Source organism: Cupressus sempervirens, chromosome 8, assembly GCF_028749045.1.
Source record: "Cupressus sempervirens isolate cs-2001-9-10 chromosome 8, ASM2874904v1, whole genome shotgun sequence".
In the NCBI taxonomy this organism is placed as follows: Eukaryota; Viridiplantae; Streptophyta; class Pinopsida; order Cupressales; family Cupressaceae; genus Cupressus; species Cupressus sempervirens.
This window is the reverse complement of record NC_143125.1, coordinates 457,986,048-458,274,405: the sequence shown is the minus strand read 5'-3', so window position 1 is coordinate 458,274,405 and position 288,358 is coordinate 457,986,048. Positions and strand designations below refer to the sequence as shown.

Genomic DNA, 288,358 nt, shown 5'->3' with positions numbered 1-288,358 from the left:
TTTTGTGGAACACCAAAGTAAAACACTTGCTCGCATTGACTTGAAAGAACATAAGGCTCATCTCCGACTAACTCAAATGACCTTGTATTAATCATAGTAAATCCACTATCGTGTTCAATAACAGTCCTATCAGGATCATTTCGATTCATTCGTAACCTAAACCATTTGACGAAAAATAGAACTATTTTGAGTGAATTAAAGTTGCACTCAAGTATATCATCCAAAATTCCATAGTATCAATTTTTCAGACTGTTGAGGATGTATGTCAATTCTAGATGAAATATTCGTGATCGCGAAGACAACACTTATCCTGGAATCACATGTTTTCTTCATTTCATCTAACATTTTTGTGCGAAATTTATAGCCATGGTAGTACATAGCTTTTTGGTGTTTGACCTACAATTATTCAAACATGTGAAGAATTTTCTCATTGATCTGTGAGTTGATATTAAACTTATGTCTCATGATTAGTAATCTTATGCATACCTTTGTATCTCTTAAGCCATATATTAGATCAAGTACCATTAGTGTAACATTGGGATCTCCATAACGATGAGCTTCTTTAACCAATGATGCAACACCATCCCATGTTAATGAGCGACCATTTTCTTGAGACTGTTCAATCCACACTGTCATCTAATCAAGATTGTTTGCAATATACAAGTGTAGTGCATCCCGCTCATGACCAACTATAAAGGAGACAATTACACTAGTTAGAAAAAACTTATATATATTGATGATGGATAAGAATTGTTAAATTACAAAAAAAAAACTTATAATTACCTCTCACCCTCCTCAATCTAGCTTTCCCTATCAGGTACTCCCCTTTGAATTTGTCATTACAGTTGGGATCTCAAATGCGATCTACATGGATACCTACTGCAAACTTTGGAAGATATTCACTGATATACACCATGGTCTGGTATATCATATATCCCTCTATCATAGAACCCTCAGGACATGCTCTTTTTTGAACCAAGCCCTTCATAAATTTCAAGTGCCTCTCAACCATCCACATTGATCAAGCTTGTACAGGTCAACACAATTCAATCTCCTCAACTTGATGTATGAGGTAGTGTTCTTGAGCATTGAAAAACATTGGAGGTAAACACTTTTGCATTTCACACATAAGCTGTGGAATTTTTCTCTTCCAATATTTTATATTTTTTTTTATCAATTTCTTTAGATGATAAGCACCTAAAAGAGATTCAACATGCAAAAACACATAAAGGAGATTTCAAATAAAATTATACAATAGATTTCAGATAAAAAGCTACAAATCTAAGAAAAAGAACTCTTCTAACCTCATGTATTTTCCAAGATCATATATAACTCATTTAATACTGTTGTCAAAGAATTCTGTTAAGGGTTTAGGGTTAGAGAGGCATAATATCGCAATGGTGGGAGAAAGGATTAGAAGAGAGCCATGGGGAGAAACAGAGAGCTAGAAAGAAAAAGGGAAGGTTTGGAAAAAACTCCAAAAGGGCGGCATAACCAACTTCATGGAGAGGCTCCATGGTTTCGATGCGGGGGTTACCAAGATTATGGTTGAAACCTGGCACAACGGAAAGGTCAAAATTTATGTTGTCTCCCACCAAATCACAAAGAGTCTCATTGCGGGGGTGACAGGCTTCTCCTAGGAAGGCATGAGCTTCTTCAAGGATAAGAAGATGTCTACCAATGCTGTCAATGCTTTTGTCAAGAACGACAAGGAGAAAAATAAACTAGTAAAGATTGACACCTACTATGACATTGAGTCCATCAAGAAGATCTGGGGGCTTTTTCTGAGGATCATCATAGAGTATGTCACTTTGGAGCCCAGGTTTGATAGAGTCAGGACCCATCATTTTGTTCTGCTTAATCATTTTAGACATAAAGTGAAAATCTCCTTTCCTTTCTATATTTATACTTCTATGACTAAGAATATAGAGAGTTACAAAAAATGTCCTGTCAAGAACCCCACCCTTCACGAAGGTCTTCTGCTCCTCATTTTTGAGTTTTTAAAAACTCAAAAAAGAGTCAAGTCCATTGGGGTTTTAGGTGGCTCCTCGGAGGACACTGTTAGCTCAGACTCAAGGGAAATGCGCGTTGTGAAATTGGTCAAGTCTGAAACCCCAAAATCCAATCCCTCTCCCCGCTTCCCTAGTAGGAAGAGCCTCAGGTGCCCTCCCCCTAACCCTCCTAACCCCCCTACCCCTCATCCTAAGGAGTCTAGTGATGAGTTGGATACGGAGTCAGAGGAGGTGGATTCGGTGGCAGAGAAGGAAAGTGAGTTGGAAGATGCTAATGAGAAAGATAATGACAAGAAGGAGGTGACCCCCTTGGTAACCAAAGATAACCCCAAGAAAAGAAAATTGGACCAGACCCCAACCCATGATCATCTTAGTGACCACGCTGATTTTCCCCCCAGCCCTACTGCGCCAACCTCCCCCCTAGAGGTCCCCATTTCGCCCCCAGAAGAGATGATAGAAATCATGGTTGAAAAAGGGGGGCAGGCCATCAGGAAAAATAAGAGAAGAGCCTAGAGAAATTTCAATATGGATAGTGTTAGTATGGGCATTGTAAGAGAACCTGCTAAAATCCAAGTGTTGGGGGATCTCGATAGTAGCACCCACTATGACGAGCTCCTTGACCCGACTCTTCTGGTTCTCTTTGAAAATTTTTTTGAAATGGGTTTCAACTTTCTCAACAATGTAAAGAACAGCCTGATTGACAATTTTTTCTCCATTAAGTGGCTTTTTTAGGAAATTGAGACTCTGAAGGACAGGTCCAACCAGACCAACAACAGGGGGGATGTCAAGGATCATGAGGCCAGAGGTAGTAAAGACCAGGTGGGCAGCCAAGCAAAAGACAGAAGCCAAACCCTAGAGACAATCAGGAGGACAGAATCACCCGGCTCGAGTAGAAGGTCCAAAGGTTGGATTCAGTCCACCAGGTTGTGACTAAACAGATTGTGGATACCCTCCATACCTTGAATGAAAACATTGTTAATTTGAGGGACTATCTGACCAATGTCGATCTTGTGGGGAACGTGGAGCAGAGTACAGAGCATGGAACAAGCTGAGAAGATCATCAGAAAGAGACTGGAATCTAGGAAAGTTAGGGGGACCAAATGCATTTCCTCCCCACGATCCTGGAGGAAGAGGCCAACCAGAAGGAAAGTGCCACTGCAGAAACCCTACAGGAAATGGAAAAGAAGGGACATTAGTCTGCCTACCAGGCTCTATTCTTGGCCTTTGTTTCTCAGGCTTCGGGCCTTTTTGTTTCTGGCCTTTTGAGGCAGCTTTTTTTTGTCTTTTCTCCTTTAAGTTGTTTTCTGCTGTAAAAATTTGGGTTTCAAGATCCCTGTAAAACCTGTTTTCCTAATCAAAAACAAAAACTCACTAATCAACGTACAACAACAAATATGCATTGTTAATATAATGAATAGTAATTGTATGCTAACATTGAAGATGACAAAAATGACATACCTTAGCATACATGACATTGCTACATTGGATATGCTATTCATAACCTTTAAGTTCACCAACAACACTATAGCTGATAGTAGAGTTGTTTGAGTAGAGTTGTTTGAAAGCCTTCATATAAGGGCTTGTGTGCCTTCTCAAGTAAAGGTATATCAAGACCATCTTCATCATTATTATTAGATTCACTAGTACCATCATTGTGAGCCTCTTCATCACTTGCCCCAATACCATCTTCTTCAATCATGTCCTCTGGCACATTATCATCTTCTTCCATGGGAGTGTTATCCTTAGCTTGGATATTCACACCTCCATGTTCCTCCAGTAGGAAATCCACATTCAGCAATGGACAAAAATCATGGCCCCCTTCAACATGACCATATTGTCTACAATGACTCTGGGCTATTGTGATTTGAATTCTTTGATTCTTTAATCCCTTACACTTTTTGCAAGGATAATAACATTTATTAGGTTTTCTTCAGAACTGAGCCCACAATGCAGCCATTGTCTCATTATTTTGTTCTAGGTTCATATTGTTAGGCGTGGTCTTTCTTCATAGGAAAATATACCTACAAATAAATTGGACATGTTGTAATTAATGTTTATATCTGCACATATGGTTTTTGTTAATTAATATTTTCAAATGTAACTAAAATGATTACAAACATATCAAAAAGGACCTTCATAGGGTCTTATTACATCAACTATTCTAACATGGTCATGTTGGTTATCTTGAGATGTTAATGTCTTCTCATGCCTTCAACCTTGACCTTGATGCTCCTGCATCATTCTCCCAAGGATCAAGGAAATTTGGATCATCATGGAATTGAGTAGGCAGACCTTCTAGGAAGTTGCAATACGTCAACCTTGTAAGTGTCACGTCAATGCAATGGGTACTAAACAAACAATTTAAGTTGATGAGAAATGGTTTTTATGAATAGCATCACCTCAATGCATTTGGTATTAAACAAACAATTCAAGCTAATGAGTATGGGTTTTTATGAACCACAACTAATGAAATATGCATTAAGTCCATACCTGCTATTTACAATGAGTATTGGGTTTTTTCTAAGAACATACCTGTTGTTTACAATCAGTAAGTTTCTATATCCTCTAAGAAATTTGAAGCAATGAGCCAATGTCACACAGTTGAAGATGATCATTGTCCCCTCAAAGTGCCATCGTTTGATAAATTGTTGCACTGAAATATGATCTAGAAAGGGCCTTTTCACATAGTATGTTGGCACTATTTGGCAATCATCGATCATGTGGTTATTGCAAAGAGGCTAAGGACCAAACATGGAATCATGGAGATAGTGCACAAATGTACAAAGAAAAAAAATTTCTCTTTAGCTACTAATCTTGCTTTGTGCTTGTCAATTAAAACATTATTTTAAAACTTGATCTTAATACTTTTTATAATCAATGGCTTTCTTTCCAATGTCTATCTCTCGACTCAACACATTTTTTCATTTTTATTTCCTTCTTGCTTCATCATAAATACTTGGTTCACAAGTGCTTATGGTGTTCTTCTTGCTAAGATTATGAAGTGCACAATGACTTTCAATCTAGATAATCAATTTCTTATCTTCCTTCTATAGATTCAATGGGACTTTTAGAGTTTGGCTCAACTTTTTTGGGTAAGTGTGATGATATGTAGTGCACTATAAATTTTCTCTTCAATGAAAGGATTAGCACCTCTAATTTTTAAATGGCAATCAACCATAACTAGCTGACAATCTAACCTTAAAAATACATTTTATGCCAAATTCTAATCACAGTTAAAGACATTTAGCTATTGGAAAATGGAAAGATTATGTCTTATTTCATATATGCAATAAAATGGGCAAGAAATGTGGAAGAACATTAAGTTTTTATCCACCAAAACATGAGTAAAATTGTATAAATTGAATATATTTTTAAAAATAATGTCAATTCCCTTCAAAAGAAATATTTTGCATGCAACTTACTTGCTGAAGATATTTCAAGTTCAACAACTCTTTAATCACATGATCCACAATAGTTGGAAGCTTTGACCTATCTGTCAGTTGTGGCTTGGTCTGTAGCAACAAAAAATTCATTAGTATATGCATCTCAAAATTTAAAAAATACATCAAGAAATTTAGGTCAGTTCCAGTCTATAAATTAACTGGCATTTGTTTCTTCTTTAACATATTCAACAATCAAGTACAAGGTTTTTTAGTTTGGACTCTGCCCTGATGAGCATTCCCTTACAACAAATTTACTTTGGCATTGTATTTTGCATCAAGGAGAACATTTGATGATTTCAAATCATAGTGAATGATGGATGGATCGTAGTGCTCGTGCAAATGCTTCAGCACTCTATAATATTTAGGGCATAATGACTTTAGATTCTGTTGCACTATCTTTATTTTTACAAAAGAAATAGATGGAGAATCTGCTCTTGGCTCAAATCATTATCACTATTGGCTCAAACCATTTTCGATGAAACTAAATGAATAGGCATCAAAAAAGAGATAAAACAATGCCAAAACAAAGGATGGTCTATTTAGAAGTTTTAACAGCCCATAACCGCTTTAGGAGGCTTATTGAACCTATTTAGAATTGAAAGTGAATAATAAATGAGTATAGAATCTCACTTGAAAACAAATATAACTAAAGATTTAATGTGATGAAGAAGACTAGAAAAGAAAATGCCAATGAATAGAGCAAATCAGGATGTAATGATCGTGTGGACAAAAATACAATCAACCCATTACTCTTCCCATCAGAATAAATTCTGAACGAACCCTTGTAACCACTTCTCACTATTTTTGTTAACATCACAATGAACAAGAAAATTGACTGTGTGGAAAACAAGAAAACTCTTTGACAGGAATCTATCTCGAGACAAAAAATACCAAAGCTGTTATATCAAGCACACACTACAAATTTTATTTATCTTTTACAAAATTGTTCTACTAACTATTACTTATGCACTGAACTACTACTTTACAGGGTACGAAATTTTGAATCCATTCCCTATATTGATTTCCATTTCTATGAATTGACACAATTAGAATAAAAATGTCCAACTAACAATCTATGCACTGTAATGTCATAAAATATTTACAATCTTTGAAAAGGCCTGGGTCAACATACCTATTTTAGCAAATAACTCTTCAATGTCTTTAACAGATCTCTCCAAATTAGAGAGAGGTGTGCAAGCCTGCTCGGTCAGAGTGTTTCTTCTCACCATACAACATCCCAAATGTAAGTCTCATCTAAGAATATCCTGTAAACTACATCTACTAAACAACACTACTAATAGACAAAATGTCAAATAGGTTAGTATGGAGAAAAATAATACTAAAACATATTTCAAAAGTCTCCTTATCTGAATATTAAATAAACAAATATCATTATTGAAAAATTGCCACCATGCAGATAATTTTAAATTGAAGTTTGTGTTTACCATGTCTAGAGAAGAATGATCTAGAAATTCAAATGCTGAGATGATCTCCCCTAACTATTGTTTTGCTGCAAAGAGTAGTCTCTGTAAAAATCGAATGAAATTTTTTAATTTTAATACAACTATCAACTTGAAAATAGTTCTATTCTCCACAAAATCTGAGCTATCAATTCCTATAACATATCATCTATCATCAAGTTTAAAGTGAAAGAGACCATACAAACTATTGTAAGTTGTGCCCAACTGGGACACATTTAAAATAAATTAAAATACAAATTTCAATCAAATTCATGTTAGAATCAGTCATATAAATCAATACAATTGTTCCCTTGCCAGCTCCAAATAGCAGACTCTTTCTTATCTCAACCCTATGATATGTGTTCAGATTAGAATTTTTAGTTATTAGGTTTTAAATTCTACATTTTCAAAAGCACAAGCCATATGGTTTTCATATCTAAGTCCCTCCAAATTATCCTATACTGTAACAAATCAGTGCTAATGGTGAGCCTTATATGCTCTTTAAAATTAAGCTCTCAGGTATTGTTCAACTTCTTAGAATTCTTGAAGCTAGTACTTTCATCCTATGGTCAGAGGCCACTTAGATAAAAATAGTAGCAACTTCAGGACTATCTATTTGGTGTGGTTCTGATCAATGCTATGTGTCTGGTTGCAGTTGGATTTCCTAATATATTACAATTGCCAGCACTATGATAATTTAGTAAAATTTCAAAAGCATACCTTATTTAAGAAGTTTTCTGAATCATTACTATGAGTTTGTTGCATTACATCCTTGCCCAGCTCCACTTCTAATATGTAAAAAGATAACATATGTGTAGATTTTCCTTCTACAACAAACTCATTGTCTTCAGGATTAGTGTGTCTTTAATTAAAATATTCAATAGGATTTAAGATATACTAGGTAATCAAATGTTGTTTGCTTTCTATTGCTGGGAAATAGCATATTGATACTCAAGATATGGTTAAAATTGGCTTCGGTTGACAATAGTAACAAAATTATTTTTGGCCAAGTTGGAAATGCTTCAGTGTCTTTTTGTGTGTAGTGTTAACTATTGGCTCCATTGGGGGGGTTAGCTAATCTAGAAGAAATATAGGATCAATGATGGTGATTCCCTATATTAAGTTGCACACAGGATCCTCCAAGTTGGAAATGCTTTAGTGTCTTTTGGTGTGCAGTGTTAACTAGTGGTTCCATTGGGGGGGTTAGCTAATCTTGAAGAAATATATGATCAATGATGGTTATTCCCTGTATTAAGATGCACACAGGATCCTCCAATTTTCAATTGATTGATTGCAACAAATAAAATATTGCTCTTTCTATGTATTCAAATAAGGAATTTAGTTGAACCAACCAAGAAATGTATTCAAGAAACACTTGTGTCCTGCTTCAAATTCCAAGAGAACTCAACCAATATTGTTCCCGCTTTAGTAGATAGTCCCTTTCACATCCTCCCTTGCCTCTCTAATTAAGTGAATACTCGCAGAAGTTTCCTATCATGAGAAATGGAACCATGGGGATTACATTACTACCTTAAAATTCAATAATAAACTAGGTGTTCCAACTATTCATATATGTGCTATTGATACAAATTTGGAAATGGTCCTTACTATCAAGATAATTCGAATGGAGATTGGATGTGAACATTGATTATGAAGAAAATGCTTACCCGAATCAACTCATAGCAGCAACCTGATAAGGCACAATAAGCTTGTCTCCCAAAGAGGAATAATAGTTAAGGAAATGCAAGGCTTAATTGATTTGATAGCATTGTGGAAGCATTCAGGCGTATTCAAGCTTCTTATAAGGAATCAACTCAGAGCTATTCAAGAAGACAGTATTGTGGAAGATATCAAACTTAAACACCTAAACGAGTCAACCAAAGCCATTTAGAACTGATTTGATACCAAAGAAAAGAGAATCAAAGAATTACCTTGCATGAAACTCCAACTAAATGCTTTTCGTACCAAACACCAATGTTCCAGAACTGTAAAATAAATAACTAGATGTAAAATAAAATAAATAACATCAACATTGGAAACTATGATTGCATTAAATAAAAGGTAATCTATTCCATCCAACATACATTTCTTGAAATATGAAAAAACTGTTCAACTAAACAAAATGTCTGTAACTTGTATGCACTCCATACTAATAAAAAATGTGGTTTGAGGTTCTTGAAAGGGCCAATGTTTAGATTCAGTATGTTGCAAGATACTCATTAATGTTGCTTAGGATTGATAATGCTATGTGGAATGGTGTGCAAAATGTTTGGTAAAATCATTATTATCTACATAATGGAGACCATTGAACATGTAAAATCAACAATTTCTTGAGTACTTTGATTTGTATAATACCACATAAAATGTATGGTCGGCTTATATTCCACTAATATCTTGCAACTATGTCAAGTTGAAAACAAATGCATGTTCAAAAGAAACTATATTTCATATTGGAAAATAGAACATGCTTTTAAGTTAGTAAATGTCAATAAACCTCCCTAGCTGAAGGTCTGATCTCTCTTGGTAGGATAGTTTGAGGTCCCTAGTTCTTGTAAGGGACTTGATTCCCTCCTCATGAACCCTTACATGTATACTTTAATGGAGGTTGGTAGTACTTTTGGATGAGTGTCAATAATCTTTGTTTTCAAGTTAAGCTTTGGGCTCATTATTTGGGGAGTATATCCCTCTGATGTGTGTATTTCATTGGTCATTAAGGTTGTCAAAAATAGTCACTCAATTTCAAGAGTGACTTTTGTTATGTTAATACATGTTGTGCTAACTAGTTTTATTATTTTAATTGTTGGCTAAGGTATTTTATCAGATGACTATACATTTTCAAATGCAATGGTTAGGTTTTAATTGACAACTATTGGTCCTTAAAATGGTACTGATGCTATCACAGAAAGGGAACATTTATGAAAGACCCTCCCTGTATCACTTGCATTCTAAATGGAAACCTCTGGAATAAGGCGTTAATTGTTATATACTAATGCAATCATTTTTGTCTAAATTGCTATTCTTTTTTCTGTACCATGACTTATTATCTTGTAGTGGGGTAGGATTTTTTATGGTTACATCATTATGTGCATGTCATTCTGAGCTCATCCCCCATACATGGTTCCCCCTGTAGCTTCTTTAATGTGTGGACAAAGGCAATGGAAATGGATTCTTAGCCTGTGAAGTGACACTTCTTGATTCCATTCACTTGCCTCTACTCCACTAGACTAAAATAGTAGTTCTTTGAGGAGAGCGCCAGTGTGTTCCAGCTCTCTTATAGTTACATGGAAGGTGCATTCATTGAGTTTGAACCCAATCCTCTCTTTCAATTATAACTAGTTAAAAGTGCAAGAGGATTTCTTCATTCATCACTTTCCCTTAACCTATCTAAATATATGAGTCATTCAATATTAGGGAAAACAATTTTTTTTTAATCAGACATACCTATGTTTTATGCCTTCATTCTTATTTCTTTATATACTAAGTTGTGCCCACTATCCACAAATAGAATAGTGGTGACAAATGATTGAGACTCCAAGCCATTATGATGAAAAGATACCATGGTTGCACACTAATTTGTTGTTTGAAATGCTTCATAACTGACAATAATAGATCTGTGTTATATAGATTACTCAACTCCTTCTGGTGAGTGATTATTGAACTGAGTTTATTTTGAATTTCTATTGCCTAAAGTATAGCTATTTTTTTTGGGTTTTTGGGCAAGGGTTTGTACCGTGTCCATCAGTTCAGTAAGGTTGAAATGTTTGTGAAATGTCATCCAAAGGAAAGTGAATCATTCCTTGAGGAGTTAATTAGCATTGAGGAAGATCTCTCTTCTTCACTTGGATTACACTTCAAGTGAGTTGGAAATCTTTGGTTGTTTAATTGATTATACAGCATAAATTTTTTGTTTTTTTGTTTTACAATTTTTGATTTTTTGTAGGACTCTAGACATGCCTTCTGAAGACTTAGGTGCACCAGCATACCAATGGAAATGAACCCAAATTGGGGGTCCATCATGTTTACATGATTTTACATTAATTTATGTACTTTTTGAAATATTTTTCTGCTGCTGTTCGTTCCCTGTATGTTCCTTGTCATTGGTTCCCTCAAACATATTATTTCATTTTCAAACATTTAACTATGATTAAGAAATTAATATGAAAATAGTAAGGAACACATATTAAATAGTAATCTATTATTTATAGATAACCGATTCTAACCAATTCCCAATCTATATTTTCTATACCACATAGGAGTTTAAAAATAAAGAGATGAAAGAAATACTTACCTCCATCTTCTAAGATAAGTCATTCCTCTCATATTTTATTTTTATCAATTCACATCATTAACATTGTGCCTTCACAAATTTGAAAGATGAATTTCCATTAATTGTATATTAACTCTTGGGTCTTGTTTTGTGATTGAATGATCATTAATCACTATTTTTTCTTTAGCGAAAACAATATTATCCTTCTTCTCTTGTGTTCTAAAGGTATAGATGAGATTTACACAAGAAATAAAAACATAAAATTTTTTAACTGTCTCCCAATCATATGTGAAGTGTTGGAATCTCCAACTTCTTCCATATATATACCCCAGAGTTATTCTCTTGTGGTATCCATGTCATCTTGCTGTAGAACCTTCATGCCAATACCTCTCTTTGCAATGAACTATTTTATTTTCATTTTTTATTGTTCTATGCAAGTTGTGTACTATTAATTAAATCAGAAATGTGCTTCTCAATTCCATCACAAAAACCCTTGTAACTAAACTTGACATGTCTTTTATCTGATATCTCAGATTCCATAGATTCACCAAATACAAGCATGGTGTCTAATAACCAAAATTCTCTATTTCAAAAAATTATGAATTCCAAGACTTTGAAGTTACTATATTCGAAAGTCTTAGGTATGTCACCCATTGTAATGAACGCATTTAATGTGAACCAAAAAATGAGAGTTATACAAGATTTTTCTTTTTTGCACAGTGGTCTAGTGATGGGGCCAATCTATCACTGAATAAAATAGGTCCTTTTCAAGAGCAAAATTAGCCATTCTATTAGCCATACTATTATTCAGTGTTGACGACGGCTAGAAAGAATTTTCATTTATTACAAATATGAGAAATATTGTGTGAAGAGTAGGCATCATTATTGAATCAGTGAAAATTAATCATGACATCATTGAAGACATTGGCTTTGAATTACTGATTTATAGTTCTATGATGTTGATTTAAAATGCTTAATGGTTCAAGTTTCTTTCGATTCATGAGAATGATTATTTGAGTTGGAATAGAGAAATTTAGTTGAAGTAAAGGATGAAACATTGAAATTTTGATCTTGTTAGAAGTTCTAATTAACCAGTTATTTGAATGTTAAAATATATTTGACAGAATGATATTTTCCCTCAATTTTTGGTTTGCTGACAGAGAATAGTGTCAAATTTATACACACTTTGAGTTCTAGATGCTATGAAAGGGTAAATTTTTGAGAAAGTATGTGTGTGGGGAATGGTCGTGCACAATGGTCAGCTAGAGAAGCAGTTACACACAAGTGGATGAATGGAGCTTGCAAGATTTTATTGGCATTGGCACTAGAAATTCGGTTTATCTTTATTTAGGGATGCACAGGAGATTTGCCTACAATTGGTAATGTAGACATTAATGTTATTCATGACTCCCCACTTTTTGGGGTTGTTCTAAATACAAGAAGTGGAAAAATATTCCCATCTGGCACAGCAGTTATAACACATTTGAATAAGTTCTGCACTTATTTAGTGTAATTGTTGTTTGTGCTTTGCAACAATGTAGGATTACCAGTACCAGCACTATCCAATGGGAAAAAGGTTGGATGACAAAAATCTTGAAAGAAATGCCATTCCATTTTCTTCCCTCAAATGACATTGCTATGTGAACATTCTTTGGCATGTGGCATTCACCATGTGACCTGATACAAGTTATTGATTACAAGCAGTTTAAGCCAAGATATCTTTGGCCTTGGTACTAAAAGTTCTCCTTTTCACTGTTTGGTGATGCATATGATATTTTCTTAGGATTCAAAATGTAGATATATGGCATAGTTCACAACTGCACACTTTTGTGGCTGTGTTTTAAAACAAGAAAATAAATGGCCAGTTTTTGTTTTTGCTTTTGCTTTTATTTTTTACTTTTTTGTGGAACATAATTTATAACACATTTAATTGACATTGATCACCTTTTATGTAGTGTAATTCCCAAGTTGATGGAGTGATAGCTATGCCTTATATTCATTCATAGATGAATGGAATTTATTCCCACCCTATGGTGTAATGAACCCTTAGAAAGAAGCTATAGTAGGTTTAGGTATACGAATTTTGTACTCAAGCTTTTAGGAATATGAATTTTGTACTTTGCATATAGATTATCCATAACAAGCAATTGATTGGTTTTGATTATGAACCCTCCATGCTGAAAACCTCCCAAGATCTTCTTTCATTTATATAACATTGATTGTATAACAAATCTATCTTATCCATCATACATCATTTTCTCTAATTGGTGGTTTGGTTGTTTGATCTTTCCATCAAATATCTCTTTCTTTTGTTGTTCATATATCTTCTGCATTAATTTTCAGTAATGTTGATCAGGTTACTTGTTGTAGAAATATCATAATTACAGGCTAGCAAGATCTTAGCTCCAATACCAATGGTTGCTATATCTGATATTACTTTAGAAATGTACAATTTATCTCTGACTTCAGTCTAATACCACTAGGTATGTATACAATGGATATTAGTTACAAATCTATGAGCATTACTGTCTTCCTGATATCTACATTATATTGAATGCAAGGTATAGTTCTGTTAGCTGATGCGATCTTAATCACTTGTCCGATAAATGTGTGATCTTAGGTGCACAGGAATGATGGTGACACTAGTGCAGAGTCATGGGCTTCAACACTGATTGTAGACCTGGATCATATCAAAATAGAAAAGGTCATTGACAAAGCTAAGAAGCTTAGTGATGTGTCCAAGGTAGATTTGATGGATGATTTCCTGGAGATGGAGAGATTGGCTTCCATGGATTCAACTGGATTGGATCAGGAAGAAGTAGGAAATTTAGATGAAATAACTAACAAGAATGTTTTAGGAAGTTTTGATATTTCACCTAATAGAGAAGATAGAGCTTTCTTAGAAGAAGCTCTTGCAGAAAAAGAATCAAAGTTTCAAACTGTCAATCAAGAATGCTTTTAGTTTTTTAAAAAAATAAACCATTTACAAGAAAATATAATTGTTCTACAAGCTAGAAACACTTGGAATGAATCTGCCCTAGTTAGTCTCAAAGAAAAGCATGATATGATCCTTGTTGTTGATGTTGAGGGTGCAAACCTGCACAAAATACTAGATGAGGTCAAATATGCCATGGAAATAGATGTTGAAAGTACTAGAGATTCTCAGACACATATCTGGTCTTTTGTGAAAGCTAACTTCACTTCTCATTCTGATACTGGGATTAGAATTATTTCTATTGATGTAGAGTTTGCAACTGCTGTTGTCAACATTGTTAATTTCTTACAATCTATAGCTCAAGGCCCTGAAAAGACTCAAAAATTTAAATCATCAGATACTGATAAACTAGTTTTTAGAATTCAGGAGTTTTCTTAGTTAGTGGATTACTTTTTTTTAGTGCAAAGAAAACATTATAGAGTTAATTGTTGAACTGATATCTTTGTTATCTCAATTTAGGAAAATGTTTGCTCTTGGTTTCAGTGAAATCTTCCAAAATGAAGCCATAGATTTTGGCAACCAATTGCCCAACCTGATGCAGTCTAGTTTTCTTCGTAATTTGATTAGTATAGATAATTTCACAAGACAAGAAAGTGCTTAGGATCTTTCAGGAGAAGAAAAGGCTAATAACCTATGCTTTCAACTAGTTGGTGGAAATTTCTACATACTTAGGAAGCTTAATAGCATTCAATTAGAAAAAACATCTTTGGAATCTGAGTTGAAGGCCCAAGTAAGTAGAATTGGAGAGTTAGAAGAGGTGCTTATGTGCTTCAAGAGTGAGAATGAAAATCTAGAAACAATCTTGGCTACAACCAAAGAGGATCTTGGACACACACAGTATCAGATTATTGAGTTAAAAGAGGAGCTCATATGTCTCAAGAGTGAGGATGCTAATCTGGAAGGAGTTTTCATTGTAACAAAAGAGAAGCTTGATCACACCCAACATCAAGTTATAGAGTTGGAGGAATAACTTACGCATTTGAAGAGTGACAATGCTAATCTAAAAGGTAGTCCTAGTTGCAACTAAAGAGAAACTTGAACACACAGAAATTCAACTTACTAAATCAAAACAAATGCTAGAAAACTTGCAAATGCAGCTTGAATCTGCTAAGGAATCATAAGGCTACACAAAAATCATAAGGTTACACAAAAATCATAAGGTTACACAAAAATCAAGATTTATTATTGGACTTTCACTCGATGGTGAACAAATTATAGACTAGATGATGAAAGACTATGTCAATTAGTGCAGAATTTTGGCTAAATTTTTTATGTTATCCCTAAAAGAGCCCAACAAAAAGAGAAGGCACATGAAAGGCCTCTAAGAATTTGAAAAAAATTTGAGTTGTAGTAGCATAGAACATTTTTCAATTGATGCACCATACAAAGTTATGGTCAGTTTTCTTTATAACATATGGCTTAAGATAATAATGGAGGCCTAAACTCCCAAATAGTTAAGCCTTTTTTGGTACATCTAGAGTGGCCAAACACTTGGCAAGTCGAGGTAAGTCATTGTTATGGAAATGATTAAGGATGGGTTGAACTTGTGTAATCACTTAGTGCATCATTTAACTTTCCAAATGAATTGGGTATAAAATGCCCCTCTTTCGTCTCTGAAATCTAAGAAAAAAATCCAAGCTATATATCATCTTGGTATTGTTGTGGCACACCCCCATTTTTCATTCCCATTCTAAGATTCTTAGTTACCTAAGTTGACCCTAGTTTATTAAATATTTCTTTAGATATCTCATGGTATAGCATCCCTCATTATATTTTAGGAACTTCTATCTATCCCCAAATAGTGATAGTGAATTTATTATGGCATCTAATCATTTTTAAAGAGGGCTTGGTTTTTGTTAGGGTGATTCAAGTCGTATGTAAATAGAGCTGGGATTGTGCAACCATCCCCAAAATAGAAGGATTCTTGACATCTCTTAGAATTCTCTAGAGTTCCTAAAGTATCTTGGAAGTGTCTAGGCATTCTCTAGTTTAAACACCTAGGAACAACAAAAGAAAAAAGGAAGGAGTTGGGCCCAAAGGCTCCTCTACTTTACTGCAAATTCTTATATCTACAAGTGATAATGCAACCAGTTCTTGGACAAGGTGTGAGGGGTTGTAAAAATTTAACCTTGAAAAAAGGATTAAAGGTGGGCTTGATATGAATCCCTATAAAGCTAGTTTTGTTGTAGGTAGAGATAGGTTATTACCAAAAGATGATACTCAGCCTCAAAATAGTAAAGTAGATTTGGTATTGTCAAATGCTTATACATATGGGCTATTTCTGAATCCTAAGAGCTTAGAGATAGTTTAGAGGTGTTCAAATTCCTCACTTATCAAAACTTGTGAGCAATGGTGTAGATAAGAACCACTTACAATACTAGAAGATGATTTTAGTTAATGAATCTAGAATTCCCAATCCTAAAACTCAGGTAGAAAAATGTATTATAATGGCTCATAAAGAACTTACACAAAAAATGAATTACAATAGAAGATGAAAACCCTCAAGTATTGTATGAGACATCCAAAAATTCATTATAGAACTTAGCTTTTCCCCACTCCTTTAACTTGTCACTATCGAACACCACCCATGCAATCCAAGTAAAGGAACCTCCCAAAATTAGTGTGAGGAGAGAGGGAAAGAAAATTTCAATCAGCTTTAGTGTCAAGCCAGGGACAAGAAATCTCGTTACCTGCCAATCATATCATTGTCTCCCTCCTTCCCTGATCGATCTTCTCATCAACAACGAGCACTAGCCAAGGATTGAAATGGTTTGTCGAGTAGGAAAGGAGGAATGAGAGGTAGGGGAAACCCTTATAGCTCCTTTGCACACTCCATCTTTTCCTACCATAATGCATAAGAAAACCCTTACAACTCCTTCGCATGCTCTCAAACATACAATGAAATGCTTGTTCGTGCACTCTTAAACTACATCAATGAAATGAAAAATATTTTTCCATGTTGAAGTTCAGCTCGTGTTGGTCAAAATTTTGACCAAAATAGGCTTAGATTTTTAAAAAGAGGATTTTTCCCTTCTCGAATCTGACCAACGTAAAGCTTTTTAATTGATGGTCACAATTTTTGGTCAAAAAATAAGATAAAATGTAGTAGTGCTAGGTTCTTTATCCAAGATGAAAACTTTTTTTAGTATTTAACAATTGCAATTACCTGCAAATAAATTGGACATGTTGTAGTTAATTTTTTCAAATGTAACTAAAATGATCCTATTAACATATTGGATGATTCAAAGAATGCAACTTTGGATTGGGCTGGATGAAGCCGAGAAAGTAGGCTTTGGATTAAAGCTTATCAAAATGGTTATCAATTTATGTTCTAAGTTTATGACATTACAACATTGGCATCAAAGACTGTTATGAGAACATTTTCTATTATTTGAATACAGTGTCAATAACACAGTCTTTAAGAGGCGCAATCTTTTTCTATAATTAAAGACCTTATTGGAAAATAGCAATCATTACTAAAAATCCTCATCTGAGATTTAGAATACTACTTTGATGATAAGCCCGAGGCTTTTGTGACCTAGACCAACACACAAACTGATGGAATAAGATGGTTACATAATAAGGAGAAGAAAGAGGATCAAAAGTTCAGAGTTACTAACTCAAAAAACTTAAAAATGATCCCCTTGAGGTCTTGTATGAGGGACTCTCATGCACATTAAAAACTACACATACACCCATATAGGTAAAACTTCAAAAGATGAAAATAAAAAGCCTACATGCAGTTTGGTAGGCACTCCATGTGGGAATTGTTAGTTAAATGGCACAATTCCCATCAAAACATGAAAAATTACCTACTAATTATTAAGAAGCAACACTTTGAAAAAAAAGCTCAAGGGGCATATGGGAAAGTGATGAGAGGATTGCCATTACTAAGGAAAGCCGACACTTTTTTCTCATCCATATTGGATCTAGCGGATGAGATCCAACTTTAGGATATGTCCTAAGGATTTCTACTTCTCATCCACTGAAGAAAAGTATGTTTGATGGTAACAACATATGTAATTTGGTAAGCTAATAGAATTGCTAGAAGTCTTCACAATCTACTCCTTCCATGCTACAAGGCTTTTGAATGATCTCTTTCAATACCTTATCAATAGCTTCTCTTGGCCTATTTGCCCTTGGATATTTAAAAGCCTGATGGTGAGCAGAAGATATAAAACTCTACTATTGGTACTCTAATAACAAGGTTAAGAAATGACGCCCACAACCATTTTTTGTCTATTTCATAATCCTAAATATAATTAAAATTGGTTCATACAAACTTCCATTGTATTTACCTATTTTCAATGGTCCAATTTTTAAAAAGCTGCTCTTGGTTCGATTAAGAAATTCAAGAGGGCATAAAGTGTTTTAAGCACTTTCTAACTCTCCAGCACACATCACAACCTGTCAGGCACTATTTCACATGCGACTATACTGATGCCCACCAAGATCTTGCTTGCAGTACTTTATGTTGCATCATGTCTATATATATTCCATCTACACATATTGAAATATAAAAACAAAAACAATGACAATGAAAATAATTGGATGACACACAACAAAAAAAGGCCTGATTTGGGGAAGACTCTCTGACAATAGACAACTGAATACAGTAGGGCTTTATTAGCTCCTGCCTAGCCAAGGAAGAATGTCTTATAAACAGTCTATACAAAAGCATGAGCAGAGAGTTAAAGAAGATTTTTTAGGCAAAAAAAATAGCATCCTTTCATTTTAAGATGATAAATAAAGGCATTCTTCCAGAGAGGGGCCAACTCAGTTCATTTTGAGTTTGTTGGGTTTAACCCATATGCATTACTACACCGAACTGGATCTCAAATAACCTTTATATCAGAGTAAGTTCTTTTCCATGTTCACTTCTAGTCACTGAAAACAAACAAATAATATATCACAAAACAACTTACCAGATTCTCTGTAGCAACCCTCAAAGTTTGGTTTGATTTGCTTTGAAGACCAGCCCTAAATGAAACTGGGCTCCTTGAAAACCATGTGAAAATGTAGAGAAAACCTGAAATGAAACTGGGCTCTCCAAAAACCATGCGAAAATGCTCCAAAACCCTGAAATGAAACTAGGCACGGGAAAGACGTAAAATGACAAATGTTTTTTTCCTTTGCTCATGTATAAGCCCTATGTTGGTTGAAATTTTGACCAACATTTCGACCACCCTAAATTTATTTAGTTGATGGTCAAAAATTTTGGTGGAAAAATGATGTTAAATGTCGTAGTGCATGTAGGATTTTGAGAAGCACAAAGCTAGGATACTCAACTACTGGACCATCTCCACTATATAATCATGAGATTATTGACATGCCATTCTTGAGATCTTAGACAAAAAATGGACTAGGATGAATTCTACTACTATATTCTTTGAGATTGCTTCAAGATTCTTGACCACATATCTAGATATCATGCAAGAGTGTCTCCATGTTCAAGAGTTGGCCTTATTTGTACTCATAAAAATATTGGTCCTCCTATCTTGGATTATGCTTTGCAACAATACATGATTAATTTTGTTGAATGATTATTATGTTTTATATTTTATGACATTGATGAATATGGCACTCTTGAAGATTTTTTTTCATCGACAAATTTTCGTTAAATATGTGACCACCATTAGGAGGCTATGAAGAAAATTAGTGAAATCATAGAAGTAATGGTGGTTCCTTCCATGGTTGTACCTTTGGATCATTTTAAAGATACCTATAGGCTTACTTCTTTTCTCAAGATTGTTTATGTTCCACCCCTCCTCATCTGAGCTATTGTTAGATCACTCCTCGAGGTTAGTTCAAGTTTGTGGTGGATGGAATGTGATCTTCTAGTGTCAAAATGTGAAGTTCTAATTATTAGTCTTCCTCAGTTTCTTTTGCTATTTTCCTCTTTCCTTTTCTTCCTATCTACTTCTTGTGCCTTAGTATTTCTTTAGTAAAATGCAAATTCTATTGTACTTATTCTAAGTATTAGATGCCATGATATTAGACTTAAGGATACTTGTTTTTTTTAATCTACAAAATCAAAATGTTAAATACTTGATTTTAGGTTATTGGGTGGTAGGGTGACTTATTTTGAGCTTGTCATCTTGATTCTTTGAACAATATATTTCTTTATAAAAGTTCAGACTTTTTTTTTTTAAAGATTTCAAATATGAAATAAAGATTAAAAAAATTTCCCCTTATTATAAAGATTCATTTTCCCCCTTTTCTTTTATTATACTTACAGATAATACTGCAAAAATTTGATAACATCATACTTATGTTTCATTCAATCATGCTATTTCTGAATTCTATTCTTTCATTTTGTTCATTTAAGTCCACTAGAATATTATAGATTTTGCCAAAGCAGTTCTAAACAATACAACCATTGGATATATTCATAAAACCATTGAATTTCTTTTGTCTTTCTATCGCAATGTAGTGATGACTATACTCTTCACTTTATGAATACCATGTAATATAAATATATTGTTTCATTTATCACCCTTCTGTCATTGTGCAGCTTTTCTGAATAATAAATAGTTCATGACTTTATAACCCATCTTATCTTAACTAGCCAGCAATTCAATTGTTGGATTAAGTGTGAACAAAAAAATATATCATATCTTTTGGGCTTTTTTCCCTCCTAATTTTTAAGAGTTCACACTATTGACTTTTAGTTTTTTAAGTAGCCAATATAGCCAGATTTTTATGTAGTATATCGAGCCCTCTGGAGTTTAAGTGTGACAATCAATTATGAATGTCAAAATTTGTATGTTGCTATATTTCCAGGGGTTTACCAACCCATTTGCACTAGGTTTTACGAAACAACTCTTTTTCAAAATAGATTTCTTTGCCCACAGAAAATGCAAGAATTGGTTGTTAAGGATCATGACTTATTTATTTTAACAATATAAAGATATGTCATTTTAGTGAAGGGATTAAAAATGCAAAATCTGGAGTGGGTCGATAGTGTGATGTTTATAGTCACAATATAATTACAAAACTCACTAAAAATATACAACATAATTTGTTTTAGGTAGCAACAGTTATAAAGGGAATAATTTGGCTACTTATTGGTTGGAGTAGTATATATAAGGGATCTCTACATCCTGTTTTAATCTCACAATTTGAGTATGAGAAGAATAAGAATGGAGAAAGTTGGGGCAAGAGAGTGGAAGGTGAAGAGCTCTAAACCAATCATGGTGGCCCCTTCTTTGCCTACACCCAAAACTATTCTCCCCCTCTCCTCTATTGATAACTTAGCCATGTTAAGAAGACATATCTTTACTTCCTTATTAGTTTGCAATGCTCATGCCAATATTTTTGTTGATCTTGCAAAAAAAATTAGAGAGGCTCTCTCCAAAGTGTTGATGTCTTATTTTCCCTTGGTTGGGAGGCTCAGGGGAGTTTGAAGTGGATTGCATAGGTGAGGGCGCTCTGTTTGTGGAAGCAATGGCAGATAACACTCTTTCAGCCTTGGGAGATTTGGATGATGGAAACCCATCATTTCAATAGCTGCTTTATTCACTTCCACCTATTACAACTCCTATCGAGAACTTTCATCTTCTAGTTGTTCAGGTAATTCTTCGCTTTTCTTTTTTATTTATAGAAAAGTGAAGGATTAAGTTTATCTCCTTTAGAAAGTGTTTTATCTTTGGGATTGGGGTCGAGGAGAAGGAACAACTTAAACATCACACACTAAGCTTAATTCCTAGACCAAAGTGTTAAATAGTCAAAGTTGACTTTTTTATTCCAAGCTTAATTCTTCCCTGAGGAGAAGGGGGGTGGGGAGAAGGGTTATGTTTTTGCTTTCAAAAATGAGTTGGAAAGGTCATAGATGGAAGAGGAGTTTGAACAAAATGATAACACCACCAAGGTAAGACAATCTTATTATTCATAGTTTTAGTATATTGAAACATTTTTCGACAAAAAGTGTTCTAATGGGAGTTTGAACAAAATGATAACAATGTTACGATAAGTCAATTCTATTACTTACAATTTTTGTATATTAAAACATATGTTAAGGATTGGTGAAGTTGAATGGTTCTTAACAAACCCACCAAGAATATTCTAATATTGCTAAGTGCAACTCTAAGATTGATGCCACTAAAAAATTTGGTGGAATGGATACTCCTAAATCCTTGACTCTTACTATCCTCTATTGAGTTGTATTACTCTCTTACATTGGGTTTTATTATCTTGAATTTTCTTTTCCAATTTCTATATTCAAGCAACTTTTTGGATCTCCTAGTTTCCAGTATTTTTTTAGTTATCATTTTCATTACATTTGATGGATTTGTAACTTATTTATTTTGATTTATACTAAAGATTTAATATATATGAATTTTTAACAAGATTTGTGCATTTTTTTGTTGTTATTTCTTGTATTTACTTCATATAGGTAACTCATTTTGCATGCAGTGGTTTTGTTATGGGAGTGAGTTTCCGCCATAGTATATGTGACGGACGAGGAGCAGGTCAATTTCTTAAAGGCCTTGCAAAAATGGCAAGGGGAGAGGTTAAGACCTCTTTAGAACCAGTATGGAATAGAGAGCTATTGAAGCCAAAAGATCTTATAAACCTCCAATTTTATCACTTTGAAACCATTATAGAGAGTGTACATAGTCCACACCAACCTCTATTGGAAGAAGATTTGGATCAAGCCTCTCTATTTATCAAAAATGATGTAATTAAATGTATCAAAAAATACTTTATGGAAGAAATTAAAGGGTTTAAGAAAGGTTCAGAGAAATGAAGATCACGGCTTAGATGTGAAACAAAGATTAATAGAAGAGAACCGGTCTCATGCCATATAAAGTATGAATCCCCTATTAGGCAAATAGGTTACTAATAAAGTATAGTAAGCCAACTATCATAATGGCTTGACATGAAAAAAAGCATAAAACAAATAAGAGAATCAAAGATGATATCATTCTTTTGCAACAACCCAAAAGAGATAGGGCAAAGGACTCACTTAGTATTCATTAAATGCATGTATTTCTAGATAGATTCACAGTAAATGATTTTAAGTTTCTTTCTAGAAAAATCACTATGATTTATTTATTTCTGTCATAACAATTTTTTCTACAACCAATTTCATAAAACCCGATGGAATAGTTGAAGTGTTTTAATTTTAAGATGTTATGAACTCAATGTCTTCCTTTGGTCATTGTCTTAAAATGCAACTACAGTCTGGTTATAGATGGAGAAAAATGGAAATGAAGGGAGAAGATCAATAATGATGAGAACACAAGAATCAGAGCAAGGATTTTGCAGTTCAAAAACACATTGTTTTGAAAGAAAAACATTAAATAATAATGCAAACCAATCACCATTTTGCATAACGATGCATCTCATCAACATTGAGTAACATAACATGTATCGAGAACTTTAAAAATATAGAGAATGAAGGCATAAAATCTCTAATTAAAAAAGAGGACAACACTCGAGGTTTAATATTTCCAAAACCTTACTTGTTATATTGAAAATTTGTGATAGACCAATAGAAAGATCTCTTCAATAAAACCCACACAGAACTTCATGAAAACACTCATTCATCATGGCAATGTGAAATGAAAAAGCCGAATGAATAGGCCACAGGTTTTATTAGGGCCACTGCAACTGATGCCTGCCTCTTGATGCAAGAAGCCACTGGATCGTGCGTGATGCAGACAATTCACAACAAATCTATCATGACTCATAATAGGATGATTTCACTTGATGTGGATCTCTATCATAAAACTAACCTGTAAATCTATGTTTTCACTATGGATCTCTTTCTCTGGTCAAATAGCTCCCTGGTTCTTCAACTCTCGCGCACGCATTGAAGCTGAATAGAGAATACAATGAAATGGGTGGCATTTTCCCTTTTTACATATTAAGCTCGTGTTGGTCAAAATTTTGACCAACACGGGCATAGATTAAAAAAAAGCCATAGTTTCCCTTTCCATACAGACCAATCTAATAAATGGTCAAAAATTTTGGTTGAAAAATGACCTCAAATCTACTAGTGTAGAAAGTTGGTTTCGATACGAAGACATTGGTGTAGGTTTTTTTGGTTTTGATGTAGTTTGGTTGCCTATTTTGGTAGTCAAATTTGGATGTCGATTGTTCACTCCGAGGACATATCTTGAGTATCCCATCTCCATTTTTTGAAATTATTTTTAGAAATACTATAATTTCTTCTAGATTCTACTCCATGCTCTTTCTATCATGATTTTGGCTTTTTTTCGCTATGGTGGATATCTTAGTTGTTTCAGGTCTGGGGATCATTTTCTTGGCATGGGATCTCTTGTTTTGGACTATACTATCTATTGTATCAACTCTTTGCTACTTCTAATCTTTGTTGATATCATTTGTAAGCATTTTTATGCAAACACACTGAGATAAAGTGCCCCTCCTTACTTTTTAGGATCCTTTTCATCACTGTGATTTATTGTACTTGCACTATATTATATAGTGTCATGGCAGATAGTTGATTTCCATTTAGTGCCCTCTTCCTTTTTCAAGTGAGTGTACCTTCCATGGCATTAGCCCCATGATGTGTTAGTGACATGTGCCTTTATAGGTGTAGGTACCTCACTCTCAATGTGTCTGGTTCTTTATGTCTTGCAGGATATTTTTGGTCCACTTTCTCAACTGCTTGTCACCTCACCCTTATCTACATTAAGGGGGGTTCTTCTATTATTTCTAATGCTTCCTTGGTTTTCTTGGAGTGAGCTATGTATTCAGTATTTTATCCTATGTACTAGGTGATTGTAGTGGCTGATACCCATGCATTTTAGTGAGATGGATCATCTACCATATAGACACTCTTCTTTTTTTTCCTACTTTGAGGTTCTACAAATCAGTAGTTTCTTTTTGACAGAGTTTGTGGCTTCTTCATGCTTCAGTGGTTTTCTTCATGATCATTCTTTGTTCCTATTTTCTAGAACATTCCTTTAGTTGGAGGCTTCTGCAGTCCTTCACTAGATTTTTTGCTATCTCTTTTTGGAGTAGAGTTTTTCCCACTAGGTTTTCTTTATTTCTCTATTTCATAGAGATTTTTTTGTGATTGGATACTTCATCATGCCTTGTTGTTGAGACCCAAGTTTGCTTTCTACATTGCTTTGTAGCTGCATTGTTGCTCATCTTAAGGGGGGGTGTTAGAGTTAAGGGGGGGTGTTAGAGGAAAAGGCTAATTTAATTTAATTTATTAAATTACCTTTTCGTCCTTCTTAGGATTTTTCTTTATGCATTTATTGCTTTCTCTATTTAATAATTAATTAGTAATTATTAAATAGCTTTCACCTTTAGGTTACCCTTTGTAACTTATTAGGTTACCCTTTTTGGGTTTCAATCTCCTTTTATAAGTATTGATCTCTTTGTAATTATTAATCTCTTGAATAATCTCTTCTTCATCTGAATATACTATTTTCATGTTTTTAGATCAAACCCTTGCCTCTTCTTGTCTTTTTCTTCTCCATGATAGGTATTCTACATGCAATTATTCTTGGGCTTCGTGGATTTTATTTTCATATTTTCTCAAATCCTATAATTATTTCCTCTCCCCATACATTTTCCAGAGAATAAAAGTGAAGCTACATGAAGTTTCTCCCTAAGTTTAATACATTTCTCCCCTTTCTCTTCTTTTAGGTGATCATATATTTTTGAGTTACCAATGTTCTGATTTGACTACCCTACTAATTTCACTTTGCATGATTATTATTACTAAAGAATCTATCACATCCAAATATATAATTGAACTTGAATACAAATGAATCATTCTACATGCATATGAAATAAACTATCAACTATAATACATTATTTTCATTGTATCTAAAACATGATATATGATCTTATTTTTCAATCACCTACGTTTTCAAATTGAGCAAACCAAATCAATAAGGAGCTACAACAACCCATGAAATGTTTCCAAAAATTGATTTATTGACCAACATAAAAAGAATGTCTCATCACTTAACTTCTCCATATTACATAAAATTACACAATGTGAAACTTACAATGAATATTTTCTTGCAAGTAACTATATACAATTTATCAACCTTTCCTTACACAATTTCAAAAAGATACAATGGTAAAAAAATCTATTTTACATCACAATGAAATAATAATGGAGACTTGATATCACAAAACATTCGAGATGACATGGAACATTGGTCTATCTTTACACACTCAATTTTTCAACATTGACAAGGGTGAAATGATATGAACCCATCTTCACAAAACTTGCATACACACACAAACTAGGAACCATTGAGACTCACCTCCCATCCTAGGCTTTTATGAAGCCACCCACCAAGTAGGGGAAACAAGTCCAAATGGGATACACACACACAACACTTTCCAATGCATAAAACATATCACATAACACAAAACAATCCCTCCCATGGCTTACACATTGATTCACCATTGGAACCATTGAACATAGGGTGAAGGTGTGCTTTCAAAAAGGAGACTTGCCATATCATCACATATCTACAACAAATAATTTTCATGCCCTTTCAAGTCTCTCACAATTCAACAATTTCATGCCCTTTTGTGGCTTTCATAAAGATCCTCCAACATACTACCATTAGCCATAGCATCCTTGAATACCCATACTCCATAATCTTCCTTTCTACACCATCATTTCCCTTATCACTCCCAAAGCAAGATATGAATGATTATGTCATACAATGGAGCCCATACTCCAAGGCTCTCAAGTATATTTCAAGCCCAACTAAGCCCTTTACCTTGGACTTCTCTTCCCTTCCCAAAGGGTGAGTGAAACACTCACACCCATAACAACACTTGACATTCAAATCAAAAAAAAAAATATTAAGAAAGAAAAACTAGGAAATTTCATGAAACACAATGCACATTCATATCACCACAACACAATACAAAGATTCACAATGGCACAACATAGTACCAAAATCTAGCATCCAAAGATTCACAATACAATGTAAGATCTCATAAAAAATGCTCCATGCTTTTAGATTTACAATGCAATACTAAAAGAAAGAAAATGCACATGGTTTGAAACACCAATCTTGGTCCAAGCTAAGGAAATGATATTTATTGTAGAGCTCCCTTAGTCCTTCTCCCAACCCTAACTGTCTCTAAACTTATAGAGTGGGTGAACAACCCATGAATTTGACCAAGACTCCCTAATAAGGCCTTCACACTAAATATTCTAGCAAATACATCAAGATACTTCCTCTTACAAACTTGTCTCCATCTAAGTTTGTTGTATTTGACTTAGTGAAAACATGGGAGAAAACACATGTGACAAGTCCAATTTCGAATTGAAGGAAGAATACATGGGTAAAGGGCCCCCCTAGGCTGTCTAGTAACTATCATGGTCAAAATTAGGTCCCTAACATGTTATACTATCACATGGGTAGCTCATTTTCACATAAAAGACACTCTAGGACCACCTAATGACCCCTCAAAACCCTAGCTAAGTCCAAATTCTAATTTCCTTTGATTGTGACCCATCCTACCCCTTGTCAATTTTGTGTACTTACTCATTAGCAAGGTAATAAGTTTTAGAGTAAAATGCGACCATGACCCAAAGCCCTAGATGACATGTCATTGCACACAAAATCCACAAGTGTCAAGTGATACATAAAAACACATTCCATTTCACCATGACATGTCTCTAATGCATCCTTATGATTAAACATTTCCTCATACAAGAAAACTTACATTTACAAAATAAATTACATCACAATGAGGCTTTTGAACATTCCAAAGATTTTCCTTGGCTAAACTGTGTTCACATAGGTTTGGAACTTGTTTCCCCCAAAAAATTCCTAGGTTCCACTTCTTGTACACTAAACTCAAGCATCAGTAGTCCAAGAAGGTCATATAAAATACATATCATAAATTCATAAGAATTGATATGTTACTTAATCCATATTAACCTAATTCAATGGAATTCATTTACTTAATCATCTCAATATAAACATTCAAAATGTTAAAATATCAAAATCTGCATATCAACATTAATATCTAATCAAAATTAATTTCCTATCATAGTGATGGAATGTTGGATCTATATTATTAAATTAGTCAACATGGAAATCAATTCCAAATACATATTTTAGGTCAAAATCATCAAATGTAAACATCTCAACTAATATCCTTTGATTCAGTTAAATATCATTTGGTTGTTGTTAATATCTCATTGTCAGTATGAGATAATTGTAAAGTGTATCAATTATGTTAGGTAGACAGGATGTTACCATAGCCATGTCACATAGTTTTCGGATCTAATCATAGAATAAATCAATTATATTTTATTGGTTTGTAAAATCTTTCCTTATAAATACCAAGACATCCACCTAATTGACTCATCACATTACATCATATCAAGTTCTTCCATGTAGATTTTTATCCAAAATTTGATAACAGTTTTATCTTATGACTATTAATAGTATTCCCAAGAGTGGGTGTCGATTCATCCTTCCATATTGGCCACCTAATTTAATTATCCTAATAGACCATCAAATACCAGTAACCTGCTAACATAGTTTTCTAAGTTATGGAACCTCAAGTCTTTATTCCATGGGGTCTTAGCTTATCAACCTAATGTAATTCAAACATGATACTTAGTGCAATGATGACTACAATATACATCAGCCTCAGTAAGATTTCAAGTTAATTTTATATCAAAGACTTAGATTTCAAGACCTTCATACCATTATTCTATCATACACAAGTGATAGCACCTAATATCATATCTCCTTTATTCCTCCTAGGCCTAACCATATTCATGTTATTAAGATAACTCAGGTACTAGGGAAGGAGCCTTACAATGAGGCCATAGAGGAGATGAAATATAAGATAAAAGAGATGTAATATGTATCCCAAGCTAAGGAAGATGAATACTTTGGCAAGGGTAAAGAGAAGGTGAGTTTGGAGGATGAGATACCTAAATTGGATCCTCCACTTGGTGAGCAAGAACCACTCCTCAAAGCCCTCAATGATTTTGGAGGAAAGAGCCTAGAAAATGTATCACTTTTCCATAGCAATATGGATGCTGAGGTGGTACTAGAATGGCTTGAGAGAATTGATAACTACTTTGAATGTGAATGGACAACAAAGGCTCAAAAGGTGAGATTTGAAAAATCTAGATTGAAGGGTCAAGCTTTGACATGGTGGAAGTTTGTGCAAGAGGAAAGAGAGAGTGAAGTGAAGAAACCTATAGCTGATTGGAAGGTTATGGTGGAAAAGATAAAAGAAACCTATCTACTAGAAGACTATGAGATTTAGATCCACAAGAAGAAGCATAATCTCAAGTAGAAGGATCTTGATGTGGCTACCTATATTGAGGAGTTTCAAAAGTTGGCCTTAAGATCAAGGGTACAAGAAGTAGGGAGCATCAAGGTGGCTAGATACCTAGATGGTCTTAAATGGCCTATCCAAGATGAGTTGAGTTTTTTTAGTCTCGCCACTTTACAAATTTGTTTTCAAATGGCTAGGGAGGTGGAAGATAAACTAAGGAAGAAAGGGGAATCAAGTTTCAAGAACATGGGAAGAGGTAAAGACTTTAGAGGTGGCTCAAGAGGAGGTTCTAGTGGTAGGAATAATGATTAGATAATCTATGAAGATTCTAAGTGGAATAAGAAGGCTAGTGAGACCAGTCAGAGGAGAGGCTCTAGTAGGGGTAGAGGATCCAACAGTGGTGGCAAAGGCAAATATGGGAACAATAGAAGAGGCTCACACTTAAGAAATATGAAGTGCTATAATTGTGGAAATTTGGGACACCCTACCTATAGATGTCCAAAGAAGGAATCCTCATCCTATGGGGAAAAGAAAATCACCTACATCTAAGAAGAGGATAATCAGAAAAGAGGAAAAGTAGAACTTGATGTAGAGAAAGGGGAGAACCTTGTGTTGAGGAGAGTATTGGTTAAGGAGCTAGTCAAAGATGAGACTAACCAAAGAAGAACATTATTTAGGACAACATATAAAATATTAGGCAAGATATGCAAAGTGATTATAAACTTAGGGTCTACTGATAATGTCTTGTTAGAGGAGACAATAGAAAAGCTTGGTTTGACCAAGATTGCACATGTATGTCCTTATAGGGTGACTTGGTTGAATAAAGGGTAGAATATCCTAGTAAATGAGAAAGTGTGGGTAGGCATCACTAGTAGAAAGTATCAGGACAAGATCTTATGGGATGTACTTTTCATGGATGCTTGTCAACTATTTTTGGGAAGACCTTGGCAGAATGACAGGGAGGTAGTACACCATGGGAAGGAAAAAAAGTATTCCTTCAAGAAGGATGGAGTCACTTATAGGATACCATCTATAGTGGAAGAAGACAAGGTGGAAAAGACTACTACTAAAAGATTTCTCATGAGTGGGAAAGAGTTCCTCAAGGACTTGAAGGAGGGTGAAGGAGTAGGCTATGCCATTATGTTAAAACCTAAGGAGGAGAAGTCATCTTCATCCACACCTATACCTGCAGAAGTGCAAGAGTTATTGGATTAGTTCAAATATATAAGTTGTGATGGATCACCAACAAAATTACCTCCTAAGAGAGCCATAAGTCATCAAATTGACTTCATACTAGAAGCATCACTACCAAATAAAGTTGCATAGAAGATGACTCTAGAGAAGAACAAGGAAATTTAAAGACAAGTTCAAGAGTTTCTTGATCAAAGGTTGATTAGGAAGAGCATTAGTCCATATGCCATTTTAGTTGTTCTAGCACCCAAAAAGGGGTAAGTGGAGAATGTGCACTGATACTAGAGCAATTAATAGAATCACAATTAGGTACAAATTTCCTATTCCTAGATAGAAGATTTAATGGATTGTCTAGGTGGAGCTAGGTACTTTTCCAAATTTTATCTTAAAATTTGATATCATTAGATTAGGATGAAAGAAGGAGATGAATTGAAGTCTACATTTAAGACTACTAATGGTCTCTATAAGTGGTTGGTAATGCCATTTGGCCTTTCCAATGCACCAATTACCTTCATGAGAGTCATGAATGGGGTCTTGAAAGATTACATAGGGGTATTTGTTTTTGTATACTTAGATTACATCCTCATCTTCAAAAATAAAAGGGAGGAACATATGAGATACCTATAATTACTATTGAGGAAGCTCCAAGAGGAAAAGTTGACAGCAAACCTAGAGAAGAGTGAGTTCATGAAGGAGGAACTAGTGTATTTGGGGTTTGCAGTATCCCAAGGGAATTTGAAGATGGATAAGGACAGGGTGAAGGCAATCTTGAGTTGCCTATCCCTAGATCTGCTAATGAGGTCAAGACTTTTCATGGATTGGCACAATTCTATAGGAAGTTTGCAACCATATTAGATGCCATAGAGACAACCCAAAGGAGAGGAGCACATCTTGATAATGTGAGTGATGATGAAGCAGTATCATCAAAAAATAATCTAGAACCTAAAGAATATCGAGATGAGGCAAGATTGTTGAGAGTATTATCTAGGGAAAATTCAAAGCATGTTGTAGAAGTTGTTTCTTATGATGGAAAATTGGACACCAATGTTTTGTTGGATTGGATTTCTGATATGGAGAAGTTCTTTTAGTATGAAAACAATCCTAATAATAAGAAGGTGAAAATTATAGTTACTAGGTTGAAGGGTTATGCCTCACTATGGTGGGAGAATTTGCAAAGTGATAGACAAAGGAGAGGAAATGAGAAGATTAGGACTTGGCCGAAGATGGTGAAAATGGTAAAGAAAAAATTCCTTCCTATTGATTACCAAGTTATCTTATTGAGAAAGATGAAAAATTTGAGACAAAGAGACATGACTATAATGGATTACACTCAGGAATTTTATAGATTGAGAATTAGATCTAGACATGTGGATGGTGGTGTTGAGAAAATTGCAAGGTACATAAATGGATTGAGATCCAGGATTCAAGATCAGATATGTTTTGTGAAATTGGAAAGTGTGGAGGAAACATATCAATATGCCTTGAAATTTGAGGAGATCTTGACAAAGAAGCATGAAAAAGACAAAGAGGTAGAGGTGGTAGATTCTAGAGAGGCAGAGGTAGATCTTATGGAGAAGGCGGAAAATATAACAATTTTGTGCAAGATAAGGGAATATCTAAATGGAAGAGTGATGAAAAAAGAAAGACTAAGTAGAAAGGTCATGATTCTTACCCAGGAAGTACTAGTTCCTACCAAGGAAGAGGTAATTCTTATTCTAGAGGTGGATTTCATGGTAATTATTTTAGATGTGGTAAAGGAGGGCATAGATCCTTTGAATGTAGATCCTCTAAAAGTGGGCATGGTAAAAAAAATATTGTGGTTCAAGGAGACACTAAGAGTTCACTTAGTGCACCTTAGGATGGAGAGAATATGATGGTGAGAAGAACCTTATGTAATAAGGGAAGTGATGAGGAACCTGTCCTAAGGAGAAGTCTTTTCAAGAAAAAATGTAAGATGACTGGAAAATGTTGCAAGGTGATCATTGACATTGGAAGTTATACAAATTTGGCATTTGAGGAGTTTGGTTTGAAGTTGTAGTTGTAGAGGCCAAAACATCCTAAACCTTATCATGTTCCATGGATCAAGGATGAGCATAATATTTTGGTAAGTGAACAATGTATTGTGAAGTTCAAGATTGGACATCTCAAGCTCTGTGTTCATTTGTTCTAAAAATGCTTTGCATAGATTAAGATTTCCTATAAATAGAGTATCATCCACAAATATCTCTGCCAACACAATTTTGTTATCTAGTCCTTCCTTGATGCACAGGCTATTGTTATCATTTGTTCTCTAAAAACCAATCTATATCAAGTAGTTATGTAGTCTTCCATACCATGGTCTAAGAGCTTGTTTGAGACCATATAGTGCTTTGTGTAATTTACAGACCATGTCCCTTTTTCCAGGATCAACAAAACCTTCTGGTTGTTCAATGTAGACTTCTTTATCAAGGACTCCATTTAGAAATGTAGATTTAACATCCATTTGATATACTTTGAATCCTTTGTGAGCTACATATGTAACTAGGCTCCTAACACCTTCTAATCTTGCAACAAGAGCAAAAGTTTTACCATAATCAATTCCTAATTCTTGAGAATACCCTTTACACATTAATCTAGCTTTGTTTCTTCATACTTGTGCATCTTCATTCAGCTTATTTCTAAATACCCATTTTGTTCCAATCACATTTTTATCTTTAGGCCTAGGAACAAGAGTCCAAGTTTTGTTCTTTTCTATCTGTTCTATTTCTTCATTCATTGCCTTAATCCAACTTTCATTTTCTATAGAATCCTTAACATTTCTAGGTTGAAAATCAACAAGTAAACATGTACCTTTCAAATTGTTTCTTGTCATAGTACCTTTTGATTTATCTCCAATAATCTGATCAAGTGCATGATGAATTTTGACATATTGGCTAATATAGGTTCTTTTCCTTTTGAATTAATTGTACTATCTTCATTTTTAATTTCAAATTTAGGCTTGGGTTGTTCAAACTTGGTAGGCATTAGCTTGATAGCTTCAAAATTTGACTAAGGTTCTTGTGACTCAGTTTGTACTTCTTGCAATTCGATAGTTGGGGAGGACTCAGGAAGTGAAGTCTCCTTATTGTTGGATGTGCCTAGCAATGCATCAGGTTTGAAGTAAACAAATCTTTTTTAATCTTTTGGTTCCCTTTTTCTTTCTTCTTCAGTGTTTTTTGCAAACTCATCAATTCTCACATGTGCACTTTCTATAATTTTATGAGTAGACAAATTCAAACATTTATATGCCTCACTTCTACAAGAATATCCTAAGAATACACCTTTTTCACCTTTCACATCAAACTTGCCTTTTCTAGACTCCTTCAAGATATAACATTTACTGCCAAATACTTTTAGGTAACTTACATTGGGTTTGTAACCATACAATAATTCATAAGGAGTTTTATGTGAGTCCTTCTTCAACTAAACTTAGTTCAAAGTATGAACTGCAGTGTTGATGGCTTTCTTCTAGTATTTGATAGCAACATTCTTTTCAATCATTAGAGTCCTTGCACAATCCATGATAGATCTGTTTCTTCTTTCAGCTATTCCATAAAATTATTGAATTCATTCGAGATGAATTCACCACCTCTGTCTAACCTTGAGCATTTCAATCTTTTTCCTGTTTCTTTTTCTACTCTTGCTAGATACCATTTGAATTTTTCAAATGCTTCTGACTTTTCTCTAAGATACATAACAGTCATCATTTGAAATATTCATCAACAAAAAGAATAAAGAATTTTTCTCCACTATAACTTTCTATTCCAATGGGTCCACATAGGTTAATATGTACAATTTCCAAGACATTTTTAGATTGATAGTTTTTGCTCTTAAAACTAGTCTTTCCCATTTTGCCAATTTGACAATTTTTGCATAATTCAACATCTGGTTTCTTCAAACTAGGGATACCTCTTACTTTTCTAAATTTTCTTATCTTGACCATATTACCAAAGTTTACATCACATAGTCTTCTATGCCATAACCAACTTTCTTCCATTTGAGCAATAAAACATGAGCAATCACCAAGATCAAGATAAAATAGGTTACCTCTTATTTGTTTGCCTGATCCAATCAGATTCCCTTTGTCATCTAGTAGTCTTTCCTTTCCATGCATGAATTTTACCTTAAATCCAATGTTGATTAGTTGTGCTACACTTAGTAGGTTATGTTTTAGTCCTTCAACCCAATAGGCATTGTCACATACAAGTTCATTGGTTAATGATATGCAACCTTTCCCTTTTATGCAACAAGGTTCATTGTTTCCAAATTTTACACTACCTCCATCATACTGTTCAAAGTGTTCAAACTTTGTTTTGTCTCTAGTCATATGATATGAACATCACGATCCATGTTTCATTTTTATGAACATGACAGAGAAGTGCCATCTCATCTCCTTCATCATTAGATTCATCTTTTATAGCAATGTATACTATCTCATCTTCATTGTTATCAGAATCTTTAGCCATAAAATAAGTCGTCTTACCTTTTTCTTTGAATGATTTGCGACTTTTGGATTCCTTCTTGCCATTGTACTTGTGGCTCTTCTTCTCATCCTTTCTTTCTCTATTTGGGCATCTGGGAGCAATATGACCAATTTATTCACATGAAAAGCAAATTAAAGGAACTTTACCTTTGTACTTTCCTCTACCTCTAGGGCATTTCTTTGCAAATAAAATTTCAAAAACTTCAAGATCACTATCAGAACTTTCCTCTATTTTCTCTTCACTTTCTAACTGAATGTCCTTTTTTTTTCTTGCCTTTTTATTTGAGTGAAAGTTTAGCTTCAAATGCAAACTCAACATATTTGGAAGTTGGAACATAATTGTAAAAGTTATCTAGCTCAAAAGATGTCAATCTTCCTACTAAGGCATCCAAACTTAATTTTTGATTTGGGTCACATCTCTTTTCTTGAATAGAAAATACTCTAATTGCATAGATAGGAAGGAATGCTCTAATAAATTTACTTACAATAGTTTATTCCTTGATTTCTCCTCCAGAAGCTCTAATTGCACTAATACTAGCTTTGATTCTTTCCACATATTTGGCAACATTTTCATCTTCTCTCATTCTTATCTAATTAAATTGTCCTCTAAGGCTTTCTACTTTGGCTCTCCTTACATTGTCATCACCATCATAGATTTCCTTTAGCTTATTCCACATATCAAAAGCAGTTTTACAGCCTTTGATCTCATCAAATTCATCATAGCTGAGAGCAGATGCAATATCAATCATCATGATGTTATGGTTCTTTTCCTTGGCAAGATCTCCAATAGATAGTCTACTAGTAGGAAATTTTTATTCTTCATCAAGGTATTTCCAACCTGAATCACTAATGGTGGCTAGATGAAGTCTCATGAGTCCCTATCATGCTGAAAACTTGTCTCTATTAAGCTTTATAATTTCTCTCTTGTAAGACATCTTGATCTTTAGCTTAGGTCCTTGAAACCTTTCCTGCAAGCACCAAATGCTTTGATACCTATTGTTGGAAATATAGGAGTAACTAAGACGGGGGGTGAATCAATTACCACTAAAATATTTCTAGATCCCTTGGATGTCAACAATAAATTTTAGACTGAGAAAATTGATTATTTTTTTTACTCGATAAACACATAGAAAATGGTGTAACTCAGTAAATGCAGAGTGTGAATTACTTTTAGCAGATCTTAAAACATTAACAATAATTATCTTGCAAGCATAAAAGAAATAACATGAACACATAAAACACCAAGATTTAACATGGAAACCCAATTTGGGAAAAACCACCAACGTAACTAGTTACTATTTTTCACTCTTCTAAAGTGAGCCATGTTAGGAGCCAACCCTATTAAAGGTTACAAACACACTGTTAGGTGTGACTTTGTTAGAGGATTTAATCACCCTGCTAAGAGTGGTCTTGCAAGAGGTCTTAAAACAATTCAATGGAATTGCCACCTTGTTAGAGGATTTACAACTAGCTGTTAAACCAACTCTGTTAAGAGATTTTAGATCACTCCTATAATGGTTAGAAAGTAACAATGAAATGACCTAATTGTGATGAAACTAAATTGTTGAATCCAGATCTCTGTTCTTCTTATACTTTGATCCTTCTTGATTGAATATTACTTTTCTACTCCACAAGTATACTTTCTTATCCTTCAAGTTTGCTCCCTCTCTTTCCTTTTTCAATTCAATCAGCACACTTGAAAATCACAACTTGACCTTATATTTATATCATCCAAATTGTCAAGTCAGCTCATTACAAATTAGAGTGACCAATAATCATTACCATAGTCGACTAGAACCAATACTTGAAATAGTTAAGCTTCATATGCCAAAATAAAAAAATCTTTCATTAGCTAACCATGCTCGATAAACACAACTACTGAGATGATTTCTTGCGTTAACCAACAAAAGCTTAATTAACACTGTAAACTTGCAAAAATCCTTTGGTAACCAAGTGAACTCGGTTAACACTAACTCTATCCAACTTTCTTTTGTTAACCATGTGAACTCAGTTAACATTTTTTTCACCATAATTCCCTTCAACGCCCAAGTGAACATAGTAGACACTATCTTCACAGAGTAAACTTTAGGAACACTCAGTAGACAAGGAAAATTATCTTGCTAACCAAGTGAGCTTAGTAAGAACTAAGTGACAACTGATATGACATTTGTGTGACATCAAAGACAACACACAATTAGACAATTGTATCCAACAGTTGCATGAATGCAACCTATAGGAATATCAGATTTGAGAGATTTTGTTGGTGAAGAAAAGAGAAGTTCTTCATGGGAAGAATTTGTTGATTTGATGAAATCTTTGCATAAGTAAAGTTGAGGTTAGAATAAAGTAATCAAAAGTATAAGGAGAGTGTTGATAACTCTAGAAGACATCATGTTTTTGAAGTTGGTGATGAGGTGATGGTTCATTTGAAAGGAAGATTTTCTATTGAAAATATACTAAGTTGAAGATGAAGAAGTTCAGATCTTGTAACATCTTGAGAAATTTTGGTAGTGTTAATGCTTATGAAGTTGAGTTTCTTGATGAAATGGATATATCTCCTATATTCAATGTTGCTGATTTGTGTAAGTATCATGAGTCATATGATGAAGTTATTGTATCATATCATTATCCTAAGAAGTAGATTGAAGAAGTTGAAAATGTATTGGATCATAGAGTTGGAAAGACCACAAGAGGAAAAAATTGCTATGAGTATTTGTTAAAGTGGGAGAATAGACTAGTTGAAGATGCTAGATGCTACATGGATTTTTCAATCTAAGTTGGATTCAGCTCAGGTTGTGACACTTACATGATTTAAGAGAATCATTTCTTTCAACCCTAGTGTTCTGATGTAGGAGCATCCTAGATTGCATTGTAATCCTACAATTTTTGTTCATTCTGCCAATTATTGTCAAGTGCTAGTTACTGTCGAGTGCTATTTATTACTGAGTGTTAGTGTAATGCCCCGCTCAAAGATCCTTGGAAACAAGGATTCAAATCAAGCCAAGATATTTTTTTTTTACAAGTATGAATGCACATGACAACATCATACAGGGATCGCAACGATCGCAACGAAAGACTTCAACACAATCCCGGCAACCAACGAATCTTCGAATGCCACTACCCAACTGACACACCCAAACAAAAGCCAAAAACCACCACAACAAGATGAGGGCACAAGAAATGACCACTCATCAACAAAACACCAAGCTGGGGTAAAATGCAGAATCCCAAAATTTGGCTAAGTCTGGATTTCTAAAGCCCTGAAATTTCCTAGAATCCATAACTTATCTCTGAGAGGTCTGAAACCTATCTCAAATGATTTGTCACATATATTAAAATATATCTTAAGTATAAGGAATTAAATATACGTATACATCAACTTATACTTAAACGATATATTTTAAACCTCGAAGGACTACAACAGAAATCCAAAAACTGAATTTCAAATGAACCCTCCTCAATTCAAAATGCAACAACATAGGCTTGAAGAACGCCCAAAAGGGTATCCAGATCAACTCTCAAAAAGATCATAACACTACAAAAAGTGCCCGTTGTTGGCACACGCAGGTTTTTCACAAAAATCGTGTGACACTTTTTACTAAGGGAGGGCGACACTTCTCCCTTACTGAGTGCGACACTTCTCAAGCGAAACTTCTCAAGAAGGCGTGCGATACTGGAAAAGTATCGTGTGACATTTCTCATAAAGTTGTGTGACACTCTTCCAGTGTCGTACGACACTTCTCCAGTATTGTGTGCGACACTTTATAGTATCGTACGCCATTCTTTCTATGGGTGTGCAATACTTTATCAGTGTCGCACAATGCTAAACAAATGTCGCCCATAGAAAGTAAAAACACTTCCAGAACTCAAAAATGGGGAAAAATCGACAAAAGAACCTCCACACCGGGGAGTATCGGATCTACGAAGGCTTGGGGAATGAACACTCAAGTGCAAGAACAAAACAGAATGAAGAACACCAAACCATCTAAACTATAGCAGCAAGAACACACTGAATTAAACATCGCAGAGGACAAAAGCATCATCGCAATGTACAAAAATACATCTCAGGAAAAAAACAACCAAACTAAGTATGCGGTTCCTCCCAACCATCAATAGCATCATAAGACCATCGTGGGTCCTAGCCATCCCCCACGCGTAACATCCCAAGCCACCAACCAGATCGTCGGTACTGTCGTAATAGGGACGTCACTACTAAAAACATGCAACAATATAAGCATAAGGAAATCTAACATGCTAGTAGAAAAGCATAAGATAATCCTACAGTAGATAACATCACCTATCACATGCTAAACAGCAATAAGCAACAGATATGCTAATACAACAATTCACAACATCTAATCATATGCTAAACATCATAATAAGGGAATGCGTCAAATAAACTAACATCATCTAAACATGATATACAAGCATCCCAATGAAAGCATAAATCACAAGAAAGCATACTCCGGAACCCGAAGTACCAAGTGAAGACATCTAGCAACGGTCGCACTAGGACAAAGATCGTCTCTATACACCGATCCCTAGCAATGGTGAAGCTAGCTACGCCTCCCAACCATGTGGCACCTATAGGTCCACACCCGTTGTGCTGATGGAGATAATGATCCAACCACAAACACACATAAAGCACAACATCCAAGGCTAACACTCACGCTAGACAATATCATGGCTGAACCAAGAACCTAAGACAATGCAAGGAGTACAGGTCCTGGTCAAACAATCAAAAAGGCTACTAAGTAGGGGCTGACATCATGGAGAGTCATTTGGAATCGACAAGCCCAAGCTTGGATTGTGCGTTTCAACTCCTCAACGGAGGGCCCCACACACACATTTTATTATCTTAAGTTTTATTAATAGTCACACATTTTCTTTAATTATCACTTATTTAAAACTTTCTCTGCCAACTCTATGGGACTAAGGTCACCAGGTTGCGAGATAGAAGCCCCCTCCATATGCTACCCTACCCTACCCAAGCTCATCCTACGACAAGTGCCCGTGGGCATGCATACTCCCATCCCAACCCCAATGATCATAACTTCCAGCAAATCCACGGAAGATCGAGCCTCGCAAGTCACCCAACAAATGTACGCACACGTACTCGTGTGTGGCGTACCACCATACGAAGATCATAACACAAGGTCAGGAATGAGAACACAATGCAAAGAAAACACTCAATTGAAAGCAACACGGGAAGGACGGATTCTACACGAATCCCAAAGCCAATAAAACCATACATCATTAAATCACTCAATCGACCTCAATCCAAGAGTATGGATTCTACACGAATCCCAATGATGTAGCAAGACCAAACTTCATGAACTCACTCAACTGGCCTCAATCCGAGAGTATGGATTCTACACGAATCCTAGTGTTCACAAACAAAAGGCAAAGGTTCAAAAGAAACCATAACAAGTATAAAATCACTCAACCGAACACAATGTCGGGAGTACAGATGAAACATGCATCCCAATGCAACATAAAAGTGCAAAAGTGGTCTGACTGATATCCAAACGGATCATCAAGTTCCACGACCCACATTGTGCCAAGAAAATCTGAGAAAATAAGGCTGCACGCAAAACGAGGTAAAAACTTCAAAAATTTGAAAAACTACAAAATTAAAACCCATTTGGCCTTTGGGTTCAAAAACCCCAAAAATCCAAAAATAAATGAAATCAAACACCGTATGCAAAAACGGCCAGCATAACGACATAAAATTCCAAACCCTCATCCCAAAAAATAGGGAAATGTTCATACCCGCCCAACCGGGTAGAACTAGCATACAGAAACGGAGGGGAACACTAGTTCTAAGCCTCCAAACAAATGGCTACCAAAAACAGAAGTAGAAATGGAGCAAAAACAATAAAACAGGAAAACCCTACCTCACAGTCAAAAGGGCAAAATAGGAATCTGAACCATAAAATAAATATCTCGCAGAAGTAGCTAAAAATCGCGGCAATCCAAGGTTTCCTTGAGCTGGATCCAACGAGCCCAACCTCGCGACGATCCCATGCCTGTAGCTCCCACAACGAACAAAACAATAAATCCTCATGAAGAGGATTTTGGGTTTTACTCTCCAACTTTCCAATTTGAAAGTAGGAAGTGAGGAATTAAATTCCTCTTTGGATACTTATTCACTTTTCGGGTGAATAATCGATTAGGGCATTTAACCAGCCAATCTAGTTAAACTCTGAATCAACCCAAACGAAAATAGCCTATTCCTATAAATAGGAATTCCTCTATGACAAAGTTGCCAGAAATTAAAATAAATCAATTAAAAAGCCCGAAAACCCAAAAACACATAAATCACCTTAAACAACTTTTGCGATAATGCGAACCTCTAAATGCATAGACACGCTTACTGGTCTAATCACATAATGCAATGAGTTTGGATTTAATAATCACCGAAAGGTTTAAATTAAACATTTAATAAAGGATACGTCGACCATACAAGGACGACATTGGTAAAATATGAATGGCTGAATCACTAACTCCATGTGCCACTGCCAGGGATATAAATCCTGCACACTAAACAACACGATCAAGTGCAATTGCATATAATAACATAGCCGAAGCAATAAATGCATTAAATCACCTAATTTAACCATTTATTTAATTATATTAAAATAATCTATTTACATCACTCACGTTCGCATAAAGCATAACAACGCAAGAATGAAGTAAATAACCATAGCATTAAATCCATCACATAACAAAATTAGAGGTATGTCCAAATACCAGATAACCAGATAACAACATAAAACACACTGTCATCTCAAAATGGCATCATCATGCAATATGATTAACTGAACAGCATAGTAGTTTAATATCTATGATACTGGAATCAAAGTGTAGCATCTGACCCTCGGGTCCTCTCAAATGTAAACATAACATGAGTAACAAATATCTCTCTAATCAAAATAAAACAAAGTAAATGTCCACAGCACATAACCAAATAATCCAACCAGAACAATCCATTCTAATTACTTAAGCATTTAATAAAGATTGATTACTCTACAATAAAAAGGCACTTAAAACACATAAGCAAACACAGTCATAAACATGACTAACCACTGCTACAGGTACCCAATCCAGTGTAGCATGCTAATAGAACATAGTGCAATCTCTGCACACATCTCAAGGTAATCACGGAACAACGTCATGATACCACATCGATCCTGGTAACCACTGGCACAAACCTCAGTGAACCAAAAATCACATCATAATCTCAAAGATCAGTCAAAAGCATAAACAAAGCAACTAATACATAAACATAAATCCAAACACCTCAACGGTGTAGACCACTCAGGGTCACAATCATGATCTCATCACAACAAAAGATCAGCAAGGTTGCATCCATCGGGATGACTTACAAAAGTCAAATGGGAGAGGCACTACAGTTAGTTACTACCAATTGCCAGTGACTTTTGAGTGCTAGTTATTGTTGAGTTTTGGTTGTTTCCAAGTTGTCTAGTGTTGGTCGAGTGTTCCTCATGTGCTGAGTGAACATGATATTTTCTAATGCTTAGGTCCTTCATTGACCAAGTTTGTTTTTTTCTGGTTCTTAGTTAGAGCTAACTTTCATATTTAATTTGTATCATGAATTTAATGATAGGATCTTTTCTAGGGATGAGTGTTGACTATTTTGAGGTCAACCTTTCTTTCATGTAATGATCAAGAATCTTCTATAAGTCATTTTGGAAAGTATAAATAGAGTGCTTAGGCTTAGGTTAAAGGTAAGAACTTAAAGGGTTTGGAAAGGGGAGGCATATATGTTTGGAAGTGTGAATTTAAAGTTAGATCATGGATCTTGAATGTATTTTGTATCTAGTCGTAACCCAGACCACCTTACAACTAAGCATGTATGTTGATGATTTGATGAATCAATAAAGTGTTGTTTCTCTTCTCTCTCCTTGGTTGTTCTTTTTTTTGTGTTTCTAATGTGTTTACTCTAGTGAGTGACTTTGGTAGTTGGGCATGCCTTAGGCCCTAGCAATCATATTTATCCTTGTGTTAGCTTATGCATTCTTTGATCTAAATATTTGAATTATGTGTGAACATATATCTAAGGTCACTAAAGATCTTTTAATGTATTTTTTGGAATTCTTTAGAATAACTGACAGGGGGATAAATCTGTTATCCAAGGTCTAGATGTACAAATAAAAAAATTTAGTGCTTAATAGATCCATATCCATAAAAATATAACATGCATGCATCCATTAGATCATACATACCTTAACTTAGTAGGTTATTGTCTCGCATCAAAATTACTTTGCAAAAATGTAAATGTGAAATACCATAAGCATATTCACACAATTTGACACAAGGATTTTATGTGGAAACCCAATTTGGGAAAAACCACAAATAACATGCTACTGTCATGCCCAAAATTTGGGGCAAAAACACACCAAATTTTTTTTTAAAGTTAAATAACCACTATGTTTAAAACATGATACATCGAAAGTTACAAAAAGTTGACCAAGGGTTTTAAGGGAGTTTGATTTCATTTCATTTAGATGCAGGGTTGACCCTTCAACTAAATTGCACAGATTCAAAACAGTCAAGCCAAGATACTATAGATACATCTTGTTTGGACATAATCTCAAAGATTACACCCTTTACCAGGGTACATTTGGGTTCAAACCCTAATTGAGGACTGAGTCAACCTTACTTTGACCATTATGTATATTAGATTATTAAGTTTATATAATTTCATAAGTTATGTTAGTTTATTCAAGCTATCTCATATTCATTTGGTGTGCAAGTCCAATCTCCTAGGCAAGCTAGTTTTACACCTTCAAGAAGTTGACCTATCACCTTAACACTTTATTCTGGTTATTAGCATAACCTATTAGAATTCATTAGAACATTAAATGTTCTTCAAAAAATCATTTATGTCAAAAAAGTTATCTTTGAACATAAATCCTAAACAACTATCAAGTCATCAAGCAGTCTAACCTATAAAACCTTTGCACAATAACATAACACTTACTAACCCTAAGATGTCTTCATTGCAATTACAATAATATTATAAACAAATAAACTTTAATTGAACCTTCAAAGATAAAATATATCTATAACTTAAAGTAAAGTAATCTTAAACCAATACTAAAATCTATTTCAAGAACAATAACTATCTAATCTTAACATCTCATAAAATAACTAAACTTTATTAACACTACTTACCAATTATAATCCTAACAATCTAAACATACTAACAACTTTAATAAAAGCTAATTCCAAAACCAATATATAATACTATCTTAACACTTATCAAACAATTAATTTTTACTAGCTAATAAACCCACCTCTGACATTTAACTTAACTCCTCCGACATTTAACTCCACTCCTGATAACATCACTTCAACTAAAACTAATTTATAGTATTTAAATTAACACTAACTATTCAACTTTATAAAGTACTAAAATAAATTCTAACATTAAAAATGTACTAATGATTAATAAGCATACTAATCACTTAAAAAAAAACTAACAAACTTAAACAAATTCTACTACTAACTTTACTAATATTAAAAAAAACATATATTAACAACTAACTACATTCAAATAACAATTAAAATAAAATTTTAAAATCAGCATATACTAAAACCACTTTATAAATTACTAATTTACTAACTAAAAAAAAATCTAAAACTAACCTATACACTAACTATCCTACTTCCCCTACCACCCTAGGCTACACTCTACCCAAGCTCCCATGGTGGTTCCCAATGGTCCTTGCACTGACCAAGCCCTGCATCATGCAAGTTTTTGTCTCCTCCCACATGAGTGAATAGAGCCTCCAAAATGGGCACTTAGAGAGGTAAGAGGTGGAAAAAAATTTAAGACTTTATTATAGTTTAACATCAAATTCTATTTAACATAGTTTGAACTAATAATTGCAAGATTTTATTTCATTGTTTTATCAAATTAAACTAAATCAAATGAATATGATTACAAAACATCAAAATGTCATAGTAAGGTGAACATCATCACAACTGATTTATAAGTACATATGCAAAAAATTAAAACGAACTAAAAATATCATAAGCAAGGATATTACTCAATCATTTTTTTATTGAACCACCTAATTCAAAGGCTCTGTCGGGAAAAGAACCAGGAAGAAAACCTGACATTGTTTCCATTTCAACAATAAGTTTAAATAACATTTTTACACAAGATTCCAATGCCAAGGAGAAATCTCCCAACATAACTGAAATCCATTAACCATTTTGAATTTTCTTCTTGGCCCTTAACAAGAGATCCATTAGGAATTATGCAATACATCACAGTGATCATGGAGAGAATGAAAATTGACCAAGAGACAACTAATCATAATATGAAGACAAAATCAGACATTCACTCCCATCTCTGGTTTACACAACAAGTTCAATATTGAACCAAACTAGGGAGAAGGTGGATTTTTCCAATAGGAGACATCAGACACAACACCATAATAGGTGCCCTTTCGAGGCTAAAAATCAAGAACTTTTGTTCTTCCATTCCTACATACCAAAACTCAAAACGTAGTTTGTGCTAATGGTTAGGGCCCCATAACACCCTACCCTCTCTCCCTCTTCTCATCCTAAGAAGAGAATCTATACTGTTAGAGTCCAACTAAAGAATTTCCCCCATACATGGCCACTTCTACCCTATCTAAGGGTGAGTAATGCCAAAACAAACCATACAATCCCTTCAAAATTTAAAGCAAAAGAAAAGGAAAACATTTAAGAAAGCCTATTTCAATCCCTCCCAAACATACTCAACACACACATGAACATACATATGCAATAAAACTAAAACATGAAACACAACATGAACAAAATGAGGTGAAGTATTCCTACCTTCAAAATCGGGTTATGGAAAATGAACAAATTTGAGATGAGCATTCCCTTCCTTCTCATTCTCCTTCAATCTTGAATTCCATTCTAAAACTAGAGATTGGGTGAACACTCAAACCCTCTCAAATTTTTCTCTAAATAAGATCATAAACTCAACCACCTCTCAAAGGCAATAACTCCCCCACTTGCCTAAAGTTCTAGAAGATTCTAACTCAAGTAGACATAAGGCTAACCTCAAGCTAGAGTTAAAGTTATCCAACTCATAATGTAAACATTCAATTTTCGCAATCAAGCAAAAACGGTGTTTCTGAGTGATGATAAAAGTCAAAAAAAGGGGCTAGGGGAGTGGAAAATGCCCCCAACCCATACTCATACCCCTTAGGTACTTAGATTTCATGATTTTTTTCCTTAAGTACTAATTAGGGACCTATCAAAAGGTAGGAATTTTTAGGACTTTCTAACAACCTTCAAAAATGCAGATTACTCACTAATTCTAATTAGGGGTAATTAATCTTGATTACTAATTGATTAGTAAAAAGATCACTAACCTAGTCCAACTTAGATCTTTAAGTTACTCAGTTAACCCTAACTATCATGCTAAAATGCATATACAAGTTATGACTATCAAGTGACACTGAAAAATCACTATTACAAAACATTAACACTTAAAGATTACAAAATGATACATTCATTCAATCCATGATACAAATAAAATACAAACAATGCGATTTGCATCTTTTGTTAGACTCAACCCTAGTTTCCACAATTGGTACATAGGGTTCAGTTATGTTTCTCCATTAGATTTTTTGGCTAAAATATCTTGCACACATCAGTAGCTCAAGAAAATATCATGCATATATATATATATAGCTTATCAGGGAAATCACATAAATTAAAGCATGAATCTTTCATATAACTAACTGTTTAATTCATTTTTACTCACATTTAATCATCAAAAATCACATAATCAATATAACATAACTTATTCATTAATTTAGATTAAAATACTAGAATAATCATCGTTGGGCATGCATATACCTAGACATCATCACATCACCATTAGGGCATACTGAACCATTTGAATTGCATATAACCCAATCATTGAGGTACCATAATGAACGTCATCGTTAGGTGAAAATGGCTCATATCAATGTTTGTGAAATTTTAATGTTTAAATAGTTGAGATAATGTAGTAGTTCTCGAATCACTGAGTATTAAAACACGAATGTATCAACTAATCTTAATTTTCATTAGGACCTTCACAACATAAAACATTACTTCATATCTGTTCTAATCTCTTACAACATATTTAACAAGGAAATTCATATTTAATAAATACATGTGAGGAGGAACCTTACAGCTACCCAATTTCACTCTTCTAAAGTGTTTCCTGTGAAAGGCCAACCCTATTAAAGGTTACAATACACATTGTTAAATGTGACCTAGTTAGAGGATTTCAATCACCCTGTTAGGAGTGAGCCTTGTTAGAGGACTTTAGAACATTCTATTATAATGTCAACCAATTAAGGTATTTACAAATGATTGTTAGGTCAAGCTTAATCCAAAGGATTTTATCCACACTGGTATAATTGTTAGAAAGCAATAGTAGGACTTGATCTAATAAAAAATTACAACTCACTAAGCAATAGTAGGACTTGATCTCTAGTTTAGTCCTCCATTCTTCTTGGTGTTCATATTCTTCATCTCTAATAGCTTGTTCACCCTTTGAGAATTCATCCCCTTAAGCCTTCTTGCTTTGTATGCTAATTGCAATCTCTTCTATTTCGCCACTAGATGAAGCAATTCCCTAGACTTTTTGTCTTCCTTAGGTTCTTGCACATAACAACCTTTTCTTCTCGCTAGTTATCTCTATAAATAGAGAATTTAGATCCTTTTCCACTTAACCACAATTGTCAATTTTAGGGTTAGGTAAGATTCAATAAATCTAGCCACTTTTCCATTTCAGTCCCTCTAGAAACTTAACCTACAATCTTCCTTGAATTTTTCTCAAAATGATTTACCTTGAATTTTGTGCCACCATCTCATCATAGTCATCTTCCACATGCTTCACATAATTCAAGAAATCAAATTAGTTGGCTCAAATTTGTCAAATCTTTGATTTGACACTATTTTTTGTCATTTAGGATCTATAATATTCTGTCACTCAGCCAACACTAGTTTACTTGGTAAACACTAAAGTTTACTAATGCTCATCACCAACTAATCTTTTCTTGCAATATACTAACTTTCACTCATCTTGCACTATTTGTCATCTTTTCTTGGTACCTCTTGATTTTCACTCCACTTCTACTATTTTCTACTTGGCTTGCACTATCTACTCGACAAGGCTTGGTAGAGACTTTTCTTACTTTATCTTATTCCAATCTTTGGTTGAGTAATCTTTCATTTCAAAATTTAAGTAGATAAAAAATACACTATAGTATCAATGTCTTACTTGGTATTAGTTCTCCCTTTATACACCAAATTACTCAACCTTTCTCTAGGTTCTCTTGTTATCTCCTCTTTTCAAATCCTCTTCATCAGTCAACCAAATGATAGAATCTAGACCAGAAATTGTCTCACCAACAAGTAGCAGGTTTGACATCATTGACAAAATAAAGATTGTTCCATTATAGGTTCTACACTTTAAAACAATCTCTTTTCAAAAATCTCTCTCTTTGGCATTGATGGAAAACCAATACCAATAACAATACCAAAAAGAAAATAATATATTCAAAAAATTTCTCTCTATCAATATATGTCCTTCTTCTGTATAGGGTAATGTAAGCTTTATCAATCTCCTTCAATATCTCTCTCTTATATCTCCCTCTTTGACAACAATGCCAAAGGCTTGTCATATTTTCATGTAGATATAATCAATTGAGGTTCTCCCTCTGTCACCTTGCATGTGACTGTAAGTCTTCTAATTTAGTTCCTTCATTACTTTAGGCAGCTCCTAAAGTAAGATCCATTGCATCAAGTTATAAGATACAACATTCAGCTCAGTTGATGTAGGGCACTACTCATGCTTCTTAAGTAGCTTTGGATAGGGGTATCACCCCTATTTTACCTCTAAGATATTCATGTGCATTCTTAAGTAAATCTTTTGTGAATATATCAGCTATCTTTTCTTTTGTATTTTCATATTCCATTCTCACTTCATTTTCTTGAACCAACTCCCTCAAGTAATGATACTTGATTGCAATGTGCTTAGTCCTTGTGTGTATCCCAAGGTTCTTTGATATGTTTATAGAATGTGCATTATCACAATAAAGTACCACAAGTTTAGTAATTTCTTCATTCATGCCTTTGAGTAGTTGTTTGATCCATACCACATTTGTACAATTTACTACAACAGCCACATATTCAACTTCAATAGTAGATTGAGATATACAATTTTGTTTCTTACTAGTCCAGGTGACCAATCTCTTTCATAAGAAAAATGCTCCACCACTTGTAATCTTTTTGCCATTTTTGTTTCTAGCCTAATCAACATTTGTATAGGCTCTTAATTCAAATTTGTCATTTTTTTTGTAGTATAGGCCATAATCTTACGTTTCTTTCGTATATCTCATAATTCTCTTAACAACCATCAAATGATTCTCCTTAGGGTTTGCAAAAAATATTGCAACAGTCCCAACAACTAATGCAATGTCAGGTCTTCTATGTAATACATATTACAACTTGTTAATTATAGACCTGTACAATGTTTGATTCACTTCAACAAAATCATCAGTCTCTAAAAGTTTATGTCTTATCACCTTAGGAGTTCTAACTAGTTTTGAATCATCCAAACCAATAATTTTCAATATTTCCTTTACACACTTAGATTGAGTGATGTATATACCATATTTCATCTGATATACTTGCAAACCTACAAAGAGCTTGATCTCTCCTACTATAGATATCTCAAATTCTTTCTTCATTTCATTTGCAAATGTCTTACATAATGCATTTTGACAGCCAAATATGATATCATCAACAAAAATTTCAGCTAGTAAAATACCTTTACCTCTTTTTTTCTTCAAGTATAGATTGGTGTTATCATCAATCTTCTCAAAACCAGTCTTCACAAGATAATTGTGAAGCCTTTCATACCATGCTCTTGGGGCTTTCTTTAAACCATATAAATCTTTGTGTAGTCTACATATCATGTTCTTGTTGTTTTGGTCAACAAATCCTTCAGGTTGTTCAATGTAAACCTCCTCATCTAGTATACCATTCAAAAATGTTGACTTCACATACATCTGATAAAATTTGAAACTTTCATATGCAAAGCAAGAAAGCAAAGTTCTTACTCCTTCCAATCTTGAAACTAGTACAAATGTTTCTCCATAGTCAATTCCTTCTTCTTGTGCATACCCCTTGCAAACTAATCTTGCCTTATTCCTTGTGACTTTACCATTCTCATCTAACTTGCTTATGTACACCCACCTGGTTCCAATCACATTCTTATTTTCTAGTCTAGGTACTAGAATCCATGTTTTGTTCTTCTCAATCTAATCAATCTCTTCTTTCATGGCTTTACTGTAGTCTTCATTCTCTAATGCATCTTTCATTGACTTAGGCTCATGCATTCTCAAAAAATATGTATCACTTCTCATCCTATTCCTTGTCATTGGTCTAACTTCTTTATCTCCAATAATTTGTTCAACAGGGTGATGTATTCTAACATACTTTGACAATCTTGCTTCTACTCTTCTTTCTTCAATGGGTCTGTCAACTTCAAAATCACTATGTACTTCTGTATTAGGTAGATCAACATTACTTTCATGTACACTTATCTCAAAATTAGAATGTACCTTAGCTTCTATCTACTACTCAACTCTTGAATGCAACTCAAAATCCTTTGTATGTGACTTGGAAGTTACTAATACTTGTTTTTTATTTACAACTTGGTTCATAGAACCTTCATCAGTAGACATCCTTTCATAAAAGTATACAAAAAAATTGTACTTTTTAGGTTCCTTCATAGGTTCAACTTCATGTACCTCTATATATTTATCAAACTTCACATTTGCACTTTCAAAAAATGTGTTAGTGTTAGTATTCAAACACTTAGAAGCTTTACTTCTTGTAGAATAGACTAGGAATATATCTTCTTCATTTTTAGCATCAAATTTACCATTCCTATTGTCTTTAACAATGTAGTACTTGCTTCCAAATACCTTAAAATATTTTACATTGAGTGAGTATCCATACCATAGTTCAAAAGGTGTTGAATGAGTACCTTTGTTCACTTATACTCAGTTTAGGGTATATAAAATTGTACTTACAACTTCTCTCTAGTATTTCAAAGCAACATTCTTCTCCATCATGAGTATTCTATCACAATCCATTATAGATACATTCCTCCTTTCAAAAATTCTATTTTGTGGAGGGGTCATAGGTCCAGAAGTTTGTCTCTTGATTCTTCTATCATTACAAAATATCTCAAACTCATTTGATGTAAATTCTCCACCTCCATTAGATCTCCAATATTTCAAGATTTTTCCAGTCTCCTTTTCAACTCTTGCCAAGTACCACTTAAATATTTGAAAAGCATCAAATTTTTATTTTAGAAACATAATTGTCATCATCCTAGAATAATCATCAACAAATATGATAATCTTCTTGTCACTTTTTAGCTTTGCAAATCAATTGGTCCACACAAGTTAGTATGAACTAATTCTAGAATTTCTTTAGAGGAGTGAGTCTTACTTTTAAAATTAGATTTTTTTCATCTTGCATAACTTACATTGTTTGCAAATCATATTGTTACAATTCTTTAGTTTAAGCAAACCTCTAACTCTTTTCATGTTACTGATACTGACTAAACCAAAGTTAACATGACATAATCTCTTACACCATAGCCAATGCCACACATCATCAAATTCTACAACAAGACAAGTAGCATCATTCATTTCAAGATAAAATTGATTACCTCTAGTCTAATCTCCATTTCCAATAAATTTCCCATCAATGCCATAGATTCTTCTTTCATGTTCTCAAATTCAACTTTGCAACCTAAACTAATAAGTTGTGACACACTCAACAAGTTATAGTTAATTCCTTCTACATAATAAGCAGTGTTACATATGATCTTTCTATTAGTTTGATTGATCATTTACATTTGATTAGACAAGGTGCATCATTATCAAATCTTACACTATTTCCATTGTAATAATGAAGGGTAATGAACTTACTTTTATATCTAGTCATATGATGTGAACATCCACTGTCAATGATTCATCTATCATTCTTGTTCACATAAGACATTAGTGTAGTTGCCTCATTAGATTCAGAATCATCCTTCATATCAACATACACAACTTCATCATGGTCATCAGATTCATCTTTTGTTTCTTCTTCAGCATTGTAGCAAGACTTCTTTCTGTTTTCTTTATAATCTTTACGATTCTCATCTCTTTTAATTCTGAATTTGTCTCCACTTCTATTGTTCTTCTTCTCTAGATATCTAGCATAAATATGACCAACCTCATTACAATTAAAGCACGTGATAGGTAGCTTACCTTTTATTTCCCTTTTCCTTTGTGAAATATCCTCACCAGTAATGCTTCAAGCTCTTCTACATCTTCCTCATTCGTATCACTGACGCTAGAAACATGTTTAACCCTTTTCTTCTTCTCTTTATGTTCCTTTAATGATATTTTATCTCTAAAAGCAGTTTCAACATTTTAAATTTTGAAATTATTAAAATTAGAATGTTCAAAGGAACTAAGTCTACGCATCAATCCTTCAAGGGTCATATTACCACCAAGAACACACATTATTTCTTGTATGGCAAACACTCTAATAGAATAGATGGGCAATAGTGTTCTCAGTACTTTGTTGATTATAGTCTCATCTTCAATAATACCATTAGCTCCTCTAATAGTGTTGTTTAATAATTTGTCTTCCTTAATATATTGGTTTGTCCCTTGACTCTTTATTTTCCCTATGGCTTATAGAAAACACAGAGTTAACAACAAAATGGGTCAATGTAGTAATCTATTCAAAGACCCCTAAATTGAAAGGTACAACTCCCTTATAAGTGCAAGATATGCAATGAATTTGTTTTTTGTGATTTTCTAGGGGGTATTCTCTTAACTAAAGAGTAGAAGAGGCAAAAACTAAGTTTCTTAAAACTTTAAACAACTCAGGCAAGAAAAAGGGGAAGAACTCACTCAATGCACTCTACTTAAAATGACAATGTAGGCTGTTGAGAAACATTCAAGAATAACTAGAATGATAGGAAGAGAAAAAAGACCATGAAATACTTGATTCCCAGATTATGAAAATGAGGAAATGCTTTGATAATACCCAGACTATCTATTCATCAATCACTCTAGTGATTAGTTTCTGACTTCCTAATGCAATGAAATGAATAGAGACATGGAACAATAGAAATAATAGAATACATGTTTATGCTGAAGATAGTAAAACACACCATTCATTAAATAAAGGGAATAAAATCATTCACACTCATTCAATTTTAGCATTCACATTCATAACATTGATTCCTCTTAAACTAAATGAACCACAAAATCTAATATGAACTTAGAGTCTCACACAGTAGTCATAGCTATAGGGGTTTTCCCAAAGTAAATTTTGTCGATCTTATTAACTTCCTGAAAGACTATATATAGGCCTTCTCAAAATGACCAGTTACATTAAATGATTGCCTTGCAGAGCATTTCTAATTAGAAAAGCTATTAATAGAACTAGCTTCAATCATTTTCCTATTACAGAGATTAACAAAATGCTAAGATTGGCTACAAAAAGAAAGAAGAGAGAGAAGGATGATAGATGTCAAAGACAATTATGCCTTCTTTAGGGTAATTGATTTAGCTTTATATTCTTTCATATCATTCATTACATTTTTTAGCTCTTTGGCATTTGGGATGATAATGTTATCTTCCCAAACCATGCAATAATCATGCATGTCTACTAATTCACCCATTTTGGCCAGCCTAGATTTATACTTCTCTATTTCTTTAATGATGACCACATCTATTGTAGAGAGCTCTTGGATCTTAGACACTTGGAAATTGGGAGAGTCAATGGCCTCATCAATAAAATTCAAAACCTTTGATCTCATTCTATCAATATCCACAAGCTTACCATTGGCAGATACGAAAGACTCTATGTGCAATGTTTTCAAGTTGTGAAAGCATTTGTTAATAAATTTTTGCAGTAGGTCACATACATCTCCTAACTTATTTGTAGACCTCATGAAGCTTTCTATAAAAAACTCTAAAGATTATTTCCAATGAAACAATGGCTCTGTGCTTGTCTTGAGGATCCTGTGAGTAATCTCCACATTAGTCTCCATGTCAATTACCACTTGTAGAAGGGTAATTGCTCTGTTAGTCCATCAGCCACCATTTTTATAGTCTTCTTATGGTTTGAGGTTACTTTTCTGAGCTTGCATGCATCCAACTGAAAGTTTCCCAAATTTTCAACCAATAGCTTACCTTGAATCTAGAATTGGTCTATTCATGCCCTTCCAATATACCTAACTACCTTTCATGTTGCAACTTTTTCAAGGAGTTCTTGTCTTCTTCTACTTTCAGGTCAAAGTGATCTAGGGACATGCTTCCAAGGGTAGACTTGAGGCATTCGACCGGCTACTTGTTTGAAACCTTCAACACTTCTTTCTTAACTCTAAGATCTTCCAACTTGTCCTCTATTTTCTCATTAGTAGATTTCCAGATATTTATCATGGAATCATGAACAAGGATACCAATATCTAGTGTTCTAATTTGGAAATCATCTTTTGAAAGCTCGTGAAATCTCCCATCCTTTTATGGCTCAATGATTTTGATCAAGATGTGACCAATGGAGAAATCTATAGCAAACATCATAAATGTCTTTTGCTTCTTCATCTTTTTGGATGGCTAAGAAGAGGTGACTCATGCAACCAAGTCCCTTGATGGAGTAGCATCCTCATATCTCCTCTTCTTTTTGTCAATTGTATCCTTGATCCATGCCTCTGTAGATAGTACATTGATAGTCGACTACAAGGCAGTGAGGTCAAATAACTTCCTTGGTATTAAAGGAGTTGTGTTGTCTTAGGAAGCAATGGGGAAAGCAACTACCTTAGTTACCAAAAGGGTTAAGGTATCTCCTTGTTGGGATACATCTTTCTCCTAACCATCCATAGAATTAGTGTCACCATCCAAATTTATGACTTGAATGGGGGAGGAAGACTTAGCCATTGATTTATCTTGCTCCATCCCCTTATCTTTTTCATCAATCTTTTCTCCAACATTTCCAATGTATGGAAGAGAGCCACCTCCACACACAAAATTAATTGACACATTCTTCTCCAGAGGCTGATCTCCTCCCTGCCCATTGGATTGAGCAGGACTTGCAACACTTGAAGTAGTTTCTATGGTGTTTGTTGCTATGACATTTGGAGTGGCCCCAAATGAAACTCCCCCTATGGAACCAGTACTTTCTATTATTTTCTTCCTTGCTTGAGTCCACTCAACCCATTTATCAGTTCTTTTAATGATTCCTCACATGAGGACCTCCATGGTATCAATAACTAGGCCAGCATATGGGGTGGACAAAATTAGGGTGTACTTTTGTTGGAAATATAAGAGGAGTAACTGAGAGGGGAGGGGTAAATTAGTTACTAATAAAATAAATCTCAGATCTCTAAGATGTCAGTATAAAATATAAACTGAATACTGTTGATGGTCGATAAACATAAAATGTTGTAAGTCGATAATTATTGAAAGTGCTCTTAACATACAATCTTTAGATGTTATCTATGATTACTATTACTTTAACTTAGATGCAAAAATATAAAAGAAAATAGCATAAACACATTTGACACTAGGATTGAACGTGGAAACCCAATTTGAGAAAAACCACCAATTGTAACTAGTTACTATTTTCAATCTTTTGAAGTGAGCCCTATTAGGAGCCAACCCTATTAAAGGTTGCAAAGCACGCTATTAGGTGTGACCTTGTTAAAGGATTTGATCACCCTATTAGGAGTGGCCTTATTAGAGGACTTTAGACAATTCAATAGAACTGCCACCTTGTTAGAGGATTTACAAATAGCTATTAAGAAAACTCTGTTAAAAGATTTAAATCGGTGCTACAATGGTTAGAGAGTAACAATGAGATGACCTAATTTGAATGCATCTAAATTGCTGATTATAGAACTCTATTCTGGCTTGTACTTGATCCTTCCTGATCGAATATAGCTTTTCTTCTCCACAATGATATTCTTCTTATCCTTCAAATTCACTTCCTCTCTTCATCTTCAATTCATTCATAATATTTCCATTTCTTACACTTTCACAAATTCTCAACTTGACCTTATACATATATCTTTCATATTGTCTATTAGATTGTGATGACTAATCAAGGAAGTACTATACATACTCCATAATTCCTCATCAAGGTTTGGTTGGTCTTCTAGACTGAACATGATTAAAAGAATAACAGAGTCCAGGGTGATTTGATCTAGTGGGAGTCTCATGGAGTGGTGGCATAGCTACAGGATTAGTCTCCAAGTGGGAGATTGTTGTTTAGTGTGGAGCCTATCAGTCCCCAAGTGGGAAATTGTTAGTTCGAAAAAAAAAATTTGGGCCCTATTTTATCAAGATTTTGGGCCAATATGTAATTATTAATTGTAACCCTAAAGCGGTAAAAATACTCATATAAAAGGGCTTAGGGTCAAGAATTGTTTCATAATGGTGATGCAAAAATTGGTTCTTGTGGTGGTATTGAGTTGTAAGGGATTACAAATTGTAATTAGGTTGTAGTTACTAGATCATACTAATATCAAACTTGTTGTTTGGTGGACATATCCTAGGGATTGAGTGAACCACATTAAATCTTGGTGTCTTGTGTTCTTTTCTGTGTGATCTATTATTTTTAGATATTGATTATATTTGCATGTAATTTTTATTTATGTCTATGGTTTAATACTAAGAAGTGGTATCAGAGTGGGGTTGTTTTTCAGTCATCCTTTTCAGGAAAGTCTCATGGTTGAGTGGGAGCAATGGTAGACAAAGGTAAGTAGAGGGTTGACAAGTTTAATGGGCAGAACTTTCAGTTATGGAAGATGCAAATGGAAGACTATCTTTATCAGAAGGATTTATGGAAGTTGTTGGAAGGCAAAGCAAAGAATCAGGGATCTATGTCAAATGACGAATGGGATGTTTTAGACAGAAAGGCACTTGGAAGCATTTGATTATGCTTGGCACCATCAGTGGCATTTAATATTACAAAAGTAAAGACAACAGAAGAATTGATGCAAACCCTAGTGAAATTGTATGAAAATCCATCTACTTCAAATAAGGTATTTCTCATGAAGCATTTATTTAATATGAAAATGGAAAAAGGTGGATTCGTTGCAAATCATTTAAATGAATTTAATACTATTACTAGTTAGTTACCTTCTATGGGTATCAATTTTGATGAAGAAATTAGGGCTCTCTTGATTTTGTGTTCTTTGCCTGAAAGGTGGAATGGTTTGGTAATGGCTATGAGTAATTTTGTTCCTGGATCTAGTACCCTAAAATATGATGATGTGATCGATGTTGTTTTAAGTGAGGAAACTCATAGGAAAACCTTAGGTGGATCTACATCAGGAAGTGCTTTGAATGCACAAAGTAGAAGCAAAATGATTGAGAGAGGAAGTAATTCCAAAAATCATGGAAAATCAAAGGGAAAGTCAAAGGGAGAAGGTCTCAATCGAGAGGACCGAACAACTACTAGTATTGTGGGAAACTAGGGCATAAAAAGAAAGATTGTTGGAATCCAAAAAAAAATGGAGATAAACCAGATGGAGATGAGGAGGCAAATGTGGTAAGTAACAAATCTGAAGAGGATGCTTTGCTTTTGTCTTTAGAAAGTGTTGATGATTCATGGGTTTTAGATTCTGGTGCTTCATTTCATGCTACACCTCATAGAGGTTATTTTATTGATTATGTCCAAGAGAATTTTGGACTTATTTATTTGGGGGATAATGAACCTTGTCAGATTTTTAGAAAGGGAAAAGTTAAGATTAAGTTGCAAAATGGGAATCATTGGCTACAACATGAGGTAAGACATATTCCAAGGCTAAGTAGGAATTTAATTTCAGCAAAGCAACTCGGTGATGAGGGTTGTGTAGTTACTTTTAATGATAAAAATTGGAAGATTCCAAAAGGTTCCCTTGTAGTAGCAACAGGTGGGAAAGTAGGCACCTTATATCTTTTTGCAAGTCATATTGTTCCTTCTACTTTAATTGTTTTAGAGAAAAATGGATGTTCAACAACAGTTGCTATAGTTGAGTAGGGAGAACAAATAGCTGCTATAAATTTTGATATAGTACTGTGGCACAACGGACATGGGCACATGAGTGAGAAAGGTATGAAAGTACTTCATTCAAAGAAAGTTCTACCAAGTCTAAAATGTGTTAATATGAACTTCTATGAAATTTGTGTGTATGGAAAACAAAAGAGAGCGAATTTTGTGAAGACTAGGAAGGAAAACAAAAGGGAGAAATTAGAACTTGTACATACTAATGTATGGGGACTGGCTCGGGTATCTTCCCTTGGTGTCTCTCATTATTATGTTATATTTATTGATGATGCAACTAGAAAGGTATGGATTTATTTCCTTAGACAAAAATTTGATGTATTTCAAACTTTTAAGAAATGGAAATGCTTGGTTGAAAATGAGACTAGTAAGAAATTAAAATGTCTTAGATCTAATAATGGTGGTGAGTATTGCAGTCATGAATTTGAAGATTATTTCTCCACTAATGGTATTTGTAGATAGAAAACTATTCCAAGGACTCCATGGAAAAATGGAGTGGCTAAACGCATAAATAGGACTATAATGGAGCATGCAAGAAGCATGAGGTTGTATGTTGGGTTGCCCTTACACATGTGGATGGAGGCTATCAATATTGTTGTATATTTGATTAATAGAGGTCCCTCTACTCCTTTGGGTTGTGGTATTCCAAAGGAAGCATGGACTAGTAAGAAGGTGAGTTATTCTTTTCTAAAAACCTTTGGTTGTGAAGCATCTGCTCACATAGATTCTGAAACTAGAACCAAGCTAGAAGCTAAGTCAAAGAAATGTATATTTGTTGGATATGGCATTAAGGAATTTGGTTATAGGCTTTAGGATTATATATATATGTTTAAGTTGTGATTGTCCTGGTAGACGTGCTTGCAAAATTAATAATATCAGATTTCCACAATCCATTTGTAATGCAAGTTCATTTTGGATTTGATTGTGTGTGTTTTTTAGCATCATCATTTTAGATCACTCTCTATAATCCATCATCAACCAGATGAGAGAGTGAAAGATGAATGCAAAATGTCAAATCATAGGTAAGGCAGGTGACCTATTTTATAGAATGCCATAAAGAAGCTAAGAATATTAAAATACTTACAAGGGTGTGAGGCACTTCATATTTTTTGATCGCACAATATGGTTTAAGAACTCCTCACTGATTAACTTGTACCAAAAACTAAAAATCTTCATCTTTGTTGTGGGCTCCTATCCCTTATGTGAGTGTTGATGTAGAAGCTGAAGTGGAAAAAATAAGTGAAAGCGTGTTGAATAAGGTTTCTAATCTCAACTTGGTCAACATTATTTATTTAAGGGCTATGGACTGGGCAATTCTTCAATGTTTGACAGTTAGGGGTAGCATTGCATGATTTCTTAAACAAAATAAATGCTCAAGAAAGATCAACAATTTGAAAAACAACAGATTTTTTTATGCCCTCCAATACCTAACTATTAGGAATTTCAATTTCAAATTTATGAACTTCTGAAATGTAAACCCCTAGACTCCTACCACTTTACCTATAATCAAAATTGACCTTATTCCATTATTTAAGACTTGTTACATCCATTTTATTCCATTTGGCATCTTGGGTTCCACTTGACAACTTCTCACTCGCCATGGAGCCTATCAAAGAAAAAGTCAAAAAATCTTAAAAGAAATGTTATGATTGTAATAAAAAGGGAATGTATCATACAAAAGGAACCATAACTTTGATTTCCTAGTCAGCTTGACTTTATCAGCATACTTTGTCACTCTCTATAGGAAGTGCATGTGCTTTATGGTATGTTTAAGTAAAGTATCAATACTACACTAAAGTGTTAAAAAAGTTGTTGCAAGTAGAGGCCCTTAATTTCCAGCTCTGCTCTTTTGAGACCAGACACTTTTTTAACTTCAAAATCTATCATAACAACTATGATCTAAAGAAAACAAAAAAATGAGGTACAAATTATAGGAAGCTACCTTTGCTCCATTTGGAATAATATCTCATAGTTCCTTAAGACGATCTTGGATCTTTTGCCTATCCTTTGGCCTCAGCCTAGAACTCTCACCAGGCTTGGCTCGCTTCATGTTACCTTTTATAGGCTCCCTAGGTCTTTTTGTCTATGCAAACCCATAGTTTTCATAATGAGCCTCACTCACTAGAGATTTTGGCATTGAATTTGTTGAGGACTCACTTGCAAAAAATTTTATTCCCATGTCCTCGTGGAACATAGAAGAAAAGGTTCAATTTTTATAGTCTCCTAAATCTAGGCTTTCTCTAGGCTTGGAAATGTCTACATCCATAGTCTGTTCCTTCTCAAATGCACTCACCTGTACTATAGACCAATTGTTAGACTTGGTAGAGGAACAATACACAAGGGTCAAATTTGCATTGCTTGAAAATGTAGTTTTATAGGATATATTCTCATCCAACCCCTGGTTAGTGTGTAGGCATCTATTTGCAACTACAGCATCTAAAAGATCTTCAAACTTGGTCTCGGGCAAAAACCACCCTTTAGTTGTTGTTATGGATAAATTAGATTTTTTATTTACCTCCTCCTCGAAATGATAATCTAAACAAGGAGAAACTCCAAAATTTTGGCTTCCCAGATTTGCACCAGATACACCTCTATGAAATAATATGTCATCCCAAATGCTATCCTTTGGTACCTTAAAAGTGGGTCTTAGTGCCTCAAGTAGTTCACCACTTGATGGAGTGCATGAAACAACATTGATAGTTTTGTTTTTCCCTTTAGAAGGAAAAACCATGCTATTATTAGAGCTGTCAAATTCTATAACATCAGGATTATCAAAATTGGATAGAATAGCAGAATAGTTGTTGAGGTCAAACATGGCACTTTTTGAAACTTCTTTGACAAGGTTCATTCCATGAATACATTCTCTAAAAATGCTCAGAAATGTTCTTATCTATAACCTCTTTTTGCCAAGATGACTAATCCAATCCAACTATGTTTTGTACTGAAACATTTTGATGCCTGATAGAAGTTACAAGATCATTGCTTAAATTCTCAAGCATTTTTGTGTTATGACACCTAGTTGTTTCATGTCATTGTACATTATAGGATTCCCTATTATCAGAGATGGTTATCCCCATGTTGACTGAAGATAATAAAGGAGAGGTGTAATTGATTTTTTTGTATCTACCTTAACATTTGGCATTGTAGTTGGCTCCTTTTTTGTCTTGTTCATATTGTGTGCAAGAAACCTTGCTGCTAATGAAGAGTATCCAAATTGTTCAACATTATCTTGAAACAATGGAACTAAGGGTTGCACATCTACTAGAGTTTCTTGTAGCCTATCATTTTTTTGGGTTCCTTTAAAACTGTCTTGGTCAAACCTTTCAACATTAATTGATTTAGCACCACATATGGAATTCAAGATGCAATTATCATGAAAATCCAATGCCATCTTTCCTTGATACTGTGACTAATCCATAAATATGGAGTTAGACCCCATGTTTAATGTTTGTTGCCTATCAGGCATAGCAATGCTTACCAGTATCAAACTTTTGAAAGGATATACCCTCAAAGAAGATGGCAATATAACTGCATTACTTTCACTACCATTTTTATCAGCAATGTGAGCTAGAAGATTGTTTAGAGGATTATTTTGCTGAAATGGAGATGGGTGGTTTACAGTCCTAGTAGAAGCACCGTCACTTCCCATTGAAGGGAAGGACATGGTGCAAGAAGGCAAGCTCTTATTCTTTACAACTAGGCTTGCAGGGCTTATAAATTGATCTAGAATACCTGAGCTTGGAATTTTTAATACAGATGGATTAGATTTTTCTTCAGGGGGAGTTACATTTGCTAAACCTAATGATGTTGCATTTCTAAGTGAAGTTAGTGGAATAGACATTTTTTAGAAAAGGGGCCCTTCAATCTTACCACTTCGACCATCCAGGTTATTATTGGGCAACAATGGCTTTGGAATATTCTAGAATATACCAAACTCATCTTTTACATAGTTTACAAATTCCAAATCTTCTTTGACCTACACTTTTACTTGGTTAACAAAATCAAAATCTTCTATGATCTGCATGTTGTCATACACACAAATAAATTTTGAGCAAATAAAATGAATACTAGCATGTAGCTAAATCTAGAAATGAGCCTTCATAGATCTGAAAATTTAAATTTTAAAAATTATGCAACAAATCATATTTATATATCTAGCACACTAGTGTTTTGACTTGTTAAAGATGAATCTGATTATATGATACAATCTATAGTAGAAGTTTTCCTTAGATCTAATTTTTTTTCATTGTAAGGTCACTATACATCCATGTGTATTTAGAATTAACCCTTTCTACCAAAAATGAACCAAAAATTTAAAAAACATTGGACCGTTAAGGCAACCCAACCTACTATAGCTCCTCAAGCCTTAGTTCAATTTCTTAAGATTGTATGAAAGGAAAAATATAGAAAAGAGAGAAAGTGCATACATTCCATAGATTAGAAGCCAACTAACGATGTCACTAGCATTATAATTGCCGACATACCAATACCAAGAGGTAAACCCCAACCATGTCATCCAAGAACAACTAGTATACAAACTGACAAGAGATGGGGACCAATCAAGGAAATACAAAATAGATGAAGGCCAAAGCTAAAGATTTAAGCTATATAAAAATTTCACATATAAATATCATCGCTTACAGAAGACCCTATTTAACATGACTATCTATGACAGTAGTAGGGCTTGCTTAAGATACAAATATATTCTTTAAAGAACTGTATGGACAAATGAAGAAAGGATAGTCAATGCTAAGAGGAAGAAACTACTCCTCATCAAAGCTCTCCTAACACCCAAGGTTAATGACTTAATAGAAATAGAGAAATAATAGATGATTCATGCCCATTTCCCTTGTCTATGCCCAGGGACCTGATTGACTTCTAATGTTGTAAAGATATGAATTATTGATGCCTTAAATATGAGCATGTCAACTTAAGATTCACAAGTATAACTACACGAAGATGTTCTACATACCCTATCATTATATGTACATGTTCCTAATTTCCTAGCGAGTGTACCAATTGCCTTGTTCCTAGAATTAAGAAAGTCAACTTTCACTAATACTCATAGAAGTAATGGAAAGAGAATGTTGAAAACCAAACAGTAGAGAAATCATTGAGATTTTATGGACAAGATGAAAAAAGGAAGAGAGAAATAACATGGACATGAGATAGGCATGGTTGGTAAGAGGAAATTGTTTGAATGTGGAAATACTAAAAATAAACACCTACCTCAAACTCTTAAATATGCTCCTCACAGAATCCTACTACTCATCAAGAGATTAATTGACAAAAATCAATCTAGGCATGCAATCAAAACCAACTCCAAACAATTTAGCTATGTTTAACTACATGCATTCACCAACCTTATTGATTCTCCATTAACATTTTTCCATTCTAAATTGGTTGCTAATTTAACAACTACAATTTTACAGGTGTTGATGTGAAGTAGATGACTAGTTCAATACCCTTGTCATAGAAAAATATAAAATGCTACATACAACATAAAACAAAGGTATGCTCAAATTATATGAAGTTTAGTATTGAAAAGATTGTGCTCCAATAAAAAATTAGAATAAAGAAAACAACTTCGAATATTCTTGAGAAGTTAACTTCAAAACTTGAGCCATCAAAAGAATGTCTTCACAATAGAACTAGCTAATTTTATAGTATTCATTTGTCCTTGGTCAAGTGGTTTAACAATGCATCACCCAACATGTCCAAGGGAAAAATGCAACACCTTTTGAACTATGGTATGGTCACTCACCTAATGTAAAACATTTCAAAATATTTGGTTGTAAATGCAATATTTTTTAAAGATGCTAGAAATGGCAAGTTTGATGCAAAGAGTGATGAAGGAAAATTCCTTGGATACTCCACTAGAAGTAAGGCATATAAGTGTTTGAGTACTAACACTAACAAGATTGTGGAGAGTGCAAATGTAAATTTTGATGAGCATGCAGAAGTTCAGGTTGATGAAACTAAGCAACTAGAAGATTATAGATCTTTTGTATACTTCTATGAAGGAATGATTGTTGAAGATAATGTTGCCAATCAAGTTGGGAATCAACAACAAATTTCAGTATCAGCCAAGTCACAACTATTGAATTCCAAGCTGAGTTCACAAGTTGAGTTGCAGAATGAAGAAAATGCACATTCTAATTCTGAAAATAGTACACATGAAAGAGATGATGAAATACTAGATGGAGAAGAGAAAAATGACTCTAAAGCTAAAGGACCAAATATGGAAAGAAGAACAAAACCAAGACTATCCAAGTATGTAAGAAGACATCACCGTGAAGAACAAATCATTGGTGACAAGGATGCCAAACTAATGACAAGGAATAGACTAGGAATGAATCATGTCTACTGAGCAAGGTTGAGCCTAAAACAGTGAAAGATGCACTACAAGATGATGACTAGCACAAAGCTATGGAAGAGGAGATAGACCAGATTGAGAAGAACAAAACCTAGACCCTAGTTCCAAGACCAGCTGTTAAGAATATAATTGGTACCAAATTGGTTTTTAGGAAAAAACTTGATGAGAATGGTGAGATAACAAGAAACAAAGCCATACTAGTTTGCAAAGGCTATGCATAAGAAGAAGGACTAGATTATGGGGAAACATTTTCCCATATTGCAAGAATGGAATGAGTAAGGGCATTGCTTGCATATGCTACTTACAAAGGTTTCAAAGTCTACCAAATGGATGTAAAGTCTGTTTTTCTGAATGGTATACTAGAAGAAGAAGTCTACATAGAACAACCAAAGGGATTTGTTGATGACAGCAACAAGGATATGGTTTGCAAAATACATAAAGCACTCTATGGTCTAAAGCAAGCACCTAGAGCATGGTATGAGAGACTGCACAAATATCTTGTGAAGATAGGATTTGAGAGAACATATGACAATAGAAATTTTTATATTAAAGTAGAAAAAGGTAGACATTTTGATATTTGAAATCTTTGTTGATAATATAATATTTGGAGGAAAATATATTCTATGCAAAGATTTTGTTGATCAAATGAAACATGATTTTGAAATGTCAATGTTTGGAGAAATCAAATTCTTTGTTGGTTTGCAAGTACATCAATTGAAGTATGGCATATTTGTGACCCAATCATAATACATCAAGGAGATAATCAAAACATTTGGATTAGAAGACTCAAAACTAGTCAGGACACTAATGGTAATAGCATATACATTATCAAAGAATGATGAGTCAGCTAAAGTGAATTAGACATTGTATAGATCAATGATTGAAAAGTTGCAGTATGTTGTACATAGTAGACCAGACATTGCATTAGTTGTTGGAATAGTGGCAATATTTTCTGCAAATCCAAGAGAAATTCATCCGATGGCAGTAAAGAGAATACTGAGGTACCTAAAAGGAACTGATGACTTTGGTTTGTACTACAAAAAGAGTGAAAAGTTTGAGTGAAGAGCCTACACTAATGCAGATTAGGAAGGTAATATTGATAACAAAAAAAGCACAGCATTTTTCTAGCAAAAAGCAAAGTTGTACCTCACGGTCCATAGCAGAAGCTGAATATATTGTAGCTGCTATCAATTGCACTAATATTGTATGGATCAAACATTTGTTGCAAGGTATGAAGGAAGAGGTAAATTAGCCTATGATACTTTATTGTGATAATACAAGTGCTACAAACATATCAAAGAATCTTGTAATGCATGCCAAAACAAAGCATATTGCAATCAAATATAACTATGTAAAAGAATTGGTTGAAGACAAACAAGTGAGGATGGAATATGTCATTTCAAAGGAATAGATTACTGACATCGTTACAAAAGCTTTACCCAAAGATGATTTTTAGTATCTTAGAAGTAAATTAGTGGTGATACCCCTAGCCAAAGCTACTTGAAGTAAAAGCAAGACTACCCTGCATCAAATGAATTGATTGTTGAAATATTACACATTGATGTAGAGGATGTTTACTTTAGGATCATGCCTAAAGTAATCAAACTGCTAAAGTTTCAAATTAGTCACAACCAAGGTGATAGAGGGAGAAATTGGAGTACCTGCAAAAGCTACACTTTCATGTTACGATGTTAAAATAGTATTTCTTTGGCATTGTTGTCAAAGAGGGAGAAATAGTAGAAACTGATCAGATTTATGGATAGAGAAAGAAGTAGTTAGATACCAGAATAGCAGAAGATGAGCAATGCATATAGAGTGAGAGAATTTAAGAAGGGTAGAAAGGAACGGAAAAGGATACAATAGCTAAGAGGGAGAAGTGGAAGTAAAGCAATCAAGATAGTAGATCAAGAGAGGGAGATGTGAAAACTGATGGTAATACAATTTCTTTTTGGCATTTGACTTACTATTCTAACCTAATTAGCATTTTGATAACATGGCTGAATAGTTTGGTCTGATGGTTGATTAGTTTGGTTTTCCATCAATGCCAAAGAGGGAGATTGTTGGAAATCTAATTGAAAAGATCATTGTAAGAAGAAGATTGATTGCAAAGAGAGAGATTGTTGTTAAAAGAATATTTTCAATCATTGTTTTTCCATTGATGTCAAACTTGCTATTTGTAGGAATGACAATTGCTTATAAGATCCAAGTACTATCACTTAGTTGATTGATGAAGAGGATTTAATCAACAAGATGTAATAAAAGCACCTAAGAGGAAGGTTGAGTTATGGTTTTGTAATGAAGTGCAAGGATCAATTAAAACATTGGTAACATGATGTATTGATAGCTTACTCAAAGATACAGAAGTTGGCCACACTTAGAAACATTGAAGGAATAAGTTGGAATAAGATTGATTGCAAAGCTTAAACTAAGTGTTGAGCAAGTTAGTTCAAGCTAAGAAAATTCTCAGTTAGTGCCAAGAAAATGAAAAATCTAGTGTGTGCCAAGTGATATAGAAGAAGCCGAGCATGTTCAGATGCCAAGCAAAGTAATAAGTGTCGAGCATCAAAAAAACTTAATGGATGTTGACTGAATCCACAGTAGGTGTTGAGCATTAGTAAAACATAGCTGATGTTGAGTAACACAGTATGTGCTGAGCACCAAAATTTCAATAGTGTCGAGCTGTTGCATTATTGAAAAGTCAAAGATTTTCCAAATCTAAGCTGACAAAGTTGTTACCTGGAATTTTGTGAACCAGTTGGAAGATAAGGATGATGAGCTAGTGGCATAGAATTCTATGTAAACCATTTTTTAAAAAATTCAAGAAGATTCTTCAGGATGGTTTTAGAAGGAAAAAAATGTCGGATAGATTCAATGAATCCTACCTAACCCATTCAAATAGAAATCAAAGGAGAGAAGAATCAAGTACAAAAAGAAATTCAAGACTTCTATTTAAGGATTCACAGACCAAGAAGTAAGAGTTGCTAGTGTGCCAAATTGCGAAGTGGTTGAAGGGTGTCAAAGAGAAGGCATCTAGGAGAAGGAAGAATAGAGCACAGAGATTCTACTCCAACAATTGGTCAATAAGAGAGAATTGCACTAGTACATTGAGCATGGAGACTCAAGGATACAAAGCTTGAAAAGAGGGTAAGATGTCAAGAGTTGCAGAGACTGAAAGTCAGGCAATGTTATGAGCTGAACAAGTGATTTGAAATCTGTAAGATAAGTTGTAAAGTTGTAATTAGGTCAAAAGCTCTTATTGTTACTCTCTAGAAATTGTAATAGTTAGGGTAAAAATCCTATGGACTTAGGTTGGTTTAACAGTTATTTTTAAATCCTTTAATAGGGTGACATTCCAAGTGAATGTTCTAAAGTCCTCTAACTAGGCCCACTTCTAACAGGGTGGTTAAATCCTTTAATTAGGTCACATTTAGCATTGTGTTGTAGCCTTTAATAGGGCAAACCTTTCACAAGGCATCACTTCAGAAGAGTGAGAATTGAGTAGCATGTTACTGGTGGTTTTTCTCAAATTGGGTTTCCATGTAAATCACTATGTTATGTGTTGATATTTTCATGTGTTATGCTTACATCTCGATTTATAGTATCTTGCTAAGTAGGAATGTTTAAGCTTGGATGAAAGAACAGTTTGATGGGCACACTTTACTTGATGAAAATTTTAGATTGGACATTTGGACCTTGAATAACTAATTCATCCCCCCCCCCCCCCCCCCCAATTATTCTAAAGCATTTCTAGCAATGATCATATCAGTGATGTAGTGGAATTAAAATGACAAAAAATGAACACCACATAGTATCAATCAGCACCATAAGGTAAACGAAGTCTTCTCAAGAGTCCAACCATCCAAAAAGTATTTTTTTTGGAGCATGCTAAACCTCATGATCATTCCTACTTAGCAATCTTGGTGCCCAATTTGTTTACAGATATGAATACTCACCACTATATGACAATGACAATGCTATTTGGTGGGCAGTTCGTCCACAGCCATTGATACCTTCTTATAACCATTTATTAAATCCCAACATTCCAAGACTCGTAGAATCTACTCTAAACTTTGTCAATGTAGAGCCGAGTTGGCTCTACCAGGACCCAAACTTAGCCGAGTCAACCAAGCTCGACAATCTTGTAGAGTTGAAACTGATAAGCTTCACATTTAGATTGTGTACTCAAACTTTTATGTGGTGAACCCATAAAGTTCAGTCCACCTGGCCTTGATGGCAGTGTTGGCAAGCACTTGGCCTAGATGGTAGTGTTGGTTGCCAACTATGAAGTTTCATCCCCTTCTAGAAAAAGTAGGAAAAGATTAGATTGATGCCATCCATGTGGTCTTATTTGGTATAGGAAGTAAAGAAATAGATTTTAGTCTTGAATCTTCTAGTACGAACCACTAACTTCTTGAAGAAGCCCAATTTTGTCTTGTAGTGATAAATGTCTCCGAGAAGGAAACAACGGATTGTTGCCAACTGTGCAATTTTGTCTTCTTGAAAAAAGTTAGAATAATTCTTTATTTTGTTTTGTTTTGTTTTTTATTATCTATGCATGATTTGGATCTTGGGACAAAACTCCCAGGAGATCATTTTTTCTATTTTATGTTGTTGTTTGAGCTCTACATGGTCTTGGGATGAAACCCTTGAGAGTTCTCATCTATTGTGCATTATTGTTCAAACTCTCTCTATTGAGTTTTGTGTAATTTGAAAGCTTAAATTAGCATAATAAAGAAATTCTATATCAATTTCAAGAGTAAATATATTTCTAAATTTACAGATGTTGGCTAAAAATGGGATGCTTTGAGTCTGCATAAGCATAATTGACTGTTTCTTTTCTTGAATCGATGTTATGTATAGTTATTTGTTTTGAGGTTTAAATAGTTCAAAAGAACAAATTTCAGATCATATAGACCTTAAGGTCTTTATATTGGTACCAAAGACAAAATCCTACCAGTCAGGGATGTTAAGGATGATTACAGAAATGGAAGAAAAGGATAATGAAATAGAAGCCTCTAAAATTGCTAGATTGTATAACAAATATCAAAAGATGAAAATTCATTTAACTTTTGCCAAATATTTATGTTTGTCAAAGTAATACTACACATGTGCATGAGGTCATTGCAGTCTTTGATGAGTACACAAATGAACCGGAGAAGGTCAAGGCTACTAAATCTTTTGATAGGTACCACTCCACTATATAAGAAAAAGGAGAAAGGAATTGGATCTTGAATCAGGAACTCAATCAGAGTCAAAAAACTTGTTTTTGAAAGAGAAAGAACCCAAGATAATGGGACTTGAAGCATTTAAGAGTACATTAGATTCTAAAATTAAAATGTTAAAACCAAAGACAATGAAAAGAGAAGTTTAAAATACGAAGATATTCAAATCTTTGAAGAGTATAAAAAAGCAAGCAAGAGGGGTTTAAGAAACAAATTCCCTTTTACAAATTCTTAAATTTGGTTGTAATCTTCAGGCATCATAAATGAACTTGATGTAGTACATTAGAAGAATAATGAAAGAAGAATCAGAAGTTAGCCTTGAAGAAGGGTTAATGAAAGAAGAAAAAAGAAAAAATACTAAGATGAATCATTTTACAAGTTTGGTGGATGACGAAAAGTGGAGTAAAGAACTCTCTATTCTATGAGATAAACTTGGTGACATGTCTTTGTCAAAAGATGTTTTGCTTACATCAATGGTGGATCCAGTGAACTGTTTGAATATAGTGGATCAACCACCTTCCTAGGTGATTCAAACAGCAATGGTTCCAATAGTGACCTTCTTGGGTGAGCATAGGTTTCTAAATCACAAAGATAAGAAGGTGGGACTTTGTTTTACTCACTGCATGAGTGAGTTTATAAGAACTACAACTCCACGAGTTCCTGAGAAGGATGATAAAATAAGTGAGATCTTTCAATTGATTGTCGAAAGTTTTTATTTGTTAGGTGACATCAAATTTTTCATAATTTCCTCATTGCTCTCAGGATGATCATGACAAATACATTCATGATTACATGAGGATCATTATGGCTTCAATTATTGCTGAAAGGGATGTTATTTCCTAGCCTATTATATCTTTTTTATCGGATGTTCAAAACCAAATACAGATTATTTCTACAACTTCTTAGAACTTGGTATACAATGTTTTCAAGCAATGTGAAGGGAAATTGAAATCTTACTTGTTTGATGAAGAGCTAATGGAAGAGGAGTTCAAAATAGAAAATTAGTCATTTATTGTAGTCATATCCAAGGAGCAACCCTCACTTGGAAATGCAATTTTTAGACATGGAAAAATGGTATTTTAATTAAGAATTACTTCAAAATTGAACTACTCTGATTACAAAATTGGACTCCTCTTCAGCTTTGGTTGGTCTTCTAGATTGAACATGATTAAAAGAACAGTAGAGTCCATGGTGATTTGATCTAGTGGGAGTCTCATGGAGTAGTAGCATAGCTACAAGATCAATCTCCAAGTGGGAGATTGTTGTTTAGTGTGGAGCCTGATTAGTCCCCAAGTGGGAGATTGTTAGATTGTGATGACTGATCAGGGCAGTATTGTACATACTCCCAAAAAAATTTGGGCCCTATTTTATCAGGATTTTGGGTTGACATGTAATTATTAATTATAACCCTAAAGCAGTAAAAATACTTGTATAAAAGGGCTTAGGGTTAGGGATTGTTTCATAGTGGTGATACAAAAATTGGTTCTTGCGGTGGTGTTGAGGTTTAAGGGATTATGGATTGTAACCAAGTTGTAATTACTAGATCATAATAATATCAGACTTGTTGTTTGGTGGACGTAGCCCAGGGATTGGGTGAACCACATTAAATCTTGGTGTCTTGTGTTCTTTTCTATGTGATCTATTATTTTCAAATATTGGTTATATTTGCATGTAATTGTTATTTTTTCCGTGATTTACTCCTAACATTGTCAAGTCAGCTCAAATACAACTTAGAATAGTTAATATTCATCACCTCAGTCAGATGGAATCAATAGATAAATCAATTAAGCTTGATATGCCAAAATAAGAAAATCCTTCATTAGCCGACCTAACTCAGTAGAAACTAACTCAAAAATGATTTTCTGTGTTAACCAATAGAAGCTCAGTTAACACTGCAGACTTGCAAAAATCCTTTGGCAACTAAGTGAGTTTGGTTAGCATTGGTTCCATCCAACTTTCTTTCATTAACCGAGTGAGCTTGGTTAACACTCATCTTCTTCATACTTTCCTTCGACACCTAAGTGAACTTGGTAGACACTACCTTTTGAACTAGGCAACCATAGGAATTCTCGGTAGACACAGAAAATTGTCTTCACTTCCTGAGTGAGCTTGGCATATATTGACTGATACTAATATAGAAATTGTGTAACATCAAAGACAATACAAAATTAATCAATTGTATCCAATAATATCCCTCTTTGGCATTGATGGCAACACAACATGTTATAACATAATGAAATTCTGGATTTGAGAACTCCCTCTATTAGTATGAGCTCTTTCTTTTACTGGGTTCTTCCTTTGTCTGCAAAAACTTCTACCAAGTTCATTCACAAAACTTTCTCCCTCTTATAACAAACTTCTCCTTTTGAATGTCAAAAATTTCTCTGAGATATGACAGTAAACTTCTCCCTCTTTGACAACACATGCCAAAGACAAAAACTTTTTTAATATCAATGTATCCTTAAGCACTTATTCATTTGCAATATGCCCTTATCAATTCTACACCAATTGATTGATCTTCAACTTAGCTTTTGTTGATGCATCACTAAGCTTTACATAGTCAACTTCAGATAGGGGAACGAACCCTAGCTTACCTCTTAGATACAAAAATGCATCCTTAAGTAATGGCTTGGTGAATATGTCTACAATACGTTATTTTGTATTAACATATTCCAATCTAACTTCTTTATTTTGCACCAACACTCTTAAGAAGTGATATTTTATGGCAATGTTTTTTTTTTTGGTATGTATCACTGGATTCTTTGATATATTGATTGCATTGGTGTTATCATAGTATATGATTATTGGATCCTTGATCTTGATCTTCATTCCTTCCAATAGTTGTTTGAACCAAACAATGTTAGAACAATTAACTGTTGCTGCCACATATTCTACCTCTGCTATGGATTGAGATGTACAAGTTTGCTTCTTTCTTGTCCAAGACACTATTCTTTTTCCAAGAAAGAATGCTCCACCACTAGTGCTTTTTCTATCATCAATACTTCCCACCCAATCAGCATGAGTGAATACCTTCAAGTCTAAATTACCTCCAAGCTTATACCATAATCCATAGTCTTCAGTACCTTTTAGATATCTCATGATTCTCTTGATTGTCATCATGTGATTTTTTTTAGGATTTTCTGAGAATCTTGCCACTATACCAGCTCCTGGAGCAATATTATGCCTTGTATGTACTACATACTACAATTTTCCAATCATTGATCTATATGTGGTCTGATCTACTTCTTTGGAATCATCATTCTTGGAAAGCTTATGCCCAGTAGACATAGGGGTTTCAACTGGTCTTGAATCTTCCATTCCAAACTTCTTCAGTATCTCTCTAATATACGTAGATTGAGTGATGTAGATACTATTTTTGTTCTATTGTATTTGCAATCCAACAAAGAATTTTATCTCACCGAACATAGACATCTCAAATTCTTTACTCATTTCTTTTGAAAATGATTTGCACAAGTCATCATTTCCTATAAATAGAGTATCATCAACAAATATTTTTGCCAACACAATCTTCTTGTCTAGTCCTTCCTTGATATATAGACTACTGTTATCATTTATTCTTTGAAAGCCAATCTATACCAAGTAATTATGAAGTCTTTCATACCAAGCTCTAGGAGCTTGCTTGAGACCATATAGTGCTTTGTGTAACTTGAAAATCATGTCTCTTTTGCTAGGATCTACAAAACTTTCTAGTTTTTTAATGTGAACTTCCTTATCAAGAATTCCATTCAAGAATGCAGATTTAACATCCATTTGATACACTTTAAATCCTCTATGTGTTGCATATGCTAGTAAAGTTCTAACACCTTCTAGTCTTACTACAGGAGAAAAAGTCTCACCATAATCAATACTTTCTTCTTGAGAATGACCTTTACATACTAGTCTTTCCTTGTTTCTTGACACTTTTCCATCTTCATTATTATTAGAATCTTTAGCTATAAAACAAGATTTCTTACCTTTGTCCTTGTAGTTCTTGTAGTTCTTGGAATCCTTCTTGCCTTTGTGCTTATTGCATTTATTTTCATCTTTGATTTCTTTATTTGGACACCTTGTAGCAATGTGACCAACTTCTTCATAGGAAAAGTAAATTAGAAGAATTTTACCTTTTTACTTTCCTCTGCCTTTGGAATGCTTCCTTGCAAGTAGAAGCTTCAACAACTTCAAGATCATTATCTGAACATTCTTCTAATTCTTCTTCTTCACTTCTTGATTGACTAGACTTTGATTTCTTACCCTTTTCTTTGAGTTAGAGTTTAGCTTTAAAAGGAGATTCAATAATCTTTGAACTAGGAACATATTTATCAAAGTTATCTAACTCGAAAGTTGTTAATCTTCCAACTAAAGCATCCAAAGATATTTTATTATTTGGATCACATCTCATTTCTTGAATAGTAGATACTCTAATTACATAAATGGGAAGAAGAGTTCTAAGTACCTTTCTTACATTTTTTTTTCTCTTCAATGTCTCCTCTAGAGGCTTTGATTGCACTTACACTTGCTTTGATTCTTTCCACATATTTTGCAACGTTCTCATCTTCTCTCATTTTCATCTGATCAAAATGACCTCTAAGACTTTTGACCTTAACCCTTCTTAAATTTTCATCTCCTCCATATATGTCTTTTAGCTTGATCCACATCTCACGAGTTATCTTGCATTCTTTGACTTCATCAAATTCAACATAATTTAGAGCACATGCAATATCAATCATAATGATATTATGATTCTTTTCAACAATATCTTCAATAGGTAATATTCGAGTGGGAGTCTTTTATTTAGTACAAGATATTTGCATCCAAAGCCACTAATGGTAGCCAGGTGTAACCTCATAAGTCTTTGCCATGCTACAAAATTGTCTCTGTTTAGCTTGGGAATCTCTCTTTTGTAAGACATCCTAATCTTTGGATTAGGTCCTTAAAACCTTCTCTACAAGCACCAAAAGCTTTGATACCAATTGTTGGAAAGATAAGAGGAGTAAATAAGAGGGAAGGGGTAAATTAGTTACTACTAAAATAAATCCTAGATCCCTTAGATGTCAGTAAAAATATAAACTAAAAATTGAATATTGTTGATGCTCGGTAGACATAAAATGTTGTACCTTGGTAATTACTAAAAGTGCTCTTAACATACAATCTTTATATGTTATTTGTGATTACCATTACCTTAACTTAGATGAAAACATATAAAAGAAATAGCATGAACACATTTGACACCAAGATTTAACATGGAAACCCAATTTGGGAAAAATCACCAATTGTAACTTGTTACTATTTACACTATTCTGAAGTAAGTCTTGTTAAGAGCCAACTTTATAAAAGTTACAAAACACATTGTTAGGTGTGACCCTGTTAAAGGATTTGATCACCCTATTAGGAGTGGCCTTGTTAGAGGACTTTAGACAACTCAATAGAACTAACACCTTGTTAGAGGATTTGAAAATAGCTGTTAAGCCAACTATGTTAAGAGATTTAGATCAGTGCTACAATGGTTAGAGAGTAACAATGAGATGACCTGATTTGAATGCGATTGAATTGATGATTACAAATCTTTGTTTTAGCTTGTACTTGATCCTTCCTAATTGAATATAGCTTTTCTACTCCACAAGGATATTCTTCTTATCCTTCAAATTTGCTTCCTCTCTTCATCTTCAATTCATTCATAATATTTTCATTTCTTAGATTTTTACAAATTCTCAACTTGACCTTATGCGTATACCTTTCATATTGTCAAGTCGACTCAAATACAACTTAGAATAGTTAATATTCATCACCTTAGTTAGTTGGAATCAATAGATAAATCAATTAAGCTTGATATGCCAAAATAAGAAAATCCTTCATTTGTCGATCCAAATGTAGAAACTAACTCAGAAACAATTTCTTGTATTAACCAACAGAAGCTCAGTTAACACTGCAAACTCACAAAAATTCTTTGGCAACCGAGTGAACTTGGTTAGCATTGGTTCCATCCAACTTTTCTTCATTAACTGAGTGAGCTCGGTTAACACTCATCTTCTGCATACTTTCCTTTAATGCCCAAGTGAACTTAGTAGGCACTACCTTCTAAACTAGGAGACCACAAGAATGCTCGGTTGACACAGAAAATTGTCTTCACTTCTAGAGTGAACTCAGCACATACTAACTAATACTAATATGGCATTTGTGTAACATCAAAGACAATACACAATTAATCAATTATATCCAACAGCTTGATCTTTTCATCTAATGTGGGATGCATGAAGCCTCCATCATCTGCAACGTCTAAAACATCAAAAAAATTGTTATTTGCTTTAATCTCATCAATAGTTAGCCATGACAAAAATCTCTCTCAAGTTTGGAATTCATTGAGCCAACCAAACCAATAATCTTCAATGTCTAGGACATGTCTATAGGCATATCCCAATTTCAAGTGATCCTTTACAAAATCAACTGGATCATACTGAGACTTGAGCACCTCATAATCTAGAAATTTGATCTTGCCTTCAAAAAATTTTACTAGATTTTGAGCATCTGATCTAGAGGCACAAGAATACAAGACAACCATTGTAGGAAATGAAATTTTGGCAATATTATTTACATTAGAACAAAGAGTGTTTACTTCTAGGATTTGCTGACATAGCTGGACTAGCACCACCTTGTCCTCTAGATACCTTGGTGACTTCTTAGGGAATCCATCATAAGAAACTATCTATAAATAGGATAAACTCAAGAACTAGATCAATGAGCATCCAAATTGAATTACTGCGAAAATTGCCTCAGATAAGAATCTCCTCTTTGGGCATCCTTGCAATTCATGATATAGCCTCATTGTGAAGGTATCATTAACCACCACATAATCCTTGTAGCTTTTCTATATTTGCAGATGTGGTTAAAACTCATAGACATTAGTATTCTCATTGTAATCCTAAATGCAAGGGAGGCCAGGCCAGCTATGGTGAGTCGCTAGGGCATAAATCAAATAAGAACACATGTAGAACTACCCAAAGCCTTTGGCTAAATTTAACCATGCTAAAATTTCATGGTAGATGATCTATGCCCAATCTACGTGGATTTTTTCTGCACAAATTCCTTGCACTAAAAAGAAATGATGCTCAACAAATTCTAATATCTCTTCTTTTTGTTTTATCTTGAGGATAAGTGTGAGGATATCTACAATTTCACACTTCAGATTTGTGTCGAACAGAGTTTTTGGCATCTTGCTTTTCTTAGAGTGGGTAGTATGGAACCAGGTCTTCTGCATGTCCTCCTACCTGAGAGTCTTATTTTCATTGCACATGGATGTGGAAGACATGAAATCTATGTCACAATATTGTTCCTTGACAAGGATGCCTAATGCAGACTGCATCAATGCCTTGTTGATAGATAGGAGAATAGATTAGTTAAGAAACATAATTTTCTTTGTTTCTGGGTCATATCATCCTATGCACTCTTGAACAAGCTCAAGTGCATGTACAACCATAGGAAATCTATCTGCCTCAACCATTCTGCTATCTTTGAGTTTTTGAGTGATTGGATGAAGAGGTTGAGACTTAAGCCTTCTGTAAAGATCACCCAAATAATAGAAATTGAAGGATGTGTATGACAACTCTTTTAGCTCACTCTCTAGGCCCATAGGTTTCTCCTAACTAGAACCTTTGATTTCCATTCACCAAATAATTACACATGATGAAAATTTTGATAAATAGCCAATTTAAATATACTTGAATAAGGGAAATGCCAGCAATCCTAGTGAAATAGGTAGACGAATTCTAAGGTTGGTGCCACACAAACGAAATTAAGTTTGGCCAACATTCACAACGAAAAGATTTGCATTTAATTCATTGAATAATGGCTTTTTAAATTTTATGTTATTTGTACATCAAATAGAAAATTTCTAGAAATACTATTACTTTACTGGAGTGATATGACTTTGCATGAGTGTTTTATCTTAACGAGAATAGCCCTACTTTCCATCAAAGTCAAAAATGCACAAATATTTAATAGAACCTACATACGTGGGAGGGAGAGATACACTTAACTTCTTCATTAGTCACTTTCCTTTTGTCTAGAAATACAACATGGGTAGTAATCCTTCGGTAGGATGTGCACTTCCTTCTTCTTCTTTTTGTCGAAAGCTTTTAATACTAATTTCTCTTTGTATTGGGGCCACCTTTTATTGTTGATATTTTTGGAAAGCATCTGATGGGAGTGTTCAAGAAATATTCATATTTTAGGGCATCCTTCCTTTTCTCTTTTCACATTTTTTGGAAAAATGGCTCCTTTGTTATCTCTAGGTGAAAAATACTCTTTACAATAGCATTTCCTGATCCGAGATCCAACAAGCATCCTTTTACCTTTATTTCTTTATGGAGTCCTCGATGCTCATTTTTTGATCACATCTTAACAATTGCAAGTCATTATACATTTCCTTAGATATTGGGGTAGACTTTATCTCAAATTCATGTGGCATTGGAAATAGATACTAATAGCTTCATTTCCATCAATGTGAAGTAAATTAACTACAAACTCAAAATCCTTCATACACTTAATCTCATTTCTCTGAACCTCTCATGAAATTAATATTTTCTTCCATCCATAACTTCTCAAATCTCTAATTTTGACAAAATCACATTTGAGTCTTATCAGCAATCGGCATGGCGTTGTTCCTCGGATCCACACTTGATGTGGTGCACTTGAAGTGGAATAGTTTCTTGAGATCTCCAAACTAGTGGAAAATGGAATGTTAGGATGAGGTACTTGATAAGAAGGTGAAGAGAACTTACTTCTCATCAGGAAGATGCCAAAGTGCAAACCAATAACTCCTAAAACACCTAAATCTTGTGAGTATCGGATAAACAAGAAAGCCACAATGGAACAAAGTAGATGGCTCCGGAAAGATGAGAAGTAAGTTACCTAAGACACTCTTAGACATACTTCATGTGAAATACATTCTCAAAACTAGTAGATACCTCAAAACAAAATGAGGCAACTAAAACTTGGCAATAACTTGCTCTTACTGGGGACTAGGCATTGAAAATGTCTGAGAACGGACCCAGAATCTCTAGTTTTACAAAGCTAGAAATGGAAAAATAGAAAGGACATACTAAACTAGGAATGCAACAAGAAGAGACAACTAAAATAAGAAAGTAGGAAAACAAAGCATGGGAAACTGCAAAGAAAACCTACCTATACTACCTAAACTACACGGGATACCTGCTTTCAATTGTGCATTTGATATAGCTTTAGATCCTAGCCATTGTATGAAAATGAAAGAATCTCTCCAGAGGGATATGCCAGAATAAAGGAATTGTTCTAGTTTACTTGAGTAACCTAGAAGGAGTCGTTCCAGAGGGAGTTGAACTTGTGATGCATACCTTTGGGTTCATGTCTTCTATCCCATAGTAGGACCAAGTCGCCTTCCATGAACTTTTTGGGTCTGGCCTTTTTATCAAAGAATGTTTTAACGTGTTTCTAATGCTCTGTAATATGATCAACCATCTTTTCGCATTCTTCTTCTAGCTTAGTTAGGTACATAATGTGCTTCTCTAATCCACCTCAAAATTCCAGATCTTCAATCACCTATTGGAGTTTACAAATGGATAGTTCTAGGGGGAGAGGAAGAGTGGCTTCAACTCCATAAACTAGTTCAAACGGGGAGATTCTAGTTGCCTTCTTAGGCATAACTCTATCTACCCAAAGTGCATCATATAGTTTCTTGTGCCAGTTCTTTTGATTTTTAGAGACCAATTTCTTCATTATTTTGATCAAGTTTTCATTACTTGATTTTGCTTGACCATTTCCCTGAGGGAAGTAGTCAGATAGATGACATAGATGTATACTATTGTCATAGAAAAATTTTGTAATTTTTGTAGAATGAAAATAAGAAGCATCATCCATGACAAGCTTCGTTGGCACTCCAAACCTTATCAAGATGTTTTCTTTAATGAATTCACTGACTACCTCAAAAGTAGTATTTTTGGTTGGCTTGGCCTCCACCCATTTGGTGAAGTAATTTGTAGAAATGATGATGTACAAATGACCAACAGATGAAGGCGGGCTGATTGGTCTAGTAAATTTTTTTACTCATTGCTAAAAGGGACCTTCAATTACAATTGGCTTTAAAGGCAGGGTGGCTAAGAGGCAGGGTGGCTAATTATGTCTTGCTTGAGAACATCCTACAATTATCACATTTTTCTACCCATTAATATGCATCTTTCAACATTCTGGGCCAGTAGTAACTTGCCTTAGGATTTTATATCTTGTGATTGAGGATGAAAAGTGACCACCACAAGCTTCATTATGAAAGCTATGAAGCAATCTCTCTTGTTGAGGTTTATCTACACATTGCAAAAAGGTCCCATCTATTGCCTTTTTATACAATTGGTCATCATATATAACATATTTGGAAGACTTAATTTTGAGGTCTCACTTATGTTTACAAGCAAGGCCTTCAGGGAAAGTCTTATAACTCAGAAAGTAAGCAATATTCAAGAACCATGGATCTTGAAGACTTACCATTAGTGCCCTTGTAGAATTATCATCCTAGCTCAAGTCCTAATTTTTTACAATTATCTTGCACAAACCATTCCCCCTTACCAACTTGGTTGGCTTTAGGTCAATATCATATTCTTGGACCTTGGATATCCAAGCACCTCTAGTGTTGCAACCTATTTCTTATTGAGTTAATATACTTTTGACAGCTGAATCAAGTATGAACACAACAAAATGAGAATACAACATATAAAATCTAAAAAAATTGAGAGCTCTTACCACTACATAGGCATGCTTCTCCATTTGAGAATATCTCAGTAGTACTCATGAATGTAATTGATTCTTGGACTCCATTATTTTCTTGCATGAAAATTGTGGATAGTGTGTAGAGTAAGGTGTACCAGTATAGAATGAACTCCTTAGTGTAGTCTGGGTGGACCAACACAGGTGCTTTGGCAATGGCATCTTTGATTTGATGAAAGGTTTTCCTACCAGAATCATTTCATTTGAAACATTGATTTCCTTTCATCATATCAACTATACACTTGGTAATATCAGAGAAGTCAGGAATGAATCACCTTAGAAATTTTACTTGACCAAAGAATGATTTGACCCTAGACTTGCTTCTCGACAAATTCAGCTATTGAATTGCTCTGATGCGTTGTGGATCAATTGTGATTCCTTCTTGGGAGACTATATGGCCAAAAAAAATTCCTTCTGTGACACAGAAGACTGATTTCTTGGGATTGAGTGATATCCCATGTTCTCGACATCTTCTTAGCACCTTCTCTAAATCCCACAGATGGTATTTCCTTTTTTTAGAAAAAACTATCAGGTCATCCAAATAAATGACAATGATTTTAACATTGAAATCAGCAAAGGAGGAATTCATTTCTCATTGAAAGGTTACACCAACATTAATGATCCCAAAGGGCATCCTTCTGTATGCGAATGTTCCCCAAGGAATGTTGAAGGCAATCTTGAATTGATCTTCCAGTTTTACCTTGATTTGATTAAAACTTGAGAATCCATCTAGCATGTACATCATCTCAGAACCCAACAACCATTTATAGTAGGTGATCCATATTAGGCAATGGATAGTTATCTTTTAAAGATGCCTAATTAAATTTCTAAACTCTACACCAATTCAAATCTTCCCACTCTTTTTCTAGACTAGGAAAATATTAGCTATCCATGTCGAATGATGTATGGGGTAGATAATTTTAGCTTCCAACATATTGTGTACTTCCATAAAGATAGTGTCAGAAACCATAAGATTATAATTACACTCCTTTTGACTGAATGGGGTAGCATCATGCTTAAGGGGAATCTTATGATTGAACTCGCCATCTCTGAAGGTTTTTTAATTCCTTATAGCCCCAAGTGAACATGTCTTGGTATTCTATCAGCAACTCTTTTTCTTTCACCCTTTCTTCTTTTGAGCAGAAACTACTAATATTAACCATTTTAGGCTTATATTTGATGTCAATATTCATTCCTTCATACTTCCTAGAAGTGCCCCACTTTCTCCCCCTTTCCCTTCTTATAAATGCATCATGCCTATCAAACAAATTTTCAAGGGAAATGAGATATCTAGGGATCATGTTACATTTGAGTTGGTCAATGCCAAGCTCCAACTCCATTTTGGTGTTTGTGGAGAAATCTTTGCAGTCATGTTTGCTACCTTCAAAGTATTGATCACAAAAAGGCTCAGACCCATCCATAAAGGATTGTATCTGATTGTCATCATTAAAAAATTTCCATGTCTCAATGTTGTTTGGGACATTAGGTCTAGACAAGACCTCCATCTTGAATTTATCGTTTGTGAAATTAGGGTGAGGGATAAGAAGTGAGTCAAAAGTAGCTAACAAATATGCCCTTACATTTTGTTCTCTAGGAACAACATGAATTGAAAAGGCATCTAGGCCTTCAATTTCATCCTAGACTTGACTTTTGTAGTTCCTGAGGCTGGCATTCTTCATAGTATACTGAGCTTGAACTTGCTTTACTTTGAGTTCGGTGTCTCCTAAGCTCTCAAGATCTTGACTCCTCTCTGTTTCACAACAATTATACCTAATAGCAAGGCTTCATATTCCACTATATTTTTAGTATTCTTGAATTTTAGTCTGTATGCTAGCTATGTTACATTTCTATTTGGCGATATGAGCACAACACCGACTCTAGATCTGATAGTGACACAACTACCATCGAACTGCAAGGTCCAAATTTCCAGGTCATTGTAAGAATGTGGTTTTTCTTCTTCACAATCTTGCTTAGAGAATAACATGTAATTTATGAACTTCATTTCTTGGTATAGGATCTATGACTTAGGATCGTTAGATTTTAAAATTGTGAATTTAGCCTTCTCCTCAGGCTCCAACCTTATTTTCTTATTCCCCATGGGAATAATAGCATGTGACCAATCCATCTTTATTTCACCCCCCATATCTCTGTAGAAGATTCTACTTAGAAGCATCCTATAGCTGGCTGGAATGTTTGCCACCGGGATGGTTATCTTCATTCTCTTTGCAAGATGAGTAGCTAGGGCTACTTGAGCATCTTTCATTTGACCTATAAGAGGGACTTGCTTAGCATCCATAGAATAACAGTGTCCAAAGGTTTTAGTAGGAGTTAGGCCAAGGGTAAGGGAAAATGAAGATAGCATGATGTTGTCTGAGGCACCAAAGTCAATAATGTAGTTATTGAGTTTATGGCTATTCACATTAAAGGACACATAGAAGGGATGTAGCTTTTGGCCAAGGGAAGTGGCTAAAACTAAGGCTTCTACCTCTTTGAAAAGATCAAGTAAAATAGTCTTCAACTGATAGGGAACCACTATCCATCTGAGGTTGATCATTGCTAATGGTAGTATTAACATTAGACTAAGTTTTGGCACTAACATCAATCTTGCAATAATGTACTAATTTTTGTAATTTAGTTGGGTGATTTTTAAGATACTCTAGGGGAGACACCTGAATACGAGCATCCTTACAATATTGTATGATGTCAAATGGGTAAGGGGAATTACTAATTGGTTAGAGTTTTGGTTGCTCTTTCCTCCAAGATCAAGTGGATGCTCTAGCTACAACTATTGAGGTACCAACTATTGTGTTCTGGGAAGAGGCATAATTTGTAAGATTCTTTTCTCTTTAACTTCTTGTAGCCACAATCATCTAAATCCCATCTAATGTTGCAAAGAACTCACCTCCAACTTCTGAGTCTGATTCATACTCCAAAAAAAAAAGTTTCAAAGTCATCATGGGGAGCAGAATCATCTTCACTTTTTGGATATTCAATGGTTAGCTCATTTGAGGTAGTGAGCTGCCTATATCTATTCATTTCTAGGCAAGAATCACCATCATGATCAGCTCAGACATGAAAAATGCACATGTTTTGTTTCCTTGGAGGTGGTTCAATAAAAGGCCTCTATTGAGTAGAGGGTAACTATACTTGTTTACCTTCTTGTTGTCATCATAAGAAATCTTGATATGGTTGTTGAAGCCAAGGATTGACTTTTCCTATTTGCCTCGTCATGGCAATCATTTCATTAGATAGCTTCTGAAGCTTGGCTTCAATATTGTAATTCATACCAGAGACCGAGCTTGAAGAAGCTCCATTTTGAATCTCTCTTTTCCATTTCCCTGCCACAATCAGATCATCCTCTAGCCTGATCACCAAGTTTTGAGCAGCCAAAAATTAGCCACTTGCCTACATCTGATTTGAAAACATATGTCCAATGGCATGGAACTAATAAAGAACATCTTCAGGTTGTCAGCAGTAGGTCTTCTTGCGATAGGAATCTTACTAACTAGTTTGTTGATTAGCAATAAAATCCCTCATGGGAACACTTGGTTCCTCCTTTATCAAGGTAAGATGAGTGAGGAGAGTATTTTCATCCTGTATACTCTTGTATCGTGACTCAAAGTGGGTGTGTATATCATCCCAACTCATTATACATCCCACAGGTAGGTGCTAAAACCAATCACTACCATTCTCAACCAAATTCTCTACAAACATCCTTACTACTACATCCTCATGCTGAGGACAAACAATACTGCATACAAAAAAGAAAGAGATTATGTGCTCATTAGCAAAGATTTCCCATCACTTGTGAACTTGGAAAAATCCTTTCGAGAGGCTTTTGGTAGGTCATGATTGTTTTCTAGTTGAAGTGGACCAATAGCATTACCACATGGAACAACCATAGAAGTAGGAAGGATAACAGGTATAGGCTGGAATGTAACTACAGAAGAGGTGGCAACTCTGTGAAGAGTGAGGGCATTGCAAAAAGGTGAGATTGCCAAGTGGAAAATAAGAGGTGTGGAGGAATGACTATGTATTAGAGAAGAAGGGCAAGGTGGTGGGAAAAAAGCACTAGAAATACCTTGATATACTTGGTCTTGAGAACGTATGTTATCCTTCCTACATCTTGCTCTAGTTCTTGAATACTAGTTCTTTTCTAGAAATCTCTTCAAACACAAGATCAATTTTCCCTCCATCACAAGTGTTGCAGGTATATACAGGATCCAGGGTGAACTAGCTCAACTCACAGTGGGTACACTTCTCTTAACCTTCTTTCCTACAATACTCCCTCCAATATTTAACATTGGCTTCCTCTCTTTGAGGGTGAAGTTCACTCTTCTATATTGGTCAAGGGATCTTCGACTTTTTCAAGCAAGAGTATTCAATTGACTTATGACATCTTCTTGCTCATCCTAAAAGACAAGCTCAGGTTGCACTACTAGGATTAGTCCCTTCTAGGATAACACCATTTATCCTTAAGAGCATTTATACATGATTCAACTAATTGAGTGTCGTAGAGATAATTTCCAAGTTTCTCAATAAAGCCACAGACCAAATTAGTTAACAAAGCCTAGAATATGTGATCAGTCCCTAGTAGAGTCACCAAAAATTGTTGGTTAATAGTTTGTCTTCCTTAATATATTGGTTTGTACCTTGACTCTTTATTTTCCCTATGGCTTATGGAAAATAAAAAGTTAACAATAGAATGGGTCGATGTAGTAATCTATTCAAAGACCCCTAGATTGAAAGGTACAACTCCTTTATAAGTGCAAGATATGCAATGAATTTATTCTTGTGATTTGTGGGGGGGTATGCTCTTAACCTAAGAGAAAAAGAGGCAAAAATCAAGGTGCTTAAAACTTTAAGCAACTCTGGGAAGAAAAAGGGGAAGAACTCGCTCAATGCACTCTACTTAAAACGATAATGCAGGATGTTGAGAAACATGCAGCAATAACTAGAATGATAGGAAGAGAAGGAAAGACCATGAAATAGGTTATAACCAAATTATGAAAATGAGCATCTCTAAACATAAAAACCATTAATAGAACCAACTTCAATCATTTTCCTATTACAGAGATTAACAAAATGCCAAGAGTGGTTACAAAAAGAAAGAAGAGAGAGAAGGATTACAGATGTCAAAGATAATTAGTCTCCTTCAAGGTAACTAATTTAGCTTTATATGCTTTCACAGTGTTTGTTACATTGTTCAACTCTTTGACATTTGGGATGATAATATTATCTGTCTGAACCATCCAGTAGTCATGCATGTCTATTAATTCATCCATTTTGGCTAGCCTAGATTTATACTTCTCTATTTCGTTAATGATGACCACATCTGCTACAGAGAGCTCTTGGATCTTAGACACTTAGAAATTGGGAGGGCAATCGCCTCATCAACAAATGTCAAGAACTTTGACTTCATTTTGTCAATATCCATAAGATTACCATTGGTGGATATGAAAGACTCTGTGTGCAATATTTTCAAGTTGTGAAAGCATTTGTCAATAACTTTTTGCACCAGGTTGCATACATCTCTTAACTTATTTGCAGACTTCGCGGAGCTTTCTATAACAAATTCTAAAGATTGTTTCCAATGAAACAATGAATCTGTGCCCATCTTGAGGATCCCATGATTAATTTCCACATTAATCTTCATGTCAATTACAACTTATAAAAGGGCTAACTTCTCTATCAGTCCATCAGCCACGGTTTGTATAGTCTTCTTATGGTTTGAGGTTACTTCTCTGAGCTTGTGTGCATCCAACACCAAGTTTCCCAAATTTTCCACTAGTAGGTTACCTGGAATCTTCAATTGGTCTATCCATGCCCTTCCAACCTACCCTAACTCCCTTTCATGTTGCAACTTTGTCACCAAGTTCTTGTTTTCTTCTGCTTTTGGGTCAAATTGACCTAGGGACGTACTTCCAAGGGAAGACTTGATGGATTTGACCAACTCTTTGTTTGAAGCCTTCAACACTTCTTTCTCTACTCTAAGCTCTTCCAACTTGTCCTCTATTTTCTCATTAGTAGATTTCCAAATATTTACCATGGAACCATGAACATGGATACCAAGATCCAGTGTTCTAATTTGGAAATCATCTTTTGAAAGTTCATGAAATCTCCCATCTTTCTATGGCTCAGTGATCTCAATCAGCATGTGATTGGTGGAGGAATCTATAGCCAACACCATGATTATCTTTTGCTTCTTCATATTTTTGGATGGTTGAGAAGAGGTGACTTGTGCAATCAAGTCCTTTGATGGAGTAGCATCCTGATATCTCCTCTTCTTTTTGTCAATAGTCTCCTCAAGCCATGACTCCATAGATAGTACATTGACAGTCGATCAAGGCAGTGAGGTCAAAAAGATTCCTTCACATTAAAGGAGTTGTGTTGTCTTGGGAAGCAATGGGAAAAGAAGCTACCTTAGTTACCAAAAGGGCTAAGGTATCTCCTTTTTGAGATACATCTTGCTCCTCACCATTCATAGGATTAGTGTTACCATCCAAATTGATGACTTGAATGGAGGAGGAAGGCTTAGCCATTGATTTATCTTGCTCCTTCCCCTTATCTTTATCATCGAGCTTTTCTCCAACATTTCCAGTGTCTGGAAGAGAGCCACCTCCGCACATAGGAGTAATTGACACGTTCTTCTATAGAGGCTAATCTCCTCCCTGCCTAATGGATTGAGCAGGACTTGTAAAACTTGAAGTAGTGGTTGTAATGTTTGTTAATACAGTGGATGGAGCGGCCCCAGATGAAACTCCCCCTATGGATCTAATACTTCCTATTATTTTCTTCCTTTATTGAGTTTGTTAACCCATTTATTAGTTCTTTTAATGATCCCTCGTGTGAGGACCTCCATGTTATCCATAACTAGGCCAACATATGGGTTGGACAGAATTAGGGTGTGCCTAATCTTTTCATACGATGTGGGATGCATGAAGCCTCCATCATTTGCAAGGTCAAAACATCAACAAAATTGTTATATGCTTTAATTTCATCAACAGTTAGTTGTGACCAAAATCTCTCTCGAGCTTGGAATTCATTGAGACACCCAATCCAATAATCTTCAATGTCTGGGACATGCCTATAGGCATATTCCAATTTCAAGTGATCCTTTACAAAATCAACTGGATCATATTGAGGCTTGAGCACCTCATAATCTAGCAATTTGATCTTTCCTTCAAAACTTTTCACCAAATTTTGGGCATTCGATCTGGAGGCACAAGAATACGGGCCAACCACTATAGGAAATGAAATTTTGGAAAACTTCTTTACTTAAAATAAAAGAGTGTTTACTTCTAGGATCTATCGATATAGCTCGACTAGCACCACCTTGTCCTTCAGATACCTTGGTAACTTCTTAGGGAATCTATCATAAGATCCTATCCATAAATAGGAGCGAGAACTGGATGAATGAGAATCTGAATTGACTTATTGTTGAAATTGCCTCTGGTGAGAATCTCCTCTTTGGGCATCCTTGCAGTGTGAAGGTATGCACTATTGATTCCATTAGTCATTCCCTTCTCCTTTTCAAGGCTATTAACTTCCCACATTGTTTCTTCAATGTTTTGTGGGTGTTATTAAAATGCACTAATGTTGCAATGACCATCTCATCTTACACTTTCAACTTGTCCTTCAAATTATATGCTCTAAAACCATCAACTAGAAATGAATTTTCTAGTTGGTCATTCAAATCAACCCCTATAGTAACAACTTCTTGCTCTAGTTCTTGAATACTAGAACCATTTTCATTTTTAGTTGTGGCCTTTTTATGATTTTCTTCCATCTCCAAATGTATTTTCTCATCAACTATTTCATCATTATTTTCACATGGTTCATCCTCATGGAGAGATTCATCTTCAACCTTATGATCACCATAAATGTTTATAAATAATAACCTCCAAGTCTCCAAATAAGAGACTTGGATATCCCTTATCATTGATTATACTTGATTCTATTACCATGCAAGCTTTAACATCACTATGTTGAAGCTGAACCAAGGAGTCCTCAACTCCTTCAAAACTAATCTAAACTTTTTGAGCTAATTCTTCTTCTTGATTCTTCTCACAAATGTGATCAAGAGACCAAGTATGTTGGAATGTGAAACAAAGCTTCTTTTTTATTAGTTTATTTTTTCTCATTGTTAGAGATCTTGAATTGCAAACCCTTGCATTAAATTCTTCTTTATCCTACTCTTGTTTGTACTTCTCAATTTGTGGCTCATATTATTTGAGCAACTTTTTAACCAATTCAAAAGAGATAGCTACTAATGTCCCCAAGATTTTGAAAACTACCAACAATTAGCTTACGCTCCTCTTTCATGATGTCTTCTTCCTAAGGTTCTTGATGTGTTAAGATTCTTGTAATCTTCATCAAACCATAAGTAACCAACAAGCCTATCTCATTTTTTGAATGCTTTGACCACTTGTGTGGATTCAACACAATCACTATAGGAACAAGATAAATTTATACCAAAAGGTGATTGCTCAACCATGGTTAGACATCCTTTCAATTTAATCAAAGTGATGAAAATTTGTTACATCACTTGTGATTCCACCCCTAAATTGCTACTTGTTTCATAAAGCATTTTGACCAATTCAGATATATCTTTAGGGGCCCTTCAAAACTAAAAATTCTTACTTTGAACTATCCAACAAGTTCTTATAAGCTATCGAGATTGGCACTAAGTTTCTTTTGCGCCCACTCCAAGGCACACTCTTTTCCTTTCAATAATTTCATTAACTAGATAGCATGTTCAATGCACCTAGAGTCTTCGTAAATACCCCATTTTTTCATTGCTACAATATCCACACTCTCATATGTGGAAGTTCAAGCCACAATGTTAACAAGATAATTTCCCCTCGACAAATAAGATAAGAATAATATAGTCCAGGTTCTCTTAGAAAATGTAGATCGTGTCAACTGTCGTACAATTAACTCCATCAAGTAATCAAACAATTTGAAGCTCAAACATTATTTGAAACAACATATGTTGTCAACTTCGTGAATGAAACCTTTGATTTAATGCACCTCTAGTATCCCTCGTTACTATCCAAGTCCTTCCCAACTTAAGACTTCCAATCTTCCCTTACAGTACCAAGGTAATTGTACTAATCTGAATCTTCAATCGTGATGTTCACTGCCAGAAGATGAAATTTCCAAAAATCTTTTTAAGGTTGTTGAGATATTTAGAATCATTGTCCTGCCAAATTGCTTCACCTTCCACATTTTAAGCTAAGCTTGTGATGATTGTGAAATCAGATAGTCAAAATAGATATCATACTGAAATAAACATATCTAATGTGGACATATCTTATCTCTCATCCTCTATTTCGGCGATGATTCGTTCTCTTCTGTGAGCGAACAATTTCATTACGCATATCATTCCAAATGACCCTGAATTAGACAAAGTTCTAATGGGAATGAGAAAATCATAGTTCTTTTTAATGCTCTTTGCTTCCATTCCCATTAAATAAATTATAGAGTACTTTGTTTGCCAATTCGCCTGTAATTTCTCAAAAATTCCTATAATCGAATCCAAGATTTGATTTATCAAAAAGCCTCAAAATTAAATCATAGTTCGTATAAAATGGGGATTCCACAAGTAATGATGTTCATATTTTATGTATCTATAGAGCACACTTAGCTGGAACCTCTATCTACTCTCGTAAAACTTATGTTTCTTATTTTCTAATCAGAGATGAATGGTTTGACATTTTCATAAAAGCCCTTCTATTATTAGTAGTAGCAGCTTTCCAGGACTTTTCATACCCAATTATTGCAGTTTGGAGGCACATAGTTTAATAGGCCAAAAAAGGGTGATTAAAATTACAACCACTATTATTGATCACAATTTGTCCTTCTACAACGCAATGTCCTCAAAATTTCAAATTGGCATTGAATGCAGCATGCATCTAAAAGTTTTTGCAGTTGAATCAAAATTCCATTTGAATCAAAGCATTAAAAATCACAATCAACTCAAGAAAATGATGCTACATAGTATTTTGAATTAGCACAAAGTCTCAAAACAATCTACCTCTTTTATTGAAACCAATATAATTTACATCCAAGCAAAAAGTCTTAGAGTGCATAATAAAAACTAGCAGAATTTTATTGTCTTTCCAAAAAATAATTACATATAATGAGCTCTCTCCTTTATATAGGAAAAGAGTGGATAAAATATGGAAAAAGAAGGGAAAATCCCTTAACCACCTTAACTTATTCCCTAACAAACTTCTAACTACCTATGACTTATTCAACTTTGCATGCCTAATGCACTTGCAGCCTGATTACATGTTACAACATTGCATGTAATATTATCACATGCAATTACATTGTATTTTTTCATCACGTGTAATATGTCAATTGAAAATAGCAAATACATAACAAAAATATTATGTGGCTGACAAGACACGACTTCTATTACATCATCCTTTTTTAATCTTCATGTTGCCAAAGGATGCTCAATGGTTGATGTGCTCAGGTTTAGTGGAAGCATCTTTGTTTGGAACATGAACTTGCATCCTCGAATCACTCTATAGTATAATGACAGCTACATCTTGAAAAGAATATTTGTTTATTTCTATCTTTTTCTTGAGAAAATTTAATGCATAAAGTCATTCTCTCATCTCATTGTAAACCCGATTATGTGATCATCTTTTCCTCTCATCCCTCTTTCTTCTTTGCATGTATGGGGTTATACATGTTGTCATTTTTGAGTTTCCAAAAAAGTCATAATATGGTCTTTCAAACTCAAAATTTGTAGATCTGGAAGAGTATGTGTATAGGATATAAGTGGAGGACCTTTGAGAAAAAAAATGGTGAAAGATTTTACACAAATCCAGCTCATAACATGAAAAAAAAACTCAAAAATTAAGTTTTCTTGGAGCATTGCATATGAATTGACAATAAGTTTTAGGTGAGAAAATGAACTATAGATGGGTCCATTGCACACTTTTGGTGTACAAGTACAGATTTTAGAATTCTTGCATATAAAGTATCATTGGAAACCTTTGGGACAATGAATGGGTACATGGAGGATAGCATGTGCGGACAACAAGCTTTATGTGTGGAAAATGTATGGAAAATGACCAGCATAAATGTCTTCATCATAAACAAGTGTACAAGAAACTGTCCTCATGAGTTTTAAGTCACATGGCAATGATATAGCAAGTGTAGATGAAGTGCATGCAAATATAAAGGTGTGGTGTTTGAATGCAAAAGAATGTTGCAAAATGAGTTTGCATTCCATGGTAGTTTCATTGAAGAACAAGTTTTTTTTATCTCAATTGCATATGCAAGCAAGATGAAGCACTTGTGTATGCAATTTAGAGAATTTAATAGCACATATTATATACAAAACAAATACAAATCTGAAAATGAAATGAGAATATTAGCAAACAAAAAGAAAGAACACTTATAAATAAAATTTACCAATGGAATTCTAAAAAATTTTACCTCTTTCCATGAAAAATAAGAGAAGTCTCCTCAAATACTTGTGCAAAAACTAAAAAATGAATATAATGTGAGTTTTGAATTTAGAAAAGATTGTAGCAAAGAGGCATGTATAGACTTCGAATCTTGACTCAATCCTCTTGATATGAATGCATTTTAGAAACAAAATTGACTTCTTTCCAAGTGTGGGATGTTGGAGAATTTAAAAATGCACCAAAAAAAAAACCAACCATGTTGACTAAAATGAATGCAATGTGCAATGACAATTAAAATTTATGTCTACAACATTAATTTTTTTTACAAGAATGATAAACAAGTTGCAAAAGATAATTAATGCCAAAAAGCTTGCATTTGATTTTTTAAAAATCAAATTTGGCAGAAGAAAATGGCCAAAAGGGCCTTTGGGTGTGGGGGGGGAGAATATGCCATGAATAGGTGATTCTGAGAGTAAAACACCTTCAAAGGGGGGGAATATACCATGAATAGGTAATTCTAAGAGTAAAACACCTTCAATCTGCAAATTTGATGGGCTAAGATTGATCCTTGATGGATTTAAAACAAAAAATCCTTATTGGAGGAACAGATCTGAAGTTTTTGATGATGAATCTTGTGTACCTGTTCTCCAAAAAAAAAAAATTGGCCAAAACTGCCCTAAACAAGTAGGTTTTTCTAACTCAAAAATACATGTTTTCCCTTGTAAATCGCCATCAAGAGGAGTTTGATAATAAAAAATGCACGTAAAAGTAAGTAATGATGGGTTTGTAAGATACAAAAACATTTCCTTTTGTTCTAGAAATTGTCAACCAATGCCAAAAACTCATTAAAGATGTGGTCTTTACATGCAAAAGCTTGTGGTTTTTCTCTCCAAATTGTGATTTCATGAGTTTTTAATGCAATGGGAGTAAAGACACATTTTTAGAATGGAAAAGCATGTTCTTTTCTCTTCAAATTCATCGCTTACAAGTCTTTAAGTTATTAGAGGTGTATAATAATAAGATTTAACTATTGAAAAGCATATTAGAAACCTCACTTATATATATTAATGATATAAAAATGTGTTATCGCATATAAAAAGACCCCCTATATGTATTTAGGACTTATATTTTATTGGACATGGGTTCAAAAGGTGATTTACATGTTGATAATAAAAATGACATGTTTACTATGTCTTGTGTATTTCAACTTAATAAATAACTACAATTTTCAATAAAGTAACATTAAAATAGACTTATAAAGGCTAGTATCATTAAAACATTAAAAACTATGAATGAGCTGAAATTTTAAAATGGATTTCAAAAATCCAGTTTAAATATTAAAATATTTTTATTTCATGCAATTGTCGATAAAAAATAAAATTTTGGAGGATTTTTTAACAAGACGTGTTATTGTCATAAAACATCTCACCTTTTCCTTTATAACATGAGTTAGAAAACTCTATTTGAGGCTTAACTTAGTTCAAAATGAGCAGAACTCCAAGGGCTTTTATCCTAAGGAAAAATAAGATTAGAAATTGCTAACAAGAAAGGTAAAAATGAAGAAAAGATGTAAAAATTACCATAAATCAAGCACTTGTAGTTAGAGAAAAAATCTTGTTACCAAGCATTTGGGGATTTAACTTGATGGAAACCTTCAAAATCAGTGCACAAATAAAACACAATCTAGGGGTTAAGAATTGGCTTCATGATGTTTTACTAATACGGAAAATAAAGAGGATGCACCTATGAATCCATGAGAAAATTGTAGAGGGTTGTCGCAATTTAGTGATGTCAAAATTAAGGATAACACTTGGATCTAACTAGGGAACATTCACCATTGTTCTTACAAACAATGGGAGATGTAGAATCTAGACCTCTAAGTGTCTTCATCTACTCCATTTGGCTATAGAGTTAGTTGACCAATAACAAAAAGACTCAAAAAGGATGGAGTGACTAATGCAATGCGAACCTAGTTTAAACAAAACAAATTTGTGCAAGCACGCTTATTGAAAACAAAGAAAAATCTAGAGGTAATTTGAACTAGTTGGTAATGCAACATTTTAGATTAAATCATTTACTTGCTCAACAAAATAGCTACCTTTTTTCATCAACCATAGTACCCAGCATGTTCATGGGCACCATTATATAAATGGAACACGAACAATAGAAGCAAATATGGTAGTGTCTAATGATGAACAAATTCACCTTTAGAAGATGAATCATATGTGTTGCTACTTCAAGATAGGTACATGAATTCAAACTACTCTTGTTGAATTGAAGATGATTCTTAGGTTTCTTCTTCAATTATATCTTCATATTTAGGTATATGTGGAATATGTAGCTTTATGTTGGCCTCCAACTAAGCCAGATGTTTTATTGGACATTCCCTTGATCAAACAAATTTTGGACTTGTAAATTGCAACTTACTTGATTGGTTCATCAATCACAAGCATCTCATGCTAATTGAGAAAACCTTGGTCATGTAATTCTAGTAATGACATAATTGCATTGCGTACCTCAACATGCTCCTCAAAAACTTCTGACTTCGAAAAGTCTCGATTGTTTATGAAAAATTCATTTGCGAGATATGGGATGGGACATTCATGCAAAGTGTACCCATGTGCATGACCTTGAAACACAAATGCATCATTTTCAGCATGATTAAGGCTTTCTTACATGTCTTCTATTATAACATGATTATCGTGAACATCAAAAGAAAAAGAAAAATCCCTTCCTTATATTTTCATCACTAGCCTTTTGAGACTATGTAAACTATATGAGAGTTGTCAACCATGCCTTCTCCCTTTCCTAGAAAAGAATAGCAAAATCACTAGATTCAGATAAAAGGATGCTTTATTACTATCATTGTTGATGGCTCCTCTGTAGAAAGCTTCTTTAATGATGAAATTGAATTTTGTTAATTCCAAGAAGCAAGACTTTGAACTACAATTGGAAGAAGTGCCCTTTGCACATCTTTGTGAAGAAAGAAGAACATACCTTGAGCTATTTTCTTTTTTAGGGTGAGAAACTTGTTTTCTAGCCTTTACCTTGCCAAATCGGTCCTTGTGATGGAAGAAATTGAATTAGAAGAAATATAAGAAAATTCAAACCCACTTGCTTTGGTTGGTATAAGCCAAAGAATGAGATTGTCTTCAATTACAATTGTCAATTTTTGTGCAGCTACAAGAGTAACCAAAGTTTCTCTTCTTAACAGAAAAATAACTTCACGAATTTGACCATTGATAAAGAAATACTTCAAATTTAAAATAGTACATTAAGAAATAATTGGAATTCTTCCTTCAATTTTTTGGAATGAGAATCAAATTCACACATAGGCATGTGAGGTGTCTTCTTTAGGTGAGTAAGTTTTCCCAACAATGCATGAGTATCTTCAGAAGGCTTGAATATTTCTTCAAACTTAGCTATGAGAGTAGAACATCTTGTAATAGTACATATTACAAGATGGTAAAACCAATTAGCAACCACACCTTCAAGAATTTTGACGAACAAACTTACAAACAAATCCTCATGTTCAACACTATAAACATTGCATGCAATATAAAAAAAAGTAATATATTCATTTAGATGTTGTCCATCACCAAAAAACTTTGGGAAATTCTTTCATGAGCCATAAGGAAGAGTATGTAGAGACAGAGCTATATTTAAAAGATCAAAAGCATTTCCCCAAGAACCTTAGGCCATTTACATGCTTTGGTAAAATGCTTGAAAGAAAATAAGAAATAAAGTACAATGAATGGGACACATGTCCTTCAAACAATCATGTATGGCTTTTGAATGTGTGTTATGTCCCTAGTAGAGTTGCCAAAAACAATTGGCTAAAAATTGTATAAGTCACTACGACCACAACTTAAAACATTAGGACTTTAGGAAATGTCTCATGAGATTTCTTTCTCCTCTCAGCCAAAGGGTAGGCTCCCTTCTAACCATACAAAGTCTCAAAATAATTTGCCTCTTTTATTGAAACTATTATTATTTAGATATAGCCACAAATTCTTAGTGTACAATAAAAAATGAACTTTTTTTGCTTTGCCAAAATATGACTAATTACAACAAGCTCCCTGCTCTATATAGGAAAAGAGTAGAGAGAAAGGTGGGGAAAGCAGAGAACCCTTAACCACCTTGATTTATTCCCTAACAAACTTCTCACTTTGATTTATTCAAAGAAGCATACCAAATGCCCTTACAACCTAAATACATGTTACAACTTCACACGTGATAATACCACATGCAATTATATATTGTTTTTGCCTTACATATAATATGTCACTTACAAATTACAAATACATGATGAAAATATTGTAAGTGCTTGAAAAAACACAACTTCTATTACATCATCATTTTTCAATCTTCATGTTGCCATAGGATGTTCAATGATTGATGTACTCAAGTTTAGTGGAAGCATCTTGATTTGGAACATGAGCATGCATCCTTGAATCACTTTGTAGCATAATGGTAGATGCCTCTTCAAAAGCACATTTGTTTATTTCCATCTTAGTCTTGAGAAAATTTTATGCATGCAATCATTCTTGCATCTCATCGTAGGCTTCATTATACGATTGTTCTTGCCTCTCGTCCCTCTTTCTTCTTTGAATGTATGGGGTTATGCATGTTGTCATTCTTGATTTTATAAAAAAAATACCATAATACAATCTTGCAAGCTCAAAATTTGCAAATATGTGTGTAGGATATAAGTGGAAGGCATTTAAACAACAAAGCATGAAGGATTTTAGGCAAAAATCAGCTCTTAACATGAGGGAAAAACTTTAAGATGGGGTTTTCTTAGAGCATTGCATATGAATTGACAAGAAGTTTTAGGTGAAAAAATGATTAGTAATCAAAGAACTCACCTTTGATAGAAAATAAATGAATTGGGTGAATGAAAATGGTCAAAAACATATCCTAAATAGGTTGTTTTGAGAAAAAAAAAATCCAATCTACAACTTTGAGGACCCAAGATTGATCATTGATGGATACAAGGTAAAACCAACCCTATTAGAGGAACAAATCTGAAGTTTTTGGTGATGAACATTTTGATTTTGTCCTCCAAAAACTCCTTTTTGGCCAAAAATACCCAAAACAATGAGTTTTATAATTCAAAAACATATGTTGTGCTAGGAGATTTCCACCAAGAGGGGTTCGATAATAATAATATGTCTACAAGTGAATAATGACGAGCTTTCAAGATATAAAAGCATGTGTGCTTGTTCCAAAAATTGCCACCCACTACCAAACAAATGTAAACTCATTAAAGATGTGATTTTACATGCAAAAGAACATGCTTTTGCTCTCTAATAACATTTTTGTAAGTTTTTAAATTGGGAAAGCATGTGATTTTCACTTTAAAAATACCACCATATGTTTTCACATGTCCAAATGTCATTATTGGAAAAGTATAGATGTGCTTTTTAGATGCAAAAACACATCTAATTTATAATACATATGTTTTTGGTTTCAAATGCCCCACCATTATGCATTTAAATCATAACTCAAGTTTTAAAAAACACATTAATGGACTTTTAAAGTGCAATAACATTTGCTTTTGTGTTCAAATTCCCCACTTACACACCTTTTAAGTTATTAAAGATGTATATTAATAGGATTTAAATACACAAAAGCACATTAAAAACCTTACTTACACGTATTAAATGATATATAAAAATGTGTTATTGCATATAAAAATCCTGCCTATATGTATTTAGGACTTATATTTTATTAGTAGTGGGTTTTAAAAGATGATTTTCATGTTGAGAATAAAAACCCCATCTTTATTATGTCTTGTGTACTTAATAAATATCTATAGTTTTCAATAAAGTAACATAAAAATAGACTTTAAAATGCAAATTTCATTAAAATATTAAAAACTATGAATGATCATCAATTGGTTTCTAATCATCTCACGGAAACCATAAGTGGCCTAGATATTCAAATTCCATCTAAAGTTTCAAGCATTATGGAAATAGAGCTCAATGACAACTTGGTTGATCGAGCTCAAAATTTTGGCAAAACATATGGGGTTTTGCTAGATGGTGTGGATTTTGTAAGCAAATAGAATCGATTGTGGAGTGTCTTTGAATGGAATTCCCTAAGCTAAGTAATACCATTGTCTCGAAAGATTTCATATTCCTAGTTTGTCCTTCTATTTTAAAAGATAAGTTCTTGAATGGGGGATCTCCATTTTTTATGATTATCCTTTCATTTTTACAAATCAAGAAGATAACTTTAATCTTAACAATGTTATAAATTTAAAAGTTATTAAAGCGGTTAGGGTTTTTAATCTTCTGGTAGAATTATTAAACAAAAATATTATCAAAGTTGGCAAAATATTAGGTACAATTATACTAGATCAGGAATATAACAAATCAGAATTTACCATGCTTCTAGAAATGGAGATCAATATTAAGACCCTTGATCTAGTAGTGTTGAGAAAAGGGAAGCAAAAATTAAAGGTGTTCCCTAAATTCTTTGAGGGACATATAATTGGGGTGGATTACTCAAGTAACATTGGGGAAAAGTTAGGAAACTCATTGGGGGTGGAGATCTGTTTTTGAAAAGGAGGCCATTTTGAGCTAAAGGAACAGTCCTCCCCTTCACCTGTGGAGTTGGAGGAGAGAGAGATCGAGGATAAAAGGATGGAAGAACCCTCAGGGGAAGGGTAGAGTGTTATCAAATCTAAAATCCATCAAGTAGGTGGATTGGATGGTAATTTAGACTCTGCAGATGTTTGGATTCCCTACTATCAAAGGGATGAGGAGGGGGAGGCAAGGCCTAATTTGGTACCCTCTGAGGAAGATCAGATAGAAAGGAATAATTTGGATACTGGCAAAGAGGATCTAAGCATTGAAGAGTATACAAAATCCTTGTTGGGAATGTGAAGTCAGAGTTGGTGAAGGAAGCAGTTAAAAAGGAGTTATAGCTTCTTGAGAACAATGTACCCCTCACAAAATAGGGAGACCTTCCCATTTTGCTTTTACCAAGTCAAGATTAGGATTAATGCAAAAATGGATTGGACTTGGAATAAATTAGTAAATTAGTGGATTTAGATTTGCTTGCACATAATCTTTGTCTCAAAGAAATTGGAACCATTATGGAAGAAGTGACTAATAAGGATTCAACAATAGGATAGGGACCAGTAACAAGATTAGAGGATCAAGGAATAGGAAATGACTTGAAGGAGTACTTGAATCTTGGGATAGAAGTCCTTGACCAAAGTAAACCACAGATGGGTTGTGCTAAGAAGGTTAAAAAGAGAGGGAGGAAACCCCTATCAAATTGAGGCTTAGAGACACCAACGCCTCAAGATAAGTCAAAATTCCATCTCTATATATTGGGAAGGGGGAAAGCCCCCCAAGGAGCCATGAAGTTCTTATCCTACAATGTAGAGGTATGAATACCCCTAAGAAATTGCATTTATTAAAGCATACTCTGAAGACAAATGTGGTTGTTGTCTTTTTCATTCAAGAAACCAAGTTAGACCAAGAAAGTTTAGATGGCTAGAAAAAAATTAGGGGGTTGGGATATTGTTGGAGAACTTGCTATGGGGGCCTTAGCTAGTTTAGGCTTTATATGGAATCCACATAAGGTATATTTGGAAGTTCTTGATAAAGATAGATTATGGTTAGGAAGTAGACTTTATAACTTTAGTAGTGATTATAAATTTAAATATTATCAACATTTATGGACCCTCTAATTTGCATGATAAGATGGAAGTTTGAGCAGAAATTGACATATTCTTAGCTTCATGACCTAGGCAGGATTTTATTATTGGAGCAAATTTCAATGCAATCCTTTGAAAGGAGGAGAAGGAAGTGGGGCTAAGGAGAACTTCCCAAACCATGAATGCCTTCAAGGAATGGGTACATAGAAACATTTTTTCAAAATTTGCCACGTCAAATGGCACTTTTACTTGGATGAATTGGAGCATGGGTTTTAGTAATATCAAGGAGAAATTAGGTTATTTAGAGGTAACTTCCATGATTTTAATTTTGAGTTGAACTCCCAAATTATGTCATTCTTTGGCTTAGATCATTACATGATCTTATTAGCATTTTTGTGCAATGTTAGTCCTATAGAACTCCTTTTCACTTTGAGAAAATGTGGTTCATGGAACCAAAGTTGGATGATCTTTTTAAAGCTTGGTGGGATGAAGTATCCTTTGAAGGATCAAAATCTTTCATCTTTATGACTAAACTCAAAGTTATTAAAAGAAGACTTAAAGAGTGGAATATCAATACATTTGGCAACATTTTCTACGAGAAAATTGAAACTGGAGAAAGTTTGGAAAACTTAAATTTCAGAGGTGATGGCCAATGGTATGAACCAAGAAAGTTTTATTAAAGAGAATGATTTGCAGAGCAAGAATGCCGTTGTCCTTGAAAAGGACGAAATCTTCTAGAGGCAAAAATCTCAAGAACTTTAGCTTGAAGGGGATAAAATTACAAACAAAAAAAATCCATAATAGCACAAAAATTAGAAGACAATATAACATAATTGGATCACTAAAAGGATGGAATTGCTGAGGTTATGAATTTCATATAACCAGCTATTTACATACATAAACATACTATGTACTAATCATTCCCACTAGATTAGATGATTGTTGCTGCATTGAAACAACCTGTGCCTGGTCACTTCACAATCTTTTTACTTCCCATTCATCCATATAGCTGCGCCTCCCATACCCAGACCACTATTTCAATCTCAGCTTCATGATTTTGAGTTGAAAAAAAAGTGTGAAATAAATTTTCAAAGAAGCTCGCGCATTCGTACAGGCCTTTTAACTGCATTTGTATAGCCCTGTAAAGTTATTAACAAGCATAAATTAGTTGAAAAGTTAACGTGTCACAGATTTGAACCTTTTTAAGTATAGATTTGATAGTAACAGCATTCTAAAGATAAGAAATTACCTCGTTATATTTGTAGAGCAAAGGCCTTGAATCTCTCTGTGACGTTAATAAATTCCCTGAAGATCTTTCACTCATTTCAAATCCTTTCTGAGAACATTTTTTGAATCTGTTTATAGAAAAATAGGCCAATTAATACAGTTCAAGTGACAGATTTTTCTCTTACAGCACAATTCCACATGCACTTTTAATCAACTAAGACCAGTGCAATTAACAAAGCCAATTACATTAAAGACTCTTTTTGCATCATCCACTGATTATTAAATAAAACTCACATGCAAAATTTTAGGCTGCTTTTCAGAGTGCAATTTTATATTATGACCACCAACATGTCAACAATCCTAATTTTGTGAAAACTTCTTATCCTTATAACTGTGCATACGGTACTTCCCTTGCCTGTCCAGAGCCCATCAACTTCAACAATATCAGAAATCCTATAGTTCTTCTGATTACAGCCCCTTCGTATACCAAAATTCAAAGAAAAAACTTCCATAATGCAAGGAAAATCTTCTCATTAATGCAAAGGTACCGTAAATTATTCCTGACAATTGGTTGTAATTTATTATTATTATTTATTAAACTGGAGTAGACTCCAACCCAAGACCTCTCAGATATGAGGCTCACAACTTACAGTTGTGTTGTAGGCTCTTGCCATATACACACACACACACACACATATATTTATATATAAATTACATTCTTACATTTATAGCCATTTTCTTTCACATATTGGAGCTCTGGAATATTTATTTAAAGTTTGCAAGATCTATATCAATTGTTTTTATATTTGTTTTTAACTAATTTATCTGCGCTGTAAGAGACTTTTTTGGCACGCTTCATGAGTATTTGCTGAGTCTCATGCTTCATGGATAATGTTACATCCCATTAAATATAGTAACACTTTCTATATTTTTTGTTTACATATTCCATTGTAGCTGGCTAAGCTTAGGAGTCTCTTTCCTCTAAGACTGATTATATTATGAAATATGTTGACTGCTCCCTGAGAATTATAATGAGATTTTCCTTTTATTTTCATTGTATCCAAAACCATCTTTTAAAGAAGTCATGTAGTATCTCTTATAAATGAGTCTCAAGATGTGTAAAAGCCTTCATGAAGTTACTAACAACAATAACAAGTCTTACACTGTCTCAAATTATGATAAAAGATAATTAAGAGCAGATTGCTCATAGTCTTTCCAAAACACCTAGGATTCACCAGCAATATGGCCATGATATGGTGAAGAGGTAAAAAAGGGTTGAGTGCTCATAATTTTAATACACCTAGGAATCACCGGCTGTGTAGCCAAGAATGGTGATGAGGTGGAATGAAATATACTTAATAGCTCATGCTCATCCCTGAATTGAATCCTGTTGGCAAGTTGAGCAGTGGTGATCGGGTCGTTGAACCCATCGAAAATCCTTGGCCAAGGTAGTTTATAGGCATATGTGCCATCTAATGATCACTTGATGTCAGTAGCACCAGTTATGTAAGCATGTCCGTTTCATAACTGAGTGGACACTCAAAACACCAAAATGCTCAGGTGGTTAGACTGAGAAACATCCCAAGCCTGATCCCGAGGTAGGGAGGGCCATTCTAATTTAATAGAATATGTGGGGATAAGTATGGTTCGAGGTTGGGAGGTTAAGCCTATGTCAATGCTTCTTTTCTCACCAATGCCAAGGCTTGCACAACCAACTAAAGATCCTTCGATGATATTTGTATGCTCCTTCCTTTCTTGTTAAGCATTTACTTTACTTGTTAATCAGTTGATCATGAATACAGTTATGATAGTAGTCATTAATCTATTTATTTCAGCTAAACATGAATTACAGTTATGAATAGTTAATCGTTGATCTAGTTATTTCAATTGAATATGATTACAGTTACTTTCCGTTAATTGTTAGAAGCAGTTAATGTCATGTGAAAAGAATTCAATTATCTATTTGTAAATGCTGGGAGTTTTTAGTTTGAACCGTATTTAATTTAGATATGAAAATCCGTTTTTTACAAATAGATTAATTTTATATCACCTGGTTGACAACCTAGACTAATCATTCCACTCAGACTTACTCCCAATCTCACTCATCAATCAAATCTACTAACACTCATTTATGCGATCAAATAACATGTTCATACAATAGTCAACTCCCTTTGATTCCCTCATGCACATGGTTAACTCCTCCATAATCGTATAGAGTTCAAAAATTCCTATTATTTTAATTAATAATTAAAATAATGTGCAACATCAATGTGTGACACATCACCACATCAATTCCCCAAATCAAGAATCAAATATCAAATTCTGGAACCAATCCTGACCCTCCAACAAATTCTCCTAATAATCTTTAAAATCAAATCCATCCCAAATCATCCCTCAAGCATCAGCAAATTCAATCATGCATCAATTCTCTGTCAATTCATGATTTAGGTACTACCAATGTTATGCTGCAAAATTAACCACCAATATCACAAATGAGTACAGATTTACATTCAACTCAAACAGGAATTTGCATGATCTTTATTTGAATGTTACATTGATTTGGATTTGATACTACTTTGATTATTTCATTTGCACGTATACAAAGGGTTTTGCCAATCTCTAGTGGATTTCAACAGTCATGAGATCTTTGGCATCAGGGATCACATTAGCATCAAGCAAAAAAGAGTTTTTGAATGAACCTTATGTCTTGCACATGGCATGGTTTATGAGCAGGCTAGTGAAAGTTTTTTATGTGATTGTGCTTGTCTTTTCGACAAGGCTGTAAGCCCTAAAATTGTAGAGGTGCTGATCTAACTGAAAGGTCACCACTGTAGTCAACCTATACTTAACTTTAAGCCAAGGGGCAATTGAGGAATGTTATCTCTAATCAACAAGTATTTGAATTTTTGTTACAAGCAACTGTTGACTTTCAATGAGTTTGTGTCATCAAGCATGTAAAAGCTATAACCCTAACTCAAGCTTGGGAATGTTATGCTTATTTCTTGTATGTGACCTTGACTGTTCATTTAGTACCCATATGGTTTGTAGAGTTTCAATTTGGTAAGATAGTCTAATGTTCTTGATGGACTGAAAAAGAAACTTAAGAAGAGATTAATGCTTTTGAGTCAGTGAAAAGTATGCGAATTAATAAGTTGAATTACGCATGGGAGCACATGAGGCAATGGTTTGTCTATTTGATATCTTGATAGATATGCTGCATTCAAGTCGTGGAGTGGTTATTTGCTTGTGTCGGGTGACTTGGCTTGGTAGACATCAAAGTGTTGGTTATGAGGTCCTCCTTATGTGTTGCCACGGGCTGGGCCTAGTTAAGCCCGGATTTCACTCAAAAAAAACACCCTACTTACATTATGTTGTTTTTATTCTTTGCCGTCTTATCCTGAAAACTCTCAAGATATACTAGTCTTGAAAGAGGTATCCAGATGTTTAGATAATTATTTTATTATGACTGCCATATTGTCACCTTACTGTGATTTCCAATTGTTTGTCATAAAGGAGACTTCTTTTAATTAGCTTCAAGTTTTCTTAATTATTTATGACACGTTGATACCCTATCCTTCCTTATAAAGAAATTTTAATAAATGAAAATTGTTTAAATAAGGCTGATGTTAGTGTAGGATGAGCTGTCTAAAGATGATGGATCTCCATAACTCGATAATGTAGTTCTTTTTCTTGCTATTTCAGACACTTGAAAGTTGAAAAAAATACTTCTGCATGTACCCAGAACTAGTGGAAGTTGAAGGGTCACCAACCTATAGTATTAATTGTGGTGGATACTCAAGGAGAGATGCCACGCATTCCCTAGCATAGATTATAAACTTCACACAATTTGCCTAAATCACAAGTTCTCATAAGTCAAAGCTGCTTCCAAGTCACTCGCCCACAAATTCAGGGGTAATTTCTCCCTTAAAATCAGTGTCTTTCTGGCCAAAAACTCACTCAGTACCCACAAGTCTGACATGAAAACTTGCCAACCAGTGCAAATCTTCATTTGTGTACCAAAAAGGTGGGAGGAAAGGGACAATCGCAATGCCATTTATCTTGATCATATAGATTCCTACTCTGACCGGATTACTGATGATGTGGATGATCCTGACTAGACCCTCCTTTCCAGTGAACAGCTAGCAGCAATTAATAGAGGTAGCAGAATGGGCAACAATTGTAATGACAGAAGGGAGTTCAAAGGTGAGGTTGAGGCGTTGGTTGCAGCTTCATTGGATGCAGCTGCCAAGGAAGATATTCTTCCCTAACCTCAATCAATTGCATCCACTTCAAGGGCACCCACACAGCCAAGTTCCACTCACACAAGAAGGTACAATATAAATATAGATATGTAAATTTTTACCATATGACACTATAATGTGCATTGAATTTTTTTTTTTGATCAGCAAATGAACAAAACTAATTATCAATTCTTTAATATGCATTTTATGCATGGCTTTTAAGATTACTCCACAAATATACATGTTTTTCAATGTTCAGAAGTTTTGCTGAATCAGCGTTTTTTACGCTGTCACTAAGTCCAAATCGGAGTCCAAGTGGAATTTGGGCCTCCCAAGTTTTACTTTGTTGTGGGTTTCTGGTCTAGGATTACTAGTATAAACACAGACAGTTCCATCTCCTCTATATCTAGCCATTATACAATTATAATCTAATGCTCATGTATCCCAATTGATAGAGAGGTAAGCAGCTAAGTTAGCTTAAATCCTATAATCAGCATTTTGTAGACTAGATGTATAATATGTATTTATTGGAAATGGAAACCCTAACATGAGCTAATGGTTTCTTGGAGACCTTGTGTGCAGGTAAAAACAAAGTATGGAATAGGTAAATGTGTATTAAATACTTGGTCAAGAACATGATTTATGTATTCATGGTTCCCCATTCATAGCATATCTTATTCCACAGTTTAACTATTGTTATGTACATGCTGTTTGTGATGACATCTACGTGATTCTCTTTTAAAGTTATATAGTTTGATTATCCTTATCTTCTGTCCTTGTGAAAGGTAGGGTCATTCAAACAAGGGTAGTGTGCAAGAGACCCACAAGACTCACTGGTTGGAAAATCATGCATTCTGCGAATAGTTTCCCTCTCTCTTCTACCTCTTCCAAATTTGCTAGACTAGTTGGACAAATACATTGCAGACTATGAATTCTTTGAAGCAGCCCCACTGCATGATAAAGTTGGATTTAATCTATTAATATAATTGATATTTAGAGTACCATTGTTGAAAGCACGATTCTACTTGAAGCATATTGTGTACTTAAGTCTATGTTTAAGTATGATAGGGGTGATACTATTGATTCCAATGTGAGATATTTAATCTGCTAATAGTTTTTAATAAGGCATGTATGCATTATTATGGCTCGCTATACTGCCGCTTGATCCTCTTCACCATGTGAAATCCATGACACACTAGATTTTCACATTTTTCCATCTGGTTTGATGGCCTAAGTTGTGGTTTAATGGTGTGGATGTTAAGGGAAAGCTGTTGGATTTGGGTGTCACTGCTTGCTTGGGGAAGTGCTTGCTGCCTTTGGTCCCCAAAGTCCTTTGGCACCCTCACTACTTGGTGAATCCTGCTGGTTTCTGACAAACCCTAGCCATTCCAAATCAGCAGTAAATCACCCAAAACTTAGCAACTATCAACAAGAAGAACAAGGAGCTATGTTTGGGCATCCAAGTTGGCAATGGAGATTTAGAGGGTATCTTTAGCATACAACTCTTCCCTAATTCTAGCAATGCCCCTTGAAAGTGCTCGCCCCCCTTATCTGCCCCTCATCTACAAGCCCTGAGTTTTGTTTAGAAGATTTTTCCATGGATCCAAAGGGTTTTTTTATGGGATCATGCCTTAATCTACAATATTCCATGAGGATGCATCCCCAACATTTTTGGAAGCTATCCCCATTCTAGGGGCATTCTAGGGAAGAGAGTAACCAAGGAGATAGTCTATCATTGTTAGGACACTTTGGAGACATCTGAGATGCCCCCAAGTGTCTGAGGAATGGACAACCATCCCCTTTTTTCATTTTTGTTTCGTATTTTAAATTATTCCCAAAAAAAATGGATTTCTCACATCTAACACTTTGTACAACTCATGTTTGCTTCCCCTCAAATTTTTGGTCTACTAGGCTGAGACTGAGTCATCAAAATTTGATTTTCATCATTATGTTACAGTTTTTGACATTTGTATTGCAAACTCGTAGCCTTTGGACATCTTGGTGTATGCAGTATTATTTGTTATATGCTTTTTGACATGATTTATGGAAGCAATTTAGCACTACTAATTTGATTGACAGTCATCACACATATGACCTTTATTCATTGTGCTTTACTAACTACTTTTGAATCTTTGATACTATAATTTATATGTCAATATGACTACAATTGGGACTTAAGGCATGCATATAATTTATAATTTATGAATCTTTGAATCTTTGCACTGGATGGGAAAAGTCTCCACACTTTCACTTTCAGAATAAGCACAAACATGGCAGAATAATTACTTGATAAAATGCCTATAGGCATGCATGTAAAGAGATGAATCGAAGGATGAGGTATATATAATCATAAGCCACAATCTTACAATATTTGTTAAACATCCTTCATCCCCATGTGTGCTATGGTTATTATTATTCAAAACGCATTTATAGGGCTTGAAATTATACACAAGCCATGCAAACTTTTTGGTATGCATATGGGTTGAATCCCAAGGAGAATATAGTATGAAAGCACAGTATACAGAAGAAAGTAAATGTGCATGCAAGACACAAATTTTGGAAGCATATAAAAGATGCCCGAGAAGTTTATAAAAAAGTTTTGATTTCTCAGAATCAACACATTTTCAAAGCCACGAACCTTGGCCGAGATGAGAGATTCCCAGATTCAAGATCTCCGCTGGTAAATAGAACTAGAAATCAGACATATACAGGCAGACGCTTAATAAACGGCTTCGCTTTTGTCTGATTTAACAGCCCGATGATGTTTTTGTCAGTTTGATTGCAATTTTGATAATAGGAATGCATCAAATTCCAATTTCTATTTTGAATAACCAAACAAGGAGAACAAATTCCTATTCCAGAATAACAAATCAAGAATAACAATTCTAGAATAGCGATTTCTATCCCCACAACCAAGCGAGCCCTTAGGGTATGTTTGGTTTCTGCAATTGGACGGGAATTGACTTGCATGTACTAGAATTGTCAAATTTTGCGTTTGTGTCCAAAATTGAATCTGGTGATTTGCCCAACAATTGCTATGATCTTTGTAAGAAAGAACAAATTTCATCCCATAATTTCTGATTTGAGTGAGAGGCAGAGTGAGGATTTGTTGCACTAAGGTTGTAGAGACATTTGTTTTTGCAGGATTTCTTGCATTAAGGCTACACTAGACATTTCACCAGAGTCGGCTTTGGACTGTACCCAACATTTCCTCCTTCTGAAAGTCTTCAAAACGAAAGGCCAGAGAAACCTTGGAACTGCAAATCATTTTCCTCCTCCGCAAAAATCTGATCTCAATTTCCTCCTCTAACCTATTTTATTGGATTCCCCTGCATTATCTCCATGTCAACTATGATCCCAAGCACAACCTGAAAGTCCTGACAAATCTAATGGCCAACAGAAACAATGCGGGAAGAATAATTTGCTAGAACGAACAATTTGATATCATAAGTTTAAAGCACATATTTCATCTTCGGAATGCAACAGGGATTTGGACCAAAGAAATATTGAAAAAATTAAATGAGATAAGTGCGGATAAAATTGTTCTCCTAAAATTGCTGGAATGAGCAAAACTAGGTTATCTGTTATGTAAAGAGGGGTTTTTAATGTCAACAACTGCAAATACGGCTATGTGTTTCATGGTGAGCATAATGAATTTGGGAAATCCTCTTTCTAAATACAACAATACCTCCCTATTATTTGTGGCTTTGAAAATCATTGCCATGTTTTCTATCATTGCAGAAAAACAATTCAAATTGTTCTTGTTCCAATTCCTATTCTAATATAATTGTGTATAACCAAACTCAGGGAAAACATATTCTCCATCAAATTCCTGGTGAACCAAATGGGTCCAATTATTTTCCCAAATTCCAATTCCGAATAACAAATCTAGCATTTGACAAATTTTGGATATAAGACAAATGCACCAGCTACTAATTCCAACAACCAAACGCATCCTTGGGGTACGTTTAGTTGTTGGTATAGTCAAATTCCAATATTTGACAATCTGGAATTTTAAATTCATAAAAGAGTCTTTGGAATATGATTGGAACCATTTGGTTCACCTAGAATCATAATGATAAGATCCAATTTCTGCATTTGGTTTGTTTCTACTCCAACGTGAAAATTTCCATCTAAATTTTGTTTGTTTCCCCATTGTTTTCAGGTCTCATCTACATTTCATTTAAATGGCAAAAAAAAAAAATTTAATTCCAAAACTAGACATCTTCCTAAATCCTCAAACCCATGAATTTGACAAAAATGAAACCACGACAGACAAAAATGAAATAGGCTTAAAGTTAAGGTGGACTTCAAAAAGTTTACAATTTATTTTACCCCCAATTCTCATTTTAGTGGATTTGGAATTGATTTTCCAATTGGAAGATTCAAATCTAAGATTTGAGGGTAAATGGGAATTAACAAATCCCTATTCCCTTTTTATATTTTGAACCCAAACATAAGATGTCAATTCAAGAGTTTGAAAATGAAGATTCTGGGTCAATTCCACCAAACAAACAGGGTCTTACAATTCTGAGAACTTGACTACATAAAAGTCCCTAAGAATGGCTTAGGGAATAGGGAAGTTGAGGTAGTGCAAGGTAGGAGAATCCTCAAAAGAGATATCTTAGCCCCCAACAATTAATCGCACAACAAAATATTAACAAAAACACATAGATTCAAATCCAAAACAACACCAATTCTCGTAATAGAATAATCAAATTTATATCCAACATGCCCAACTGTAAAGTCTTCCAGGTTATGGCCAAATACAAAGCAATTACAATAACAGTTCAACAAAACCTCGCAAGATCCAACCACTAGCTAGCCCAAATCCACAATCTGGTAGAGAACCCCAAGAAGAATCTAAACATGGGCTTGCAAGTCAACAAGCAACCTCCTTGTTTCCCAATCTCACACTTAGCTACTAGCTTAGCTAAACTGTCATGTCCCCACTCTAGCTCAGTCTAACAGAGACATGTGAGTCAGCTTATTATGGGGTCTTGTAGGTTGACAGGGTTGGATAGAGACCCAGTATGGTTATTCAGTGTTGGGGACTTGATTTTCTGGTGGGTATTGATCAGTTGGGTGACGTTCCTTGTTTTTAGGAGGCAGTTCCTACATTTATGGGGTTCACTCCTACTTTTTAGGAGGTATGATCATGTCCAGGGCTGGGTTTCCATGAGATGACCCTTTGGGTTCAGTTTCAGAGGGATAGGGCTTGTTTCCTAAATTTTAGGAGCATCCCTAGATTTTAGGGATGAGACTGCCAGAGGATCCTTGATTTCCGACTTCAGTCACAGACAGGTGACAGGATGATTTTATGGTTTGTGATGTCAGTTGGGCAGTTTGTGCCTATTTAGGTTATATTTTTAATATTTGCTAAGTTAGCGTTTAATATTTAAATAAGGCTAAGTTAATAGCCATTTTGGAGTAATAAGGGAATTTTGGCCTCATCTGGAATCCCATGTTATGATAGCTCGTTGGAAAGTTCTTGAAATTCTCTAAATCTTCCTCTTTGGTCTCAGGGCAATTCGGTGAACGGATTTATTACTATGGTGGAAAAGGTCATTTTCTAGTGACATGGTCACTTTAAAATAAGATTTAATTCATTTTTTATAGCCAACGCCAATTGGGGGTCACTTTAGGGTTCGAATTGCTTTGCAAGGGGTTATAAAGAGATGGGCGCCATTTCTCATGATTATGCATATTTTTCAAACACTTCTTTTCAGATTTTCTCTGCTTGAGCGACTTGCATTTTGGGACGCAAACCCCAGGGTAATTGTTGGCTGGGACGTAACCCTCAGCAGCATTGGGTATTGGTTTGTCAGTAGTTTCAATAGTATTCAGGAGGAAGGTAGACGCCACTTCAGCTTGGGCCTACAGTTTGTTTTGTTGGGCATGTTCTTTAGCGTATGGGAGGTGAATTCTAGCAGCCGTACACTGCCATTTCTTGCAGCCGTACTTGCAACCGTACTCTGTCATTTGCAACCCTTGGATACATAGAAAAATCAGTTACTCAACAGCAGATTCTTGCATCTTATCAGCCCGTTTTCATCAACCAGTTGTGGCATCAATGTTAGAGGAAATGTACTGGATCTTTTATTTGGCTCTATAATTCAAAGATTTGCCTAGTATGATTTGTATCAACTCTGACTTTACTGCATATTGTTATTTATTTTTAGACTCTTTTCTTGCCATTTGCTACTTCTCATTTCTATGTGGAATAATCATCAAAAACCCAAAAACAAACAAACTCTTATGCATTTCCGTCTAGTTCTACAAGAAAACATTAATAAACAAGAAAAAACAAAAATAAAATAAATCTACAGCAGATTTGCAGTAGAGATCCATCAAGGATCTTTCAATGGTATCAGAGCTTACATCCTGCCAGCCTGTAGGGTTTGTGAGAAATTGTCACAAGAGATTTTGGCATCTGGGTATTGGATAAAAGTTTTTGATAAATCATTTCAGCATCTGGGTAGTCACTAGTTGGTGGATTGAATTCAAATCTATGCATCCTGGTGGAGAAATACACAGATTCTACGAGCGCAAGAGAAACCAGTGGCAAACAGAGGCTGCCAGAGACGCATAGATACCAGCTATGGGTGAGGCACAGGGTGTTGCTGGCGACGGCATGCCTACAGAGGCAGAAGAAAGAGAGATGGTGCGGACCCTATTCACTACTCAGCCCAGGATCGCTCAGGCTCTAGACAAGTTACAGGATACCTTGGAGCGTTTGGAGATGGGTGGACACAGAGGCAGGCAAAGTAGATCAGTTTCAGTGGCTGGTAGTCAGCGCAGCCATCAGTCCCATTCTTCAGTTGGGAGCTTCCTTCATTCCAATAGGAGGCATCGCCATCGTACACCTACTACGAATAGGCCATTGCTTCCCCAATTCATACCAGGTGAACGACCAGCGCAGGTGGAACCACCAGAAGTGGGGTTTCAGGAGTCAATTTTGGCGGCCACAGCTGAGTGGAGAGCTCTACCTCCTGAGGTTAGGGATGTTTTCCCTCTTCCCCAGTATTGTGCACAGCGTAGAGATACAACTAGGTTCAGGGGAGATCGTGGTAATAGACTACCACAACAGCAGCAGAATTATGACCCCAATAGAGCTACTGGGAAGATTACATTGGCCCCATACAATGGCTCAGGAAACACTAGTGCACGAGCTTGGGTCCACAAGCTGGACATATACCTTTCATTGAGGCCCATGCCTGAGCATGAGGCTATTCAGTTTGCTGTGTTGCATTTAGAGGGGATTGCCTATGATTGGTGGCACCATGGATTGGTCACCCAGGATCACGCCTTAGTTCACTCCTATGCTGAGTTCACCGAGCGACTCATTGCACGATTTGACCGTAAGGATACAAAACTTTATTACAAGGAGTTGGCTCACCTTAAACAAACTGGTCATGCAAAAGCCTATATTAATGAGTTCCAGCATATTGCAGTTATGGTACCGGATATGCCCCAGAAACGTAGTGTGATGTTGTTCATTGAGGGTTTGCAGGATAGACTAAATGGATTGGTACGTGTTTTCCAACCAGCTACTCTTAAGGAGGCTATTGATGTGACATTGAGATTGGATATTGTTCCCACTTCTTATCAGGCAGATAAGAAACCATTTAGAGATTCACAGCCTGCACAAAAGGCCAATACGACACAAAACAAAGGAGGAACCTCATCTAAAACTCCTTGGATGAATCAGGAGACGAGGAATGAATTGAGGAGGAAAAAGTTGTGTTTTTCCTACAAAGAACCATGGGAACCAGGACATCGTTGCATGGGTAAAGGAAAGGTTCATTTGATTGAGGTGACTTCTAAGTTAGGGGATGAGGAGGTTCCTGATACTAATATTGAGGATAATATAGAGGATGTTGAGCAGTTTCCGACACAGTTGGAGTTAGACACTGTTGAGCCTGTGGCATCAGCTAAAGTAGCTATGGCTACCCTCTCCAGTTATCCTAAGTTTCATGCCTTCCGATTGAAAGGTACACTTAAGGGTAAGCGGATCACCAGTTTGGTAGACACAGGTGCTACGCATAACTTTATTGATCAAAAATTAGTTGAGAGGCGTGGCTTACAGTACGAGGAGTTTGGTGGTTTTGGAGTGAAGGTGGCTGATGGTGTCATTTTGGGTTGTACCAAGCGGATTCCACAGCTTAGTATTCAGATGGGAGATTATACTTTGACCGATGACTTCTATGTGCTTCCCATAGAAGATTATGATGTGGTTTTGGGCATGCAGTGGTTACAGGGTATTGGGCGTTACATTATTGATCACCACCGTATGCAGTTAGAGTTTCTTTTTGGCGGGCAGAAGGTGATTTTGAGGGCAGCGTCAAATGGTGGACCCAGGGAGGTGACTTATCGCAAGATGGAGACCATCCTTAGGCATAATGATGTGCTTTGGGCTACACACTGTTTGGTTAAATCCAAAACACCCATATCTTAGGATGGCCATGTATTTCATGTGGACATTCAGTCAGTGATGGATTGTCACAGTAGAGTGTTTGGTGATATACCTCCTGGAGTGCCACCAGATAGAGGGTTTGAGCATGGTATAGAGTTGGAGGATGGAGCGAAGCCAGTGATTACTACCCCATACCGTCATCCTAGAGCCTATAAGGATGAAATTGAGAAGACTATTCATGAGCTATTGGACATGGGTTTCATTCGACCTAGTTCCAGCCCCTTTGCTTCTTCTATAGTGCTTGTTAAGAAGAAGGATGGGACTCTACGGATGTGTGTAGACTATAGAGCTTTGAACAAGAAGACAATAAAAAAAAGATATCCCATTCCGCGCATTGATGAGTTGTTAGATGAGTTACATGGGGCTATCTACTTCTCTAAGATTGATCTTTGTTCAGGTTATCATCAGATAAGTGTCCGAGCAGAGGATGTACACAAGACCGCCTTCCGTTGTCATTATGGGCACTATGAGTTTCTGGTAATGCCTTTTGGCCTTACCAATGCACCAGCTACTTTCCAGTCCTGTATGAATCATATCTTCAACAAGTTGTTGAGGAAATCGGTTCTAGTGTTTTTTGACGACATATTGATTTACAGCAGTACTTGGGAGGATCATCTCAGACATCTCGAGGAGGTACTTAGCATAATGGAGAGTCAGTCTCTATTTGCTAAGCTTTCCAAATGTGAGTTTGGATTGGGGGAAAAGGTCATTTTCTAGTGACATGGTCACTTTAAAATAAGATTTAATTCATTTTTTATAGCCAACGCCAATTGGGGGTCACTTTAGGGTTCGAATTGCTTTGCAAGGGGTTATAAGGAGATGGGCGCCATTTCTCATGATTATGCATATTTTTCAAACACTTCTTTTCAAATTTGCTCTGCTTGAGCGATTTGCATTCTGGGACGCAAACCCCAAGGTAATTGTTGGCTGGGATGTAACCCTCAACAGCATTGGGTATTGGTTTGTCAGTAGTTTCAACAGTATTCAAGAGGAAGCTAGACGCCACTTCAGCTTGGGCCTACAATTTGTTTTGTTGGGCATGTTCTTTGGCGTATGGGAGGTGAATTCTAGCAGCCGTACACTGCCATTTCTTGCAGCCGTACTTGTAGCTATACTCTATCATTTGCAGCCCTTGGATACATAGAAAAATCGGTTACTCAGCAGCAGATTCTTGCATCTTATCAGCCCGTTTTCATCAGCCAGTTGTGGCGTCATTGTTAGAGGAAATGTACTTGATCTTTTATTTGGCTCTATAATTCAGAGATCTGCCTGGTACGATTTGTATCAACTCTGACTTTACTGCATATTGTTATTTATTTTCGGACTCTTTTCTTGCCATTTGCTACTTCTCATTTCTATGTGGAATAATCATCAAAAACACAAAAACAAACAAACTCTTCTGCATTTCCGTCTAGTTCTACAAGAAAACATTAATAAACAGGAAAAAACAAAAATAAAATAAATCTACAGCAGATTTGCAGCAGAGATCCATCAGGGATCTTTCATAAACTTCGCTCTCTCAACTCTCCATGCTGAATGAATCCATTGATCTCTCAAGACAAGAAATGACCCCCATACTTATACTAAACCAAGCCACAGGTCAGCCTAGCAAATTACATTATATAAACACTCTCATGTTAAATAAACCCTCAAGCCACAAGTCGGCTTGACAACAAACATTAAATATAGGAAATAACTAAATACTTAGGACAAGCTCCAAGTTTACAATGCATAACTAACTCAAAAGACCATATAAGAGCATGTGCCCGTAGTCATAGGTCCACGTGCCATTGAATTATCCAAATCCAAGAGTGCACAGGCCAACTCCCTCGGATAGAAGCTCGCAGAAACAATCTCCAAAGTTTGCCAGTAAATCAAGAACATGCAACCAACAGTTGCCAAAATGGCTCTAGTCCAAGACAATAACTCAAATCTTTATGCGCACTTAGGACAAGGTTGCTCGATATGTCTCGAACACACCCCCAACTGCGCAAACCATAACTCCACAAATCTGAGCTCAAAGCCCCTACGTACAGGATTGTTGACTTCCCTAGGATGCTCCTACTTTAGAAGCATAATTGTAGTTCCAAAAAAGTATTGACTATCATTACTCTGCTTGTGCTCATATTTTTTGTTGATATGGAATTGGCTAATGGTCTCCCTACATAGATGATGTTGAAGGTGAATAATTCAAGTTGGATACAACCTATTGACTATGAGAAAATTGCCTTCAGAAGCACAAGATGCTTCTTTACGGATTACTTCACATCCCAATGTCAAGAATAACATGTTGTGGGGAATCTGACTTCTTCTAGCGAACCATCCTAGTGGGATGGGGTTGGGCCTTAGCCTTATGTTGATCCTCCCAACTCCAATCAAGACTTAGATCACCTTCACGTGCCTCTTGGAGATAGTAAGGTTTGCTTCCCTCCTTATTCTGGTCCCCTGACTTCATATGTTGTTCACCCCAAGATTGGTTTAGCAACAACCTCCCAAATCTCACAAACGACACCCATCTTGAGGGTTCTTCCCTAGTAAGCTCTCTTGACCAACTGGAGAATTCAATGTGACAAGTGGTGAGAAAGGTCCTAAAGTTGAGAGTCGTCATCCAAAAGACCAAGGATGGATAAAGTAAAGAGGAAATAGAAGCCTTAGCATCAAATGACTTTGAGCTCCTCCAAGAAGAAGCAAAATGTGGAAACTTAATTATCCTAGCTAAGCCATTTTGGCAAGAAGGGATGTTTTTGGTGATTGTAAGTATTTCTACTTGCCTATGGCCTAGCATAAGTTTAGTTATTATAAGTGGGAACAAACCATTTAGTTTTGGCCCTTTTTTTGTAATTAGGCTTATGCGATTCTCTCTTTTGTTTTGTTTTATATATGGGTGGGGATCCCATGTCCACAACTTCTTATGGATAAAGAACAAGGCATGTCTGCTGTAATTAATTAGTTATTACAGGATTTGGGCAGATTTATTTTTCTTGCTTTAATAATGACTATGTCAATATCTTCAATAATGCCATTAAAGCATTAATGGATTGTTAGAATGCATATCAAGGCAACGACAAAACCTCAAAGACATGCAGACCTATCTAATCCAACATTAAGACCATTAGAAACAAGAGCTTAAAACATATGAAATCAAAACATAAAATCTCCTTTAGATGTAGTTCCAATGCTCTCATTTCTTTGCCATGAAATATGATTTATGTTGCTCTATGATTATGACAAAAGATGCACACAAGATTGAAAGAAAAATGATAAGAAGAGAATACTAGGATTGTGGCTAACCAAAAAAGAGAAAAAGAGGCTCAACTTATAAAGTTGGGAGCCAAAAATGCAAATTGGAAGAAAAAAGTGCAAATTGGAAAAATTTCATTATTGATTGCACAAGTTAGAAAATTGTCATAACTAAGAACTTCAAATTGGAAAAGGTGTCATAATATGACACATTATGACTATAATAAAGTGGATTTGGAATGCACAAATTGACATAGAAAGGTGGAGAGAAATTAGTAGGAAGTGGAGCATTAGGGGAGAAATTAAAAGGGAAGGTGGGAGAATGTGAAGAGAAAGTGTAAGAGAGTGGCAGCTAGAAAATAGGAGGGTGGAAGCACAAATTAAGGGAATGTCTAAGAGTTAGATTTTTTAAATTTGAAATTCATTAATCCATTATCTAAACTTGAAATTCATTAATCCCTCCAAAATGGAGATAGAAAATTAGGAACTATAAAAATCCCATAATTCATGAAATGATAACAAATAAGTATTATGAAATCAATAAATTAGGAGAATTAGGAGAAATGGGAAATTAGTATACTTATACGACTAATACATAGGAATAAATTATGGGTTATTTATTCCCAAGGGACAAATTAATTGATGATTGGCCAAATCAATGACTTTAATGCAAGGATAACCCTGTTTTGATGACATTAATGATTAATGCAAATTCAAATCGGTTTTGATGATTTTAATAGGAATTCAAAACATGACTGATGATTGGATGAGGATGTCTAATTGATAGAACAAGGATTGATGATGAATAACATTAACGTACTCTGTCAACGTCATAAAATTGATTGGAATTGGTTGATAAAGTTGGTTTGAAAAAGCTTGATGGACTCTATCAACACTACTAAATTGATTTGGATAAGGTTGAATTGACTTGATTAGGCATTGAGGGACTCAACAATGCCCAATATTGATTTGAAAGTGTTTGACAAAGACTTGAAAAGATCATGATAAGTTTGACAAAGATTTGATAAAATTTTGTTAGGCAATGAGGGACTCAACAATACCCAATGATTGATTTGAAAGTGTTTTGAGAAAACTTGAAATGTTTTGATCCTGATTTGAAAGGACTATAAAAGTTTTTGGAATTGATTAGGGTTCATTTGTCCTGGTGTAAATAAGTATTTACTATTTACACTTTATTTAAGTTTACTTAGGTTAATATATTTTCATATTAGTTGTCATGTAGACACCTACGAGTTTGTATATTCATATGAGTTGTCATGTAGACAACACAGTAATTTGTACTTTATTTGAGCACATGTCTTATACCTCTCTTTGTGTGATACACCTTTGTATTCTTATCCTCTCTTTGTTGCACATACTTTCATGCACAATGGAGGATAATCCAATCCAATCTAGGTAGACATGTGACTAGTTTTTATGCGTATCTCTTTGCATGACTCCTAGTCATCTTACTTGTGTATATATTTAGGCACTTCTACATGTATTGTATCTGAATATCTAATTATCCATTATTATTTGATCAATATTGAGCCATAAATTTGAGCATATCATTTTGTCTTTCTTGTGCTATCAATTGAGCTTGTAGATCTTGGCATTTTCATTCTTTGCATTAGGCAAACTCCTACATGAAGTCAACTAATCCTTATGATGTAAGAGTCTACCCTAAGCTCTTATATCATGTAAGAATCTGCCTCAAGCTCTTATATGCACTTAAGTGGGGGTGTTAGTGTAAATAAGTATTTACTATTTACACTTTACTTAAGTTTAATTAGGTTAATGCATTTTCATATTAGTTGTCATGTAGACACCTAGGAGTATGCATATTCATATGACTTGACATGTAGAGAACACAATAGTTTGTACTTTATTTAAGCACATGTTGTCTCACACCTCTCTTTGTGTGATACACCTTTGTATTCTTATCATCTCTTTTTTACACATACTTCCATGCACAATGGAGGATAATCCACTCTTTGATGACATGTGCTTGGGTTTTATGCTTATCTCTTTGCATGACTCCTAGTCATCTTACTTGCCTATATATTTAGGCACTCTGCATGCATTGTAACTAAATATCTGATTATCCATTATCATTTGATCAATATTGAATCCATTTCATCATATCATTTTGTCTCTCTTGTGCTATCAATTGAGCTTCTAGATCTTGGTATTCTCATTCTTTGCCTTAGACAAATTCTTACATGATATAACAGCTTGTGGCAGATTCTTACAATTTGAAATGATGTGTTTATGGGTTTTGAAATGACGAGACTCAAATTGGGATGATTTCAAATGCTTTTAAAAAGGGTTTGAAAAATAATCAAGTTGACCAAAATGATTGAAATTATGATGTAAGGATGAGGAAATGTAAGTGTGTTGATGATAAATTTGCAGCACGAACCATTTTTTAGCATCTACAGTAATAATTATACAATGATGTTATTTCTTGTTTGCATTATTTTGTAGGAAGGTGCCTTAGAAGCATATCCTAATGTTTCAAGTGATAACATGGCTCAATAATGTTAAACAAGTATCCCATAATGTCAAACACGTATTTTTTCATCATTTTGCAAGTAGGAGTATAGGCTAAATTTGGTTCCTCGACGATTATTGGGTTCAAATTTATGTTGTTTCACTTGGAGTTGGGCAGGAATTGATATCCCTCACCTATATGAGCATTCATATGTAAATTCAAATGGTGAATGAACAATTTGGAGGAGTTTTGTATGCAAACATTATTTTTCCTATGTAAATTCACCACTACAGAGATCTGTATAGAACAGTAAGGCTTGGAAATCTATCAAATTTCATTCTAATGTGCAGAGCATACAATTTTTTTTCTTATGGTTTTGGTATGAAGTCCTGATTCATTGTACAGAGGAAGATCACCACAATTTTATGACTTTAGGTCCTAAAACCCTCAAACCTAAGGTTTCTTGGGCAAATAGGCAATTCCTCCTGATTCCATCGTGGGAATAACCTCATCCTCGGTAAAATGTACGATTGCCTTATGTATTTTATGCTTTTGTTGATTGTTAGGATGGCACACAAGGATTCTATGGCGTTTCGAAGGAATTGATGGCTATGCATCTTCATGTGACTAGCCACTATGAGAAGAAATTGGTAAGAATACTAGTGCCCAACTTGTGAGGGGTTTTAATGTTTGGGATCATAAAAAACCTTTTAGAACTATTGGCAAAGTTGGATTGATTGTTTTTCATATTGATACTTGATAAGAGCATCTAATTAAGCCTAGAATCCCTAAAAACAAGGGTTTGGTAGAAAGGTAGTTTATTGGTAGAGTCAGAAGCCAAGAGTTTGTAATCTTGTAGTACTTTGGAAAGGGTATCTAGACTTGTAGTTTGTTTTGGAGGTCTTTTGGAACAATTTTGAATTAAGTCCAAAACACCTTATCTGAAGGGCTAATTACTATTAGGTCTCTACTAGGCCTAATTGGATGAATTACTGCTTAGGACTGCAAGGGCTATTCCAAAGGGTAAAATGTGTGTTGTTGGGTCACTAGGAAGGTGTTGAAGATGTCTCTGGCCTATGATGGCCTTGGAGAGGTAAAAATCTTGAAATGCTAAGGGAAGTGTGCTTGGTTGAATGTATATTTGGAAGCCTAGAAGAGTGAGTGGTGAGACTTGCCTTGTGAAGGTTGGATTGTCTTGCAAGGGTTCATTGGAGAGGACCATAGACAAGTACATTCTTGGATTAGACTTAGTGTATAAGTCTGGTGGTAGGAGTCCAAGAGGGATCCTATAGGGTGGTCGAAATCTAGGAGTCCAAGAGGAATCTGATAATTTTTGGTTCCTCGATGATTATTGGGTTCAAATTTATGTTGTTTCTCTTCAACCTTACGATAGAGGAGAAATAAGCAGCCAAGTTCCAAGAGATGGAGAAGAAACTTAAAACCAAAAAAATCAGAACGTTGAAGAGAGTGAAGAGTCTGAGGATAAGGAAGAAGAGGTTGAAGAGGTGTCAAAGAATGACACAATGCCTCCAGATTAGTGAGCTTTTGTAAATGCAATCAAGGATGCCCACAAGGAGAACAATGAATCAAAGGTGGATGTCCCCACATTCATTGGGAAGTTGGATGGTGAAAAGCTCATAGATTGGGTTAAGGCTCTAGACACCTATTTTGAGTATGTTGACTATAAGGAGGAGAAGAAAGTCAAATTTGCAAAAACAAAATTGAAAGGTTTAGCCTTGGTATGGTGGAATTATACCCCAAATGAGAGAAAATGAAAAGGAAAGCATCCTATTGGCAGATAAAATAGGAGGGTGGCTATGTTGAAAGGCAAGTTCATGCCTACTTATTATGACATTCAAATAATTAGGAAATTCCACAATCTAAGGAAGAAGGATTTGGTTGTTGCATCCTATACTGAAGAGCTCCACAAACTTAGCATGATGGCTAGGCACAATGAAGACAAAGAGCATGGTTGCTCGATACATTAATAGGCTAAGATATGCTATTCATGATGAGATTAGCATGATGTTCCCCAAGAACCTAGATGAATGCTTTCAATTGACTTCTAGGGTAGAGGAGAAGTTGAAGAGGAAAGGGGATCAAAACAATAGGACCAAAGGTGGAAGAGGTAATAGTAGAGAAAGGGGTAACTTTGCCAAAGGATAATCAAGTAGAGGATAATCCAAACAAGTGGTGACTCAGGGCAGAGAACTGGAGGATCCAAGGGATGGAGAGGATCTAATAACAAAGGCATAAGTGGAGGACCTGGAATGTTTATAGGGAGATGTTACAAATGCAATAAAATAGGACATATGAGGAGCAAATGTCCAGAGAGGCCTAGCGATTCTCAAGGAGGAAACAAAAGGACCAATCTGATTCATGATGAAGATACTTGAAGTGTCAACTCACCTACTAGAGGCACACTTGATTTGGAAATAGAGAATTTAATTTTCAGGAGAATCTTGTTAAAGGAACCCAAAGGAAAGAAACCCCCTCAAAGGATGACAATATTCAGAACCAAGTGCAAGGCCTATGGCAAGTTATGTAAGGTAATAGTTGACTCTGGATCTATTGAAAATGTAGTTTCTACTGAAAAGGTGGAGAAGTTAAATAATCACAAGGTTACCACAAAAATCACTAGGTTGAATAACAAGAGGAGGTTCTTGGTAGAGAAGCAGGCCTAGATAGACTTTGAAATTGATGAGTATAGGGATAAGGCACCATACAAGATAATCCCTATGGATACTTACCATTTGTATATGGGGCATCCTTGGCAATATGATGTGGATGCACAATATAAGGATAAGAAAAATTTCTATGTCAACACCAAGGGTGGTAAGAAGTTTTAGTTAGACGGAGACCCCTTACTTGATCAAGAATTTGAGAAACCACTTGGGTCTAATGTCATGTTCGTAGGGAGAAAGGAGTTCATAAATATCATGAAGGAGGGGGATACTCAAGGGCAGGCCCTAGTAATAAAGCCTATAGAGGAGAAAAAGGTGGAGGGCAATAAGGTAATAGATATGCCTAGGGAAGTCCAAGAATTGTTGCAAAAATACCAAGGATAACAAAAATTGATTCGCCAAATGCTTTGCCACCCATTAGAGATATTAGTCATCAATTAGACTTTATCCCTAAATCCTCTTTGGCAAACCAACCAGCCTATAAGATTACCCCTGATAGTGTAATATACGAATTTTCACATCATATTTTAATCTTAAATATATCTAATTTACATATAACTGATTTCATTTCACATGACAATGATTTATACTAATTGATTATAACTAAAAGAAACTCTAACTATATTTCATATTCAAATAATTTTACAAGAACAAAAAGAAATATTTATGCATTGCTACAGTTTATCTACTTCTAACATATTCAACTGAAAATAAAGTAGTGGCTAATTATATCCACTGAAATGCTTATTTAACATAAAATGAATGTTTTCTCCATCTAGAAATTAAAATATCTATTTATTCATCTAAGGATTAAGGTAAAAGAAACATACAGCAAATATAAAAGAGTCCATTCATTTTGTTGTCCAAGTCTCGGAATTGGTGAGAGGAGAAGCATTGACATAGGCTTAACCTCCCAACCACAGACCATTACTTATCCCCACTTATTCTAAATTAATAGAATGGCCCTCCCTACCTCAAGGTCAGGCTTGGGATGTCCATAAGTCTAGCCATCTGAGTAATCAAGTGGGTTGAGTGTCCCAACAGTTATTCTCCAAAGTAATTGAAGCGTCTAGACAAACAACAAAGATCACATGTTCGGCATATCTGCCTAATTTCTACCATGGCCAAGGATTTCAAGTTGGGTCTACAAGCCCAATCTCCACCACTTGACTTGACAACATATTACATAACTGGAACATACATGAGCTATTATAGTTTTTAGCATATTATTTATTGATTTGATTCCATTCTTATTTGTGTAGACTCTCTACACCTCCTCACCATATCAAGCTACCATGTCGGTGATTCCTAGGTGCTCATGAGTTTATATCCACTGCTTTTTCTTTACACCTCTTCACCAAATAATGGCAACATTGCTGGTGAATTCCTCGATGTTCGGATTACACGATATCATTTTCATCTCTGTGTGATATAAATGGGTGTATGAAAATCTAAGCTAAGATAATTGTTTACACATGATTGTTACACTATCATGATTAAGTAACATCAATGATATAAATTGACAGATTCCATATTCTAAAATCTATATGATGTCCCTTTGAATTCGACCTAAATAAATAGACATCGGCGTTATGGATTCTATACATCAAGGACACAAAGGATGCACAACTAGTGTGATAATATGGAAAGAATACAAACAAGTTTTGATGGTAAATGAATTTGATTTTCGTGTTCTACATGAAACCCGACAAACTTAGCATTATGAAGGAATACGAAAGGAAAAACGTGGTTCGGCAGTATTCTTACTTGTCACTTCTGTTATATTTTGGAATGCTCTGAGGTTGGAAGAATGGACTCCACTACTTGTTCTGATTTCCGCGGACAAGGAATGTGAAGGAGAAGAACGAAAGAGCAGTAATTTCAGTCGGAATTAATCTCAGTCACTTAGAGAGCCACCGATAACAAAGAGTAAGAATGAAGAGAGTGTGTATGAGACTATAAAAACAAGAAAAGCTTGACTCTACAGCTTCCTTCAGTTACAAGAATCCATTCGAATGCTATTCAAAATGATTAAAGAGAAGAAGAAGGGGGGAAAACAAAAGAACGAAAATAAGAAGTTAAAGAGTTATTATTATTTTATTATTATTATGCATCCTCAAGTGTATGTATGGATAAGGTGGCATCATTAGATTATAATTTATAATGTATTGGTGTCACCTTATTTTTATATGCATATGTTCATATTTGAGAGTATAATAATGATTAAATAATAAATTTATTGATAATTATTTAAAAGTATGAATTATGTTTAATTTATATTATTTATTATAATATTCCTTTTAAAGCTCATGCAGTTCCACCATGTATCATGTTGTCAAATCTTAATAACCTTGCCAGGATAGTTTTAGGTTAAAGCTTTCGAATTTGATGACTGGACCATTCAACCATCCCCTTTTGATGACCATGTTTAGCAATGTTTCCCCTCTCTTCAGTCTTCTTCCTACAATCATTCAACAACATTCTTGCCAAGACATTAACTCAAGATATGTTAATTGTTAATTCAAAACCATTGCCGATCATCTAGTGATCGTTAGAGATTTCATCAACGTCTAAATAACTAACTCATTTCACATGGTCATGAAAATATCTCGTTATTAGTTGATACAACATATATAATTCACTAATTCATTTCACATGATTTGGAAGAAATAAATTGATACAATGGCTATAATTAACTAACTCACTTCACATGATCAGAAAGAAATAAATTGATACAACGGCTATAATTAACTAACTCACTTCACATGATTAGGAAGAAATAAATTGATACAATGGCTATAATTAACTAACTCGCTTCACATGATCAGGAAGAAATAAATTGATACAACGGCTATATTAACTAACTCTCTTCACATGATAATAGTTCGTTAATCCAACAGCTATGATCAAAATAAAAATCTAGTGCAAAATTTTGGGATGTAACAGGAAGAACTCTTGGAAAAAGGATTAATCAAAAAGAGTTGAAGCCCCTGTGCAATGCCATCAGTGTTAGCTCTGTAAAAGGATGGGAAGTGGAGGCTATGTGCAAATGCAAGATGTTAGAAACAATAGTCCAAGATAACTGGGGGTGGGTGAATCAATTATCCAACAATTAAAACATTTATCAACCTTAAACAATCTTATCCATTCAACCAAAGTAAACAGCAACCATAACAAGATGCACAACAATTACACCAGATATGTTAACTAGGGAAACCTTTGATCAAAGGGAAAACCCCAGTGGGAATGATGCCCACAAGATAATGTACTAATATAAATATTCCTTGTTAGAGGATGGACACTGTTAGGAGTCTATTACAAAATTTACTACATATGAGTCCCTGTTAGGAGACTTTGAATCCCTGTTAGGAGTTGTAGTACAATGTATGCAAGAAGAGCCCACTGCCCAAACATGCAATTTCAACTACAAGAAGAGCTCAGTGCCCAAACAAGTAATTTACTATTAAGTTCCTCTTTCCTCTGTTCTGTTAACCAAACCAATCACTGTTAGACATTGTAGACCAGGTCATGAACCTCGGATCACAAAATAAATCCTCAGCAATGAAGTTTCCTTCACTTTCACTCTACTCTGCTCAACTTCACATTCCACTCTCTCTGCTGCTTACAAATTACTTATGATCGATATATCCCATACTTCATGATAAAGGAAAATGTCCTTCCTTTATACCGAGTCCATAAAACAATTCCCTGAGTCAGCTGTTAGACCTTCTCAATTAATTATTATAGGACCACATTAAGAACACGTTACACTTAGCGATAACATTAATCTTCCGCCTTGTAACTTGAATATCTTTCTGTACACGAAATATGATGACGAGCGAACTTAGCCGCATCATCACCAACATGTCTTCTTCACATCCTCAACCTCGATTCTCAAAATAACAATTCTGCTAAGAGATATAACAAGTTTAACAAAACATGCCTTTGTAAGCTCTATCTCAAAAGTCTTTACCAAAACTTACATAACTTCTTCCAGAGTTAACATTTCTTAACCCGACATTAACTGCATATTCTAGATACTCAGAAGTATCTCCCATAACCTTGGATAGTGTGAATACTCAACTAGCCGTCTATACCAACTTGATCTTTCCGCTGTTCTTCTGTCAGATACCATAGAAGACTACTATGTTGAAATTAATGACAAACACAGTCATGAATGTAACATATCTAGGACCACACAATAAATCCTCAGTAATGAAGTTTCCTTCACTTTCACTCTACTCTGCTCAAGCCCATAGGAATATCATCAGCATTCATGCTTCCAACACAAGAGTCATTAATAAGATCACAATTAGGTATAAGCTCTCTATGCCTAGGATTGAAGACCTTTTGAACTACATGGGGGGTGCCAACTATTACTCCAAGATAGATTTGAAATCTAGTTACCATCATTGTGTCCTCATTTTTTATCTCACAAAATTGAGGCAACCCTACGCAATTTTCTCAAGAATTTGTAGGTATATCCTCTTTGTTTTTACATATAGATAAGTCATCATTAAGGCAATTTGTTATCCCTTAACAATACTCTATATGTCTTTCTTCATGCATTCTTTTTGAAGGTTTTTGTCAACTTTAATCCTAATGTTTGTAATAAATAATTTTTCTTCTCTAATTGCAAACGCTTGATTTTAGTAAACTTTCACGTCTTTTGTGTGTTTTTTTTCTTGTTGTAAATAGTTTTGAGTCTTGTTTTTGCCTTACAACAATAGCCCTTTCAATCCCGCTATTTTTGAGCTAACTTAGGCCCCAAATAAAGTTGCCTAGCTCAAGTTATGAAGAAATGGTGGGGTGTTTTAGGACGACAACATATCGTGATTAAAAAACCTCCAAAAGTGGGCTTTTCATTAGCAATTACACAAAATAAAATTATATTTAAAATTTAAAGTGGATTTTGACATACATTTTAAAACTTTAGCTCATTCTGAGTTGATTTGACCATAATTTTTAATGTTTTGTGAAAATTAGCCTGTTAAGTCTATTTTCTTGCTACTTTATACAAAACTACAGGTTTTTGTTAAATACAATTATGTGAGATATAAAAAAATGCATAAAGGTGGGGTTTTTATCACTTACAGCATATATCAACATGCAAAACATCTATTAAAACCCCATTGCCAATAAATATAAGTCCTAAATGCATATAAGTGGACTTTTTAAAGGTAATATCATGATATTTTATCACTTAAGTTCTTAAAAATGGGGAATTTGAATCCAAAAGAACATGTTATAGCATTTTTTAAAATTTATTAATGTCTTTATTGACTTAAGATTAAAATGCATATAGGTGAGGAATTTGAACCCAAAAGCACATGTATTTTAAATAGCATGTGTGTTTGCATCTTAAAAAACACGTCTACACTTCTACAATAGAGGTGTTTGAAACGTTAAAGCATATGACAGAGTTTTTGAAGTGAAAAGCACATACTTTTTTGTTCTAAAAGCACGTCATTACTTTCATTAACAATAAAAACTCATAAAGTGGAATCTAAAGGCAAAAGCATGTGTTTTTGCATTCTAAAAACATGTCTTTACTTTCATTTGCACTAGAAACTCACAAAGTGGAGATTTGGAGAGCAAAAGCAATTGTTCTGAGCACTAAGAAGTGCATCTTTACTCACTTTTACATGCATTTATGTTTACCCAAGCATGAGTGACAATTTTTAGCCCAAAAGCACATGTTTTCGACTTGGGGAAACCCACTTTTTGTTGGAAGTATTGTCATTGATGTCAAAGGCATTTGGGAGATCGTTGAAGATATTCTCATTAATGGATTATAAGAAAGTACTAAAAGTAACTAACATTGAATCCATACTTCAAAATCTTGTTCTCTATGACTTATCAACGAGGCAAAAAAAAAAATTCTCAACAAATATTGGAGATAAATCAGTAACTTATCGAGAAAATATATGGAATTTTAAAAATGACTTAAATTTAGTTTAAAATGTTATTATTTTGCAAAATTCAATAAGTAGATGCATCTAATGAGTTAGTAAATGAGTAAACAAACCAAACAAGCTGATCTAGATATATATAAATGCAATAAGTAACAAAATCGCATCCTCATGTGGCATGTCGATGTAGTCAAAGACTTTGAACTCTGAAGCAAACTACAAATAGCAAATTGTCTTTGTAAAGCCAAATTTCCATTTTTGCAAGTCCAAAGCCAACTTTGATCCCTATCACCAAATTGGTGTGGTAAATGGAAAGAATACAAGCACAAAGTAGTAACTGAAGACTTCCGGACCAATTCAGCTAAGATGAATTTGAGACTAGGAGAATGTGGTAAAGAATATTCGTAAACTTAATCAGGACATTTGAACTTTTTTCTAGACCTGACCAACTACAAGATGATGGAGATTGTACACATCCATAATATGAAGAAGAGAAAGATGAAGATCTTCGTCCAATAAAATGGTCTAGTTCTGAAACTAATAGATTTGACAACATTAATGAATCTCATTTCCAAGTATACCAATTGGTGGGTAGATCAGAAAATTCACAAACTGGTGGAAAAGAATATTGCCTTATTATTTGATGGGTAACATGGAAGCACATTCTTCCAATGGTGATGAAGCAACCCACAGTGCTGAGAAACCTGAAGGCTGAAAGCATAAAAGCTAAGATACAACAAAGCTTCTGCAAGATCAAGAAGAAAGAAGGTTGCAAATGAGAAAAAGAAACCAGATTAGGCTCATTCGTCAGCTCGCACTTCATCCATTAAAGAGGTTGATTTCATGAATCAAAATATCAATTGCTGAAAATGAAACACATGTGGAGATGGAAATTCCTCCTCCAATTAATGAACCGAATGCAAGACATATTGAGTGAAAAATACAGGAAGAGAAAATAGTAAGTTATTGGGAAAGTTTGCAACTTCTCGGCAATATATTGCCCAACTTCTCGGCCGAGATTTTGGTTCGAAAAAACACATAATTTCACGCCTAGTGAAACTTCTCACAAGAAACCAGTATATTATCAACTTCTCTGCGCTATTTTGATCTATGATTAAATCTATACCCTATGTGACATCATGAATATCACAAAAAGCCAAATCAGTAATAAAATCAAAAGTGAAGAAAGAAACCTTGACAAGGACTAAGAAAAGAAGAGTAAAAGTCTGATTTAAGAAATATATTTGTGTCGCTTATTACCAGAGAAATTTACATTTGCAGACAGGGAGGTACATACAAAAACTTTGTTCCAAAACGTGGATATATGTTCCAGACTAAGATACAAGATACAAACAAATGAAGTATTATGTGTGTCTACAAGACTCTGTGTTTCTATATGTATTTCTGCTTCTCCTCTTGCATAACTGCTGCTTTTACACTTAACATATTCATTGTTCTTCTTCTTAATATATTCACTAACTTTTGTTTTCTAAGTCTTAAGTTCTCATTGGATTGAATTTGTATCCTTCTCTAACATGTCAAAATGAACTCTTCTTTATACATTATGGATGAAAGGACCCCAACCTTTGATAAGAATTGAGTCGCCAGCTTTCATAGTTGCCTATGAGAATAATATAATACTCCCCAGATTGTTCTCCCTTGGATGATCTATGCAAATGAAACCTTCTTCCTTCTATATCTTCCGATATGAGGGTGAGTCACGCCCCTTCACCATGCCTGCCCCTATGCAAGGGTCACAACCTTTCACAAATATCACTCTCCTAAAGAGTTGTAACCTTTCATCATTTATGCCCTTTGTGATAGAGTGCTAACCCTTCATCATTTCTGCTTATTGAAGGAATCTATTTCTTATTTTCCTCTTGTTCCTTCCACTAAGGATTCACATCTTCCATTTTTTCTTCCATCCTCTTTCCTTACCCCCCTTTCAAATGAAGTTCTCTTCTCCCTTAATGTCTCATGAAGTTCTCTTGTCCATTATATATTCCAACCATTACATAATCAAATGCCTTTAGAAAACTAATTTCCCACAATGGATATAAGTCTTATCACACCGGTTAAAGAAAGATCCAATAAATATCATACTTGTGCAGCACAAATAAGGAGGAAGCTCACACTAAACATAAGTCAGCCACTAATAATAATCAAACCAACATTACATCTTCTCAGAAGTCAATAACCGTTGATTTATAAGATCACCAACTTTGTAAATACAACATCTGATAATAACCTTCCACACCAACAAAATTGGATCCATTGTAAACCAAGTCTCCCTTTAAATATTCAAAAAGTCACCTGCTACTGAGTTCTGCAAATATCCTCATCATTGAATTTTTTTCTTCAGATGAAGATTTCAGAAATTTGGCACAGATGTAGACTCCATCACGAATCCACCCCTTGAAAAAACTATGTTTTTGTCCAGTCCTTCCATTAAACTCTCAAAGGTTTCTATGTCCGGAAATCATAAATCAATATCAAATCCAAACATGCCTAGCTACAACCCCAGGACCTCCTTATAAGTCCTCCAAAAAACATTGAGAAGATTAAGCCAACTGGAGACCTTATTAAATAAGTGAATTTTCTTAATTTTTTTTTTTAACTTATTTTTATAATTTAATTAATTAATTAAAGTCATCCACATGAAATGATGAATTTTTTTGGACAACTTAATCAATTGATTTAATATTGGGGACATTACACAATCACATAGTTAAGTTTAACATTTGACTGGAATATTTAAAATATATGGCCTATTCACTGCAGCTCCTGCTTCAACTCCCATCATATTTGTGTTCATGATGATCTCCTCAGACTGATGCCAATCCTTTATGAGCTGTCTCTTATAGTTATTCCTTATCCAACTGTCAACAAATCACCGTATAAGTGTTTGAGAATAAGTTGTCCTAGTCTTCCTCTTCAACATTTAAATGATCAATCATCTTGATCTGATCAATCCAACCTGCGAACATCTTTGAGTACTTTGTTATCATATTTTGCAATTATTTGAAGAGAAAAAGACTCTGCAGGCTTAGAATATTCTGAAAGTACTTTGATATTATATGTGCTGATGAGGATCTGTCAACCACTCTTTTCTTTCCATGCCAAAATTACATAAGCTTTGCTCTGCTTGAAATCCTACCAATGGCCCTCTTGTATTCTGCAATAAAAAATTTGTTGCTAATAGAATGATGAATCAAAGGAATAGTGTCTGAGCCTTTGGAAGTGAAACTTAAAGACATGAATAGTTCCTATCTTTGTAAGCTTGTTCATGGCATGCAAGTTCAAGGAAAGCTCCACTATTCTCGGGGGAGTGGAGACCATTCTTAACTTCTCATGCTTAATTTTTAACTTAAGCAGTTGCTCCCAAAACCATTCAAAACAAGTTTTAACATCTCTAGTGCAACTTTCAAATGTTTCCAAGGCAACTCAGCCTTTTATAAAACTTCCAAGTTGTATTCCCCGATATACCACTTATCACCATTCATCATGCTGACCATGAGTCACTGGTAGGTATCCTGCACAATATATAGCTGAAAAGGCTCATCCACATTCGAACACTAATTCAACCACCAATGATTGGTGGACTGATATTGAACTTATGATATAGAAAGTCAAAAACAAATTTCTTAGGACTTCTAATCAAATGCCACCAGAATTTACTGTTTTTTCTTGCTGTGATTTTCAACCACTATGCTCATGGAATATAAGGTCCTTGATTCTTGGGATGATTGTTAACCACTATGTTGATAGGCAATGAGGCCCTTGATCCTTGCCATGATTTTCATTGATCATGTTGATAGGAAAAAATAAAACTTCACTATTTATTGGACGAGGGATACAACTAGCTTTCTAGGAAAGAATCTTCTAATACTAAATCCTAAGGTACATGGTTCTTCTAGTTTATGCCAAGGTCTTGGTCTGGTCCTTCCCAAATATGAGTTCGAACACAACATCCTGTGTCCTCAGCTTGCCAGAATCTATCATGTCCTGCATTAGACTGATCGGTAGTTGGCAAAGGTTGAACAACAATTTGAGTTCCCATTGGTCAAGCACATGTTTAGGGGACTCATTCTGAGGGGCATGGAGCTTTGCAAGTTCTCTGTGAGCCATTTTGGACTTTTAAACAACAGTTCCTATATTTCAGGGAGGTATCATATTTTTTAGAGAGAACTGACAGTTGGCAGGTTGACCACCCAATGAACCATGGAGCAAAGCAATATCCTTTTTGAGCAATATTAGGTGTTTGAAAACAGGCTCCTACTTTTTAGGGTGGACCCCTACTTTATAGGAGGAACTGCTAGTTTTCTTGCTGGACTCCAACAACATCAGAATTCATAGGGTTTCAGTCTGAATTCAGTTCTAAGTCCATACTTGCATTTTATGGATAAATCAGAAAATATTTTAATATTACGTTGGTTTTAAATAAATTAATATTGAAGTGATTTTATAAAGTCACTTTTATAATAAGTTGTACTACAATATGTACACATTCCCTAGGTGTATGGACATAAGATATTTTTTAATAAAAGAGGAGCAATTATAATAATGAACATTTGCCTAGGTGGGCAAATTTTTAGAAGGTGTGGGTTTTTGATTAAAAGTAAATAAGATAAAATGAGGAAACCCTAATGGTGGACGAATTTCCTTGAGGAAGAATAAAAGGAGTTTTGGGAGGCTCATTTTCATTATCCAGGTTTATTGTTTTTCTTCCAAAATTGTGGCGGGAGCTCCAATATCAGTTTTGGCAGCAGCTTTGTCCTTCAAGAATAAAAAATTCTTGAAGACAAGTTGGATGTACCCCCTGTTTGCCTGAAGGTTATGTAATCATTGATATATCAGCTAAGTGAACAATTTGAGTACTAATTGTGAAGAGATTTATGTAACTTGCTAAGAAGGGCAGAGATTCTATATCAGATTTGCAGATCAGACTTGTTGCAATTGAGTTGGGGTTTCATAGAGCATTCTTACTGGCCATACACTCCCAAAAAGGAGACTGGCATCCTATACAGCTGCTGATTGCAATGCTTCAATCAGGGTTTAGTGCAATTATTGTGTTCTGAATCAGATCGGTAACTTGTAGTGTATAATTGAGAGGCTGCACAAATTTTATCAGTTAGCCGTCCCCTCACAATCAACTCCTACATTGTCTACTTGGCCATACAGAGCATACCAGCAGCAGATGTCAACCAGAATTATGAGTTCTAGTTAGCAGGCATAGTTTGGAGCTAATACTAATTTATCGGCCTTCATTATGTTCAATATTTTCCTGGTACATGTTGGGTGGATATTTTGCAACCAACAGTTTTGGGTAAAAATCCAATCGCAAAATAGGATGACCAGCCACAACGTGTGAGACAGAGTCCCTCCTACTTTAAAGGGAAGGCTTCCCCTTCTCACCATTCCTTGGATCAACTCAAGGTAAGCAAGAAGTCGAGAGATTTTATAAAATGTGTGTTACCAATATCCTTTCTTCTTATCTTTCAAGAAATAATCCACTTACTCATGGAGCGAGTAATGAGTAGGGTGAATCTCTAAGTACACTTCTATAAAGAGCTGGAAATAGTGATACCAATAAACCTTCATTAACTCAAAGGCGAACTGAAAATGTACCGGTTTGGCTCTAGGTCTGGTCGTACTTCTATATGGAAAAGCTTTACAATTAGGGCATAAAGACTCCTAAAAGTAAAAATAACTTAACTATTTTGCGAATTAAGAAAGAAGTATAAGGTACAGACAAAGCTTCTAGCTATATATTTCCACAACCGCTCACAATCAAAGCTTCAGCTCCGATTGCTTCTTAAATCACTATGCTCTTTTATTGAACACACAATAATAACATGAATCAAGAAAATAGGCACAAATTACAGTCAAAGCTTCTAATTTGCTCTATCACAATTGCTTCTAGTCAAAGATTCGAATCCAGTTGCTTTTTTAATTCACTTTTCTCCCAAATTTATTTTACACAATCAAAGTTATGCTTGCACAAATGTGGCAGAGCTTTCTTGCATACAACAAAAGATAAGTTTTACAATGAGGGGGCACTCCTTTATATAGGCACAAGAGTTGAGAAAAAGGTGGATGAAAATGTGGGAGCAACTCAACCAACTTTGACCTAGTCTAACTAAAAGAGAAAATATAGGGTTACATGCAACTGCATGTGCAACTCGCATTATATCTTTACATGCACATGTAACTCGCATTACATGTAATTACACATTTTCATGTAATCATCCTCTTCAATTACAAACATTAATGAAGAAGAAGGACGGAAGAGAAGGAAACAATCCTAGGGATTGTTCTGAACGGCCTTGTACTTAACGATGCAATCCTGATTGATCATAAGATCGGAAGTTCTTGTACTTTGTACCACTACATTCACCTTGATAACCATGGTATTGCGTCTTTTGATAACCTCTGACTTTCTTTGCTGAATTGTTTGTTGTCATTTGAAAACTTGATGTAATGCAGCTTTTCTTGCTCAAGTTGTCATGAATTCTCCTTTATTGATCAACACAAACCGGAGTCTCTAACACTTTGAAAATCTTCTTGATGGTGTCTGGATGTAAACTCGAAACAACTTTCCATCAGCACCTTTAACTCTCTTTTTTTTGAAGTGAAGTGTTTGGCGCATGGGAATGAGTGCAAATGAGAACGTTTGACTTTTAAAAAGTGACTTGGGCTTTCAAGATGTCATTGCACGGAAAATGGATTACATGTAAATTCAACATGTAACAAGGGATGAAGGATGAGATGGAATGCAAAGGTGGATGAAAGAATGAGCTTTTACATGTAAGTGTGAATTGAAGATGAGGTGCAAAGCATGAAAAGATGCGAAAAATGGAAAAGCATGCATTTGCTCATGGAGGAACGAATGCATATGGAGAGGTGAGAATGAAATAAAGTTTGGGGGAAAATGAACTTTATAGTCATCTTAGGTGAAAAGGTGAAGTCAAAATGCATGGGAAAACATGCATATGACATTTTTGACTTTTCAAAAAGTGGCCTTAAGTCAAAATCGCACATTTTGGATGCTATTACAGGTAAGGCTTTTCGTGTAAATGTGTTGTGTGAATGGACGCGAAAAGTGAGATGAGTGAAAATGGAAGCGAAAAATCGGATTACATGCATGTGCGGATGGTGAATGAGATGGAAAACATATAATCGCATTCATCGAATGAGAGGTGAGGTATTGTGACACGGAAACAAAATGTGGAATGTGATGATGCTTTCGCAGGAAGTGAAGCAACAAGAAGTTCTTGGGAAAGAACTTGCGACTTCTCCAAAGTGGAGAAAACTGGCAAGCAAACACAAAACACAAAAACACAAAGAAAAACATATCTTTGGAAAGTGACTCAAACATGCCAAGATGCAAAACACTTCAACACACAAATTCGAATTTGGAAACTGGGGAAAAACAAAAAATATGAAAATGAACCATTTCATCATTTTTAAAAGAAAAATGCACTATTCAGGGCATATATTTGGACAAGTGTGCAATAACAAGCCATAATATGCATGGAAATAGCAAGATAAGCATGAATTGATGAGCAAGTTTGAAAATGTCCACTTACTTGGAGGTTAAAGAGCCAAAATAGCAAGTTTTATAGACTTGAAGACCAATTCTCCCTAAAATCCGAATTTTCAAACAATTTTTTGAGTTTTTTCGTAATTGCATTCGACAAATATTAATGAGCAATGAAAAGTCGAATTTGACATGAAAATGTCAAATACATTGTCTCTAAAGACAATAGCATGCATTAAAACTCAAAAATGACCCCTCTTGATCCAAATGTATGGGCTGAAAAGTCATTTTTTTTATTTTTTGAACAAAAACATGACATTTTAATGCAAAAATCTGGGCCGTTTTTGCAAAAACGTGGCCAAAAAATGCATGTTTTTGAGCCATTTTTGACTTGTGAATGCAAAAACAACTTCCTCAAATGCATATACATGAATCAAAATGCAAAAACGTGACTCCAAAATGTAAAAAAGTGGATTAAACCCCCAATTTTTTAGGCGTTTTTAACAAAAACGTGATTTATAAAAAGCATGAAATGAATTCATTTTTTGGCTTCTAAGTGCAAAAATGTGAGCTAAGATGTATTGCAAATGATTAAAGATGCTAAAACACCTCTCTTCCTTGCAAAAACGTGATTTAAATCACTCTAAATGGATTTATTTGAAGATTTTTCCAAAAACATGCCCTTGGAAGGAGTTTGGAAAAAAAATGTTTTTAAGCAAGATAAATCCATTTTAAATGTTGGAAAATCCATGGCTAAGCAAAAACGACCCTAGTAGAGAATATCTCATGCAAAACCATCAAGTAAATCATTCACAATGCGCAAAATTGGGTTCTTGGAGAGCAAATGCATGTGTTCTTCCAAAATTGGACCTTTTGGAGTGATATGCATATTTTAAAATATGCATATGGTCAAAACCTGACCTTTTGGGGTGCAATGCATATTTTAAGTTGTATCTCGCTTTTTTGATGCAATGACAAAAAAAAATCACCTTTTGATGTAATGACACCAAAAACGTCCACTTTTAATAGCCTTTTGATGTAATGACATCAAAAAGGTCCACTTATGTTTTCAAGTTGAACTTTATATGCAGTGGCATGTAAAATATCCACTTTTGATGGATTTTATACGTAATTGCAAATATTTCCACTTTTGATAACTTAAATATGCAGAGATAATGAAAAAAGTCCACTTTTAATGGATTAATACTTCTAAATCAAAAATTATATGCAATGCCATGTAAAAAGTCCACTTTTGATGGATTTTACATGTTATGACATATTAAATGTCCACTTTTGATGACTTTAAGTGATTAAATAAGCACATGTCAATTTAAATTCATTAAAATATTACTTAAGTGGGACATAAATTATATTTACATATCATATTAATTATATAACATGTAAATACCATTTAAAAAGTAATATTTACTAGAGCATTTGATTTAAATGCTAAAAATTAAATTGAACTATATAGTTAGTATAGTCACTTAAGTGAAAAATCAAAAAGTAACTCAACTTAAAAATATAACATAAAATGCACTATAATTACTTTTAAGTGAAAATTTAAAAAATAAAGTAACTTAAATACATAACATAAAGTGAATTTAAGTTATATTTTTCAAAAAATGAATGTCAAATTAGAAATATAGCATGATATTTTTAATTCGTGTTGTTGCATCAAAAAGGTCCACTCTTTGGGCACTAAACTAGCAACTCCGATTATGCTCTAAGTTAGATCAAATCAAAGGAAAAACCGAAATCCATGACATGAGCAGAACCTAAGGACTAAAAACCAACAAACGCAAACTCAAAAGCAAAGAAAATGACGATGAAAGCTTCAAAAATCAAGCAAAGACTCGGACTGAAAGAAAAACGAAAAAGACTTGATGAAAGCCTTTAGTAAAACAATTTGATATACGAATTGAAGTTGATTGATCAATCAACATTAAACAATTGAATATCAAATTCAAACTTAGAGATACGCAAAACTAGCTTGAAAAAGTTTCGTGTTGTTATCAACATTTTGTGGTGACAAAATGCAGGACAATAGTAAGGTTTCCTATAAAATTCATTTGGCAACAATCAAAGACCAAATTTGTTTCAGATTAGTGTGAAATTGGTTTGTAGTTGTTATTTCAGTTTAGTCAATTTGTTCATTGTATCTCATTTTATTAAAAACTCAAAAAAAAAAAAACAGAAATCATAAAAACACAAAAAAAATCAAACTTCAAAAAAAAAAATGTCTACACCAGACGCCAGTCAAAGTTAAGGAAGAATTAGTGAAAATAGATCAAAATTGACCTTAATATCCTATTAGGGATGTTTCAAAATTGGGCAAAATTTAAAATGAATTTGTGCTGCTGCAAGACACGGGGAGAATTAGCGGCATTTTTGTACTTCTATTTATTGTTTAAACCTTTTTTTAGTCAGTGGATAGTAACCCAATGTCCGTTGGAGATATCATTCAGGTGTCTCACTTGTGTTTTAAATCCATATTCCTAGTCGTGAAAACTATCTGTAAGTTCTATGTTTACGATTGGATATTTTTGTTACTATTCAATGTTCATTTCAGAAATCTATATTTTAGTCTTAATGTGTGATTTTTTTCTATTAAGATAGTTTAAACATTTACAAGTATATCCAGGAGTCTGAGATAAAACAGTAGATCACACCCCCAATTACATATACAGTTAAAAAAATTTTGGGGGGTGATATCAAAACTTAAAGGATCGGAGCACTATCAGATTTAACATTTACATTCACTGATTACAGCGTTTTACATATTTATCATAACAAAAAATTTAACTAAAGAAACAAACTAGCTCCAGCCATCATTATGGCTGTCATGATCGAGTTGAGCCCCTGGAACTTCATTTTTGAGTTACATCAGCAGTTCTCTCCTCCTGACTGGCTGAACTGTATCCTTGAAACACATTACTTACATTGTTCAAATCTGCTGCCTTTGAAGGAGCTAACAAACTCTAGTACTCAGCAATATAATTTGTTGAATGCACATTATCCTTATTGATCAGCGAGCTGCCTTCTCGCATAAGTATCATGAAATCACTCTTGGAGATATGTAACACCAAAGCAACCTAAGACATAATTTGAAAATGGGTGAGTTTAAAATTAAACTCAATAAGTACCCTTCTCTCCTTTTGAAAGATTTCTTTGTTCCTATCCTTCCAAAGAGTCCATAAAATCTTAGTAGAAAGAGCAAACCAACAAGTGTTAAGTTTCGAATCAAATTTCTCTACATAACCAACAAGAAATTCACTCCAGGAGATACTACCTTCACAGTTCCATAGACTAGAGGAGCCAAGAAAAACAGACCACAAATTACGGGCATAAACACATTCGAAAAATAATTATTCAAAAGACTCAGTCACATTACACAAAACTGCAAGACACAGGAGATAAACCAATAGAAGAAAGAATTTGACCAACGGTTAACTTTTTTAACAACAGCAACCATTTAAAACAAATCTTTTTAGGCTCAGCTTTACGTTTCCAAAAAAAACCAAAAAGGAAAGACCAATCAGAGAATGGATTAATTTGCCCCTAGCACTGGATCACTCTAGCAATGAGAGAAGAATCATTCTTCATGCACAAATACAACCCTTTAGTAGTGGTATCTTTCAACAGAACACCATCAACCCATTTAGCTTTATCAAGAAAGACCTTTGAATCAATAATATCACAAGGGCTATTAAACTTAATCACTTTCTTAATCAAAGTGTCAGTCTTTTTCTAAGAATCGGGAATATTAAATCTACCTTTTAACCCCTCCCACACCCCTAACCTCCCACCCATCAAGATATCTTGAATCAATGAAATCCCCTTCATGTTCCAAGTTTTGGCAAAACAACTCTAAGTAAGGGCCAAAGCTTTATTATTATACGAAAGCCCCCACCAAATGGATCTATCCTTCACAAGGAAATAAGGAGGTCCTCCTGCTACTTCTCTTTCTTGTATAAACTTCCTCACTTGGATCCAAGCCTTCCAAAAGGTCTAAAAAAAATTTGACCCGAACAATCTCATCTTAAACTCCCCTAAAACAATATCAATCACTGGAATATCCTTCCAATTCTTGCCTTTCCTAATGACTAATTTCAAAAGGTTGTTTCTAATAAGGATTTTCCATGGTTCATTTCCCCATATGGCTTTAAACACCCATTTGGATGCTAGAGCCATACCTTGGGCTTTAAGATCCTTCAACCCCAAACCTCCCTGACTTCTTACTTGACAACACCATTCCCACTTAACACAATGTCTCTTCTTACTCCCTTTTCCATCTGACCGAATAAAATCTCAGAGTATTTTTTCTAACATATTCATATGGGAGTTAAAAAACATCCAAGCCGAGGCATAAAAAATATGATGAGAGGAAAGAACTTTCTACACAACTTGCAATCTACTAGCAAAAGACAAGGAATGGGTCTGCCATTTCGAGTGTTTCTTATTAATTTTATCATACACCCATTCCCACATCTTATTGAGATTTGGATCAACTGAGAAGGGGATACCCAAGTATCTAACAATTTGATTAGGAGCAGACCAATGCCAACCCTTGCTGACCAACCAATCTAATGGATCAACAAACGAACCCAACACATTAGACTTTGAAGGTGAAATCTTGGACCCGAAGGCCATACAAAAGAAATTAGTACTTTTATAAGCATTCTCAAAATTCTCCTCTGAAAGCCCTAAGAACAAAGATGTATCATCTGCAAACTGAGCATTAAGAAAAACCTCCCCGTTAGGCAAGGAAATACCTTTTAGTGGTGGACCCAACTCCTTTTCCCTTAGAATATAAAACAAAGCATTCACTGCAATGACAAACAACAAAGGGGCAATCGAGCAGAGTTGCCTAATCGACCTTTCAAGCACAATAGGTTCTAACATGCATCCATTCACATCAATGACAATATTGGCATCCTTGAATAAAACATTTATCCAATTGCAATAGGTTTTCAGAAAGTCAAATGCTTTAAGCATACCAATAACAAATCCCCACTTAATCCTATCATAGGCTTTTTCAAAATCTAACAGAATCATAGCTACATCTTGCCCATTATTTTTAGGCCAATTCATGGCCTCCCAACTAGTAATAAGATTCTCCTGAATATACCTCCCTTGGATAACACCTATTTGTGTTTGTGAAACAAACTTATTTAGCAACAAAGCAATTCTCCTCGCAAGCACTTTAGCAAGAATTTTATAGGACAGGTTTAGTAAAGTAATAGGTCTCCAATTCTTAACCAGAGACTTATTCCCCACTTTAGGCAGAAGCTTAATAACTCCTTTATTAATGGAACCCCCTAATGACCCCTTCTTAAAAGCTTCTTTATAAACAACCAACAGCTCAAGGCAAATCCAACTTTTATTTTTCTTATAGAACTCAGTCGGAAATCCATCCAAACCAGGAGACTTTCCATTAGGAAAGGTATCAATAGCAGCTTCAATTTCCCCCACCGAGATCTCCTTGCTAAGATTATTCTACTCCTCCTTAGAAACTTTGAGAGGAATGAGTTTAAAGCAATCTTCCATCACTATTCTGCTATTTGGAGTCATCTTTGAAGAGAATAAGTTATTGTAATAACTATAGAAAGCATTTTGAATCTCCTCAAGGTCACTTGAAATTCTATCCCCTACAAGAATATCACTAATCAGTTCTCTTTTGTGTTTAGCTTTGATAATATTAAAAAAGTACCCCAAACCTTTATCCCCTTCATTAATCCAATTCATCCTTGCTCTAATCCTCTGCCCTTGAATCTTGTAACTCTGTATACAACTCAAATGGTGTTTAATGCTAGCCAGTTACATTTCCAGTTCCTTGCTCTACCCTAATTCTTGCAATTCTTTTTCTGCCCATATCAATTTGTTCTGCCACAAGGATTCCTCTTGGTTCCTATCCACGGCTAACTTTTTACCAATGACTTGAAGAAGATTTTTCCAAGTCTCCACCTTCAAGTTCCAAAGATCAATAGGATCAAGCAAAGGGTTACTAATACTAAGAATCTATGTTACCATGACTATGGCCTCAACATTATCAGGATCCTCAAGGAGCGTAGAATTAAGCTTGAAAGAACTATGGGTCCTCTTAGGAATTGGAGAATTCTGATAAGCTTCTATCCTACAGCAAGTATGGATAGGCGAATGATCAGAGAGAGAAGCTGGAACAACTTGGACCAAAGCATGACTATTTTGTTGCAAGAAGGAAGCAGAAGAACCGTCCCCATACACCCTATCCAGTCGACAATAAACCCTTTGCTTCCCTGTCTGGTTATTGCACCAAGTGAACCAAATGTCTTGAAACTTGCCATACATATTTTCCATGGGATCCACCAAATTAAATTTTCTTTTGAGTCTATACCAAAAATACATTTCATTACCTTTCCAACAGTGAGACAAAGCTCCAACTTTATCAATTATGTGCTCCACATGTTAAAATCCCCCACAACTACCCATGGGATTTTTGGCAAGTGCACACAATACCACTCCCATAGCTCTGCTCTTTCTCTACAATTATTTGAAGCATACACATTACAAATACCAAAAACACTTTCACCTTGCTTAACAATAACCCAAATTACCCTCTGACACACAGAACACCCATGGCTTACAATAGAGCTTTCCCATTTAGGGTGAATAAGAATAGCCACACCACCCTTTCCTCTCTCATGATTGGGGTGGAAGCCTATAGACTTGTCCCAAAGGAAATTCAACATAGAATAGGCTTGAAATCCAACCACCTTAATTTCCTGTAAATAAATAAAATCTTTATCCTTCAACTTATTGCACCATCTTCTAACAAGGTATTTCCTATCTAGCATTTCTAGCCCTCGAACATTCAATAATAATTTAGGGGGAAGTTTTGGAACTCTTACATAACTTATTAAAACAATCAGGAAGATTCCTTCTCCCTCTATCCCCTACAGGACTAGAGCTTCTTTTTGCAATCTTTCTCTTCTTCCTAACAACCTCTGTAAACTGACCCTCAGAATTAGATACATCGAGCACTAAAAATCCAAGTGAGGAAGCAGAAGCCGAAAGCAAGGAAAGCACCTCCTTATTTTCTTGTTGAATTTTAACTGCCCTCTCTTTAATGGATATGAGGGCTAATTGCTGAGCATTCAAAGCTTGCTGAACATTGCTAACTTCCTGGGGGATATCAGACTGACCTCTTGATAGGGGGGAAGCTACGAGTGCAAGAATAATATTCGAAGCACCAACCCTAGCCGGCACCACATCAAACTCTTCTTCAAAAAGGGGGTTTGCCAGCGACAAAAAATTATTGCTCATAGGAATGTCAATAGCATTAACAACTGGAGGCTGGAGACCCGAAATGGTAGCGGGGTCTTTCGACTGCATACTACCTACCTCCTTAGCTTGATTAATAGAACCCACATCCTTATTGGGGACTTTACTTGCATTATTATTACCAGCGACTGGTAAACCAGAGGACTCCTTGTTATTGACCACATTGAATTTTTCTTTATGGGAAGGTTAAAGAGTCGGGCAATTCTTTTTAGTATGCCCATTGTGCCTACAATGAAAGCATGCATTTAAATTTCCCAATAGGACAATCTCCCAACAAAACCTTTCACCCTCAAAATCTAAAGAAATATTATTAGGAAAATCCACATCCGGAGCCAGAGCCAAAAGAACCCTAGCATTAAGGTAAGGCAAGGTAACCCTAGATTGCTCACCCTATAAAATAGAACCTAACGGCTTAAGAATCTACAGAATGAATGGCCAAAATTCCACATTGAGGTTCTTAATTTCCACCCAATTCGGTGGAGCCCTAGCAACCACCTTATCAAAATCACCCTTTGGAGACCACGAGTAGACCCTGAACATCGACGTACCGACATTCCAGAACCTTTTTTCCAAAACTCTTTCTTGCATGTTGTGATTTTTCAAAAAAATAAAAAACAAGCCCTTTTGAATCATTCTACAATATGTCAAATAAATACCAAGCTTTTTACCCCACACTGCTACTAGCCAGTCATCAAAAAACTTCCTATTAGGCAAAGCCTCTTTATCCAAACAAACGAAGAAAATAGCAATTCTTTTAAGCCTAGACCTTTCATTCAAAATAGCAGACACCATGTCCTCATTGGGGAAAAGAGAGAGAATCTTAGGACCGAGAGAAGGAGACTAACCATTCTCTCCTCCACTTCCAACAACGGTAGCACTGCTTCCATCAGAGAATCCACCTCCATTGGTTGTGGTCGGTCTTCCTTCTCCTCCTTGCAACTCTAGTTCCACATTTTCTCTATGAATGACACCCTTAAACACCGCAGCTGCCGAGAAGGTCAGAGAACTTTCAGCCACCACTTGTTTGTAAGACAATTTTCCTTCAACATCACCAACATTCCCGACTGCAATTTTATTAGTGCCCTTCGCAGTCATATTCCTACCCACGTTATCTTGCAAATTGCTATCCTCCCCTCCTCCATGATTTGGCTTTCCCATGGCACGAGCGAACCAGGCCGAGGGAAAATATCGCACAACACCACGAGGGCACGAAATAATGAAACAATAAAACACAAGCCAAATGAAGGACAAAAGCAAACGAAGTACTTACAACAACCAAACAAAACAATACAAGTGACACGGGGCACACAACATGAGTCACAAAACACAAACCAAATAGACTCTGAGGTTGACATCATCTGAACAAGCAGCAAGTTGCAGAGCTCATCCTTCGTAATTGGAAAAACTCTCAGTCATTTTCCACTCACCTGAATAGAGAAGATCTTACAGAATTCGTCTTAATGTATGATTTTCAGTATAGATCATAGGATAAATTGAAAAGAAACTGCATACAAATGTTTGTTTGAATTTTTGAGTTTTGTTTGGAAAAATCTGGCAAGAATAAGTCAGTGGGAGATTACATTATGTATAAAAGAATTATTTATAACTCTTTAATTCCCTTATTTCAAAATTAAAAAGACAGGTCACTAGTTCACTGTCATCCAAGAGGAATCGGAGCACATACTCCTTTATCCACTCAATAAAACAAAATAAACTATACTCCAAGAATGTGAATGAATTGGTCTATGTGCATTAAAACTTGAGACTCCTAATACCCAAAGAAAAAAACAACAAAAAGGAGAGGCAAAGAAGTGGAATGCTAAACCAGAGTGTGCAGAATTGGATGATTTAAATGTCTGCCTTGGTGCACTGATGATGATCATCATCATCATCATCATGAAAACCTACTGATCATGAGACTGATCCTGAGATTGAGATTCCTAGTAGCGATGCTAGTGGCACTATTTGTGCTTCTAATTTGCCATAGTAAGAGAAGGGTAGTATTTTTGATGATTTCTAATAATATTTGATCAGTGATGGCTGATTGCTAAAGTTAACATTGTTGAGGAATGTAGATCAGATGTGATACCTTTAAATTTTAAATGAGGAATCTAGATCAGATGTGATACCTTTAAATTTTAAATGAGGAATCTAGATCAGATGTGATACCTTTAAATTTTAAATGTGTAATTGCTCTTGGATATGGTGTTGATGTAACTGTCCTTGTGCATTGCTATCAAAATAGTATGCAAATGTTAGAGAGGACTGCTGCTTGTAATGATATTCTTGCTGTAATTTATGTACTTCCGAAGAGTAGCCCAATGAAATTATATACATATCACCAGGAACATATCTCATGGAGAGGTATGTCTCTATGTGGACAAAGTCCATGTTGGGGCATGTCTCTCCATGAGACATGCCTCATCGGTCAGGATAAGGTGATGAATTAATCAATTTAATAATCGGTTGTAATAACCCCAACCTAACTATAACCTCAACAACTCCAATTTCTTAACAAATTTAGGAAATTAGGCATTTTGACAAATACTTTGCAAGCCACTTCAAATTTCTGAGAAATCTCTTGTAGTTGCATTCAGAACACACATATATGGAACTCTATAATAGTTTGAACACAAAAATCATAACTCGAATTGCAAGCAATTTTGGAAAACTTCAATGCTAAACTTTAACTTTCGTTAACCAACATCCACCTTTATTGAATTCAAATCTGATTGCTATGGCAATTGGAATTACAAACACAAATATTGAGGAACCTGATTGTGATTTGGATGTCTCTAATGTGATGAAGTGTCATGTCCCCTTTCTAATGACATAACTCTAACAGAGAATTTGCCTATCATCGAGTCTCGTAGGCAAATGATTGTGGAAAGAGAGTCATTTTATTTCCAGACGATTACATTTTTGCTCTCGGAGAATAATAATTCAGTAAGTGGGGCCTACTTGTTCTAATATTAAATTAAGGTTGTACTTTAACTTTATAAAGTTATTTATTTAATTTTATAAAGTTTAATAATAAAAGTACATCATAAAAGATAATTCCGGAAAACTTCCAGTAACTTCTCAGCAAAGTGAATAAATAGAGGACATAAGGCACCCATTTGGACAAGCGATTTTGTGGATTCGATTTCTATTTCAGTGGGAGCAATTTGTAGCTATTGGTCTGCAAATTTCCATTGGGTCTTTGGGAACGAAAACTCCCTTAGATTTGCATAACTGAGGTGGTGAGATATCCTCCGAAGGGTTGCACATTGGAAGTGGTCTTCAACCATTTCATGTTGGGCTTATTGCATATTCAAATTGTTTGAAGGGTGGGGATTTCATGAAATTCTAAGGAGGGATACTTGTATTACTCTCATCAGACAATCTGCAGGAGACAAATTCAAATTATCCATTACACGTAGAGGGTACAGAACTGGAGGATTTGAAGGGAAGTGGGGAAGCATTTTCGGGTTACCAATTCCTCATACCCATCCCCAGATTTCATGCGAATTAATGCGATATCATCCTAATAATCGAGCGAATCAACTCAACCAAAGGAGGCCGTTGTATCCCGCGTTGGAAATTATAAATTAAAATCGCGCAAGTTATACAGCAAGGGCAGACTGGTTCTAATCATCGTCGGCGCCAAAATCCAAGAGGAGTGACGGCATAGATCGGGCAGACTGTGCAATTATCAGACCTGTTCTTCCATCCATCAGCAGTTATAAATAAGCTGAAGTCGTGGTTTCCTCATTGCACAGCGAAAGTCTCTCTACAGTCTCCGCATACTATCGGGAGTAGCTGTGGACAAATAAGGCGTGAGGTGCTATTCCGACGTATATTCGAGATTGCCAAATTGAGCTACGACTCAGGTCCATTTAAATTCGGTTACTATTGAAATAACAATTGAATATTTCAGATGATGTTGCAGATCAGTATACTCAGTTTCCCCTAAAATTCGATATAGTTGTTATCTTTAATTTCATGGGTTTATGTAAATCAATTTGAATGAATTATTAGAAACACTACACCTTATCATTGAACAGATGCATGCTTAGTTTTGATAGAATTCATATTGCAAGGCAAAGTTTGCGAATTGTCACTATTCAGAATTGTTTCTTATTCACGCTATAGTAAGGGTGATTTCAGCATCAGAGCTTGTTTGCTAATTGCTCGACGAAATGTCTAACCCTTGAAGTAGTAAGATTTTGGTATTGGAAGAAGTAATAACCTGCAGGGGTTATTTCATGAAGCGCAAGACTCCCAAATTGTGGGTCGCAAATGTGAGATAATCCACAACTTTCTCCAATTCAAAATGGCCACCCAGCTGATATGAAGATAGCATCAGTCTGAAACATGGCTGCCCAAACCCTGACGTGACCCAGCATATAAAGAATTCGCATACCAATGATCAAGTTGGGAGCTTAGGAGGTGGAATAGTTGTGCAGGGATGGTGTGCAGCTAAGTCCCAAGCTAATCACAGTCAACAATAGTCCTGCGAATTGCAGAAATAATAAACGTAGGTATCAAGGATATGTCCACCAGCCCAGTAGTGCTTGGCAAATGCAAATCGATCATCCAACACTGCCCGTAGAAGCAAAGCGGCAAAATCCTAGGGTAATTACAATACCAATTTGTGTCACAACAATGTAAATCGGTCTCCTCAACACTGCTCAGCACAATTTGCAGATCACAATTTCAAAATCCTCAGAACTTCTCAAAACCCTTTGCCAGTTGCCCAATAGTTTTCTATAGAATAATACAGATTATTCTCCTTAGCCACAAAAAATACAGTAGGAGATGTTGGTCAATTGTATACTTCAACATAATTGCCAAGAACTTCTCAAAATCTCAGACTCAACCTTATACTTCAACAAGGGCCACAAAATATCAAAACTCAGAAAAAGCCACAAAGGCAACAAGCAAATAAATGTTCAAGCGTCCTTTTCCCAATGAAATGAGCTCCTCTTTATAATCCTTTGTTGACCAAATTTTTATAAAGAACTCCACTTTAGAAATTGTGGAAGTTTCCCAAAACAACTCAACACTTGAAAGTGTGTTTAGAAATATCTCTTAAAGTCATTATTATAATAACATAAATATTAATATACTAATGCAACTTAACAATTAATGAATAAATAAGAGCTCATGCAATTATTAACCTTATTTACTACAAGTGATGACCACCTACCAAAGCCACCCACTACACTGCCAAAATAGACTTACTAAAAATAGCAAGTCCACAACTAGGACCCTAGAAAATCCTATCAACTCACGAGGATCACTGTGATGAGCTTACTCCATCAACTGCACAAACTTGCCAAAAACGAGGACATTACATCAGTATATTTCGCTTGATTAATAATTATTTAACATCTAACTCGATTATATATAATATAGTATAGATACATTTAATAATTGTTAATCAAGGGTGATGTAAACACCACGATTTATATACGGATACAACTATTTGTTTTCTTTGATCAATTCAATATGAACGAAGCTATAACATTAACAATCCCTCGTAGTTAGGGAGGATATTAGGTTGATCAATCACACAATTACTCTTGGATTATCATCTCAATATGATAGTATAGAAAAAACATAATAAGGATAGAAACTATTATCCAACAACAAGATGTTACCTTGCGGTATCATCAAAAGTATGGTTTACCCAAGAATATCTACCAAAGATATTCATCGTATTAATATTTCCCTTGGTATGTGTCTGGCATCGTTTCATGATGCCTACCAAGGAAAATATTTGCACATGGTGTCTCCATATACTAAGTCTCAAAGTACACACCATGTCACATCTATGTAACTACTAAACTCAGTTACATGAGAGATAAGCACTATCATGATCTCTACGAAATCATTATAACATCCATCATGATAGCAGAAGAGACAAATGCAACATTTTAGTAACTACCAAGTTACACGTGATATGCACTATCATGATCTCCAAGGACATCATTATAACATCTATCATGATAGAAAGTTAGACTGTTGTAAGATCGTCACCTTACTATAGTAACTACAAACAAAACATCACTGAAAGATCATCACCTCTCATGATGTTTCTATAGAAAGATGCTGTAAATCATGATATCCACTGTGAACCATATCAGAGGGTGAATCCACTATGCATATTCTCAAATGGTGGAACAAGAGTTTTCACCTCAAACTTCTCTCTCATAGAAAAGAAAGCATTTACAAGGAATTTCACCTTGAACTTCTCTCTCACAAAGAACTCATCAAGCAAATATCAATTTGTTGCCTATTTCATCCAAGATTGGTTACAATAACCTGTCAGACTCCCTTTGAATCTGATATCAATATTCTAGCCTCCTGGCAATAATTGTGTCATGCTCCTTAGTTGAACAAGTATCCATCTATATAGGAATGTTGTAGTCTAGATATCTATATAAAAAGTTGTTCACCCTACATATATGGAACTTCATACCATGAATCATAGTCCTCTGACTGCTACAGTTTCCCAATCATTTGAGAAACCAACTTGACATGGTCTTCCCCCTATGAACCAATATGATCAAGATCCTTGGCAATCAATTTAAGAAAGTCCTCTAGATACAATTTGTCACGAAAGGATACTCTACTCACATAGTCTCAATCATCACAAAATGTAGCATTTCATCATATTTAGGTTGGCATGCTTCTTGTAGTCCCACATGTAAAGAATAGTGTGTAAGTAGCCTGAGTAAAACATGTCATGACTTGACAAACTCCCTTCAAGTTGTTGGTAGTTCTAGATCAAAGGAATTTACATGCACTAGGCACCTAGTGCGGTGACTACTCTCACTGTAGGCTTGTTCAGTAGCTAGCTTGGATCACCGAGCTACTATATTGACTCATGTTGTTGACAAACATCTCACATCACCCACATCAAAAACATTCAAACATTGCATCCAATGCAGCTCATGTACTGATATCGGAGGAACAACAGACCTCTACAAACATTGTAGTAAAGAGGCATAAAGTGTTTTGACATCCATTGCATCTGAGCAAGCCCGAGCCCAATGACTTATCTATGTGTCTCGAGCTTCGACATCAGAAAAACCAACAATGCATAAATAAAGTGAGCTAAATTTGTATCTTCAATAATGGTCTTTCAAACACTAAACCCTCAAATTAAATCTTTCTTAATAATATCATTTGAGATTGGAAAGAATTTAATGCATACTGACTGAAAGAACCACAACATCAATAAAATTTACCAGCTACAATTTGATCCACAACAAGCCTCAAGACAAATTACGTTGTTCTAGGGACAACCACCACAAATCAAGAGTTGCTTTCCAACTCTTAATTTAAAAAAATTGTACTACCAAAGATGTTGAAAGATTATCAGATCCAAGACAATAATCTTGACAATACATAAGACCCGTCACTAACCCTAGAAGATAGAGGGGGGTCTAATGCACTTCAAACAAAAAAATCCACACATAAAATATTTGCAGCCCTAAACACAAAGAGTAGACACAAACCACCAACTACTTGCAACAAAAATGGTTCTATTAAATGATCACGGGTTCTTCAATTGCAAAAAGTTGATCTAACAATATTGTAATCTAATTAAGTGGTGGCAAATTAGCAAGCCTCCATTCGATGTCAAATATCAATGATAAGTTCACAAGTTTGTGAAACAGATCCCATATGGCTCACAACTCCAATAAATTGAATCAACAACCGTCTTCAATGCAATGTTGATGGCGATTTATTTATGCTAGAATTCCCACATGTCTCAATTACTTTAATGAATCTCTAGCCATATTATAGTGTCCCTCTAAAAACCGGATCTTTATATGATAGTAACATTCAAAGAATATTGTCAAAAGCATGAATAGTTTTCACAATCTCTTAACCACCAAGCAATCACACCAATATAGCGAGTCCATGACAAAATTATGTAAGCGATGTACTCTAATGTTTGGATGGCTCAATGCCTCCAATAATTATTTTGCTTGTGTGTGTGTCTGTTTATAATATCTGATCTATAATTATCTTATGTATGTGTGCGAATAATATCTCATCTATAACCATTTTGTTTGTATCCATCTCCTCTATTGATGAAGAGTTTGACTTCCCCAGTGATAGAAAATGCTTATGCAAGTTCATCATTTAATTGTAAATCCTTCTCTAGATGATTGATCAACTATTTCATTTATAACTCACCACGATTGGAATTAGAAGAAATTATGGATTGTAGCAAGCCTTCTGACAATTAAACACTCGCATTGAAGAAATACGTCAACTCATATCTTCTAGGACCCTGTGTCCAAAGTGCCTACAAACTTATGTTTCCAAACTTTATTAATGTAAATAGTCATCAATATAATCGACTCTCAATGCAATCTCCCTATGAGGTAAAGACGGATCCATGTTAGGCCAAAATAATAAATCCTAAAAGCCTTGAGCCATGAAGATGACGTTTTAACATGGATAACAAGTCATTTCAATACTCCTTTTACATATCTAGTATTGATCAATTACAATGCGAAGCACTAAAAGATGTTCTGACTTCACTCTTGCCTTACCAGCCAGACTGTAAGGTCAATTTACACAAGCATGGTTGCTGCTAGCATACACAAGACTCAATCCAATGATCACTAATTTGATGGTGACATAAAACCGAATCACTTCAACATTTACAATATACCCCTCTATATTACTCGGCAAGGCATATCACAAAATCAAGAGTGACAAACTACACCAAGTGACATACATAGATATTTTTAGCGCAATGTTGCATGCATTTCAAATATTGTTGGGAAGTCAACATGCGTAAATAAAATTAGGGTTCCATACAAAAATGCACTAGCGTTGATACTAGTCCCCACCACATTTTGCATGTTCAAATATCACAACCAGTGCTCGAACATTTTTATACTACATATATACTTTTCCCAATCATCAAATGTTAATATCTTATTAAGTATGAATCCATGTTCTTCTATAATCAACATCTTCTATGATAATTGAAGATCATTTTGGTTCCTTTATTGAGGTTGTATGACACTTTCATGGATTCTCGATTCTGGCAAGTTTGAAGATTGTCTCCTGCCACATTTATTTTGTCTATGTATTCTTCATGGTTCTTGAGCGGCTTTGATCTTTCACTTGTCCACATCCTAAAAGCCTCATTACTTTGGTGCATGTGATAATATATTTGGAATCTTTCATTGTATTTTGATGCCAAATACAGGCAAACTTTGATTCATTATTTTGGTCAATGCCTTTTGTAGCAGAATTCAGTCAAAAAAGTTTTTATTAAAAAATCATAACCATTATGTATCATATGCAATCATAATAATTATGTTGTGAATTTTGGTTACAAATTATTATTGGGGCTGCCCTTAGTGCCTCAATGCGATATTTCTCAATGGAGTTCACAATGACTCTGGCACAATATTTCTTAATGTTTTTATTCAATGCGACACCACACCCTTGTATGGCCACTTCATCAGTCGTTGATTGCACTGTTCTCACTATGATCGATGCGAACCTCACATCGTAGATCTTAGACTTTAGACTGCTCTCTACAATGACAACTCCATTCAATGTAGCTTGTACACAATGTCACGTTTTAATAGTAAATTTCTCAAACTCCAAATATGATGATATGTTGGAAAGATTATTTTTCATCTCAAATTATTGAATTTATTACTAGCAGGTCTAGGAGTTGCATACTCTAATACCATGTTGAGGAACATAGATCAGGTATGATACCTTTAGATTTTAAATGCATAATCACTCTTGGATACGATACTGATATAATTGTCCTTGTGTCAGGCTGTCAAAATAGTATGCAAGTGTTAAAGAGGACTGCTGCTTGTAATTATACTGTTGTTGTAATTTCTATACTTTCTTGGAGCAGCCCAGTGAGATTATATACATATCAGAAAGGGACATGTCCCATGGAGAGGTATGTCTCTATGTGGACAAAGTCTACGTAGAATTGTCTCTCCATGAGACATGCCTCATCAGTCAGGATAAAGATATGAATTAATCAATTTAATAACAGTATATTTCCTTGATTAACAATTATTAAATATCTAACTCAATTATATATAATATAATATAGATATATCTCATAATTGTTAATCAAGGGTAATGTAAACACATAATGATTTATATTTAGATACAACTATTGGTTTTCTTTGATTAATTCAATCTGTCCGGAGCTATAACATTAACAATCATTATTATTTTTTTACCTGAAACATCAATATGGTAGTGTATTATGACAGTTTGGTATGTCATTTGGACTAGAACATTAAATATATATGGTGGTGTATATTGTTATGTTATTTAACTATTAGCTTAGTGGTGTATTACTAGTACAGATATCTTCAATAAATCTTTCTAAAGAAATGCTAAGAAATATCAATTATAAAATACTTTAAATTTAATTTACTATACTCAAAATTATTTATATTTGTTTTTTGGTATTGACTTAAGTCTTTTATTTTAATCTCTATAACTCTTTACTGTTTAAATTTCCAAAACTTATAATTTTAGCAAATATTAAATTATTTTTAAAATTAGATTATGTTATAATAAATATTGAAATTTCGACATGTAGATGGTTGTCAAAGTCAAGCCAAAAATATTATTTTTAACATTAACACACTCCGCCATCAGACTCCACCCTAGAATAACGCTTGGCATTAGCTACATTATGTTAATAATAAATATTGAAATTTTGACATGTAGATGGTTGTCAAATTTAAGCTAAAAATTTAATTGTTAACATTAACACACTCATGCCATCACACTCCACCTTTTCTGCCGTTGTAAAATGCCTCTTGGCATTTATGAACATATTTTCTGCTGCATATATCTATATATATTTATTTATTCTTATATTTCTGTATGTTTTTGCATAGACAAACCTAAGTTCACCTGAATCCACACTAAAAGAATCCAAACCAGGACCACCAACTTAGACTAAAAACTATAAATGGCTTGAAACTTTCTTTGCAAATTAACACATTCCTACTGAACTCAAAGTCAAGATTGTGAATAGGCATTCTTGCTGCTGCCTTAAAAGTCAAAACTGATGCTAAAATTATTTCTGTGAAGGCATTCAAATATAACTAACTCATGATACTGCTAGTGCTTGGCAAAAATGGAAGAAGTGCCTACTTCACTAGTGAAATTCTACCTATATAACATACAAAAGATGCTTTAAAAAACCAAGAGTCAGATATAACTCATACCTTTCAAAGAAATCAAAACTGGCAGCTAGCTTCTTTACTGTTCCTGGCAGTTTGGACTTGGAATCAGCACCAGATGAAATGGATTTGTTTTGTGCTGCTTCTTTGTTCGAGCCCTTGGAAATAAAATGATTTCCTGCTGAAGATGCATATTTGTTTCTTTCCTTCTCGAGGACTGAATTCTTTGATGCTTTTTCTACTGTAGAAAGATTATCATTGTCTTTCTCCACATGTGCTTCACATGTTTCAGTAATTGAGACTTCTTGTAGCAAGGTAGCTACTGCATTTGCCCGGTCGTTTCTAGCATTGAAATCACGCAATATTGTCTGCTTTTCAAACTGCAAGAAAAATTATTCAATGTTAAATCGAATCTATTAGCCTTTCAAGGAAATAAGGCTGTCTAATCTGCAGAAGATTTAAACAAAAAGCTATGTCAAATCTGAGAAAGGTTACAAGTCAAAAACTTGGTACATTACCTCGTGACTCAAAATCTGGCGCATAGCAGATGAAAGGAGATAATGACTTGGAATATAGTCCTTGAGAGAGAAACAAGCAGACCACATTATTCAGCACAGCTGCCAAATGTACATATATAACAATATTCTAACATAAAATAGCTTTGCTACCACTCAAAACTAATAAGCTTACAAGGGTCAAACCTTGAAAGTGACAAATTCGTTAATTGGGGGATAAAAGCAAAGTTCGAGGGAGCCTGGCATTGCATCATGTCTCTGGCTTCCATGTGGAGTGATAATTTTACCCTTCTTGTAAGTTACAGAATAGTCAACCATAGCATTTACTAGTTCAGTTATTTGGCTTTGCTCTTTTTCTGATAATAATCGTGATGCCACCTGAAGCACACAATTTTGTGAGTTTTCCAATTGACTAAAACCAACAAGGTATATGCTAGTTAGCACTGTTGTAAGCCAGTGTAGAAGGTTAAATCTTAATGAGCAATAAAATATGAAATTGTCTGTTTACTTTTTTTTTAATTAGGCAGATAAAATTGATTTGATGCTAATAAAAGCCCTACATTTTTTGCCTCCCATAAATTTCAAATTGAAGCAAGAATTATATCATTGCAAATTTAAGTGCTTTGGAGTCTGACATAGAAAGGTGTAAAACCATGATTTCAAATGTGTGATCAAATTATATCCCAGATTAAAGTTAATTGTTTAGTAGCTTATATATTAATGATTTCTGAAAATTATATATTTCAAAAAAACATAGAAAATAGGTGCCAAATGTCTCCACACTTCACTAAAATCAATATTAACAAATCAAAGGCAATTCAAAACATAGAAAGTGATGAATTTTGCTAATTGTTTTTGGGTTCAAAAAGTTTAAATGATTAGAGGCATTGCATGGACGTGAATGCTAGATTATGTTGGGACAAAAAGGATGATTAAGATGTAGATCTATAGATTCATTAAATTGACAGTCATAACCATAAGCATTTCTGGCAGTCTTGCTGAATATTTGCAAATGAGGATGTTTTGATATCTGCTTGCCAACTGATGTCGTTTCTAAATAGAGTTTTCTAATATCTAGTCATATATCTAGCACTACTCTATTTAAAAGCCTGGTCTTCTGAAAAATATTGGTAGGCTTTAGCTTTCAATATAGAAAATATATAGTGGTATACTGCGTGAATAGTCCTGCGTAATGTCCCATTTTTAGTTAAATTAGGAAATCCAGGACTATTTACTTCAATCTCCTCTTCTTACTATATCAGATGAATATGAATTAAGCAAGTAATGGAAGATAAATGAATATCAATATGATCTCTGATATATATATTGAATGGAAATACATGTAATAATGACAGAGATATAGGAATTGTAATGTCTGATTTACTATTATGATGCATACAAAGTCAATGCGATCTCTGATATATGTACAATAATGACAGTTACAAAGTAATTGTAGTGTCCGATATGCTATTATGATGTATACAATGTGTTTATATGGCAATTGTAATGTCTGATATGCAATGAATCAATACAATGTGAAAGATGAGTTCTATCACTTGCAGTGATAGATCGATTATGCTATATCTGATTTACAATAAAGTAAGCAATCAATATTTATTGCTTATAGCAATGTTGCAATATCTGATATATCTATAATATTATAGGGTTGAAGGTAATTGCATAGAAGCAAGTAGCAATGTGTCTGGTTATCAATGAATGCTTGCACTTCAACAGATGTTATCTCTGATATACAATCTGAACTGTGCAATCCCTAAGATGCTGTCTCTGGTAAATGTTGGTCCACCTCATCCAATGACTCTGTACAATGTATTTGCTTCCTAAAACCAAGATCTGGTGTATCTTTGATGGAATGTTATTCCCTGAAGACTCTGCAATGTCAAGGATCTTAGATGACGTCAAGGTATCTTTCACAATGCCCATGAATAATGGACAGTAGTTTGCATTGTGATACTGATATTTTGTGGCCTTTGCAACCATTTGAATGGCGGAGCTTGATTACTAACATAGCTTCCGTCCTTGGTAACTGCATAGGGTGATTGCTCCAAATCACTCATCGATGTTGGTCCTTCATGGTTAAGCAGCACCTGCGGTACTTTATATCTAACGGATGGAACTGTTGTTTTGAAGTCTTCCATGTTTAGATTTTATTAACATTATTACTAGTCAACGTGTTGTGTCGATGCTGGTCTCCGTCTTATCTTCTCACATATACTTGTCTTATTTGATTGGTCTGCTCCAGTACGTCATAATTTTGTTAGTCTCATATTGTTTATAAGTTTATAACAGATAGCTAATGCTTTTTCTTTTGTATTCAATGCATGTTATTTTAATAAATATTAGTCTCTTGTGTATGATCCATTGATCTATGATTGTACTTTTGTCTCTTTTAAAGACTTCACAAAATATAACATATTATTTATTGAATTGTATTACAGCGAGGAGACATTAAAGTCCACCCTTCCCCAAAAGTGTTTGTCCTCGAGCAATGACAATTTATATACAAGTCTTTCAATCTGAGTAGCTTTTGTTGTGCAACTCCGATACTAATGGGTTCCCTTGATTGCAAGTGATCTAATCTCATGTATATAAGAAATGACTGCTAGGGTTCCCTTCTCATTTGTATCAATCCTTGCGCTTTTTCTATGAGTTTCATTTATCTCCTTATCAAAAGCTTCTCTTAGTATTTGTCATCTTTTGCATTGATGTTCATGTCTCCATGATTTTTTACATCTAAAACATAAGCCTATTTTCATTAATTCATCTCATTGTTTGAGGGCTTCCTTGCCTTGGCATTGGTGCCCCCTACTCCACTGTCCTTTGCAGAAATAACATTCATTTCATTTATTGACTTTTCTTGGCCCTTCATACTTATTTTGTGCATCAGATGAAGGATTTTGGGGTTTTGCATTTGAAGAGTTTCAACTTTCATAGCATTTTGAAATGTTTCTCCCATAATTTGTGTTTCTAAGGGGTTTTTAACCTAGTAATGATTCTCATTAATTCTTTTCTGCCCTTCATGAGATGCATGTTACAAGTTGACATTGATGATTTAGTGGATGTTTCTTCTTTCCATAATAAATGCTCTAATAGAGTTATGCCTCATCCAATGGTTGTACAATGTCTTTGCTTCCTAATACCAAGATGTGGGGTGTCTTTGATGGAATATCGTTCCTTGAAGACTCTACTATGCAATGTCTTTATTCTGCACAATAATCTGAACTTAGACACATTCAAGGATCTTTCATGATGCCCATGTTTACCGTATAGGGTAAACAGATAATTATTGCATTCAAAGACCCAAATATGACACAAAACAAGATGTTACTTTACTCATATAAGCAGAGTATACAATCAAGAGTACAACTATAATGATTATCCATAGTTCAATAGGACGATCTACATATATATTCCGAAGGGGCGTCTCAACTGTCAAGCAACCTTTCGAGTACTAACTCATCCTGTCAGCTTTGTTATACTTTTGCTGATAACATCACCCCCCAAAAAAGAAGAGTCATCTCCGGACAACAAAATGGAGACCACTAAGTACATCAAAACATGACTAGGCTAGAGGGTACAACTATTCTCGTAACTCGTGCACCTATTGGGTCCTTGTCTTGAGATCTTCCTCAGCTTGCATCTAAATCTCTAAAGCTTTCTTCATCATATATGCTATATCCCCAAGCTCCACCTCTTTTGCTTCCGACTCCTTTTGTAGCTGACTAGTTGCTTGCTTTGCTTCTTTAAGCTGAGATAAGAATGTTGCTTTCTCTAATTCATTTTCCTGTCTAACTGCCTCCAACTAGGCAATGAGTATGCTCATTCTCACTCCTAAGCCGACTATTGTGTAGCCAAACTTGCTTCTATTGCCACTAATTAGGTAGTCGTCTCTTCCTGAGCCAATCGAGTAGCTATCTCTTCCCGAGCCCTCTCTGCTGCTACCTAATCTATCTAGCTCCTCCGTAGACCATAGTAGGCGTCTTGATACACCTACACTATCTTTTGGTGAGGTTCTCCACTCAGCTCTTTGCCACTGGCTCCCTCACAATCTTCTCTTGTCGCATCTCTAGCGTCTTTGTATTAGGCCAGCCTCGTGCCTCAAAGCAAACTGAAAAGGTAGTCGAGCAACTAACTCGCATAAAGGATAGAACATGCTCTAGCTCTTGCACAACCATCTCTAGTGTACATCTTTGTGCAGAAATCACAACTAGGCGACCTCAAGTCACCATATCAGCCAAGTATGTCTCTACATCTTCTCCCATGTCTGTCGATGATCCCAATACGAGCTGCTCCTGTGTGCCCATTGCTGTCTCAACTGCCTCTAACATCCGCTGGGTAGTGCTATCCATTGGAGGTGCAGGTGGTAGCTCATCTATACCAATGGGGTGACTTGCCTCCTCCTGCAGAACTATAGGGTCCACCTCTTGGGGCGCTTCCCTCATAGACAAGAGAATACTGGATGCTCGCGCTTTTGGCATGATGTTAAACCTTAGACTCAAATAAGCACTCAATTCTTGTGTTGTACTTGCTGTACTGGTATCCTCACTGGCTAGCCTGGCCAATAACGCAGCATCTATGGTGGCCATAGCGTCTAGGCCAACTACATACAATTGGACCTATGTTTCCCTCCGACTCTCAAGTGCCTCCTGTGTTGGTATCGCCATCACCCCTTCATGTATCTATCTCCATCACCTCTTTCAGTAAAGTTGTAGGTGGCGATGGATGACACTCTATCTGTGATGTAACCACTACCTCAGAATGACTATTGATTGGGTTGCTACCGTAACGAGACTCATAACTATGGGTTGCCTGAATTGTCTGAAACCAAGAATATGTGCACCTACAAGGGCCAAATGAGATGTCACTGAGAGGGCAGGTCATGGGAATAGGAGCAGTGTCACAATGATTACTTCAACCTCCTTGTCATCCTCCATACCCTCTTCCTCTTCACCTATCTCACTAATATCTTTGGATGACATGTCCTGCCTGCCGCCATTTGTGTTCCCGTGTTCCATGCCTGTGTCTAACTCCGGCCTGAGTCTCTTCTATCTGACCATGGCCTTCTACCCGCCTGGTGTGTCTATCAACGCTTCTTTTTCCGACTAAGATAGTTTGTCACACACCAACTCTATCAAGCACGCCTTTGCCTCCCTACTCGATTTCTTGGGTTCGCCATCAATCTTCCTACCTTTCTGTGTATGTCCAGGTATGCCAAATACACTTAAAAAGTCTACTGCCCTAAGAGAAATTAGTAGGTCCCACCCTAGGTATGAAAATGAGCTTGTTCTAGAAAACCTATCATAAGTGTGTCATCGTGTGTAGAAAGCCCTCATACTCTCGAATGCAGAAGATCGGCATTCGGATTGCCCAATCCACCTGTGTCTTTCTTATGCTATTCTTTACCGCGTGATCATTGTGGGTATCTTGCTACCATTTCCTGCACTCCAACCCATTCAGACCTTCAAAAGGTATGTTCTAAGGCGTGAGATGCATTGTTGCAGCCACCTGTGCTTGCGGTTTGCCCTTCTTTTTGCTCGTGTTCGTGCCTCTTGCAACACGAACACCTAAGGGAAATGTCTTCACATTCTCATTCATCCTCTTACTAGTAGCCGAATCCTCTTCCAACTTCTTCTAGGCTCTCTTCCCAATGGACTCCATAATTGCCTCCTCTTTGGTCTTTTTGTTTGTAAGAAAGCAGTTAGGTTTTTTTACTTCTAACTCCCGAATAGCTCCTCAAAACTCCTTCGTACAACTCCAGCAAGTCTGTACGGTGTAATTTAATGGCTCCTACGATAGTGTTTGTAGAGACGATGTCCAATACGTATTTCCTTCGTGCTTGTAATCCACAGAATAACCCTGATATTTGGCCGCCATACAGTATTTTTTGTTTTCCCTTTGTAATGTAATACGATGATCTTCCTGTCTTGGTCATGTGGTGCTATTTGCTTTATCGTATAGTGTTTGCTTGTATAGTCATGCGGTATTTCTTTCCTTTTGTTTTTGTTGTTCTCTCTCCTCCGACCATACAGTACTCTGGCTTCGTTTCTTTGACATGCCTCCACTTGCCCATATGGTGCTTCCTCTGTTTACCATGCAGTGTTTTCTTTGGCATGTCGTCAAGCCCTATGGTGTGATATACGATGCCTTTTAACTTTCTCTCTTGCCTTGGTCGTACGGCCATACAGTATTCATTCACTGCTCAAAAACATGTGTATCGTGTTTACATGTGTTGTATGGTGTTTGATTGCGCTCTCTAGCACTTTTTAATTTTGTACAATCCGTACAGCCTTTACCACAGCCTAGATGTGTGTTTACAAAACCTAATTCTTCCTTGGGCATACAGTACCAGCAAGTGTGTGGTCTAATAGTTGGCAGCTTAAACTAGCTTTGGAAGGTATGAGGTTTAAATCCCCCATCTATTAGATGCTTTCTAATTTGTGTCATACGATTCTTGTAAGAATGCCTTATAGGTGACTACAGGGTGCTTTTAGCATGGGCCAAACAATGCCTCTTTTACACCCTTTTGTCCGTCTGTCTTTTTCTCATTCTTTAATTCTATACCTCTTATGATTATTATTATTCTTACCTATATATTTAGTTATTATTTTATTATTTATTTATTCAATATTTACATTCTACCTAGATCGTTCATCTGGGTGTCATCGTCTTCCTGGGCTTCATTCCTCTAATGGTACCTTTTTAACTTTTTACCATTTATTAGGTCCACCACTTCCTTCCTGTCCAACATCCATAGCTTGATCACTCCGTTATCTCCAATTTCACAGATCTTATATGACCTGACCCATTTCACCTTGAATTTACCGAGTTTTATCTCACTATGCCCATTATATTTGAGTACTGGTTGGCCTAGCATGAATTTGTTTTGTTTCAAATGCTTGTCATGCAAGACCTTGTGCCTAAGCTGTGAAATCTTTGTAGCCCCTTGTGCTTGTAGTCTCCGTTCGACAAGCTTATTCAAGTTGTATAACCTCTCCCTGAGACTCTCCATGTCTCCCAACTTGTTCTCAATTGCTATTCATAAGCTTGGTACCATAAACTCTATTGGTACTACGGCCTCCTAACCATACTCCAACTGGAATGGGGTGTATCCCATGGTGATCTTGTAGGAGGTATGGTAAGCCCATAACATCGATGACAACTTCTCCTCCCAATCTTCGCCTTCAACACCGCAAGATTTATAAATCACTGAAACTAAGATTTTGTTTGTTGATTCCACCTGCCCATTTACTCTCAGGTAGTATGGGCTCAAAAGAGAATGGTAGGTTTTAAATTATGTTGTAAGTAGTCTAATGACATGGTTGATAAAGTGCCCTCTACGGTTGCTTGTCAGCTAGATAGGGATGTCGTACCTTGTAACGATTTGTTCATAAATGAAATTTGTTGTATTCAGTGCAGAGTTATCATATAAGGTTCGTGCCTCTACCTATTTTGTGAAGTACTTCGTTGCTACAACAATGTATCGACATCTATGGGCTCTACTTACCTTTAGTGGTCCGACAAAGTCCAGTACCCACCGTTTGAAAAGTTCATGCGCTTGTGAAGGGGTTCAAGGGCATAAAGTCCCTCTTTAGTCGCTTCTCGACTCTCTGACATGTATCACATCCAACAACCCACTCCTTGGCGTCATTGTGTACAGAAGGCCACCATAGCCCTACAAGAAGTATCTTTCGCACGGTTGTGTCTGGCCTCATATGCCCGCCTGTTGGCCTTTCATGTGCACTTTTAATAATTTCGGCATTTCTTCTTCAAGAACGCATCACCACAAGATTTGGTCAAGTCCCATCTTGTATAGTAGCCCATTGATCAACTGGAATGTTTGACTTCTCAATATGAGTTTCCTTCTCTCGTTTGGTTGCATTTCTCTAGGAAACTAACCCGTTCAAAGATACTCTCCAATGCTTGCGTGCCAAAATGGAAGTACGGTGAAACAGTTGCGCATCCGAAAAATCGTCATTGACCCCCTTCTCTTGTTTGGTTGCATTTCTCTAGGAAATTGACCAGTTGAAAGATACTCTCCAATGCTTGCGTGCCAAAATGGAAGTACGATGAAACAATTGCACGTTCGAAAAATTGTCATTGACCCCCCTAGTGGTTCCCTCACTTGATACAAGAGAGATGATCTACGCTCATGTGGCTTTTTCCCGGACGTACTACAATCTTAAACGTGAATTCCTATAGGAGAATTAACCATCTACTTATTCGTCCTTGAGTGATTGGTTTATTCACCAAATATAGAAAATCCTGATGGTCTACGTAAAACACGAACGAGGTTGCCAGTAAGTAGTGTCTGAAATTTTATACAACATACACCATTCCAAGAGCTTCCCTCTCTATCGTGTTGTAATTCTCTTCTTTCGACAAGAGTCTACTTGCAAAGTAAACCAAGTGGTCTAATCCATGATCACCTATCTGTGTGAGTGTTCCTTCGATTGCGAAATTTGGCGCATCAACATGTATGTGGAACTCGTTGTCCCAGTTTGGGTAAGCCAAAATGGGTGTTGCGACCAGTCTTGCTTTCAACTCCTGGAAGGCTCCATCCTGCTTTGCTTCCCACTTGTAGAGTTCCCCGTTGCAAGTCAATATGTCGAAAGTGTAAGACACTCTGGCAAAAAATTTAATGAACCTCCTGTAGTACCCGATGTGTCCCAAGAATGATTTCACCTCGATCATGTCCATCAAGGATGGCATTTCCAATATCACTCGAACTTTGTCCAACTCTGTCTTCAAGCCTACCTTACACACAATGTTTCCCAACAGTTTTCCTTGAGGCACCATGAATCTGCACTTTTTAGGATTTAGTGCTAGTCATGCGCATCTGCATCTCTCCATACACTCTATGAGTGCGGTCAGGTGTTTGTCCTCCACCCTGAAAACTGACCAATCATCCAAGAAAGCCTTGAAGTTACCTACTGACATCTTGTCAAAGATGTGCAGGATGATCCTTTGAAATGTTGCTAGGGCGTTGCATAGACCGAATGACATCCGGTTGTAGGCGTAAACTCCATCTTCTACAACAAAGGTTGTTTTCAGCTTGTCCTCCTTGACGATGGATATATGATTGTAGCCAGAAAATCCATCCATGAACGAGTATATTCCATGCCCGCACACTTCCTCCAAAACGCTATCAATGAATGGTATTGGGAATGGATCCTTAATTGTTACTACGTTCAAACAATGGAAATCCACGCATTTTCTTATTTGAGTGGTATCTTTTTTTAGTGAGATTAAGATTGGAGACACCCACTCATTTGTCTATACTCGAAAGATAATGCCTACATCGAGCATTCAGTTAATCTCGTCCTTGACCCGTACAACATAGTTTTTATTTATTCAGTATGGTTGTTTTCATACGGGTACCACTCCTTGTATCAATGGGATACGATGGACACATAATTCTAGTGACACTCCCTTTAGGTCTTTATACATCCATGCAAAAACATCCTTGCACTCCATGAATATTTTGAATTTTGTCGCTTTTAGTACAGGATTCTAGTCATCTCCCACAAAAATGTTTTTTGGCATGGCATCGTCCCCTAAGTTTGCAGTCTTCACCGTAGGTTCTTCATATTTAATGGGTTTCTTTTTGCTAAATGTGTGCACAGGTGTTTCATCTATCAATTCGTCTCCTTCCTTGAATTTTTTTGTATTTTGTCAGGAATTTGATATTTTCATCTTCTTTATTTCCTTCTTCCACCCCTAACATGTGACAACTTGGGAAGAGTTCATAGTCCTCCATTTGCCAATGAAGTAGGCCATTCAACGAGTCCAAGTCATCATTGTCAAATCCTCCCAGTTTCAGAATCCCTTCTTTCTCAAGTTCCATCCTTTTCTTTCCTTTGTTGTATCCTTCTTTTCCTTTGAAGTCTAACGAGGACGCCACATCTTCTCCCACTATCTAGATGTGTAGGTCGATTATGAACCTGCGACCCCCTCTTTCCATCAAAAGAGTGTTCCTTTTCCAGTCATGTTTCACCTTTGCCTATACTAGCCAACCCCTTCTGAGGATGGTGTCGTAACCCTTCCTTTTCAACAAAATAACCACAAAGTCAAGCAAGAAGGGTTGTGTCCCAATTGTTACTATCTCTACCATTAAAATCCCGAGGGGTTTGATTCCGTGTTGGTCGGCGCTAAGCAGTTGGAATATAGGCAGCTATAGGGTTAGTTGTCCTAACTTCTTCCACGTTTCCTTAGGTATTACATTACACCAAATCCTCTGTCCACAATGGTGTCCATTGGGATGGTTCCAAGAATACTCATCTCTACCATAGTCAAGTGTCTTCTTGTGTTCAGTGCTAGTAACATTGGGTCTATCGTAGGGACTTCACTTCTACCATTGGTGTTCTTTGGCTCATTTGTCTTTGGGGATGGTGTCATGTTAGGATTGTTGTTCTTAGCTGTGGTATTGCAACAAGGTCGTTTAATTTCATAGGAACCTCGGCTTGCATTACCTGTTGTATAATGTTTTGTTCTACCTGGGTCCTCCTTGAGGTACCCATAGTGTCTTCATTTGCGTTCTTTCGGCCATCATCTCCTTTTCTATTTCTGCTTTTGCCTAGTGCATCCTTCTCTTGTCCTCTTCAAGATCTAGATGTCACCTTTTTTTCTTGTGTGTGGGTGACTGTTAATATTTCTTCCTCGCTTCTTTCTATAGTCAATAGGTTCACCCCAGGCTTGCGGCATTTCGAGTCTTTGTGGTCTCCAGGACCACACCAATTGCACAATAGTTGTGATTTTCCCTTCATGATTCAATCTCTTGCGAAGTGGCCCCATAGATTGGATGCATGGCATTGTATCATTGGTCGTCCAATTGGATCATATTGTATCCGGCCTCGGTCTAATGTCCCCATTCTGGGTCCATTATTATAGATGATATTTCATTGAATTGTAATATTAATAATAGTCATGTTTTGATAATTAAAAGATTATCTATTAATATTTCGTCCAATTATAAGATTATATTGGATATAAGTTTAATAATCATTTAAAATGTTATTGTAGAAGAGTTAACAATATTGAGATCATAGTAATACTTTAATTAAATAGTATATATAATATTTATAATTATAATATAAATATTCAATGTATTGATATACCTTCAATATCTTATGAGCTTTATAATAATATCTTTTATAATGTTATCAATAATGTATTTTTAGCTAGAAAGTTAGCTTTCTCAATTAATAAAACACATTACTTTGAAAAAAACATACCTTACATATTGCGCTCCCTTTAATTTCGGGATTCAAAGCTACTTGCTATTTAAAAATGTGGGCCATTACATCTATTATTTATCCTTCCCAAAAATATTCCTGTAGATATTGCTTAGTTTATTTTCTTTTAAATATTACTTTCTAGTATTTTACATACATGAGACAAATAAGACATAGCTATCCCATTCATTTCCCTCCTTATTCTACCATGACAACGTGTACTATTTTTTTCTATTTTTTATTATATTATATTGTGTTGATGTGTACTTATGCATTTCTGCAATTGGTCCTTCATTCTTCTGATATGTGTTTTCTTTATTTACCCGACCCTCTGAAATAGGGTGGATCTGCCATATCAGAACGATCGCGTCCTTAACAAGTCTCCCCTAATTTGAAATGAAATTATTTATTTATTTTACTAATCAATAATATTGTTATTAAATGTCTTTTTATTGTTATCACCAATTATTATTGATGTATTTATTTATTCAATCTCTAATATATTGATTAGAAAAGTAAAGATTGATCAATAATTGATATTTGGTGATATGATTATGTTTTCTATCTATAATTATATACAAAAATTTATTATTAATATTTGGTGATCGTACTTGAAGGATTAATTTATTTGTCTTCATTTATAAACTATAATAATATTTTTTTAGCTTCCATAGGGATAGATTTGTAAATATTATTATTATTTATATTTTGTATTCGAAAAGGTATATTACAGTCCTACCCTCCCAAAATTGCTTGTCGTCAAGCAATTATGACTTTTATTTGATTGGCAAAATCACAATTAATCCATGGTTCTTGTTTAAGTTCCAATCTTGAATGTAATGATATAATTGAGAGTTTAAGATTAAATTGTTAAGAGCATATATAATATTGGTTATATGTTAAGCAATTGTAAGATGAAGTCTCATATACTATTAGATGATTGATCTTCATAGTTTTAATGTCTTTTTGTCATAGTTGATAGCGAGTTGAATGATCTCTTTGTGGAACATTACTATGTATCAAAATTAATAGTTCAAGATTGCTCTTAGTCATGTTTTCTACTTATGTGGCCTCTTTTGTCTATGGAGATTTTCATTTTCGCAGGGCGCTAGATGCTCATTACGAGTAGGCTCCCTCAAGGTATTGGGACTACATGTTCGTACCCAACTTGGACTTTTTCCTCGGGGCATTCAAAACCATGTCCTCACCCATCTTGGAATATTTCCTCAGGGCATTGGAAGTCATGTCCTTACCTATCTTGGATAGATTTGTATATATTATTATTATTTATCTTTTGTATTCGGAAAGGGATATTACACAGCCCCCGTTGTTGTTGTTGTTATTGTCTATGCCTCCTCTTCTGCGTAAGTTGTTGTTTCGATACCCTCCTGAAGTTGTTGCATTATTGTTTGTATTTGTTCCCACAACTCTTGAGGTGGACACTTCTTGCGTCAGTAGTCGTTGTTGGTGACCTTCTGTTTTCATATTGAACGAACATTCTTTGGTGGAATGTCCGACAATATGGCAAATATTGCAAAACTTGTTCTTGGGGCAAGTGCCCTTTTAATGGCCTTCTTCCTTGCAGTTCGTACACCATAGTTCCCCTTTTGCGTTTTTCTTCCTGTTTTTTAATTCTTTCATCATACACAACATATCTTTTTGTAATGCTTGAATCTTTTTATTCAATTCTTCATTGCTTCTTTTGGAGGATGAGTCTTCCAAGTCAGAAGATGTGCTCTTCTTCTTTTTCCCTGTTTTATGTTCGCTTTCTAAATCAATTGCCTGGTTATATGCATCAATGTACGATGTTGAAGGTACTATTTTCATCTTTTTCCAAAGTGTTGGTCATAGCCATTTGACAAACCATTATTTCTTCACCTCGTCGGCTGGTGAATTGTCCATCTTTCCTACTAGCGCCTTCAGCGTCCTTGCATATTCGCGGACTGTCTCATTCTTCCCTTGCTTTGTACTGTAGATTTCCGCTACGATCTCATTGTCATTCCTCAGTAGTCAAAATTTTGCTGTAAATTCTTACTTGAGTTCTACCCATGTTGCCACCTTCTATTGGTCAATGTCTAAAAACCAATTGATTGCTACACCTCTTAGGGTAGCTAGAAACTGACAGATCCAATTATCCTCATCCATTACACCATTCACAGTCCATATCGTTTCAGATGTTTTCCAGTGTCAAACTGGGTCGACCGTCCCATCACTACTATATTTAGGCAGTTTCTCCTTTGGCCCTGTCATCATTAGCTTTTGTTTTGTTCTGCTTGCCTTCTATGCTTGTTGCACACCTGCATTGTTCTGCGCACCCGCATTGTTCTACACAACCGCATTACTCTATACAACCGCGTTGGTCTGTGTTGGTGTGATGAATTCTAACAACCTAGTTGTTTGATTATCGAATTGTATCCATTTGTCTTGTGTATCAAGACGAAGAGTTCAACCCATGCTCATGCTCCTTCGACACCTCGAGTCATGTTGGTTCCTTCTCTTCCGTCACGATTCTTCACCCTTGGCTATACAACTCTAAGAATTCCTCCCTTGATTCTTCGATCAAGCTCAGTCTTTGGAACTCTTCCCTTGTCTCTTCTATCAAGTCCTCTCATGGACAGTTAGTTGAATGCACTCCATCGGTCAATGCTCCCGTGGCAACGTGGTCACCTTCAGTGACACGCCCTCGATACCCGTCGACGAGCTATTGAAGTCTATACCTTTGTTCTACTTGTGTGCGAATTAATTCTTCATGTGTTGTGCGCACATCATCATTTTCTTTTCTTTTATTTCGATTCTTATTAAGTAAATTTGACATCAATCTTCAAAACACATCTTTGTTGATAATAGATTTGACAGGCAACGACGCCAAATGTTTACCATACAGGGTAAATGGATAGTTATTACATTCAAAGACCCAAATATGACACATAAGAAGATAGTACTTTATTCATATAAGTAGAGTATACAATCACGAGTACAACTATAATTATGATCCATACTTCAATAGGACGATCTACGAATATATTCCAAAGGGACAATTCAACTGTCATGCAACCTTTCGAGTACTAACTAATCTCGTTTGCCTTGTTATACTATTGTCAATAATAACCCACGAACAATGAATCGTGGTTTGTGTTCCAATACTGATTAATCACTGCTTTTGCAACCATATAAATGGTGGAATTTGATTACTAAAATAGTTTTGATCCTTGGTAACGGCATAGGGTGATCGCTCCATATCACTCATCCTTGTTGGTCCTTCAAAGTTAAGTGGAGCCTGGTGTTTTCTAGAAGTAACCTTTGTTTTAAAGTCTCCAATATATAGATTTTTTTAATATTATTACCAATCGATGTGTTGAACCAATGTTGGTTTCCATGTTATCTTTGTTAATTTTATAGGATCATTTTCTGCAAGTGTAATAACACTACCATTTATTTATGTGTTCCAATTGCAAATTTGAATGTCATATAAATATGAGAAGAGTAGACATGTCTCTATATGGTAAATTATAAGTTAATCATCATTAGACAATATATTAACAATAATATATATAAACATAATTATATGTAAGATATATATAAGCAGATATAAACATAATTATATTTTGGGAAAGGTCTCCAGAAGGATTTTTTGACATTTCAAGAGGTCTCCAACAGGGGGATCCTTTATCCCCCTCTCTTTTCATCATCATGGCTGAAGCTTTTGGGAGAGACGTAACCGATGCATATAACAAACAGAGAATCTCGAGCATTACTATTACTAAAAATCTGCCCAATATAACCCACCAACAATTTGCCGATGACACTATCCAAACTGGGAAGAGCACGGTCTCAGAAGCCCGTGCTCTCAAAAGCATTATTCATAAATATATGGAAGCCTCAAGACAAAAGGTCAATGACCTTAAGTCAGAGATTTTCTTCTTGAACACTAAGCCTGCAATGGAATAGCAGATTTGTAGGATTATGGGTTTTAAGAAAGGAATCTTCCCATGCAAATATTTGGGTATAGCTCTCGAGAAAGGTTTAAAATCAGGTAAGGTTTGGGAAAACATTTTAGAGAAATTGGACTCTAAGTTATGCTCTTGGAAGGATAGATGGCTCACAAAGGTAGGAAAATATACAAAGATCCGTGCAGTCCTCTCGGCTATTCCGACCTATCCTCTTTCAAGCCTTCCTCTATCTCAGCGAAATCTTAGAAAATTTGAAACCAAGATGAGGAATTTCCTTTGATAACAAACTAGCCCTTATCAAATGGGAAAGCATATGTAAACCAAAGGTATTAGGAGGTCTTGGAATTAAAAACCTCCAATGGCAAAACAAAGCCTTAGGGGTAAAGCTAATTTGGAGACTTTACCACAAAAGTAGCTGTAAATGGGCTAAGATTCTCTATAATAAATACCTTAATGCAGATGACCCACTCTCAATTTTCAAAATTATCTCTCTGCCAAAAGTTTCAGAATGCTGGAATTTCATGCTCAAGTGTCGCCATTTGATTAGTAAATTCCTTACATGGAATGTCGGGACTGGTGATGAGGCCCTTTTTTGGGAAGATTCCTAGGAAGGCAAATCTCCACTTTCCACCTTTAAGATCCCTCTGACTCTCAAAAACAGGTTAACCGAGTTGTGGGGAAACAAAGTTAAGGACTATAGGATTTTGTCGGACTCTAATGGTTCCCTTGTCTAGAAATGGAAATCTCCTCGAGGATTAGACTCGGATGATGAGTCTATTAATTATTTCGAGAAAATCCTAGAAGATAGGGAACTTAAGCAGTCTAACAAAAGAGACGCTTTAATTTGGGCAGCACCTAATGATGGGAAGTATAACGTCAAAAGTGGATATATGGCAATTGTTGGAGCTAAAAGGTCAGTATCAGTGGATATCCCAGTAAAGCTTTGTTGGGATCCCTCCTGCCTTCTGAAAGCAGGATTCTTTCTTTGGCTTGCAATCCAAAATAGGATTCCAACAATGGAAAGATTGAATACCCTTGGCATTCAGGGCCCCTCTAGATGTGTTCTTTGTCTACAAAGCTCTGAAAACTCAGATCATCTTTTGTATCGATGTCCCTTTTCCCTTAGTTGTTGGGAGTGGCTCAGGCAGAAGTTGGGATGGTCCACACCTTTCCCAAAATCATTGTCCGAGGTGCTTATGGGATGGCCTTTGAACAATGTCAAAGGTGTGTATAGTAAGCTCTGGAATATTTCTCCCTCTGGAATATTTCTCCATCTATTCGGATCTGGGAAATTTGAAAGGAAAGAAATCGCCGGATCTTCTGTAATTTGGAACTTAAATCAAAAGTTCTTATTTCCAAAATAGAAGCTAGTATTGTAGAAACTACTAATTCTTATTTGAGGAAGTCGAGATTCGAGGAAGGTTCATTCTCTAATTGGGATGGCCTCATGAAGAAATTTTGGTCTAACTTGATCAATCCACCTTTATTCTACACTAAGGGTAACAGAGAAGCTAGGAAAAATTGTAAATGGGAGCCCCCTCCTGTTGGCTGGGTTAAATTGAATTTCGATGGGGCAGCGAGGGGTAATCCAGGCATAGCCGGCATTGGATGCATCTTTCATAATGCAGACGGGCTTTGGATTGCCAAAAAAGCAAAGTCAATTCACCCTACCTCTAACAATTTAGCAGAAATGGAGGCCCTTTGTCAAGGGATTAAGTTATGTCATAAGCTTAACCTCCCTAAAGTCATTATCAAAGGCAACTCCCAAATTATTTTAAATGCTATTAGAAAAAGATCAACTCCTAATTGGGTCTTTAATTCTCAATTAGAAGTAGTCCTCTCCCAATTAGAGAAGTTAGATGATTATAGAATCAATTATATCTACAGAGAAGGCAATCATCTCGCAGATCAATTAGCTAATTCAGGAGCTAATGGAGTTGACTCATTACTAAACAAGGGTTATACTCTCTCTCATTGAACCCTCTATAATCCATTATTTTAATACTTATTTAATTTAACCTTTATTCTTAGGTTCGTTTAATTCTTTAATAACATACCCCGCGAGTATTGTGTGGTCGTTTATATATCATCCCTACATCTTAAGTTCTCCATTAAATTTTGACTCTAGCTCATCAACTTGCACCATTTATTCGAGTTGAAAGGTCTCAATACCTTCTCATCATTGTTGCATAAGTCACATATGATCGATTGCCCGGAGTTTCATGTTATCATGTCCTCCATTATGACACTTCACAAGCTCGAGTACTTAGCACTTATTTTAAATCTTTGGCCCTACTCTTGCGATTTAGCATCAATAGTTCGCATGCTCTTTTCTAGTAGCTTCCAAGCTTTACTTCGGGGTGTTGATTATCAAGATCGTAGTTTACGTAGATCTCTCTGAGCATGGAGTCCAATGTGGTCCTTTTTCACGCATCTGAGAACCGAACCATGGCCTATGGAGCAGTGAAACCAAAAAGATGGAACTGCATATTATATCTGGTGGATGACATGTCCCATTTTGCGATCAACAAAGCCTTGGGTGAGGGAGTATTTGACTATGAATACACATGGAGAACAAACAGCGATATCATCAGAACATTCATAGGCTGCCTAGTTAGAGCCAAAGTACCTGCGGATGATATTATAAGGCTCTGTCGTGATCTGTTTGTCCCCACTTGGAGGAAAGGTTTAGATAAAGCAATATATAGTATAGACAGCAAATCCCAGATACCTTTGCCTGAAAAATACATGAATCTCCCTATAGGTCACCCTAATTTAATCACTGCTCCTCCTCGTCAATCTTTGGTTATTTGGGAGAACATGACATTCTCTCGAGAATGGACTAAAATGGAGGCCACTCTACACTTCCTCCTTCGCTGGTGGGGAATCATAGCTGAAGAGAATGTGGTATGGCTAACCAATTATCTTGCTCTCTTCAAAGCCTATATTTAGCCAGGGGTAACATTCGACAATTTGGATGATCTGGACTTCAGCACTCCAAACACAAAGAAGACCAGTAGAGGAAAATTTGACTTTGAAATCCACCCCAATTATTCGGTGGAGCAGTTTAGTGACATCACGGATGTTATCATGGTACACTGGAAGGAAGGTAGGGATCCAACTCGAATTTAATTGTCGTTTCGAGTCAGAAGTAATAGCATAGGTTTCTATGGTTGTGCATAAGTAGCGTTTTTGTTAGTAAGCTTATGCCTCTCCGTTTTAGACTCTCAGTTTGATATGTTTATATAATCTAAGTAAAGCTCTGTATTAAACCTCCAAGACATACCTTTTTGATATTGTTAACAACTCGAATTATATATACAATAGGTGGTAACCGACTTTGATTTAATTAATGGATGGCACTCACTGGTTCAATACTTACTATGAAGGTTTATATTTCTAATGCTCATCATTTAGATTTTTATTGTAGATAGTTTTTCTTGGGCTGTGAATGGAATTGGCGTCGAAGTATTTAGGATTGTTTTATCTCTTAAGTAAGAAATGTTATTTTGGAGAGCTCTATTGAATCTATATTGCAATGGTTGTTGTTCAATCTCTGTTCTTGCGACCTTCTTTAATGTATGGAATCTTTTAGACCCCAAGAAACATGTAATTTTATTTATGAATTGTTTAGCTATTTTATTCCTACGTGAGGGTTCCAAATGCAGCATAGGATTGCTGGTGGAAGATATTACAATCGCCTAGATGGCAGTATTAGAACGACGCCCGTTAGCCTTCTCAGATTTACCATAGCCTTATGGCCCTCCTTTCTAGGTTTCTTCATGGGGCTGACTTTGGTTTAGGATTGTCTGGTTTGTCTCTGTATAGTCGGGCAGGTCATTCTTCTTGTTTGTTCATTATAAATTTTGGGTTGATCCAAGCTGTTTTGGGCTCGTTGTTTTCCTCTTTTCCTTCCCTTGTCTACTCTGCTTTTATTGGTCCCTTTTGCTTCCGATTTTTTGTTGCAAGTGCTTTTGGTTGGCCTTATCTATCCCTCTTGTTTCTCTATTTTTTTTCTTAGTTCTTGCTAGGTATGGTTGCTAGGTGTGCCCTCGCCTTTTTGGGTTTTTAGGTCTGGCTTGGTTCTGTTGTTCTTCCGGTTTCTAGAGTTTGGTTTGGCTTCTTGGCCTCCCCCCCACCCTTGGATTTTTCTCCTTTTTCTTTGTTTCCCTTTTGTTGGTTTCTTTATTGTTGATTGTTCTTGCTTGGGTATTTGCTCCTTAATTTTGAGCCTGTCCTTGGTCGTTTGTCTTTAGGTTATTGTAGTTTTTCCTCTGTAGCATGATTTTCATCGGTTATTCTTTCTTTGTTTTTAGCGTATGGTTTTATTTTCTAGAGCTCCTTGATCTCCTACATGGAAGCATATTGCATATGACCAGTATGTTTTTAGCCTTGCTCTTGTCCTATATTATATGTAGCTTTTAATACTTTGCTATCCTGCTATGGAGTTCGACTAGATAGCCCGTCATAAGGTAGGTAGCGCCCAACCACGGTAAATAGTTATATTAAGGCTTCCAGAGACGAACATTTTATACTTGATTACTAATCGATACTTTAGAAGGAGTGTACAGATGGTATATTGCCAGATAGTGCTAATTGGTATGCTGATATACTCTATTTCGGTCTAAGCTTCCTCCATATTTATATTATATGGGTTTGGTTTTACCCAGATTGATCTCTCTAATAATATTGATTCTGTTACTACTCTTTGTCTTATGGATGACATGAGGTCGGGATGAGATAATTGTTCAAATTGGTTTAGACTCAGTCATAATGATGTAAACAAGCTCTGTTTAAGGCTGTGGTATATGCATATCGCTTATTCATAGTTACCTCGAGATCACGTCTGAAGCTCATGCATGTCATAAGATATTTTTTTGGTTCAGATTCATAGATAAATTATCATCTCCAAATTGCTTTTGGTCTATATTGATATGCATTAGAAAGTACTTTTTGCTCCTATTAATTCTTTCATTATTGTCCCTGGGATTTCAGTATTTGGTTAGTAGCTCGATGGTAAGATTTTTAAGTGAATTTCTCTTTAGTTTTATATGTTCATTAATTCATATATGTTACTGGATTATCTCTTTCTATTCATCATTAAACATGATGTTTAGGGGGTTAAGATAGTATTGCTACTTATATTTCATTACTCTTAGGTCTTCCTGGTTTTATTAAAAATTTAAATTAATGTTCATGGTTTGATTAATTGGAGACTATTCAAGGACACCAATTCTGAATTCTTGGTCAGAACATTTTGTGTTGTTCATATATGATATCTAACCATTTTATGTTATTAGCAAGCAGGTTAGTTTTTTGCTCGATTAATTGTCTCTTAGCAGGCTAACTTGGTCCCGGACATATACCATTCGGTAGCCACTTCTGAAGATTGGATGCAGTTGTTATTATCAGAGGCTTGTCCCTTTATTGATTGTAATTTAACTGTAATTTTAATTAGGAAATCAGTTCACTGGGGTCTGCCCCTTTTAATTCTGTAATAATATAGGACATCTGTTTCAGGCAAGACTGGAGGTTTTCTTCTCCGTTCTTTCCTACCAGTGCCCGTTTAAACGGAGAAAGCTATTGTAACTTGTCATTTCATTAATAAAATTTATCATGGCCTCGGCCGTTTACCGATCAAAATATTTTTATTTTATTCTTTTTAAAACAAACAAACTACTTTTCAAAAATATCTTTTAGTGCTACATGCATCAGCCTCAAGCAACTTTTATAATTCTTCACGAAAGCACACCTTTCTCACTATTTTGTCACTTGTAATGGTATTCTTCCCTACAGAGATGTCAATCTTTGATACTTCCTTTTGTATGCATCACACTACTCCACTTACACACCCACACCTCAACTTTTGAATGAATAAGGATATATATAAGTCTTGTAGATTAGTTCAACCAAATTTAGTTACAACTACCTCCCGATTCCTCGACCAACCAAACAATATGGCAGGCAATGGCAAAAAGAGACCAACGAGCCTTCATTTCCTTTTATCGATAACCAACATGAATATTAAGACTTTATTAATCCATCCTAACAAGCGGAAGCTCGGCAATAAAATACATCTAAGGACTTATGCACCGACTTGTTACATAGAAACAAATGTATATTAGGAAATGTGAGGAGTTCTTATTTTATTTATTTTTATCACTGATATATTAGCGGATTCTAGAAAATGAATGAATTTGAGTCATTATACTTCTATTGAAGGTTGATACTAATCAATCAACGTCGTGTTTTCAAAAGACAATTATGAACTTGTCGTAACGATTGATCTTCTAAAGAACTTGCATAAATACATGCCCTTGTTTTTGAAACCGACAGTATATTAACTTATGTGGAACATTTCCCTATGCATTACCAGTATATATTAGTAAAATATTTGTATGAAATGCTTATCAATTTATGTGGATTTATATTCATACACATTTTATTGATGCAGATGACACCATATCCATGCTCAACTATAGCTGACATCCTTTTTTAACTTGAACAGGCTGAAGCAATAGATGTGTGAATATAATGGGAAACTTTGTTTGTAAATTTATACATGATCAGCAAATATTTTTGTACATACCAGATATATACCAGTTATTGCTTTCAATCATTTCCAATCTAATCTTGACATCAATAGAAGTCACGAAGGCTTTTGACATGAACACATCTACCTCCAAGAATCAAACTCTTCCTAGGGTATCCACCAATAGTCTTCCTCCTCGTTCGTTGTTTTTGTCCTAGCTTTGTTTGTTGTTTGCTTGACTCTCTTTTACTCTTATTCCCCAATGGAATATGTATCATTTATTTATCATAGGTATTGTTCCATTTGATGTTAGATATATTCTGTGCATTCTGAGTTACGTTCCACGTCAACAGAGATTTCTCACTCCATGTATATAATTTCATATGTCTCTATCATCCAAGGTATCATATCAGATATTAGTTTATGGACTGCTCGGTGATGAATAATCCTTCCTTAAGTTCCTTTCCATTTGCAGCCTAGTGCTTTGATACCATGTTAATTTTATAAGATTGTTTTCTACAAGTGTAATGTCACTACCATTTATTTCTGTGTGTTCCAATTGCAGATTTGAATGTCATATGAATATGAGAAGAGTCATGTCTCATGAAGAAACATGTCTCTATATGGTAAATTATAATTTAACCATCATTAGACAATATATTAACAATACCATATATAAAAATATTATACGTAACATACATATATACATATATATATAAGTAGTTATAAAAGTTTGACTAATTGATGATTAACCAGTGACCATAGAAGGATTATATCTGTTGTAGATTGTAGCTGCGATAAAGATCTTTATCTCTGGAAATATGGATGTCATTACCATTATTGTCACCTTCAGCTGAAAAGGATGTGTATGTTTAATTTGTAATATTAAATGTAATGCCATGTGTCATTCGACATTTGAGGCATAGAAATTTGAAGAGTTCTAATTGTAATTGTAATTCAAAGAGTTGTAGTTGTAATTGTAATTGTAATTATAAATAAGAGTCATGTTTTTGGAAATTGGAGATACCTTCAATTGGAATGTAAAGAGTCATTTCTTAAGTTATATATATATATATATATATATATATATATATATATATATATATATATATATCGCATCAAGTGATAGGCATTGTACTCTTGGACTTTTATGATCAATAAAATGATTTTTATTTTTTATTTTTATTTTTGTGGATGGGATTTTCCCTTCGTTCTAAAAGGGTTTTCCCAAGATATTTGTGGTGTTTATTGTTTCAATTTTGACTCTTCTCTTATTGATGTTTATCATGCTTGATTTCTGAGTTAAAGATTTAACAATCTCTAGGTCCATTCAATCCAACTGAAGCTACAACATTAACAATCTTCTCACATACACTTGCCTTATTTTATCATTCTGCCCCAATATGTCATAATTCTAGAAGTCACCTATCATTTGGTTATATTGGATAGTTAATGCTTTGTTTTTCACATTTGATACATGTTATCTGATATATATTAGTCTCTTATGCATGATCTTTTGATCCATGAAAGTAATCTTGTCTCTTTTAAAGACCTCAGAAAATACAACTTATTATTTATTTAAGTTATTCTTATTTATTAAATTCATTTCAGAGAGGGGATATTGCACAAGATCATGATATATATGCATGTATTTATCCACAACTACTACACTTCGCATTCATTACTTGAACCCTTCACCATCAAGGAATTCATCAAATTCATTAACCCATACATGCATCCTATTTCACTCTATGGGAGATGATGATTGAATTGTGAGAGCCTTTAGAACTAATGATCAGGACATGGGAGTGGTATTGATGGGGCAAGTCCATTATAGAAAAAGGGATAAAAATTTTTAAAAGGGAATAAAACAAACAACTATTGGTTAGATGCAAAATACATAGCTTTTGTCTATTTGCAGTTTTCATGTTGATCGAATATGTAGAGTCTAGACTATGACAATCGTGACCTTGAATGATATATGAAGACAAATAGGAATCTTTGCCAAATGAAGCTGGTTGCTTGCAATTTGACAATGAGCACACTCAGCCTATCAATAAGCAAAGGTGGGAAAAGTTAAACACTCATTTGCACATGGCCACACTTGCACTTACTTGAAGTGGTATTTGATGATGTTTATCGTATGGGGTAAATAATTTAATGCATACAGACAATAGACAAGAACATGTACACAGCAATACTCCTTTTATTATTTGCATATATGCCGAAGAGATTACATAGTGCTTCCAATGATGATTCCAACAATCCTCCAAAGTCCATTCCGGACGGTGTACATATACCATTCCAAAGGGGTGACTCAACCATCGCGCCCATTCAGATATAATTAATTCTACTCGTCGGCTATTTTCTACTTTACCGACAACATCATCACCCCCCCCCCCCCCCAAAAAAGAAAAGTCGTCTCCGAATGACAATTACAAAACTCAAAATTGAAAATTGCACAACTAATCAATATACAGATACTAGGTAGAGGGATGGGTCCCTGGTGTGGTAGGTGTCCGTGCTCTTAGTTCACTCAGCTCAGCGCGTAGCTTGTAGACTTGCTCCTTTCGAACTTTCAATTCGGCTTCCACTTCCATTTGAAGCTCCAGAGCTGACTGCATCATCCCAACAAAATCTCCAAATTCCTTTTCTTTCTCATCTAGTAGCTTCTATTTCTCTGCTGCCAATTGTTGTAACTGACTCTGTTTTTCTAACAAAGTTGCCCTCTCAGATTCCCAGGACGCCCTTTCCGCAGCTAACCTGGCAACTAACTCCTCCCGAGCCCTCTCAACTGCTACCTGGCTCCTCCAAAGGGCGTAATATGCCTCCGTCTATATCTATACAATCTCCTGAGTCAATGTCTCTTTCCAGCTCCCCAAGCCTAGACTCCCCGTGGTGGCCCAATCCTAACGCATTTCTGTAGTTTCCACGCTTGGCTGACCTCTTTCCTCAAAGCAAACTGTAAAGGCAACCCGGCATCCTGATCTCATAAAAGATACCACTCTCTCCAACTCCTTCACCATTGAGTCTAAAGCTTGCACCTCCGCAAATGCCACCACCTATCGAGCTCGAGTCGCTAGAGCGGCTATATCAACAAAGAATGCTTCTACTGCTTCTGACGCCACTGGGTGTTCCTGCTATCTCCCCACAGCCTTTTCTACTACTTTCGCCATATGCTCAATAACACTATGTGAGGGTCCCACATCCTGTCATTGCTCCACTTCCTGTGCTTGATGAGTGTTTTCCTTTAGAATTTTGTCCTGCGTAGGTGTCTGCATGGGGGCCACCCGAGGTATTGGAGTATGGTGGAACCACGTACTTAAGTACGTACTCAGCCTCTGAGTTCGACTCTCCTTATCTCGCTTAGGTGATGCTAAGAGTGTTGAATCCATTGTAACTACTAAAAGTGCACACCAAGCGTATTCTGGCTCTCTGCTATCTCTAGTACTGGTAGTTCAAGTACCTCCATGGTAGTCTCCTCTCTCTCCTACGGTACACTCCTTATTGTAGGTGCCACGATTTCTACTACTGGTTGTGCTTCGGCAAGAGCTAGCATACTCTCTCGGCTAATGAGTTCTGCCACCCGTGCAAATCCCACAACAAACCCAACTGCTGGTCCGATCAGTTGGACTAGGGAAGGTCTTACCCCGTGCTACCTGGGTGCAGCTACTGTAACCGCCTACTATGGTGCTACAGTCATCACTATCGGCTGCCGTGTCTGTCCAAACCCTAGTATATGTGCCATGTGCACACCTGCTGGCACTAGACAGGAAGTGGCGGATAGTGTAGGGCACGAAAATAAGAAGGGGGTGGTTGTGACAATCTCAACCTCTTCATCATCGTCTTCCCCTTCCTCCTCTCCCGTGTTGTTCTCCTCGGAAGATGTCTCCTATCGTCCGTTGTTCGTATCGCCTCCTGTATCTAGCCGAGGTCTCTTCTGCCCTGCAATGCCCTTTTGTCCACTAGCTGTGTCTAAATGTTTCCATTGCATGATAGGAGGTTCCCCAGGGGCTAATGGTCCAAGTCTCACCTCCAACCTCTCTTCTGGAATCATCCGCATTGTAGCATCGAGAAAGAGGCCTATGACATAATGCAGCATATAAAATGTCTTATATTGGAGTGTCATAAATTCATGCATGCATTCAGCCAGCATAGATGCCCAATCATACACCTTCCCATTCATTGTGTCGTTCATCATGGATACTTATGGAAAGGAGATATCAGATGCCCTACTTGATCCAGTAAGTCTGCTCTTGACTAAATCCATCAAGCATCACCACGGTCCCTCCTAGATGTCTGTTTTCTTCAGTCCCCTACCTTTTGATGTTTTAGCCAATACTTCCTGTTATGCTTCAGCCATGTCTCCGCATACCAGCCTAATCAAAAACATTTTTACCACTTTGGTAATCTTCCTAGGCTGTACCTTTTTTCCTAGCGGCCCTAGTATGCCAAACACGCATGAAATCTAATGCTTTGAATGAGATTACCAGGTCTCTTCCCAGATACCGGAATGAGCTTTATCGAGAAGCCCTGCCATAAGTCTCGATCATGGTGCACAGGAAACACTCATAGTCCCAGATGCAAAAAAAAGGCATCTGAATCGCCCATTCCAATTGTGCCCTTCTAATGCTAGCTTTTATTGGATGATCGTCAGGAGTTTCCTTCCACCACTTCTTACATTCCATATCGCTCAATCCATCGAATGTTATATTTTGTGGTGTGATTTCAACAATTGCAGGTGCATGTGCCTGCGCCTTGCGCTTCTACTTGCTACTGCTACTGCTACTAGTGCCTTCACTCTAGTTACCTGTGGACGACATTTTCATCCCCTTCCCAGTTGTAGATTCTTCTAATTCTTTTTTCCACTTTCTCTTGCCTGTAGACTCCATTTGTTCTTTTGCTTGGTTAGGTCAGTTATTCCTTCCTACAACCAAATTCTTCTGCTTTCTTGACATTTGTACGTACGGCCCTCTCTTGGCTTTAAGGACAGCTTCTGTTGTATGGTTAAACAATTCCTCAATTATATAGCTGAATGATATAGACCTCTGTTGTAATTGTTCAATTTACTTCATCTCACTGGTCGTACAGCCCTTTACTTTTGTACTTTTCCTCCACAGAATACCCATACAATCGTACTAGCTACTATTTCAATTGACTATCCTCTAGGCCGTACAAGTCTTTGTACTCATCGTACGGCGTACGGCCTTTGGTCTACTTCCCTTTAAGTTTCTTCAACCACGCCATACAGCCTTTGCATCATGGTCAATACATATGGTTTCCTTGTCTATTCGCCGTACAATATCTGTTTTGCATATGACCCCCTTCATGCTGCCGTACACTGCATTGACCTCATCTATCTTCAACCCAATTCGCCGTACAGTGGGATAATAAGAAGACCATACGGTGTTTTATTGTTACCTCTTGATTATGTTTACCCTACGGTCATGGGGGGTACTTAAAAGGCCGTACGATCCATAGATTTTAAAATATTATTTATTTTTCCTTGGTCATACAGTGATCATTAGCTTGCTGAAGTTGTCGTACGGTGATCTTTTTCTTCTCTTTTTTTTCTTTTTTTTCAATCAATTTTTTTTTATGTTGAATTTTATTGCTCCTCGATATTCGTTGATGACAAAACAGTTCGCGCATGATATATTTTTAACTTGGAACCATTCACCATTTCTGAAATTTCCTGCCCGTCCAATGTCCATAGCTTTATTGCTCCGTTATCACCTACTTCCTAGATTTGGTATGGCCTGACCCATTTGACTTTAAACTTTCCCAGTTTGATTTCATTCCATCCGTCATACTTCAACACTAGCTGTCCTAGTTAGAACTTGTTCATTTTTAGGTGTTTATCATGCCACGTTTTGCGCCCGTTTTGCGCCTGTTCTGCGTCACCTCCATGGCCCATTATGCCAATAGCTACTTCTCCTCGAGCTTGTTCAAATTATGCAACCTTTCCCTCAAGCTTTCCATGTCGCCTAACTTATTCTCCAACGCGATCCTCAGACTCAGTATCATAAATTCTGCTGGTACCACTGCCTCTTGTCCAAACATCAATTGGAACGGTATGTGTCCCGTTGTCACCTTGTATGTCATGTAGTATGCCCAAAGGGAAAACAGCAGTTTTTCCTCCCAATCTTCACCTTCGACCGCACATGACTTGTAGATGATTGCTACCAAGATCTTGTTCGTAGCCTTGGCCTGTCCGTTTGCTCTTGGGTAGTACGAGCTTGATAGAGAGTGATATATTTTGAATTTCATGGTTAACAGTTAATGACATGATTGACAAAATGCCCTCCACAATCACACTTGTTATCTAAAGTGGAATCCCATACCGAGTAATTATTTGTTCATATATGAATTTTGTTGTACTAATTGTTGAGTTATCTGGTAGGGCTCTTGCTTCTACCCACTTGGTTAAGTACTTTGTGGCTGCGACTATGTATCAACATTGATGTATTCGGCTTACTTTCAAAGGTCCCACGAAATCCAATCCCCATCATTCGAATAATTCTTATGCGAGGGGTTAAGCGGCATGAAGTCTCTCTTTAGCAGCTTTCCCAACCTTTGGCCGACGACCCATTCCCGTGCGTCATTGTACACTGTTGGCCACCACAGTCCTGCCAGCAATATTTTTCTAGCTGTGGTATCAGGTCCCATATGTCCTCCTGCTGGACCCTCATGTGCTTCCTTCAACACTCTCGGTATTTCCTCTAACACACACTGTCGCAAGATGTGATCAAGCCCCATTTTGTACAGTAATCCATTAATCAATTGAAATGTACAGCTCCTTATTACTAATTTCCGACTTTCATTTTGTGGCATCTCCTTTGGTGGTTGTCCCGTGGAAAGGTACTCCCCAATACTCGTGTGCCATTTTGGCAGTACTGCAATTTGAAATAATTGTGCATTAGGAAAATCATCCACTCCGTCTGTCAATTCACCTGTTTTAATTTGCGACAGATGACCTGTGCTGACATGATTCTTCCCAGATCATACAATCATCTTGAAGGTGAATTCCTGCAACAAAAGTAGCCACCAGCTGATTCTTCCTCGATGATAGGTTTATTTACCAAATGCAACAGAGCCTGATGGTCTACATGAAACACAAACAGTGTCACCAGCAAGTAATGTCGGAACATCTGCACTGCAGAAACTATTCCTAAGGCTTCCTGTTTTGTTGTACTGTAATTTTGTTCTGCTTTTGACAATAGTCGGCTGGCAAAATACACCGAGTGATCTAACCCGTGGTTACCTGTCTGGGCCAAAGTTGCTCCTATTGCATAATTGGATGCATACACGTGAACATGAAATTCCTTGTTCCAATCTGGATATGCCACTATAGGTGTTGTGGCCAATCATACCTTCAACCCTTCAAATAACTCATCCCGTTCTTTCTCCCATTTGAACAGTTCCCCTTTGCATGTCAATTTGTCCAACGTGTATGATACTTTAGCGAAGTTCTTGATCAATCTTCTATAATATCCTATGTGTCCCAAGAATGACTTCACCTCCATTACATTTGTAGATGGTTGCATTTCCATTATTACTTTGACTTTGTCTGGATCTATTTTCAATCCCTTCTTATAGACTATATGTCCCAATAATTTTCCCTGGGAACCATGAATCTGCATTTCCTTGGATTTAAGGCGAGTCGTGCCCTTCGACATCTTTCCATGCATTCGCCCAACGCCGTCAAATGTTTGTCTTCAATGCTGAATATGAAGCAGTCATCCAGAAATGCTTTGAAATTTTCGACAGACATTTTGTCGCATATGTGCAATATGATTCTTTGGAACATAGTCGGCACATTACACAAGCCGAATGGCATTCGGTTGTATGCGTATACCCCGCCTTCCACCACAAATGTCGTTTTAAGTTTGTCCTCTTCTGCTGTGCAAATTTGATTATATCCCAAGAACCCATCCATAAATGAATAAATCTCATGTCCAGCTACCTCCTCCAATATACTATTTGTGAATGTTATCAGGAAGGGGTCCTTGATTGTTACTGCATTGAGACATCTAAAGTCGACACATATACTGATTTGGGTGGTATCCTTCTTCAAGGATATTACTATGGGTGACACCCATTCACTTGTTTGAACCTTAAAAATAATATCGGCCTCCAACATTCAGTTAATTTCTTCTGTAACCTGTGCCACGTAATTTTTATTCATCTTGTAAGGTCGCTTCCATACAGACACTGCACCTTTGACCAGCAGAATGCGGTGAACACACGGCTCTGGTGGTACTCCTTTCAAATCTTTGTATGTCCAAGCAAACACATCTTTTGTATTCTAGAAATATTTTAAATGCCACTACTTCTAGTACTAAATTCCAATTATCCCCCACCAGTATGTTTTTTGGTTCGGCCTCATCTCCTAAATTCATGGTTTCTAAAGTGGCTTCGTCATATTTTATCGACTTTCCCTCACCAAATACATGTACAAGTGTTTCATCCAACGGTGCATTCCCTTCTTTTATTTCCCTAAACTCTTTTGGAAATTCGTCTTCATTGTGCCCTTCCTCTATCGTTAGTATGTTGCAACTCTGGAATAGCTCATAATCCTCCATCTGCCAGTGAAACAATCTGTTCACCGAATCCAAATCATCATCTGTCGATCCACCTTCCAACCGCAGGACTCCTTCCTCATCCAATTCCATTCATTGCTTTCCTTCATCCTCTTCTTCGAAATCAGATGATAGAGCTTCTTCACCCACCATCTATGTGTGTAAATCAATAATGAATTTTCATCCTTTGCTTTCCAATGATAGTGTATTAACCTTTGCTTATACGAGCCATCCTTGGCCCAGAATGGCATCATATCCTCTCGTCTTCAACAGGATGATGACGAAATCGAGTAGGAACGGCTATGTTCCAATAGTCACTGGTTGTGCCATCAGGACCCCGAGAGGTTTAATGTTGTGTTGATCCGCTGGTAGTAATTGGAAAGTAGGTGGCCACAACGTCGACTGTCCCAACTTCTTCCAGGTATCTTCTGGTAGGATGTTTACCCCAGAACCTCCATCCACAATTGTGTCTAAAAGGATCGTTCCTAATATACCCATCTCTACGATCGTCGGATGTCGTCCGAATGTGAGGGCTAGCAGCATTGGGTCCACTGCACTTGCTCCGCTTTCCTTTTCCCTTCCATGTTCTCCTGGTAGTTTAGCAGTCGGGGCTATGTTCGTGAGTGTTGCCCGTAGTTGAGGCATTGTGAGGATCAGATCATATAACTTGACTAAAATTTCAATTTGTAATATCTGTCGTATGATGTTTTGTTCTATGTAGTTCGTTGTTGAGGTACCGGTAGTGTCCTTCAATTGTGATTTCTCTGCCTACGTTGCTTTCTCAATTTCCGCCCACGCTTCTTCCAATCTCTTTTTTCCATCAAGTCAAGGTACAGTTTTGCTTGTTTACGAGTGATTACCAAGACTTCTTCGTCTGCGCCGATGTTGATCCAATTCACTCCTGATTTCGGGCACTTGACATCTTCATGATCTCCAGGACCGCACCATCTGCATAACAATTTTGGTGCGCTTGTTGATGTACAGTTCCATGCAAAGTGGCCCCACAAATTGCATGCTCGGCATTGAACCATCAAGCGGCCGCTCACATCGTATTGAGTTTGACTGCAGCCCCCATTATTATTGTTGGTATTGTTGTTTTGCCCTCTTCTATCATTTTTGTACCCACCCGAAGTGGCACCATCATTGCTAGTGTTTCCGCTCCCTCCTAACGTGAAAGCCTCCTGTGTCAGGAGCACTTGTTGATGCCTTTTTGTTTTCATATTGAAGGGGCATTCCTTTGTGGAATGTCCCATAATTTGGCAAATATCACAGAACTGATTTTTCGGACAGGATCCCTTCGTGTGACCTTTTGTCTTGCATTCTATACACCATAGCTCGTTTCCCTTCGTCTCTTTCTGCATATTCTTAAATTTCTTCATCATTCTAATCATATCCTTCTGGAGAGCTCGGACCTTCTTACTGTCCTTTTCGTCACCACTGCTTTCTCCTTTCGAAGACGAGTCATCTGAGTCAGATGAGCTACTTTTCTTCTTCTTTTTCGTTTTCTATTCACTCTCTAAGTCCATCGCCCGATTGTATGCTTTGGTGTATGATGATGGCAACACAATCTTCATTTTCTTCCTTAACTCCAAGCATAGTCCTTCAATGAACCATCTCTTTTTTCAGCCCATCTGTCGGCTTACTTTCCATTTTATTTATTAATTCTTTTAGTTTTCTAGCATATACACAGACTATTTCATTTTTCCCTTACTTTGTGGTGTAGATTTCTGCTACGATCTCATTGTCGTCTCGCAGCAATTGAAACTCAGCGATAAACTCCTTTTTAACTCCCACCCATGTAGTTAATTTTTGGGGATCCGCGTCGACAAACCAATCAATTGCTACACCCCTTAAGGTTGCTGGAAATTGTCGGACCAATTAATCTGTGCTGATTATGCCATTCGTTGTCCAAATTGTTTCGCATGTCTTATAGTGTCTAATTGGATCGATCGTTCCATCACCGTCAAACTTTGGCAATTTTTCCTTTGGTCTTGCCATTACTATTTGAGGTACTTGTTGTGTACCCGCGTTGTTCTGTACGCCCGCTTTTTTCTGTCCGCATTGTTCTATACACTCGCAATGTTTCGAACAGTCATCTTATTTCGAATAACTGCATTACTTGGTGAAAAAGGGTATTCATTAAGCGAAGTTGTCCATTCCGGAAGTGTATCACGGACGAAGAGTTCACTCCACACTTGTGCTCCCTCAGCACTCCAAGCTATGCTAGTTAATCCCCTTCCGACTAGATTTTCTTCCCTCGACGTATACAAGTTAAGAAATTCCTCCCTTGTTTCTTCCACCAAATACAACCGTTGTTGAGTCTCTTCCAACAATTCCTCAGTGCTTCAATGTCTATCGACAATCTGCTAAAATCTCTGTCTACGCTCGGCCTATTGTGCCAAAATTAAATTCCCTTGCGTGGTGTGTATTGCACCTTTTTCCTTTAGCTTATTCTTATTTTTGTTCAACTGATTTGACATTAGTCTTCATTCCTCTACCTTCGTTCCAGGTCCATGGAGCAACGGCGTCAAATGTTTACCGTATGAGGTAAATAGTTTAATACATACAGACAATAGACAAGAACATATACACAGCAGTACTGCTTTTATTATTCACATATATGCCGAAGAGATTACATAGTGCTTCCAATGATGATTCCAACAATCCTCCAAAGTCCATTCTAGATAGTGTACATATACCATTCCAAAGGGGTGACTCAATTGTTGCGCCCATTCAGATATAATTAATTCTACTCATCGGCTATTTTATACTTTACCGACAACATGTTAATCTACCCGTCGGCTATTTTATAACTTTACCGACAACAAATGAAACCAAGAAAGCTTTTCCCTATATATCATGAGGAAAAGGAAGAATTCATTAAGGCCATTCAAAAAATGTACAATACAAAGGATGCATTAACATGACATGGATTAACCTCATTCGTCACAAACAAGATCTACATAAGTTCGACAAAGATGGATGGGGAAACATTGGCACAAGAGAATCCAGTGAGATATTCATAGTTTTATGGGCCTCCATCATTCATATGCCCACTAGCCTTTTAGTTATTACAACAAATGTGTTATTCATTTCTTGTTGAGACAAACTAACCTACAACCAATGTTGTTGGGTTATTGTGTAGTTAGATGGTTGGCACATCCGAGGAAGCTACACGGTTGTGACGGTTCACTTTGCAACCCCTTGGACACCATATGTATGCATTATTTCCTTTAATTGGGACATGTTGGTATGGAGTACATTTGTATACGATGATCAATTAATGAATATAATATTACTGTTCTAAAATATCACAAACCTTGATATTTACTCAACATATGCAGATGTATTACAAAACACAATAGGAACCAGCAGAAACTCTAACAAATATTAAATTGTTCTTTCTCAAAATGATACTCAGTATTCAAGCACATAACAATGCATTACAGACCCACAATATAAAACCAGAAAAATCTCATAAAATTCCTCAAAGCAACGTTATTGCATTATACAACAGCAATACAACAACCATCATTCAAAATCCAATCTTTAACATAGAATTTACAGTCAAATTGGAACACTAAGATAAGAACCTGTAAACACATACAAGACAATTAAAGTGGCATCTCCACGGACAATGAGTTTGCGTCCACTATCTATAGACACAAGGGGCTACGTCCTCACACTAGCTGAAAGCTAAAACTTTCCAAGTACTCTCACAAGAGAGAAACTGAAATCTAAATAATAAACCAAACATGGCGATCAGCCTCTTTCCCTTTTTAATACACAAACTAAGACTCTTCGACTCCCCTCTGGCTTTCGTCCTATTCCCTTGTGACTCTTCAACTTCCTTTTGGCATTTCGTCTTATTCCTCCTTGACCCTTTGCCCACTTTATAACATTAAATTGACCTTTTAATAATTTGAGTCTATGTCTCATAGTCAATTTTAACATTATATAAAATAAGACTTAAATATTTCTAATGTCCCAAAAAGGGGACATTACATGTTCTCTCTTTCCATTCCATGTTGAGTACTTTATGAACCGTCGCGACCATGTAACTCCCTCGGATGTGTCAATGATCTAACTACCTAATAACCTGACAACAACCAACTCCATTCACTCAATAGAGCAGAAGAGGCTTACCTTTCGAAGAAGATTCTAGCCATACACAGAACCTTGAATCTCATGGATTGCAAGGGGAGTAAGTACATGATAAGTCTATCAGCATGGTGAAATACAGCACCTCAGGAGCTAATGCAGGTTGATGGGGATAAGGCTGCAGGCAAAAGATTTTTCAAAGTCCTGTTGTTGGACAATGTGTTAGATTCATTATTGCATTTGGTAAGTTTGCACTTTGTATCTTGAATAAACATCTTTTTAAGTTATAGATATCAATTCAAAATGCTGAAACCAGAAAAAAAATTGCTTAGACCCATTAAATTCCAGTCCATCATGTTAGATTTTTGCATTTATGAATTAAACTGTATGTGATTTTTTATCAACAATTCAGATCATATTGCATGATCATTCATCAGGTTGAAGCAATTGCTAAAGAGTAAAAGGATAATGAGTCATGTAGTATGATCCAAAACGTCGATGGTGAAAAACCACAGAGTTTAATCCAGAGATGCGAGAATCTAAAAAAATTGCTGTTCCTAGAACTTAGAGAAATATTGATTTTACATGTTCTTAATGCCGTTGAATATTTTCACCAAAACTGCCTTATAATATCAGAATACTCCTGCATGTCCAGAAAACTATAGTTTCAAGTCCACTCAGCATATCGTATAGACTGTAGTCTTAATTATTTTCATATTTCTTCCTAGCATACATCATTTTTTAGTCGGTTGCAAATATCATTAAGACAAATAAACCTAAATGTTAAGAAATATCATTGATCCATATGTAATGCTAGCTTTTCAACATTTTTTCCTTTTGATTACTTTCTCCTATTTCAATTCATAGGCTTGCTTTATATAAATTTGTGAAGCTCTTAAAACTACTTTAAATTAATAAGACTCTGTATCCAAAAGTAAGGTGAAATAATCATGATAACTCACCGGTTTTAAAGTTGGAGGTGATAAAATGTACAGCAACGAAGTAATAACATCCTCCACAATTGTGTTAAGTGAGAGAAATCTTGAAATAGAAGGTGAAATACTATTCAACCACAACTTCAATAAATCTTTCTTTTCAGACAACATTGTCCTGCACCTGAAGTTTGTGAACAAGGAATTAGTTGCAACAGTTATAAATAACCGCATAAGATGATCTCATAAGGCAGAAATAAATATTGTGACAGCTATCAAATCAAACCTTTGATGTGACTTTGGCCATTCAATATTTGGCTTTTCAACTTGGGCTATTAAGCAATGAATCGCAACAATGATGGAAGGCTGATATACTTCACACAACAAAAACAATGAAGGAAACTTTGTGAGACACTTTGTCCTTCTGATGCAAATTCTAGCATAAGCATCTCAGTGTTGTATGTTCCAGAAAATTTTAAACAATTCAGTTTGAGGATCAAACAGATGAACAAAAGCTGACTTTTAGCATACCATTAAGAAAAAAATGTTGAGATCGCATGATACGCTGGCTAAGAAGATCTGAGTCACAGAAAAAATTAAGACACCTGACCTATACATCACATTAAAATATTATTAGTGCATTAAAATTTGAAAAGACCTTTAATGCATCTGAATAGCTCATGAATATTAAAGACAACATATGAACAAACAGCTTGCAAAAGCAAGACCAGGTATGCAGTACGTACAGTTTTCTCCATTGCTGAATCATGGTACCTCACATTTAGAAAATTCTCATGAATTCCTTCAACCCCCAACTCATAATCACCACTACAATTTTCATTTTACTGTCTTAGCATTCAGAAGTTGAGTATGACTTGCTAGGAAGAGAAAAGGGTAAAGAGCAATGGGAGATCATAGAGCTACAAGAACATAGACAAATACTCACTGACTAGAAAAGATGTCATGCAATCTTATAAAATTATTAACTTCTTGTTTTGTACTATTCAATGTAGGTCCTTGAGATTTGGACTTCCGCTTTTGTAACACCTGAATAATGTATGTTATGAAGCCAATTCAACTCAACAGAAGATATGAAATGAAATCCTTAGTTGACCAAAAATTACACTTGAGGAAAATATAACAAATAACAAAAAAGAGTTCAATACGTGCACTAAATATATATGAAATATTGTACTACCTCCTTCCAAATGTCGAAGATACTACTGGTCATATCTTTTCGACCAACTACCTGAGAACCAACATCTACCTGTATATTGAACAGTTATCACCCTCAATAAAAGTTTTACATTGAAGTGGAAAAGATATTTCCAAGAAAATATCACATGTGAAGAAAATACATTAAAATGAAACAATAACATGCTTACCACATTTAATAGCTCTTTTTTTCTCTTCAGAAATTGAAGAGTATTGAGACATGCCCGTATATCACATTCTGTAAACAAGATGAACAAAACATTATAAAAGTTGATATGAAACAAAAGTAAGCAAGTTTGAGCATTGTGTGATATTCGAATAAATAAAATTGATTTGAAGTTTGACTATTTTACTTCATTGTGTATTCTGAATACTTGCTTGCATAATTTTCTCTCATGGGATTATGTGCAAGGTATATATTATGGATACAAATTTCCTTTCACAGCTAGGACAGCTCATAAGAACATTTGCAAAGATTTTTAGTGCCCTCTCACTAACAAATCAATTAAAGACAGCATTGAAATCATCAAAGTATAACTTAGAAGTTTAGAACATATGAGAAGGACAGTTAAAAGCATACAAAATATTCGTGGAGAAAATCAGATTGTACCAATCTGCATGTTAAATGTGTTACTCAAATGGGATACAATAGCAATGAAGCCTTTGATTGGTGAAACCAAACTTTTATATTTGACATCACAATTCTCAGCCAAATACAAGATACAAGACAAACTCTGTAATGCTTGTCTTCTCTCTGTTCTACGACCATGCTGAAAACCAACCATTTTCCCTCTTCAAGTAGCAAATATACAACATTCAGGAAGGGAAATCCAGATCTGTGCCATACCATAACCAAGGCATGTACAACATTATTCAAGATAATCAACAACATGAACAAGAAAGATCCATCTGGGATCATACGAGATCAACAGTAAGAAACACCTAGACCATGTCTTCACTTTTGCAAAGGAACGACGATTTACGACATGTAAAAACCAGAGGTATGAGAATCTATCTACTAGTAGCCACCTATCCATTTAGCATTAATATTATTTGCCATGTCAACAAAGAATATTTGAAATAGTAGAATCCTACCATCCATCACACAAGGCTTGAAACACAACATAAACAAGCACCAAGATTTCAGATCTTCACAATGGCTTTGAGAAACACCATTGATGCTAAGATGTTCAAACCAACCACTCACAAAAGCAACCATATAGTTCATATTTCCATATGCAAGACATGACAAGGTAGGTGACATTGAATATAATGCTTCACAAATTAAGTAAACATACATGGAAATAAAATAGATTGGGAGCAAGGCACAACTTGCACCCTCTTGAGATTAAATAAATACATGGGCCACAAATAGATGAAAGCTTAGCACACCATGAAAGCCAATACACAACACATCGCTAACAATCTATGTTCCACGGAGTTTCCAGGATGGGGACATTTTAGGGGACGGGGACGTGTTTCCGGTACGAGTACGGGTCGAAGCCAAAATTTAGGGGACGGGACATCAGGGGACGGCGATTAAAAACATAGAGGATTTTTTTTAATATAGAGACAAAATTCAAATATGTGTATCATAACATTGATAAACCATTCACCATAGACATTTTAGAAGATAAATACATGGAATATTATCAAATGGCAAATACTAAGTGCTTCCATTATAACAATATCACATACATATATAGCAAAAATTAAAATGCCTAAAGGCTTCAAGTATCATGCTGAAATCAAAATGAAATAAAGAGAAGTCCAACTAAAATAGTTAGTAAATAGTAAATACCAAACGCAATCTTTCCTCACTAAACACAATCTTTGCTCATTGTTGCTATTGCTCTTATCTTTTTTTCCTTCCTCTTAGCAAGTATGTTAAATTGAAAAATGAATATAAGAGTTAGTGTTTTAATGGACCAAATATGGGTTGCATATTGTTATTATGTCTTTAAGATGACTAGGGGCCACACGAACAACAAAAATTAGAAAAAAATGTTTTTTTGGGGATGGTTTGCCTTTACCAGATTGACTGGAAAAAAGGGGACGGCCAGCAATTTCGGGGACGGATAGGGGACGGCAAAACCGTCCCCGATACTGCTGGCCGTCCCCAAGTTTCCTCCCAAAAAAAATTAGCCGTTTCGGGGACGTTTCTGAATTTTTCAGAACGGGGACGACTCAAGGGACGGCCAAAATCCGTCCCCGCGTCCCTGTTTCGTCCCTGGTACAAGTACGAGAGTAAAACCCTAGGAAACACGTCCCCGTGGAGCATGTCAATACCAATACCATAAGCATCATAATTTCATACTCCTCAACCTTAGAGAAAGGAGTCCTCCTATAGAAATCACTTTCTGGCTATTAGTGTGTTACAGGATATTTTGAAAATATTAGAGCTAGCAGCAAGACTATAGATGATAAGGAATCTAGTTCAGCCTCCACTGTGATGTCTCATGATTTGTCGGCAACAAAAACATAAATTTCATTGAAAATGCTTGGGAGGTGTTCCATATGGGCATGATCAACAAATTTCATTAACACGCTTGGAAGGTGATCTATATTGGTGTGATCAACCAAAATCTTGCCCCTTTCCGCAGACTTGTAGAAGCAAAGGAAAATTTTGGCTGCCAATACTGTAGAGTCGTGGAGATTGGGGAATGCCTGGTCGAGATCCTAAATGCCCTCTGAATTCAACAAGAGGAAGTCAATGCTTTGTGCACTATAGATCGTATAAGTTTTTGAAATTGGATGTCTCAGAAACTATAGACTATGTAATGGGAGCTATCCTCTTTTCTGATAGCAACTCATATGTAACAAAATAAAGGACTGTAGATAGAAAACTTTGCAGTCATCCAAAATAACTACATAAAGGAGAAGTTATGTGTCATGAGACACTAAATTATTTCAAGTAATATGATACTCAATTTTCTTGTAAAACAATTTAGAGAAGCGTCATTTCTGATTGTAACAAAGAAAAATGCATGTCTAAGAGTAGTAAAGCATTAGAACACATGAGGCATATTTGAAATCAAAATTTCAAGATATTTGCATAGTGATTAAACACTAACCCTTCAGGACAAGAAAAAGATCAAATATGAGACAATTGGGCAAAAGCCACAAGAAAACCCATTCCCAAATGGCTTATAAAAGCAAAACATCAAAAAAAGTCATACATCAAAAACAATATAAACTCAAACTAAACCATGTGCACAATGCATGAAGTAGGGATAAAAAAGAACATTACTTTATGTGCATGGGCCAAGCAAGGTTACAATTAAATGACACAATAAAAATAATGTCTCATTAAATATCCTTAAAAAAAAATCCAAAACTTTGAGTGGACTACATTGTATAATGAGTGAAGTAATGAAATGAGAAGATTGACAAAACTGTTATCAACTGTGAATGAAGACAATAAGGAAACTCCTACTAGAATGCAGCAAATAAACTACTTTACTAGACAGCAATTAGTATGTGCAAGAGTTCAATTATTTCAAGTACACCTTGCTGTAAAGTTAATACCAAGAAACCATAACACAAGACCAATAATATTATATTTTTGTAGCCAGTCTTGAGTAAATAACCAGCAATAACGTCACTATCACCATGAAACAACCAATATAAGCTCTAATAATACTCAAGATGTCCATGGTTAAGGGGCCTTAGGCTCAAAAATACTAGAAAGCTATATAGTTTCTCTAGATCCCTTCCCAAGATATACAAGTGATGAACCTCTAAATTTAGAGAGAACACTAGTATAGCACACACCATATTTGTTATCCATCTTCCATGTAAGCAGAAGGCTCACATCACAAACAATGATGCATATTCGCTCTATCATAACTAAGACGCGGAGGTCTAGAATGCTTAGTAGCAACAAGAAAAAGAAAAATTGACTTGCTAATTTGTTCTCATCTCAATGTGTATGGGTTGTACACAACTAGTGTTTCCGATTCCCAACCCTTGTAGAGGGCTGAATATAAGCAATAGTCATTCTAACAACTCTAGGGTTTGTTGATGTGAGTTTTGTTCCACTACAACATGCAGAATCGGATATCTAATGTTTTGAGGTGAAACACCAAACTCTCAATCCTCTCTTGATATAAGGTTGTCTCTCATGCTAAGCTTGCAATGTAAGATCATGAAATGACTTCGAGCTGGTTATCACAAAGGGATTTACATTATTCATTCAATGGATATCAACTCTTGCACTTCTAAAGATTTGGCTTCACGATGTGCAAGGAAGAATATAGCTCCTAATTTTCCAAATTTTCCACTTAAACTCTAACTTTAACTTATAACTTTTGTTGTAAACCTCCAGTCCCATAGACCTTTTGGTGGTCTTTTGTTGGACATTAATATCTTTATCTTATCTACTTCTAACTACAAATGCAAGGAATCATGGATGACTCGAACTCTACTAGATGTGATCTCATCAACGGCTCTACCAACCTAGTGCAAGTTGCTAAGGAACACTCGAATGGTTTTGATATTGATATTTCCTCTTCAATCCCAACAAATGAATGCAAATTAAAGACTCAATACCATTTGAATTTAAGTATTAATATTCATCGGCTTACCACGCAAGGCATTGTTACAATCCATAAGAATGCTAGTGGCATGGATTTGTTCGAGTCAAACAAGTAAACATCCACAACAACTTTCATTCAACTAAACTAATTCAACATGAAAATAAATCTACTCCAAGTGAAAGATTGAGGAAACCAAGCAACACTCCAAAGCAATAACAAGTAATTCACCATGAAGAATCAACATAGAAACTATCCATTACTTTAAAAGTATCATAGAAGCTATTTGATCAAGTCTCTGCCTCAACTATCGTACCCTACTCTAGCTCTCTAATCTCACCTCCTAAACAAATTCCCTAAGCTCATGAATTACAAATGAGAAGGCCTTGGCCTTTTATAGTTGCTCAAATACAATGAAGGGCCAAGATCAATTCAAGATCAAGGGTAGAGCCTTCTTACCACAAACACTAATTAGGGTTCCCAAATTTACAACCAATTACATTAAGGCACTAATTCATGGGCCAATAAGAAAAATTACAATGATTTTTCCAACCAATGAGAAAAGAGGACACTAGGCATCTTGTGATTATCTATCCTTGAAATTGAAGTTTTCTAATTAGAGGAGACAAACAATTGTCACCTCAGCATCCTTATCATGTGCTTGGAGTCTTGGCCTATAGAAGATGTTTGTTAAAATTGCAAAAGTATCTCTCAATCTCTGAGATTTCTCTATCCTTTGAAATTTCTTAATGGAATTGACTTGAATCACTTGCACCCTTGTGAACCGGTGAACTTGATCTTTCTTGATTCTCCATGAATATGTCCTCATGTAGATGGATCTTCCGTGCTTTCCTAAATTTGCACTTGATTTCAATCTGAATTTGCGGATAGCTTGAACATGAATCCTTCCTTCTCACTTGAGTCCTTAGGGCTGAGTTGTCTTCTTGCAGTATTCACTTGGATTTTTGAGGCCTTGATCATCACCTTGCCCTCTAGCTTCTCCTTCTTCTGTCAGCATTACAATGGAGGGTATGAACACCAACAACACTTTGATTTTCTAAGATGTTCCTGTTAAGGCTTGAAATTTGCACCCTACAAAATTCAGTGAAATGAATTGGAAATTTTAAGTAACATTGAATCACTCATAGCAAGTGGGATTTTCCTATGGAACTGAGTGAATCTTCGGGTTATAAGCCGGCTCCTTATGAAAAATCACCTAAGTTTTTGAATACTGAAACAAACTAGATTTGATAGGAAAAGGGAAAAAGATTCAGAAATAAAACCTTAAAAATTAAACCTAACTAATAGGTGATACACCAAAACTTATTGATAGAGAACACACAAATGACTTCACTTTGTAAAATCTCTTTTATGACTTAAACACTTTTGCTTTATAAAGGCTTGCATAAATATTTCACAATGAGGTTTTGAAGAAAAAGCTAAGGAAAAGATACAATTTCACTTAACAATCCTAAAGACGTGACACACACACTGCAACCTACAAACAAACTTACAGTTCTGCAATTTGATAAGAGTTGAGACAGAGATCAAAAGAAGTCTTAAAACTCACTATTTTCTATTATCTATCAAACGTTTACACAAAATTTGCAAGAAAAAGAAGGTGGTTTGTAATCAATCTAAAGAAAATTTGCTCCAAAATGATTCAGTTCATCTATTGAGTATTCGAAAACGAGTTACAAAAGACACAGAAAATACACTAAGGACACCAAAAAAATGACCAAAAATTCTTCCTTTGCATAATCAGAACTCTCTAAAACATAAGAATCCAATAGACTAAGTACAAACCCCTTGGGGTCGAATCCATAAGGAAAGCCTCTGAAATGAGTCATAGTCACCAAAAATGATGACTAACAACCTCATAACTTCCACTAAGTCATTATGAAACCCATGACTTATGTCAAAGAACCCCTAAAAAGCTCCAACTGATCATAAAGACCCCCAAAATAGCTTGGCAAAGTCAAATTCGACCTTCAACAGCCTTCTAGAAATACTCTTTAACTCCAAATCAATCTCACCACTTGGCAAAAATACAATTCAGTTACCTCTTCATTAGGAATTTATCCAGCTAGAAGACCCTTCCTCATTTAAAATCAATCTCCATGTGTTATTAAGGATGGGTACTAGAGTCTTCTCACCCCTAATTTGAAAACATTAATATTAATTTTGCATGGAAAATTTCATATTACTTATTTGACATAAATTATCAAAATAAGTAATATTAATTACAATAGAAAAATGCAAAATCAATTTAACAAAATATTAATGTTTACAAATTTTATTTAATCAACTGAACATATATTATCGATGAAAAGAAATCTTATAAGGCAAAAAAGAAGAAACACCACTTGGCCAGGAAAAGGCAACATGGTTTTTTCCCACCAAGTTTCAATGTAAAACCCTAAAACAAAAATATCCTTTCCATTCTTTCATTCGCATTTTCTGGAAATATTGAGGAGACTTGGAAATGCATAGGGTTTCCAAAAAAAAATTCAATGATGACTACCATGGAGGCTTTGAGAGCAAGGAAGCCGCAATATAGGTTTTCTCATTCCATTTCCACAGCTGACCTAGGATTTTTGTTGTGTTTCTAGCATTTTCTTTTGATAAAATACCAAATCTGAGAGAGTTGTGGCTGGATATTTGCTGGGATAACAAAAGATCTGGAGATTTCTTTGCTTGTCGCAACTAGGGTCTTCTTCACTTGTGGTTTTCCATGTATTTTTCCTCAAATCGTGACTCTTTCTTTCAGCCACATCTATGATCTTTGATGAGCAAATCGTGGCTTTGTCTGTCACATGCTATGCCCTTTCTAAGGCTGTAAGTTATCTCTTTCTCTATTACTCTCCATTATTGACACCATTCTCTATTGTTATAGTAGCCATGACTCATGGAATGTTTCATGTTTGGGGAAGAGATCTGGAAATTTGCAAGCTCAATTCTTCTTTTATTTCATAGCATTACTATTTTGTCTCCTCCTATTGCCGTAACATCACTTTATTTGTTTGATGTTGGGATTCTGAAAGGCTCTCATTTCGGCACTTGGTATGGAGCTCCCCTTTTTGAAAAGATTTGAGTTAATTTTTTGAGATATACAAGCCTGAATCTGGGCATTTCAAAATGCTCAAGTAGGTCCCCTTCTTTGTTTGTTGTGTAGTTAATCTTCTATTGGAGTCATTATTTTGTGTCACTGAGTTTTCTTCATGAGGTTTTGCTAAAACTTGCTATGGACTTTGCTTCTTTGAACTAAATATAGCTTGAATAAAATTAATAATTTACCCTGTTATCTTGCAAAGATTTTCATTTGTTATTTTGGTCACCATTTGTGAACATGCAACCCCTGTAGATAGCCATTTTATTGAGATTTATAACATTTATTAGACTTGCTGATGAGTATTCTAAAAATCTGAAATATTCAAGTTAACAGAAGAAAAATATATATAGGTATCCCTTATTTTGCATTTTTATGGAGTTAATTCCATCTAGAATCAACTTGGGTATGCAGCAACACAGGTTTCAATCATTCTTATTACTGTAAATGTACCTTCTGGGCTCTTTCCTTACACCCTTTTCTCAACATTTACTCATACTGTAGTTCGGATTTCACTTATTGTAAATGTTGTGTTGGAGTCAATCTGTAATGTTATGTAGATGTTATAAATGGGTTTTCTACAAGGCATAATCTCTGTGAATATCTTCGGCTCTTCGATCTTCTTTTAATTTGCATTCATACTATAGCAGCTTCCACAGGGAACGAAAACACAAACAATGATGGTGTCACTTTGGGTGGGTATAGAAATAATAGCAGAGAGCAAAACAACAATACCAACAATAATAATGGGGGCCGCAGCCAACTTCAGTACAATGCGAACGGCAGCCTGATGGTTCAATGCCGAGCATGCAATTTGTGGGGCCACTTTGCACGAAACTGTACAAATGCACCAAAGTTGTTATGCAGATGGTGTGGTCCTGGAGATCATGAAGTGCTAAGTGCACGAAATCAAGAGTGAATCTAATCAGCATCAGCGCTGACGAAGAAGAAGTCTTGGCAATCACCCATAAACAAGCAAAACTGTACCTCGACCCGATGGAAGAAAAGAAGAGATTAAAAGAAGCACGGGCAGAAATTGAGAAATCAATGCAAACAGAGAAATCACAATTGAAGGACACTACTGGTACCTCAACAAGGAACTACACTGAGCAAAACATAATAAGGCAGGTGATGCAAATGGAAGTCCCGATCAAATTAAGTGACCTTCTCACAATGCCCCAGTTATGGACGGCCATTATAAATATGACACTTTCTGAAAGCGATGGAGGAAACAGGAAGGGACGGCAGTGGAACGACGGCAACAAACCCAATGCTTCTGGCACTCACAACGGGAAGGCATTTGGTAGTAATCGAGATAGGCATTCTGGGAATTGTTCTGATAAACACAATTGTGGACGGAGGGTCAGGCGTGAATGTGTTACCAAAAGATGTATGGAAAAAGTTAGGACAACCTACATTGTGGCTACCAACATTCCAATTGCTCACGGTAGACCAGCACGGGATCAAACTATTGGGAACTTTGATGACACAACCGGTAATCATTGAAATGCAGCCATTTTTATTGGACTTCGTGGTCATCCCATTGAAAAGAAAAGGATATGATGCTATTCTGGGACGAAATTGGTTAGTGCAAGCAAAAGTAAAACATGGTTGGAAACGAAATACCCTATCAATGGAGCGCAGAGGCAAAAGATTCATAACGGACCTGCACACACAAATAGTAGGTGAGGAAGCAACATCGTCAGACTCAAAAGGTGAAAGCGAGAGTGACGATGAAGGAAATAAGAGAATGGAACCGGATGAAGAAGTATTGAGATTAGAAGGAGGATCGAATGAGGACGACCTAGACTTGGTGAACGGCCTTTTCCACTGGCAGATGGAGGATTACTAACTCTTTCCAAGTTGTAATAAGTTAAGAGTCGAGGAAAAAGGAGAGGAAAATGAATGTCCAAAGGAATACAGAGAAGTGGAAAAAACAAAGGCGAATGCGGCTAAAGCTAAAGGAAGCAAAAGAAAAAATTCCACCGTCCGATACACAATGAATGGACCGCGTGGAAAGAAAAGGTTACACCACACCATGAAATTAGTAGAAAGGTGCCGACAGCAAGGAAATAAACTAGATGAGCGACAACTGCAAGCATTATGGACCACGAAAGTTACACAAAACAGGCGGAAGATATGGCAAGAGAAGTGTTTGAAATTGAAGAAGTTTCAACCAGGACAACTGGTGTTGAGGTATTACGGATAGAACGAAATCAAACCGGGAAAGTTTAAAGTCAAATTGGTCGGGCCATACCAAATTCGGGAAGTGATAAAGGAGCAATAAAGTTGTGGACCTTGGATGAGCACGAGATTCCCAAGGCCATCAATGGATCGAAGCTAAAAATTTACCAGGAGCAACAAGGCGAAGTAAGTAATAATTGGCCTATCAAGCCAAGTTAGAAAAAAAATTGAAAAAAAATTGAAAAAAAAGGAAAAAAAAGAAGAAAAAATTTGAAAAAAGAAAAAAAAAACAAAGAAAAGGAAGAAATGTGTCCCGCAGACACATGCTCCACGGATGCAAGATGCTCCGTGGACACAAGGTGTCCTGCATATAGGTGGCTGCGGACCACATGCCTAGCGGATATGTGTCCCGTGGGAGTTTGCGTTCCGCGATGGTGAGTTCTGCGGATATTCCCGCGTATGGATTTTTGCATTTACGCAAACTGGGTTACACACGTCTTGCGAACAAAGTAATTTCGCAGCAACAACATTCTCGTGGACAAAGTTCTAAATTTCCGCAGAAGGTGTCCCACAAACACAGCTCCCTGGGCTCCGCAGGTGGTTCCTTGTCTCCCGTGGATTGGTTTTTTTTCCTGTCCTCTGCAGCTCCACATTCCGCATCAAACGAATGCAAGGGGTGTTTTGTGTGAAGTTTAGCGGTGATGCAACGACGGCACTAATCTTCAACTTTGGAAGGCAAAAGCACCAGAGCAGTTAGGAGTGATAGAGAGGTAGAACAGATGAAAGAGGCACAACAGCGGACGAGCAGAGGAAGGAACCAAAAAAAAGACGACAAATCAAAAATATTCAGAATGAATACCGTATGATGCCGAAGGGAAGGGGAAGACATAAACAGGTAGTAAAACATAAGCAATTGCGAGAAAGAGTGTGGAATCAAAAGAAAATCATAGAAATTGTGTGTTCCATTGAATTTTGTGCGGTTTTGAGAGTGCTAATTTGGTCTTGGCGTACCCCACTGGGAGCATTGCCCCCTAGACCCCTAGTCAATTTAGTTATCAATCGTGGGAAGTGTGACCAGTTGATGAGACTTGGGGCTGCTGCAGGCATAGTGTGCCAAAGGTGGAAAGATCAATAGAACAAACCTTTCGAGAGGGGTGATACGCTTTGACGCACTTGGAGTAGGTGTTGGAGGTGAAGTTGTCTTGGTGGATGCATAGAGAGCTCAGGAGGAGCTGATCATCCAGTTGAAGGCAATACAGCAACACTTGGCTAAGTGTACTCAGGAGTTGGAAGCAGAGAAAGCGGCACGGGTGGCTATCAAGGTCAGCTTCACTAAGGAGACAATATTGTGTTAGCAGAGGCTACAAATACAACGTGGTTTGGAGACCAGTTTGGTGCAAGCACAGGACGAATGCGAAAGTGGTGTGACAAAAACATATCTTGTAGTTAGTCAGTTAATGTACTCTATTTTGTTAATCTGTCTCGGATATTTTGTAATTGTTGTCCAAAGACGACTTTTTTCTGTTGGGGGGATGATGTCATCGGTAGATATTGTGTAGCCGACAAGTTGACGTCATTGATAGATATTGTGCAGCCAACGGGTTGACATCGTGAGTAGATATTGTGTAGCCGACGGGTTGATGTCGTCAGTAATTGTTATGTAGCCGACGGGCCCCTTTGAGAAGGTTCTTTGGAATGGTATATATACAACTTTGGATCATCATTGTAATCATCATGGGAAGCATTATGTAATCTCTTTGGCATATATGCAAATAATAAAAAGAGTACTATTGTTACATGTTCTTGTTTATTGTCTGTATGCATTAATCTATTTACCCATATAGTAAACAATGGCCCTCCAGAACATCAAGTCGCATGATATTCACCAAGTACTCTGCGTAATGGTCTTTCAGAACATCAATTTGAATAACATACATCATGTACTCAAAAAATGTTTATAAGGTATGTGCACACGCACTCTTATAATGCTTACCATATAAACATCCACCATGCAAAGTATAATCTATCATGATCTACATAGACATCGTAAGCTATCCATCATAATAGAAAATTAAGTTGTTGTAAGATCATCACCATTCAATAACTTCTGCAAATACAAGTGACTTCATTTGAAAGTCATGACTTCCTCATGATGTACACAAGTGGTAGGCCCATTAAAATCACAGTCACAAGGTATATTCATGAATCACAATCCTCTTGATTGCGACAATTTATTGATCACTGGAGAATCCATCTCAACATGGTTTACTCTCTATATCAATATGATCGAGAGTAGGGAAGGTTGACTGAATCATATCCTCTATCTGCTCACTCTCCTTCAAGGTTGTTGCTAATGAAATGTCCTCTCCCTCTGAATCTCAATCTCCCTCTTTTTCTTGCAAGAACATTCTCGGAAAAGATCAAGGCAAATAGCTCTTACAGTTCATATAGAAATACAAATAAGAAATTTTAAAAGTAGAAGTAGTTCGCAAAATATAATAATTAGAAAATAGTTAATATCTTTTAGAGGTAGTATCTCTCGAAATGGCTCATTTTCTCTTTTTCACAAATAAAATTTTAATTTATCAATTTTTAGGATATACATGTATACCCTTCATTTAATATCATTATTCTTCATAGTTTACGTTGTTTGCCATCACACTGGAAAAACTCTTCTTCAACAAACTTCCACAATGACTTTATATCTTTATAATAAATTCTTGTAAGACATAGCTATTCGTTAAGATGACTTTTCCCAACATATTACACTTTTCATTGTATTTTTTATTAGTATTTTAAATAAGTCATTGTTACGCATCGGCATCGTAACCTTATAGCCTTTTTTTCTTGATTATCAAACTCACTGCTCAGTTGATTCGCACTAGGATTCGCATGATAATAAATAAGGCCAAAACATTATATATTGAAAACAAATGCTTCAGAATGCTTAGAAATTTTCTGCAACAAAATAACACTTTGTCTTTGATGATATCACTAATTTTTTGCATAGGACAAAATCGCACCCATCAAACTCTGACATGTTCCCTTCACCATGCTTCATTGGTCCATCTATCTTATCTATTATTTCATCATAGTTCTCTATTCCATCAAGGAATCAATTTCAAACTTTTGTAAACCCTTCATTTGTAGTATGACAAGGAGGATTAAGTTAATATATATTATTCCATATATCCTGCATTTATTCTTCCTGACAATATCAAATAGTTATGTTCGATTCTTCTGCAAGTTTGATGATTCGTTGGTATTAAGCCACATAGTCCTCTTAACCATTATTCAATATTATGGTCCTTTTGCCATGCAATATTAAGGATGTTGATGAGGGTTTTACCCGACGCAGTCTATTTGGCATTCTCCTATGCAATGGCTGACCGCCATTCTCCTCTGTGTAAGAGATTCATGTTTCGTTGCATGAAGAACAAGGAATCAACCCCTAGTTCAGAAGGCTTCCCTAACTCTTCATGCTTGTACTTTATCTTAAGTAGAAATTGCACTTTCAAGCAAGTACAATCAGTCACAAGGAGGAAAGCCAAATCTCTCTTTCTAACATGTGGGTGAATTTCTTCACAAATTCCTGCAGTCAAAATCCGTCTATAAGATTGTGATTCACTATAGTTTTGACAGTGAAGCCGTTGCATTTGAACTAAGTCACCCCAATGTATTATATAATCGTAGACTTGCTACAATTTATTAATCTTCAATTTGATTCAGTTTTTAATTATTTAGCTTCTTGATATTTACGAGTAAAACATTAATGTTTTTCATATGCTAGAATTAGCGCCTAGGCCTTGTAAATATTATAATCACTCAATGCTAAATCTTGTCTACAATGTTCAAGCTTCTTCATTTAAGATCAGTGACATTATTTCAACGCTAAATAAATCCCCTTTGCCAATAATATGTAAAGAAATATTTATGCCATCAATAAGGTAATCGCACCATTCATAGCCATCCATTTTTTTGCATACTATGCTCATCGCTATATTAGTATTAAGGTAGGATTGCTGAGTTCGATTCTTTCTTTACCATTTTCATTTGTAGTCTAGCTCTAATACCATGTTATTTTATAAGGATCGCTGCAAATGTACTAGGCATTGCCATTTATTTGGTATGTGTTATTTTTAAATGCATCGATCTCTTTGAATTTGTATGATGAATAAACCATGAAGAGACATGTCCCTTTATGGGACATGTCTATTCATTAATATAATTAATATAATAGAAAACTTAATTATAATTGTATGTATCAAAGTAACGTGACTCGCCGCAAGTCAGGTGAGTCACGTGAGTCAACAAGCTACCAACACCTAACCGAGTCATTATGACCCATGACTCGCGAGCGGCAAGTCAAGTGGCATGACTCGCCTGACTCACGAGTCACAAGGTGACTCGCCTAACTCAGGCTGCTTGACTCGGCCGCGGTAGCATAAAATTGGCTGGCTTAAAATAATAAATTTTGCATACTTTTTTAATGTTTTTTTTCCTTCTTACTCACTCCTATAACCCTAAATGGGCTTCCATAACACTCTATTGTGAGAAGAAGAAAGAAAGAGAAAGGTAGAAGAGAAATAGAGTGTCCTTGTTTTGCAACCAGCTGAAAGGAAGAGGAGAAAAGCTTGCATTTTTGACATTGGAGCTTGCATTTAGATCATCAAAGAGTTTATAGGAGGTCTTCTCAACACTTCCCAAAGCATTTGAAAGAGGTAAGAGTTGATTTTTTCTCTATGCTTATGGGCTTTTTGGATGAATTGTTTTTGTCTATTTGTGACTTTTTTTTTTACTTTAGATCTTTATAAAATACAATGCTTAAATGGTAATATTTGGTCTAAAATGTCTTATTGCAGCAAGCTTTACATTTTTCCTTACTCATAATGGCTCCTGGAGGTAAAAAATCCAAGCTCTCTAAAGGCAATAAAAAAGATGAATGTTGGAAGTTCACCGTAGACTTTCCAAGTAGAACTAGAACTCAAACAAAATGCCTATTTTGCAAAACCATTAATAGTGGGGGGATAAATAGATTGAAATACCATATTGTTGGCATATGTGGTCATGATACTGAGCCTTGTAGAACTGCAACTATTGAGGCTCAACATTTTTGTTATGTAGCCTTGGAAAAATATGAACAAGAAAATGAATTAAAAAAAAAAACAATTAGATGAGTTAGCTCAAATTGGTTCTAGTTACCTTCCGCGCTCATTTGGAAACGTTTCTGAGTCAATAGGTTGTGTTGGAGAAGGTTCTTCGCTTCCCCCCCATCATCCTAGTGCTTCTGCTAGTCGTACTTCTACATCTATTCCTTGCACTACTAGTGGTGCTACTGCTACGGCTGCTGCCCCTTCTAGTAGTACTGGCCCTACTGGCTTTACCTTTCGTCCTAGAGTCAAAAAATCTAGGTTGGACAATTTTTTTGTACCGCATTCCACTCCTATGCACAACCCTCACTTGAGAGCTTGGGTTGGAATAGGGAGGTACATGAAGCTGGAATAAGAGCAATTTGCAAGTTTTGGTTTTTCTGCAACATTCTATTTATAGCAGCCAGGTACCTCAACTTCATTTATATTTGATTGTTTTATGTTTTAAGTTTTAAAATTTAAATTCACTATTATACTTTTAAATTTTAACTTGATGTTGAAAATTTGAAATATGCTAACTAAAATGTTTTTATAAATGTAACAGGACTCCTTATTGGCAGGGGATGATTGATGCAGTTTCCATCTGTCGTGCGGGGTTCAGAGCCCCCACTGAATATGAGTTGAGTGGCCCCCTCTTACTAGATATGGTTGAGGAGATGAAACTTGAGTTGGAGGACCATAAAAAAATTTGGAGCCAAAAAGGGTGTACCATTATGACGGATGGATGGATAAATAGGAGGAATATGACCCTCCTAAATTTTCTTGTTTCTAGCGGAGGTAATTCATCATCCTCTACTTCTTGAAGTCTAAATTTAAAATTTAATGTATTATTGAATAACGAAAATTTTGTTTTATTGACTATTGATTCTTGATTCTTGAATGATAGTTATTTTGTTTAATTTTCACTTTCAGGATCCACCATGTTTTTGAGGTCTATAGATGCTTTCTCACATGTGAAAAATGCAAAATTCTTATGTGAGGCTATTGAAGAAGTCATAAGGGAGGTGGGGGAAGAGAATGTTGTCCAAGTGGTGACTGATAATGTAGCTAATTATGTTGTTGCAGGTAAAATTTTAACTTCTAACTTTCTAAGTTCTACTTCTAAAAAGTTTGTTTTAGTTTTTCATTAAATTTTGAAACTTAAAAGTTTTTTAATATATCAAAAAATTTCATTTTTTACTAACTAATTTAAAATTGGTGTAGGAAAACTTTTGATGGAGAGACACCCAAAAATCTTTTGGACTCCATGTGTGGCCCATTGCATCGACCTCATGTTAGAAGATATTGGCAAGCTTGTATGGGTGAAATCATGTGTTACCAAGGTCAAAAATCTTTGTAAGTTCATCTATAATCATGCCTTGGTCCTCAGCACCATGAGGCAATACACAAAGGGAAAGGAGTTGGCTCATCTCGGTATCACAAGATTTGTCTCTAATTTTATCACACTAAAATCCTTGCCGAGTTCAAGGTTAGCTTTAAGGTGCATGTTTGTTGGTCCAGAATGGAGTTCCTTTTTTGCCACCAGCCCTGCAGGGATAGATGCAACAAAATGCATTTATGATGATGAAGGTTTTTGGGAGCCATGTTCGAAGATTGTGGAGGTAATTTAAATTTTAAAAGCTTAAGTCTTAAAATTTTATAAATTGATTTATCTCATACATATTTTTGTTTTATTTTCATTGTGCAACTTTGCAAAGTTTCATCATTCACTAAATTGTTTTTTTGTTTAATTGTTTTGTAGATCACTGAGCCCCTTGTAGCTCTCCTACGAGTTGTTGATGGCGAAAAGCCCTCTATGGGCTACATTTATGAGGACATGGATAGGGTCAAGGAGGCTATTAAGGCCAAATATGTCAGAGTTGAGGAAACTATGGCCCTATTTGGGACATAATTGACAGGAGATGGCAAAATTAGCTTCATAAGCCCATCCATGCAGCAGCCTATTAGCTCAATCCGGCATACCGTTTTCGTGAAGATTTCAACGTAGATGAGGAGGTTCTTAGTGGCCTATACACTGTGATATCGAAGATGGCCACTAATGCCACAAATATATTGCTTGAGATGGATACTTGTAATAATGCATCAGAGCCCATTTTTTAAAGTCAAATTTGCAAAGAAGGTCGTACAAAATTGCAGCCAGGTAAAAATTTCAACTTAAACCTTATACAATCTAGTTTCTAAATTTCTAGCTTTAAACTTTAAGTTTAAACTTTAAAGTTCAAATTTTGAAATGAGACCAATACTTTTTTCTTTTCCTTTTTTCAAAATTCAGATAGATGGTGGCCAATGTTTGGGCCTTCAACCAAAAACCTTCAAGAAATCGCCATATGCATTTTGAGCCAGCCAAGTAGTGCTTCTGGATGTGAGTGCAACTGGAGCATGTTTGAGCACATCCACTAAAAGAGGCGTAATAGGTTGTTTGTGGAGAAAATGAATAGGCTAGTCTTTGTGCATTACAACCTAGGCATTAGGACTAGGGAGATTTTGGATAGTGACACCTCTTTAATTACTCTAGAGGAGGTTGATCCAGAGCCTGAGTGGACCACTGAGGCTAGTGATCCTGTCTTTGATGATGAGGACCTACAGTGGGTTGACCAGGCAGATAGAGAGGGTCAGGCTGAGGCTGTGGCTATGGTAGCAAAGGACCAGAGAGCTTCAATTGTTCCTAGTGGCACCTCACAAGCATTGGCAGAGCCAGAGACTACAGTTGATCCTAGTGGCACCTCATAGGCATTGGCAAAGCTAGAGACTACAGTTGATCCTAGTGGCACCTCACAGGCTGATACTATGGCTAATCAGTCATCCAGGACCTACCTTAGACGCCTTACTAAGAGGCATTTTATAGATTATACTGAGCCTGAGGTTGAGGTTGGGGATGAGGATGACGATGACGATGACGATGATGATGGCGATGACGATGACGATGATGATGGCGATGACGATGACGATGATGATGAGGACTCCGACTAGGAGCCATAGCTATAGTCTTGTTTCAACTTTTTGTTTAACTTAATATATGATCAAAATTTGGAACATTTGATGATGACTATTGATTCATTGAATCTTAATGTGTTGGATTTCATAATACATAATACATATACATTTTGATGGGTTGCATGGATTTATCATTTTATATATGATTGTATGTTTTACTTTTATAATATTTCCTTCAGCTACTGTTTAAACTTTAATTACTAGTAATATAGTATTTAGCAATTTACCTTTGTAGTATTGTACAATGTACTTATGTAATCGATGTATGTTTGACTTTTAACTTTAAGTATGTGCATTATGATCAAATTATCTTCTATTTAATGATGTTATTGTGTCTTTAAGCTTTATTCAATAATGGGTGCATGAAATGTTCTTTAAATCCTAAAAAATCTCAAAATTTAAAGATTTTTTCACTTTGCCAAGTCACCTCCGAGTCACGTTACTTTGGTCCAAGTCACGTTACTTTGGTATATGTATATATATATGTATATATGTATATATGTATATATACATATATATATATATATATATGTATATATATGTATATATACATATATAATATATATATATATATATGTATATATCATTGTAATTATATTAATTTCTCTTTGATCTCACAAGTTTATCCTAGTAAAGCTACCAAAACATCAACAACACCAATTAATTTGACTAGAAGTGTTTGTCCATGGCTTTACCCAAGCTAAACATGGAGCCATGATGACCAAGGAATAATAGTTTTTAAGTAGAGAGTGTAGTTTATAGTAGGGCTTCAAGGGGGGCAAACTACATTTGTGGAAATGCATCCAAAGCCTTTTTAGAAACTCACTTTTGTGCTTATTCTGAGAGCATGGAAGTCGTGAAAACCCATTTCTCTTTCACAATGTACTATGTGGTTCTCATTCCTAGTCAATACTTCCAAAGCACACAAGCTAGGAGGACACAGATGAAGGTTTTGGCTTTATGCCTTCAATTTGCATTTGCTTCAAAGTTTCTAAAGCCTTTCAACAAATCTAATTGCTTTTCTTGCAACCACTCCAAGTCCATGAGCATGTGTGTCTTTGAGGTATCTTGTTGTAGAGTTTATGTGCCTTGTTTGTACATTGACATTTTTCTTACATAGCGGCAAAGCATTTTTTATGAAGGAAATCTATGAACCCAGCTTGATTATGCTTTGATTAATGTCCATACTCTATTCCAAAAGCCTACTATTTTATCACAAGTAGCAAAACGCTGTCAAGGGACTTTGAAACCTATTTTTACACTCTAATTTTCTAAAACCTCTTCAACAAATATAATGATGCAAAGCCCAAAAATCACACAATTAGGAGTAACAAAAGTGCAAGAAGGTGCAAGGAACTAAGCATGCCTCAGCACAGAAGTCTTGAGCCTAGGCAGTTTTTGAGGAATCTAAAGGAAATAAATTTATCAAGAATGTGATGGATTCTACCATACCTTGTGAAACAAGTAGTAGGTAGCTGCATAAATACATTGATGGAGTTGTTGGTTACACCTACAATCAATTATGTTCCATATGGGTCTATATTTGGTCTCATCAATGATTCTAACACCTAAATAATAATTCAATCAAGACTTGAAAACTTAAGTTGATGATCTCCTCCATTAGCTTGCCAAATCTAATATCAAACACAACCTTCTCCACTTCAAGCTTCTTAGCATAAGGACCCTCCAACCATTTCCCACTCACAAACATCTACCTCAAGTTTGGCAATGTTGGCTAATATGCTCTGCAAGGTGAGAAATTTAATAGCAAAGCATGTGACCCCCGATCACAAGAGATCCTCACCATCAATGTGCTCTCTCATAAGACTCAAGACTCATGTGGTTGTAGATGTACTTTTTGACATTCCTTCCATCTTCAACCACCTTCTCCACCCAACTTAATTTCCCTAGGTCCTCAAGGAGCAAGTCAAGAAAATGGGTAGCACAAGAGCTCCAAAATAATATAGGATGCCTATCCATTAGAAGTCTATCAACTACCACATATGCAATTGCATTATAAGTCACAATTCGGATGACATTACTTGCTCCCACTTTCACCACCACCTCATCCAACATGTTGCACAAAGTCTTTGCATTTTTCACTTCATCAAAGACATCAAGTAATTCTAGAAATACTAACTGTCCCACTAAAGCAACTAGAAAGTTGATAAGCGTCCTATTCCTACCATCAATCCACCCATTGGATATAATAGTGCAGCCTCTCTGTTCCCAAACTCTTAGTTTCTCTTCCACAAGTTGATGAATGCTTTGTACCTCATCTTGTAACAAGGGTCCACTCACCTCATAACGACTTGGGGGCTTGAAGCCCTTATCAATCATGGAATCCGCAACAACCAGTTGATCCTAATATGGACTACATAAAGCATTGAAGGGAATATCGTTGTAGTAACAAAAATCTTGCAATTGTCACCCTTTTCTTTGCATGCATCTCTTTGTTTCATGCAATGCCGAGCAATTTAGGTTGTTCACCATGAGTGTAAAGTGGAACCCAAAAGTCTGATATACACCCGCCCACGTTTCTCTATCCTTATATCCATGGTTGAATGGTAGAAGAAGCCTCTATACCTATTTGTGACCCTATAGAACAAAAACCCCCCATTGGGGCTGCCATGTCCTCTAATGTCCTCTAATTTGCTGCCTTCTTTTGTGACCATGCTTCACAATACAAGAAGCCTCTATACCTGTTTGTGACCCTATAGAACAAAAACCCCCCACTGGGGCTACCATGTCCTCTGATGTCCTATTTTTTGCTGCCTTCTTTTGTGACCATGCTTCTACGCTTGCCAAAGCCTCTGTTGTAGCCTCTTTCCAACATTTATCGCACACATCACAATATCATTGCATGGAATCTTTGCAAGATGATATTTCAGTCAACTTATGCCAGAACTCATTTTCTTAAGGCAATGGATACATTTCACATCTCCTTGATTTGGTCTTGGGATCCCATGCTTCCATAAAGGGTCCCTCTTTTTGCCACAAGCCATTTATTACATTGGAAGTCTGCAAGTCCAAGGATGAGACAAAATTTCACAAATAAAGAGGACAACTATGAACTTTGAAGTGACCAAGATCAAAATTTATCAAACAACAATCTATGATAATCTAGATTCCAAATTGATGCGGTAAAGTTTGATGTTGTACAACAACAAATGTGTAACAACAATCATTCTTGTCGTCTACATGATCCTCAAATGACTCAAAATTACATATTGTTTTGTTCCTTCATTTATTTATTAATGGGTTCTCTGCATCTGTGGATAACATCCCTCCTAAAATTTGGGAAGCACCAACACAACTCACAATATCATAGACGAGTAAAGAATAATAGGTCATTTCTATGAAAAAAGGCAAGTACTAGACCCTTTAATCGTACATGAGATTGTTGAGCATTGCTTCTGTGTCAAAGAGGCCAGCCATGGGGTGGGGAACTTAACCAAAATATTGCATAAAAAATGTTAAATTAACATTTGAAGAATACATTTGCACCTATAGATTTCAAAAGATCTTTTAAACTCATTGACCTGTGTGCGTTGTTGAGAATGGATATTGTGATGGTCAAAGGAAATGACCTGTGTATGCTGTTGAGAATGGATGTTGTTTGTGTTGTTGAGAATAGATGTTGTGATGCTCAGAACGTGTATTTTTTAGAATGTATGGTGCAATGCTCAAAGGCATTCACAACTATGCCTTATTTGAAATTTCCTCTTCGTCCATGACTTCACACAACTAAGTATTCTAAAATCTGAATAATAAAATGACTTGACATGACTCGTGATTGATGAATATTAGATTTAATGAAAACCTAAAACAATAGAAATTATGATTGATGAATATTTGATTTAATGAAAACCTAAAACGATAGAAATTGTGACTACTGACCTCGTCAACAATTTTTCCAGCATTTTTCTAAATTTTTTGGTGGCTTTTTCCTAAAACTTAAATTTGATCCCTTATATAGACCACAATTATATCATGACATAATTTCCCATGATATCTCATGGTTTTGGCAGTATACTGCTGAATTTTACAACTATGGTTACAACTGCAATACAACTCTCCCAAAGCTCTATAGTTATATTTCCTATGCATGTAGACCCTTGTAAACTTTTCTCTTGTTACAATAGACATCTCAATGACTTATAAAACTCCTTAAGATTATGCTAATCTTCTAATTGTTGCTGCTTTGATGAGTTCAACTCCTTAACTTGGTCTACATAGCTACAATCTTCAAAAGTGGGTTCAAAAGTTATTTGATCTTTTGTCGGTTCTCCTTCATACCTTACAACTCCAAACCTATTCATTCCTCTCCCTTATTATGTCTTGATGATGATGTCGTAAGGACAATTAGGAATCCACAAATGTGAAATAGTTATGTAGATCTATGTAAGATCAAGTGTTGCCTGTAAGGAAATCACATCCAATCTTCAATGGGTATGACTTCCACTTCTATAGAATACAAATGGTCTAACTAGCCTCATAGATTATTACCAAATACATATCCTCAATGCCTCTCTTCTTCATTGTTTCCATACAAGTGACATAATCGTTGACAACAAACTCACAATCATCACACTCCACTGCATCGCTCACTATCTATAATGTGCAAAAGCCTATATTAGCAATGATTAGGATACTAAAGGGTTGGCTTCCTACAATAGTGTTTTTATTCAAGTGATAGGCTTGAAATAGGACTTCTTTAATCCCTTATGGTTTCTTCATTCTTGTGGCTTACAAGGATACATAAACCTAGTATGCACCCTTCAGGAGCTAGGACACCTACCAAGTTAGCTGAAAACCCTAGTTCTTTACAAAAAACCTAGGAAGTTCATCCTAAACCTAAAACTCTCTTGGAAAAATTGGCCAATTTTCAAAAGTGCTTCCCTACATAGGATGTGTCAATTTTTGGAGATGTTAAGTTTCTAAGAAACTTTTCAATACTTAGACTCTCTAAAACTTTGACCAAGCAAAACCAACATGCTTTAACATCACAAAACTCCTTCATGACCATTTTTACCTTTTAGAGGCTGTTTGAGACATTTATAAAAAACCACAAGACTACAAGTTTGGAGAACACAAACAAGTAAATAGGTACAAAAAGCCAAACATTAGGTGTACAAGAGTGGGGAGATTCTTAAAAGTTGAAACCTTTAAGCATATAATGGAGCAATCTTTTGAGATTGATGACTTTATTTCTTCAAATTGCAGCTCTACAAGCAACAACTTTGAAGGAAAATGGGGTGTAAAAACTGAATACTCGTTTTTATGTTCCATATAGAATTGTGATGAGAATAGAAGTCGCCTAAGAATTGGAGTTGCTGTAGAAAGAAAATTCCATAATTTATTCCATGTTTTGTGACTCGAAAAGGCACTTGGGAAACATATTACACCTTCTCTTGAGCTTCCACAATTGGATGAGAAGGGTATATTAATTCTAATACCTAATGCTATGCTAGATGTCAAGGCAAGGACACTGAAAAGAACCATCAAGGAATACTTGCATCATTGAATGAATTTGACTTTTGAAGATGCTGCAATGATAGGAAAACAGGTTTTGCAACATCCAATCTGGAAATGCTTAAAGAACAACGATTTCAGGTAGGACTGTATTGTCCCCCTCCTCAAGGTGAGCATGATGAAGACCTTTGGCCTATTTTTTCCCATTAACTAATTGAGATATTTGGCAGGAAATAATTATCTGATTAGATTAAGTTGTCTTCATTTTATTTTTTTTGCTAGCAACTTTATTTAATTAAGCACTTTATTAATGTGATTTATAATGAAGCTGAAATGAGAACTAGAAATACAGTTTCTATTTATTCACAATTAAAGTTTTACTAGAACTTTCCACAGAGGAATTAGAAAGAAATTCACAAGGAGAAATGAATCATCTTTTGGCTAATTTCATCTCCTATTGAAAAAACTAGGCAATTTGCTCAAGCATTAATGTAATGTCTCCTTTCTGAAATAGGATTTTATAATAAATAATAATAAAATGATGTCCCCTTTTTAAAACAGGAATTGATCATATGTAAAAAATAATATATAAAATATAAACAGATAAATAATAATGAAATATAATGTAACATTATTACAAGTTAATTAATGAAGAGTTGTGACACCCTTAACATAAGATATAAAACGGACGGGAGTTAATTTGGAAGGGGATATGGAGAAAGGAAGAAAGTGAGGAGCATACGATTTATTGAAGGATTAAGCGAAGAAGAAAGGAATGGGAAGAAAATAAGGAGATGACTATTTCAAAGCGCAGCAAAGATGAAGTGTTGTGACACTTTGAAAAGGTTGCAATTATGAAGAATTGTGACTCTCTCAAAGGGAGAAAATGATTGAGCGCTGTGTCTCTTTCCAAGAGAGACACTCGCAAAGTGTTGTCACTCTCTCAAAGGGAAAAATAGATGAAGAGTTGTGACTCTTATGAAGGGTGGTAATTATGACAGGTTGTGACTATTTCAAAGGGGCAGATATGATGAAGCAGTGTGACCCTACCTCATAATGGAAGCTATAAAGGAGAGAAGAGTTCACTTGAAGAATATATATTATTCTCAAAAGGCAACAAAGAGAGGTAGTGACCCTTCCACCAATAAAGTGGAGGATTCATTTGAAGCATTAAAGGGGATATGTCATGTTGTGATTCAAGGGATAAATAATCAGTACTCAATCAGCAAGCCAATCATTACTTATTAAAGGGATGGTCAAAATACAAGGCGTGAGCAGACCATCCAACAATTGATACATTCAGCAGTCATTTACATCAGCAAATAAAATTATCGAGTATCAGCTAAGCAATCGGCACGAAGAGGACACAAAAGGACTAAGATCAAGTCGTGGAGATTGATCAGCATTTACATCCAAGAAATCTTTTTCAGATAGACAAGCTGATTTAATATCAGATCAGCCATCTTCAGCATCCTTCCTTCTTAAAGTAATTGTTGTATAATTATTTTTAAATTATCAAGTATCAGCTAAGCAATCAGCACGAAGAGGACACAAAAGGACTAAGATCAAGTCGTGGAGATTGATCCGCATTTACATCCAAGAAATCTTTTTCAGATAGACAAGCTGATTTAATATCAGATCAGCCATCTTCAGCATCCTTCCTTCTTAAAGTAATTGTTGTATAATTATTTTTAAATTATCAAGTATCAGCTAAGCAATCGGCACGAAGAGGACACAAAAGGACTAAGATCAAGTCGTGGAGATTGATCAGCATTTACATCCAAGAAATCTTTTTCAGATAGACAAGCTGATTTAATATCAAATCAGCCATCTTCAGCATCCTTCCTTCTTAAAGTAATCCTTCCTTCCTTCTTGTGCATGTGAATAAGAGATGATTTTTAAATGAATGCTCATAGTAGAGTATAGGATGTGCTTGATTATTTGCAACCCATCTTGGAGGAAGGGCTTGAGGTGTAAGAAAATGTGGTTGCCAAGACTACATAAGTAGCTCGTCCTAGACTACATAAGGTTGGCAATAGAGAATAGTTATGCACACTATATGAAACCCATCTTGCAAGAGAGACAGTCTGAGGTGTAAGAAAAGGGGCTTGTCAAAGCTATGTAATTAGGACATCTTAGGATGGACCAAAGGGCCCTTGTGTAAGAGAGTGAACCCACTTACGACCTCCTCCCAACTCCACAAGATGGTGTGTTTTTCGAAAGATCTAGCTGGATTGGGAAAACAGGTACAAGCAACCAAGTGAGAGAGTTGTGGTAAACATCACTCGTGAACTTGATGTAGAAATTGTGTTGTTCAGGCCCATCATGTCTCTCCTTCCAAACTCTAATATGTTTGTGGAATTTATTAGAAAAATTTAATACAATATTTGGATTATATATATTTGTGTATGTGTGTGTGTGTGTGGATAGTTGTATATATTGCTTTTGGTTATAGGATTCAAGTCTTGAGGTTTATTATTACAAGGATATTGGTTATGTTGTCTTGCATTTTGTCACTACAAAATGTAGGTGACCGTGCAAAACTTTTCCAAAAGAGTTTTGTGTTTCTCTAAGATAATTCACTATAAATTGGCCAAGATTGATCAACCAGTCGTTCGCAACAGATATAATGACCCTTTTACTGAAGGCTTTCATCAAGTCCTTTTCATTTTTTCATTTTGTTAGCCTATGCTTGATTTTTTTGGCCTTCAATATCCCTTATCTACATTTTTGAGTGCTTTGTTAGCAGGTTTTAGTGTTTTTGTTACGTTCAATCTCTTGCTTTCAAATTTCCCTTTGATTCGGTATATCTTAGGGCTTGATCAAACTTGTTAGTCAAACAATATGACCATTTAAGTGCCCAAAAAGTACTCTCCAAACTCAATTGCATATTTTAAAAACGGATGTTATATTCTAATGTTGAGTTTCACTTTTTGAAAAATATTAATATAAAATCACTTTATATTATGTCGTTTGTTTACAGTATGGGTAAATTAGAGCAATGCATACAGATAATTGGAACACGAACAGCAAAACTCTATGATTATTATTCGCATATGCCAGAACATTACAAGATCAGATATGAAGATAGAAGATAGATGATGAATTGCAATGATTCAAGACGGGATATAAATACTACCGCTGAACCTTCCCGAAGGAGTCCGTCGGCCACAACATTCTATCCACTACAAACTATTTGCCCGTCGGCTACAAAATACAAAAACACCGAGGACAATCATCTCGTCGGCTACAAAAACATCGACAACAATCCAGTCGGCTGACACCATCCCCCTCAAAAATAAAAGTCGTCTCCTGACGACTAACAAAATATCTGAGACAAATTAGCAAACAAAATACATTCACAACTGCTTTCTCTGCTTCCAACACTGGGTCCACTGAGCTAAGTGTTGTTGTACTGCCTTTTGGATGACCCACTCCTCCCGAGCTCTCTATGCATCCACCAAGACAGCCTCTCGGCGAACACCTACTCCCAGTGCCTCAGGTACACAGACAGTCCATGCCTACAGCAACTTCAACTCTTCTCAACTGGTCAGACTCCCATAACTGATATCCGCAACGACTGGGGGTCCAAGGGGCAACGCCCCCGACGGGGTTGAGGGGCAGCGCCCTTGTGAGGTCCTAGGGCAGCACCCTAGGTGGCAATACAGGGCGAGGTCGAGGGGCAGCGCCCCTCGCCACCAAGACCAAATTAACACTTCGAAACCCACAAAAAACTACACGAAACACACCATTTCTGCCATTTTTTGCTGATTCTACACTCTTTTTGGCAACCACTAATGCTTCCCCTTCCCTTTGGCATCATCTGCTACTCATTCCGAACAACTTGAATCTGTCGTCTTTTTTTTTTTTTTTTTTAATATAAAAGAAAACCCTGCACACCCATCTTCTACACAGACTCAACAATCTCTCCTCCGCAAATGAGAAACAAAACTCCAACAATCTTTCCCTGAAACAACTCCTCTAGCAATGAAAATAATCAAACAATCTATTTCTTCGAAATTTCTTGTTGCAAATTGCATTAAATCCGAGCTTTTCCAGAAACCGCAGAGCTAACGCACCTGGAAAAAAATGCAAAACCGCAGGGCAGTCTATGGGAAAATGTGAAAAGACTCTACTGAGAGATGCGGACAAACTCCATCGGCGCCCGATGAAGAACTCCACGGGAAGATAACAGACAGATCACGCTACAAAAGACCTCCCACAGAATAATCCCACAGGCAGCCTACGGGACATGTCCGCAGGAGCTACCCGCTGGACAATCCGCAAACATCTGTCGTGGGACAGTCCGCGGACAGCTACCCGCGGGACATGTCCGCGGGAGCTACCCACGGGACAGTCCACTGGCATCTGCCGCGGGACAGTCTGCGCGAGCTACCCGCGGGACAGTCCGCGAACAACTGCATGTGCCCGCGAGACTTTTACTTCTTTCTTTCTTTCTTTTTTTCTTTTTGTCTTTTTTTTTTTTTTTTTAAATAGAGCACCTCAATTTTGCCTCCAGTCGTTGCCATTCTGCAACGACAAGGGAGTCAGTTGGCCCTTTTGCGACAGCGACGGAGTCTTCCTGGCACCATATATTTTCAATTTGGATCCATTCACTGCGTGAGGTATCTCTTTGCCGTGCGAGGTTGACAATGTGATCGCTCCATTATCGCCGACCTCTCGAATCTGATATAGTCCAATCCATCTGGCCTTAAACCTATGCAGTTTGACTTCATTATGTCCATCGTACTTGAGTACCAACTGCCCCAGCGAAAACCTGTTGAGTCTGAGAGGTTTGTCATGCCACGCCTTACGTTTGTTCTGTGTCACCTCCGTCGCCCACTATGCTTGCGGTCGTCGCGCATCTAACTTATTTCCTTGCTGTCGGCACCGTTCAAGTAATTTTATGGTGCGATGCATTATTTTCTTCTTGTGCGGTCTGTTCACTGTGTCCCGGACGGTGGAATTTTTCTTTTTTCTGGGTTTGTATTGTATGTCATTCCCTTCTTCAGCTGTAACCTCCTTTGCATCATCTGCTTCTCTGTATTCCTTCGAACACTCATTTTCCTCTTTTTCCTCACCTTTGTCGACCCTTAGCATATTAGAACTTGGAAACAATTCATAGTCTTCTATCTGCCAGTGGTAAAGTCCATTCACCGATTCTAGGTCGTCATCATTTGATCCTCCTAGTGTCAATACTCCTTCGTCGTTCAATTCCATTCTCCTCTTTCCTTCATCGTCATTTCTTTCGTCGTCATTGTCGCCTTCACCTTCTAAGTCTGACGATGTTGCCTCCTCACCTACCATTTGTGTGTGTAGGTCAATTATGAATCTTTTGCCTCCATGCTCCATTGATAGGGTATTTCGTTTTCAATCATGTTTTACTTTTGCTTGCACCAACCAAGTCCATCCCAAAATAGCATCATATCCTTTTCTTTTCAATGGAATGACCACAAAATCCAACAAAATTGGTTGTGTTCCAATAGTTACTAATTGCGCCCTTAAGGTTCCCAACGGTTTGATCTTGTGCTAGTCCGCCGTGAGCACCTGGAATGTAGGTGGCCACAGCATCGACTTTCCCAACTTCTTCCAAGTATCCTCCGACAACACATTCACATCAGACCCTCCATCGACAATTGTGTCTATCAGAACATTTCCCAAAATCCCCATCTCGACGACCGCCGAATGCTGTCCGGATGTGAGCGCCATAAGCATTGGGTCTGTTGCTACCGTTGCACTATTGTCCCTTCCTGTGTCCTCCGTTGCTTTCGAAAATGGTGTATGATTCAGAATGGTCATCTTTAACTAGGGCATTGTGAGAAGGAGGTCACTTATCTTGACCGGTATCTCCGTTTGTAAGATCTTCCGTACAATGTTTTGTTCTGCGAAGTTCCTTGCCAAAGTACCGATGATGTCCTTCAACTGAGATGTCCCTACCGACGATACCTTTCCAATTTCCACCTGCGCTTCCCCCAATTTTCTTTTTCCCTCCGCCAGCAGTTTTGCTTGCCTCCGCGTAATTGCCAGAACCTCCTCTTCATCCGTGCCGAAAGTGATCAAGTTTACTCCAGACTTTGGACACTTGGAATCTTTGTGATCGCCGGGTCCACACCATCTGCACAGTAATTTCAGTGTGTTTGCCGATGTACAATCTCGCGTAAAATGACCCCACAAATTACATGCTCAGCATTGAACAATCGGCCGTTCGTTTGCATCATACTGAGTTCGACTTCGGCTCCCATTATTATTGTTATTGTTCGCATTGTTGTTATTTTGCCCTCTGTTATTATTCTTGTACCATCCGGATGTGACACCTGCGCTGTTCGTATTTTCGCTACTGCTCGATGGGGAAGCTTCCTGTGTAAGAAACACCGACGGAGATCCTCTTGTCTTCATGTTAAAGGGGCACTCTTTTGTCAAATGGCCCATTATCTGACAAATGTCACAAAATTGGTTCTTTGGACACGATCCTTTAGTATGACCATCGGTCTTACACTTCGTGCACCATAGCTCACTACCTTTTGGCTCCTTCTGCATGTTTTTAAACTCCATCATGCGGATCATATCCTTCTGTAGGGCACGAACCTTCTTGTTGCTACCTTCATCATCACTGCTATCATCTTCGGCAAGGTCGTCATCATCAGAATCAAAGGAGCCAGTCTTCTTCTTCTTTGTCTTCTGCTCACTTTCGAGGTCCAGTGCTCTGTTATAAGCGTCCGCGTATGACGACGGTGGCACAATTTTCATTTTCCTCTGCAACTTCGAGCGAAGGCCTTCCACGAACCATCTTTTTTGAAGTCCATCTACCGGTTTTCTTTCCATTTTGTTTATTAAGTCTTTTAATCTCCTGGCGTAGATGCGGATAGTCTCATTCTTCCCTTGCTTGGTATTGAAAATCTCTGCTACGATTTCATTATCATCCCGCAATAGTTTAAATTCTGCCAAGAACTCCTTTTTAATGTTATCCCAGCTATTTAGCTTTTGTGGATCCGCATCCGTAAACCAATCAATCGCTACCCCTCGTAGGGTTGCCAGAAATTGCCTCACCCATTCGTTGGCATCTGTGATTCCATTTGCCCTCCAAATCGTCTCATATGTCTTACAATGTCGGATGGGGTCGGCCATACCATCGCCCTCAAACTTCGACAGCTTTTCTTTAGGTCCCGCCATCACAACTGAATTTGTTAAATAGGCGTCTGCAACACTGGCGTTGTTTACTCCAACACCGACGATCTGAACTCCCACACCGGAGGTTTGCACTCCCACATCGGCGGTCTGCACTCCCACACTGGCAGTCTGAACTCCCACACCGGAGGTCTGCACTCCCACACCGGCGGTCTGAACTCCCACACCGGAGGTTTGCACTCCCACACCGGAGGTCTGCACTCCCACACCAGCGGTCTCAACAGCTGCAAACCTTGGTGAAGAAGAAGGATTTTCTGAACTTGTCTCCCGCGGAAGTGTATCTCAGACGAAGAGATCACTCCACGCTCGTACTCCCTCAGCACTCCGAGCCGTGTGAGTCAATGCTCTTCCGTCTGAATTCTCTTCCCTCGACGAACACAAATTCAAGAACGCTTCCCGTGCTTCTTCCACCAACTCCACCCGCTGTCGAGTCTCCTCCAACAATTCCTCTGCACTTCTGCGCGCGTCGGCAGTAATCTTCTGAAATCTCCTGCGACGCTCTGCTTGCTGTGCCAGTATTAGATCTGCTTGTGCTGCACGAATCTCATCGTTGTCCTTCCCCTTGTTCTTATTTTTATTCAGCAGATTCGGCATCAGATTTCATTCTAGCCTTTGTTCCAGGTCCATCGGGCAATGGCGCCAAATGTTTACCGTATGGGTAAATTAGAGCAATGCATACAGATAATTGGAACACGAACAGCAAAACTTTTAGATTATTATTCGCATATGCCAGAACATTACAAGATCAGATATGAAGATAGAAGATAGATGATGAATTACAATGATCCTAGACGGGATATAAATACTACCGCCGAACCTTCCCGAAGAAGTCTGTTGGCCACAACATTCTATCCGCTACAAACTATTTGCCCGTCGGCTACAGAAACACCGACGACAATCCAATCGGTTGACATTGTTTAGTTACTTTGTGACTTAAATTTATCACTTAGGTCATTATAGTGCACTTTATGTTATATTTTCATGTTGAGTTGCTTTTGATTTTTCACATAAGAGTCTATAGTGCACTATATAGTCTAATTTAATGTTGAGATTTACTTTAATGATCTATTTAAAACATCTAAGTAAAATGTTGCTTTTATAAATATGTAAACTATATAGTGTATTGATCAAAATAAAAACCATATAGTGTAAATATTCTATTTGACCCATTTTTAATAATATTTACTCAATAATCAATTAGACATGTGCTAAATAGATCACTTAAGCAATGTAACTCAACAAGAAGTCTCCTCTTCTAAAATGATACATGCAAATGCATCTAGAGAGTGAGATTTGGGCTTGTCCAACCCAAATGCATGATAAGTAAGACATATTTTAAAATATACAATCATACTTCTAGAGTGTGATTTGCATTTGAAGGCAAAACTAAAACATGTTATTGCACTTAGAGAGTGTTATTTTTCTCTTGAAGAGAAACGTTTGACTTAGGCAAAAGAAAAAGCATATTTTGAAACATGTGTTTTCCCTCCAAGAGTGCAATTTGCACTATAAACTCACTTTGCACATGTATTTGCTTCATGTGTTTCACCATGGAGAGTTCAATTTTGCTCATAAGAAGAAAACGTTGGAGTTGGAAGGAAAAATAAAATATGAGCTTGCATCCCAAGAGTCTGATTTTCCATGGAGAGCAAGCATTCCTCTAAAATGTTACAAGTAATGGCATCTCTAGAGTGCAATTTGCATTAAAATTCACAAATGCAAGCATTTTTAACACATGCATTTGCATCTCAAGGGTGCGTTTTGGATTTTGGGTGCATGTAAATGCATCTAGAGTCCACCATTTTCATCTTTAAAGCCAAAAACGAATTGCATGTAAATGCATTTCTAGGGCACATTTTGCACCGAAAATGCTCAAAGATTGCAATAATACCAAAAACATTTGCATGCAAAGAGGGTTTGAGACCACGTTTTGACATATTGAAGCAAAAAAACCCATGCTATTGGACCTTCTATGTCCTATTTACACCAAAAATGTTTGAAGGAAGAAGGTTGCAATAACATTTTGATGTTACACGCACATGTGCTTGCCCTTGGAGACTACGGTTTGCATTGAAACTGAAGTTTTCAAAGGCTCTTGGTTGTTGCATGTGTTTGCACTCGAAGAACCAATTTCGGAGAAGACATGTTCATCCAAACTTCTCTTTCCTCCATTTTTTGCTCATTGAGCTCCAAGTAAGTAGAAGGATTCAACTTTGTTTGTATTTCTTACTTGTTTTGCTACAATATTGCCTTCTTTGGCTCGTTTTGTCCATTCGTTCAAATACAGCCCTTGTCTTTTGCATTGTCTTTAAATAAGTTTGAAATCCTCTTATTGCAAATGCAAAAACCTTCCAAACTCCAAAAACAAAAAATTGCATGTAAAGGGAGATTTTTAAGTTTGTCATGTTTGAGTCAATAGCAAGAGATAAGTTTTTGTCTTGTATTTAGTTTTTCTTTCTTGGTTGTTGCTTATTTTTAGTTTGTTTTTGAAGAAAAGTTGAAGTTTTTCATCCAAGTATGCAACTGCATTTCCATGTTTCTATCTCCCACACTTCATCCATTTTCCAAACTCACTTATTTTACACTTTCCATACAAGTAGTCGCAATCTCTACCCCCAATTGCATATTTTACACAATGTAAAATAAGAAGTTTTCACCACATGCAAAGACATCTAAAGAACCTGATTTGAGTAAAAACTCACATTTTAAAATGCCAAAAATCTCATTTTGCACATATCCATATGCTTCTAGCTTGCATTCTTTGTCACCCAAAGCAAAAGCCTCATTTTGTCCACATGCAATCCACCATCTTCACCCAATTTTGGTCATTTTTGCCCAAACTACAAGTTGTCCCATTCCTTTCCAACCTTCAAGAGTGTTCAAAAGATATCTAATCCATATTTCGAACACCTCTACTCATTGGAATTTTCATGTTACGACGAACTCTTCAAGTCAAGAAGGCATACTTCAAATCAAAAGAAGCAACATTCATGTGGTTTCCACTTTTCTAATGGTGACCCTAGAAACTAAGTTTGTGTGGGAATACACCAAAGCACTTTTGAGAGAGAGAGAGAGAGAGATCAATTGAAGATGTTGATGGGAAAGTTGTTTCAGGTTTACATCTGGACATCGTTGAGATGGTTTTCAAAATGTCGAAAACTGTAGAATGTGAGAATTTGGAATTTAACAAAGAAGTATTCACAACAACTGTGAAATGAGGAAAAGTTTGATTACATCAAGTTTTCAAATGACAACTGGCAATTCATCCAAGAGTATGCAATGACGTAGAATACAAGAACTCCCAAATCAGTGATCATCCACAATTGCACCATCAAGTAAAAGCCTTTGCAAATAATCTACAAGATTGATCCATTCAGAATCAACAATTTCAACATTTTCTTCAAGTGTTTTTCAACTTTGTAGTTGCAAAAGATGAAATGCATGTGATGCAATTGCAATTGCATGTAATTTGATTGCATGACCTCATGACATGTAATCCAATAATTCTTCTCACATAGTTTGACTAGGTCAAGGTGGTTGAGTTCTTCCCACCTTTTTCTCCTTTCTCTCACTTATTTGCCCTATATAAGGAGTGCCCCTCTCATTGTAAAAATCATCTTTTATTATATGCAAGAAAGCTCTATCAAACTTGTGCAAGCATAACTTTGATTGTGTAGTACCATTTTGAAAGAAAAGTGAATAAAAAAAAGCAATTGGATTTGAAGCTTCGACTGAAAGCAATTGTGATAGCACAAATTGGAAGATTTGATTGTAATTTGTGTCTATTGAAGATTTGATTGTAATTTGTGTCTATTGTCTTTGATTCATGTTTTATTGTATGTTTAAATAACAGAGCATAGTGAGTTAAGAAATAATCAGAGCCAAAGCTTTGACTGGGAGTGATTGTGGTAATACATAAACTAGAAGCTTTGATTGTAGCTTGTATTACCATCTCAAATTCACAAAAAATAGTTAGAATTTCCTTACTTCTGGAAGTCTTTGTGCCCTAGTGGTAGAGGTTTTTCTTATAGAATAGATTAAAACTAAAAATAAGTTACAGAATAGAAATCATCTACTTCTGGAAATCTTTGTGCCCTAATGGTAGTGATTTTTCCTATAAATTAGACAAACAAGACTTAGAGCCAAACTTGTAAGCTTTCAATCAGCCTTTGAGTTCATGTTAGATTATCGGTATCACCATTTCCAGCTATTAGATAGAAGTCTAGTTTAGAGATTTAATCTTACCCATTGCTTGCTCCGTAGGTAAGTGGATTCTTGCCCAAGAGATAAGAGCAAAGAATATCGGTAACAACTCTTACGAACACTCTCAGCTTCTTGCTTACCTTGAGCTGATCCAAGGAACAGTGAGAAGGGTGAGCCTTCTCTTTAAGGTAGGAGAGACTTCGTCTCATATGTTGTGGCTGGTCTATTTATTTTGCAACTGAATTTGCACAAGCTGTCGGATGCAAAATATCCACCCAACAAGTTAGATGTAACCCTAACTCTAATTTGTCATATTGTACTTTCCAAGGAAAATTCTAGGGCAAATATGGAGACATCACAAAAAACCCAGTCAAAGAGCTTATGGGTAAACTAGTTGAATAGGCATTCTTCCAAGCTATTACGAGAGGATTCAACCAATGTCCACCAGTGTAGAAGTTTGGTGATTCAAAATCGTAATTGAAGATTTCAATTTTGGACACTAATTGAGATTTCACAGCAACGGAGTCTGAAGGCAATTGATTAGGAGACTTGTATTCTGCAAAATAGGCATTGGTAAATTACTTGCATTTCCTTGTACAAGTCACCACATTTCTAGATATTTCAGCTGCATAGGAAGAAACAATTGCAATTCATAGACTTATTGAGGGTTTAAAAAGAGCCGCTATAAATTATTAAGTTTGGACACCATTGAACGAGACGAGAAGATTGTGTGAAGGTCATAAGGAGAAGACATGAAAGCTTAGGAAGAATTAAATAAAAATTCAAGGGCCATAAAAGTGCAATTCTTTTGAACAGGATGGTTTCATCAAAAGAGCACAACATCAAACCTAACGAGGTTGAATTTCCTCCTAAAGCCCTTCGATGAGGTCAAAATTTCACATAGGCCAAGATTTTGAGGCATGAAGAACAGAAATTTGAAACTGATAAGAGGTCACAAAGAAGGGCTTGGATGAGATTTTTCTGTAGATTTATGCAACCCCGAAAACCTAGGAGTGGCCTTGCTCTTCACCATGGAACTGTATATTGATAGCTAAGTAAAAAATAGTAAGCATAAGGAGTTAATATAGTTACATGACAAAGCTACCAGCACAATTGACTGTATTCTGAGGTCAAAACCTACTTCATTGCTTTGAAACATGGTAAATTTGTTATTAACACATGATATGATGCAAAGGTGATAATATATGGGAAACCAATTCGTACATGCTATATCGTATACTTAATCCCATTATACTTTTTGCCAAATATTGGAATAAAATTGCAAATAGAACCATATAGTATTATTGTTGCATCAAATACCAAATTGAAAACATGAAATGAACTAGCACAGCTTATTGCACTCATGAATCCAAGTCCAAATCAGGCTTGGCAAGTCTACAAACTCATCTCACAAATTTGGCTAGTCTAACTAATGAGACTCACTAGTTTCAAAAGAAATACAATTGTTGACTGTTAACCTCAGCCAAGTATGGGAAAATATAAGAAAACCGACTTGAATTTTTCAAAAAACAATAATTAAGACATTTTGATATATCTGTTTTGTAACATACCGAGTTTTGGCCTTTTTTATTGACCTAATCCAACTCCAAATCAAAAACTATTTACCAAAGTTTTGCCAAGACCAAGCATCACTGCTATAGGCCTAACACCCAGTTTACTTTGCCCAAATGTTTTTTAAAGGTATATGTTATGAAATTAAAAAAATGTTACTAGTTCTTTTATTTAGCTGTATTTCATCAACCTTACAATCATGACTGGGGTGGACTTGGTCCAAGAAAGCTATTAGTTAGTAGGTCCCCGGGTCCTTATGCTTTGTCCTCCTTCATGTCCTCTTATTGGCTTCAATCAGCCTTATTATGCTTTGCTTTCACTTTCTGCATCCTTGGTGGGTTCATTTATCCAAACTTTGTACTATTAGATGTCTCTAGGTCTTTTTGAACAAGGTTGAATTTGGTCAATGTATCTAACCTTAACCAAAATTCCCATATTTTTTACCTTTCCCTAAGTAGACCAATGTATCCAACCCTAATTGGAATGACAGATTTATTTAAATATAGGCCTAAAATGTACTGTATCCTCATTTCCCAAATAAGACAACTTTTTTTTTGCATTTTCAACAAGTTATTGACCATGGACTCTTGACGGCATGCAGAGGCAAAGCAACTTCACCAATGGAATATTGTTTTCCAATATCTGAATCCGTGAATAGAGGAACACTGATGATATAAACTGGAGTCTAAGAGATACCTATATGTTCTATTAGATTTTATACATCCCTTTCAGTTAGCCTCTTGTGCCTTGCCTCATGCCAACCTTGCTTTGATCAAAGCAGGAGACCAATGCACTGTAGAGTCTCCCCATGTAAGTATCCCTTTTCTGTATGCCCTTCAATCTCATTCTTTTGATTGTACAGTTTTATCAGTTTATTTCTGGCATTGACTTGTTACATATTGTCTATGCATTGCCTATTAGGGTGTTTATCAAGAGAATGTCTCCCCAAACCTTATTAAGCTTTAGCATCTTAGCAAGGAGTTTCCTCTATTTAGTATTACGCATAAGCAACAAGGGTTGACACATTATGTACAACATCAAAAAAAGCAATATCCTAAGAAAGCAACATCATGTTCCAATTTAAATATTCTATTAACTAATAAATAAAAACAATTCTTTAATTTTGCTTCCTTGGAAAGGTTTTAATGATTCAAATGATTCGAGATTAACACATCCACAATTCAAGTCCTTGTAAATGCTCACTTTTTAGTAGTGTGTTCTATGTTTAAGATTATGGGCAAAGAGTTCATTACAAACACAGATTGGTATCAGGTCAGTAATGATATCTTGTCCATGTTTGTGGCTATCACCTATGTAGTGGAGGTTGATAAAGGCAGCATTAACACGTTATGCAGACAACTATTCAAGCCGAAATTCCTTGGCAATTTGGAGAAGGTGTTAGCGAATATTAGACATGACTTCTTGAAATGTAGACCCTGTCATTATGTTATTCCACAGCAAGGTGGGCAGTTGGTCCAATTATATCCCATTATCTCCTCCTTCAATTTGGAATATTATGAAATGACTCCCAGTAATTCAAAGAAACATCAACTTCCTCTTATGCTTTATGCATGTCTGCAGACCTCGTTTTGGGGATTGAATCGATAAATATGTAACGAAAGATAGAAAAGGAGAAAGAACCTCTATCCTGTTCTTTTATCACTATCGATTGACTAATCACCTGGACTATGTACTTTGAATTCAGTGTTTTATAAACAAATGCTTCTTATGTTCATCTATATTTTCTGTACAACTTCTTTGACTAGTTCTTGTTAGTTTTAAGACCTCTTATCTCCTTTTAAGTTATAAGGATTAGAATAAATGACAAATCCAGGTTTATGGCTGTACTAAATTGCGAACTAACAGATTAACAAGCAGACTAGGAGTTGTTTGGTGGTTTGGCTGTGTTATTTCAAGACTGAACTGGATGAGGAGTATTTGAATGGGCAATAGAATACTGGAAGAAAGTTATGATCTGCATATTGTATCTCTATTATGTATTTCTTCAAAGTTAGGCAAAACTGAAGGACTTCTACTCAACTCTATCCATTCAGTGCCTCTCAAGTTGGGTCGTGATTTTTTTATTGCTTTTATCAATGGCTTCAACCTCTTGCTTAACAAAAAAAAAAATCCACAAATTTGTTATTCCTCATGCTTTTAACTTTTAAGACAACACTGTCATTCCAAAAATCCAAAAGAGTACAATGGGAGGGAAAAGAAGTTTCATCAATATTCACAAATACAAGGATTTCTGGACAAAACTCTCTGAAGTGAAATATATCAGTGTACATCCCAAAGGCATTAGTTCCACCTTTATTTGAAATCAGGTAGACACCAGATTCAAATGCACACAGAGGTTTAGCTCAAATATATAGATCACAATGGAAAATCAAAGGCATCAATAGCTCAAATATGATGTAAAAAATAGAGTCCTAGCTAGCATCATTGAACTCCGTTGGCTCCAATGTATGACACTCCCTAGTTTTCATGATGTTTTCTCCCCACTTAAGTTCTCAATCAGTATTTGATGTTTTATTTTGCACAATTAATTTCATGTCATGGTCATAACATTCTTGATCATAATGGCAAGACAGAAAGTGGCTTTGACAAACAGATAGTTATCAGTGAGAACTTGTAAGGATAATACCCAAGCATCTATCCTATACATTAAAGCCAGAGGACATCTACAACAATTTCCTGAAATTGACATTTAAGTCAAATTATAAAGGTCAGCAGTCAACACTCTATGAATTTACAATAGAAAAATAAACTTAACAAAAAGACTTGCATTTTGAAATATTTTCATTAAATAACTTAATAACTTAAGGTACAACTATAGCATTCAACTTACATCTATTTGTCAGATTCATTAAATATATGATGGGAATCAAAAAAATAAATGATGTAAACCAGGGTATAATTTGTGTCAGATTTCATAAGATAATGACTCATATAAGAAATGAGATTATAATTTTATCTGTAGCTCTGAGTGAAATCACTCATACCAGTAAATTCAGCCAATGTTGTGAGGCCTTGTGCACTTGCCTTAAATCCTTCCTTGGTGCAAATATACTTAAGCCTGTAGCAGAGAAACACTCCTAAAATTACACTTTCAACTAAATGGTGACTCTTGATATTGTAGCACCTTTGAGCACATACTTTGTGGCTACAGGTAATCAAATGATCAATGCAATTGCCAACTAAAATTTTCAGAAAAAGGGGATGCAATATAATAATTATTTTCAGAGAATTTCCTGAAGTTGTTTGAGAAGCATATAAGCATCATTAATTTTTGGGTCAATCATTTTGACATACCTACTCACCACCCGGCTTGTACTTGGTTGCACAAAGATATGAACCCTATTCAAAACAACAAAAATTATGATCTCACGCATCACATATGTACATCCAAATAGAAGACCAGTGACTTCAGAAAACATGAACATTATTTCATTAAAATCTATTCACAATGCTGTAAGTACACTCTAATCAAAGTAAACTCCCTTTATTTCAGAACCAAAAATCAGTACGTCCATTTCCAGGTCAATTAACAGCATAAAACTGGTAAGGAATTAAAAAAATACCTCGCTACCTGCCGTAGAGAACGCAAAGCTGGTGCGTACAGATCGTTGCAGATGCAAATCACCTTTATACATTATTTAGCAAATTAATTTCCAGAACAAACTATATTTTCAATATTGATGTAGATGATGATCTATCATTTAAAAAGCTGAAAGAAATAAATATATTTAATTATAATCTACATAAAATTTCTTACAGGTCTTGACAATCGACCAGACTTTGATGAGCCTTTCTTCTTGGTAGTATTTAGTGATTGTGTGTTACTTCCATCATTCTCCTTCTCCAAGGTGTACTTTTTTTCTGAAGAAAGCTAAAGTATCCACATCCATGCGAAACACAAAGGAACACAAGGAATAAGCTAAATGCAAAACTAACATTTCAATTATGTTACATTAGCATAAGATGATACAATCATATGATATCTACAGAAGCATAGTACCAATACCAAAGCATTGATTGCTATCCAAATCATAATCATATGGATGTAGAGTAAATTGTTAATAATGTCTTGATGCTACAAGCCCCTACATCAACAAGCAAAAATATGCAAATTTGCAAAGTTAACTATGAAGAATAGATTATTGCACATGGAACTCAAATACCAAATTAGACGTAAACATTCAAAACACGATTAAATTTTGTTTTGTTCTCTACCTGACTTCAAATGATAGCAATAATTGCTTACCCTATGGCAACCAGGGATTTCCGCAACATATAAGTAAACATCTAGCTTCAAGACATGGTGGCCTGTAATGTCCCCAATCTGGGACATTAAGAATTCTCAAGTCCAAGTCATGGAATATTTAATTTGGCTTATGAGAGCTTAATGCAGATTTTTAAAAGGAACAACATCATATTAAAGGGGTATTAATAAAGAGACCAAATGACAAGATGGCAAGGAGATAGGGTAGAGGAAGCTGAAGAGTCATAGCATTGGACATTAAAAGGAGGAGAGATGATTTCATTTGGGTATGTTTGGTTTATGATTCGGATTTCAGTTTTCTCTTGGAGAAACTTGGAAGTAGGTTCCTTTCATTTTCCAGAACCAACTTTCAGGACAAAAACCCTCTAGCCGGACAATAGTGGATGAGAACCCATTGTTTACGAGAGACGTCGTTCAAGTTGTTGTCCTGCATTATGTCACCACAAAATGTTGGTAACAGCATGAAACTTTTTCAAGCTAGTTTCGAGTTTCTCTAAGCATTAATTTAATATTCAATTGCTTAATATTGATCAATCGATCCATTCCAATTTGTATATCAAATCTTTTTATTGAAGGCCTTCGTCAAGTCTTTTTTTGTTTTGCTTTCTGTCGAGCCTTTGCTTGATTTTGAAACCTTCATTGCCCATTGTTTGCTTTTGAGTTTGCGTTTGTTGGTTTTTGTCCTTTGGTTTTATTCATGTCATACCTTTCGCTTTTCACTTCGATTGGTCTAACCTAAAGCCCAATCGAAGTTGTCAGTCAAAAGATATTCTCATTTTAGTGCCTTAAAAGTGGACCTTTTGGGTGCAACAGCACAAATTAAAAATATGATATATTTTTAATTTGACTTTCACTTTTTGATTAATATAACTTATATTCACTTTTTGTTATATTTAAGTTACTTTAACTTTAAATTTTTAATTTAAAGTGACTATAGTGCACTTTATGTTATAATTTTAAGTTGAGTTATTTTTAATTTTTCACTTAAACTAACTATATATCTATATAGTTCCAATTTAATTTTTGGTTTTTTAATCAAATGTTTATTTAAATGTTACTTTTTAAATGATTTTTATATATTATATTTTTAAATATGATAGATAAATATTGTTTATGGCCCATTTTGTAACATTTTTTATAATTTTAAGTGAATTAAATAACTTAAAGTCTTCAAAAGTGGACATTTCATATGCAATTACATGTAAAATCCATCAAAAGTGAACATTTTACATGTCACTGCATATAACGTTCATTTTGGTGGACCTTTTTAATGTCATTACATCAAAAGTCTATCATAAGTGGACCTTTTTGATGCTACTACATCAAAAATGAAGTTTTTATGCTTTTACATCAAAAAAGTGAGATGCATTTTAAAACATGCATCCTCCCTCAAAAGGTCCGATTTTGCTTATGTGCATATTTTAAAACATGCAACAGCACCCAAAAAGTGCAATTTTGATGAGTGCATGTTTTTAAACATGCAAGTGACCCAAAAAGGTTCGATTTTGACCAAAAACATGTTTTAATATATGCAATGACACTCAAAGTCCGATTTTGAAGAACATGTTTTTGCCTTCCAAGAACCCAATTTTGATCATAAGTAGAGATTTTTTCAACCAATTTACATGAGATTTCTTCTACTGGAGGCATCTTTGATTGGCAATGATTTATCTTGTATTTAAAATGGATTCAACAAGCTAAAAAACATATTTGACAGCTCTCATCTAGGGCATGTTTTTGGAGAAATCAGCAAATAAATCCATTTTTGCTCCATGTTTTGACTCCAAAGCAAATCGATTTGGCTTCTTTTTGGGATTGCATTACATATTGATGCACATTTTGGTGTTGAAACACCAATACATTTTGATTTTGCATCATGGTGAAACAGGTTTGTTGCTACAAACATCCCAAGCATGTGTTCTTCCAAACGTTGGATATTGGAGTGTTTTTAGGGCACGTCTTGGTATCTTTTACCAACTTCTCCTTGATTGCTGCCTTCTCCCATTCAAATTTGTGAAAGCTTTAAAGATTCAAACATTTTTGAAGAATTTTTCAAACATTGGAGCATCTTTTCCCTTCATTTTAGGCATATGTAAGTGGACTCTTTCTTTTTTGCTTTTAATTCATGCTTACCTTGCTGATTTTATGCACGTAATTGCTTGATGATTGCCACTTGTTGAAATCTTTGCCATGGAAAGTGTGTTTTTCCTTTAAAAATGGATTTTTTGTTCTTTTTCATGTTTTTGGTTCTTCCCCAAGTCCCAATTTCGAATTTGTGCGTTGAAGTGCATTGCATCTTGGCATGTTTGAGTCACTTTCCAAAGGTACGTTGTTTCTTTTGTGTTTTGTGCTTTGTGCTTGCTTGCCGGTTTTCTCCACTTGGAAAAATTTCAAGTTTTTTCCCAAGAACTTGTTCTTGCTTCACTTCATGCGAAAGCATCATCATGTTCCACTTTCTGTTTTCGTGTCACAATACCTCATCTCTCACTCAACGAATGCAATTATATGTTTTCCATCTCATTCACCATGCGCACATGCATGTAATCTCATTTTTCACTTCCATATTCACTCATCTCACTTTTCGCACAACACGATTACACAAAATCGTCTTATGTGTAATTGCATCCAAATGGTCCAATTTGATTGAGAGACACATTTTGAAAAGTCAAAAAGATGTCATTTTCATCTCCCATATATTTTGACTTCCCCTTTTCACCAAAAGTGACTATAAAACTCATTATCCCTCTTCTATTTTCCATTTTGGTCCCTTCATATGCATTTGCGCCTCCATGAGCAAATACATTTTTCCATGCTTTCCATCTCATCCTCCATTCGCACTTACATGTGAAGTGCATCCTCCACCCACATTCGCATCTCATCTCACCTTCCATCTCCCGTTACATGTTGCGCTTACATGTATTCATTTTTCATGCAATAATGCCTTGATAATGCTAAGTCACTTTTGAAATCAGCAATCTTTATTTGCAAATATTCTCATCACACATTCTCATTTTATTCCATTTTCCATATTTTCACTTTCATATCGTTTCATTCCACATTCCATTCATTTCATTTTCATCCATTGCATATGCATATGATTTCTTCGAGATCATTTCATTGAATGTACCAAGTCTCCAATTTGTTCCAGATTTTTGTTGATCACAAATGAATTTGTATGGCGATTCCATCTAATGATGTATTTATGTTTTGGGATTTGTGTGTTGCAATACAAGCACAAGAAATGTCCTCACCATCAAAATCCAAAGGTAAAATGAAATATTAATATGATAAATAATTGGCTCATGCAGCTCCTTCATCAATCATATCTATTTTGGATAACGTGTTGGACACAAAGATTGGTCATGTGGATGTGGCTGATTTTTTACAGAGAGTTGAAGCTCCAACTAGTCAAGAAATGAAGCATATCAAGAGAAGCAACATTCACCTGTGTCTACGTTCCCTATGGCAACCATAGAACCTGACTTCATTCTCAGATGTGCATGGCATTTTACTCCAAAGACCAAGACTATCAAACACGTTGACGGCAAGGTTATCATTAGCCTTGATTCTGAGGTCATTGAACAAATCTTCAATGTTCCACATAAAGCAAAATGTGCAGATTTGACCAAAGAATCATTTTTGACATGCTGGAATGGGCAAATGGGTGATTATCATAAGTATGTCAACCTTTATTGGTTAGACAATAAGAGAAGTAACTTTTCCAAATGGCCAAAGACTATTCATCTGTCTAATTTCAAACAAGAATATAAGGATCTCATCATCCTTCTCAGCAGAACTTGCGGCCTTAAAAATTCTATTGATTTCAAGCCATAGATGTATAAGTTCATGTTTCAAATCATGGAGAATAAAGAACACATCATTTGGGGAGAGCTCATCAGTACTGCACTTTGCCAGCCAATAGGCAACGTGGGAACTTCAACGCCCTTCTACATGAATTCTTATCTTGTTTACATTGCGGTGCCATGGGATCTTTCTCTAATCTTTCAACCAAGGGAGATCGTCTTCAAGTTTCTGTTTGGGATTACTATGACCAAATAACTTTGGCAAACAGTAAATTCCATTATAGAAGAGTTCAAGATGCTTTCTTTGGGCATTTTCGGTGCTTGTTCAATAAGCATTTATCTATCAAAAGAGTATTTGATGCAACATGGGAGAAGGTGAAACAATACAGCTGTATTTTCATTCAGTTTCCCACTTTCAGATACCTAAGAGTTGGATATTTCAAAAGTGAGTTGTATACCTTACCTAGGTATGCTACAAATCGAATCATCTTGATAGAGCTAGCTAGACAGCTCATGGACATGCAGAGTGATCAACATGCTATGCATAGGCCTGGTTTTGGCATTACCTCAGCTAAACCTTTGGCTATTGGCAATTATTCGATCATTTCTATGCCTAAAGCAAAAAACATGGAAGCAGAGTTGCAGTTGATCACCTTGAAGAAGTTCAAGGCCAAATTTGATTTTAACTACCGAGAGATGAACTCTCAAATGAAAAGAGTCTACACTCATGTTCATCACATCGAGGACATCTGGATTGATATGAGGACAGAACTTGACATCATGAAGATAGACTACTGCAAATTAACCCTGCAACAGATAATTGATATTAACATGCTGGAAATCCCTTCAGATTTCCAAGTTGAAAATAATGGCAACATCCTTGATTCGGAGTTTCATCAAGTCAGCTTTGATAAGAAGTGTCATTTTCCTATTTAGTGGCAACAAAAGAAAGGTACATCTATCATAGACAGGTTTCAATCCATCTTGGCAAACACCAATAAATAGTTGAAAAGTAAAGGCCTTAAAAGAGTAAATCCTAAGATGGGCTTGGATTGTGGAAGTTTTGGTCCTCCTGGCAGGAAGTCACAGTTGGAAATCACAGGGAAAGATGGTGCTTCATCTTCTAATGCTAAGGATTCCCTCAAATTCAAATTGGAAGGCGGAAAAGGAGCTAATTCATCTCAAATTCCGGAACCAATTCAAGAATCGGTGAAAGAATCGAAAGAGGAATTGGAAACAAAATCTGATAAAGATTCAGATGAAGAAGGGAAATCATGATCATATCTCCTCCAAAGCCTACACAAGCTTGTACATCTTCTATACATGAAGAGCCTTTTCTAAATAAGGTTGATGATGATGTGGATTCATTCTCCACTATTTTCACTCCTTCCATTCAAGTCTCGGAGGTTAATACCATGGCTCTTCCTATTTCCTTTGTTGCTCCTCGCATCCCTACAAATGAATAATATGCATATTTACCAAATGTGTCTGAGGATTTTCCAACTCTCTCCAGTGGTCAAGTTTCCCAACTTGATACATCTTTGACAGGGTTTGAGCTTTTCATAACAAAGTCTTCTCAACATGTTCCTATGCCTTCAGTTGTGCACACTAAATCCTACTCTGTTACAATGAAAATACAATCAAGATCAATGCCAATGATCTCCACTGTATCTACTTTTATGGATGAAAATTTCAGCCTACCTACATGGTTAAGCAAAATAACAACAAAGAGGAGAAAAGTGGTTGTTCCTCCAAACAATCTTCTTGTTCTTTGAAAGATAAGATTGTTTGCAAAATTTTGGTTGATTTCGATAAAACCAAATTTGTTGAAGTTGCTAAGCCCCTGGTAAACAAACCTATTGAGGAACTTACTTGTTCAAACTACAAGTTTACTAAGGTTGAAATCGGAAAGCAATCATGTTTGAGTTGTTTGCAAGATGCTCAAGATGCATTGGCTAATGTATCAAAGAGCAATCATGAGCTATGGAAAAAGAAAAATCAACTAAAACAAAAAGTCTCTCGTCTAAATGAGGTCATTCAAAAACAATCTTCTCAGAGTGTTGTTGTTATGTCTCAAACATCTAAGGAGGGAAAGCCGATTGAAGCCGCCAAGTTTTGGATACAGGAAATCATTTCTGAAGGAGTTTGAACCATCACGGAGACATTCGCAGTCCTTAGGCGCGTCAAAGAGATGAATGAAATGGAGCAAAACTTAATCTCTTCTTTAACTCAAGAAGTAGATAACTTGAAGGAAATCCTTGATCATTGGGATGAAATGGTAAAATTCGATCTAGATGCCTTGGTCTCGTGTGACATTCTTCCATCATGTGAATTGTTTTTCAGATTTCAAGGACTTATTGGTTACAAAGAGGAGATATGGAGGAAGCTAATCACAAAGTTGCAAGTGGCCTTTGGAGATTGTCAAACAGTTGAAACAAGTGTTAGTTGTGATTTGGAACAGATGGGATGCCATGTTACTGATAAATCTGATAATCTTATTGCAACAGAGAGAGTAAACTCATAATATACAATTAGGATCAATGTTGATGTAGATTCTGAAGACTTTGGTTCACATACAATGAACAAGTTTGTCTTGTATAAATCCTTGACAAAACACTTGTTAGATACTACAGCAGCAAATTCTAGAGTTGTGCAATCAGCTATTGCAAATATAATAAAAGTAGAGGCCATATCAAAGACCATGGAAATTGTTGATCTTCCCACAGTGCATGACATCATTATCAAATTCAAAGCACTGAGAAACAATCTTTAAGATTGTTGCTTTTGTTTTTATTTCGTGGTAATAGTTATAAAGGATGCATTGCATGAAAAAGTGTAATTACATGTAATGCAAGTTACATGTATGTAAAAAGATGTAATGCAAGTTGCATGTGCACTTGCATGTAACCCTTTATTTTCTCCTGTAGTTAGACTAAGTCAAAGTTGGTTGAGTTGCTCCCATTTTTTCCTCCACCTTTTTCTCAACTCTTGTGCCTATATAAAGGAGAGCCCCCTCATTGTAAAATCATCATTATCTTTATGCAAGAGAGCTCTATAGAAATTGTGCCACCAAAACTTTGTTTGTGTAAGCACTGTTTTGAGAGAAAGTGAATACAAAAGAGCATTTGAGACTTAACTTTGATTGAGATTGTTACTTGCATGAGTTATAAGCTTTGTCTATAATTCATTTAAGTTATCTTTGATTTATATTATCTTGTGTTCTTGGTAATTGTATCTCGTGAATTGAATTGAAAAGAGTTAAGAAGCAATTGGAGCCAGAGCTCTGACCAGGAGCAATTGTGGAAATATATAGCTAGAGGCTTTGTCTGTAGCTTATATTTTCTTCTTAATTTGCAAAATAGTTAAGTTACTTAGTTTTTCCATATAGAAGTATGATCGGACTTAGAGCCAAACCAGTACATTTTCAGCTAGCCTTTGACTTAGTGAAGGTTTATTGGTATCACTATTTCCAGCTCTTGATAGAGGTGTAGTTAGAGATTCACCCTGCCCATTACTCGCTCCACAAGTAAGTGGATTCTTTCTTGAAAAATAAGAAGAAAGGATATTAGTAACACCCATTTTATAAAATCTCTCGACTTCTTGCTTACCTTGAGTTGATCCAAGGAACGGTGGAAAGAGAGAGCCTTCCCTTTAAGGTAGGCAAGACTCTATCTCACACGTTGTGGTTGGTCATCCTGTTTTGCGACTAGATTTTTACCCAAAACTGTCGGTTGCAAAATATCCACCCAACAGAAAGAACTTGCAACTTCTGCAAAAATGAAGAAAAACCGAAAGCAAACATACAAAACACAAAAACAAACTTCAAAAGAAAAACGTACCTTTGGCAAAAGACTCAAACATGTCAGCAAGCAAAGCACTTCAATATGCAATTTTGAATTTGGAGTTTGGGAAGAAACCAAAAACATGAAAATGAACCATTCCATTATTTTTAAACGAAAAATACACTTTCCATGGCAACAAGATCAATAGTGTAAAACATCAAACTAAAATATGCACAAAATCAACAAGATAAGCACAAATTTATTAACAAGAAAGAAAATGTTTACTTACATGATGATTATGTGCCAAAAAAAAAAGGAGGGAAAAGCTCCAATATTGAAAAAATCTCCAACAAACTTGGATCTTTTCAAACTTTGTAGGAGGAATTCGTAGTGGGCAGCAAATGAAGCGTTTTTTATGCACAATGCCAAAAAAGTGCCCTAAATTTCTCAAACTTCCAACGGTTTTTGTAAAAAACATGTTTCACATCTGTCATGTTAAAAGTTGTTTTTGACCTTTGAATGCAAAAACGTGCCCTTCGGTGCATTGAAGATGAATGAACATGCCAAAACGACCCTTCTCCAAGCAAAAACATGAGCTAAAATGACAAATTTTAGGCATTTTTTACTAAAACATGCCCTTGAATGGAGTCAAAAAAGACATTTTTTGCATGAGATCTCAACATTTAATGCTTGAAACACTTAAACTTATGGAATGGAGAAATTTGAAAATTCCAAGCAAAAAGGGTTCTTGGAGGGTATACACATGGAGTTTTTTCAAAAATGGGTTCTTGAAGATCAAATGCATGTGTTTGAGAGAAAAACGCACCTTTTAGAGGTGTTTGCATGTTTTTAAAATGCAAAATAGAGCAAAACACACCTTTTAGAGGTGTGCGCATGTTTTAAAAATGCAAGATAGAGCAAAACGCACCTTTTAAAAGTCATTGCATGTTTTAAAGGCTCTCCCAAGGCAAAAACGCACCTTTTTGGTGCATATGCATGTTTTAAAAACATGCTTTTTGCCCAAAAACGGGTTTTGGAGGAGCAATTACATGTCTTTGGTGCAAAATGCACAATTTTGGTGTAAAGACATGTTTATGTTAGATGCATATGCAACTCAAAACAAAAGCTCACATTTTTGGTGCATATGCATATAACACATGTAGCTCAACTTTTTTATGTCATTGCACATTTTAAGTGAGTTTACATGCAATAGCATCAAAAAAGTCCACTTTTAAGTGATTTGCACTTTTAAGTTGAGTTTTACATGCAATTGCATCAAAAAGGTCCACTTTAAGATATAATTGCACATTTAAGTTATCCATTTAAGCAAATGTCAATTTAATTTTGATAAAATATTACTTAAATGGGACATAAATTATATTTACATTATCATATTAACAATATAACATGTAAAAATCATTTAATAAGTAATATTTACTAGAGCATTTGATTTAAATATCAAAAATTAAATTGAACTATATAGTTAATATACACACTTAAGTGAAAAATCAAAAAGCAACTCAACTTAAAAATATAACATAAAGTGCACTATAGTTACTTTAAGTGAAAAGTTAAATGATAAAGTAACTTAAAAGCATAACATAAAGTAAATTTAAGTTATATTTTTCAAAAAGTGAATGCCAAATTAAAAATATAATGACATTTTTGATTTGTGCAATTGCATCAAAAAAGTCCATTTTTTGGGCACTAAAATGGTCATATACTTTGATTGCAAACTTGGATGGAGCACTAAGATAGATCAAATCGAAGGGGAAACTGAAAACAATGACTTGAGCAAAACCAAAGTACTAAAAATCAAGAAATACACACTCAAAAACGAAGAAAATGACGATGAAGGCCTCAAAAATTAAGCATGGGCTCAACAAAAAGTAAAAGAAAAAGACTTGACGAAAGCCTTCCGTAAAAGAATTTGCTACGTAAATTGGAGTTGATTGAACGATCAATATTAAGCAATTGAATAACAAATTAAACTTAGAGAAATGTGAAACTAGTTTGAAAAAGTTTCGTACTGTTACCTACATTTTGTGGTGACAAAATGCAGGACAACACACCTGATTTTACAGTATTCCTTGTAGCATACATTACATATTGGACTTAACTGCATATTATTCAAGGCCTAATTTCAGCTGTTACTTTTACCTTTACATTGAAGATACAATCACAAATGAACTTCATCTCACGTGCATTTTATTAACTATCAACTAAAACTACACCAATGCTGATATTTTGACAATTTTATATGATAATTTCTAATGTTCTTTTTTGGGGACATTAATAACTAATTGAAAATTTAATAAAAAATTTAAATGACTTTAACAGTCCTTAATGAATATTATTAATTAAAAAAGTCATTTTAATTTAGAACAACGTGTTAAATAAGAGACATTGAAAAGGAATTCTAAGAGACAAGTAGAGAGAAAAGGAAGGGTCATAGGGATATGTTATTAAAGACCATAGAGAAGCTCATTTTGATTATGCTTGGTTTATGTTTTGATTATGGTTCTCTAGGAGAATTTTGGAAGCTTTAAGCTTTCAGTTCAGAATTGCATGGACGGAAATCCTTGGCAATTAAGTCAATTGGATGGAAACCTAATTTGACTTTGAGGTGGATTCATGGAGTTCACAGCTGCGTGAAATTGTGAATAAGATACTTCATATCTGTCTAAGAAACAAAGTTGTAATGATTTAGTTTCATACTAAAAATCAAAATCTATTTCAGTCTTATATGAAATATTTGACAAAAATTTGGAGAAAATATCATAGGGGATACTATAATGATACCAAAGATGGTTTTCCTGCCACCCTGTGAGATTTCATGAGGAACATAAATAAAATATTTGCAGATTTTAATTGGCTTCAAAGACTAAGTTTATTCTCATTATTTTATTGGCAAAATTATAGGTGGGAGTCCTGGGCTATTAAAAATTCAAACTATAAAAGTGTTATAATTACTGCCAGCTTATAATTGGACAGAAATTATTGGACCTTATGTTTGAGAAGCCGGGACATTATTGATATTTGGTGTTCATCTATGGTTATCAACCGGCTTATAATGTGTGGAAGAATAGTGAGTCATATTATGAGCTTGGCAATTAATTATTCCTGTGAATAAAAACAGTGCCTGTCAGAAAACATTTCTTAAAATAAAGGCTTCATTCATCTATTCTTCCCACAATGAGATATTGATTGGAATATTATGTCGAATATTATTGGGATTACCTATCGTTTGAGGAATTAATTAGAAGGGCTGAGCTTCTCAGAAAATATACAGAGGCAGAGCATTAAGACTCTTCCTATGAAGACATTCAGGAAAAGAAGACTTCAGAAAACAAATAGTATGCCATTGCCTATTAAATTTTCAGAATACACCGACAGAAAGAAATCAGTTTGGGAACATCAATTAATAATTGTGATATTGCTATCAGGATTTAACTGTGTGATTTTGAATCAAACTCATTGACCCATGTTTCATGAGTAGTGATTCAACATGAATCCATCTCTCATGAGAATAAATGGAACACTTAGCACTCATTGGATCTAGGTGCTACTCATAGGGTTGAAGCACCGGGACTTCCCAAGAGGTCACCCATCCCAGTACTACTCCAGCCTGAGAGCTCTTAACTACGGAGTTTCCTCCATGGTTAAACCCAAAGCTTGCAACCCCATTTGCAAAGCCTTCACCAAGTGCTGTGCCTTATGAACCATTCATTAGAAAGCCCCTTAAGCTCATCAATTGATAAGTAGGAGATAACTTCCACAGCAGTTAAATCCTGATAGCAATATCACAATTTGACTTGCTGTGGAAATTACAATTGATGAGCTTAAGGGGCTTTCTAATGAATGGTTCATAAGGCACAGCACTTGGTGAAGGTTTTGCAAATGGGGTTGCAAGTTTTGGGTTTACCCATGGAGGAAACTCTATAGTTGAGCACGCTCAGGCTAGAGTAGTACTGGAATGGGTGACCTCCCGGAAAGTCCCAGTGCTTCACCCTTGTGAGCATCACCTAGATCCAATGAGTGCTAAGTGTTCCATTTATTCTCGTGAGAGATGGATTCATGTTGAATCAACACTCATGAAATATGGGTCAATGAGTTTGACTCAAAATCACACAGTTAAATCCTAATAGCAATATCACAATTTGACTTGCTGTGGAAATTATCTCCTACTTATCAATTAATTAATAAGCTTACTGCAAAGTTGGAAGCAATACTGAGAAAGAGAAAAAAACTCGGCACCAGTAGAAGCAGATATTGCCATTGCAGAATTTTACAGAGGTTCTGGAAAAAGAGAATTTGAAAACTAGAACACAAACAGAAGAAGAATAAGCAACAGTTCACATCCTCCTGCAGTTCAAGAATTAACGCCTCTGGCATTTACTGGGCAAGTAATTTAATCATTTTCATTACCCTATCTCTTCATTTTTCCAGGTTAGCAGAGTTGTGAAGGAATAAAAATATATTTCAATTCTGAACCATGGGTGTTTTGAACTAGGCCTTCTTGGAGATACAAATTGCTAGTTGTAACAGGGGTACAAGAAGAATTAGCATTTGGATGAATTCTGAGTGCATGACTCCTGGCCCATAACCGTTGCAATGTAGCCATATTAAGAATTCATGTTTTGGAAGTGATTTGAAAATAGATGTGCAATAACAGTAAGTAGTTTTAAATAGCTGAGGCAATATTTACTTTAAGTGAATTATCAGGTCTCATAGAACAAAACTATTTAAGGAAATCTTGCCGCAAGCTTTAATACAGGCTATAAACTGATATTTGGCATTTCGTAGGGGTATATCACAGATATCCGGAAGCTACAACAGAAATTGTCATAAGAAGAATATGGCTGCACACATATATATTTACCAGAAATTATAGTTTAAGACTACTAAAGTCTTGAATGTAATCCACATCTTCAGCAGGAGATTTTATTTTAGGTGGAACACGAATCTTTGGCGTGAGGAAATAATCATCCACAGGCCATCTGCTAAGAGAGTTGTTTAATCTGTGCAATTCTGAGCAGTCTCTGTCATTATTGTGGGTGTTATTATAGATTACCAAACTCAGAAGAAAATATCTAGCATACCAAAGAAGAGTTCAGTGAGCGAAAATCAAGTTATTGGGCGGTGCCTGCCTGATTGCTTGTAACATTATGTGCCATTTAATTGTTTGCAAGAATCCCAGCTTGGAATGCAAATCGAAATAAAACTAAATCGATCATTCAGGATATTCAAACCTTCCCATCTGCATTGAAAACAACAAGAAGTGAGAGTATGAGCGCAAAGTCTTAGTCATGGCAAATGGATTATGAATTAAAGAATGGAGTGCCGGTTTAAGTAACGACTCTCTTCTAAGTGTTGTTTCTGAATCTTTTGGCAGTTTTCTTGCCTTGGTTGAACTGCATTCATGTTTTCATTTCCTGGAGGTTAGCAGAGTCATCCTAGGTGTAGATATGACTAACAGATTGCTCTGCAGCTTTCATGTTTCTCAAGGAGACATTCTTGATATCAACCTGAAGTTTGGCTAGTAATAACCTATGCAGGCAATTGAGTGTATGATGGTTAAGAATTCACTGTGAATCATTGGTGGATTTTTTTGTGCCGGTCACCACTTGCCCTGGGAAAGACATTAGCTCGGATTTGGAAGCTGAAGCAGATGCCAGTATTAACGATTGATAGTGGGACAGAATACTGAGTGCAACTTATTATCGTCAATTATCTCGTTACAGATTTAAGGTTGTCATGAGTATTTTTGTGGTTGTGGTTCAAACTCTGTGAATAAAAGTGATTGCAATATGCTACATATAGAGAGACTGAGGCATGTGAAGAGAAGGGAAGCTTCTAATTAGGCTGGAGAGACACTACTGTCTGGTGTGGCGCATGTTGAGTTGTTGATTTCCAAAACCTTTCCGGTAACCGGGGGTTAATCCTTTCAACCTGAGCGGCTAGTTCTGCATTAACAGCTGACAACATATTGCAGCCCAAAGAATTTCAGCCATATTAAGGTGCACTTTATAATATTTCTGTAAAAAAATATTTTTAGTAATGATAATGTGGAAGTCAGAATATCATGTCATGTTTAAAGAGTTTCTTGACAGATTAGATCGCTCTTCAATTTCCAGACCTTGTTAACTTGTATATAATTCATTATTCTGCTGTAAATTAAATCTAAGCAGCAGTTCAATTTATCATTATGCAAATGGTTTGTGAATTGACTAAAACTGAGACTTGAAAGGTGAAAGATAGTGCAAAATAGAGAGGCAAAAAGGAATAGCTTTTTACATTATTAGTGTGCATCAGATTTGGAGGAATTCAGTGGGAAAAAAATGCAGTCAATGGCAGATCAGAAAACTAATTTCTTCTCCAAAGAATTTAATGACAACTTTGGTAAACAGCTAAGGGACTAGCAGAAAGAAAAAGAAATAGGGAACTGGCTCTATGTGATTGGATTACAATTGGAGTCTATGAAATTTCTATATGGTGGTCTCTCTAAGTTGGAAGAATTATATTTTTTGTCCAGAGTAGACCAATCAGTTTGGAGGCTACTGAATTGGGCTTTGCAGCTCTCAATGCTTGTTTTAGTTTAACAGGGTGTATTGAAACATCTATTTGAAGAGATAAAACTTGCTGTTGCTTCTTGTCACAATGAAACAATAAGGAAAAAAGCACCTGTAGCACCCTACAATGATGACATATTTAAAAAAGTTCCACATCTGATTGTGAAGAGCCTACATGACTTACAAGATATGAAAGCCCCTACTTTTGGCAAGAGGGCTAAGATTTTAGAATGGCAAGAACCAGATTATTTATCATTATGTTGGATCTCAAATGTGAAAGAATGACACTTCTAATATTTCAACTTAAGAAGCATCATCCAGATGATGTGAGGATTTGTATGCAAACCACTATGTCCTTAATCTTACATGAGGATGATGATATCTATAAGCGGCAATCAAATTAGTTGGCAGTTCAGAGAAAAAGAACATAAAATGTAACATCCTGAACCGGATATTAACTGATAAATTTCCAGCACATTCGTAAACAGTAGAAATGTCAACCAACACTTTTCCAGCCTCTAGTTGAATACAGTATCAGACTTCAATATAAACAAATGTAATATGAGACATTCAATACAACCAACAGTTCTCCACAAGATAACAATTCGTTATTTCCAAAATAACATTCAAAATGTCGAACATATAATCATGAATTACAAACTGATAATACAAAACCAGCAAACTCTTATAATATCTTAAGCAATGGTATTGCCTTATACAGCAGCAATATAACAACCAGCAACTAAAAAGTTATTGTATTATACAACAGCAATACAATAACCAATACACAAAAAACCAATCCTAAATAAAGATTCAACAATCGGATTGGAATGATAGGATAAGAACTTGTAAGCGCGAGTGAAACACCTAAAGTGATGTTCCCCGGGACAATGGGTTTGCATCCACTATCTGCTAGCATGAGGGGTTACGTCCTCCAACTAGCTAAAAGCTGAAGCTTTCTGAGACTCTCGCAAGAGAAGAAACTGAACTGAATAATAAATTAAGCATGCTCAGCCATGAGTCTTTATCCCCTTTTAATCACAAAACTAAGACTCTTCGACTTCCCTCTAGCCTTCATCCTATTCCTGGTGACTCTTCAACTTCTCTTTGATAAACCGTCTTATTCCTCCTTGTCCCCACATGGAATATTAATTTGACCTTTAATAATAAATCTCCAGCTTACATAGTCAAATTTAAAATTGAAAATTCATTCCTTCTTAATAATTCTAATGTCCCCAAAGAAGGGACATTACATAAAACCTCACATCAAAGGGATTGATTGAGCATTAAATTGAAAGGTTCCAAGGAGCACATGCCTTGAAATGAACTAATATCAATGGGCTTACAAGTTCCAGTAACATCCAAAACGAGTAAGAGCCAAATGAGAATGGAGCAGATTTGTTTCACATGCTAGTAAACTTGGACACCTACGCAATAAGGAAGCCAAGTCAGCCAAAGAAGTTTGGAATAGCATTGAAGAAGATAGAAATCCAACAGTTTTGTTCTAACAAAATAACACAAAAGCTTGCAAGGAGATGGACTCAGTTGTGGTTATAGGTAAGGGATATACAAGCCTTTTATTTGGTGACTTGGAAGTTGTTATTGACAAACATTTTGATGTGGATGTTTTTATTCAAAAAGATAACATATTGAAGTTTCACGATGTTTCGAAGAAAGAAAATGGATCTCATGATGATATCATCATTTGAAAATGATGATATAATAGCAGATGTGGCCATGCATTTAGAGATGGAGGAAAATGCATTTGATAAATCTGAAAACAGTGCCAGACATAAAATTTCTTCCAACCAAAGGATTGTCCAAGCTTGTGTGCATGAGCTAGGCCAAGATGATGACACTAAAAAGGCTGATTTGAAGGACCAATCAGAAAATTTATTTCTAGATGAGGATTTTCTAACATATAATTGAAAGATAAGCTAAAGGTCGCATAGGACATGGTTGTTGCAGCCCTGGTACATTTTAATGGTACACAAAAAAAATCAAAAATCTTATTTGGGAAGTTCAAATTGAGTAAAGGGAAAAGGGAATGGTGAGTGGAATCATAGTTGGAAAACTGTCACTCGGCAACAACTCACCAAGCCCCTAAAAGTTTATTCGGGAAAAAATCAGCCAATGTTTAAAAAAAAAACTCGGGAGAACTTGGGATCCTTAAGAACTGCCAAAAAAAAATTTTATACCTTTGTTTTGCAAATCCACCTTCAATAACTTGCAATCACCTAAGAATGCCTCCGAACCCTTCTTCTCTCCCCTCCTGAAGCCTCTAAAGTCTAAACAAACAAATGAAAACTGGCAAACTAAAAATCACTTTTTTGCCTATATCATCACCTTGCATGTGCAGACTAGTTTTAATTAAAAACTCGCCAAAAACCCTGCAAGTAATCAGCAATTTTTCCTTGGGAGCCAAGTTTTAAAATTCGCGATTTGTTCCGCCAAAAACTCGCCCAGCTGGTTAACTCAGCAAATAATGGAAAATCACAGATTAATCTGCGAGTGTGCCAACTACGAGTGGAATCGGTAATGCACACCTTCACACAATCAGAGAAGCACTAAAAAAGATGAAATTAGATTATTTGAAGTTGATCAAAGATAGGGATATTGAAATCATTTTGGTAAATAACAAGGATAATAAAATGGATGAAATTTGTCTATAGTTAAGAGCTCAGAATTCATTAGGCGAGGCTGAAAATCAGACTTCTATTGCAGCCACTCCAAAGGAAGATGGAATTAATTTTAAAACCAAGCAGATTATACAGATTGTTCAAGGAATATATATATACTTTGTGAGAATAATGTTTCCAACTATCACTATTCAAATGAGGCGCATTATGTTAATAAATATCAAACAGACCAGCAAGGAGACAAACTCAAGAATTCTAATGACCAATGTTCCTATGATGATTCAATTTGCAGCAATAAAATAGTTACTATGTCAGACTATAAAGAAAGATTTTTAAGTAGTCTGAGTCTTGGGACAGCAAGGATTAGTGATCTTTCAATGTAGAAAGAGTTGAGAACCTTAAACAAGACAAAGATAATGAGAACTACATCAGTTCGAAAGGTAGTATGTCACTATGTTGTTTGGTTTTGATTAACATAAAAAGATTGATATACTCTATGCAAGTAATCTTGGAAGGAAGCACTGCTTGTTTCAAGAATTCATTGCTATCAAAAGAGCTATAAGTATGAATCCATTTTCTTCAATGGTTTTTCAGAGAAGCTAGGAGTTAATGGCATGATGGTGAATGCTACATAAGGCCATTTTTAAATATAGGAAATGTACATTAACAAGTTCTTACGAGCAGTTGACAGGAAATGCGTTCTTAAAGAGGCCAAAAATCAGATTTTCAGTTTTAATAATGCTGATACCATTTGTTACAGCAGGGTTGCAAACTTTTTTTTATGTGATAACAGACCTTCAGACTATAGCTTTGACAGAGTAGAGCAGCAAAAGCATGATGGGTATGAGTCCAATAGATGTGAGCAACAGCCATTATCAAAAGGAGGTGATACTTATCAGCTTGATTGCATTGTGAGGAGTATATATCATTTTTCTTTCAGCCCAAGAGTTGATGAGTTGAAAATGCTTATGATGAGAAATAAGAAGAAATTGTAGTTGGTATAAGGAGGGTTATACTTCATCATGGAATGAGATGTACTCTCATTCAGGAAGAGGTTTTGTAGCCTACAAGATTTTCATATTGCAATTTCTCGATAACAGTTATGATGGGTTAGAGAGATGTAAATCTAACAACGAGCAGAAGACTTCAATTGACAGGAGCAATAGTTCTTCAAACTGGCCTTGAGATCCAGGGATCTTATTAATGAAAGAATTACATTTAAAAATATTGCTTCACAATGCGGCAGGTTCTGATTTCAGCTGTCCCAGAACGTGTCATAGAGTTGCTTGTAGATTTATATGGGATCCTGGTATTGGTAAGTATATTCATGATTGCTTGAGGACAAGCAATCTCTAAGAAAGAAGGCCTGTAATGTCCCTCTTTTTTAGAACATTGAAAAATTAAATGACAATAACGTGTTAAAATGACTTCAATAGAACTAAGTGAATATTAATTAAGTCATTTTAAATTAAAAGAAGGGGTTAAATAAGAGACAGAAAAGGAATTCCAAGAGGCGGGCAGAGGGAAGATGAAAGGCCACATGATCTACTATTAAAGAACATGGAAAAGCTCATTTTGATTATGCTTGGTTACTCTTGGTTTATGTTTTGGTTATTGTTCTCTTGGATGCTTTTAGATCCAAGAGAGGGGCAGAGGGAATATGAAGGGCCACAGGATCTACCATTAAAGAACATGGAAAAGCTCATTTTGATTATGATTGGTTACTCTTGGTTTATGTTTTGGTTATTGTTCTCTTGGATACTTCTAGACACTTTAAACTATTGGTCCAGAATTATTAGGACATAAATCCTTGGCAATTAAGTTAATTGGATGGAAACCCTATTCAACTTTGAGGTGGATTCATGACGGAGTTCACTGCTGCATGAAATTGTGAATAAAGGTACTAAAATCCAGATTTTTATTTTTATCCTATATTATATGACATTTAGCATTATTTGTTGACGGAAATGAATCAGTTTGCAAGAATGATTGCATTAATTCGTGCAAAATATTGGTAAATTCCTCAAGAAAATATCCTAGGAAGATATTACATAATTTTTGCAATATTTGATTATAATCCTCAATTTTCTCAATCCTTGCATACATGAGTCTTAATTTCATAGGTATATGGTAATGAAATAGTGATAGAGCTCACTTCTTCTAAGATAGAGTTACTGAAATCTCTTATTTATTAAGGTTTTCAATCTAGTTGTGATTTTCAAGTGATCCTGAGTTTTATTTAAAAGAAATCATGTCAACCAAATCCTGATTAAAAGCCAGGTCCTCTCAAGAAGTGGGATTTTGGAAGTCCCTGAGATATGGAAAAGATGAGTTGTGAATTGAGATTCTTAAGGATCATGTAGGGACCCTGTTGATGGGCGTTATAATCAACACACAAATTGAACATAGCAGCCAAACAATTGTCAATTTCTGCAGACAATTCTTGATCTGCAAAAAGAAAGATACCAAATGGTATTTAAAAGGATATCTATTAGAGCATATGCTTCCACTGTTTTTCATACGTGGACCATACAGATACTAGTATAAATGTATGACTATTATGCTTTCATGACATTTTCATATTTGTAATCTCCTTTATTGCAAAGGTAAAATGTTGAACCCAACTGTTGTTTAACTAAACTGCTACAATGTTATTCATCTGGCTTTAGAGAATACATTTTTATGCTTCTGATGTGAAATATTGAATAAGAAATTATGTTGCTACTTATAAATTTATGTTTATGTATAGTCTTATGACAGATATTGAGTTGCTTGTATGTCTTCATCTTTTTAAATTTTCATGTATACTGATGTTACTATTTCTTGCCAGAATGACTACCCTCTTCTCCCAACCCATGTCCCAGCTGTTTTGTTTGTGGACGCTCAAGAGTAACATCAAAACTGCAGAACTTTCTGTAGGCTTGAAGCCATAGATTAGTGGGTTTCATTTCCAGCAGGAAGACAGAAATATCACATGATGACTGACATAAGCTTTATGCCAATAAGATATTTATTCATCCGTATCTGTACTAATAACATATCTGCAATGTATCCTTCTAAATTTGAATTGTTTTTTCTTCACTGTAAACTGAAATGACTCAACAATTAGTCTAAACCAAACACAAATTTTAATAACAAAATTAAGAAAATTGTACCACAGACTATGCAGATTAAACATATTTTAACATAAAATGTCAAGACTATCTACAAATGTGTACCATCTTTAGCAGAACTTCAATAGCACCCTTCCCATCACCAAGGGCACCATCAATTTCATCAATCACCTGCAAAGGAAGCACCATTTCTCAGACTAGATCTAAGGCATAGAAAGAATTTCTGAAGAATATAACCAAAAACTTACCAAGCACTTTGGCTTGGAATCAGCCATGACAGAATTCATTTGCACCACATCAAGAATCTTTCTCTCCATTATTGATGCACTACGGTCATCACTTGCATTTATCTGAATTCAAATGAAAACAAAATCAATTTTGTTGAAGAAGATAAACAAAGTTACACAAGACACCAATATGAGCTTTTTTTCAGCAATTAGAGAGATCTAATTATTGTTATGAATGGATATTCAACTAAAACAACTTTGTGAAGCCTAAAGCTAAATGTGCTCTCATCTTGTCGATAAACCCTGCATTAGGCTTGAATATGATTCCAAGAATAAATAGAAATGTAGGATATGCCTATCCAAGCACTCTTTGTTTCAAGCATTGCATATCAAGCTCACGTCTACATGTTTGAACTTGCCCAAAATCAAAAAATGTTTATTGATAGCAGCAGTGGCATACACATTTGTAACCAATTCAGGATGTGCAATTTGTTTAGAATTTATTGAAAATTTCACATTCTCTCACACCCAAGACAATCCCCAACTCTACATTGTCTTTCTAGCTTTCCTACTGCTCAAATTGGGTTTTGTTGTGTCAAACCTATCATTATTTATAGGTTAACATAATAGCTAGCACATTATTGAATTACATGACAAACTTTGATTACCACAATTGTCTAAAGTGAACTAAAAGTCAATATCGCTTATTATAGGTTCAAAGATGAAACCAGCACCCTTTGCATATCCAAAAAAGCCAGCTTATAGTGGCAAAAGCTTCTTCCCTAAGATAATAGCCCTAGTATTGATTCAGATTGAGGTTCACAAGTTAAATTAAAAAAGTGGGAGTTGAGTTTGATTTGGGTTTTCATACAAAAACATATAAAAACCATAACTAAATGCATATTTTCACTAGAAATTAAGTTCAAAAAAACCTCATAGCAATATATAATAACAAACCACTAAAAATTTGTCTAGGTGTGGGGGAGTGATAAGAAATCATATTGGTCAATGCATTTCTTTGGTAGCACTACACTTGGAAAAAAAGACTAACCACTATGAAGAGGCAATGTTTGCTCTTCAAGTTCTAATGTTGGCAAAGAACCTAGGTTTTACCAAAATTTGGCTTGAAGGTGATTCGAACAACATTGTGAGATGTTTGAAAGGGTTGAGTAATCCTTCTTGGACAATCTCAAACATTATCTCCAATGCTGTGGATATTCTTAATTCAATGGAAAGAACAAACATAACTCATATCTATAGGGAATCAAATACCGTAGCGGACTCTTTGGCCAACATGGCAGTCAGATCTAATAGGTATATGATTTGGCAGCATGAACTAGATCCTCCAAATGATGTCAAATCCAATATTAATTATGATAAAATCCACAACAAATATGGTATACTTGGAAATGACTAATTTCAATTTTTGAAGTGGATTTTTTATGATAACAAGGAAAACGATCTGTCCTGACAGTAGACATGGTAATTATTACCTATTTCCTCCACATGCTTTTTGGCTCATCTTGATTGTGGTTGTTTTTTATAAACCCTACTTTACTTGTTTGGGATTACCCTGCCAATTTCATTGCCTACTTTGCTTTTGTTTTTCCGGTTAGAAAAGAGGTCTCTGCTAACATGGGCAAACAGGGGAGAAGATGAGAGCATGTTTCCTATGACAATTGCAAAAAGAGGAAGGGGTTATGGGAGATTCTAGAGTCCAGAGGCCTTACCACTTTTATGGAATATCTTCATGGAGGTAGTCCTTTTGTTACTAGACTCTTTCACAAGAATTGGGTAGAGGGATCCCTTGTTATTCAAGGTAGGAAGCTACTGTGAATGAGGAATTGATTTCCCAAGTGACTAGCATCCCAACGATGGGGAAGAAGTTTTATAGGGATAGGAAATTCTCTTATTTGGTTGTGAACATTTTCCCTAAGGATGAAGAGGAAAGAGAGGCTTTAGTGAAATTAAGCAAAACTTACTACTCCTCTAGCTCTATTAAGAAAATTTGGAGGATGGTCCTTAGGGCTATTACTTATTATGTCACTCTAGATGGGCCTTTCTCCGAGGCGTGTACCTACCATTTGTTATGTTGAATCATTTCAGCCATAATAAGAGTGTCTATCCCCTATTATCTCTTTACGTCTTTGACTACGAGTATTAAAGTGACGAGAATAAACAAAAGCATCCAAGTCTTTTAATGATGACAATTTTTCTGAAATTGAGGTTAGTGGTAACTCTGATTTGGAGGAAGGGAAGAGCAATAAGAAAAAAGGTATTAGAAAAGGGCTACGCCTAAAAGTAACAAGAATTCGGAGAAGAAAAAAAAGAATCTAACGGGTGAGGTCTCCTCTGATGAAGATTACAATGAAGATGAGCCTAATATGAACACTGACATAGACGAGAGTGAGGAGCAGAGTAAGAAGAAGAAACCTCATCCTCAAAGTAAGGCTAAGATCCTGGAGGAGATTACCAAGGATGTTTCTAGCCCCTCTCACAATATGGCGGATGATGGGGGTTTTGTTCCTGTGCAAGCTGACATTCCTAAGGACGATATTCCCTCTGCTAAGGAAACTAAGGAATGGACTATTGTGGATATGGACAAATTGATGATTAGGGTTCCTAGGCAAAAGATAAATATCACCACCAATGCCAAGGATAAGGGTAATGTTAATTTGGACCAGCTTATTGACCCCTCGATGCTTATACTGAGTGACACCAGCAAGGAACAAGGCCTAGATGTTTTTTTAATCACCAGAAACAGTGTGTTGGATTTCTATAAAGCTATCAAATGGTCCTTCCATGAATTTAAGGACATAATGTGGACATGATTGGGAAAGACAAGGAGGTTGTTGACTACAAGGGGTTGGATGATAAGATCACTTTGCTGGAAAATAAGTATGCCAGCATGGAGAATGCACTGAAGAGCATAGCTGACCAAAGCTACAAAGTCTTCAGGGCATCTAATGAACATCTCAAGATCCTCTTAGGGAAGTTGGAAAGTTCCAATAATGACAGAGCCATGATTTAGATTGTTGATGAGAAGGATTCCCCTAGGGACACCCAATTTGCACTAGCAGAAAGACTAGAGCCTATACCAAGGACTCCACTGCTGCTAAAACATCCAAGACATTAAGAGGGTGGCAAATGATATGGATAAGTTGGAGACAGAAACTACTTAGCTTGCGAAGATTGTTTTTGAATAACCTCGTTTAGGCGAGCAATCTCCTGCTTGAGTTGATTCTTCTTTTCCCGCAACTCGTGATTACTCTTTGATACATTAGTAAGTACATGATGAGCATCTTATAGACAACCTAACTGTGATTGCTTACCAAGTTTGATTTTGGTGAACTTGTAATCCGAATGGTTAAGTTCTTCAACTGGTTAGTCCACCATTGGTTCGAGAACCTCCACAAACTTAGTCTTATCAAAATCAACTACGATCCTTGAAACAATCTTATCTTTCAAAGATTTAGACTTACTTTTCTTGATAGGAAGATTATCTGGGGGTAGTAACCTTCTCTTCATAGTAATCTTGCCCAACCAAGCAGGCAAACTAAAACCTTCATCTGATGAATCAGGGACAATAGCAACCATTATCATTGATCCTGGTTGTATTTCCATGGTGATTGAGCATGCTTCAATTTGTACTATTGTACCAAGAGGTGTCTAATGAGAAGATTGTGCCATTAATGCTTCAAGACCAATTATTGAAGTATAAAATTGGGAAACTTGACCTTCAATGAATGTTGGCAAATCTTCAAACATATTCCCCAAATTTCTCACACTGCTTAGCTGTGAGAAGAGGAACCACTCAAGAGATAGGAAGCGCCAATGTGTTCACCTTCGAGGCAGGGATGGTAGATGTGAAAAAAATGGAGAATGAATCCACGTCATCATCTATCATACCTAGAATAGGTGTTTCCTGAATAGATGGACCTCGCTGATTTATTGGTCATGGAGGAGATATGATCATAACATCTCCTTCTTTCTCTTCTTCAAGTGTAGTTTCTTCTTCAACTTCTTCTTCTTCCTGAATTGGTGCTTGAGAGGGCTCTTGAGATAAATTCGACCCCTTTCCACCTTTCAACTTAAACTTAAGGGATTTAGCTGAAATCAATGAAGATGCACCATCTTTGCTTGAAATTTCTAATTGGGATTTCCTTCCACGTGGTCCAAAACTACCATAGTCTACCTTGAGCTTGGGATTCGCCCTTTTTAGGCCTTTGATTTTTAACCATTTATTGGCATACCAAGATAAATTGATATCTATCAAAAATGGAGACACCTTCTTTCTATTGCCACTGTATAGGGAAAGGACACTGCTTCTCAAAACTAGCAGATTGGAATTCTGGATCAAGAATATTACCATCATGTTCAATCTACAGATTGGATGGGATTTCTAACATGTTAATATCTATGATCTGCTGCAATGTGAGTCTACGGTAGTCCGTTCTCATCATATCCAGCTTCGTGCGCAAGTCAATCCATGTCCTCTATGTGATGGACATGGGTGAATGCTCTCTTGATCATTGAGTACATCCCTCGATAATCAAAATCATACCTATCCTTGAACCTCTTTAACATGATAAGTTGAAGTTTTGCCTCCATATTCCTTGCCGTGTAGACTGAATTGATCATATACTGACCAATTACCAAGGGTTTGGCTGTAGTGATACCAAATCCTGGCCTATGTTGAGCATTTTGTTATGACTACACTTCCATGAGTTGTTTGGCTAGTTCCATTAGAATGACCTTATCTGTAGCACATATTGGCAAAGTATATAGCTCTCCTTTGAAATAGCCAACCCTCAAATAAGTAAAAGTTGGAAACTATAGAAAGATAGCACCAAATTGATGAACCCTTTTCCAAGCTTCATCTAACACTCACTTGATTACTAGCTATTTATCAAACAAACACCAAAAATATCAAAAAAACGCATCCTGGACTCTCTTGTAGTGATATTTGCTATGCGACAAGGTGATTTGATCATAGTAGTCCTAGTTAGGAACTTGTAGTTGTAACCGATCTACTTTGGTGGAAAGACCCGAGAAAGATCCCATGGATGCGACTATGTAAACCAGGTAGGAGTTCATGTAGAATGGCGTCAAGGTTCCTACATTAAGCAATTTCTCACAAATAGTAGTACTAATAAGTTCTCCCCAAAAGACAGGTTCTTCACTATCAAAGATTTGGAGAACGAATTTATACATCCATGGCTTGAAGTCACTGGAATCTTTGAGACCGCATATCCTACTAACAAGAGTTACTAAGCCTTTGCAATTTGAATTGAAGTTTGACCTATGAATGGTTTTAGGTCATCTTGAAAAATTGCTTCTTCTAAACTTTAACCAGTATGCACTTATATATTTCAAAGAATCTACCCTCTTTTCAATCCATAACTCCAAAGGCATATCCTTTGACAAGTCTATGCACTCTTTTGAAGAACTTTAAAGATCTATTCAATAACCTTTGGGTCAAGGCTAATGATAAGCTTTCCATCTGCATCTTTTATTGTCTTTTTCTTTGGACTGAAATTTCGCACACAACCCAAAATAAATTCTGGTTCCAAGGCAGCCATAGGGAAAGTAGATACCAAGTGAATATTACTCTTCTTGATGTGTTTCATTTATGAGTTGAAAGAGATTCGACCCTTTGTAAGAAATCAGCCATTTCAACATGCCTAATCTCTGTGTCAAAAACATCACCAAGAGGTGATGAAACTTGAGATGCAATCACATGACCTAACTCTTTGTCGTATTGGTAATTCATCATTCCTTCAAATTTCGAGGATGAGGTCATATCTTATGCTACAACATGAAAATTCAAAAATGTAAACACATCATCAAAGGCTATTCATTCCATAAAGACGCCAATTATGGATCAGCAACAAAGGATCTAGAAGGGCAAAATGCTCGGAATATGAATCAAATACTCAAAGATCTTGTGTAATAATCTTCAAATGGCATATGCAAAGACTGAAATGTGATTCGAGGAGATGGAAACATGTAGGTGAAGGATACATATTTATATAAATGCTTTGAGGAATGAAAGTGGGACGCATGGGAATGCAACTTTTGACTTTAAAAGTGTGGTCTTTAGTCAAAATTGAGTTCTCTGAATGCCATTACATGTAAAGTGATTTACATGTAGTCTTGACTTGATGCAATCATGCAATGAGGTTCGAAGAATGAGATTACATATAAACGCATATGAAGGATGAGATTACATGTAAATGAGGATGGCGAGTGAGATTATATGTAAATGCGAATGGAGGATGGAACTACATGTAATATCTCTTGGAATGTGCATATGAAAGGAATGGATGCAATGTGCTTTGACATGTAATGGTGGATGCAAAGTGAAATGATGCACTTGCATGAAAAGGTGAAAAATGGAGTGAAGTGAAATAATACTTAAGTTCTTTTTGCAACTTCTTCAACAAGAAGAAAAACAAGAAAGCAAGCAAACAAACAATGAAAACAAGCACAAAACAAACACATACCTTTGGTCTTAGACTCCAACATGCTAACAAGCAAGTTGCTTTCAAGTGCAAATTCGAATTTGGAGTTTGGGGAAAATCCAAATAGTGAAAGTTCTAATCATATTTAAAGGCAAAATGCATTTTTCATGATATACCTTTGAACAAATGTGCAATATCAAGCTAAAATATACAAAAGAAATTAGCAAGATAAGCATGAATTAATGAGCAAGATTGAAAATGTTCACTTACTAGGAGATCAAAGAGCCAAAATAGCAAGATTTATAGATTTGAAGACCAATTCTCCTCCAAATCCAAATTCACAAACAACTATTTGACTTCCTCCACACTTGCAAGTAATGGATATCGATGGGCATTGAATGGTCGTTTTACCCTTGGAAGCCAAAAACCTGCCCTTCAAACTTCAATACACAAAACGTTTTTGCAAAATATGCAAATGGAGGGATGTTTACATTTTTTGTGAAAACATGATCCCAATCTGCCTCAAAAAAAAAGTTTTTGGTAAGGAGGGCAAAAATGTGATCGTAAATGACAAATGCATGTATAAAAACCTTCAACAGATTCTTCTTGGAGAAAAACATGATCAAAAATGCCCTAAATCTGGACATTTCTCTCCAAAACATGGCTTCAAATACTCACAAAATGCATCCTTTTTTACATGGATTTGAACGCCAAATGCATTCAAATGCAAAAACAATCCTAGGTAGAGGAATTCCAAGCCTTGGAATGGGCGGATTTGGAGATTTCAACCAAAAACGTGTTCTTGAGGAGCAAATGCATGGACATTCTCCTTTCAATTTTCAAAATTGAGTTCTATTATTGCATTTGCATATGTTTCCTAGGCAAATCGCACTCTAAAGGAGGCATTGCACATTTTAAATTGCATGTGACTCGACTTCTTATGCAAATTGCACTCTAGGAGTGCATTTGCATATTTTAAAAACTTATATTTTGGCTTCCACATGCAAATCGCACTCTTGGGAGCACATTACATGTTTCAAAAACTTGTTCAAACATGTCTACAATGCAAAATCGCACTCTCTAGAGGTTATTGCATACTTTAAAAAGACTCAAATATGCAAGTCTCACTCTTAAAGGGTCTCTGCACATTTCAAAATACATGCATTTACATGTTTAAGTGTTTAAAAATGCCCTTTTAGTTCAAAATTATGGTCTCTAGAGACATTTGCATATTTACATGTAAATGGGTTGAAAGACATGTAATTGCACAACTCAAGTGAATGATTAAGCACATGTCTAATTGACTTTTGAAGAAATGCCACTTAAATGGGTCAAAAATAACATTTGCATAATAGAAATAACATATTATAAGCAAATATCATTTCAAAAGTAATAATTAATTTATACATTTTAAATTAAAACATAAACTTACTCCAAAAATAAATCAAACTATATAGTTAATATAGTCACTTAAGTCAAAGATTAAAAAGCAACTCAACTTAAAAATATAACATAAAATGCACTATAGTTACTTTAAATGATAAAGTAACTTTAAAACATTACATAATGTGATTTTAAGTTATATTTTTCAAAAAGTGAAAGTCGGCATTAAAATATAACATGATTTTTTAAAATGATGCAGTTGCACCTAGAGAGGCCACTAAATAATCATGCATTTTGATTGCTAACTCCGATCAAGCTCAAAGATCAAATTGACAAGAAAACTGAAAGCAATGATTCGAGCAAAACCAAAAGACCAAAAGCTAACAACCACACACTCAAAAAAGCGAAAAGAACGTTGAAGGCTTCAAAATCAAACATGGGCTCAACAAACAAAGAAAAGAAAAAGACTTGACGAAAGCCTTCAATAAAAGGATTCATTATATTAATTAGGGTCGAATAGTTGATCAATGTTATCCAATTACATAATGAACTTACTCAAAGAAAAACAAAACTAAGTTAAAAAAAGTTTAGTACTATTACCTACATCTTGTGGTGACAAAATGCAGGACAACACATTCTTCAAATGAATGTTGTGAGAAGACACGCTCATTTATGATAAGGCTAAGGACTTCAAGTGGTCACAAGGCATATAGGCTCCACACTCTTTGAATCGTAGTTGGAAAAATCACCTAATCTCCCTGATATAAGGAAAGCCACACACAGTCAAAACTTAATATGGTAGGACACAAAACTTAAAGTTGGTTCAAAGGAGTCTTTTACAGATTTCAGCATGCTCCTAAAGACCTTTCAAACTAAAATTGAAGTGTGGTGTCTACCTATTCAATGTATGTGTGGCCACCTTCGTATCAATTAAAATAGGATAGCATTTCACGTAAGACTCAAGGAGCATGAACCAGATATACCTTGTGACAGAATGAAATCCTTAGCATGTGCAGAACATGTAGCCAAGCCTTGTCACAACATTGAAGAGTAGAATGCAATAATCTAAGGAGAAATGCTATATGAAAGTAAAAGTTCTAAATGTTATATAGAAAGTAGTGTACTAGTTGATATTTTCAGTTCGGTATGTTAATATGCTTGCATGCAGTGTTTCTTGAGTGTCACCAACAGAGGATCTATTCTGATTTGCCAGTTTACGAGCAAGAACAAAGTGTTATATCAGAGCTAGAGGTATATCTTTGTTGTGTACCTGAGTACATTGCTTACCTATGTCATTTGGTTCATTTTAGGTTGTTGCGGCAGTCAAACATTTGTGATCAGCACTTCATATAAGCATATTGTACAATCAATTTTTTATGGATGTTTGTAATGCATTTGATCTAATCCTATAATACTATGGATGGCAGTGCCACTAGTGATTTCATCATTGCATATTACTGTAACTGCACAGTCCACTGAACAAGCATAAAAAAGCACAGATTGCAACCTTGTGTGTCTGTTTTACTTGATGTATTTGCAGACTCCTTTGAATAGATAAGAAATGATATGCTTGCATACTTGCACTACAGTCAATACACAAGAAGTGATAGTTCTTTTTGTAGTTGCACTCTCACGAATAAGCAAGAAGTGATTATGTTTATTGCAATTGTACACTCCACTGAATAAGTGTGGGAGTGTTTCCTTTCAGATCTTGAATCAAGCATACTGCACTAAAGAATTGTAGACCTGGCTAGCTTTGCCACCTTGCCTGATTAGTTAATTAGATCACTTCACGTTGCTCCATTTTTAATAATTGGGTGACGTCCTATACACTATATGCTCTCACCTTGTCCATCTCAAGAATTGGATGATCAAAATGTGATAGAAAATTGTGTTGTAGCTTTGATCCAATTACAAATTTCAAAATAAGAAATTGAGGTGCTTATTACAATCATTACAAGATATAGAGAGAATAAATACATGAATATTGGTGCTGTAAGGATCATCATATGTAGCTCCCAATAAAGAATCATTGGCATTCCACAAAATATTCCAAGAGACAAGTGAATGATTTCAACAAGGCCTGTGCTTCATAACCAAATTGACTTTAAAACAACAATTGGCATAATAGATTTGAATAAATACAAGAAATGATGGATTTCCTTCTTCCATTTTACAAACCCAAGAAAATATGTGTAGCTAACATAAACATTGAACAAAGTGGGTAGGAACAGTTCACAATCTATTCAGACAGGCTCCAAAATCTTTTAGATATCAAAGCCAAATAAATACTTGAAAAAGCTTTTAGATTTTTGAAAATTGAAATACGTCTCATAGGCCTTAAGAACATACCTCCACTACATGATATCCACAATGCTTAGCAGCAACATGAGCTAGAGTAGTCTTTCCCAAACCTGGAGGCCCACATAGTAAAAGAACCTGGAAAAATTGGCATCCAGTTCATTAAAAATTTGTTGAGACTCCATGTACACCAACAATTATTTGTTTAACATGTTGAAAATTCTGCACAACTTGACCTAACATATTAGAACTTATAGCACATCTTGACCTAACACATTAGAATGTTTTACACATCTTGGCCTGTTAACACCTTTTCATCTGGCCGGTCATCATCAGCTTGCTGCTTCTTTAATTGACCAGAAATATTTGCATTATTTTCTTTTGAATGACTGAAATTGCTCATCTTTTGAAAACCATCTTGTGCCTTGCTTGTCTGAATTCCCCCACTGTCCTTATATGAGAAGCTTTTGCTGCGATACGATCCATTGCTTTGAGAAAGAAAAGAATGTCTTTTTAAAGCAGATAGGACCTCATTTGAGGTCAGAGTATTCTTATAGCCAAATACACAGCGATCCCACTGCTTCAGCCAGCGTAAGACCTGTGCACAAAAAACACAAGTCCTTTCACAAACAACGTTCACATAAGACCTGTGACATAAAAAAACAAGTCCTATCACAGATAACTTCTATGTGACAACAGTTTTTAAAAAATAAACAAAAAATGGCTTAAAATTGCAGCTGGCCAACTATGTTGCATATGTGTGATTATACATAGAACACAGAAAACAGTAGAGCACACATTCATACCTCTCTATTTGTCTGCTCATCACTCAAAAGCTCAGTAAATGACTTTGGAGCATATTTGTCCACCCACAGCTGCTCATTTGTTGTTTGGCAGCATAAAGTAGTTTCATCCCTTGTACCTTCTGCGGTAGCTTGGCAAGCCTTCAAAAGTAAAAAGAAGCTAATAAGTTAGTCCAACAAAACTAAAACTTGAGCAAATTCTGTGACACTTGACAATTTCTTGGTTGAGAAATGTTACTTCCAAAAGCAGGAGTCTTAAAAATCAACAGAATATTCTTTCATATATATTTTCATCATTAAGATTTATGAGTGAGATACAACTTCAAAAAAACATGGCCAGAATATACCTGTTCAAACATATCTCTTTCAACCCTTTCAATGACAACATGAATTGACTCAGACAGAAGTCCTGCAAAAGTGATAGACTAGATCAATTATTAAATTTATGAAAACTGAAAATCATACAATATTCAGTTTTCATAACTCCACAGCAATAAAAAAATGTCCTCACTAAAGACATTCACCATTTCCATGTGAAGGATGTGATAGGAGATTACAAATAGATTACTTGATTTTTAAAAATTAAGTGAGACAATGAGATAAACTTTTTCGAGGTGACTAATTGTTTTTAAAAAATGGCAATAAAAAAATAAATAAAGGATGTGTATTAAATTATTACCTCAATTTTCAAAACTTAATTGATGTGCTCTCCTGGCCTCCTTACATGATGTAAGTTCCCTCTTGACCTCCTTACAGAATGCAAGTGCCCTTTCGGCCACCTTACATGATGGAAATGTCCTCTTGGCCTTTCGTTAAACTTAATTAACTTGTGATTATATTATATTATATTTACTATTTAACTTTTATCATTATTAGTTATTATTAAGTCTTATTTCAGAGAGGGAACATTGCATTTTGCCTCTTTTATTCTGCATTATAATCAATACTATTTGATGTTCCAGGCTACCTAACCTAACACCAAGTTTGTGTGTGAACCTGGAGAAGGTTGTAGGCAAACTGGAGGACATTGCTCCCAAGTATCTTAAAAGGAACCAAAGATTATGTTTTAGAATACATTTAAAATAAGCATCTCACGCTTATGTTTTGAATACATTTATAATAAGCATCTCAGGCTTGTAGGCTACTGAGATACAAACCATGGTGTAAGTGTGGATGATAAGCGTGTTTACAACTGGATATTTGATGCATATTGTGTCAGTAGTAGTGGGTTGATGTTGTAGGAAACATGATAAATTGCAAACTTAATAGCAGCATTACGATCACATCGCAACTAGGGATGCCTTGGGACAGATTGTGTTTCATCAGAGGATTCTTAAAGACTTGCCAAATTCACATAATGGATCAATAACATTACATATACATGATTAGAGTGCATATACGATAGCAAAGCATCCAGTTCTCTGTGCATAGGTAGAACATATGGATGTGAGATACGAACACTTCAAGTATATTAGCTGCACCTAAGGCAATTGATCCCCTACATCTCACTATTGAAGAACGGTTGCAAACATCTTCACTAAACCACTGGACAAAACATAAATTCAAGAATCTTCCTGGAGTGTAACAAAAGTGATGGTTAGGATCATAAAGTGGTATGACAGCTGCTGCACGGAGATGTAATACTGGCCAAGTTTTATGGCCTAACAAGTTTTAAGACTTTTACTAGCACCAAAAACTCTCCAATTTTTTAATAAAAACTGGCCAAGTACTCACCGAGATTTTGCCAGGTTTTAGTCTTATAACAGCACTTAAAGGCAAAAATGGCCCAAGTTAATTTCATTTCTCATTTATTCACTTTTATTTTATTGAGAGGGCAAAAATAGTCTTCCAAACCCTTGTACTCCAAACACTTGCAAACTGATTTCTATGGATTTGAGGCAGATTTGAGGTGGATTTGTGATGGTTTTTCAAGAAGATGACACCAATGATTTGGATAGGAAGGCTATGGAGGTGGGCAGTAGATTTAGTTTCACGTTGGATAACATTGATTTGAATTTGTAATCATTGCTAGTGCTGGGAGAAGCTAAAGGCAGAGCTACATCCAGGATGGAGGACAAGCCACAAACTGAGTTAGAAAAATTATGCGAGGACGCACAGTCATGCCCATTACAAACTTCTAGGACTAGACCCTCTATTTACCTCTCCCTTAGTTTTTACTAGATTTGGGAAGAGGATTTATGCAAATATAACATTTAATTATAAGTTATATTTGTATAAATACTGTCAAGATGCTTGAGATAGATTTCAGCTTCATAGGACTAAAAATACAAATTCTAAATTTTGGAGGTTTTCAAAAAATTGTAGGCTTAGCCAAATTTCAGGATTCAGCATGCCTTTAGCAGTGTTATCTCATACAACCTATCTAGGATTTGAGGTCAACTTGAAGCTAGAACATGGATTTTCTAATGATTCTAACTCATTTTCTCATAAATAACTTAGTTTCAGTTCTATATTCTAGAGTCCTAACAGACTCAGCTCAACCACTTGCTCACACACAAGGCAAGCATTACTTTCCAACACTAAAATTGTTCAAAATCACCCTTGGACTATTTTGCTATGATGTATATACTTCTAGTTTCATAGAGACTATTTGCTATGATGTATTTACTTTTAGTGTTATAGAAACTAACTTCAATGATGTATTTACTTCTAGTTTTATAGAAACCATTTACTGTTTTGCTTCTCGCCATCAACATTGTGCACGAGAATGTGGTTTTGTACCCACTTTGCATCGATATATATCTAAGCTCTACTTGTATCTTTTCCGTTCTCATTAATTAGCTCATTGGATGCATCTTCTTATTGAATTTTTTAAAAAAATATTAAACTTAGTTGTTTTTTAGGTTCTCGAGATTTTCCCCAAGTTTTTTTTTGAAAATTGGCCGAATTTTTTATGATTTGTTTTTGGGGACTCGGCGAGTTTTTGTCGAGTGCGAGTTTTCCATCAATGTGACAGCCTATATGATCCACACTAGAGTTGAGTAAAAAATTAGACTTTGGAGTTATTAATAAATTGAGTGAGAAATCCATCTCTGATATGCCCTCAAATTCAAAAACTCAAAGACTTGGTGAAATAACAAAAGTAAACTTTAAAGAGAAAGAGAACAATAAAAAGTGGTTTGTGATAGATTTTTCACGTATACCATCATCCTCATTGTAAATCATGTAATTGAAGAGTAGATGATCTATGGACTTTCTTTTTGTAATTTCTCTTTATCAATAAACAAATCTCACTTGTTGTGACTCAAACATACAATGTCATTTCTCTTTGAATTGTTTCTATTTTATGCGCCTTAGACATATTTGCCCTATCATTTATAACTAATCCAAGACATCCTACATTGATCCCCTAAGTAACAAAAGATGCTAAAGTTGAGTCCACAAAAAGTCTAAGTTTGAGCCTTATCTAGTGTTTTTCTTGGTGTTCCATGTGATTGTCCACCTCTCAAACTTCAGGAGTTGTCCACACCTACATATCCTCCTTAATGTTAAGTAACATGGATACCTCTTGTGTACATCATGAGAAATTGGTGTTTTAAATTGAACCATCTACAAGTCTCTCTCTTTGACAATTAAAACTTGACGTATGAGTTAGAGTCATTCAAGTGGGCACAATCATACTCAATCAAGATATTGGCGTATTCTGGACAAGTTTGTGTTCGCTTCTACTATTAAGCTAAATGAATGTTTGGACTTTCAATGGATAAAAAGAGCAAGTTAGAACTTAGAAAGGAGTTATCATATTTGATACAAAATTGTTCAACAATATAAGAATAAGTGGAAATTTTGCATTGTGGGGTGAATAATAGTCAATGTCCCATTCCCACTTGAACTGTCTTTAGAGCCAAGATGTTCCATTCTAAAATAATCTTGTCCACTTATTCTTATAGTGTTGAACAATTTTGTATCAAATATGATAACTCCTTTCTAAGTTCTAACTTGCTCTTTTTATCCATTGAAAGTCCAAACATTCATTTAGCTTAATAGTAGAAGCAAACACAAACTTGTCCACAATACGCCAATATCTTGATTGAGTATGATTGTGCAACTTGAATGACTCTACAACTCATACGTCAAGTTTTAATTATCAAAGAGAAAGACTCATAGATGGTTCAATTTAAGTCACCAATTTCTCATGATGTACACAAGAGGTAGGCCCCTTAAAGTCACATAGTTGCATGAATTACAATCCTCTTGACTGTTACAATTTATCAATCACTGAAGATTCCATCACAACATGGTTTACTCCCTCTAAATCAATATGATCGAGATCACTAAAGGTTGATTGAATCATATCCTCTATATGCTACCTCCCTTTTTAAGTTGCCTCAATTGTCAATCTCCCTCTGAATTTCAATCTTTCTCTTCCTGTAACAACATTCTTGGAAAAGATCAGGGTAAATAGTTTTGAAATACAATTACAAGATATTTATAATAGAATAATTAGAAATTTTACTCAAAAGAAAATTGATCTTATTGGGACAAATCCATTGGATTGGATTTATACAAGTCCCTCCTCGATATTATTAAATTCTTCCAATAATTAAATTTTGGTATGTATTTCTCTCGTAATTTATCACAATTCTTTAGGTCATTGGTTTCCTTAATGTTATTAACTAATTTATTCAATTTACAATGACTTCTTCTACCCACTCCTTAATTTGAATTAGGCTATGGTCTTAGTATGACTTGCAAATGGGTAAAATAACATTATCTTAGTGCAAGTGTTGGCTATCTTGATACTATGCAAGAGTCATGGGACAAGGAAAAAAACTCATATATTTTTTGGCTTACTCATAATAGAATACTTGTCCAACAAATAAATTCTAAAGATCATTAAATACCATCATGAGGTGTAGAAGAGAAAAGTATTGACACCAATTGAACACTTCGCAAGAACACTTTCATGCAAATGAGTTGAATCAAAAAAATCTCAACCCTTCCATGGCTGACATGTTTACAAATCACAAGTAATTATATTTCACAAGAATCTCAATTTTTAAATGATTAGTACGAGAGACAAATGAGTGATAGTGACAAACATCAATTACAATATTTATTAATATCCAATAAATGTCCTAACCAATTCTCTATCGATATACATTTAAATATAAAGAAATAGATACTTATCTCAATATTATCGTTGATGTGGTATATGAAGCCCCTCTGCAATTGTCGGTATTATGTCAAGTTTGATGGAGAGTTGCCCGATGCCTCTATATATATACACCCATATAAAATTATCTTAGCTTTCATATTTTAGTTGCCACTGAAGTCATGCTTTCCTTATCTTTTCCATCACGGATGTCTCCTATTAATTCATGCATGAGATTTGAGGGTTTCCTACTTGTCAATGCTTGCCATTCGATCCTTCTGTTGTATATGCCATGTGTTGGCTGACATGATGTTCATCTCATACATATGCATGTATATAAAGTCCTTCTTAAATTCTTATTTCCACCGCTGATGATCAAGAGATTTTTATTTGATGCACTCACAAAGAATTTTGTGGATACCATTCTCTACGTATTCTCTTTGCCTCCTAAATTGTAAATTGTCCTTGCTGACAGCCATGAAAAAAACTCCATTCAATTGATAGGATTTGAGGTTTTACAAGGCGTATACCACATTGCAAGACAACACAAGCACACAGTCTCACTTTCACTATAGCTTTATCATATTCACACACTTTTGTATTAGAAATATAAATATAGTTCCATGCATAAATGCACTCCCAAAATCAATCAATGAAGTTTTCAACACAACTTTTGTTGAATTTTTTAGCTTTATATGAAATTCAGTATACTAAACGATTATTCAATATTAAATATGGATGCAATATTTGTATGGAGACTTTTCTGTTTGTGTCTTAATGTATTTTGCAGGATATATTACACGTCATTTGCAAGACCACTCTGGGACCTGCACGTCTTTATCGAACATCTTCTTGGCGATTATTTGTTATATAAATTATCAAAGATTATATACTTCTGCGGTTACAGTATGGACATCAATCGTCTTCCTTACTTTATTATATTTAAAGACTCCTAAGTGTTTATGATGACAGCATATCAATAACAACAACCGTCTGCACCTGTTCATATATTTTATTGCATCGTGCGGCTATCTCTTGGTCTAGAATATTAAACGATGGCATATATTTGTAATCGTATTCTTGCATCAGTTTCATAAAAGCAGGGTCTAATATATGCGATATACTCTTCCTGGCAGAGTTATCGATATTCATATATGTAATCATAGCTTATTCTTTAGAAGACGGTAAGCAATACATATATTGTGAAGTATAGCTCTGATGTTAATATAGGTATTTTTGTAATCAGACAGCAGGTCTGAACTTTGTAATAATCACTTTTATTCAATAAAGGAACTACTTTGAAGGCTGGGTTGTTTCCCTCTGTTAAGAGGGTTTTTCCCAGGGTATATGCTTATGGTTTTCATATATGTTTTCTAGTCTATTTTCAACAACTTTTGTGTATCTTCTTTCCCTGGCAGTGATAATGAATTCCTTCTTGCAAATTCATACATGTTGTTGTTTAACGGACTCGCACAATGTTATCTTGCAAACATTAGAAGCTGCGTTATAAACTCAACATGCCTCCAAGCGATCACCAAAAGAGTCTGCCAAGTCTTTTATCAAACCTCTAGTCATGTTCACAACACATTATTATCATAGTCTTGTGCTAAAAGGATCGCTGAATATATTAAAGATTCCAAGAACAAAATTTCTAGGCCGGCACTAATCTCTATAATATTTGTTGTTGATGAAGCCGAGTGACCTCAACATTTGGAATGTATCATACTTCTATTATAGCTTCGACTAGAATTAATTCTACCTGTTGTGAATGTGATCACCACTCCTAGCTAAGAAGAAGCCTAATAACTATCTCCCCACAGATATTAATAATCCACACTAGCAAGACTAATGACAACCATTGGCTTCCTACCGCACCTTTGACATTCACCGTGCAGTATTTTCCATATATCAAATACACTTGTGTTTGGATTTTTTTGTGTTCACCAACAACAATTCAAATATACTGAACCTCTACGAAATGATGTTCATTCGTAGCCATGGCAGCACACTCCAAACCCACAAAGTAAAATTGATTCCCATGCAAATATTAAGGCAAGCACCTCCTTCAATGATTTTTTTTTCTAGAAGCTCCAATATTTTTTCCCTGTCTACTATAGACTATAAATTGTGTTTAATTTACATTTGCAAGTAAGGCTCTTTAAGTAACATGGATCGTTTTTGCAAATGTAATAATATTGCCATTGTTATAGATATATTTCAAATGCAGATTTGGATCTCATATAAGTATGAGAGGAGGATACATGTCTCCAAGATTTAAAGATCATTAATTAACATATTGATATAATAGTATAAATAACCATATATGTAACTCATCTTAAGCATATATGTAATATTAATATGCTAACTATGAACGTAATATATTATTATATAATAATATATAATATATATTATTGTATAATAATATATAATGTACAATATATGTAATATATATTATATTACATATATAATATATATTATATTACATATATATTATATATATAAGATATTTATCTTAAAGATAATTTACCATCAACAAGGTATCTCATGTTAAAATCAATCCAACAAAAGCTACAACCTCAACACTTACTGATCCCGAGAACCCACTTAATCCCTTGATAAGATTTTATCGAAGTGTTGCTATACAAGAGTTTCAATATATTCCATACTTCTGTCTATTATATCAACATTCAAGGATTTCCAACATACTTATGTTGACCTTGTGTATGTTGGAGTTTCAGACTTGAGAGATTTAGATCTCCTTTCTCAGTTCTTTGGCATTCTCAAGCCCTGAAGCCTGAAAGTCTGTTCAATCCCAGATTCCTTTGTATCCACCAAACCTTGAGCCCTCAACCATCCCATCCCTTGGTACCTATTCGTTAGGAGGTTTTTTTCCATCAAACGCCATGAGTCCAAAACTTTGTTAATAGCTCCAAAAAGTTACTAAGTCTTGTAAGTTCAGGCTTTCAACCTTCCCTTAAATGGGTACCTTTTTCCATCAACCACTGAAGTTTGAAACTCCAACTTGTGTACCTTTAAGAGCATCAATGAATGAAAGAAATGCCATCAACTTCATGATGTTGCAAAGTTCAGCAGTCTATGAACCTTCCAAAAGTGCAACAATGGGAAAGAATGAGTTCAAGTGCTGGCAAATTCAGTAATTTACAAACTAGCCAAAAGGCCAAGTTGGTTCTTAAGTTTTCAAAAAGTGTGAAAGTCTAATATGGTTCACTATGTCAACAAGTGTGAAAGATTGAAGAATGAAACCTAACAACTTGCAACACTTTGATGTCGGTGAGTTCATGAACTTATTGAGAGTATACCGTCAGTTGTTATTCATTTCACCAAAATCCTGATAAAATTTTCCAAGGTGCTGACTAGTTTGAATTCCTTCAAAGGTACCTATATAAGTGTTTTGTTTGCATGTGTCTGATGTTTAAAGTGGTTTCTAACATCACTAAATAACTGACACACAAAGGGAGCTCAACAAATTTTGAACACCGTGATTTTGATGAGTACGAGATAATTTCCACAACAAGTCAAATTGTGATATTGCTATCAGGATTAAACTGTGTGATTTTGAGTCAAACTCATTGACCTATGTTTCATGAGTAGTGATTCAACATGAATCCATCTCTCATGAGAATAAATGGAACACTTAGCACTCATTGGATCTAGGTGATGCTCACAGGGGTGAAGCACCGGGACTTCCTGGGAGGTCACCCATCCCAGTACTACTCCAACTTGAGTACGCTTAACTACAGAGTTTTCTCCATGGTTAAACCCAAAGCTTGCAACCCCATTTGCAAAACCTTTACCAAGTATTGTGCCTTATGAACCATTCATTAGAAAGCCCCTTTAGCTCATCAATTGATGAGTAGGAGATAATTTCCACAGCAAGTCAAATTGTGATATTGCTATCAGGATTGAATTATGTGATTTTGAGTCAAACTCGCTGACCTATGTTTTATGAGTAGTGATTCAACATGAATCCATCTCTCATGAGAATAAATGGAACACTTAGCACTCATTGGATCTAGGTGATGCTCATAGGGGTGAAACACTAGGACTTCCTCGGAGGTCACCCATCCCAATACTACTCCAGCCTGAGCGCGCTTAACTACAAAGTTTCCTCCATGGTTAAACCCAAAGCTTGCAACCCCATTTGCAAAATCTTCACCAAGTGTTGTGTCTTATGAACCATTCATTAGAAAGCCCCTTAAGCTCATCAATTGATGAGTAGGAGATAATTTCCACAGCAAGTCAAATTGTACTATTGCTATCAGGATTAAACTGTGTGATTTTGAGTCAAACTCATTGACCTATGTTTCATGAGTAGTAATTCAACATGAATCCATCTCTCACAAGAATAAATGAAAATTATCTCCTACTCATCAATTGATGAGGCTTTCTAATGAATGGTTCATAAGGCACAACACTTGGTGAAGGTTTTGCAAACGGGGTTGCAAGCTTTGGGTTTAACCATAGAGGAAACTCCGTAGTTAAGCGCGCTCAGGCTGGAGTAGTACTGGGATGGGTGACCTCCCGAAAAGTCCCCGTGCTTCACCCCTGTGAGCATCACCTAGATCCAATGAGTGCTAAGTGTTCCATTTATTCTCATGAGAGATGGATTCATGTTGAATCACTACTCATGAAACATAGGTCAATGAGTTTGACTCAAAATCACAGTTTAATCCTGATAGCAATATCACACCATGATTTTGTCTAGTGCATCCAAACTATAAAAGTCACCCATCATGAAATGTGACAATTTCTTATGATTGAAGTCTTCACACTTTCAATCAATATGACTGAATTTTCGTTTTATCAAATTTGACTCTGACTCTAATCAGTATCAATATGAATTTTCTCTGCACTTAAACACTTAGTGCAATGACTCAGAAAATGATATATCAAAATAATCAGTAATGGTTGAGACTCAACGTATGTCTCTCTGAATATCACACATACTCGGATACAATCATTTTGATGTCTTCAAAATAAAAAGCGATAACCTAAGCTACTCTCAGATTACTCCAATATATAAAGAAAAGAATATTGATGCAAGACTTAGGAAGGGAAAACACCAACCTGCCACCATTATTAGCATATACGAAATACAATAATAATATGAACAGATCGGGAAAGGCCCCTACAATTCTATTGGCGATGGTTGGTTGGACCCCTGCTCTTATAAGGGGTGGTAAGTTGGGAGGAATAAGAGTAAGTGTTTGGTTGGGTTGCCACATAAAGGCATGTGTAACTGAAGCCATAAAGAGAAGTAACACTGAAGGAATGAAGACTAACAATGAAACATGGCCATTGAGACATGAAGGGATTAAGAGATCACAAGGTGCCAACATAAAAGTGCTGCCATCAATCTAACAATGCCAAGTCACCATAAAGATCCCAGCGACAATAAAAATAAGATCAATAATGATGATAGTAAAAGCCTGCAAACAATAGGAAAGAAAGAAACGCCATGAACAGGAGCCATATCAAATCCTGTCAACACAACTGACAACTGCTATGAACATAGGATGATAGAAGACAACAGAACTTGACAAAAGGCATAGAAATCACAGTTATACTGACCTCTATCACAGCTATAAATTTCAACAAAAAGTAGCCATTCAAGAGGAATTCATAATAAATTTGGTGTTTTATTGTCCAGATGCTTCAGCTACCTGTGGCTGCATCAAATGCTCCTGCTAAATCAGTTCTCTAGCATGTTTTCTCTCAATACTGATTTAGAAGATGGGGAGGAGCAAAAGCCCTTGAACATAGAGGGGTAAGGCCCGGCTTCCACCCCTATCATGTGTTTGGATTTGAATTCAGCATAGATCAAGTAGTATTATTGGTAGTGTGTCAAATAGTCTCCATGTTCATCATTTCAGGAGATGGTTGGAACTTGGCATAGGTGGAGTTAAGGAATGAGGTTGTTAGATGTAGAGATATCCTAGTGCTACACATCTAACAAAGGAGCCCCTTTTTTTGGATCTTTAAAGATTAATACTAAAGCTACCACATTATATAGCATTTATTTGACAATTCTCGACACATATCCTGATAGTTGAAAAAGCAGGTCGACACATGAAGTTTTTAATCAACCTATTAAGCTTTGGCGAACTTCGCTGACTCTTACGTAGCAAGTTTAAATTCATCAAAAAAAGAAATCATAATTGCAAATCAGGTGACTTGGGTGCCATGAAAATATTTTGGGACCAGCTTTATCCAGAAATTCCTTATATACAATAACAAATGAAAACACAAAACTAAAGAGCTAATTCTACATTATAAAATTTATAAAAGAAAATAAAAAACAAACGCACGAAGAAAACAGCATAACGAACGTATCAAGATAAGTTAAATGGAACCTATATGAGACATGGAGACGACATAAAGTTACACAAAATACCATTTCCAACTTGCTGCGTCATACATGGCACATCCAAATGGACAAGCACAGCAACACAACTGGAGTGATGTTACAGATAATAATAAAATGTCTGCACAAACTGAATTGGAAACGGAAAGCTTGCTTTGCTACCGAGCGTAAATTCGTCAATTACCGTTAAGGAAGCGTTTTCAAACCATCACTTTAGCTCCTCGCAAAATCTAATGTAAAGTAATCCTACTGTTTCAATCATTTTCAATCTTCAAATACTGTAGTACCATTTTGATTTTCTGTTTACCTAGTCAGATGTAATAACACCATTTTTTTAAGGCACTCTTCTTGTAAATAAACCCTGTAGCATATTCTGTGATAGTTGCTCACTTGTTTTTTTGAGGATCTGAATACCCTCAATCTAGGGTATGTTGAGCATGCCAAAAAAGAAATGAAATGAGTAATTTCTTGTCTATTCGACGGTATACTCACCTCCAGCATTTGCATTTCTACTGGTGGTAATAGAAGGCAAAGGACTGAGTTTCGCATAAACACGCTCGCCAGACGGACCCGTTATGGAAAAGCAATCGCCTTGTATGTCTCCTGCCATTCTGCGAGGAACCTCAAATTCATCTTTCTCGATCTCATTTTCCTTTGGTGGAGGTTGTAGCCATTCCTCGTCTACAAAGGGCGGCTCCTCCATTCCGTGAGGAACCTCAAAATCGTCTTTCTCGATCTCATTTACTTTTGGTGGAGGTTGAAGCCAATCCTCATCATCCAAGGATGGCCCCTCCATTCTTCTGCGCTTCTCACTATCATTGAGGACGAAAACGTCGTCGTCGTCTTCTTCTCCTTCTCCAGGATATGGCCTCTTACGACCCCCAGTTTGTTCAACTGAAGGCCTGAAGGTGGAATTTGCTGCAACACAAAAACGTTTGGCTTAATAAAATGCATTTACATGTGTGTCTATATCTGTATGGGTTTCTGTGTATAATTACATGTATCTGGATGAATATCATCTTCTTCGTCTGGCATGAACAGGTCTTCATCTTGCTGGTGATACAGCCATTCTAGCTCGTCTGCATCGGGAATTTCCATCTCCATTGACATGTTGATGCTCTGCCTCCCGTTTTCCAGTGTATTGCGGGAAAATAGAATTGCTACGGTATATGGTTCTGGGTTACAGCACAATGGCGGGAAAAAATCAATCCTCTAGTGCCTTTCTTTAATAAATAAATAGTAGACTTAAACAAAATAATCTAAGATAGATATATTGTTTAGATTTTAACATGTAAAAGGCTGAACATAGTCTATAGGACACCTTTCTCGCTATTTTGTAATTGATATTTTATGTTTACTTTGGAATAATTTAAGATAGATAGATTGTTGAGATTTTAACATCTACAAGGTTGAACATAGTCTATAGGACACCTTTCCCACTACACCAATTATGTTACTTCAGTTTGTTTTTTTGTGTAGGATGATCATAAGTCCATCAAATTTCTCAATGTTATGCTTGTTGAATAAGTTGTAGCAGTAGTTGTCAAATTGAATATTTGGGAATTTGACCTCGTTGTTTTGGTATGCCTCACATTCCAAAATGAAGTGTTGTTCGGTTTCCACCTTCCCAAAATTGCAAAACAAGCAGATTATCTCTTCCTAGAGCTCTTTTGCTCTCTTCCACCACCCGGTCTCACATCGAAGTTGATGAGAGTTGGTCCTTGGTTGTGCAATAATAAGGCCCTGTTTGGTTGCAGGTATCAAGCGGGAATAAGAAGATCTAAATACCCGCATTTGCCATTTGTTTGCAAAATACAAATTTGGAATTAGAATTCGTCTATCCTAATTTGACCCCGAAATGAGCATAGCGGAATTCATAAAAAAAGATGGAATAAGAATAACAGTTTTTTAATAAGCCCAATTTGATGGGTTGTCGAGTCTATGACTTTGTCGTTTGATTGTATTTTGCCACTCAAATACATTTTTGGACTATTTTTTCCATTCCTCATAAGATATAAACTAGGTCAACATTATTTAGCATTTAATATGTATTTTTATTAAATAACAAAAAAGACTAATATCATATTTAATATCTTTTCTAAACTTTTATAAAAAAATTTGGTACAAATAAATCATGTGTTTAGTCTTATAATTAAAACTATGTTGAAAGATCATTTAAATATCATAGTAATGATCTCGACTTATTTGTATTTTAAATTTTCTTTAATATATTTTAAAATAAAATGATTTTAGTTTTAATCTTATACTCATTAAAATAATTTGATTTAATTTAGAATTAATTGTATAATATATAATATAATATGTCATTTGAATTTCGATGAACTTCAAAGGTTGTGGTATTCTTTCACTTATAAAGTCAATTTTTTAAAATAAATAAAAGCTAATTAACATAATTTGGCTTTTTTTAAAATTAATTAAAAATGAGTTTTTTATAAATAAAAAAATCTTGTTCGTTTAAAATATTACCAAACTAAAAAATAAATTAATTATTAAAATTTTAAAACAAAACTTTTCCAAATCCTATTTCAATTGTTGTAACCAAACATGGAATATGTATATTTTGACTCCTCTTCCAAGTCAACCAAACAAGTCCAAATGATATTCTAGAACTTATTTTAAGAATGCATGTATACTAGAAGAGAGCTTATTCCAACATAGATTAATGCCACATTCGGCAATTTTTGTAGCTAAAAAATAAAACTTATTCCAAATCTTACTTTAATTGTTGTAACCAAACATAGAATATGCATATTTCGACTCCTCTTCCAGGTCAACCGAACAAGTCCAAATGATATTCCAAAACTTATTTTAAGAATGCACGAATATTAGAAGAGAGCTTATTCTAGCATAGATGAATGTCGCATTCAGCAATTCTTGCAGCCAAATGGGCCCTAAGAGTCATAGCTCTTCGAGGTATGTTGGCCTTTATATACTTCTTTTGGCATTGATCACATGTGGGGTTGAACTCGTTGATGTAGTAAGTCTTTTACCTATCAAGCCCCTTTCCCCAATTTCTCTTAAGAATTTTCCCCATAACAAATACTTTTATTTCTTTATTGTTGGTAGGACACATGTTGAAATGGATATCCATTTGCTCATTCACTTGATGTTTTGTTGCATCCAAGTTTTTTTTTTTATGTTTACATAAAATATCATCGAATACCAATTTAGGTCATCTACTTGTATCCATCATTTCATTTTTTTAAGATAGCTAATGAGGTGGGAATCCCTTCAAATCTCATAATTGTTGTTCATAGGATGTATGAAGAAGTAAGAGTTAAAATCAAAACTTCATAAGGCATTTCAAATTGTTTTAGGAGTGATATTGATGTCAACCAGGGTTGCTCGCTTTTACCAACTTTGTTTGGCATATACACTGACAAACTTGAAGAATGGTTAGACATGCAAAATGTTGAGGGTATCTAATTAGGTGAGTTTGTGATAAGGTTGCTTATGTATGGACGATCTTATTTTGGTCATCAAATATGCCTACAGTTTGCAAGAATGTTTACTTTCTCTTGAGCGCTCCTGCAAAATGGTCGGGATGCAGGTTAATATTAGTAAGACTAAAGTTATGATCTTTTCTAAAAGAAAAAAACAACATCAACATAAATTCTATTTTGAGGGCACCATTCTTGAGGAGGTAGCAGAGTATAAATACATCGAGGTTGACTTCCACAAAAATCTAAGTTGGGAAGGTTGTAGAAAGAAAAGGGTTTTGGGAGGATGGAAGGCACTTTATGATATGCAAAATAGGTGTCGTGATGTTGAGGTTTGGGATCAAATTCTTGGCATTTATTTGTTGTTGTGCAATACCCAAAAAAGAGGATAAAATTATTATAATTAATTTGTTATTTATTTTTATTTATTTTCATCTTTTTTATATTATTTACATTTATGTTTTTATTTGCATAGATTTAATACATGTCGTATAATTCATTTAAATTTTTAATTTTCTCGTACATTTAATTCTTAGAATAAGGTTTTTTTTTTCTTGATTTATTTTATATGTGACATAAGGTTGACATTTAAGTTTTTTAATTTCTACATTTTCCACTTGCAATTGACATTTTAATCTAAAAAGATGAACAACGAAGGGAAAATAAAGTGCAATCAAATAGAAATAAAAGTATAAATGTAAATAATAAAGGATTGAAATAACAATATAAAGTTAGCTTCCAAGAGAGAACTACAACTACTAGAGAAACAAAATAGTATTAGGAGAATGAAAGAGAAAAATTTACAAAATGCAATAGAATTAAATAAGATTATTGATGAGGTGACAAATACAACTAATGGGAAGAGATTGTCACAATAGTCCAAAAAGGCAAGTACAACTCTCATGGAAGAGGTTGACACTTTGCAGTGACTTACACTAGGTATTCAATTTGTTGGTAATAAGTAAGCTTGATTGGAAGTGTGAGAAAAACCTAGGAATATGAAAATAATTAACTAATTAGGAAATAAAAATATACACTAAAAAGGCCACCTTCCCAACTCTCAAAGCACAACTTACATGGGTGAAAAGATGATGCACTGTTTAGAATCCATAGGTAGAAACTTATGTAAAACATAATCGAGATGCTCAAATGTCTCTTCTAAAAACAAACATACAACTTCCAAATATTGTGTCACTATGTCCACATTCTTATCAAAGTGCAAGGAATGTTCGTGCAGAGAATGAAGAAGAGGCCTCAAATTACTCTCTCACAACAAGTGAAGGATAATAATCTTCATCAAAGAGAAGATCTATGAAATGTTGAGAATCTATAATATGAAGAGGGGGGTGGTGAATCAATATTCCCTTAAAAAAATTCAAACCTTTAAACTATTGTCCATATAACATAATTAGAATTGCAAAAATTAGGTAAAATATAACCAAATAACACAACAATATCACATAATATTGAGATTTTTATCATGGGAACCTGAGATGAGAAATATTACAGAGAGGGTTAACTCTCAATTATTAAGAAACCAATTATAGTATACATAGGTGGCTCATTGTTACGTGGTTTACTACCTAGAAATACATAACTAACTATTGGGTAAAAGCACAATCAGTTGTCACACCTTTATAAAGGAAAAGATTAACAACAGTAAAACTAATAAACTTCAATGACAAAAAAGTGATATTTTGGTTAGGAATTTGAAGATGATATAAATTGATGAAATATGTAAAATAACATGAAGATTATAAGTATAATATTTTTAAAAAAATTGAATAATAATTGACATGTATTTTTAAGAAATTAAGATGATTTCTTTATTGCTGAAAAATGTTCAAACCGGGGTTTTAACTTCCTGCCAAAAATGTATATGCAAAAAATAATTTTTTTTGTCTAAACTCAAAATATATGCTAGAAGACATGTATAGCTATAACTAGTGTAAGAAAAAAAAAATCAATTTCAATCTATCTTTTGTGAGTTATAGCTTTTCAAAGTCAAAACTTTTTAGAAAATGATAGTTTCCATCTCCACCATCGTCCCCCTATCAAATCTATACCAAACCAAAAACTAATTATATATTTTTTAAGAGGACTCTCAACTTTGAAAAGCTATAACTAGTGTAAGAAAAAAAAAAGATTCAATTTCAATCTATCTTTTGTGAGTTATAGCTTTTCAAAGTCAAATTTTTTCAGAAAATGATAGTTTCCATCTCCACCATCGTCCCCCTATCAAATCTATACCAAACCAAAAACTAATTATATATTTTTTAAGAGGACTCTCTCCTCTAATGGAGCATCTAAATTTTATATTTTGGATATAATTTAGTATTTTTTCTTTTATTTTTGAATCTACCTTTTTTTGAAAACTTAATATACCTACTTTCATTATTTAATAAATAAAAAATTATTTTTCTAATCCAGATTCTATAAAAATTATAAGCTTAGATTCCTCATTGAGAGATTTACAAAATGGTATTTTTGGTTTTTCATGTTATTCATTTTTAATAGACAAAATGGGCCTTAAAGTGCAAAATTCTATTAAAACATATATTTAGGTGATGTGATTGTCAAATGGCAAGCCACATCAAGTATTCCTCGATTGAGTAACACTCGATCGAGTGAATATAAGGGTCAACCCATTCCATATGCTCGTGTGGGTGCTACCACCTCATATAAAGGAGGCATCCAAATAGTCATTTTTAAATCAAATTATTCAAGTAATTCACTCCTAATGATTGGTTGGCTACATAATTGGTTCTTTGGGATGAGGTAATGGAAAATCAATTTTTTTATTGAGAAGCATTAAAGTAATTTATTTGACTACTTCAAGCGTAATGGGAAGTCAAAGAAAAAGAGGAAGGAAATATGATCAAAAGAGGGATGACAAAATGAAAGGACATAGAAAATGTGCTTGATAAATTGTTGATGACCAAGAGGTACCTATAAATTTTGAAGAAAATATAAGTCAAGTGTGAGGCCTCGCCCCGACCCTTCATAGCCTTAGTTATTACTTTATCATTTTGATACTCACAACTCGAGATGTCGAGACATTTTCTGATACTTAGAACATATTATATTATTTCATGTTATGTGATGTTACTTTCAGATATATTGATGTTTGTCATTTAAAGGCTTTATGTTTATGTATGATGATGAATTAAGTAAAATGTAGGATTAACACATTGATTTTTGGAATCTTTATGATTAAGAATTAAGTAGGATGAAGAAACCCTTATTGATGTATGTTTTAATTTATGTGATTCCTAATAGGTATATATACGTATGTACATGTGATTTTACGAGACTACTGATGTGCGCAATGAGTGTGCAGATATTTTAGCCGAGGAAACCGATGGAGGAATAGAACTAATTTCTATGTGTTAATTTTGGAAACCTTGTTGTTCGTAATTCAAGTATTGTATTGTGAGATGTATGTATGTATCCCTTTGTGTTTAGTTAATGTTAATGTTCGTAACTATGTTCTTTTAGTGTCGCTTGACACTCGTAAATTGTTTATGTTCTTCAGTGTGCCGATTAGGGTTAGTTGTATAACCTTTGGAACCAAGTTGATTTAAGTTAGTGTTAGTTTGCTATTTGGTTCTTAATCGAGGTTAGCCACCCTTAATTTGAATTAGCGCTTAATTTGTATTGTTAGAGTTGTTAGATGGTCCTATTTTATTCCTAGATTTTGTTTGGCTCTAAACCTTTTTCCTAAGGCTTAAAACATGAAATAATTATACCCAAAGGGTATGGGTATGGGTTGGGGGTCTTTTCCAACCCCCAAGCCCCTTTTATTGACTTTTGAGGCCACTCAAAAAGTCTCATTTTTCCTTTGTGCGAAAATTGCAAGTGGTTATCTTGAGTCACCTCACCTCACCTCCACTTAGTGTTTAACCATAGTGTGGGTGGAGTTAGGAGTTTCTAGAATTGTTAGTGGGTGGGAGAAGTTATTGATCTTTTTGGGTGGTTGTGTTTGAGGCTTATTTAGAGGCCTTTCTTGGTCTAGTTGGGTTTGTTACCCAATCTCTACATTTAGAGAGGATTTTGAAGATTGAAGCAAGGAAAGGGAAACTCTACTCCAACTTGTTCATTACCATTACCTCTTGTGAAGGTAGGAAATTCTCATCTTCCTTGTTCAGTTTCCATGTTTATTTTATGTTTATGCTACCTTGTTGTTGTTTCAATGTTTGTATGTTTGTGGGTATGTTGGGAAGCTTTGAAAACCATATTATTTCTGGATGATTTCCTTTCATGTTTATGTTTGCAATTTTGAGATTTTTCTTGCATGGGTGTTTTGGTATTACTCACCCTTGGAGAGGGCAGAAGTGACCAATTTTGGGAAAGGTCTGTTTAGTCGGACTCCAACCAGTGTAGAGTCTCTTCTCAGGATGAGAAGAGGGAGAAAGGGTAGGGTGTTATGGGCCCCTACCTGTCAGCACAAACCTTGTATGATTATGGTATGTTGAAATGGAAGAACAGAAGTTCTTGGTATATAGCCCCGACTGGGCATCTGTTTGGTGTTGTGCTCGACTTCTCCTGGTTGGAAGAGTCCACCTTTCCCTAGTTTTGATTCATTGTGAATCCCTTTGTGAAAACCTTGTATGAGTATGCATGTTTGAATTGTTTCTTGGACATGCTTGTTATCACCTGATCAGATTTTGTTTCCTCCACGGTTCGTAGAAATGTGTTGCAAAATTTGATATGGAACCCTTGATGAGGGTCATGAAGGAAATTTAATTTAAGTGATGTAATTCAAGATTGAAATCCTATGTAATTTGTATCTCAAAACTTTGTTGGTTTGGCAACGAAGCCGGATTTTCTTCCTGATTCTTTCTCGACTGAGCCTTTGAATCAGGTTGGCCAATAAAATTGGTGTTTGAGTATAATTGGTTATCATGTGACTTAATCGTGATTTAAATTTAGATGGATATGCATCAAAATAGGATGGAAATAATGATATTGATTTAATTTGGCAAAATTTCAAGTTTTCTTATATGATGGAAACGAAAATTCTATTATGAATGAAAGATTAGTTTTTGTGATTAATGGGGTTAAATCAATTCTTGCATTATAGTTAAAATGGTTCATTCAAATCCTTGACATATTAAATTTGAAATGGGTCCTATTAGATTTATTGAAAAAATATATAACCCCTCTTAGTAAATCAATCAACTTCAAAAAAAAGTATACTTAGAAAAAAATTAAGGCAAAAAAAAAAAAAGTTTCAAGAGAGTGAAAACTCTCTGCCTTTTGTATGGGCACCAATTTATTCTATCTTGGGTGACAAAGAATATTCCCTTAATTATGCTCTTCTATTTAATTTTTGATATAAAACATAATAGAGTAAAGACATAAATATACTTGAATAAATTTACAAAGAAATTCCAAAAAAATATATATACATAACATAATATCTTAAATATCTATATTGCTACCTATAAAACTTTATGTCATTAGTGCATTTCCATCACCCTTGGACGTCAGTTTTGAGATTAATATTTTAAGAAAGGTTTTATGTATTAAGTTTGTTGTGCAAAGTCAAAACAACATGGGGGGGGGGGGTGACGTCACCCTGCCCCCATGTCCCATCCACCTTTTTTTTTTTTCCTTATGTGTTTGAGCGCTCACTTTGTTTTGGTGGTTTCAAACATTTTTGTCATGCATTATTAAAGCCTACCTTCTTTTGGTAGGAAGGCCTGTGCAGGGTTTGTGTGGGGCAGAGTGCTGCCCCAAGGACAGCGCTTGGGAAGCGCATCTGTCCCTTGGGAAGCGCTGCCAAGGAGTAGGTGTAGGGGGGTGTAAGGGTAGAGTAAGGTATAGGGTGGGTTAGTAAGTTAGGTTAGTTTATTATGATAGTTAGTTTCTTTTTATATAATTTTTTATTTATTAATAATTTTAGTTTGTAAGTTGTTAGTTTAATTAATTTAAATTTGTAAGTTATTTTAACTTTAGCATGTTAGTATAGGTGTTAAGTTAGTTAGTTTAAATGTAAGTTTAGTATATGTTAGTTAGATTTTATATTAATTTATATTTTTTTTGTTCTTAGTTTAGTTTATTTTGAAGATTAGTTTATCATTAAAGTTAGTTTAAGTTTATTAGCTAGTTTTGTTTTAGGAAGTGTAATTTTTTTAATGTTTTAAAATTTAGTTAGTTAATTTAATAAATGGTTTAGTAGTAAATCTGGTTATGTTAATACTTTTATTTAAGCTATTTATTTTTAAAATTATTATATAATTCGTAGTGTTAGTTATTAACATATTTTAAGTAGTTAATTATTATGACATGATGTTATGGGTATTTTTTTTTATGTTTAGCTATTAGTTATTTTATATCAAATTAAGTTAGTTTAGTATCAGATTAATATTAAATTTTAGGCTCTATCATCATTTAAATTTGGTAAAATTAGATAGTTAATTTTTGTGTTAAGATAGTTGAAATGTTTAAAGTTAATAAATTTTAGATATATATATATATTCAGTTTTAATTTTAGTTAATTATTTTCTTAAAAGTGACTTTGTGTTATCGGTTAGATTGTCAATCAATATTTGTCAAAAAGATTTGTAGTTGTTTTTGATTAGATATTATTCTATTAATCTAAAACTCGAATACATTTACATTATCATTTAAATAATTGTTTCATATTGTTGCAAGTTAATGTAACGATATTATGTTAATAACGAGAGCTTCAGTTTAACGATTTATTCCTTCTCAAGATATGTAACTTAAGATGTAATGAAGTAAATCCTTTCTTGAAATGTGATTTAACCTTATCGAACTTTGAGCACTCTTATAATTATAATTTAAAAAAAAAAAAAAAAAAAAAATTGTGTGTTTTTGCCCTCATAGTTTGGGCATGACATCAAGATTGGGAAGATTTTGGTATCAATAATCAAAATATTTTTTCTAGCATGGAACATTGATGGAATTAAATGAAGATTCTCTTTTTAATAAAGTTTCATCTAAAGGCATGGTACCTGATAGCACAATCAAATTGTATCTAAGAAAAATGTGGGAAGAATATTTTGAGAATAAATCTTTGATAGAAAAAATACAATTAGTTGTCATATTATTCCAAAAAAAAAGGTCACCAATTCTGGAGTTGTTGGGTGTCAACAATAAGAAAACCTCAGGAGGTCAAGTAAAACAAACAATACTTAAAAATTGGTTTGATGCTTTGAGTGCTATTAAGAGTAAACGTGAAGGATTTAATTCAATTGATGCATGTAGAACATTGATGACTATGATTTTTAGGAAGAGGTTGACATGTAAAAGACAATTTCAAGCAATTTATAGTTTACTAAATGTTTTGAGAAGAACTTTTGAAAGATATATTTGAAAGAGAAACATGTTAGATGAAAATATTGAAAATAATTTGGTGAGTATTTGTAGACATCTTCGAAAAGATAATTTTTTTTAAGATGTGAGAAAAAGTTTCCTTGAATATTGGACTAGTCACGCGTATTTCATCTAATAGAAGAGATGTTATACAAATAAGAGATCAAGACGTAGGTAGAAATATTTCACATTCAAAACGTTTATTTAATACAACACAAAATGATTTATTCAATGCATTGAAGCAAGAATTTTTAGATGTGAAAAATAGGTCAAAGAAAGTTTGAGACGTTGTGCCCTTGCTTTATACACATGAACAAAGTGTGTGAAACATGTTTTTGCCAAAATCATGTTGAGTTTCATATGTACTTCCAATCATATAAAAATTTCATGGAAGAAGTTACTATAGATATGCTTGTCCTTGGAAGTACGACACAATTTGTAAAGTCCATTCTATGTGATAAATCATATGATGCTAAAAAGTTTGACATCTAGTGTATAAAAGGTGAATGCATTCATTGTGGACATTTGCCAATAAAATCATTTCAAACAAAGAATATTGATGTTATAAAGTTAGTTATGTGGAAGAGATTTGAATATGAGACATGCAAAATAAAGACTATAGAGGAATTTTAAAAATGCATCGAAGGAGAGTGGATTGCCCTACCTTGAGTTCATGACTAGATTTTTTAGTGTGATTTATCGACATATTTAACATTATCACGGTGTACAATGGCAATCCAAATAGTTTCATGAATATTAAATTTATTTTCTACCGTGTTGTATTCTTTCAATTGTATATTTTTCTGAGAAGTACATATTTTTCCCTCAATCACAACTTCATGGACAATATTTTCATCCTAACCAAGTCGCAATATTTGTACGAGTGACTTATAGACCTACATAATTTGATTTGGATGGGGTAGCAAGTATTGAAAATGAGTACATTATCATCAAGGATGCACATTTATATATTAGAGATGATAAGGTACACGATAGGAGTTATGTGTCTCATTGTTTATGAATGTTTTTTGAAGATCTTGCACAATGTGAGATGAATGCTTCACAACATTGGATCTGGTCTTGTGGTTGTACGGGTAAGTTATATAAGTATTAGGAGAGCACGATAGAGTAGGAGAGTGTGTGAACTGTCCACCTTGACATCATGAACTTCAAGGTACAAATACGTTAGTTTCTATTTTTTTAATGTTTCATGTAGTTCGAAGTTTTTTTCCTAGTAGGTAAAGTGACAGAGAATTCAAATAAAATTGTTGCATGGTGGAGATCTCATTTTGCTAGTCAAGACATAAAATACAAAAAATGTTATTTTAGAGAAGAGAAAGGTAAAAAATTATTGAATTAATTTAGATAATTTAAATTAAAAGTTTTTTTTATAAATTTTAACTTGTATATATTTAAATTACTTCTTCTTTGTTTCTTTCTTTTTTTCTTCTTTTTTTTTTTTCTGATAAACAGCCGAAGCCTAGATTGATTGCTATTTGTTGTATTAATTATTTTTATGTGTTAAGCAAATTTGAACCCAAGACCTCCCACATGAGAGGCTCACAAGTTACCATTGTGTTGTAGGCTCTTACCTTACTTCTCTATTATTGATAGATAATTTAATATCATATTTTTATGTACATGTTTGACAAGTACTAGTTGATCTAACCCATATAATTGTGAACCCATTGTTGGTATGAGAAATATACATCAAGTAATGATGATGTAGCCAGTACTAGTAAACCATGAAGTGGGAGATTATTTAGACAAGAGCAAGAGTGTCATGCCCAAAATATAAGGGCAAAACGCACAACTTTTTAAAAAAAAAAAAACTATAATTAACTAACATAACAATGATCGCAAGAGGTTTTAAAAGTTTACAATCGTGGAATTATTTAGTTCAAGGAGTTTTAGAATGCAGATAACCAGGGTACTATAAGACTAGATGCAAGTTCACCATTGATTTAAAAAGAAGTACAACATAGTTTGAACATTTTGTTGAAGAGATTATAAGGGTAACTAAGGGGTTCTAGAAACCCAAATAATTAGATGACTAATCCGTTACGTCCCAATGACCTACCAACTAGAATGTCTTACCTACCAACTAGAATGTCTTTCTATCTCCTAGATACACAACTTGTATAGCTCCGATCTAATTATGGACAAATACTACAACCTTGGAGATTACTACAACAATTTCAATTATGCTTATAAGTTACCAACCTTTATTCAAATTAATCTAATTTAAGGTCCAATATTGAAATGTCAACGTTACAATGAACCTATCTAATTCAAAATAGTATCAAACTAATTAAGAAACATCAAACCTATTTCATTTAAAAAGACATATATCAAACTGTTAACTTTAAAAATTAGAAGTTATAATAATCTACTTCAAAATTTATATTCCATACTAGCTACATTATAACCTCAAATAACTTATATTACATCATGGAATATCTTCTAATTACTCCTAACAAATAACATTTCAAAAAAAAAACTACACTATTCTCAAAATTAAACAAATCTATTACTAGTGTAAATAACAACTAAGTCTAAACTATCTTAAATTAAAATCATCTTAATACTAATCTAACTAACAATCTCTAACCAAACATTAAACTTACTTACTTAAAACATTATATATTAATCATATTAACAACTAGCTATCATTTAATCACGTACTACTAATCAAAAACCAATATATATAAAAGAAAATACAATCTACACTACACTACGAAATATAGTATTTAACCTAACAACTAAGCCAAAACTAAAATACTAACTAAATAGCTAATATACTAATCTTATTTAAAACTAACAAGAAATTTAACTATAAACTCAGTCTACTCTAACTCAATCTAGGCTACCTACTTGCCAAGTGGCTAATCCACCCAATTGGCTTCCTACTCATCGTACCCACAATCCCCCCCATGGGGCTGCACGCTGCCCCAAGGTCTACCTAGCACAGAGATTGTCTCCCCTTGCGTGCAGTGAGGGTGTTGTGAAGACAAAGCGCGTGGGGAAAGATGGGAATAAAAGTTCCCATGGAAAATTTGCACCTTTCTTT

At 35.4% G+C, this 288,358-nt stretch overlaps 1 protein-coding gene and 2 pseudogenes across 2 annotated transcripts; 1 reads left to right on the top strand and 2 right to left on the bottom strand.

The window, feature by feature from the left end:
- The first annotated feature begins 21,319 nt into the window (after window positions 1-21,319).
- LOC149543208 (3'-N-debenzoyl-2'-deoxytaxol N-benzoyltransferase pseudogene) lies at window positions 21,320-22,926 on the top strand (annotated as a pseudogene).
- A 36,966-nt stretch (window positions 22,927-59,892) lies between these two features.
- LOC149543207 (transcription factor bHLH155-like) lies at window positions 59,893-61,150 on the bottom strand (annotated as a pseudogene).
- A 39,300-nt stretch (window positions 61,151-100,450) lies between these two features.
- On the bottom strand, window positions 100,451-275,704 carry CTF18 (P-loop containing nucleoside triphosphate hydrolases superfamily protein). 2 transcript variants are annotated; one of them, XM_089798073.1, is made up of 24 exons: window positions 275,482-275,704; window positions 274,976-275,401; window positions 263,330-263,391; window positions 262,986-263,123; window positions 262,490-262,777; window positions 262,231-262,317; window positions 252,053-252,154; window positions 251,910-251,975; window positions 231,389-231,502; window positions 231,195-231,256; window positions 230,926-230,970; window positions 230,616-230,689; window positions 191,374-191,441; window positions 191,187-191,255; window positions 190,935-191,035; window positions 190,735-190,816; window positions 190,520-190,598; window positions 190,275-190,362; window positions 190,019-190,172; window positions 154,829-155,020; window positions 154,646-154,705; window positions 154,173-154,507; window positions 101,042-101,147; window positions 100,451-100,931 (listed from the first exon to the last, which is right to left on the bottom strand). In XM_089798073.1, the coding sequence occupies exons 1-24, from the start codon at window positions 275,591-275,593 to the stop codon at window positions 100,881-100,883; spliced, it is 2,961 nt and encodes a 986-aa protein (XP_089654199.1). In that variant the 5' UTR covers window positions 275,594-275,704; the 3' UTR covers window positions 100,451-100,880. The 2 variants fall into 2 exon arrangements, with proteins under 2 accessions (XP_089654199.1, XP_089654200.1); XM_089798074.1 differs by lacking the exons at window positions 274,976-275,401; window positions 275,482-275,704 and adding an exon at window positions 263,662-263,754.
- Between the last annotated feature and the right edge of the window lie 12,654 nt (window positions 275,705-288,358).

What these genes read in the sequence shown, in the direction of transcription:
- CTF18 (XM_089798073.1), bottom strand. Translation starts at nt 275,593, where the DNA reads ATGTCAATGGAGATGGAAATTCCCGATGCAGACGAGCTAGAATGGCTG. An exon ending in GTGGATATCATGTAGTGGAG is followed by an intron (nt 252,155 to 262,230) that starts GTATGTTCTTAA and finishes ATTTGAATTCAG; the next exon opens with ATAAATGCAAGTGATGACCG. An exon ending in CTGGTCGATTGTCAAGACCT is followed by an intron (nt 231,257 to 231,388) that starts GTAAGAAATTTT and finishes TAATGTATAAAG; the next exon opens with GTGATTTGCATCTGCAACGA.